This window comes from Maniola jurtina, chromosome 22, assembly GCF_905333055.1.
Source record: "Maniola jurtina chromosome 22, ilManJurt1.1, whole genome shotgun sequence".
NCBI classification, from domain to species: Eukaryota; Metazoa; Arthropoda; class Insecta; order Lepidoptera; family Nymphalidae; genus Maniola; species Maniola jurtina.
Genome location: NC_060050.1, coordinates 11,071,793 through 11,360,150, shown reverse-complemented (window position 1 = coordinate 11,360,150; position 288,358 = coordinate 11,071,793). Strand labels below are relative to the sequence as shown.

Here is a 288,358-nt window from a genome sequence, read left to right as displayed (position 1 = left end):
GGGTACTTCTCGTTGACTTGAATCATGAAATTTGGCATGTAGGTAGGTCTTAAAGCACAAGTACAGAAATATATTTTTTTTAATTTACAGATTAGCGATTGGCTGCAATCTAGCTAGCAAGCAAATCCTGCTAGCAAGTGATGATGCAGCCTAAGATGGAGCGCGCTTGCCTAGAAGTTGTCTATTCACTCTTGACTTGAAGGTACCCATATTAAAAGTGGAAGGGAATACTGATGCTGGAAGGGCGTTAAAATCCACGTTTTGTCTAATGTAACAGTCAGACAGACACACTTTATTAGTAAGTTTTTTTTAAAGCATAATATAAGCCATGCTAATCATAACTAATACTTCCCTTTCCCCTCCAATTAAGCGTAAAGCTTGTGCCAGGAGTGGGTACGACAATAGTGCAACGGGTGGGGTTTGAACCGCCGACCTTTCGGAATTCAGTCCGCTCCTCAACCGTTGAGCTATCGAGGCTCAAATATGTCGGATCATCTCAAATCATTCCTCAAACAATAAAGCTAGGTACAGCCATTAGTCAGTAGATGTAAACACTGATAGCTGTAACACGGCCCTTGTCTCGTGACGAAGGTCGCGCCGGGGCAGATAGGTCACGAACTCGATCTGTGTGTTTGTTTGTCCGTCATCGCGCCGTAATTGCCCCACGAGGCCGGAATTTATGATGCAGGGGAAAATACCTTTTGCTTTCGTTTGTTAACTAACGCGGTACATTGGAAAACATTGAAACATTTAATTAATAGAATAATTAGGATCTATTTAATAAAACCGGCCAAGTGCGAGTCAGACTCGCGTACCGAGGGTTCCGTACTCGGACATTTTTCCGACATCAAATAAATCAAAAACTAAAACTATTTATATATAACTATGCGTAGAAATAAATAAAAAATTCTGTTTTAGAATATACAGGTAAAGCTCTATGATACTCCACTTGGAATAGTTGGCTTACCTTGCAAATTGATTCACGGTTTTCAGATTTGTTCCTTTACTTGTGGTATAAGACCTACCTACCTGCCAAATTTTATGATTCTGGGTTGGACGGACGGACGGACGGATGGATGGACAGACGGACAGACAGACAGACAAGCAGACTGACAGACAGACAGACAACAAAGAGATCCAATAAGGGTTCCCTTTTTCCTTTTGAGGTACGGAACCCTAATAACAGTGATAACCGTAGACAAAACGTCAGCCTACTTCTCGGAGGTCCAGGGTTCAATCCCCACTTAGCCAGCGTACCCCACTTGGCGACTTCCGACGGCTAAACCATTCTCATTCTGAGAGGAGACTCGTGCTCCGTAGTAGGCCGGCGATAGATGATGACGTAGGTAGGCAGATAGGTAGATAGATGACGAATTATGGTGGAGTATACCAATAGAAACAATTTTGGTAAACATTAAAAGTCCAGAAATAACATTGGAACTAAACAAAAGCTCACTGAAAACTAACTTGGGAACAGATCGCCTAACTTTTGAGTAGAAAAGTCCAAAACATCAATTACCTCCGGTTTTAAAAATAAACTTTCTACCGGGACGCGGGAGTTCTCCTATAGTTGGCTTCATCGATATTACTTTATTAAAAATCTTAGATACATAGTACAGCGTGAAAGTGTACATGAAAGAATAGATTCTTTTTTCCAGTCACATGCAAACTGTGGAATTAACTCCCATCGGCGGTTTTCCCACTAGATTACAACATGGGGTTATTCAAGGGGCGGACCAACAAATTCCTGAAAGGCCGGCAACGCATCGGCAGTACCTCTGGTGCTGCAAATGTTCATGGGTCGCGGTAATCACTTAACATCAGGTGATCCGCCTGTAAGATTTCTTAGGGAACTGTATCTATGGTTCGTGTATCAATGGTAGGTCTGATTGGCCTGGAACTAGCTCCCGGGATGGCCTGAAACTCGCGCGGAGCCGACGGAGTTAGCATCGTGTCGCTGACTACGGGATATCATGCCGTGTGGTGCAAATGAAAGTTATTGTGTATCTTCGGCTCGTATATCAATGGCGGTTCTGATTGGCCCGGAACTAGCGCGGAAGTTCCCGGGATGGCCTGAAACTCACACGGAGTCGGCGGAGTTAGAGCCTGTCGCGTGGCTGACTGTGCGAATGCCGTGTGGTGCAAGTAATAAGAAATAGTTATTATGTATCTTCGGTTCGTATATCAACGGTGGGTCTGAAACTCACACGGAGTCGGCGGAGTTAGAGCCTGTCGCGTGGCTGACTGTGCGAATGCCGTGTGGTGCAAGTAATAAGAAATAGTTATTATGTATCTTCGGTTCGTATATCAACGGTGGGTCTGATTGGCCCGGAACTAGCGCGGAAGTTCCCGGGATGGCCTGAAACTCACACGGAGTCGGCGGAGTTAGAGCCTGTCGCGTGGCTGACTGTGCGAATGCCGTGTGGTGCAAGTAATAAGAAATAGTTATTATGTATCTTCGGTTCGTATATAAATGGTGGGTCTGATTGGCCCGGAACTAGCGCGGAAGTTCCCGGGATGGCCTGAAACTCGGCGGAGTTAGAGCCTGTCGCGTCGTTGACTATACGATATATGCCGTGTGGTGCAAGTGATAAGTTATAGTTATTGTGTATCTTGGGTTTGTGTATCAACAGTGGGTCTGATTGGCCCGGAACTAGTGCGAAAGTTCCCGGGATGTAATATGTGATAATTTCATGCAAATCGGTTGAGCGGATGGGTATTTAGGAATCCCGTGGGAACTCTTTGATTTTCCGGGATAAAAAGTAACCTATATCCATCCCCGGGATAATAAAATATAATATAATAGTATGGATCAGCATTGTACCCGCGCGAAGCCGGGGCGGGTCGCTAGTAATAGAAATATACACTCATATTGTACCCTTGTGACATTTTGTCGGTCTCGACGACAGAGAGAACATTCTACGAAACCGCTATTTTTTAACCCCCGACCCAAAAAGAGGGGTGTTATAAGTTTGACGTGTGTATCTGTGTATCTGTGTGTCTGTGTATCTGTGTGTCTGTGTATCTGTGTATCTGTGTATCTGTGTATCTGTCTGTGGCATCGTAGCGCCTAAACGAATGAACCGATTTTAATTTAGTTTTTTTTGTTTGAAAGGTGGCTTAATCGAGAGTGTTCTTAGCTATAATCTAAAAAAATTGGTTCAGCCGTTTAAGAGTTATCAGCTCTTTTCTAGTTTTCTTGTAGAAAAGAAGGTTAGATAACCGTTAGGTTCATAATATTATGTCAATTGACAAATGTCAAGCTGTCAAGATGGACGTTGCCTAAATACATAATTATTTATTTGAAAATGATGTTTTGGAAAACTCAAATACTTTGGATCGTCGGGGGTGTTATAAATTTTTAATTTACACTTGTACTTTTTAATGTTTGTGGTTTATGAAGTCGGTTTTATTTTTCTTTTGAAAAATTTTTATTTCTAAAGGTCGATGTACAATATTCCTGCCGGGTAAAAGCAGATGTCATCACCTATCGCTTTCAGTTTATGGTTTAGGCAAGCCACCCTTACGAATTAGTTAACAAGTAACAATAGAGTGTTTGGTGCAATTCGTGTGTGTAATAATGCAGTATTCACAATGCCCGCGCAGTGAGGTGTTAAATCAACGGTTAATGTCCGCCTTTAACGGTGATTCATTGTAATATACAAGCTAGTTATCGCGAATTCGCATTTCACAGCACGAGGTTATTATTGAAAATCTGTATGTTTTAGAACACCGACAATATAAAGTTCAGGTTATTACAGTTAACAAGTGTAAATTAAAAACTTATAACACCCCCGACAAGAGAAGGTTACAATAATTTAGGAGCTACGATGCCACAGACAGATACACAGATACACACGTCAAACTTATAACACCCCTCTTTTTGGGTCGGGGGTTAAAAATAAAAACCGGTCAAGTGCGAGTCGGATTCGCACACGAAGGGTTCCGTACCATCGTGCAAGATTATGTACCTACTTACTTTTTTAAAATTTGTATGGTAGCCATTTTGAAATTTCTATTAACTTTTTGAAATTTTCAGAAACTTAGCGGCAATAGAAATGCACATTCTGCGAAAATTTCAACTGTACTTCTTCTCTCTGGGCTGGTCTGTACTTCAACTGTACTTATTACGGTTCACGAGATACAGCCTGAAAGATAGACCGACGGATGGACAGCGGAACCTTAGTAACAAAGTGCCGTTGGGAACTCTTAAAACCAGTGTAAGAGGCCAAGATCTCCTTTGGGTCACTGGCTCAGTGAAATAAATAAGTAAGGTGATAAACTCCTAGTCTCAATTCGACTCAATATGCCTTTACCCCATATTCCGTATTACCCCATATTCCGTATTACCTCATATTCCGTATTACCCCATATTCCGTATTACCCCATATTCCGTATTACCCCATACCTATATAAAGTACACTTGTGCAGTAAAGTGTTTAAATCAGAATTTTTATTCGCACTAATGCGGCACCAAGTTAGAACGTAGTGTGCATTACAATGAAACTTCTACTTAAAATATTGTTGTTTATGTTTCATATACGCAAGGCGTTGATATAGGGAAGGTAAGAAATACACGAAAAATACTATAAAGATCATATCTCTAGCACCCAAAACAATGTAAATTACACTGTAACGCTATGCAAATACGTATGTTTACACAATAACGCTCACCGTTTGCTTCCTACACGTCTGTGTGGTTCGTACACCGAACCACACAGACGTGTAGAACACCTACACGTCTGTACAGATAGAATACCTACTTAGACGGAAATCTATAGAGCGCACTTTGACTCTGCTCGGACGTTAAATGAGACAGCGTTATATAACTGGTATAAGCCCATCTCTTTCTAACTGAAACTTAAGTCTGAGTAAAGTCAAAGTACGCTCTGTAGATTTCAGCCTCAGTCTGAGGCGACTACTTTAGCCCGGCCGGCGCGGGCTATTACATGTTTTTCATTGGTAGGCGTTTTTTTTAAATGGAATTTACTGAGGGATGATAAAGTACAAATTGCTTGCTTAAATATGAAAGATTCTGAGTTCTGTGTGTTTAAAACACCAAACTCAATAACTGTCTTGACTTAGATTTTGACTTTGACTCAATATCTTTGGGTTTGTCCATCATTGGCGCAACGAGAAACTTGTTGCATTAAAAAATGATGTAGTTAGTAGGGACTATGTGTTTAACTAACTAACACCGGTGCCGCAGTCGTCATAGCTCCTCGGGGAGTTTTCTGTTAGGGAGGAAACAAAATCTTTTCCCATCAGCTTTTATTTTAGTTTCTGTGTTTTAATAACAGTCTAGCAAAATATTATATCAACAGTACGTGTTGCGAGTGATAACATATGGATCCTCAGTGGGTGATAGACAGAGCTATGTCTGAAGTTTCTCTACATGATGAAATCATATACTAAACTCAATAAAGATACCCATTTGTTGGGATTTTGACTTTGACTTAATATCTTTGGGTTTGTCCATCATTGGCGCAACGAGAAACTTGTTGCGGTAAAAAGAAATGATGTAGTTAGTGGGAACTATGTGTTTAACTAACTAACACCGGCGCCGCAGTCGTCATAGCTCCTCAGGGAGCTTTCTGTTACCGGTAGGAAACAAAATCTTCTCCCGCCTGCTTTCATTTTAGTATAAAGGTAAGTTTTGATTATTTTATCCTTTCTGTATGATGATATTCTAACTCAGCGATCAACTCTAAATGGCAGCCACCGAGCACGTTTGACATTTATTTTTAATCCATTGAAGATTCTCTACGAAAAAATATTTTATTATCACTCAGTGAAGCAGTTATGTAGAACCAATCAATGTCTAATGAGTTTGATAACTATCATTTGGGTTTGATCACTAGTTTTTAAGTAGGTAGTAAGCGAATTACCCCGCAGGCTTATGTGTTTAGGCGTTGTTTTTTTTTAAATTATATAGGCATATGCTTGACTGCAATCACGCCAGTATTCATAGTATTCTTGGCTGGATTACCTACTTGGGTAAATAAATGTATGGATATGAAAAAACTTTTCCTGACTGACTGATATATCAACGCACAGCCTAAGCAGCTGTGGTTAGGGGTTAGAAACTTGAAATCATTAGTTCCATTTTATTACCCCCTACATCCAAACTTTACATATTTAGGTATAATAAATAGTTTAGATTCCTGTAGTTTTTTACCTGACTGTACCTACCCTACCATATTTCGTCAGCGAGCATTTTCCCAGAATGTTTTCCTCACTCGTGTACTCGACAGTACCGTCACGTACAACTTAAATTAACTCTTCTTTCCTCTTGCACTTAATCTTTACATCTACACAAGTCCACGAACAACACTACCCGCCATCCTGCTTTCACACATTGCAAAATCGTATTTACATCTCTTTCCAACAGGTGTTAAGACTCTTTATAAGGAAGTTGAACTAATTCTAAAATTGTTAGAGGGTTTATAATGATGGTAACTTTTAAGGTCATAGCTCATTAGAGCCATCCAGCACTCGGTTTACGACGCCTCGCCTCTTGCGGTTAGTATCCTTAATATGGACTTCTATGGACATACTACATATATTATTAACTCGTACGATTACTATATCAACTCCGAAGCGAGCGATGCGACCCGTTGACTGTACGGAGTTGAGGTAGAGAGCGTATGTCCTTAAAAATCCAATTATATTATAAAAAAATACTAAACGGCAAGGCGGTGCAGCAGATCGAGTGCCAGATGGCTCTAGTGAGCTATGACTTTTACAGTCGTGTTTCATTCGAAATTAAATTCTATGGCCCTAGTTTAAAGGTTTAAAGTCCTTTATTGGGAAGACATATGGTTTTTACAAGTTACGGTAAGGCGAAGTACCTATAATAGATCTTGAAAAGTAACGGTCTTGAGGAGTGAAATAGTGAAGCAAGTAACGTTAATGTAGCGAGGTAAGTATAACGACATTAAAGTTTTATCATTAAGTAAGTAGCTGATAGAAGTGGCTTAAATCTAACGCTTTAGTTTGCTAGTAGGTGTATCATTTCATAGGTAGCATGTGAAAAATCACGTGGGAAACCTTTTCATATAATATGTAACACTTGCTACCTTAAATCTGTGCTTAAATCTTGCATGCTACCACTTTGTAATTTGTATGCTATGTAGCAGAATATGAAAGTCGCTTATACCTAATTATAATATTTATTTGAACATCATGTACTCAATTCATATTTAGCAAATTTTTCATTTCATTTCAAATTAGTGTCTGTGAAAAATCACGCAGCAAAATCCAGCTAAGACGCTGAAAATGTGTGCGAGTGAGCTCACTTGCATCGCGTCATCTAGTTAAATTAGTAGCAAACGCTTGTTAATGCGAAAAATTTAAAATCACTGTCCGTGAAAAATTCTTCTCGTGAAATCACTAGAGAGAGAAAATAATTTCACCAAATGAAAATGATTATTTATTTCAGGAAGCATAAACTTTAGTCAGCTCCTTTTTTCCTTGTGGACTGTGATAGGTACTCTATCTGTTAGTATTTTTATATTATTTTATTGGTTGTTTTTGGCTGAATAAAGGATATTTATTAATTTAAAAATAGCAATAATCTCATATCTTTACTCTCTAGCACTATCTTACGGCATTGGCAGGGGTATGGCGAATTCTCCCGTGTGAACACATCCTTATGATAACACAACATCTAATGCTTGAACAAACATACAAACAATTAATTCTCTAATAAAACAAGATATAATAATGTTGACTAACATAACAATCGTCCATAGAGCGACTCGACTAGAAGAAGACATAAAGACATTATGTCTTTTCTACTTGGTATAAAAAGTTCCAAAATTTGACAGGTCGTAATAAAAATTGAAAATGCCACCATACAACCGTTAGTCTTGACCTATCATTGAAGCAAGTCTTAAATAAATGATTATGACTTGGACTTAATAAGGTTTTGTAAGGTGCTTGGTAGACTTACTAGTAACTTTTTACTGCTCAATCGTCTTTTGTTTCGCTCGTTGATGGTTTTTTCTTATTTGCAAGATATTTGCGAATGATGGTGAACCACAGATACTCGAGCGTTTTTAACTTTTCCTTAATCTCGAATTTTCAATAACAATGCGTTATTGATGACAGATCACAGAACAACTATAGACTTAACTATAACATTTCTTTCTTTTTCCAACTTCGACGCGTTTCCTTTCCCTTTACAGTTTGCACTTATGTATATTTTTCTTTAGTCTGTATGAAATACAGGTTTTGACAAAATATGATCAGCTGTAACACGCAAATGAATATTTAAGCATATATCGATAGCACTTCCAAATATTTTAAGATCGTGTGGTCTGATAATTTACCAGACGGGACTGAAGATAGCTTCTCTCCGAAATGGGCGGAGCGTCACTTTTAGGATGTATAACTTATCAACACAAACATTCATACTACACTGCATACAATCGTTCGCGGGTATTATAACAAAACAATTAAATTCATTACTACCCTCATAATATGGCGAAAGAGATTACATATATTGAAACCAAGTAAAATAAGTAGGTATGCGTTTCCACTTTCCATTAAAAAAAGCTCCTATAACTAGCTTTTTCCCATGAATCCGTCGCAGAGGTAGTTATTATTATCTTTGGTGGTTCTATTCTTTAACTTTTTAACCCCCGACGCAAAAAGAGAGGTGTTATAAGTTTGACGTGTGTATCTGTGTATCTGTCTGTGACATCGTAGCTCCTAAATTAATGAACCAATTTTAATTTAGTTTTTTTGTTTGAAAACTGGCTTGATCGACAGTGTTCTTAGCTATAATCCAAGAAAATCGGTTCAGCTGTTTGAAAGTTATCAGCTCTTTTCTAGTTACTGTAACCTTCACTTGTCGGGGGTGCTATAAATTTTTAATTTACACTTGTTCCTTAGTGCAGTGCATAATTCGGTTTTGCGTCAACGTTCTACACCAAATACCTACCGAAATTTCACGACTTTAACGCATTTCTTTATGACCTAAAGACCTATGACACGCGGACAGGCAGACAAACGGACTGACAGACTGACAGCAGAAGGCAATATACTGGGGCTCCGTTTTTACACCTTGAGTACGGGACTCTAAAAACGAACTATACCTAGGAGAGATTATTATAATTCACTAATGTATGCATGAAGTGCACTTCCTTTTCCTTCACTCTCATAGTGAAAACGTTGAATGAATGTATGATTTATTCAGTAAAATGTAGGTAGAATATGTTGAAATAATGTCTGATTAGCCTTATATATGTACATTTTGCCATTTTAACTGGTGTTTGAATATTACCTTAAATTTAATAAAAATAAAAGTCAAGACTTAAGAAAGATCGTTAACATGCAATTTTAGGTAATAGTCACCACCTAAGGTTTGCGCTGACACCCAGGAATTATTTAGCTCTGGAATTTCAAGATAGGGCGTCTAGATACTTTATTTCAGGTAGCTCATTAATATTTCATCTCCGAAACCACCCTCCAGCCTCCCGGTCGACGCACTGGACCAAACAGTTATTAATTAATTGAAATATCGCCCTGCCGTTGATATAGTTAACCAAGGAAGGATCTGACTGACATCTTAAGGTGGAAGCGACCGGCCTGCCCGCGAAATTCAAATTTAATTTGGTTTTATGGCATTATGGCTTATGGCATTTTAATTGCGACAATGGCAGTATCATCCTCACAGGTTTATATAAAAATCTTTACTTGAAAGGGTCCAGTTTAAGAAATTAGCTCTAGTATCAAATTAGTCGATACTAGAGCTAGTTTCTTAAACTGGACCTTTGCATTTAGACATTGTAAGGTCTACATCTCCTGAGGATGCTCCGGTGTCGGGGCGAAACGCGCGTCGAGTGGTGTTGGAATTTGTGTGGTGCTGTTTACCATACAGATTTCGTTGGTTAAGTGGATTATAGCAAATTAAGCTTTTGGTTCCTTGTATATCATGGACTTCCGCAAAATAACTCCTGCTTCTATAATACATATATACATATTTATTGATGTTATTTTATTTTTTGTTCTTTCTGTGTTTCTGTTATTTTTTCTGTTTTTTTTGTTATCTTATTGTTTGTTGTTTAAAAATAGGATAAAATGTGAAAAATAAATAAATGAGAGAATAAATCTTTAAGTTTAACAGTCATTTTGCCTTTGGCCTCCACACAAGGGAACCTGTATCGTGGAGACCTTAAAATAATTACCTAAGTATAAGCTTAACGGTGGACCAGGTGAGGTAAGCTCACTGGCTGTACGGGTCTGCATATCTATTGTTTATGCATATCAGTGTACGAGGCAGCCATTCTTCTACGAGTAATCCCCGCGTTTGGCAAATTTTCTAATTACAAGCTCTAACGCGTCGGTTGCCGCTCGCGTTGCGTTTTATTGTCCCTTTCGTATTTTTGACAACGTTGAGGTTCCGTTCTCTGCTGTGGTGAATTTTCTTTTCTATTTTGAGAGGTCCTAAGTTGAATTATTTGAAGAAAAGTTTCCTTAGCGCACTCCTCGGCTGCGCTTTCCATACAAATGCAGTTTCGAAGCTTGGGTCAAAGGTTCGATCCCCGGCTCTAACTTTTCGGAGTTATGTACGTTTTAAGCAAATAAATATCACTAGATTTATGCCTAAGAGTTCTCCCTAAAGTTCTCAAATGTGTGTGAATTCTGCCAAGCCGCACTTGGTTAGCGTGGTAGATTCAGGCCAAATCTTTCTCATTCTGAAGGAGACCCGTGCTCAGTAGTGAGCCGACAGTGGGTTGATTTTGATGATGACTGTACAACTTTCATGCTAAGATGGTTAGTTTTTAACGGTATAAGTCCTAGAACACAATTGCATGGCATGCAAAGTTTTTATTGAAAAAGTTGAACTTCTAGTCAATTCCAGTTGGTAATAGGTATAACGCAAAAGAAAAGAACCAAGCAATCCCAAGTTATACGGAACTTATTAACTGTGGCAATGGGACTGGATAATATCTTAAAAGATAACGAATAACTTTCTTACATCTTAAACATTCTTTGTAGACCGTACTATCTTTGCATTATATTATTATTGGTTGCATGCTTCCTGCGGGAACTGATTGTTTTTCCGGGATAAAAAGTATCCTGTCACTCTCCAGATACTCAACTCTACACAAGCAAAAAATCACGTCAACCCGTAGCTCTGTTGCGGCGCGATTGAAGGTCAAACTAACGAACAAACACTTTCGCATTGAAGCCAGCAGACAGACAGACACACGCCACGCAAAAACCACAACAGACAGACATCATGATTTTTGCGTGGATACAGTTAAATACCTGGAGAGTCACATAGGCTACTTTTTATCACAGAAAATCAAAGAGTTCCCACGGGATTTTAAAAACCTAAATCCACGTGGACGAAGCCGTGGCCATCATCTACCTATAGTTTACAACAATCCATACTAATATGATAAGTGTGTTTGTATGTCTGTCTGTCTGTCTGCTACCTTTTCACGTCCCAACAGTTTAACCGATTCTGACAAAATTTGGTACACGGTTAGCTTATATCCCGAGGACGGACATAGGCTACTTTTTATCCCGGAAAATCAAAGAGCTCCCACGGGATCCCAATAAATAGGTAATCCGCTTAACCGATTTGTATGAAAGGTGCCGAGGTAGCTTGCGTCTCTGTAATTGACATAGGCAACTTTTTATTCCGGAAAATCAAACAGTTCCCACGGGATCTTTAAAAACCTAAATCCACGCGGATGAAGTCACGGGCATCCTCTAGTATTAAATATGGGTGATAATAAAGTTAATAAAGCACGGCGGAAAGGCAAAATTCGGACCTGCAAAAGTACAAAGTTAATCATGATCCATCTGAATTCCACAGCACTGTGATAACAGTGATAATCCGCTTATCAAACATTCAAACAGTCAAACGAGCCATCTCATTAGCACATGTCTGCACGGACGTGTCATCTCGCCAGACATGCCCAGACATGGCCTAATTAATATTATTATCTGCCTACCTACAATCCTACTAATATTATAAACGTGAAAGTTTGTATGTATGGATGGATGTTTGTTACTCTTTCACGCAAAAGCTACTCGACGAATTTGGCCGGGAATGGAGACAGATGATACCCTGGATGAACACATAGGCTTCTTTTTATCCCGGAAAATCAATGAGTTCCCACGGGATTTCAAAAACCCCGTATGCACGGGAACGAAGTCGCGGGCATCAGCTAGTTAAAGATAAGTAGGTACCTAAGGGATTTAAAAGTTCGATTCGGGATTCTCTCTCACAAAATTATTGTTTAAAAGCGATTTTGTAAAAGTTTAGATTTCACACAGTATTCCTTAACACTTAAATCACTATTATAAATGCGAAAGTGTGTGGTTTGTCCTTCAATTACTCCACAACGGCGCACGTGAATTTTCGCATGGATAGTTATTAAAGACCTGAAGTGTCGTAGGCTGCTTTTTTAATGGAAAATCAGAGAGTTCCCATGTGATTTGTAAAAAAAACTAATTCAGGAACAACATATTAGGTAGGTATATAATTTTATACATTATGTTGTTAGGATTTATAGTTGGGAACCCTTCGTTCATGTAGGTTTCAAATAACATAATTATATTAAGTTTCTCAGTATTAGGTTGACTTTTATAAAGTCTCTTGAAACCTATTCATGAATACAAATTTGGCCAAACGTATTCGGCGAGTGCACTTGGCAAAGGCTTGGCTTGAGGGTTTTCGCACACGCACAATATGCGCGCTTCAGTGTCAAGTTCTGCTGAACAGATTTCTCATGGTTTGTGCCCTTATACTGCAGTGTTATTCTTTTTCGTCGTGTCACTCTTGGCAGAGCGGTCGTGGTCATCACGAAGCAACGTCTTTGGGGGCAGATGTTATACGCCTCACGAGCATTCGCCACTTCTCCCTGCTGGCTGACAGCCTGGTACACTCGTGCAAGGGACCGCCCACAGCTGCAGCATTAATTTGGTCGGTCCATCGCATGGGCGACCCTCCTCGCCCTCTGGTGCCCTCCACCTTGCCCTGCACGACAAGACGCTCGATGGAGTTACTCTCACGCGTTTAAATCAAATACTGCAATATTTGATTTAAATTCTAATTTTCTCTAATCACTTTCAAGGTTGCTAAAATACATTTACGGATCTCAAAGATCTGCCGCTCTCAGTAGCGGCTTAATTAGGTTCCGCTGCTGAAAGTTGGCTCAGTTTGCGCAAAGTTCGACTTTGTGTACCCCGCGCTGCGCAAGTTAGTTTTAACAAAGTTTTAGCAAAACTATTAGCGTAATATGGTTGTTATTAAATTAATTTCAGACAGAAACTATGTATATTTATAAAACATTTCTTAAATTAAGCTTGGAAAGTGATTAAAGTTAGAATTAAATATGTAAGTATGACTCTCACGCATTTTTTAAAATTGCATGTTAATAACTGTAGAGTTGTAATTAAGAGGCGACTTCAAAGAAAGATAAGAAATAATTTTAACATCTCGTCAACAGCACTGATCTGTTTTTGTTAGCAGAAGCATATTTTTTTAATAAAAATAGCGAGCAACGAGCAGGCGGGTCACCTGACGTTAAGTGATTACCGTCGCCCATGAAGATTTGTAGCACCAGACATGACAGCTACAAAAAATACAGGTAACTATTAAATTAGTGGCTATAATATCTAAGTTCTAATTTCCTTTACAACCTTACTTGAACTCTAATTTCCTTTAATCACTCGCAATGGTGCTACTTCCTGATATACATTTACGGATCTCAAAGATCTGCCGCTCTCAGTAGCGGCTTAATTAGGTTCCGTTGCTGAAAGTTGGCTCAGTTTGCGCAAAGTTCGACTTCGTATGCCCCGCACTGCGCAAGTTAAGCGATGCAGTTCGATAAAAATATTTGCATAAGATGTTTGTTTTAGGTAGATACCTATGATCTTGGGTGGGATAGTTTTAAAACTCTTGAAATGTAATAGTACAAATGGCCACGCGCTGGTTTGGCTCATGAGGTCTCGTAATAGCTCGGAAATGAATTATCTAGTTAAAAAAATTGTTTATTATCATTTTATGTACCCCTACCCCATAACCCTAAAACTGCAAAGACCGACTCGCACTTGGCCGGTTTTTTTGACTTTAAATTTGATTTACAGTCACAACAAAATTACAGATCGTACAAATAACAATTGAATTGAAAATTAATTAATTAATTGTTGCAAAACCGCACCTGTGAAAGTGCAAACAATGTTCACGCAATTATAATAATTATTAACCTATAACTAATAATTAATTTTGTTTCAACACTCAAAATCAATGCGAAAATCTAATAAAACGATGTAGATCATCAAAAAAAAACCGGCAAGTGCGAGTCAGACTCGCATACAAAGGGTTCCGTATCCATCGTATAAAACCATCATTTTTTTGTGATGTAAGCACATTGACGGTTTTCGGATTACCAAAACCTTATTATTAGTGGTAACTAGCTACGCCCGAAGCCTCCCGGCAAGATCCGAGATCCTATCAAGAGATCGAGAAAATATACCTACTTAGTAGAATTGCCGAACTGTTGAGATTTATTTAAAAAGTTTATTTAACTGAAGTCTCAGTAGGAATGAAGTTAGTTTCGATCTGTGAAATAGAGTAATTAGAGTTTAAAGAAGCAGTCACCAAGTTTCATTGAGTTCATTTCGTGAAAACTTCACCAAGATTTAGTCTTGAGAGCGCTGAAGTCGGTACTGTGTCCATACAAACGTAGAAAGGTGATTAGTTTCACTATTTGTTATTGGCTTATTGCACGCCCAAAACTAAGCGGGTATCAATATATACAGGGTTTATTTAGAACGCTATCAAAAACGAAGACAGGTAATGTACTGATGATTACTGATAAGTTACCGCAAAAAACGCGAATAAATTAAATAAAAACCTGTATTTTTTAAAAGCTCGCAGTTTATTGCAAATAAATCATCTGACTGACGTTAGAGGTCAACCAACTTGCGTAATTAGGTGCCGTAGAGTCGATTCCGCGTTGTGCGCGGGGCATTGACCCCAAGTTTTGCACGCTATACATTGCGGGTTTGAAAAGTACTAAATCACTTTTCAAATATAAATAAGGCAAATTGTTATTGGTACTTAGTGTATTTCGTTTAGGTGGTATAATAACAATAATCATCATCATCATTGATAATCGATAGACACTGCTGGACATACTAGGTCTCTTGCAGGGACTTCCACGCACCACGGTCTCGCGCCGCCTGAATCCAGCGGCTCCCTGCAACTTGCCTGATGTCGTCCATCCACCTAGTGGAGAGTCTGCCAAGTATCAGTGCAGCGTACTCCGATGCAAAGTCGCCATTCCTGCACCTTAGGACCCAAACGGACCCAACTTGAAAGGCCGGCAACGCATCAGCGGTTCCTCTGGGGCTGCAAATGTTCATGAGTGGCGGTAATCACTTAACATCTGGTGACCCGCCAGCTCGTTTGCTCGCTATTTTTTATAAAAAAGGTCTCGTTTCATTTTTGTAAATAAAATCTCAAAAAACATTTCGCACAACCTGAAAGGAGTTCCACTAAAACATGAAATCTATAAAACCTTTCGAAAGATAAGCGAATCTTCGAATATGGAATAGGTATTCAAATAAATCAAAGGTCCAATATAACCATATTTTGTACCCAAAAAACACCTCGTAAACTTCTTCACCCATAAAATGCCACTAGTATTCCCTTTATATGATAAATTGTGGTACAAGAGTTGGTGGAAAGTATTGAGGGGTACTTTGTAAAAGCTGAAACATACCTTATCTGAGTTTAACCCTGGATTCAAGATTTATAAATTTTATTTTGACCTGTCAACTTTTGGGAGTTATGTGCGTTTTAAGCAAATTAATATCACTTGCTTTAATGGTAATGGATAAAATCGTGAGGAAACCTGCATCCTGAGAGTTCTCCATAGCATTCTTTAAGGCGTGTGGAGTCTACCAATCCTCATTGGGCTAGCGTTGCAGACTATGGCCTAAACCCTTTTCATTTTGAGAGGAGACCCATCATCATTATTAACCAATTGCACCGGCAATTGGTTAATAATGATGATGAGAATAAATCCAGATAATACGTGTGTTCGTAATGCAAAAGTTGGCGGTTATTGCGTGTATACAAAGTGTATTAGAAGCAATATAATATAAGTATATTAGTATATAATAATATATTACCTAGATTCATTTCAATTGAAAAAATCAATTTTGATTGACCATGTTTCGAACTCACTATAACGCGAAAATGAATCTACGCGTTCCAAGTTCTAATAATCATCTAGGTAAATCTGTTCTCTTAGATACGGTCGCCTATGTGTCGTACCGCCTTGGCACACGTCGAATCTTGTCAAAGGCTCATACTTCATAGTTCGCCGTGTGCGGTGTACACCCGCAGGATAATTTGGCATCTGCCTACTCATTTTTCTCATTAATATCCTCTTTGCTGCCTAACGTGTGTTTATTATTTATATTCGCATTTTATAAAGTAACCATAGGATAAAGTAATACTTATTCTATTTAATTCTTAGAATAGAAAACATTTATTAAAAAAAAAAAAACAGTAAAAAATATAATGGAGTAAAAGTCAAATACGAGTACCAAGAGCACTTGCGGCTTTACATGTTAGTGAACAGACTATAAACCTCTTTATCTTCCATTTTTCTTTCACCAGCTCCTGGACTATTATAAGAAATCCAAAATTCTGACACAGGGGTTTTCCCAAATTTTCCCCAATACGTCGAATGTGTCCGCAATTTAGCGCTATCGTGGAAATTCTACGACGCTGGAAAATTGTCAAGAAACTTTATTTCATTTTTTTCCATCTCAATTGTGGTGTGCCAGTCCAATTTTATTCGCTAAAAACTAGTATAGAAAGATTTCTACTGGATATTGTTTAACTGACAGATATAGAGGTAGGTATAGGTACTATCCCTGAGTGTTGTCCTTACTTCCACACTTACGTCTTTATGCGAAAGTTTGTCTGCTAGCTTTTCACGAGCCATCTGTTTAACTTTAGTAGGTGCCTACCGAGATAGTCTGCATCTCAGGGATGTGCATAGGCTATTTATCTCAGACAAACCAAAGTTTCGACGGGATTTTTAAAAAATTAACCACGTCTTGCATCTTGGATACAGACATAGACATCTTTTATACCAGAAAATCGAAGAGTTCCCATGGGATGAAATAGCGGGCATCATATTATATTTTTTTACGATAAATGCAAGAATATTGTGTTAGTTTGTTATCACACCACAACCGACCGGGCAACGGATCGCCGTGATTTTTTCAATGGTTATAGTTAAAGATATAGGTACATTATCATATCCCAAAAAACAGAATAGGGTACTTTTGGCGTCAACAGTGACAATGACTAGGTACCAAGTTTTTATAGAGAGAAAAAAAAAAGAATTCCTATGTTATTTAAATATATAAAAAAACCGGCCAAGTGCGAGTCCGACACATCCGTTGTGATGTGAGCACAAATTCGCGGTTTTCAGGTTTATCACCTGTACTTGTGCTATAAGACCTATCTACTTACCAAATTTCATAATTCTAGGTCAACGGGTAGTACCCTATGGGTTTCTTGACAGACACGACGGACGGACAGACAGACAGACAGACAGAAAACAAAGTGATCCTATAAGGGTTCCGTTTTTCCTTTTGAGGTACGGAACCCTAATAGAAAGCTACATAAATAAGATAAATAGAATAAAATAGAAATAATTCAAGTCACGTATTGTTTGGTGAAAGGGTGAGAATTCTACAAAGCCCTGGCTGCTGTGTTTCGTTTATGAGACTTCAATTGAGAGATTGCGCCATTGAGAAGCACGACTAGGAGTAGACATACGTATTGTTATTCGATGCAGAAAAATTGTGTGAAAACGGCCTGAAACTGTGTCACTTATAAAAATTATGCCGTAAAAGCCGCCCATTGTATAATCACCCGCCCATTGTATAATTTTTTATCTTTATTCAACACATGTAAAATTGAATAGCATCAATTTTATAATCTACGAACAGTCCGTTTATATCTTTTTAATTTGAAAAGACAACTTAGAATCATAGTGGCAGAATGGACGTTGTGTGAATCGTCGTAATTTATTTCTGTAAATCCAGAAAGCCATTACCCTTCGACGGAAGAGAGAGGTTTTCTAAGTTACGTCAATAAGTAGAGTATGATTTACAATACCTAAGGTACTCTACCTACTTTGAATAAATGATTTTGACTTTGACTTTGACTAATACACATTGAGAGTGCTCTGCCGATTTCCTTGAGCCCTCAGATGATAGACAGACCTGATAGACCCAGTGGTCGTGTACTTTAGTAGCTACCTATAGCAACTTCCCTATAAGAGACCCTTTCTGGATTCTGCCAATAAGTAGAGTGTGATTTGCAATACACAGCGAGAGTGCTCTGACGATTGCCCTGAGTACAGAGTAAGGACCTTGAGCCCTCAGGATAATAGGATATTGAACAAGCATCAGGATAATCAAAAAAATATTGTGGAGCGGTTTTAGGATAATCCGGCAAAATATAAATAGATATTACGCCCTTTTGTATTCTGAAGATTGAATTACGAATCCTGTACAAAGAACCAAGAACTTAATTTGCTATAATCTAAATATATACAAGATGAAGTTGAAAACTAACAAGTGTAAATTAAAAATTTATAACACCCCCGACAAGTGAAGGCTACAGTAACTAGAAAAGAGCTGATAAATTTCAAACGGCTGAACGGGTTTTCTTGGATTATAGCTAAGAACACTCTCGATCAAGCCACCTTTCAAACAAAAAAACTAAATTAAAATCACTTCATTAGTTTAGGAGCTACGATGCCACAGACAGATACACAGATACACAGAGCAAACTTATAACAGCCCTCTTTTTGGGTCGGGGGTTAAAAACCGACTACGATCGTCTTAATAAAGGCTGAAATATTATAGTAAAACTGGTTTTCTGTCGCTTGGTATATTTCAATGTTGTAGTAAACTTATAGTCATGAAATTGTAACCCTTTCTTTTGGCTTTGCCGCAGTCCGGTAAAAAGGGAAAGCTGACGGACTGACTGTTAACGCACAGCTCAAACTACTGCCCAGACCGGGCTGAAATTTGGCATGCAGTTAGCTATTATGACTTAGATATTAGGTAAGACAGGATTCTTGAAAATTCACACTTAAGAAGGTAAAATAGGTGTTTGAAGTTTGTGAACGAAATCGCGGGCATAAACTAGTTCGCTATAATCTACCAAAACATAAATCTGTAATGGTAAGACGTGCAGCATACGATTTGCAAAGAAAATTATATTATCAGGGCTCTCTCCATCACTAGCTTCATACAATCGTAGTTCCAATTTCATTTGAATATTAAAAGCAACCAAAGTCCATGAAATTTTGCAGACATATTCTAAAAACTAATATCTGTGCCTGTGGTGTTTTAGATTTTTCTAAAAATATGTAGTTTTAAAATTACAGGGGCTCAAAGATTTGTATGTAAATTTTTAAGACCGCGTAACTTTGAAACCGAATATTTTAACAGAAAACTGGAAAACCACAGGCATAGATATTAGTTTCTAGAATATGTCTGCAAAATTTCATGGACTTTGGTTGCTTAATATTCAAATGAAATTGGAACTAGGTTTGTATGAAGCGAGTGACGGAGAGACCCCTCTTATTGAGGGAAGTTTGTATACAGAAAATAGGAATCTTTTTCCAAGTAAGATGATAAGTGGGTAGTAGGTATGTGGGTACTAGATTACGTTCTATCATAGATGTTAGACCGTTTGTGTGCAGTACTGAGTATATTACTTCAATTCCTTCTACGTCTTATCGTTGGAGATTTGCGAGGACACACGGAGACGAAGAATAAGGTATCATTTTGACGTGACAACGTCTTATAATTCGATAGAGCCGGCTGCACGCACGTAAAAACATGACTCATGCGGCGTTACCTCGCTCTGAGGCGTTCCATGTAAGGCTTGAAGTGCAAGCGAGAGCGCGGAACGAGCGACAAAGAAGCACAATCGGCCTTTGTTGTCACGTTCAACTATCGTCAGTAACCCGACTATACAGACAACCAATTTTTTTAATTCTTATTTATTTATTATTTTCATATTGCCTTATTTTTAATAAATGCTCATAAAATGAAATAACAGATCAGAAACAGCAAAAAATAAAATAACAGAACCAACGGAAAACTAAAGTGACGAAAGAAAAAACATGGATTAAAAATATGGTAAAATGGGTCCCACTAGCAGCGGGGTGGGTTGGACCCAAGCCGCCAGTGGTCAGGGCTCCAGAGTGAGGAACCTCCTCACAATGCATGTCGTCTCAAGAACCACTGCCTTCTGTATCTTACCCTTGATCTAACAGTTAAGCGATAGATGTTGGTCGAAACTGTTCGCAATAAGACCATGTATTGAAGGTGTCATTTTTATTATTAGGATCAAAACTGCACGGTACGATAATAATTTTATTATACTGGCAATATGAAAGGGGGTTTGAAAGGAGCGTCAAAGGACATGATGGGGAGCGAGGAAACGAGGCAGCGAGCGCTCTAGCACGCAAGGCTACGATACTGAAGGTGACAGGGCCATAGCCTGTCGTACCCATACCCTTCAATGAGTATAAAACCTAGTTGCATGAACTAACACCCAAAGAACATTCACAATTATGGACAAACGCAACAGACTGCTGGCAAGCCAAAGAGGCTTTCCCTAACATAGACCAACGACAAACTAACAACCTACTTCGCCTCGACAGAGGTAAACTTAGGAAGGTGGTGGGACTCATAACAGGCATAGACCACTAAACAAACACCTTGTCGTTACAGGTGTCACCGACAGTCCTCTGTGCAGGGCCTGCATGGAGGTCGATGAAACACCGACGCACGTGCTTCTATTATGCACGGACGTGGCAGCACAATGCGAACGCCATTTGAGATCCCCAACCTCACTTCATGAAGCCCTCGGCAACCTGGGCGGTCTACTCGGTTTCTGGAGCGAGCTTGGATGGCTGGAGTGAAGACTTCGGCGCTTCATTGACTTCGAGTGACCTATTTACGGAACGTTTGTTGACAATTAGCGTCAATCAGATGTTTTATTTGCAATATATTGTGAACTTTAAAAAAATAAAGGATTTAAAAAAAAATGTATTTTATGGTATCTTATCAATAATCACACTAATATTATAAAGGCGAAAGTTTGTATGTGTGTGTGTGTGTGTGTATGTTTGTTACTCCTTCACGCAAAAACTACTGGACGGATTTGGCTGAAATTCGGAATGGAGATAGATAATATCCTGGATTAGCACATACTCGTAGGCTACTTTTTATCCCGGAAAACCAAAGAGTTCCCACGGGATTTCAAAAAAATCTAAATCCACGCGGACGACGCGAATTACCTGTCTTTGCTTTTGCTAGTTGGTTACACTCTGTATATTTCCTTGCTGTCCGTGTGTAGTTCACGCAATGATCTCGGCAAAAGGATTGAACGTGCATGATGCTATACGCTCGGGAGTCGTATCTGCCCTACACAAATTACTAGTGGTCCAGTTTATTTCCTTATTTTGTTTATTCAAAGATTTCATGTCGGCAGAAGAACCGGGAGATTGAAGAATTGATCAAAGTCGTCATCCGTACTCCATAACAACAAACTAATATTTAATAATAAGGGCGAAAGTTTGTGTGTATCTATGTGTGTGTGTGTGTCTGTTTGTTACTCTTTCACGCAAAAACTACTGGACTTACAGCCATACTAGAGGTAGCTTACATCCCGGGAACGGACATAGGCATGAAGTCGTCATCCGTACTCCATAACAACAAACTAATATTTAATAATAAAGGCGAAAGTTTGTGTGTATCTATGTGTGTGTGTGTCTGTTTGTTACTCTTTCACGCAAAAACTACTGGACTTACAGCCATACTAGAGGTAGCTTACATCCCGGGAACGGACATAGGCATGAAGTCGTCATCCGTACTCCATAACAACAAACTAATATTTAATAATAAAGGCGAAAGTTTGTGTGTATCTATGTGTGTGTGTGTCTGTTTGTTACTCTTTCACGCAAAAACTACTGGACTTACAGCCATACTAGAGGTAGCTTACATCCCGGGAACGGACATAGGCATGAAGTCGTCATCCGTACTCCATAACAACAAACTAATATTTAATAATAAAGGCGAAAGTTTGTGTGTATCTATGTGTGTGTGTGTCTGTTTGTTACTCTTTCACGCAAAAACTACTGGACTTACAGCCATACTAGAGGTAGCTTACATCCCGGGAACGGACATAGGCATGAAGTCGTCATCCGTACTCCATAACAACAAACTAATATTTAATAATAAAGGCGAAAGTTTGTGTGTATCTATGTGTGTGTGTGTCTGTTTGTTACTCTTTCACGCAAAAACTACTGGACTTACAGCCATACTAGAGGTAGCTTACATCCCGGGAACGGACATAGGCATGAAGTCGTCATCCGTACTCCATAACAACAAACTAATATTTAATAATAAAGGCGAAAGTTTGTGTGTATCTATGTGTGTGTGTGTCTGTTTGTTACTCTTTCACGCAAAAACTACTGGACTTACAGCCATACTAGAGGTAGCTTACATCCCGGGAACGGACATAGGCATGAAGTCGTCATCCGTACTCCATAACAACAAACTAATATTTAATAATAAAGGCGAAAGTTTGTGTGTATCTATGTGTGTGTGTGTGTCTGTTTGTTACTCTTTCACGCAAAAACTACTGGACTTACAGCCATACTAGAGGTAGCTTACATCCCGGGAACGGACATGAAGTCGAGGGCATGATCTAGTCATATGCACAATAAAGTCATACTTATAAAAAAATTGCAAATTTCACAAATTGTCACGTTTGCGTGTACGTTCACAAATAAAAATTCAAATCATTAAAATTGAGTTTACAATTTGTGGAAAAATTTATTTTGTTACCATAAAATTTTTAGCTTGTTGCTGGTATGTTGTTAGTTCTCATAGCAAGTTAGCAAAATGACGACATAGAAGTGAATTAGTGACTAGTGTCAGTATTCAGTAGTTAGTTAGTAACGAAATAACGGAGTCTCGAAACTTGTAATTACGAACCGGCTGAGTTGTCAGTTGCCACTTGCATTCAGTTGACGAACTCATGTTGGATGTTCTATTTTTTTCACCCATATTTTAAACAAGTGTAAATTAAAAATTTATAACACCCCCGACAAGTGAAGGTTACAGTAAATAGAAAAGAGCTGATAACTTTCAAATGGCTGAACCGATTTTCTTGAATAGCTAAGAACATTCTCGATCAAGCTACCTTTCAAACAAAAAAAAACCTAAATTTAAATCGGTTCATTAGTTTAGGAGCTACGATGCCACAGACAGATACACAGATACACACGTCAAACTTATAACACCCCTCTTTTTGGGTCGGGGGTTAAAAATTCTGAGCTAGTAGCTTACGCCCCGGAAATTGACTTCGGCAACTTTTTATCCCGGAAAAGCAGAGTTCCCACGGGATTTTGAAAACCTAAATTCACGCGGACGGAGTCGCGGGTATCATCTTATTTCATATAAATCGGTTAAACGGATAGACCCTTAAGAATCCCGTAGGAACTCTTTCGTGACTCTATGTCCGTCCCCGGAATATAAGCTAACTGTGTACCTTTCACTAAAACCGGTTCAGCGGTTGACCCGTGAAAATGTAGACAAACAGACAGACACTTTCGCATTTATAATAATACTATGGACTACACAAGAAATAAGACCAGATTTTCAAAATTCTTGAGGAAACGATGTCGCGGGCGGTTGCTATAATAGTCTAAACTAAATCCAATAGTCCAACTCAAAAGAAATATCCATTTTAATTTGTTTCCTTCACACATCCGTGTAGGGGCTCAAGATAGGGGAAAATTAACTAGGAACAAATTCATTCATCGAAACGGAGACCCCGAGTTTTGCAGTCTGTCCCCGCTCCTCTATTAATTATGAATTTCCCTCGTTTTCTCTGTTAATTAGCATTCGCTTTTATAACGAGAGCCATTTTGGAAACGGCGTGTCGTTAGACGTTTTAGGAAATTATTTTTTAACTAGATGACGCACACGACTTCGTCCGCGTGGATTTAAGTTTTTAAAAATCCCGCAAGAACTTTTTGATTTTCCGGGATAAAAAGTTGTCTATGTCAGTTTCCGGGATGCAAGCTACCTCTGTACCAAATCACACTAATATTATAAAGGCGAAAGTTTGTGTGTATGTGTGTTTGTGTGTATGTTTGTTATTCCTTCACGCAAAAACTACTGGACGGATTTGGCTAAAATTTAGAATGGAGATAGATTATACCCTGGATTAGCACATAGGCTACTTTAATCCCGGAAAATCAAAGAGTTCCCACGGAATTTTTAAAAAACTTACATCCACACAAACGAAGTCGCGGGCATCAGCTAGTTTCATATAAATCGGTTAAACGGATGGGACTTTAAAAATCCCGTGAGACCTCTTTAATTTTCCGGGATAAAAAGTAGCCTATGTCCTTCCGCGGGATGTAGGTAAACTGGGTACCAGATTTTATCAAAATCGGTTAAGCTGTTAGCCCCGAAAAGCTAGCAGACAGATACATTTCCGCATTTATAATATTAGTATGGATTAGTTGAAACGCGCTAGTAAATTAAAAATTTATAACACCCCCGACAAGTGAAGGTTCCAGTAACTAGAAAAGAGCTAATAATAACTTTCAAACGATTGAACCGATTTTCTTGGATTATAGCTAAGAATACTCTCGATCAAGCCACCTTTCAAACAAAAGAAACTAAATTAATATCGGTTCATTAGTTTAAGAGCTACGATGCCACAGACAGGTAAACAGATACACAGATACCCAGATGCACAGATACACAGATACACAGATACACACGTCAAACTTATAACACCCCTCTTTTTAGGTCGGGGGTTAACAAGATTTTAGTTAAAAGTTAAAACTGGAGCCATTGACGAAATCGCATTTAGCGTCTAGACTCCTAGATTCCACAATCGCTTAGGTCATGCAGCTTGTGTGTGGATATCTTTTAATTACTCTAAGCTTTTAACACAATGGACGTCGACTGTGGTAGCTACATGCACTCGCTTTTCCTTTATCGGTTGTATAAAAGCCAATCTTTTAGTTAAAAATGTCGTTTTATTTTGCTAAATTCCTTTGACTTTGTTCCCCGGCCACCAACGCGATGTTGAACGGCGTTTTCCGTTATAAGTGTAGCCATGATCAACATACAACGGCATTCACAATGCCGTTTGGCGTTAGACAATTTTAACCCGAAACCAGTTGGTATTAGACGCTAACCGTTCATGTGTGACGCGTTCATTATCGCGATAATTATGGCGTTGTTGGGAATTGACGTTAACCTTATTGTACATATTCGCAACATAAGGATGTGCTTTCACTGAAAAGGAGTGGAGTAAAGTACCGACGTGTTTAATAGGTCGGCTTTGCATTTCTGACGGCGCCCAAGATAGTGGCACAATGATTATATTGTGTATTGCATATTTATTATTTACATATTGAAACATTTTAGTTTTTAAAAAAATTGTGTTGAAGGCTCTTTTCAGTAGAATTTTCTTTCCGAACCGATAGTAAAGTCCTACACGAAATAAATAAGTAAATTCATTACATTTCAATTCATAGAACACTTCACGTAGATAATATACCTTTCACAGAATTTCAGTATCATTCATTAAGAATTAATTGTTGCACCAATATAGTACCTAATTAGGGTTGCCTATTTTCAACCTAAATTGACGCGGAAGAAGTCGCGGGCATAAGGTAGTATTTAACAAGATAAAGTTGAAAACTAAAACCCGACTGCGATCGTCTTGATAAACGCTGAAATATAACAGTAAAATTGTTTTTCTATCGCTTGGTATATTTTAATGCTGTAGTATATTTATATTTATGAACTCAGAAATTTCTCCTTTTTCATTTGACACCCCACTCGATACAATAGCAAAAAAAAAATTGGAGACCCCCACTTTATTCATGTAACATCCGTTAGATAATTTTTTTTCGTATAAAATGTAGCCTATGTCACCCGGACCTTTACGACGAATCGATTGACACCTCGTTCATCAAAATCGACCCAGTAGTTTAGGAGCTACGGTGGAACACACAGAATCTGGATACAAACATACATACATAGACTGCTAAAATCATAACCCTTCCTTTTGGCTTTGCCGCAGTCGGGTAAAAAGTGCGAGTGGCAACCCTGTACCTAATTACGATGCACATAGGTGGGTGTAAGCGCCGAATACCTCTCAATAAAGTCTCGCGTTGGTTCCGCACAATCGCATCGCTATAATGCGTCCCGATCCGATTTGCTGCCAATTTGAGCGCTAATTCTATGAGTTCCGACCAATCGCCGGAATTCCTATGAACCTACATGGAACCGATCGTGCATAGGTAACTACGTGGATTTCATTGTAAAATATAGTGGTATTTTGTGGAGATTCGGTGTTATGTTCTACCGTTTTATAGTCTCCGTGGTAGATGGAAAATGTAGGGTTTGTAGAGTCAGGGCTTATAAGTAGAGTTATTTATTGTTATAAATGTGTACAGTCAAGAACACTTAAGGGCCTTTGGTCTGCCCTTAACGGTGTTTGGGGGCACGTAGCGTCCCAGTGGTGGGTCTGCTGCGGCGGGCATCCGCTGGCGGAGTAACGAGGCGTTGTCGGTCCCTTGTGCTCCGTCGTCGTCAGGGATGGAACTTCGTGAGGTTTTTAGTCGGTAGGAGTCCGACTCAACCACTGTGCTCCCCCGTGGCCGGTGGTATCCATGACGGATTTTCCTGACGAAAAAAAGTAGCCAGCACAAATCGAAGCTCAGCTAGAGGCTTGGTTCTAATGGAGATCTCATAATTTCATTATGAACTTGTGAATCTTGGCAACCAAAACATGAAATGGTTTTGATGGAATGTCCTTTTCTGGGATGTAACGCTTTTCTCTATGACAACTTCGTCAAAATCGGTTAAACAGATGGGCCGTGAAAGGCTAGCAGACGGACAGACACTTTTGTATTCATTAGTATGGTTAAATAATGATATTTTGTAAACGCGCTAACTTTGTATATGGACTGTTTTTAACCCCTGACCCAAAAAGAGGGGTGTTATAAATTTGACGTGTGTATCTGTGTATCTGTCTGTGACATCGTAGCTCCTAATCGAATGAACCGATTTTAATTTAGTTTTTTTTGTTTGAAAGGTGGCTTTATCGAAAGTGTTCTTAGCTATAATCCAAGAAAATCGGTTCAGCCGTTTGAAAGTTATTTACTTTTTAGAGAGTTTTGTGTCGAGGGTTTTTAAATTTTGAATGTATGTTATCTATAATATTAGTCTGAAATAAAATATTATTTATTTTATTTATTTATTTGTGGGTGTGGGTGGGTGATCGCAATTCGCAATCATTGATTTACAAACTCGACCTAAAGACTTGTTTATAATAATAATATTATGTTCAATACATGATAGTTATAGTAATAAATATATTTTATATACTTAGTGGAGGCACAATTTGCATGTTTGACAAGTTTTCCATTGTTCCAACTGTAAACTGATAATCTCACGCTAACTGGTTCATAAGTTGAACCAAAGTTAAATTAAAACATAAGTCAGTCAAAGTTCGCATCTGATGTGATCTTGGAGTTTGTGAGTAGTAATTATCTTATTATGGGCCATGCGGGCTGGTTAACCTTTGACTTTCAAGTACAAAGTCCTATTGTGTCAAACAATTTTGTCTGGTGGGAGGGTTCGGCCGTGGCTAGTTACCAGCCTACCGGCATAGCCGTGCCGCCAAGCGATTAAGTGTTCCGGTACGATCCCGTGTAGACACCAAAGGGGTATGGGTTTAGTAAAAACTGTCATACCCTTTCCCGATTAGCCCAATTCCATCTTAGACTGCATCATCACTTACCACCAGGTGAGAGTGCAGTCAAGGACTGACTTGTATCTGAGTAAAAAAAATCTGCAGTCTGCCAATCCGCACCATGACCTAAACAATGGGTTGATCATGATGACGAAAGCATCCCAAATGTTCATAGGCGGCGGTAATTACTTAACATCTGGTGACCCGCTTGCTCATTTGCTGGCAATTTTTATAAATTACCTACTAGTTGATGCCCGCGACTTCGTTCGCGTGGATGTAGGTTTTTTAAAATTCCCGTGGGAACTCTTTGATTTTCCGGAATAAAAAGTAGCCTATGTGCTAATCCAGGCTATAATCTATCTCCATTCTAAATTTCAGCCCAATCCGTCCAGTAGTTTTTGCGTGAAGGAGTAACAAACATACACACACACACACACATACAAACTTTCTCCTTTATAATATTAGTGTGATCTCGAGCTTGTGCTTGAAGAACAAAGTGGTGTTTGAACAGTACGTGTTGCTAGTGATGACATATTATTACGGATTCGATACAATAACCTTGCCTTCAGGGTACCTAAGGGCCGATTCACACACGTGACACGTGCGTAGTGACGCGCGTATACCCCTAACACACCAGGTTACGCATACGTCCACGCTTTACGCAAGCGGTGTACCATGTTTCATACAGTTCCATACATTACAACGCAATGGTACGCGCTACGTCTACGCTTACGCAACACTTACGCAGCCTGTGTGAACGAGCTTTAAGTTATAGATTTTGAAATAATTCAGTTTTATGAATAGTACCTACGTCCAAAACTTTTATCTTTCTCAAACAAAAGCCTGAATTTATAGTCATAAGAAAACCTTGAAAACTTTCGGCCAACTAAGGGCCTAATAACATCGGAATGGTGAGTTACTGGTCGCGATTCTGGAACATTCCGAATCAGAATAAGCCCGCTGGCGATTTAAGATATCGAGTTGGCTTTTATCTGGCGAAACTTTACCTTTGAGGCAAGTTTCGCGTTATCTCATACTAACTGCGGGCTTATTAGGGTTCCGTAACGGAAGGGTGCCAATGGGACCCTATTACTAAGACTCCAATGCCTGTCTGTCTGTCAGCAAGCTGTATCTCATGAACCGTAATAGGTACAGAGTTGAAATTTTCGCGTGTGTATTTCTTATGCCGCTATAAGAATAAATAATAAAATTTAAACAGTTTCAAACCCTTATTTTATCCACTTAGGGGTTGAATTTTCAAAAATTATTTCTAATGAATGATAATAGTTATCTATGGCGCATATGCTAATTTAGAGCCTCAATAGCTCAACCGGTAAAGGAGTGGACTGAAAACCGAAAGGTCGACGGTTCAAACCCCGCCCGTTGCACTATTGTCGTACCTACTCCTAGCACAAGCCTGACGCTTAGTTGGAGAGGAAAGGGGAATATTAGTCATTTAACATGGCTAATATTCTTTTTTTTTTTTTTTAAATTACTGACCCGCCTGCTCGTTTTCTCGCTATTTTTATTTTTAAAAAAATATTTGAAGATATCCTAATAGTAGTATGTCAACGATTAGTTCAAATACAATCAAAATTTTCCTACAAACTAAAAATTGAAAAGTGAAATAAACATTTTTTGCCAGTCTGCAGAATGTCTGCGACAATACTAAATTGGGGACAAATACGAACAGTATTTGCGAAAAAATCCGTAGCATTCGACGGACTAGAGATATCTAAAACATAGAAAGGACGAACAAAAGGTGGAAAAGTGGAACGGACGAAGCGGGCGATGGAGAGAGGTTAGCCACCGAATCCAACTCGGCTGAGCAGTGTTCAGGAAGCTTCGAGATATCTTCTAGTCCAAAATTGTTCAGTGCTTGAAGACCAAAGTTTTCAAACAATGCGTGTTGCCAGACACATTAATGTATTGCAGATTGCTTGTTGTTGTGTTGACACATGGATCCGAGACATAGTCGCTAACTATGGGTCTTATAAGAAAGCTTAGAGTCACTCAGCGAGCGATGAAGAGAGCTATGGTTGGAGTTCCTCTAAGTAATCAAATCGTAAGAGAACCAGAGTAACCGATATAGCTGAGTAGGTTACAAACTAATTTTTATTCCGGAAAATTAAAGAATTCCAATGGAATTTTAAATAAACCTACATAATATAATAAATTCACACAGAAGAAAAAGCGGAGATCATGCATATTCTGATGGTACATGAGAGATAGCTCGCATTCTGAGGAAATCAAATTTAAAGAACTGAAATTTACGCGAAAGGGTTCGCGGGCATCGTCTATTGTGTGTGTTTTTTTAATTTATAGACTAGTGCTTGATTGCAATCAGACCTGCTGGCAAGTGGTGATGCAGCATAAGATGAGCGCACTCGTCTAGAAGATGCCTATTCACTCACGGTGATATAATAATAATATAAATTTTGCTGTAAGTATAGGTTACAATGACAAATAAGTTTTTGCCTTTGTCCTGTCTACAACTACAAGAAAGTTTAAATATCTTCGTAACATTCGCGTTTTATATATCATACAAAGAAATATATTATAGCAGGGGCGTTTTATGACTTAGAGGAAATTTTATGAGGTGTTTTTGAGGAGAAAATATGGTTATATCGGATCCCTGATTTATCGGCGATCCGATTTCAACATTCCCTTTTCTCGGGTAACGGCGAACCGTTTTCGGTAAGGGTACCTACCGTTATCTAGCAGTTTTATATGCTTTTACTAGTTTTTGCAACTGGGAAGGTTTTTCCAAGATGAGATCATGGGATTAACTCTTTTAATGATAGCACGACATTCGTGTTAATTTGCACTTTTTAGATGTAACTTATTTTCTAGGTGCAATTAAAAAAATCTTTTATTTTTAACTAGCTCAGTTATTGAGCAGAGTAAAAACAACCCTTTGTAAACAAACTTAGTTATGCATAGTTCCGGTCGAAAGGAGTTTTATAGCTATAACTTTACCAAATCCATACTAATATTATAAATGAAAGTGTGTCTGTCTGTCAGCTAGATTTTCACGGCCCATTCGCTTAACTATTTTGATGGCAGAGTTCCTTCTATCGCGGGGAAGGACATTTGCTATTGAATGAAGGATTACAATGAAGGATTTTTTAGTTTACCCATCTAGTGTTATAGTAGGGTAGGTGCTACATTGAGGTCGTTGGTCGGGAGAAATATTTTCATTTCACCATTTTACTCTTCCACTAACAGAATTTATGTAAGTTGACTTCTTGCCTTTACGCGATTAAGTAAGGGTATTTATTTAAGTAACTAAGTGCCCGGAAGTAGGTCACGGAATGAGCTTAGTCTCTGAGGCAGCTTGGAATACTAAATCACCCTCTGATACTGCGGCAAAACAAACAGAACTTTCTAGAAAGATCTCTGGTATTTTGTGGACCGATACCTATTGGATAGGTAACTTATCCAGTTTTGATCTCAATACTAAAGTTTTAAACTCCAAATGTTTTATCGCAATCGGTCCAGTAGTTTTTGCGTTATGCTCGCACCAACAAATAAACAACTAAGTAGCTGATGCCTGTGATTTTTCATTATATTTCATTCCATCAGCCTGTATGCGTCCACTGCTGGACATAGGCCTTTCCAAGAGCGTGCCACCAAACACGGTCGTCCACCTTCCTTATCCACCCGCTTCCCGCCACCTTTGTCAGGTCATCGGTCCAGCGGGCTGGAGGTCGTCCCACACTGCGCTTACCGGTACGCAGTCTCTACTCCAGAACACGTCTGGCCCATTGGCCGTCGGTTCTGCGACAGACATGATCTGCCCATTGCCATTTCAGCTTGCTAATCCTTTGAGCTGTGTCGGTCGCTTTTGGCCCTCGATTTTTTTAATGCAGATACAAGTTAGCCCTTGACATAATCTCACCTATTGGGGAGTGATGATGCAGTCTAAGATGGAAGCGGGCTAACTGGAAGGGTTATGGCAGTTTTTTTATTTAACCCATACCCCTTTGGTTTCTACACAGCATCGTATCGGAAGTAAGCGGTGATAGCCTAGTGGTTAGGACTTCGGCCTTCTTTTCGGGATATCGTGGGTTTGATCCCGGTCACGTATCTTTTCACGTTACGAGCATTTTAAGAATTAAATATCACATGCCTTAACGGTCAAGGAAAAAAATCGTGAGGAAAACTGCATGCCTGAGAGTTATTCATAATTCAAAATTCAAAATATTTTTATTCAATTAGACTTTTACAAGTTCTTTTGAATCGTCAAAAGCATCTACCACTGGTTCGGAATGCCTTTCCTACCGAGAAGAACCAGCAAGAAACTCGGCGGTTGCTCTTTTCAAAGATTTGATATACAATATTATGCCATGTATAAAAGCAATTGAAGTCCTGCCCATTGGCGCATAATGTTCTCGAAGGTGTGTGAACTGTACTAAACCACGCAAACTGAATCAAAGTTCAAACTACCAAAGGGAGGTAGGTATCGTGGTTCTTCAAAGCAGTAGGTCAACAAATATCCGATAAGATGTAAGGAAGTAATATGCTCACTACACAAACGCTCTAACATCTTTACTAAGTAGATGTAGGTATAGTAGTACCATGATGGAACGTAATCTACTCGCCCGATGCTGTTTATTTTCCTTTTTACTTAGAAAATAAGCTTTTCTGTATAACCAAATAGGGGCAGATGTTTTTGCTTTGTTTTGTTCAGAAATATTTTATTTTTATTTCCCTTACTTTTCATTACTTATGCTTATATTATGTAGTAGGACATATCAAAAGTTTTTCAAAATCCCAAACAATATGTTCAATATTTGTTTAGGTCCAGAGTCGTAAAAAACGGTCCATTATCCATACATTTTATAATTAGGTATATATACTTACCAAATTCTAAATGAGTTTTAAGTCCTCCAAATTTTTTGATAAGTATTGCAACAAAGAGTGAGGTAAGTAAGTACATACTACATACGTAATATCAAAAGATTTTTTGCTACAAATGAACATAAAAAACGGTTAAACAGATGGGTGAAAAGCTAGCATACAGACATACAAAAACACTTTCGCATTTTTGTATTAGGAGTATGGACAGCTGGTATTATATCCCACTAATATTATATAGGCAAAAGTTTGTGTGTATATGTGTATGTTTCTTACTCTTTCACGCAAAAACTACTGGTCGGATTTGGCTGAAATTTAGAATGTGGATAGATTATACCCTGAATTAACACATAGGCTACTTTTTATCCCGGAAAGTTCCTGCGGGATTTTTAAAAACCTATATCCACGCGAATGAAGTCGCGGGCATCAGTAAGTATAATTATACTTATATTATAGAAATACATGTAATACTTGAACTCAAAACTGCCAACCCAATACCTCGCCTAGCTCGCAGAAATCCATTAAGCCAGCACGGAAACTGGAAAATATTAATTGGAAACAACAAACGAATTATGTTGTTTTCGCTAACTTGAACTATAGGCGAAGCGTTAAGCGGATTAATTAGTTTAACTGGAATTTAATCTATTTAACGTCGTGTTTTGTTCCCTTTATTATACAGGGTGTACCAGAACGCTGGCAAAAACTTACAGTTATTATGTACACTTCGTTGTCAGGTCGTGACACCAGGGCTCTGCCTGAAATCAGCGCTGCGGTAGTCAAATACTGCAGCATCTTCCTGAGGCAGAGCCCTGTTAACTCACAGACACAATATTGATCTTTATTAGTATTTTCTAGTTTTAAGTTTAGCTGATAATGTGTATGTACTGTATTTTTATTATTATTCTAGTATCGACTATTCTCACAAATTAGTCGATACTAGAGCTAATTTCTTAAACTGGACCCCTTCAAGTAAAGATTTTCATATAAACCTATGAGGATGATACTGCCATTGGCGCAATTAAAATGCCATAAGCCTACGTTGTCGTATAAGTTGACAAATTGCGAAAAACCAAATTAAATTTGAATTTCAGGAAAAATAGTGATAAGGCGTCATAGACTCATATCCAATGACGTCATTTGCACATCTCATGTATCAGAGTAGGTATTCCAACACAATGCAAGTAACAATGTTTTGATACAAAACATTACAAATGTAACAGTATATACTCACAATAAAATATACATAATGCCAATTATCTTAATACACTAATATCCGGGATGAAATAACATAATCCAGAACACAATGCTATTTATAATTTATGATAATAACACCAAAATAAAGCAATTTTTCGTTTAGTTAAGTTCGCATACCATACCTACCTAATAAGGCTGGCTACACACATCATAGCTTAAATATTTTATTAATGTGAGATAGGCTGGTACTTGAAGACACTCATGACTAATAAAAAACAATGATGAAGCCACCGAAGATGCCTAGAAGATGCCTATTCACTCTCAACTGCGTAGGTATTTACTGAAATGTGAACAAAGTTTTCGAACAGTGCATGTTGTTACTATAGTGACATGTGGAAAAATCTATGCTTGGAGTTTCTCTACTTACTGAAATCACAAATAAAAATATCCTCAGGAGAACCAGGGTATCCTATGTCAATTAAAGGGACGCAAGCTACCTCGGTACCAAATTTCATACAAATCGATTAAGCGGATGGGTTTTGGGAATCCCGTGGGAACTCTTTGATTTTCCGGGATAAAAAGTAGGCTATGTCCGTCCTCGAGATATAAGCTAACCCTGTATCTTTCGTCAGAATCGGTTAAACTGTCGGAACGTGAAATAGTAGCAGACAGACAGACAGACAGACACACTTTCGCATTTATAATATTTGTATGTAAGTATGGATTATTCAGTGGACGTATTTAACATATCTATGTCATACGTTCGATTCGAATCCCAGGCACATCCGAGATATTCTCACGGATGACGGAGAGAGATGTACCTTGGATCGGATGCAGTGCGCAATCGCCCTAACTGAAACCCTTTAAAACTAAAACTGATAATGAGTGACCTTATATAAAAATGAAGTGGAAAAGAATGAAAGGCGCATATTATTTCGAGAACAACGGCTATTAGCGTAAAATTAAAAAAAAAGATGGTCATTAAATTCAAGAAGAAACTCTTGTATTTAGCTGTGCTCGCTTGCTGTGTCTCCTTTCTGATCACAAAATGTTTAAGCAAAAGGGTAAGTTATTAGGGTAACCTATTTACGCACCTAACGTTCATTGATCTCTAGCGCCGGTCAGATATTTATTTTGCGATACATTGCGAACTTATAAACTTATCAGTAATAATACTACTAGATAGTAATAGTACTACCAGCTATCTACGTTTTTCCTAGCGTTCTAATTATCATAAATTATTATTTTCAGATGATGTATTTTAGCTTGGAGCGCCCACAAGTCACTTGGTTTGACAAGGAGTACTATTCGAGTGTCATCTTCAAATCAAGACGTCTCAGCAGGAATGATCCCGTCCATTATGTCACTGTAAACTATACTTCATTGAAAGTTATGAATAACAATTTTACGGTAAATGTATATGCATGCTTTCTTTCCGGTCATACCATTCTAGCACCTTGGAACCCCAAGGTCTATCGGTTTTCAGGGTTCCGCACTTCAAAAGGAAAAACGGAACCCTTATAGGATCACTTTGTTGTCTGTCTCTCTGTCTGTCTGTCTGTCTGTCCGTCCGTCCGTCCGTCCGTCGTGTCTGTTAAGAAACCTATAGGGTACTCCCCGTTGACTTAGAATCATGAAATTTAGGAGGTAGGTGGGTCTTATAACACAAGTACAGGAAGTATCGTGCAAAATGTTGGGAAAAATACTCGAGTACGGAACCTTCAGTGCGCGAGTCTGGCCGGTTTTTTCGAACTATGTGCCCTGCCCATTGCCAGTTAGCTTCGCCACCCGCTGAGTTATGTCGGTTACTCTGGTTCTCCGACGGGTCTCCTCATTTCTGATTTGATCACGTAGAGCAATCTCTCTATAGCTGGCTGAGTCGCGTAGAGTAACTCCAAACATAGCTCTCTCTATCGCTCGCTGAGCAACTCTGAGCTTTCTTATGAGGCCCTCAGGGCTCAGTTAGCGAACATAATATTTCGGATTCATTGTAATTACTGGCAATGCACTGTTCGAAGACTTTGGTCTTCCTGTACTGAGGAATTTATGACGAGAAGACATGCCGAAGGTTCCTGAACGCTGCCCAGCCGGATCCAACTCTACTACTAATCTTCTTCTTCTAGTGCCATCTCCTATTGGAGATTGGCAATCATGAAGGCTAACTGGATATTCTTCTGCCCTAAGCAGTGACCTTGTACTCATGTTTAACCACTGGCGAAGGTTCTAAGCCAAAATGTTCGTCTACGTCGTTTTACTACTAATACTAGACGACCTGTATATCTGTGTATCTGCCTGTGGAATTGTAGCTCCTAAACAAACGAACCGATTTTAATTTAGTTTTTTTTGTTTGAAAGGTGGCTTGATCGAGAGTGTTCTTAGCTATAGTCCGAGAAAATCGGTTCAGCCGTTTGAAAGTTATCAGCTCTTTTCTAGTTACTGTAACCTACACTTGTCGGGGGTGTTATAAATTTTTATAATAATTTACACTTGTTTTTAGGTAAGCCTATACTTTTACCAGCTGCTTTCAAATGTTTACAAGAGGAGTTTCGTGGATATTCATCTGAAGTTCTGCGATCTGTGGGAAAAGGATGAGATAGTTGGAGATGCGTTCAGATCAGGGTATTATCGAGTGCCGGAGAAGGAGAGAGTGCTGTCCGTATTGAAATGCCCAGGCCCACCCGTGAGTCTTCTTGTCCATTCCTTTTGAACAGCATTAGACGATCATCATCATCAACCCAGCGCTGGGCTACTACTAAGCACAGGTGTCTTCTCAGTATGAGAAGGGTTTAGGCTATAGTCTACCACGCTGGTCAAGTGCGGATTGACTTCACACACCTTTGAGGACATTATGGAGAACTCTAAGTCTTAGGCATGCAGATTTCCTCGCTTTGTTTTCCTTCAGCGTTAAAGCAGGAGATATTTTAGTTCACAGACACAATATTGGTCTTAGTATTTTATAGTTTTAAGTTTAGTTGATAAATTTGTATGAATTGTATTTTTATTTTTATTCTTTTTATTTGTGGTTTTGTTGAGCTGAATAAACTTTTATTTATTTATTTATTTATATTTAATTACTTAAAACGCACATAATTCTGAAAAGTTAAACCCCCGACTTCCGATTTAACTTTTTAAGGAAGCGAACTTTTTTTTAATTTTTATTCAGATACAAGTTAGCCCATGACTGCAATTTCACCTGGTGCTAAGTGATGACAGACAGACAGACATTTATAATATTCTCGATCTTCGTACCATGTTATAATTGAAAATTTCTTTTCAGGGGTTTTACAGCTATCTGAACATGAAGTTTCGGCTCACTGCGCTCATGGATACGTTCCCCTTCCAGGAAGGCCGAGTGTACGTGAATGTGACGGACAGAGGCAGACCTACGGGACAAGGGTCCATTGACTTCAATATAAAAGCACTGCGGAACTCCAAGAAATAATACAATGAAATAGGAAAATTATGAATAAATGTTTGAATATTTAATAGCTTTTTATTAGGAAGTTGATGATTTTTCCGTTTATCCACCCTAAACAGCCACCCTAGAGTGATTACTCAGAAACGTCTGTCAATCCACAACGAGTATTATTGCCTTCTCCGCGACCGTGGCCGTATCCAGGCATTGGGAAGGGAGTTGTTTGTTAATTTGTTATTCAATCACGCCGCAACAGAACGACGGATCGACGTGATTTTTTGTGTGAGTTTGGTAGGTATAGTTAAAAACCTGGAAAGTGAGTAAGGCCAGTTTTTATTCCGGAAAATCAAAAAGTTTTCACAGGTTTTTGAAAAACCTAAATCCACGCAGACGAAGTCGCGGGCATCGCCTAGTTAATTATATGAGTAGTGATACGTGTCGACATCGGTATCCCCACAAAAATAATGTAATACATTTCTCACGCAGTTTTTTGAGTTCCGTAAATAAATTAAAATATAAAGGTGCTTTATCAAACTGTGGGTGTGATTCACTTCTGCATAGTGGTTACCCCTTCTAATAGCTAGTTTGGTATAAAAATAACCGGTCAAGTGCGAGTCAGACTCACACACGAAGGGTTCTGCACCATTGCACAAGAAATCTCAATGGTCAATCTCGGTGCCTATGATGTGATTTAGTAAAAAATGACACTTTTTTTTTGTGTAAAGTAACCACAAATTTACGGTTCTTGGATATTTTCTTTTATTTGTGCTATAAGACCTTTTCTTGACAGACACGGCAGATAGATGGACAGACAAACAGACAGACAACAAAGTGATTCTGTAGGGATTATTTTTTCCTTTTAAGGTACGGAACCCTAAAAATCATGATGCCCAAAAGACAAATAAATGCATCGATGCATCTTATTGAATTATATTTTTTTTTAAACATGACTACAGAACCCTACCTTTTGTATGTTCTGACACACACTTCTATTATAATAACATAATTATTAAAATTTGGAATTAGGTAGGAAATACCTATTTCGTAGGTACTACTAAACGAATACTTCCCATTTCTATGGTTATTATTAAACTAAATATTATATAAACGAAACGCGTCATTTGCTTTTGCACATTTGCGTTTTTCTTTCAACCGTCTAAAATCCGTTATTTTCAATTAAAACTTTATTCGTTCAGTTTGACAAAAAAAAAACAATGTTAGTTATTGAATGGAGGAAAAATTTGGTATATTTAACTGTGATTCTTTGTGTTTCGTTCATGATTAGAAAAAGTTATAGTAAAACGGTAAGCTGTAGCTATGAAAATTAAATTAATACAAATATTGCAATCTTCTAGACCAGCGTATTTCATAAATAAATTAATTAAAAATATTTTTTTATTCAATTAAACTTTTTGTGAATCGTCAAATTAAACCACTGGTTCCCAATGCCTTTCCTACCGAGAAGTACCAGCAAGAAACTCGGCGGTTGCTCTTTTCAAAGTTTTGATATACTATTCTAACGAATGATCATTTTCAGATGATGTATTTCAGTTTGGAGCACCCACGGGTTACTTGGATTGACAAGGAGTACTTTTTGAATGCTGCTTTCAAATCAAGACTCCGCAGTAGGAGCGACCCCATCCATTATGTTACATTAAACTATACTTCGGTCAAAGTTATGGATAATAATTTTACGGTATGAATATAGAAGTTACCGGCTGTACTCACGTTGGTTTGTCGACGTAAGCCCGACTTGTTTCGAACCCATCGGGGTCTTTTTTGGGTTCCGTACCTCAAAAGGAAAGACGGAACCCTTCTGGGATCACTTTGTTGTATGTCTGTCTGTCGTGTCTGCCAAGAAAACCTATAGGGTACTTCCCGTTGACCTGGAATCATGCCAGGTAGATAGGTCTTATAGCACACATAAGGGTTAAATCCGAAAACTGTGAATTTGTGGTTACATCACAAAAAAATATTAAAATGTCATCATCACGAACAAAATAACAGTAACTAGTATTTTCAAATTTCAAAGTAAGATAACTATACCAAGTGAGGTATCATAATATGAAAGGGCTTTATCTGCGCATTCTAAAACAGATTTTTATGTATTTTTACGCATTTTTGATTTATCCTACAAAATGTCGAAAATAATCTAAAATACCGTTCCTCCCCGCTTTATCTCCGAATTTACTAATCGGAAAATCTGTAATAGTTATCAGGTTAGAGTTTTTGTGTATTTTATACTTAGAGAAAAAATAAAACTCGCTATTTCCAGGTAAGCCTATACTTCTACCAGCTGCTTTCAAATGTGTACAAGAGAAGCTTTGTGGATATTCACATGAAGTTTTGTGATCTGATGGAGAAGGATGAGATCATCGGCGATGCGCTCAGATCGGGATACTATCGAGTACCGGAGAAAGAGCGAGTGATGTCGGTGTGGAAATGTCCCGCCCCACCTGTGAGTCTTCTTCTTTTTGCTCCTAGAGTTGGTATCGGCTTATGTCAGGGTCTAAGAGGATCTGTGGATGATTGACACGGTATGTTCCACCGTTCACAGTGGTTCCTCGAGTTTTTGGCGCGCTGTGCTTCCACCATGCATCTAATGGTGTTTAGGGGCACGTAGTGTCCCAACGGTGAGTCTGCTGCGACGGACATCCGTTGGCGGAGTAATTGTTGTAGAGTAGTTGTTGCCTTGTGCTCGGTCATCAGCGGTGGGATGGAACTTCGTGAGGTTTTAGTCGGTAGGAGTTCGACTTAACCACTGTGCTCCCCCGTGGCCAGTGGTAAGTATCCATGACGGATTTTCCTCACGAAAAAAAACAGGTCATCTTTCCTGCAAAGACTGGAGTGGAGACCGCGTATCAGCAAGCGCAGTGTGGAACGACCTCCAACTCGCTGGACTGATGACCTGAAGAAGATAGCGGGAAGTGGGTGGATGAGGAAGGCGGAGGATCGTATGGTGTGCTGTTGGGAAGGCCCATGTCCAGCTGTGGATGCAAACAGGCTGATCGATTGATTGATAGGCTATGAAACGACTAGGTCTTTTTGATTTCACGTCACACCTAGTCAATATTTGACAGGTGTCGATTCAGGATCAAAACTGAAAGTTTACTCACTCGTTCACTCTGCTATTGGCACGTGCATCTGCTAGATCAACTCATTTTCAGGGGTTATATAGCTATATCAACATGAGGTTCCGGCTCACTGCGCTCGTGGACACCTTCCCCTTCCAGGAAGGTCGAGTGTACGTGAATGTGACGGACAGAGGCAGACTTACGGCAAACGGATATATTGACTTCCATATCAAAGCACTGAGAAGTTCTAATAATACTACAGCATAATAAAATAAAAGAATGTTGAAATTACTATGTTCAGTTTATTTTCTTCCCGCAAGTCTAAATTACTTAATTTCTTAGTTGAGAAAAGCAGTTACTGTCACTCTTAAGAATCTATCCGTTAAACCGATTTATATGAAATTTGGTACAGAGGTACGTCCCGGAAATTAACTTCGGCAACTTTTTATCCCGGAAAAGCAGAGTTCCCACGAATTTTTAAATAAACCTAAATCCACGCGGACGGAGTCGCGGGCATCATCTAGTAGTAAATAAAATTAAATGTGTCATCAATGTTCCACCGTAGCTCAGAAAGTTGGTAAGTGGCAGCGCTCGAGTGGCGCGAACTTTTTCAATTTCGTCTGGTAATAAACTCAAACATCATAAGCTCCTGTGTACACACTGTATTAATATGTAACTTTGCATGTAATTATATATTATGTTATGCTTATATTGTAACTTGTATGGCAGGGGTGTCTAGAGATTTCTGCAAAGAGAAAGACAAGTGCAAATTAAAAATTTATAACACCCTCGACAAGGAAGGTTACAGTAACTAGAAAAGAGCTGATAACTTTCAAACGGCTGAACCGATTTTCTTGGATTATAGCTAAGAAAACTCTCGATCAAGCCATCTTCAAACAAAGAAAAAACTAAATCAAAATCGGTTCATTAGTTTAGGAGCTACAATGCAACAGACAGATACACAGATGCACAGATACACACGTCAAACTTATAACACTCCTCTTTTTGGATCGGGGGTTAAAAATACGATCCAACTTTTAATCACTATCTACCCACATTATAAACTAGCTGATGCACACGACTTCGTTTATCCTTAAATCATGCCACAACAGGGCAATGGATTCTCGTGATTTTTTTGCATGGATTTACTTTCTATCCCGGAAAATTAATGAGTTTCCACGAGGTTTTAAAAGTCTAATCTTAAAGTACTTAAGTAAGTAATCAAATTATTAAGTCGCTATTCACTTTATGAGTAGCTACTTACCAAGGAAACCATCGTGAGGAAACCTGGGTAAGAGTTCTCCATAATGTTCTCGGCAGTGTGTAGTCTGCTAATCTGTACAGCATGGTGGACTTTAGCTTATAATCCGCAGTTGACCAACGTGGTGGAATATAGCTTACAATTTGCAGTTGTTCATTCTGAGAGGAGATCTGTTCTCAGTAGTTGATCGGTGAGATGTTGAGATGACATTATTTGAGTCAATAAGTGTCTACCCATTATCTAATGTCTCTCACACCTCGAGAAAGGTAGACAATGGTTGTCATTGTCTGCGCGGTACCGGGAGAGATCCTATTACAGATACCCGGGTACCGCTGATCGATCCGGCCCGGATAATACCCGGGTATGATTCCCATTATGAGCGAAGGTATTCAGCATTCCATGAATTGTCTCCTAAGTTGATTCGGCTCATTAAACAATCAATAGTGCTCTATATCGTGGTATAAGAAAGCGGTGATGGCCTAGTGACTAAGTTGTAGACCGGGGTTCGATCCCGGGCATGCACCTTTAATTTTTAGAGAGAAGCTATGTGCGCAGTTAAATATCACTTGCTTTCGGTGGAGGTAACCTGCACGCCTGAGAGTTACCCATAATATCCTCAAAAGTGTGTGAAGTCTGCAAATCCGTAGTTGACCAGTGTGGTGGATTATGGCCTAAGCCCTTCTCCTTGACGCTGGTGAAAGGTTGAGATGGCATTATATTATGAGTCAATGAGAATCTACCCACAATGTAAAATCTCTCACCTCGAGAAAGGTAGACAATGGCTGTCATTATCTGCACGGTACCGGGGGAGATCTCATTACAGGTACCCGGGTACCGCTGATCGATCCGGCCCGGATAATACCCGGATATGATCGCCATGAAGGGGCATTATGAGCGAAGGCATTCAGCATTCCATGAATTGTCTCCTAAGTTAATTCGCCTCATAAATTATAAATTGAACAACTTCTTCATAATCTGAATCAGAATCGGACAACTCGTGGGAGAGCATTGAAAACGTATGACCTGTCCGGAAAAATATGACGGTGAAAGAACATCACGGCAAAATCTGAATGCTGTTGCATAACGTGGATGTTATCCTGCAAGGATCGGCATCCGGCAAACCGGCAATCTGTAATAGGATCTTACTGTGCGGCGTGCGCTGAGACCACTATGACGAACGCTTTGTGCAACCTATGGGGCTTTCTGGGCTATAATGTCTAACGCTGGCCATACATGATCAAGTTTTTCCTACAGGCCTAGTAGACTCGAGCCTAGGGCGGCAAAATTTAGGGGGCTCCAAAATTTGGTGTTATTTTTTAGGGTTCCGTACCTCAAAAGGAAAAACGGAGCCCTTAAAGGATCACTTTGTTCACACATTGTCTGTCTGTCCGTCTGTCGTGTCTGTCAAGAAAACCTATAGGGTACTTCCCGTTGACCTAGAATCATGCAATTTGGCAGGTAGGTAGGGAAAAAAATCCGAAAACCGTGAACTTGTGGTTACATCACAGAAAAACAAATCAAATGTATTTCAATTTCAAAGTAAGATAACTATCCGAGTGGGGTATCATATGAACGGGCTTTACCTGTACATTTTTAATTAACAGATTTTTAATTATTTTTATTTGATTTATCGTGCAAAATGTCGGAAAAAACAAATGGAACAAAGGGAATGTGACTCGCACACCGAGTTTTGGCCGGTTTTTTTATTCAGATACAAGTCATCCCTTAACTGCAATCTCACCTGGTGGTAAGTGATGAAGCAGTTTAAGATGGAAGCGGGTTAACCTGGAAGGGGAATGGCAGTTTTCATTAAACCAAACTCCTTTGGTTTCTACAAGGCATCTATCATGATACTAACGAGACCCCATACTTTTTCACGAGTTTGATTGGTCAATTATTATTCAAAAAGAGAACCAAATGTTTCTTTGGAGTGCCGTATGATTTCTACGAATGGGCAATGCTGAGAAAATAAAGTGACCTTAATCATTCAAACGTTTACTCATTTTCTTATGTTGTAAGTTGTAACTGGTGGTGTTACTTCTTGGAGTCTCGCAGGGGTTTAAGTTGGAAGTCGATGGATCCGTGGCCAGTGACCTTGGCTCGGTCCGTCACATTCACGTACACTCGCCCTTGGTCGAAGGGGAACGTGGCCACCAGTCCAGAGACGCTAAACCTCATGTTCAGGTAACTGTAAAACCCCTGAAAGTAACAACGGTTTATGGTATTATTGAGCGCTAACTCGCCAACACACTGCGGTGCAGTTAGGCGAAAGATAGTTTGTAAGGAATTTTTGTGTCTATAAATAAATTAATTTAAAAAAAGACTACATATTAATGTGAAAAGGATAGATTTATTGACATTGACGGCGATATGTTATACGATAGTCAAACTAGAAATCGTACGTACTAATTAGACTCGCGACTTGTATCTACTAATTCTATTGTTTCAGGTAAGTCCAAAAGTAATTCATTACTTAATGTCACGCTATCACACTAATTAGTGTGATAGCGTGACAGTGTAATAGTGTGATTAGAGTGATCAGTATGATAGCGTGAGAGTGTGATTCGTGTGTCAGTGTAATTATTGTGATAGTGTGATTAGTGTGATAGTGTGATTAGTGTGATAGTGTGGTAAGTGTGATAGTGTGATTAGTGAAATAGTGTGGTTAGTGTGATAGTGTGATTAGTGAAATAGTGTGGTTAGTGTGATAGTGTGATTAATTTGATAGTGTGATTGGTGTGATAGTGTGACACTCACCGGTGGGAGAGGACATTTCAGTTCGGCCATGACTCGCTCATTTTCCGGTATTCTGTAATAACCCGATCTAAGCCCATCACCAACAATTTCGTCAAACTCCATCATATCGCATAACTTTAAATGAATATCTACAAAGCTCCTCTTGTATTTATTTGAAAGTAACTGGTAGACGTACAGGCTAATCTGAAATTAAACAGTATCACAATTGTATCAGTATCAAATAGTAATTGAGCAAATAAATACTTGAAATACTTGATAATAATAAGTAGGTAGACAGACAGGACAGCGCTTTCAAAGCGCACTGGATGTCTTTGTTTTATTCAGATACCATTTACAAGTTAGCCCTTGACTGCAATCTCACCTGGTGGTAAGTGATGATGAAGTCTAAAATGGGAGCGGGCTAACCTGGAATGGGTATGGGTGGAAGTGATGGATGGAGCTCATTTGCCTAAAAGGTCTTGACTTCAAGTTACCCATGGTGGACGGAAAAACTGATGCTGAAGGGCGTTCTATATAGTAGCGGTTCGAATCAGAAACGAGGAAGCAAATCGCTTCGTACGTAACCGTGGAATTTCGACTACGTACGGGTGCAGAGTTCCGGACCTTGACGATGCCTTAAGGTATGATTATTGATTGTAGATGAAGATTGTAGATGAACTCTTTACCGTAAAATTGTTATCCATAACCTTGAAAGAAGTATAGTTTATTGTAACATAATGGACAGGATCTCTTCTGCTGAGACGTCTTGATTTGAAGGTAACATTATAATAGTACTCCTTGTCAAACCAAGTGACTTGTGGGCGTTCCAAACTGAAATACATCCTCTGAAAATGAAATACATACAATATTATACTAGAATGATGATGATAATGATGATGAAGATGATGCCCGGGACTTCATCCGCGTAACTTTTTAAACCTAACCTAAAGATGTAACCAGAACACTAGCGCAAACAAAGACAAATTATAACACTGACGATTATAATAAGATACCACAGAAAACGCGAAAATAATAAATAAAAAGATCCTGTATTTATAAAAATCTCACAATATATTGCAAATAAACCCTCTGACTGACGCTAGAGGTCAACGAACGTTGCGTAAGTAGGCCACTCGGATCAAACCCCGGGCCCCCGGTTAGGAGGTCTGCGTCTTAACCACTAGACTATCACCGCTTCTACGTACCCTTTCACTGTAACATTTCCTTATCACGAATGAAACACAACAAACAACCACAGCTAAATACATTACATTCTTCTTGGATTCCATAACCATTCTTGTTCTGAACGAATAAAATTACCCAAATAGGTACAAGACTAAGTATACATATAATATTATAACAAGATAAATAAGAACATACTACAACTAACAAAACTGACTAACTGAATAACAAGAAAATAGATACATGTGAGTTAATTGGGCATTTCATTTATACCATTCGATATTTATTTAACTAGACAAGTGCTTGTTAGGACACGTATTAGGTAGGGTTCTGTAGTCACGCTAAAAAACCTCATAATCCAACAAAAGAGCAACCGCCGAGTTTCTTCTAGGAGGACGTTCTGATTCAGTGGTAGATGCATTAGACGATTCAAAAGTGCCTACTTGTAAAAATTTATTGGTATAAACAATCTTTCTATTCTATTCTATTCTCGAGACAATCTTTTTAACCCCCGACCCAAAAAGAGGGGCGTTATAAGTTTGACGTGTATCTGTGTATCTGTACTAAACTAATGAATGCTCCTAAAGTAATGAACCGATTTTAATTTAGTTTTTTTTTGTTTGAAAGGTGGCTTGATCGAGCGTGTTTTTAGCTATAATCCAAGAAAATCGGTTCAGCCGTTTGAAAGTTATCAGCTCTTTTTTAGTTACTGTAACCTTCACTTGTCGGGGGTGTAATAAATTTTTAATTTATACGTGTATCACACTAATATTATAAAGGCGAAAGTTTGTATGTGTGTGTGTGTGTGTGTGTGTGTGTGTGTGTGTGTGTTTGTTACTCCTTCACGCATAAACCACTGGACGGATTTGGCTGAAATTCGGAATGGAGATAGATAATATCCTGGATTAGCACATAGGTTACTATTTATCCCGGAAAATCAAAGAGTTCCCACGGGATTTCGAAAAACCTAAATCCGCGCGGGCGAAGTCGCGGGCATCGGCTAGTAATTCAAATATTTAAAAGGAAAGCTGACTGACAGATCTATCAACGCACGGCTTAAACTACTGGACGGATCGGGCTGAAAGGCATGCAGATAGCTATTATGACGTAGACATCCGCTACGAAAGGATTTTTGAAAATTCAACCCCCAAAGGGATAAAACAGGGGTTAGAAATTTGTATAGTCCACGCGGATGATGTTGGCGGCATAAGCTAGTCGAAAGTAAATTATGGTGTGAACTGAACCAATTTTTTTAAAGTTATTATCATAAATTATAAGCCATAATGGTAAATACATAATTACAATATTATGTATGTAATCTAAAGGTTATTCCGGAAATACTATTATTAAAATAAAGTTTGAATGTACTAGGTAGGTAGGAACTATTTAGTTTTCTATGAAAAATGTAATTGGCCGAATTTTTTCGACAAATAAAAATAGTGGTAATTTTTGTAACTATGACAATTTAGTGTTGGACAAGAGCACGACATGAGAGACGAAATAGGCTACAAGGGTTCCAAACGCGCCTCGGTCTGAGAAGAACCACACAACAAACTCAGTATCGTGGTTTTGGTCTCTACATTTTTGATGGGTCCCTAATGACAATTAGCTTGTAGTCCAGTCATTTGGTAGTTTTACTTGGAAAAATTTCCGATAGTTTTGAAAATTGGTGATTTTATAGATTTCGACGTGCTCTTTCCGAATTTTCATTTTGCCACCTCGTATCTTTACCGCTCGCGCCGCCATCTTGGAAAAATGGCGCCCAAAAACAGTTTTTAGACGATAACTGTAATATTGTACTGTAGGTATTAGTATATAACATAGCTACACGTGAGTCGGTTAGCATGCAACGGTTCTGCACTAGATATGACCGAATAGTTTCAGTAACGCCACTCACACACCGGTCTGGGGTAGGGTAACCTTTGTATCTTGAAAAAAGTTTCCTGAAAAAAAAAATATACTTCACACGAAGGGTTCCGTATCATCCTACGAGATATACTAACACTACCTACCTACTTTTACCTATGTACCTACTTTTTTCGCATAGCTACCATTTTAAAATCCGCTATCTTAGTTCATCCGTCCGTTCCGTCATCGGTTTCATTATTTGTTGCTATAATGGCAATAGATATATATGCACATTCTGTGAAAATGACAAATTTCTACCTATTACGGTTCATGAGGTACGGTTTGATACAGCCCGCTGACAGACATATAGAATGTTAGCAAAAACTTAACGTCATTTATATGCCAATAACCATTTGCCTTATCTTGTGGTTTTAGTGATTTAGTGTTTTTTTAAATCGCATTGTGTAGGGTGCAAAACTCGAGTCAATACCCCACCTACGACGCAGCATTGACTTCGAGTGACCTATGACGGAACGCTGACCTCTAGCGTCAGTCAGATGTTTTATTTGCAATATATTGTGAGTTTTTAAAAATACAGGTCTTTTTGAATACTTAGATACTATATTGCGGACGTGCCGCTGATAAACTGTGAGTATTGTTTTGTATTTTCACTGGCGGACCCGCCTCGGCTTCGCTCGAGTGGAATTTTTGAAAATCAGTGAGAGGGTGACATTTTGACATTTTTTTGGGCAGTCGTGTATATCCTGGACTATCAGCCACCATGGCCACCCCACTCAGTATAGTAGTAAACGCAAATTGTCATTAATGCTGGCGTTATGTTGTACGTGTAGGCGTCTCCCTAACGTTACACAGCGAACCATTTCTACCGTTCCGGAAGTAAACATACGGGCGTATACTGCGGGCGGTACCGCTGAAAAACTGTGAGTATTGTTTTATTATTTTCAAAGTGTTTTTGTATGGAACGGCTACTCCGAACAAAAATGTGTTCTATGAAGCTTAAATGAAATTTGCTATGACACTGATCATCAAGTTGTAATTTTTTTTTGTTCAGAATGAATGTCTAGTACGTAAAACTACAGGAGTTGTTTTGCAAATCAGAGGATTGATTGCATAAGTGCAGTTTTTAGGGTTCCGTACCTCAAAAGGAAAAAAGGAACCTTAAAGGAACACTAAGTTGTCTGTCTGTCTGTCCGTCTGTCCGTCTATGTTTATGTAAACATTTTGTTTTGTAATGTAATCACAAATTAACGGTTTCCAGATGTTTTATTTGCTTGTGCTTAAGACCTACCTACATGCCAAATTTCATGATTCTAGGTCAACGGGAAGTACTCTATAGGTTTTCTTGACAGACCCGACGGACGGACGGACGGACAGATAGACATACAGACAACGAAGTGATCCTGTAAGAGTTCCTTTTTATTTTTGAGGTTCGGAACCCTAAAAAAGATCTAGTATAAACGTCAAAGCATATTGACGTAGAGTCAATACGTTACTCAATCGTTCCTAAATACAATATTTCTACGTATGTTTACGATTACTTATCGTCAGTTACGAGTATTTTGGGACAGGAATATTATCCGGTATGGCCACCGAACTAAATTACTAATTACATAGAAACTTAAAGTAGGTACTTAGCATAGTTATTTTGGTACTTACTCAGTGGGAGATGTGATTTTAATGGTATGCAGTAAGTGAAGAAACCCATATCACACTAATATTATAAAGGCGAAAGTTTGTATGTGTGTGTGTGTGTGTGTGTGTGTGTATGTTTGTTACTCCTTCACGCATAAACCACTGGCCGGATTTGGCTGAAATTCGGAATGGAGATAGATAATATCCTGGATTAGCACATAGGTTACTTTTTATCCCGGAAAATCGAAATGTTCCCACGGGATTTTTAAAAAACCTACATCCACGCGAACGAAGTCGCGGGCATCAGCTAGTTCATACTAAAATTTTATTATAAACTAGCTGACGCCCGCGACTTCGTCCGCATGGATTTAGGTTTTTCGAAACCCCTAAGGAACATTTCGATTTTCCGGGATAAAATGTAACCTATGTGCTAATCCAGGATATTATCTATCTCCATTCCGAATTTCAGCCAAATCCGGCCAGTGGTTTATGCGTGAAGGAGTAACAAACATACACACACACACACACATACACACAAACTTTTGCCTTTATAATATTAGTTCATTCATACTAATATTATAAAGTATAATAAATACTAAGTTCATACTAATATTATAAAAATAAATTCATAGTATGATGCGAAAGTGTGTCTGTCAGTCTGTTACCTTTTCACGGCGCATCTGTTTAACCGATTTTGACATAAAATTAACTAAATTTAACATCCCCTTAAATACAGTTTTAAATACGATGAAATTCAAAACCTGTATCACTTTAAATGAAAATGCCCACTCACCTTTATGTGGAACTCTGCAAGTTAATAACGGTCTGAGCCATCTACATGTGATTTAGTGAATAACAATTTTTGTGAACACATTTTTTTTTGTGTGACCACAAATTCACGGTTTCGGATTTTTTCCTTTATTTGTGATAGGTATAAGATATACCTACCTCCAAATTTCATGATTCTAGGTCAACGGGAAGTACTCTCTCTAGGTACCTACATGTTTTCTTGACAGACACGACGGACGGATATACAGATAATATGGACCTATAGTGGATTCGTTTTTCCTTTTAAGGTACAGAATCCTAAAAAACATAGGTACTCACTCTAAATTCGGTTTAGAGAAAAACACCAGAATGTGGATAGTATATTGCGATTTTCCATACAAATAAAATCATCCCGATAAAAGTTATGATCACAGCTCGCGGCGGTTGATCAAAAAAGTTTTCTCATTATGGCGCTCTCGCTCATTTGACAGTTCGGATCTCGCGACGGAGCCGATAAGTTCGTTTTTTTTTCAAACTAGTGTGTTTCTATTAGAGATGAACCATTTTAGGGATAGCATGTGAAATATCCGTAAAAAACCTTTTCATATGTAACACCTGCCCGCCTGTTACTTACCGTCTGTGAAAAGTCACGAAAAAATCGGATGGAAAATGATTGTATTTGAAAATTGATTTTTCGCGCGCGCAAAGTCGTTGCACCGAACTAAAGAGCGCAAGAACACTGGCATCGCTGCGTGTCAGAAAATAACAGTAAATTTTGCGAAAATAAGTGCAAAAAATCACTTTTCGTAAAAAACCTGCCAAATTTGCCCCTTTGGATGGCCAAACTAATTTCTTGCCTAAGGTAGCTGCCAGCTCTCGGGTCCCGGTTGACTCGATTAACCCTTTTCGAAATTTCCAAATGCCAAGATGCAAAAATATGAAGCTCCCATCGATACAATTCTTAGGTACAATGCCTCGCTGCGGCGGTCTCGATGAGTTTTCAGAATTAATTTATTTTTTAATTTAATTTAATTATTTTTATTTGTTCTTAGTTTTAATTTAGATGTAGGCTTATTTTATAAAAAAAACTCTGATGTTGATGTAAATTTAAAGGAAATAAAAACCTGCGAAATATCAGCGCTATTATTAATATATAATTAATGTTTAATTTATTAATGAAGCAAACCATTGCATTGTTAGTACGAAAAATCCATCCATTAAAAATCGCCTGGAAAGAAAAATAATAATTTCACCCATGAAAATAGAGTTAGAGATCTCTTATAGAGATATCTAGAGATCTTCTTTCTTCTTCTCTTTATTGTTACAACTTTCTGGTGCATATTAGAAAAAAAGGAAATGATCCAAAATTAGCAACCATGCCCATCACTAGTTTCTTATGTAAGTTAGACGGTAATTAAAGTTCTAAAGCCTTTTGCCGTTGATTTTAGGGTGTTATCGAAAGTTTTCTTGAAACCTGACACCTGAAATAGACAGTTGCGTTTTTGCTGTTCGCTAGTGATTATTATGATTAATAGAGTTATTTGGCGTCTTCAGAGAGTAGGGCGCGTTTGCTACCCTCGTAGTTTGGTACATACATCGAAATAGGTGCCATTACGGGGTAGGTATAGGTAGGTACAAATCTACTAAAGGCTAAAACATCGATCTATATTTTACAAGGAAATATTATACTACTTTAGGACTAGTAATTCAATGATCTCTTCCAGGATAGATAAGATAGGATAGATAAATAAAATAAGCGGAATGGGTGTAGGTTCTAAATAAATAAACTAAAAGTTGTATTTAATTACGAATAGGTACATAAAAAAATAATAGAAAAGAATAGACGACAAAAAGGGCTGTCTGGCTATGTGTATATAGGTTCTCAAAGGTATGTCGTCACTCATCATCATCATCAGCCTGTGGACGACCACACATAGGCCTTCTTTAAAGAACGCTACCACACCCAGTCCTCAGCCTTCCTCATCCAGCCACATCCCGCCAGCCTCTTTATACCGTCGGTCCAACGTGCTGGAGGGCGTCCCACACTACGCTTGGTTATACGCGGTCTCCACTCAAGGACTTTCCGGCTCCAACGGCCATCGCCTCTACGACAGGCATGGCCTGCCCACTGCCACTTCAGCTTGCTAATAGTTTGGCTGTCAGTGACCTTGGTTCCCCTGCAAATCTCTTCATTTCGGATCTTATCTCTCAGAAACTCCTAACATGAACAAAGGTGTGTGGAGTCTGCCAATTTGGACTTTGCCGGCGTGATGGACTTAAGCTTATCTCATCTTGAGAGGACACACGTGCTCAGTAGTGCGCCGGCATTAGGAAAGATGATATGACTAATATTAATCTAATATGTGCTAAGTAATTAGCTATCACGCACGTTTTCCGTATTATCGTACGCATTTATTGTCGCCTCCAATTTGCTGCCCAATGAGCGATGTCGGATATAATGGGGAAAGTTTCCGTCTACCCGCGCCTGGAGTCATAAGTTCAATCAAGTAATTATACTTAATCCGTCTTGCTTGTATCAATTAGTCAGCTTGTCTATAGCAATTTATTGCTTAACTAGCGACCGTCAGCGGTTTCACTTGTCGAAAACAACTAAATCAACCGCCAGGATATGGCATGACCTTCCGGCATCAGTTTTCCTCTCAACTTTTTCTACGGGAACCTTCAAGTCAAGAGTGGCATCTTCTAGACAAGCTCCATCTTAGGCTGCATTATCACTAGCCAGTAGGTTTGATTGCAGCCAAGCGCTGGTCTATAAATTGAAATCTTATCTATACCCTATCCCGCGGGAATTTCGAAAAATATGACCTTATTCCTTTGCTACGTTATAAAAGGTCTAGCGGTTGAATTAGGAACGAGGACGCAAATCGTTTCGTACAGTCAGCAACATAGCTAGGTTTGCACCCGTCCGTAGTCGCCTGTAATGGCAGGTGTACTGCAAACCTAACTTTGTTGCTGACTGTAGTACCTACTTGTCCGTGGAATCACTCCAGCTCTGCATCACAAGCCGTCTCAGTAAAACTGTATACTTATAGCCTGCAGTAAATGAATTCAGAGTTCGTTTCCACATAAACACTAAGTAAAGTCTAGGTGGGAAATGATAGTAAGTAAAGCTAGCCATGTTTATTACAGGTATCGTTAGTCCGCTTTAAGCAAACCGGATATATTATGAACCAAGAGCTAGTGGGAAAATATGAGGAGATAGGTAGCTACCTACACTCCTCTGATTTTCCGGGATAAAAGTAGCCGATAGTAGTCAAAGGAGCCTTAGCGTAGTTGATTCCGGGATTCAAGTTATATCTGTACCAAATTTTTGTCAAAATTAGTGAAACCATAATATCAGAAGCTTACGTAAAGTAACGCATACTTCTATTCAACACTAGCGACCTGCCCCGGCTTTGCACGGGTAGCTTATTACAATTTTCGAGAGAATCTGATTTTCACTCAGTCAGAAATAATGTAGCTGGTGAAAGAATTTTCAAAATCAGTTCAGTAGTTCCAAAGATTACTTCCTATAAACAAACTAACAAACTTTCCTCATAATAATATTATAGGTACGTGAGTTTCTTTATTCCACCATAACTTATAAATGTCTGAATAAATTTCGATGTATCTTTAGACTGGGTATAAATAAAAAAAATATCAATATGACAGAGCAATCGTGTTTTTTTAATTTTTACTAATTACCTACTACTTGTTGTCAAATATTCTTCTTAACTACTTTTTGCCACCTGCTCTCCGGTTATATTATTTGGAATGCGGTAGCGGGTAGTCTAAAATAGAGCTTTGGATGTTTATTTCACAGTTTACCGTTAATTGTGGTTAGCTGGATCGGTGTAGAGGCTAAATTATTCGCCCGTAATTTCTAACTCGCATTGCAACACCATAGCAGCTCAACGCCCCAAAGGTTGATTCAGGTTCACTGTTCGATGGGCAAGACCTCTCCCTGCCAGCCGTGGTCAAAGACATGGCGGGCAGAGATAGGTCTTGGGAAGCGGTAGAGTCCTTCTGCGAGGAGGTAATGTCGCAGAAGTAGTCGGCGGAGCGCATGAGAGAAGATGATTTGAAGACTCATGCCATTCGTCGTAGGAGGGTCGGGCGTAGGCGAGTCGCCCACGACCGCTGCTTACACCCTTGATAAAGGCTCTCGGGCGATCGTCCAAAAAGAAACCAGTCCTCGAGTCGCGAGGCACCTTTGTGTTCGTAGTGTGCCTCAGACAGTGTGTAGGGACTATATTGGTCACCTGAGGAGAGCCCTTAGCAGGGGCCGCTGGCTAGGTTGCGCGAACGTGTTTGGTCCCGTAGCCTGGCCACTAGGCGATGCGTGGAACACCGTGGGGGTTTAGTCGGTAAGAGTCCGATATAACCTCCGTACCTCCCTGGGCACGGTGGTATCCATGAGGATTTCCCCACGAAAAAAAAAGGTTCACAGTTCGAGGGGTACCAGCCAGGTAACCTCCCCGTGTGCCTGAGTGTTGCGGGTAACAGCAGAGCTTGGGCCGGTGTACCCTGGTATCATAGTTAAAATTTCTGTTCATGGGATATTGTTGACCATGGCTAATTGGCCTGGCAGGGAGGGGGTGTTGTCCGCGCGTCTTTCTGAGTGTCCCGAGCAGAGGGCGCAGTAGAGTCACCCATGGAGCGTTGTAAGCGACTGCCCGTAAATGGAGTTACATGAGACCTATAAGAACTGGAATAACATTTGTAATTTAAGTGTGTAATTCTGTGGGCGGCTCTGTACCAAATAAAAAAAAAACTCTTTGATTTCCCGGGATACAAAGTAGCCTATGTCCCCTCTAAACTATACCCACGCAAAAAATCACGTCAATCCAGTGCTCTATTGCGACGTGATTGAAGGATAAACTTATACACTTTCGCATTTATAAGATGGGTAGTGATTCATTCATTCATAGAGGACCTATCTACTGTGAAGGATAAATTAAGATAAGTAACCAATTTGTAATGATAATAAGTGGTATGAACTCCATAATTTCTTGAACGAACTTACTTACAGCTCGAGGAGGTTGATCAAAAAACTTTTCTCATTACACCGGTCGGCATCGCGCGTATGACAAGTTGGATTGAGATAATGCCGGCAACACGCCGGCAACTGCATTGCCGGCGTAGGCACATAAATTGCTGGACTATTCTCGATGTATTAAGGTAAAGAGGTAGCTTACACTCTGGAGGTAGATAGAGGTTACTTTTTAACCCCTGACCCAAAAAGAGGGGTGTTATAAGTTTGACGTGTGTATCTGTGTATCTGTCTGCGGCATCGTAGCTCCTAAACTACTGAACCGATTTTAATTCAGTTTTTTTTTTGAAAGGTTGATCAAGAGTGTTCTTCGCTATAATCCAAAAAGATTGGTTCAGCTGTTTGAAAGTTATCAGCTCTTTTCTAGTTACTGTAACCTTCACTTGTCGGGGGTGTTATAAATTTACACTTGTTACGAAAATTCATCAGTGCTTGATGACCAAAGTCTTCGAACAGTGCGTGTATTGCTAGTGACGACATATGGATCCGAGTCCTCATAAGTCTCTCAGGGGGCGAAGGAGAGATCTATGCTTGGAGTTATTCTACGTAATCAAATCAGAAATGAGGAGACCCGTAGGGGATCCAGAGTAACCGACAATAGCAAGGCACATGGTTCGAAAAACCGATAGACAGGAAGTACCCTATAGGTTTCTTGACAGACACGACAGAGAAACACAGGGAAAGACGGACAGACAAACAATAAAGTGATCCTATAAAGGTTCCTTTTTTCTTTTGAGGTACAGAACTCAAAAAATTGATTGAAAAACAGCTACAAAGTACAATCGTACCCAATCCAAAACCTCTCAGGTCTTAAAAATAAATAATCATTTTATTCCGAAGCTTAAATAGTTTTAATATAAAGCATCATGGTATTTGAGAACAGTTTGAGGACATTTCAAAAATTCTTAGTTAATAAAATTGTAAAAGAAAAACATCTAAGTATTTTATTCAAATTATTAGGTGCTACGTAACCTTTGATAATAAGCATTTTTCTAGACATTTTAAATTCTTGTATTCAGTATGTCTTCTTATATTCAATTTATAATAAAATTCCACAGTCAATTTTAGACTTGCCTTTACACATGTTTAAAAAATTTATTAAAAGTATGCTCCTGAAGAAAGCTTATTATACAATTAATGACAAAAAGCTTGGATATAACTCGCTCCAGCAAAACACGGCGCTGCAATTGCTTGTATACAGTACGGCATATTATTGTAAATTGAATACTTGAAAAGAGCAACCGCCGAGTTTCTTGCTGGTTCTTCTCGGTAGGAACGGTATTCCGAACCAGTGGTAGATTATTTTGACGATTCAAAAGCACTTGTAAAAGTTTAATTGAATAAAAATAATTTTAATTTGAATTTATGAGTAAAATTAAGCTTATTGAATTTCAATTTATTGTGTTTAATTTGAAAACAGTGGATATACATCATCGTCATCATTATAAACCACTGGATGTCCACCGCTGGGCATAGATCTCTTTTAAGGACTTCTACACGCCACGCTCTTGCGCTGCCATAAAGTTTGAGTAGTAATAGTAATCTTTTTATAGCAGCCATGTTGATTGCGATCGCTGAACGCAATTACCCTCACCCCCTCAAACAACATTTTCCGGAAGCCCGCACACAATTTAGTTAATCCCTGACATGCGGAACCAGTGAGATGTCATACATGAGTTCTAGAGGTTATAAAATCTCCCGCAAAACTGCCTCCAGCTGATTGCTTATTACAGGCTATATTATCAGCATGATCATATCAGTTCATCTGAAGTTACTAGATCTAGCAATTTATGCTGCATATTGATTTTGTCAGTAAGCTGTCAGTTTATCCTTCTATATACCTAACTAACTTATCCTACCTAACTTGACTTAAGCCCTCGACTTCCCCCACATGGACTACACAAAATTCATAACCCTATTTTATCTCCTTAGGGGTTGAATTTTCAAAAATTCTTTCTTAGCAAATGTCTACGTCATAATAGCTATCTGCATGCCAAATTTCAGTCCGATCCATCCAATAGTTTGAGCTGTGCGTTGATAGATCAGTCAGTCAGTTAGTCAGCTTTTCTTTTTATATATACAGACTAGCGACGAACCCCAGCTTCGTATGGGTAGCGAAATCACGGATCATTTGTAACATGATGACTTCTAGAGAATACAATTTTTTTCCGACTTAGTCTCAATTTTAAAGATATATAGATAACCTTTAAAGATACTTGGTACCTTCCATTGATGAAAGCCGTATAAAAATCTGTACAGTAGTTTCTGAGATTAGCCGAAACAAACACGAACACGAACAAGGTCATTAATTTATTATATAGAGAAGAAAACTAGATGAAGCGTTTTTATATGATCTGTTTCTCTATGGTGTAATAACTCGATGTACTAGAACCGTATAAAATTGAAACTAAGTAATTGTATTAATTTCTGCTCGAAATACTACATTTTCTGAAATAAGTGAATTTACTATACTCTACGAATTTAACTTTTGCCGTATATTATTCCAAGTACAATGAATAGGATGTTTGAATTAGGTCGAATTTTATTGTAAAGACTTGAAATCTAGTTATTGAAACAGTCGAAATTATGAACGTCAATTTTTCATTCACTTTGTACTGAAATAGTACATTAAAGTCCAGGCCTGAAATTAAGCGATTACTGGCCGAGTACCTAATATTGTAAGGACGAGCCGAAGCCAAGGAATTCTGAAGTGATTTTGAAAGGACGAGGCCTACAATGAGGTACATAATGTGTAAGTACTTGGTAACAATACATACTTAGCAACTAAAATAGTAGGTAGGTACTTAATCTAAGGTGTTAGATTAAACAATAGGCATAATTTATTGAAGCTCGTCAGTCCTTTGTTTATTTACAAATAATGCGGAACCAAGACGATGCGCGATGCTACGCGCAGTGCATAACTTAATCGTTTATACGGGTGATTCAAAATAATCCACACTAATATTATATATACGAAAGTGTGTCTGTCTGTCTTTCTGTCTGTCTGCTAGCTTTTCACGGCCCAACAGTTTAACCGATTTTGATGAAAGGCACAGAATTAACTTACCAAGAAAATCAAAGTGCTCTTACGGGATTCTTTTACATATTATGAAACTAATGTATTTGGGTACGAAGGTAGTTTGTGTCCCGGAAATTGACACAGGGGACTTTTTATGCCGGAAAAACAAAGAGTTCCCACGGGATGTAAGAATAACTAAATCCACGCCGACAAAGTCGCGGGTATCATCTAGTTGTTTATAAAAAAAATTGGTTGTCTGTAAAGTCGGTTTACTGATGATAGTTGAACGTGACAACAAAGGCCGATTGTGCTTCTTTGTCGCTCGTTCCGCGCTCTCGCTTGCACTTCAAGCCTTACATGGAACGCCTCAGAGCGAGGTAACGCCGCATGAGTCATGTTTTTGACGTGACAACGTCTTATAATTCGATAGAGCCGGCTGCACGCACGACAGACTTTACAGACAACCAATTTTTTTTCGTGCGTGCAGCCGGCTCTATCGAATTATAAGACGTTGTCACGTCAATAATTATACAATGTGCCCAGTCAAAGTGCTCAAACAAAAAGACGAGAAAATTAGGATTACTACTTCGTACTTTACTAATTCGTATTTACGTACCTTTGTATACTCGTTATAATTATTTATGAGTAACGCGGAACCAAGACGAATATCGCATAACTTAATCATTTACACAGGGTGTTCAACTTTGTTTATATTCGATATTACTATTGTTGTGGCGTTTGTGCCAAATGGGGACATAAAACATGGAACGAAGAGTGAATTTCAAAGATTTTGTTTTGACTAAGGCATAGCGCATACCACCAGAGGGGAGTGAAGTGGAGTGGAGGCGAGTTTTTGATGATAATCTAAACTAACCTTTGTTTACATATTTAAGCATAAAGGCGCGTCCTTTGACTCTCCTCCATGTTTTATTTTCAGTAGAAATAAAAATAAAATCAACAGAAACAGAAAGATTTTTTTACCACTGGAAGGTAGATACCTACCAGTGCGTGTAGCAATAAAAATTAATAAAAAAATAAAATTCTGAAGTAATCAACTGAAAGCTCCGCCGATTGCTTCCACACAACTTGACCCTTATGTCGACGCTCATATAAAACTGAGTTTATTATAGAAAGGACGTCTCCACTTCACTCCGTCTGTGTGCGCCAGCCCTTAGTGTTAAGCTACCTCAATGCTTGCCAAGGGTCACGAGTTCAAAAACCTCTGAGTTTTACACAATAATATTAATCTATATATGCAAAAAAACTGACTGACTGACTGAGGATTACTTTGTTGTCTGCCTATCTGTCCGTCTGTCCGTGTGTACGTCGGTCGTGTCTGTCAAAAAAACCTAATGTACTTCCCGTTGACCTAGAATAATGAAATTTGGTAGGCAGGTAGGTCTTATAGCACAAGAAAAAATCCGAAAACCATAATTTGTGGTTACATCATTTAAAAAAAAAACTGTGTTTCAATTTCTAAGTAATATAACTATACCATGTAGGGTATCATATTATGAAAGGACTTTACCAGTACATTCTAAAACATATTTTTATTTATTTTTATGCACAATACTTTTAGTTTTATCGTGCAAAATGTCGAAAAAAATACCCGAGTACGGAACCCTCGGTGCGCGAGTGTGACCCGCACTTGGCCAGTTTTTTACTAGTGTCAAAAGAAAGCAAAAGTCCAGTCATCCACTTTCTAAATTTTTTACAGTTTGCGATGTAGGTACCAAGTCGAAGTGCGCATCGATATGTGAGTACGCAGTACGCATCCTAATGTCATAGTGCAGAACAAAGAAACATGCATGCGATACTACGGTTCACAAATTGTGGCGTAGAATTGACATGTCTGTAAAAATTACTTACAAAAAAAAAATTATATGCTATAAGTCCCTTTTGACTATGTTTTCGGATTAGAAAATATAGGTCTATTTTCTATTCCGAAAACATAATTAGTAAATATATTAACAAAAAGATTTTTAATACTAGCTGATGCCCGTGACTTTGTCCACGTGGATTTAGGTTCAACTATCTCTATGCCAAAAATCAAGTCGATTGGTTGCTTAGTTAGGGCGTGAAGGACACAAACAAACAAATACACTTGCGCCCCCAAACCTACAAGATTGAAATTTTGCAAAGAGGTTTCCTTTATAGTTTGAACCATTATTAAAACCGGTTTTTCCTGAAATTCTCACGGGATAGTGAATAAAGAGAATCATACTTTCACCGAATGAAGCCACGAGCAGGGTAAAATCTATCTCTACTCTTTTCAGCCAAATCCGTCCAGTAGTTTTTGTGTGAAAGAGTAACAAACATACACACATACATACGTACACACAAAATTTCGCCTTTATAATATTAGTGTGATAGTGTGAAGTGTGATGTGATAGTGTGATTTATTTCATTTTACACTGATTTAATATCTGAGAATTCATAAAAAAATCTCCGCCCCCGTTTTCAAAGACAAATTTTCTAATTGAAGCAAGTTTTATAATAAATTATTAATTACTCCGCAAAGTTCCCAAGCGCACTTAGGATACACGTATTGTCTTCATAATTTACGCGCAATCATGCTGAAAATTAATTTGCTCGGTCATTATTTAAGCAATTAACATTTTAATACTATGTAAAAGTAGTAGAATAACATTCTGCAACACTAAAATACGTTTTTTTGTTTAAAAAAAAAAGAAAGAAGAAATGTTTATTGTCTTAATGAAATTGTACCACAATACAATAATTCAAAAGCACTTGTAAAAGTTCATTTGAATAAAAATTATTTCTATTTCTATTTACGTTCTATTTTTATGTTTACTGAAATGAGGTCGTAATAAAGGAATATAAAAAAACAGGACTAGGCAGTCCTGTAAAAATAAATGAGTTGATTTAATTTTTTTCTGTCAATTTACAAACAATTAAGTGTAAAAATGATAAAATGGCACCACTATTTCAGTGCTGTGTATCAGATCGCTAGTTCGTGCGCGCAATACTAATGCGAGCCCTTGGCTTGACTCGCGTCTTCCTGTACACTCTATTGTGGATGCGACTTTAGTGTTAAGAGGGCCGGCGAATATGTCACTCCTCTCATAGTAACATAGTAAAACAATATAATACTCTGTAGTAAAATAGTGTTTTATAAGTTTTGGATTTTCATCAAACAAATCACAGGTAATATTTCTTTCACTATGTTAGGTGAAAAAAAAGTTATAAAAAGTGTAAATTAAAAATTTATAACACCCCGACAAGTGAAGGTTACAGTAACTAGAAAAGGGCTGATAATTTTCAAACGGCTGAACCGATTTTCTTGGATTATTATAGCTAAGAACACTCTCGATCAAGCAACATTTCAAACAAAAAAAAAACTAAATTTAAATCGGTTCATTGTTTAAGAGCTACGATGCCACAGACATATTCACAATATACAGTTGTTAAAGGTGATGATAAAATCTTTTAAAAAAAACATAATACATATCCATAATATAATAAGACAAAAAAAACATGCATAATTCAAACATAAAATATGAAAACAATACTTAATTGAAACACGTAACAAAGAGAAAAATATATAAAACACGTGTTATAAATTATAATATATTATTATTTACTGCTAGCTGATGCCCGCGAATTCATTCACGTGGTTCCGTATCCAAAGCCTAAAAACGAAGCGTCACTCTGGTGTTTGTCTGTTTGTCTGTCTGTCCGCGTATCACAGGTCTCTTCTAGCTCGTAGACCAAATGAGTTACAAACCTGAAATTTTGGTGTTTGGTGTAGAACCCAAAACCAAATATTTTTTTTTTTTTAAATCCCGCTGTAACTTTTTGATTTTCCGAGATTAAAAACAGCCTACTATGCACATACAAAAGATCGCCGCCTCATATTTGCCATCTCGACCTGTCGCGTATTTAAAGGTGGTAAAAAATAAATATAATCTACCAAGATAAACATAATAGATTTGTAAATTTATATTCGGTGATTTTTTATCAAAATTCCAATTTAATCGAAAGAATTTATTAAGCTACTCTACCTTCAATTTATTTTGTCTTATATGAAAAGCTACACAGTAGATTCCCGTAAGGAGATGATTTACTCAATGTCCTTATAATGTGTGCTAAAATATCAGACCACTGGGTCGTGTAATAGAGTGGAATGGTTTTGTTATCAAAGTTTGGGTGGATGTCGACGTTGTTTTTTCTACTGTATTGTGTGTAGATGAATAGAATCCATACTTCCACATTGAAACTGTAAATGCGACATGACTTTGTCAGTCTGTTATCTTTCCACGGTTCATCTGCTTAACCAATTTATAATACTAGTATAGAATGCGGAAGTGTGTCTGTCTGTTACCATTTCACGGCCCATCCGTTCAATTGATTTTGCTGAAAATTGGTACAGAAATAGCTCTCATCCTGGAGATAGACATAAGATAATTTTTATTCCGGAAAATGAAAAAGAGAGAACTAAAAATAACGAAAATGATGAAGACGACGTCGAGGGCATCAGCTAGTATTTAATAATGTCTTCTCCTAAACGTGTTACTTGTTGGTTATCCGTTACATATCCCGTTATGTGTCCCTTCGATCCAATATGGAAGATTATCATTTTTTTTACAGTTACAAAACCGATTGCTATTCAATTCTGAACCTTATTTCTTGAGCAATATGGTGGTAGTATATTTCAGATAAAGGTAAATACGGTTTGTCGAAGTGCAACGCTCTTAGATAAATACGAGTATATTGACCTCAAGAATTTAATTTGCATTTCAGCGATGCAGTTGTATTTTTAAAATCGTGCTACGATTTGAATTAATTAAGTAGGTAATTATTATAATATTACTATCACAGCTTTGATTATATAATTTCATTTTGATATACAGAAAAACATTATAATAAAATAAATTATTGTGCACTTGTCAAATGCCTCGTTCGTGTTCGTGTGGACTACTCAAAGGTAATCGGGCATTCTGGATCCGACAATTTGGATCAAAATAGTTTACAAATACTATAAATACTGAAATATAAAAATTACAAAACAAAACAACGCGACCTATGTCAGTGTAGATCAGAGCCGTATTTGAATACACTATACTGTTAATTTCGTTTGAGTCCGCCATGGGTACGGTTTCCATACTTCAGTGCCCGTTTACCTTTAACAAGGCTCTCTCCGTCACTCGCTTCATACAATCGTAGTTCCAATTTCATTTGAATATTAAGCAACCAAAGTCCATGAAATTTTGCAGACATATTCTAGAAACTAATATTTGTGCCTGTGGTGTTTTAGATTTTTCTAAAAATATGTAGTATTAAAATTACAGGGGCTCAAAGATTTGTATGTAAATTTTTAAGACCGCGTAACTTTGAAATTGTATATTTTAACAGAAATCTGGAAAACCACAGACTTAGATATTAGTTTCTAGAATATGTCTGCAAAATTTCACGGACTTGGTTGCTTAATATTCAAATGAAATTGGAACTACGCTTGTATGAAGAGAGTGACGGAGAGACCCCTCCTATTATACCTTCTTACGTTGATTTTTCAAAAATCCTTTCTTAGCGGATGCCTAGGTACGTCATGACAGCTATCTTAGTCCGATTCGTCCAGTGCAGTGGTTATTGAGCTATGTATTGACAGATTAATCAGTCAGCTAGTTAGTCAGTCAGCTTTTCATTTATATGTATAATCCATACTATCCATACTAATATTATAAATGCGAAAGTGTGTCTGTCTGTCTGTCTGTCTGTCTGCTACGCTTTCACGGCTCAACCACTCAACCGATTTTAATGAAATTTTGTACAGACTTAGGATACATTCCGGGGAAGGACATAGGCTACTTTTTATCCCGGAAAAACAAACAGTTCCCACGGGATTCCTAAAAACTCATCCGCTTAACCGATTTGTATGAAATTTGGTACTAAGGTAGCTTGCGTCCCTGTAATTGACATAGACAACTTTTTACCCCGGAAAATCAAAGAGTTCCCACGGGATCTTTAAAAACCTACATCCACGCGGACGAAGTCGCGGGCATCCTCTAGTTATGTATAAATTGACCCGAGGTAGAAGCTAGCAAATATAAGTAGCACTACTCTATCCCACACTTTTTGTTTCTCAAAAAATAAGGATCGTCTGGCGGTAGTGAGATCTTGGACCATAATCTATACATATAATAAAATTGTAGAAAAGTGGTGTCTGTACAATGGAAATATATAAAAAAAGTAGCAGGGGTTGTTATTATATCGATGCCTAACCCGAAATTGTAATTAATTTTTTTTGTCTGTTTGTCTGTGTGTTTGTGCACGCTAATATCAGAAACGGCTTATTCGATTTAGATACGGTTTTCACTAATATATTGTAGTAAGCTTCACTTAACACTTAGTGTTTATTTCATGTCAATCGGTTCATAAATAAAAAAGTTATGTCAATTTAAAGAATCACGCTGCCCGAAAAGTCACTATTCCACGCGAACGAAGTCGCGGGCACAGCTAATAAATAACTATAATTTGACAGGTTGTATGTGGTGTAGGATATTTCCAAGATATGTAAAGTGGTAACAACATAACATAGGCATATTTTAACAGTTAGGATAATCACAACGGCAGTTGAAAACTGGAGCGCAGGGTATGGATTTGCTGATAGATAAGGCTGCGTCCACAATGCATCCAAAAAAATATAACAAAAAAATGCATTTTCAAAATTAAATTGAGCGTGGTTTAATTCAAGTGGTGAATAGAGTTACATACTAGATTAGACATTGAAAAAACCGGTCAAGTGCGAGTCAGACTCGCGCGCCGAGGGTTCCTTACTCGAATATATTTTCCGACATTTTGCACGATAAATCAAAAACTATTATGCATAACAAAGTGATGTCACCACAAATTCACGGTTTTCAGATTTTTTCCTTTACTTGCGCTATAAGACCTACCTGCCTGCCAAATTTCATGATTCTAGATCAACGGGAAGTACCCTATAGGTTTTCTTGACAGACAATATGACAGACGGACAGACAGGCAACAATGTGATCATATGAGGGTTCCGTTTTTCCTGTTGAGGTACGGAACCCTAAAATCACTCATTAGTAATATCATCTCAAATCATCGTTCGCCCACTATTATTCTGAGCTTGGGTCTAGGAAAATAAGGAGAGTTTAGGGCATCACGCAGGCCTAGAGGCTTTGAGAATATTATGGAGAGTTCTCAGGTATGCAGGTTTCCTAAGATGCATGGATGCATAACTTAGAAATACTTGTGTGTTTTTATTATATGCGATAATCATAGGGTAATGTCGTAGGTATGTCGCCAAGAGTTATTTTTATAGCTCTTTGATGGTTTTTGTAATTATTTACCATCTATTTACTTATTCCAAATACGCCATTGCAATAATTACGCAAACGGATCCAAGCCATTAATTAATTTGTAAATAGAACAACATAAAAGAGCCAAACAATGCAAAAAGGTCGGGCGATCCTCGACATCACCGCCGGGCCATTGCCTTTGTACTACAAGCGATATGACGTTAAAAAAATTGCATAATCATGAGAAATGACCTGAAGAAGGTGGCGGGAAGCGGGTGGATGAGGAAGACGGAAGGATCGTGTTTGGTGGCGCGCTCTTGGAAAGGCCTATGTCCAGCAGTGGACGCATACAGGCTGATGGAGTGGAATGGAAATTCCTAAATTGCCCCTAAAAGACCACGGCCACCACTGCGCCAGGGAATTTGCGGCTGTACAAGTTATCGCTTATACAACAAGGCCATGGCCCGATGAGTTAGGCATGTGACATTTGTACATTAGTGGCCTACAATAAATAGTTAGTCAATAGCGTCGCGATCACGATTCCCTGAGTTTTGCACTAAAACCATGGTTTACGCGAAATACCAAGCTTGTAACCCGTCAGTGGTTTGATGGTATAATATACTAATTGGTGGCATATTGTGGCGGAACTATTCATATAATTTTTAAATGGAAATCAAACACATATTTATGCACATTTACGTACATACCTACATGCTACTCTCTGGCCGGCAACGTATCGGCGGTAGGTACCTCCGGTGCCGCAAATGTTCATAGGCGGCAGTAATCACTTAACATCAGGTGACCCTCCTGCTCGTTTGCTCGCTATTTTTTATTTAAAAACCCCCCGTACCCTGGCGCGGTGGTGAGCGCTTTGGTCTTATAAGTGAAAGGTCCCGGGTTTCATTTGCAGGAGTAGTTTGGGAATTTATAATTTGTAAATTGTCTCTGGTCTGGTCTGGTGGCAGGCTCCGGCAGTGTCTAGTTACCACCCGACAGGCAAAACTGTGCTGCCAAGCGATTTAGCGTCCGTACGCATCGCACGGCATCGGTACGGAATTCTGACATGCAGAAAGAATCGCGGGCTACATAAAAAAATCTAATCAAACCATGTCAAAGTCGCCTTTACATTTCTCCTTGCACTTCGCGAGGTCGTTGACCGGTGATAACGCCCACAGCGCATTGTATGTAAATGCGGACCAGATTTCTTATTGTCCCTCGCGCCATCGCGACATGGGCGATAAGCTTTATAAAATCACTCAAACAATGTCGTTCGTATGTCGGTATGTTAATTTACTATTGTTGGTTTATACGCTGCCTAGTGCCCTAGTGCCAATTTAGTCCATCTGTAAACTGTTAGGTGGGATTCTCGAAGAGTCTATGTAAATGATAACAAGATAAAGTTGAAAACTAAAACCCGACTGCGATCGTCTTAATAAACGCTGAAATCTATATTTACATATAATAAAATTGTAGAAAAGTGGTGTCTGTACAATGGAAATATATAAAAAAAAGTAGCAGGGGTTGTTATTATATCGATGCCGAACCCGAAATTGTAATTTTTTTTTTGTCTGTTTGTCTGTGTGTTTGTGCACGCTAATATCAGAAACGGCTTATTCGATTTAGATACGGTTTTCATTAATATATTGTAGTAAGCTTCACTTAATATTTAGTGTTTATTTCATGTCAATTGGTTCATAAATAAAAAAGTTATGTCAATTTAAAGAATCACGGCGAACATGTACGTACTACACGCCTCGCGCCTGAGCGTCCGTGGCTATATGTATAAAGCGCGCTGAGAGCTATCCCACGCGAACGAAGTCGCGGGCACAGCTAGTTTTATACTAAAATTGTTTTTCAGTCGCTCGGTATATGTTAATGTACATTTATATTTATGAACTCAGAATTTTCTCCTTTTTCATTTGACACCCCACTCGATACAATAGCAAAAACTAAATTTTGGAGACCCCCACTTTTTTTCATGTAACATCCGTTAGGTCAATTTTTCTGGTATAAAATGTAGCCTATGTCACCCGGACCTTTACGACGAATCGATTGACACCTCATTCATCAAAATCGGCCCAGTAGTTTAGGCGCTACGGCGGAACACACAGAATCTGGATACAAACATACACACATACATACATAGACTGCTTAAATCATAACCCTTCGTTTTGGCTTTGCCGCAGTCGGGTAAAAAGCGAGCTCATATTTTCTGGTTTGGTCGTAGAGAAACTCCAAGCATAGCTCTCTCTATCGCCCGCTAAGTGACTCTGAGATTTCTCATGACTTATGAGGCCCATACCCATAGTTAGCGACAATACGTACTGTTCGAAGGTGGATGCCCAAAGAGTCACACTCAATCGTGACTCATTGGGAACACATCAAATTTTTCCCCCATCGAGTCACAATGATACTAGTTGCAAGTTTTTTATCCATCACACTGTTAGTCGGGGCGTGACGCTTTGGGAAGATTTATTTTAATTAATTCATATTTATATACTTGGGTGGGTGATTATGATATCTTATCTTCCTATATAAATAAAAGAAAGGTAAGGAATTAAGCGAATAAAGGGTTATAAGAAAAATCTTGGTCTTCAAATACTGCTGAATATTAATTTCGTGATTCAGTACGTAAGAGTATCACACTAATATTATAAAGGAGAAAGTGTGCATGGTGTGTGTGTGTATGTTTGTTACTCCTTCACGCAAAAACTACTGGACAGATTGGGCTGAAATTTAGAATGACAATAGATTAAACTACTTTTTATCCCGGAAAATCAAAGAGTTCCCACGGGAATTTTAAAAAACCTACATCCACGCTAACGAAGTCGCGGGTATCAGCTAGTGTATCATAAAATCAACATGAAATGAATTATTGACGTGTCATCCTGATAAAACCGTGCTGTCAATTATACCGCCGCAGCATGTCACAAGCCAAACGAGCGTGTAATGTTCAATTGTATAATTAATTGGGGGCGATCGACCGGACGCTTCTGTTGTCATATTCCATGCTCAATATTTTTATGGCTTCAGGATACTTTTCGCAGTTAAGTGTATGTTTTAAGTAATTCAAACATCACTTGATTTAACGGTAAAGGAAAACATCGTGAAGAAACCTGCATGTTTGTCAGTTGTTGACAGTGTTTTCAAAGGTGTCTGAAGTATGCAAATCAGCACTTGGCCAGCGTGGCGAATCATGGTCTAAACCGCTCTCATTCTGAAAGAAGACCTATACTCAGTAGTGTGCCGGCAATGGGTCTATAAATGATGAATACAGTACGTATCATAAAATCAACATAAAATGAATTATCGACGTGTAATCATGATAAAGCCGTGCTGTCAATTATACCACCGCAACATGTCACAAGCCAAACGAGCGTGTAATGTTCAATTGTATAATTAATTGGGGGCAATCGACCGGATGCTTCTGTTGTCATATTCCATGCTCAATATTATGGTCCCAGTACACATTGGTCCCAACCAATGTACCAACCAATGTGTGTGGACTGTAGGGTTATGCACATTGGACCAAAGCAGCTGTGATAGCTTAGTGGTTAATTAAAACGTCCGCTTCTACTCAAGAGGCCGGGGGTTCGATCCCAGACACGCACCTCTAACTTTTCGGAGCATGTCTCTAATTATCATGTCACATACCAGACGAGAGTGTAATGTTCAATTGTATAATTAATTGGGGGTGATCGACCGAACGCTGCTGTTGTTATCATGCAAGGGTTCCTTGTTGTACTAAGTACGGAACCCTAAATTACGATGAATCAGATATTCGTTTAGCCATAATGAGCGCTTCCGTCTCTGCAAACACAAATGATAATTATTTTTCTTCAGATAACAAAGTAATATAACATCTGTGTTTGTAGGTCAGCCCGTCCCTTGATGATTCATTATGGCAGATTAGGTAATTATAAGAAACTAGAGGATGCCCGCGACTTGTCCGCGTGGATTTAGTTCTTCACAGATCCCGTGGGAACTGTTTGATTTTCCGGGATAAAAAGTTGCCTATTTCGATTACAGGGACGCAAGCTACTTCGGTACCTTTCATACAAATCGGTTAAGTGGATGGGTCTTTAGGAATCTCGCAGGAACTCTTTGATTTTCCGGGATAAAAAGTAGCCTATGTCCGTCCCCGGGATATAAGCTAACCCTGTACCAAATTTCGTCAGAATCGGTTACACTGTTGGGCCGTGAAAAGGTAGCAGACAGACAGACAGACGGACAGGCAGACTTTGTCATTTATAATATTACGTTATATATTATGGTGATTCATTATGGCAAATTAGGCAATTATAAGAAATTAGAAAAAAATAATATGAATAATTGTTATTGTTTTTCTTGTAAATTGATAAGGGGTAGCCTTTTCATGTTAATGACGATTCAAAAGCACTTGTAAAAGTTTATTTGAATAAAAATCTATTCTATTCTATTCTAAAGTGATGCATTTTCGTCAACTGACAGACGTCCACTGCTGGACGTAAGGTCTCTTGTTGGGACCGACTTTCGAAAAGGAGGAGTAGAGATACCTTGCATCCCGGGGACCGGTTACTACGGATAGGATACATTTTGTCCTAGAAATTCAAAAGTTCCCACGGGATTTTTAAAAACCTAAATCCACGCGAGCGAAGGTGCGGGCGTCATCTATGTCAAATACTTACTCAATGACAATACAGAGTGTACAAACATAATCCAATGCCAATATTCATTTGCCTTATCTCGTAGTTTTAGTGATTTAGTATTTTTAAAACCCGCATTGTACAGCGTGCAAAACTCAGGTCAATGCGCACCTACGAGTTACGACGCGGCATTGACTTCGAGTGAACTATTTACGGAACGTTCGTTGACCTCTAGCGTCAGTCAGATATTTTATTTACAATGTACTGTTAACTTTTTAATTTTTTTTTCGTATTTTTATGGTATCATAACAGTAATTATTATCAGTACTATCACCTGTTTTCGTTTTTGCTTACGTTCTGGTAACATTCTGTATGTGATGAGGTTACGAGTAATAAATAAATATACGGTGTGTTATCGTCAAATAATTAATTCCCAATGGCAATATCATTTAAGAGGGGTCTCTCCGTCACTCGCATCATACAAACGTAGTTCCAATTTCATTTGAATATTAAGCAACCAAAGTCCATGAAATTTTGCAGACATATTCTAGAAACTAATATCTATGTCTGTGGTTTTCCAGATTTCTGTTAATATATTCGGTTTCAAAGTTACGCGGTCTTAAAAATTTTCAAAGAAATCTTTGAGCCCCTGTAATTTTACAACTACATATTTCTAGAAAAATCTAAAACACCACAGACACAGATATTAGTTTCTAGAATATGTCTGCAAAACTTCATGGACTTTGGTTGCTTAATATTCAAATGAAATTGGAACTACGATTGTATGAAGCGAGTGACGGAGAGAGCCCTGTTAAGTGGTATTTGAGACGCTATCACACTTCGTGTTGCTATTTCCATGTAAACACAAGGAAATCGAAGGAAAATTTCACATTGATTCATAACATTGTAGTGTCATTATTTACCTATGCTGATAACAATCCTTATCACTCCATATGTAAGCGATAATCTATTATCTTACAATTATTATTAATAAGCATTTTGAACAATAATGTCTTGATTTTGCATATATAAGTCTACCAGTTGTGACAATGTAAAATTAATTCATCTAAATATAAAGATTAGGAATAGATTAAGTTCAAAATTTTTGTAGGTTAAAACTTCGGTAAGTCTTTATATTTTTTCTCAAAAACTCGTTATCAAAAAATTAAATAATAAAGTGGACACTTAGCTAGAATATAAAAAAAATTTTGAACGTAAAAAGAAATTAGAAATCCAAGTGTGAAGCTCGCTCGACTTCATACATACATTACACGTGTAGAAACAAAAAATATTTTTTACTTTTTAGTGTTTGTGGTTTTTGAAGTCGGTTTTATTTTTCTTTTATTTTTATTTCACAATTTTTAGTTGTCCACTGAATATGCTATGCCCTACTGTTTACTGAGCTATTACACTGATCGCGAGCAATTTGCTCTTATCCATTGAGGAGTTCTGTTCTCCATCTCCGAAGATATTCATCAGATCATCACCAATTTATATGGGACCACCTGCAAAGTATACCTTTTCAAACAAAAAAAAATCCAAATCGGTCTAGGCATCTTTGAGTAATCGGGGAACATACATTAAAAAAAAAATCCGATGAATTGAGAACCTGCTCCTTTTTTTGAAGTCAGTTAAAAATAAGATAGGCCAGTTATATAGCTTTTGTTCGCGACTTCATCCGCGTTCATCCAGTACTTTACTACCATTACAATGTATCCTACAAGTGAAGCTAATAAGCAATATCCTAATTCAAATTCAAATTCAAAATATTTTTATTCAATTAGACTTTTACAAGTACTTTTGAATCGTCAAGAGCATCTACCACTGGTTCGGAATGCCTTTATTACCGAGAAGAACCAGCAAGAAACTCGGCGGTTGCTCTTTTCAAAGATTTGATATACAATACTAAAGTTATAAACGTACTTACTTATATCTAAGAATCGGTCCATTGCCTTGTATTAGTTTAATTATTTACAGTTAAGAGTTTTTACTAGAAGACACTTTGTTCTTGTGTTCTCTAAATTGCACTAGCACTATATTTGTCTTCGTCCGCGTGATATAATTTTATTTAAATAGCTTACAGCACTCGGGTCTCGGATATAATTGTTTCTAAACTTTAAAATATATCACACTAATATTATAAAGGCGAAAGTTTGTATGTGTGTGTGTGTGTGTGTGTGTGTGTGTGTGTGTGTGTGTGTGTATATGTTTGTTACTCCTTCACGCAAAAACTACTGGACGGATTTGGCTGAAATTTGGAATGCAGATAGATAATATCCTGGATTAGCACATAGGCTACTTTTTCATCCCGGAAAATCAAAAAGTTCCCACGGGATTTCAAAAAACCTAAATCCACGCGGGCGAAGTCGCGGGCATCGGCTAGTGCATTATAAACAGTCAGCAAGTCAACCAATCAGTTAGTTTATGATTTTCTATATCGTATTTGTACCCACAAGTAAACTATACCAGCAGCTCTAAATACATGCAAGACCCGTTGAAGTCTTTTACTCGGCGTTATGCAAATGACATGCAAAAGAGGACCGGTACATTTTTTCCGGCGTAGGATGTAATAAAATCGTCAATTGCTTTCTATACTAAGATATATAAATCCAAGCAAATAGTAGTATAATTAATGTGAAAATAAGTCTGTCTGTACTGTCTGCTAAAAGTTTCTTGGCGAAAGGCCATAATTTGCATCCTGAGTATTCCGCATAATCAAAGAATCGCCATGAAATTTTAAAAAAGCAAAACCCATGCGGAACCCATCCATCAATCGTGAAAAGATAACAGACAGATAGTTAGATAGATAAATATAAGTAATTTCGCATTTAATAAGTATGGATAATTGATTCTTGATAATTGGCTGAATATGTTGGAACAGATTTTAAAAATTGCATGACATAAAATTCGACTATAAAGCGTAAAAATGATTTCTCACGCGCCATTTTAACTTTATGTGTCAAATGTCATGCCAAAAGTACGATTTTAAGTTATCTTGTACGGAATACAATGTCACGTTTATTATATTAGAAGGATTCTGTGGGAAGTTTTAACCTATTTAAAGTCCAATTTTATTTTTAACCGAGTTTAACTATGTGCATCCTTTCCCACGGGGACAAAGTAGCGTTCAACCGTTAGCTATACAAGAACAGGATCGTAACACCGGTTTATCTATCGACTCCGAGCTCGCGTATTCATAACGGGCTGCGTTCATTAACACGGACGACATTTAAAAAACAAATCATTAGTAGAAACAATTAAAAATATAATGTCTCCTTGACCGACCCACTAACGTGACCGGGTAAGAGAAAAGTAAGCTAACGATTTTTATTACGCATCTCCAAATCAGCGTCGCTGGATCACTTCCTCTGTTAGCGGTTGGCCTACTATGCTCCCAGTATATAAAAGATACCACTGAGATGCAAGTTCAGTACGCATGTGACTCTTAAATGTAGAGATCGCGCTCGGAATTTCACTCGTTTTATCTCTTTTTAGAACCGGTTATGGGGCACCTAGTATGGCTGCTTGCGGCATTTTTCGCGTTGGCCGAGTGCGCGCCCCCTGGCAAACCGAACTTAGGATGGGGCGAGCGGACCTTCGCAATCGTCGAGGTTAACCAGGCAGCTACAGCGTACAACCAACTAGTCAAAAGGAAGGAAGCAGCAGATGTCACCGTCACTTGGAACACGTGGTCTGGAGACCCAGCTACCAGCTCTAAAGTCCTCCTCGACGGGAAGGAGTTCTGGTCTGGAAGCGGATCCGCAACGTCCGCGACCTTCCCGGTCAAGAAAGGAGGGAGGTACATGATGACTGTAGAACTTTGTAATGCAGATGGGTGCAGTTCGTGTGAACCAACCGAAATCGTTGTCGCCGACACCGACGGAAGCCATCTACCTCCCCTAGATTTTTCCATGGGAGAGAGGAATAAGCCTTTCAAGCAAACTTCTGGAAAAGTTGTCGGAGCATATTTTGTTGAATGGGGTGTTTATCCCAGAAAATTCCCAGTCGACCGCATCCCTGTTCCAAATCTCACGCATTTACTGTATGGATTCATCCCAATTTGTGGTGGAGACGGTATCAACGACAGTTTAAAAGAAATTGAAGGAAGTTTCCAAGCTTTACAACGCTCCTGCAGCGGCCGTGAAGACTTCAAAGTTTCAATTCACGATCCTTGGGCAGCATTACAGAAACCTCAGAAGGGGCTTTCTTCTTGGAACGAACCTTATAAGGGCAACTTTGGACAGCTGATGTCATTGAAGCAAAGGAGACCTGACTTGAAGATTCTTCCCTCAATCGGCGGTTGGACCCTCGCTGATCCATTCTTTTTCTTCACTGATGATTCAAAGAGGCAGCTCTTCGTAGGCTCAGTGAAAGAGTTCCTTCAGACATGGAAATTCTTTGATGGTGTCGACATCGACTGGGAGTTCCCTGGTGGTAAAGGAGCTAACCCTGATCTGGGAAGCCCAGAGGATGGTAAAGTCTATGTCACCTTGATGAAGGAGTTACGTCAAATGCTGGACGAGCTATCGGTGTCAACTGGAAAGAAATACGAATTGACTTCGGCTATCAGCTCAGGGTGGGATAAAATCCAGGTTGTAGACTACAGCAAAGCGCAGAAGTATATGGACCATATTTTCTTGATGAGTTATGACTTTAAGGGAGCTTGGTCCAACGACACTTTGGGTCACCAAACTCCTCTTTATGCTCCTGCGTGGAATCCAAAGGAGACTTACACAACTGACTTCGGCGTGAAATATTTGCTGGCTCAAGGAGTGAACCCGAAGAAGATTATCGTTGGTGTAGCTATGTACGGACGTGGTTGGACCGGTGTCCATGGATACGAAGATGGTAATCCCTTCACAGGAAATGCTACAGGACCTGTGAAAGGCACATGGCAAGATGGAGTCGTGGATTATAGGGAAATTGCCAATGAAATTGCCGCGAATAAATGGGAGTTCCACTATGACAGCGTAGCTCAGGCTCCTTACGTCTTCAGACCATCGACAGGTGACCTTATAACTTACGACAACGCAAGATCGGTTATTGAGAAAGGTAAATACGTACGAGCCAACAAGCTCGGTGGTCTGTTCGCATGGGAAATCGACGCTGACAACGGTGATTTATTAAATGCCATGAACATGGGCCTCGGCAACAATCAGGCTTGAATTGATTAGCTCAAAACGGAAGGATGAATGTTTGTGTTGTAAATGTGATCGTAAATATAAGTTTGTTTTAAGAAAGGTCTCAAGTAGATTGTACTCATAGATGTATGGATGTAATTTATATTAAAGACTGGTAAATTTTATTTCTGTGCTTTTATTATCCTATACGCATGCAGGAATCTGCATAATAATACCGAGATGTACCTTACTTAGTGCATCAACCAGAAAGTTTGAAATCCTTTTGGTTCTATAAAACTTAAAGTTAGCCCTATCTAATTACTATACAAATCATTTCCGCGCTGGACAGCCAGGCTGATCCGTTGCGCAAAAAATGAGCCAGCCCTTCTGTCACCCGATGAGGCTATTAAACGCGATGAAATGTCTCGTAATTTTTTTTTAGCACTAAGACATTGGATCTTACCAGAAAGATTTCAATCCTTCTTTTCTTGTACTCGTACGTAACTCAGGACTTCTTCCGAAAAATGCTAGTTTTTTCATAACGTTGTCCTGTTCCCAAGAAGTGCTTAAAGATTTGTAGGGTTCCGTATCTCGAAAGGGAAAACGGAACCCTTATCTGTCCGTTGGAATGCCGAAATTAGAACTCTAAAGGTTGGCAGTGGGGTAGACACCTAAAGTCAAAGTCATTTATTCAAATTGGTTACTATAAATTGTACATTTTTTTAAAGTCAAACAATGATGTACCTAGTGGTAATAATAAAGCTAGGAGGGTTCCAAACGCGCCCGACATATCGAGTATCGACATCATAAAAATACTGTGCATGTATTATGAGCTATGACTGTGCTGATTAAACAATGCAAATGAGATTTTAATACGAGATAATTAAACAATACAATAATAGAAAAGACAATACATTGTTTTTTTACTTGTCGGTTAATCAGTAATGCATATTGTTGTGGTACGTGTGCTACGTAGGTATATGGTGTGATAATGTGGCTAATAATAAATACACCTCTCTCTCTCTCTCTCGGCGTATTCCTCATTACTGAGGGTCGTAACCCCTTGCCATTAATTTTATAATGGTAGGAGTTCTCTTTGGATAATAAATTGACAGGTCTTTGGCCTCCTATTCGGAAGTCTGAGGCTGAAATCTATAAAGCGCACTTTGACTTTCCTCTTACTTAAGATTGAGTTAAAACGAGACAGATTTATGTGAGAGATATAGCTCTGTCTCGTTTTAACTCTGTCTTAAGTCTAAGCAAAGGCAGAGCGCGCTCTATAGATCTCACCCTGAGGTTCGATCTCGACTCCCGAAGTAAAAAAGTTTGGGTTGGGCGTTGTTGAGTCAATCAGTGAGTCAGGACTTATAATATTTAAATTAGTATTAATCTATACTAATAAATAAAATTGGAGTGTCTGTCTGTAATTTCGAAATAACTACCTCATATTAAGCTCATATGGTTATTTGAACGATACCAACACTGAATCACACGTTTTTAAAATTTTTGTCTGTCTGTCTGTCTGTCTGTCTGTCTGTCTGTCTGTCTGTCTGTCTGTCTGTTTGAAAAGGCTAATCTCCGGAACGACTGAACCGATTTTGACGGGATTTTCACAGACAAGTTGAGGATTGACCAGGGCGTAACATAGGCTACTTTTTTAACCGACTTTCAAAAAGGGAGTTGTGTTTTTCTACCTATGTACACCGAAATCTCCGAGATTTCTGAACCGATTTACGTAATATTTTTTTTAATCGATAGAGAAACTTTGCGACATTGTTTCATAAAAAATTTGGAGTCCAACTCCTCAATCCTGATGCTGCAGGGGATCTGACCAATCCACGCGGGCGAAGCTGCAGGCATCAGCTAGTTAAAGTATAAAATGAGTAGGTATAGGTAGTATAAAATAGTGTGGAAATAAAAAAGTGCGAATCAGACTCGCGCACCGAGGGTTCCGTACTCGGGTATTTTTTCGATATTTTGCACGATAAATCAAAAACATGCATAAAAATAAACAAAAATATGTTTTTTAAATGTACAGATATGATACCCCATATTATGGTATAGTTGTCTTAATTTGAAAAATACTAATAATTATTTATTTGTTCATGAACACATTGTAATTTTTTTATATATAGATATATCCTATATGCCAAATTTCATGATTCTAAGTCAACGAGAAGTATCCTATAGGTTTCTTTGATAGACGGACAGGCGACAAAGTTATCCTATTAGGGTTCCGTTTTTGAGGTATGGAACCCTAAAATGTGGTGATATCACGTCAGCCACCCAAACACGCACCTCTAACTTTTTGGATTATATGCTTTAGGCTATAAGCAAATAAACATCGCTTGTTTTAACGGCAAAACATCGTGAGGAAACTTGCATTGAGATTTCTCCATATCCATAATGTTCTCAAAGATGTGTGGAGTCTGCCAATTCGCACTTGGTCAGCGTGGAGGACTATGCATACACCCTTCTCATTCTGGACCTTCTCAGTGAGCCGGCGATGGGCTGATGATGATGATGATACGTTTAAACTGCTGAATGTAAATACCTAGTTACTTGAAATTTTATTGCATTGGGCCAGCGTGGTGGATGGCAGAAAGGATTTTTAGAAATTTCACCCGCCCGAAGCCAGGATGGATCAGCTAGTATATTTTTTTTATTCAGATACAAGTTAGCCCTTGACTGCGATCTCACCTGGTGGTAGGTAATGATGCAGTCTAAGATGGAAGCGAGCTAACCAGGAAAGGTTAGGTAGTTTTCATTAAACCCTTTCATTAATCCTTTGGTGTCTACTCGGCATCGTACCGGAACGCTAAATCACTTAACGGCACAGCTTTGCTAGTAGGGTGGTAAGTATAATTAGCCACGGCCGAAGTCTCCCACCAGACCAGACCAGAAATCAGAAAATTATAGGCCATAGACTAATAAGACTGCGCCCCCTCAGGGAGGCCAAAAAGTAAAGTAAGTAGAAGAGTAAAGTAAAAAAGAAGAAAAGCGAAGTAAGTAGGTATCGTATAGGTATATTGTACGAAAAAAGAAAGTTACCATATGAAATACAAGTGTAAATTAAAATTTATAACACCCCTGACAAGTGAATGTTACAGTAACTAGAAAAGAGCTGATAACTTGCAAACGGCTGAACCGATTTTCTTGGATTATAGCTAAGAACACTCTCGATCAAGCCACCTTTCAAACAAAAAAAAACTAAATTAAAACCGGTTCATTAGTTTAGGAGCTACGATGCCACAGACAGATACACAGATACACACGTCAAACTTATAACACCCCTGTTTTTGGGTCGGGGGTTAAAAATATGCACCTGCTGTGCTCAATACACAAGTAAAATATATACTAACTGTAACGTAAGATATTTTTGTTTTAACGATGCATCGATGGCATTAAGATTTGTTTACACGCTATATTGAATCGAGATATCGCTCGAAATGTAGAGCTATGAAATGCGCGGTAGTATAAAAAAAAATACAGAAAAATAATTCTCCATATAGATCTCTCTCCAAAGTTCCAGATTTCCAGATTATAATATGACAAACTCATAGCAAAAATTTTCAATTGGGCATTGTAAGGTGCATATCTCCTGAGGGTGCTCCGGTGTCGGGGCGAAACGTGCGTCGAGTGGTTTTGAGATTTGTGTGGTGCTGCTTGGCGACTGGCTTTTCCTGCATGTTAATCAGTGGGAGGGCGGGCGGTGCATATCGCATACTGCATGTTGCACCATACAGATTTTTCTGCTTTTGGTTCCTTGCTTCTTGCTGGTTCTGTCAATAGGAACGGCATTCCGAACCAGTGGTAGATTATTTTGACGATTCAAAAGTTCAAAAGTAAAAGTTTATTTGAATAAAAATCTATTCTATTCTGTACATTATGGACTTACGCAAAGTAACGCCTGCTTCTGTACAAGTACAACATAGAATACAGAATTAAATCACTCGTTTCGTGGTCACACTGATGCAACAAGTTTTCCATACCGGTACACAGGAATAACGGAGCAGCGATTGTCAATCTTTGTTTGCATTCGTGTTATGAAAATATTTGCTTTTCTACAGCAATGTATCGAGCCTACTGTAGCCTGCAGCTGCTTTGGTAATATTACTAGCTTACCAGATAGGTACCGCCCCGACTTTTTTGGGGTTCCGTACCTCAAAAAGAAAAACGGAACCCTTATAGGATCACTTTGTTGTCTGTCTGTCAAGGGTATAGGGTACTTCCCGTTGACTTAGAATCATGAAATTTGGTAGGTAGGTCTTATAGCACAACTACCTAAAGGAATTAATCCGAAAACCGTGAATTTGTGGTTACATCACAAAAAATTAGTATTTTCAATTTTCAGAGTAAGATGACTATACCAAATGGGGTGTCCTGTGAAAGGACCTTTACTTGTACATTCTAAAACAGATTTTTATTTATTTTTATGCATAATATTTTTTGATTTATCGTGCAAAATGTTGGAAAAAATAAAGAGTACCCGAGTCGGTTCGCAAGTCTAACCCTCACTTGGATGGTTTTTTGAATAAAATTAGCCCTTGACTGTAATATCACGTGATGATAAGTGATTGCAGTCTAAGATGGAAACGGACTAACTTGGAAGAGGTATGGCAGTTTTCTTACCCCCCCCCCCCCCCCTTATCATTTCTACACGGCATCGTACTGGAACGCTAAATCGCTTTGCGATACGGCTTTGCCGGTAGTGTGGTAACTAGCCACGGCTCTAGCGTCCCACCAGACCAGACCAGAGACCGTTTAGAAATTATAAATTTCCAAATTTCCCCTGCCATGCCCGTTCCATCTGGTGAAATATAATAATATATCTGAGCCATGGTTCCTTGGTGTGGAATTGTTATTATAATTTTTACAGGCATTTATAATACAAGCCCCTTTGGAAACAGAGAGATAATAAAATAATGGTGTCATATTTTGAAGGACTACAGCAAGGACTAGCTTCATCGTTCCTTCATTCAGCTTCACCTACTCTTTTCCCTATACTATCGTTTCACTACAGTTGGCGGCGGCTCGCATTACTTCTGGCTACGCACTTTAAAAAAATACTGGTAAAGTGCGAATCGACTCACGCGCGAAGGGTTCCGTACCATTGCACAAGATATAACATTTCTATGCGCAACACTGTAAGTTAATGACGGACAGCGCCATCAACTTATGAATTAAGTAAACTAATTAGTTGTAAAGGAACACATTTAGTTTTTTTTTTTGTGTGATGTTTTAACTGCAAAACGGTTTCCGTTATTTTTTCTGAGGGTTCCGTACCTCAAAAGGAACCCTTATAGAATTACTTTATTGTCCGGCAGAAACCTATACGATACTATTTTCCGTTGACCTAGAATGATGAAATTTGGCAGGTAGGCAGGTCTTATAGCACAAGTGAAGGAAAAAATCCGAAAACGGTGAATTTGTGTTCACATCACCAAAAATGGTTCATGAACAAATAATAATTACTATTTTTAATTTTCCAAGTAAGATAACTCTACCAATTGGGGTATCATTTGAAGGAGCTTTACCTGTTCTTTCTAAAACAGATTTTTATTTATTTTTATGCATAATAGTTTTTGATTTATCGCACAAAATTTCGGAAAAAATACCCGAGTACGAAACCCTCGGTACGCGAGTCTAACTCGCACTTGGCCGACTTGGTTTAAAGTTTAAACTACTAATTTTTATTAGTAGTTTAGATGTTACGGTGGAATCATACAGAGTAAGTACAAACACACACCATAGTCTGGTAATAAGGAAAATAGGCATAGGTACAGACTATGCCTTACATATTTATTATCCAGAAGACGTGATCAATTACTTGGCGCGTGACAAATTTGTTTCCCTGCCGTGTTTGCGCGTAAATATCTCTACCGGGGATCAGCTATCTCCAAATTGAAATCTTAATGCGTGGATCGGTATTCGTTAACCTGGAGACGGCATTTGGTGGAATCTGCTGCCAACAGTCACATCAGTTTACCGACTTTACTTTTTTTTAGATACAGCTAGCCCTTGACTGCAATCTCACCTGGTGGTAAGTGATGATGCAGTCTAAGATGGAAGCGGGTTAACCTGGAAGGGGTATGGCAGTTTTTATTAAACCCTTTGGTTTCTGCATGGCATCGTACCGGAACGCTAATTCGACTTCCAAAGACTTCCAAAGAGCGTTGCAAAAAAAAATTGCAAAGGCGTTCATTTTAAAGGTTCCCTACCTCAAAAGGAAAAACGGAACCCTAAAACGATCACTTTCTTGTCTGTCTGTCTGTCAAGAGACACAGTCAGGGTACTTCCCGTTGACCTAGAATCATGAAAGGTAGGTAGGTAGGTCTTATAGCACAAGTACAGTAATAAATCTGAAAACCGCGAATTTGTGGTTACATCATTAAAAAAAAATTAAAATGTGTTTCAGTTTTCAAAGTAAGATAACTATACCAAGTGGGATAACATTATGAAAGGGCTTTACTTGTACATTCTAAAACAGATTTTTAAGGTCTACATCTCCTGAGGACGCTACGGTGTCGGAGCGAAACATGCGTCGAGTGTGTTCTGGTTGTGTGTTCGATTTGTGTGCTGTCGCGGGGTGGTACTTAGGACTTGCTTGGTGGCTGGCTTTTCCTGCACGCTTAGCAGTGGGAGGGTGGCTGGTGCATGTCCATACAGGTGTACCATATAGTTTAATTGAATAAAAATAATTAGAATTTTTTTGAATTTTAAGGGCGTATGAAATAATGTTAATAAACTTATATAAGATGGTTGCAGGGTCGTGTAAACAGGTTATTATGTATGCAGTAGATAAGTAATATTATAGGACCTACCAACTCGTCCAAGCATACTTGACCTTGAGAACCGGTGTAAGTCAATAAGCTCATAGGTGTAAGATATTCTGAACCTCAAAAGCAGGTTTTTATGCATGAGCAGTTTTTGTAGAGTTTATACCACGTTTAAACCTAGGTATACAAAATTACGCAAATAGCAATATTCTGCGCATTCTTTGTGCGTTATGGGCTCGAACTGATCCATAAAGGAGATTTTTTATTTTATTTAAAATCTTTAATAAATTATTTTTTAGTGCAGCGTGTGTGGCGACTGGCGTGTATGTGGTACGTGTGAAGCGTGTGTGTAGTGCGTCTGTGACGCATGTGTGGCGCGACTGTGGCACGTATGTGGCGCACATGTAGTACGTGTGTGGCACGTTTAAAGAGCGTTTATGGGGCGAGTGTGGCGCGCGTGTGGTACGTGTGTGGCACGTGTACTGAGCGTTTGTGGCGCGTGTGTGGTTTAGTAATTATTCCATTGCATGCATATCATTATCTATATATAATTATTATTAAATTATAGTTGTATAAATCACGATTCAAGTTCATTTGGTTTATTGATGTTAACAGCAGACCATCTTGTAAGTATCAGAGACACGATTCGTCAATAAACATATTATTTTAATTTAAGCTTCGTATGCTAATCAAAGTTAAGGTAAATTAATGTTTTTCGAGGAAGTCAATGTTTTTCCTGTATTGTTTTGTTTAACATTGTAGTTTAACATTGTATTTTAAATGATGAAAAGTATTACCAAGATGAAAAGTAAGTACCAAGTAGGTAGGTACCTAGATCTACTCAGATTGAAAACCGTGAATTAGTAAAAAATGTTGCACTTTCAAATGGTATGGAAGTCGGAACCCTTTGTGAGCGAGCTAGACTCGCACTTGACCGGTTTTTATTAATTTTTAGGGTTCCGTACCTCAAAAGGAAAAACGGAACCCTTATAGGATCACTTTGTTGTCTGTCTGTCTGTATGTCTTTTCATCGTGTCTGTCAAGAAACCTATAGGGTACTTCCCGTAGACCTAGAACCATGGAATTTGATAGCTAGGTAGGCCTTATAGCATAAGTACAGGAATAAATCTGAAAACCGCGAAATCGCGGTTACATAATTTAAAAAAAAATTAAAATGTGTTTCAATTTTCAAAATAAGATAACTATAGCAAGTGGGGTATCATATGAAAGGGCTTTACCTGTAAATTCTAAAACAGATTTTTATTTATTATTATGCATAATAGTTTTTGATTTATTGTGCAAAATGTCGGAAAAAAATAGCCGAGTACGGAATCCTCGGTGCGCGAGTCTGACTCGCACTTGGCCGGTTTTTTTAACTATTGTATATTATGTAACTTGCCTAAACGAAGATACTGATATCAACAAACGAGGTCATCATAACATCAGACAAGAGCAACAAGACATTCTATTTAAGACCAAATGACCAACCAGTAGTACATCTTTGCACACCACACAACACCCTTGTATATTATCACGGTCAAATTAAATATACCTCTGTCATAATGAAGTTACTGATTGCTTTGTGTTTCGTCGCCTTGGTCGGGTTATCTTTGGCTCAAGGAACATTATATCCCAATGGCTGTATCTGGATTGAAGGGCGATGTAAGTTTAGATTAATTTAAAATAAAATAAAAACATTTTATTTATTAATTTTATTTTTATTTATTTTATGGAAACACACAGTACAATAATTAAATAACTAAATAACAAGCAATACCTGCATAAAACGCTCAAACCATAACTGTCTCCAATGAATTAGTTACACCCATTAAACAACTCTACCTACTAATATTTTTAATTCAATTAATTAGGTACTTAAATTTTTCCAAGTACTGTTGATTCGTTCAATGCATCTACCACTGGTTCGGAATGCCTTTCCTACCGAGAAGAACCAGCAAGAAACTCAGTGGTTGCTCTTTTCAAAGACAATATACAATATTATACCATATTACGAGTATATAAAAGTGAATAAAGTCCCGCGCATGGCTGGAGCGAGCTGCAGGTCAAATCAACACTCTTTTATAATTTACATAATCTTCAATTGTCTATACCTACTGTGCTTTTTAGGAGCATGTTTTTAATAGATTTTTACTTAATTAGGAGAAAAAAATTAAGTACTGATGCCAGCTATAATTGATAAATATAGGTTTTAGATTAAGTGGGCCCCTACTTTGCAAAACAACCGGCCAAGTGCGAGTCAGACTCGCGCACCGAGTGTTCCGTACTCGGGTATTTTTTCGACACTTTGCACGATAAATCAAAAACTATTATGACAACAGAAGGATAGACAAACAACAAAGTGATCCTATAAGAGTTCTTTTTATCCTTTTGAGGTACGGAGCCCCAAAAACATCCACATCACTATAGTCACATCAGATAATGCTAGTGATTAAAATAATCCATATCCATACTTAATATTATAAATGTGAAAGTGTGTCTGTCTGTCCGTCTGTCATTCTCTCTGTCTGTCTGTCTGCTACCTTTTCACGGCCCAACAGTTTAACCGATTCTGACGAAAAGTACAGAGTTAGCTTATATCCCGGGGACGGACATAGGCTACTTTTTATCCCGGAAAATCGTACAGTTCCCAAGGGATCTTAATAAACCTAAATCCACGCGGATGAAGTCGCGGGCATCCTCTAGTAATTAATATTTAGGTTTATACCACCTCCCACTGTCCATTTGTTCGTTTTCTCCCTAGCGTAGGTTGTCTGGAAGAAATCGCTATTTGTACCTACATTTTAAGTTTTTTTTAACCCCCACCCCAAAAAGAGGGGTGTTTCACACCCCTCTTTTTGGGGTGGGGGGAGTTTCACGTGTGTATCTGTATGTGGCATCGTAGCTCCTAAACTAATGAACCGATTTTAATGTAGTTTTTTTGTTTGAAAAGTGGCTTGATCGAGAGTGTTCTTAGCTATAATCCAAGAAAATCGGTTCAGCCGTTTGAAAGTTATCGGCTCTTTTCTAGTTACTGTAACCTTCACTTGTCAGGGGTGCTATAAATTTTTAATATACACTTGTTGTATCCTGTCATTTGTGTTTTGTAGTGCAATAAAGTACATACATACATTCATATCTTTGATTCTAGGTGCCTATGGATGTGAAGATGGTACCCACGATTACACAACCGGATGTGATTACGTGACACCAGAAGCAACCTGCGACAACCCCAACCCGGTACCTGATATCGACGCGGGTGAGGTCTGTGACTACACCGCATGCTACTGCAACTCCCCCACTGTGCGGGATACTACTACTAACAAATGCGTGCGTTTGGAGGATTGCCCTAAGAAGGAGGAGGAAAAGAAAGAGGTAGAAAAGAAAGAGGAGGAGAAGAAAGAAGTAGAAAAGAAAGACGAGGAGAAGAAAGGTGTAGAAAAGAAAGACGAGGAGAAGAAAGGTGTAGAAAAGAAAGAGGAGGAGAAGAAAGATGTAGAAAAGAAAGAGGGGGAGAAGAAAGATGTAGAAAAGAAAGAGGATGACAAGAAAGAAGTAGAAAAGAAAGAGGGGGAGAAGAAAGACGTAGAAAAGAAAGAGTAGGAGAAGAAAGACGTAGTAAAGAAAGAGGAGTGGAAGAATTTAAAAAAGTGATTTTATCGAAAAGTATAGTCATATTTTTCTTTTTTTTCATTAAATGTTATTTAAGAAGCGAAATGTTATTTTGAATTCGTGTGTTGTACTTATAATATCCTTTTGAATTATATTATAGTCGTATATCACGACTCAAGTTCATTTGCTTTATTGACCATCTTAACAAATAGACCGTCTAATTACTAGTAAGTATCCCAGATACGATCCGTCAGTAACTATGCTAATCAAAGTTCAGGTAAAAATATTACTTAGGTGAATCAAATAATAAGGAAACCAATGTTTTTCCTGTATTATTTTGCACTTTTACATTATATTTTAAAAGATGAAAAGTTACTTCCTACTCAGATTAAAAACTGTGAATTTGTAAAAAGTGTCGTACTTACATATCAACATTTTTTACAATGGGCAGAACTCCGCTAGATTTGTGCCGAGCTTTACTATAAGTTAATACTATTATTGACATTAACCAGTGACATTATCATAACTTGAAGAGCAGCATCAAGGCCATCTATTTAAGGCCAAATGACCAGTGCACCTGTGGGTATCATACAACACTCTTGTGTAACACGGACAAATTATACTTATCTCTATTATAACGAAGTTGCTGATTGCTTTGTGTTTAGTTGCTCTGGTCGGGTTATCCTTGGCCGAAGAATGGTCATATCCCAGGGGCTGTATTTGGATAAATGGACAATGTAAGTGATCGTAAATCGTATTAGTAAGCTTAATCGGCCATTGATTAATAATTACCAATGCAAGGAACCAAAAGCTTAATTTGCTATTATCCGCCAAACCAACGAAATCTGTATGGTACACAGCACCACACAAATTCCAACACCACTCGACGCGCGTTTCGCCCCGACACCGGAGCATCCTCAGGAGATGTAGACCTTACAATTTCTAAATGCAAAAAAAATTGACTTTGCAATTAGACATTGTAAGGTCTACATCTCTCTCATACTCGGGTATTTTTTCCAAGATTTGGCACGATAAATCAAAAACTATTATGCATAAAAGTAAATAAAAATCTGTTTTAGAATGTACAGGTAAAGCCCTTTCATATGATACCCCACTTGGTATAGTTATCTTACTTTGAAAATTGATACATATTTTTTTTTTTTTTAAATGATGTGACCACAAATTCGCGGTTTTCAGATTTATTTCTGTATTTGTGCTATAAGACATACCTACCTGCAAAATTTCATGATTCTAGGTCAACAGGAAGTACCCTATGGGTTTCTTGGCAGACACGACGGACGGACGGACGGACAGACAGACAGACAGACAGACAGACAGACAGACAACAAAGTGATCCTATAAGGGTTCCGTTTTTCCTTTTGAGGTACGGAACCCTAAAAAGTACCAATAGTAATATCTTGATTCTAGGCGCATATCAATGTGAGGAAGGCACCCACGATTTCACAACCGGATGTGGTTACGTGACACCGGAAGCAACCTGTGACAACCCTAACCCGGTTACTGATACCAGCGGCGAAGTCTGTGACTACACTGCTTGCTACTGCGACTCCCCCACTGTGCGGGATACTACTACTGACAAATGCGTGCGTTTGGAGGATTGTCCTAAGAAAGAAGAGAAGAAAGATGTAGAAAAGAAAGAGGAGAAGAAAGATGAAGAAAAGAAAGAGGAGGAAAAGAAAGGTGTAGAAAAGAAAGGGGAGAAGAAAGATGAAGAAAAGAAAGAGGTAGAAAATAAAGAGGAGGAGAAGAAATATGAAGAAAAGAAAGAGGAGGAGAAGAAAGATGTAGAAAAGAAAGAGTTGGCGAAGAAATATTAAAAAAGTGATTTTACGGAAAAAGTCTCGTAAAAATATTCGCAACAAATTTAATTTGAAAACCATTGTTTGTGTGGATCATGGACGAAATTATTGAAAATGTATCAATAGAACTTTATACTCTTTCTAGAGTTCCAATAAAATAAGTTTAGGTAGTTTTAAGGAATAAAGCACATTTATTCATCCAAGAGCACAGTTATCTTTATGGCAATTAGATGTCTATGGATATACGGGCAAGAAGGGCAAGAGTTGTAATAATGTTAATATTTATTTCAATCTCATCAATACTAATGAAAAAAATTGGAGTGTCTGTCTGTAATTTCGAAATAACTACCGCATATTAAGATCATATGGTTATTTGAACGATCTATAACTGAATCACACGTTTTTAAAATTTTTGTCTGTCTGTCTGTCTGTTTGAAAAGGCTAATCTTGGGAACGGCAGAACCGATTTTGACGGGATTGTTACAGACAAGTAGAGAATTGACCAGGGAGTAACATAGGCTACTTTTTTAACCGACTTTCAAAAAGGGAGTTGTGTTTTTCTACCTATGTACACTGAAATCTCCGAGATTTCTGAACCGATTTGCGTCATTTCTGTTTTAATCGATAGAGGAACTTTGCGACATTGTTTCATAAAAAATTTGAAGTCCAACTCCTCAATCCTGATGCTGCAGGGGATCTGACCAATCCACGCGGGCGAAGCTGCGGGCATCAGCTAGTTTTATAGTAAAGGTCAATAAGCAGACATGAATAATATGATCTCCCGCTCTGACTTGCCTTTGTGGTAATAATATAAGTAAGTTGCTAATTAGTAATATTTTATCGACAAATATAGACAGATTAATAGTGTTATTATTTATTTTGGCCAGAATGAGTAGCTGTACCCGACTTATCATGGAGTATTTATGCGCGGATTTTCCTTGGCGAAATTCCGCTTCATGTGTTCCAAACTTAAACACATACTCTGTTGAACACAATCTGTAATCACATATGATTTGCTATCCCTTTCATAATTCTCCCTACGGAAAAGGATAGCAGTAGTTTAAGATCTGTCAATTTAGTTTATAGATTGTGTATACAACTGAATTATGGTCATAGCATACATAATATTGACTGGGAAAGGGAACGTCACCGTATCAACTGGAGCTATCCAAAGTATGAAACTCCTTAATGCAACGCACACTAATCGGAATCGTTGTTATGTGTGCTATGACCTTTAGGAGCTATACTATCGATACGAACTAGTGAACTAGGCAATCTATTGACCCAGTGCGGCTGGGTGGCAATTAGGATACGATTAAAATTCAAATTCAATTTTTTTTTATTCAATTAGACTTTTACAAGTACTTTTGAATCGTCAAAAGCATCTACCACTGGTCCGGAGTGTATTTCCTACCGAGAAGAACCAGCAAGAGACTCGGCGGTTGCTCTATTCAAAGATTTGATATACAATATCATGCCATGTATAAAAGTAATTGAGGTTCCGATTAGAGTGCATTGCAGTAAGGAGTTTCATAATTTGGACAGCTCAAGTTGATGCGGTGACGATCCGTTTCGGAGTTGATATGTGTGCTATGACCTTTAGAAGCTATACTATCGATATGAACTAGTGAGGTCATTATAACAAGAGCATGAAGGCAATCTATTGACCAGTGCGACTGGGCACACCAGACAACATTCTTGTATAACACGGACAAATTAAATATCTATCTCTGGGCTCTGTCATAATGAAGTTTCTGGTTGCTATATGTTTAATCGTTCTGGTCGGGTTATCCTTGGCCAAAGACCTATTCCATCCTAGAGGGTGTATCTGGAAAGAGGGACTCTGTAAGTATTTTTACAAACTATTTTAACGCATAGTTTGTAGATTAATAATTGTAAGCCTGTTACTGTTTAGTTAGTGACTTTGTAAACAAACTATGTGTTTACATAAAAGTGCGATTGTCAATGGGTATATAAAATTCTTAAAAAAAAAAAAAAAAATGGCGTCTTTTATGCGCTTTAATGTGCGGGCTGAAAAAGATACAGTGCAAACCTCAGTCGGGTTTTTTTTTAATTACTTGTATGAGCTATGTGCCCGCCCATTGCCACTTCATTATAAAGCTAGTCACACTAATATAGGCGAAAGTTTGTGTGTATGTATGTTTGTTACTCCTTCACGCAAAAACTACTCGACGGATTTAGCTGAAATTTAGAATGGAGATAGATTATACCATGGATTAGCACTTAAGCTACTTTTTATCGCGTAAAATTAAAGAGTACCTGAGGGATTTTTAAAAAACCTATATCCACACGAACGAAGTCGCACTGTATCAGCTAGTGAATAATAATATTTTTGATTATAGGCATCCGTGATTGTGAGGAAGGTACCCACGAGGAATACAAAATTCTGTGTTATTACTTCACACCGGAACCAACCTGTGACAACCCTAATCCGGTGCCTGATACTGAGCTGAAATGTGATCGTTCCGCGTGCTACTGCGACGCCCCCACTGTGCGGGATACTGCTACTAACAAATGCGTGCGATTGGAGGATTGTCCTAAGAAGTGATTTTGCCAAAAAAAAAATGAAAAGCATTGTTTATGTTAACGAAAATGTACCAAAGAATTTTTTATCTGTTTGTAAAAAAAATTCAATAAAATGAATTTTAAAAAACTCTAAGGAATATCTTTTAATTACACATCGCACAATATTTAAGACATCGCACTAATATTATAAAGGCGAAAGTTTGTGTGTATGTGTGTGTGTGTGTGTGTGTATGTTTGTTACTCCTGCACGCAAAAACTACTGGACTGATTTGGCTGAGGAATGGAGATAGATAATATCCTGGATTAGCACATAGGCTACCTTTTATCCCGGAAAATCAAAGAGTTCCCACGGGATTTTGAAAAACCTAAATCCACGCGGGCGAAGTCACGGGCATCGGCTAGTTTGGATATATTATAAAACTAGCTGATGCCCGCTATACTTCGTCCGCGTGGATTTAGGTTTTTTAAAAATCTCGCCGGAACTCTTTGATTTTCCGGGATAGAAAGTAGCCCATGTCACTCTCAAGATCTTTAACTATACCCATGCAAAATTCACACCAATCCGTTGCTCCGTTGGGACGAGATTGAAGGACAAACCAATTATCCAACAAACAAACACACTTTTGCATATGGGTAGTGATGGGTAATTATTTTCTGGGCCAAAATAGATACCCCTTTATACAAGAACTATTTAAAGGTAGAGACAAGGCCATAGCCAGAAATTTTCAAGAGCGAGAAACCCTACACAAGGAGGATCTATAAAATTTGGAACGCGTTTTGAAAAAAAAATACCATAGCCGAAGTCGTTAGAGAACCCTCTCGTAAAAAAAAAAACATTTTGTTTCCTGGTAAGTATTATTTTGGACATTCAGTTTTGGTAGTAAGCTTGAAGTAATAACTAAACAAGCTACCTTTGTACTAACTTTAACAGATGGGCCGTAAAAACTAGCAGATACACAGACCCACTTTCGCATTTATAATATTAGTAATATGGATTTCGGCCGTGAGTTTATTGTGCAATCATTGCGGAATTTCTCGCGGAATATATCGCGGATTTCCTCGGCGGAATTCCACAATTTTTGTGGCCAGCTTTAACTTAAGTAGGTACATATTACTGATATCAATAATTGACGTCATCACAATTTAAAGAGCATTAAAACAATCTATTTAAGGCTAGATGACCAGTGGATCTTCGGACACCATACAACACTCTTGTATAAGACGGACAAATTAAATATACCTCTGTCATTATGAAGTTGCTGATCGCTTTGTGTTTCGTCGCTTTGGTCGGGTTATCCTTGGCCAATAGAGTGCCGTATCCAAGAGGCTGTATCTATGTTAATGGGCAATGTAAGTATTATTGAAATAGTTAACTTTATTGGTGGAACTTTTTTAACTCGGCCACTTGCTCGGTCACATCAAAAAGGAAGGGTTATGATTTCAGTAGTCACACTAATATTATAAAGGTGAAAGTTTGTATGTGTGTGTGTGTGTGTATGTTTGTTACTCCTTCACGCAAAAACTACTGGACGGATTTGGCTGAAATTTGGAATGGAGATAGATAATATCCAGGATTAGCACATAGGCTACTTTTTATCCCGGAAAATTAAAGAGTTCCCACGGGATTTCAAAAAACTTAAATCCACGCGGACGAAGTCGCGGGCATCATCTAGTCTAAAATATTTGTGTTTACGTATATTTCACCGTATCGCCTCGACTACTAAGCCAATTTTGATGAATTAGGTGTCAAATGTCAATCAATTCTTTATTATGGTCCAGGTGATATAGGATAGGAGGATAGGCTAATTATTATTACGAAAAAAAAAAATTTGATGGATGTTACACACCCAAAAACTGAGATTTCAGTATTGGGTGGGATATCAAATGAAAAACCGGCCAAATGCGAGTCAGACTCGCGCACTGAGGGTTCCGTACTCGGGTATTTTTTTCCAACATTTTGCACGACAAATCAAAAACTATTATGCTTAAAAATAAATAAAAATCTTTTTTAGAATGTAGGTATACGTAAAGCCCTTTCATAACCTCATTTGGTATAGTTATCTTACTTTGAAAATTGTAACACATTCAAATTTTTTTTAAATGATGTTACCACAAATTCGCGGTTTTCAGATTTATTCCTGTACTTGTGCTATAAGATCTACCTACCTGCGAAATTTCATGATTCTAGGTCAACGGGAAGTACCCTATAGGTTTTTTGACAGATACGACGCACAGACAAACAGGCAAACAGGCAGACAGACAGACAGTCAACAAAGTGATCCTATAAGGGTTCGGTTTTTCCTTTTGAGGTATGGAACCCTAAAAATAGCACTAATTTTGGTTTTGATACTAGATTTATTTATCAATATATTTTTTACTTAATAAAAGCCTGCTTGCTTTATAATTGTAAGTACTTAACTACATTATTATCTATTTAAAAACATTCTTCTTAAATTGATTAGAATAATATTATGCTTTTACATATAAAAATAACTTTATCACATAGTGATAGATTACAAGTTGAAAAGGCCACTTGCTTATTAGATAAGTTTGTATTCAATATAAAAAGTTTGGTAAATATACCTAATTATCTAAATGGTATGTTGATTATTATATGGCATGGATATCTTCCACGAGTTAGTAAAAATGTTAATAACCTGGATTGTAGTAATACAAGTGCAAATTAAAAATTTATAACACCCCGGACAAGTGAAGGTTACAGTAACTAGAAAAGAGCTGATAACTTTCAAACGGTTGAACCGATTTTCTTGGATTATAGCTAAGAACACTCTCGATCGAGCCAAAAAACACTAAATCAAAATCGGGTCATTAGTTTAGGAGCTACGATGCCACAGACAGATACACAGATACACACGTCAAACTTATGACACTCCTCTTTTTGGGTCGGGGGTTAATAATGGTGTGTTTATATACCTAACGATACTAATTATGAGGCTAGAATTCAAATTGCACCCGTGCGAAGCCGGGGCAGGTCGCTAGTGTGAAATATCACATTTCACACTAATATTATAAAAGCGAAAGTTTGTGTGTATGTGTGTGTGTGTATGTATGTTTGTTACTCCTTCACGCAAAAATTGGATGGATTTGGCTGTGGAATGGACATAGATAATATCCTGGATTTGCACATAGGCTATATACTTTTTATCCCGGAAAATCAAAGAGTTCTCACGGGATTTCAAGAAACCTTAATCCAGGCGGGCGAAGTCGCGGGCATCGGCTAGTAATCTATACAATCGTCTAATATTCTGTTTTGTGATCGGTCATAATTATTTGAGAATAGTAAATTCACCAGGCAGTAATTCAGTTGCTACCTATATGTATATACAGAACTCCCTGAATTTAGGCGTAATACATGTAAGGTTATTTTTAAAAAGTTGATTTGAGTTGTCAAAAATAATATAAAATTATTAATTTAGCTGATGAAGGTAGTTTGGTAAAATCGATATTTGGCTCATTCGATGTCATACAATCTGTTACTAGGAGGCCAACAAGATTGAACTTGCATAAATACGGGTGTTTTGAATGTTTTAGTTCAGTCTCCTTCCGAGATTCGGGGCGATATCGCATATTTTCCGTATTTGGGTTGTGAACTGGATAATTAGATGTTGTGATAGCAATCACGCTCTAGTTAAATTATTTATTTTGGCATTAGTTTGTTTAGATTAAAACTCTCGGATAACCTTGCACATTAAACTTGTGTTTATTTTGTGTTGGTTTTGGAGAGGACATTCCAATAATTCGATAAAAATATTAAAATAATACCTGCTTTTCTGAGTGACGCCAATAATTCAGAAGCGGGACGTGTCTCACGTTGTCTTAATTTCGCTTTGGTATCTTTTTGTAAACAACCCACATTTGATTAAAATTTTTATTGAGTTTGATTTGGTGATTAAAATTTTTAGTTTTTTTTTTAATAATTTAGTTTTTTGTGAAGTGGAAAGTAATTTGCAATAAGTGGTTCAGATTTTGTATACATCGAATGAGAAGTTAGTCGTTTGGATTTATTGTTGACTTGATATTAAAACTGAGAGTTCGGCAGTTCAAGGGTAGGTTTTAATGATTTGACGGAGGGCAGGATAGCCCATGATTTGGATTTGACTTAGGGCAAGGAAGCCCGCGACTGACATGACAAGATTATTTAGAAACACGAGGGCGTGTTAAATTCAGGACGGCCGAACTGTAAGGTTATTTTTAAAAAGTTGATTTGAGTTGTCAAAAATAATATAAAATTATTAATTTAGCTGATGAAGGTAGTTTGGTAAAATCGATATTTGGCTCATTCGATGTCATACAATCTGTTACTAGGAGGCCAACAAGATTGAACTTGCATAAATACGGGTGTTTTGAATGTTTTAGTTCAGTCTCCTTCCGAGATTCGGGGCGATATCGCATATTTTCCGTATTTGGGTTGTGAACTGGATAATTAGATGTTGTGATAGCAATCACGCTCTAATTAAATTATTTATTTTGGCATTAGTTTGTTTAGATTAAAACTCTCGGATAACCTTGCACATTAAACTTGTGTTTATTTTGTGTTGGTTTTGGAGAGGACATTCCAATAATTCGATAAAAATATTAAAATAATACCTGCTTTTCTGAGTGACGCCAATATACAATAGAATACGAGAATAGTTGATATGAATTATATTTCGTCGCTTCATTCTTCAGATATAATTAACAAAATGGTAAATGATACAAAATGGTAGTACCTTTACCTTGCAGGCAACACTTCGCACTTTTAGAAAAGAGAAAGTCAATTTATTTTATCTCTTGTGGGTAGGTTCTGTGACGGTTCGTCATTCTTTTTCCGTGCGAGGCAACAAGCGCACGCTTCAAATTAAAAGAATAAATTAAATATCATAGTGAAAAAACGAAGAATAAATTAAATATCGTAGTGAAAAAATTAAGAGGAAAAGTGAGAGAAAACATAGGCGATTAATTGTGTACTCATAGGCGATTATTTGTGTACTCATCGTCGGATTCCGAGGACAATATGGGTAAGTACTTTAACAATGCGTTACAGTGTGTAATTCCATGGCGTGCGTAAAGTGTCAGGCAGGCTTTCCTGGCGGTTAACTGAGGGTTAACACGAAGGACAAGCATGACACTAAAAAATCAACCCAAGGGTTTAGCGCCGGTCGACTTAACCGGACAAGTGAAGGTATCTGTAGGCTGACCTGGCGGTTAACTGCGGGTTAACACGATGGTTCAGCGGATGCCAATAACACCCTTTGTTCCCGAATAATTAATTCGGTAGATTCATTGCTAAAATATTATTTCAAACTACCCTTAACTTTTAACACCGTTTTCTCGTTTTCGTTCCTGAATGTTTAATTCAGAAGATTTATTGCTAAAATATTATTTCAAACTACCGTCAAAATTTAAACTTTTAACACCGTTTTCTCGTTTTAAAAAACGGAACACAAGGGTCAAATAAAAAGAATAACGCACCGCCCCTGTTATCTCGTTCGCCAACGCCATCGCCGCGGTCACCACAACAGCCAAAGGCTCCGCCTCCGTCAGCTTGCGTAGCTGTGGATGAAATTGTTCCGTCGTCGTCACAAGACGCATGCAGCGAGCCGGTCGGTGCCGGAACTCGAGCCGGAATTATAACATGCTTTGGGGGACGCAGCGGACGATATACCGGCTTATAGTCCCAACATTCATGGTAAATTGGCGCAGCGATGGCTCCCAATTTTAAAGTACGTGACTCCAAAAAATAGTAAACTGTTAAAAGCTCCGAATTTAAATTCAGATATGTCTGCCGCTGTCGCGGATATTGCAAGGGCCCGAGACAGAAAGCTTCAGTCGAGGCAGGATCAGCTGGGCCTAGGTATAACGGCCATAAATAAAGCGATGACCTTGTTATTGACCGATGGTGACAAGGTACAAGCGTTTAAAATTTTTATCGGATAGCTGCCGAATACTTACCGATCTTCACTTTACTGAGACAAGTAAGATCGAAGCTGATCACCCCGGGACTAGATAAATCCTTTTTATCTGTAATTCAGGACCAATATCTGTAACTCCTTTCGGAAATACACTTAAGTACCTAGAAAAAATAAAAGCCTCAAAGGCCATTGAGAAACAGGGACTCCAAATCAAAAAAGGGAAAACTTCGACATCGAAGTCCGAACCCAGTACCGCCGCGCACGGCCGATGACGCCGCCGCGCGCGCCGCCACCGTCAACGCGGAACTCATCTTTGTCTCCAAGCGCGACGAACGCCACCAACAGGCGCGCCCCAACGCGGCGCTAACACAGGTACACGCTGGCAAACTGCAGCATTACAATAATTGTGGGCTTAGGATTACTAAAAATTCTGTAGTTTTAGATTGGGTTCGCAACGGTTACGGTATACCTACCTACCATTCACTCATAAAGTAGTGCAATATAATATCCCTCATAATACCTTCTCAATTGGAGAAAAACGGGAAATGGCATTGGCCATTATGAAATTATTAGAATTAGGAGCTATTAGAAAGTGTAAACCTCAAAAAGATCAGTTTATTTCTAACACCTTTTTAGCTTCAGAAATCTAACGGCGGCCATAGGTTTATTCTCAATCTTTGACAGTTAAATTAATACGTTTCCAATTCTCATTTTAAGATGGAAGATCATAGAACGGCATCAAAAATGATACCAAAAAACGACTTCATGGCCACCATAGATCTTAAAGAGTCCTACTTACTGGTCCCAGTAACGTGTGCCCAACGTAAATATTTACGATTTCAATTCGAAAACGGAAATGCACAAATAATACCTAACTTACGAGTTAAATGTGATGCCTTACGCCGTTTGTCCACTGCACAGTGCACACCGCACGGCACGACATAATACTGTGACGACTCCGAGTGCCATACATTTCTATGCCATACAGTGCTATTCATTCATTCTACCGTTTACCCACTGAACGACACCGCACCGCACGACAAACGAGAACAAAAATGACATTGACACTGACACAAGCAGACCGGAAAAATGTGGTACCGTGTCTAGTGGGAAAAACGGCCTTATGGTCTATGTTCCGCCCGACGGACGTTTACAAAATTAATAATGAAGGAGGTAGTTAGTTATCTAAGGTATGCGGATATATCGCATTTCAATCAGTCGTGTATTTAGACGACATTTTGTGCATCGTGGACAGCTTTGACAAATGTCTTAGAAACGTAAACGAAACTGTAAGGTTACTAAATTGTTTAGGTTTCGTAATTAATTACGATAAAAGTAATTTACACCCTCAACAGGGTTTTAGGGTTTATGTACAACACAGTTGATAGATCAATATCGCTTCCCTCAGATAAGCGAAACAATATTCTGAACCTAGTTAAGGGTAAGCTTCCACTAAAACCAAGAAATCTAAGATTTCAAACTACTTTACCATCATAGAAAAGACTTTCACGTAATTGAATACATGTTTAAAAATAAATCAATCTTTCGTCTCAACATTTAATGTATCATGTTTACATAAACTATTTTATTTATTTTGTAGTGATCAATCTCCCGTACCTAGTTTTACGAATCATATTAATAACACGATTGGTTTTATTGAATAAAGCATAAGTTCAATCAAAATTTTTTGTGAAAATAAACTAGGTTCTATAACAAATCTATTTGTACAGTTTTGGTAAAAATCCATTTATTTGATTAAAAAAAAAAAAAAAAAAAAAAAAAACATAATAACATCACTTTATATTACAATAAATACCATGAAATGCCTTTGTTTGTTTAGTTTGTCTGGGATGTTTGTTAAAGTGCTTAACAAATTTTATACCTACCGAATGGTACTATTAGGGATTTCGCTCAACTAATAGGTGTTCTCACCTCAGTCTGCCCAGCTGCAAGATATGGCTGGTTATAGACATGGTTATAGACGAAGAAATTAGAAAGACTGAAATGCCTGGTTCTTAATAAGCACAAAAGTTACGATGTAAGATTTAAAACCCAACGTGGATATCTTGCCAGATTTGATGTAGCGGTCGAATAACATTCCTACCACATCAAATACACTTATGATTCCTAATTTTGATTTGGAAATTTTCAGAGACGCATCCGGGGCAGGCTGGGGAGCTTATTGCGAAAACAGGCACTTGACTTAATCATGGCATCCTTATCTAAAAATACTTTAGATCAATACAGCGGGACCTATAAATTATGGTGGCAGTTCTGTCTCGGTAATAAACTCGACCCCTACAAGTGTTCACTTTCGTCTATAATGATATTTTTAACTGAACAATTTAATAAAGGTGCCGCATACTGCTCCCTGCACCCACCGTTCCGCACGGTCTTTACTTTAGGTACCTAGTGATTTAATTACCAGCGATGGGGAAACGATTACTTAAAGGTGCCTATAAGTTAAGACCAGCCACATCGAAGTATTCATCCACTTGAGACCCACAGTTAGTATTAAATATCGCCAATTGGATACCCAATATTTCGTTAGAGAAAATCACCGAAAAATTGATATTTGCTCTGTGCACAGCACATCGAGGACAAACTCTTTCGCTAATAAAATTGGATAATATATTGATAAGTACTTAGGTCTCACGGGCGTTAATCGTAATTAATCGTAATCGGGATATCAGACGTAATTAAAACTTCCGCAGCTGGACGTGAGCAGCCGGTATTGTTTTTACCTTATTTTAATGAGAATAGGTAATTTGTCCCGCTACCGTCATAGAGGACTATTTAATCCTCACCAAGAAGATTAGATCAGTAACTTCGAATAACCTGGTATTAACATTCAAACGACCGTTCAGGCCCGCGACCGCCCAAACCATCAGCAGGTGGATTAAACAAGTGTTGGACGAAAGTGGCGTGTTTGTGTCGGTGGTCAGCGCGCACAGCATGCGCCAGGCTGCCACATCCGCGCCGCGCGCCTCCGGTATTTCGGTGGATACCATTAGGAAAACTGTCAGTTGGACAAGCAGCTCACTGTCCTTTGCCAAATTTTACCATCGCAGAGTATTAGATGACGGTATCTTGGCCAAGTCTATTTTATTACCTAGGGAAACGTGATTAGGTTTTCCTAGGGACAGGTATTGACTACAATATAGAATATCTAATAAGTAATGACTTATTTACCTAGTTGGTTTAAAAACTTACCTTTCTTTGTATACCTATCAAATAAATGTGTAAGATTTATTTTGTTACCTAATATAAAATGTGATTTGTTTGGCTAAACACTGTTTACTGTTTGGCTGTCTATTTTTCACTTTTAAGTATGCAAAATTTTCCTCTCTAAACATCTACCATTTTGTTAATTATATCTGAAGAATGAAGCGACGAAATATAATATATGATCAAACGAACTTGCAAAGTGAAGTTCGATCGATATTATATGAGTACGCTTCATTCGAAGATATATACACCCTCCCGAACCCAAACCCTTATCAGGAAAATTTTGTTCCTGGTAGTTATTTACTTACTCTAAAGAAATGACGAACCGTCACAGAACCTACCCACAAGAGATAAAATAAATTGACTTTCTCTTTTCTAAAAGTGCGAAGTGTTGCCTGCAAGGTAAAGGTACTACCATTTTGTATCATTTACCATTTTGTTAATTATATCTTCGAATGAAGCGTACTCATATAATATCGATCGAACTTCACTTTGCAAGTTCGTTTGATCATATATTATAAATTAGGTTATGGGCTATGTTCGAGTTTAATTATTACCTACACAATACGTCATAATATATCACTTCTAGGTAGAGTATGTGACAGGACGAGATGGCAATCGGAGTGCGGACGCCCCGCACACCCGCACAGCCCCCGTGCTAACCCAGTGCGGGATAGCGCGTGTGACGTGACGGTGTGCAGGCGTCCCCCGCCTATTCGTTATCACACTAATATTATAAAGGCGAAAGTTTGTACGTGTGTGTGTGTGTGTGTGTGTATGTTTGTTACTCCTTCACGCAAAAACTATTGGATGGATTTGGCTGTGGAATGGACATAGATAATATCCTGGATTAGCACATAGGCTACTTTTATCCCGGAAAATCAAAGAGTTCCCACGGGATTTCAAAAAACCTAAATCCACGCGGGCGAAGTCGCGGGCATCGGCTAGTTGTTAAAAATAATTTACTTTATTTAAAAGTATTATTCTTTATTCCAGGCCATCGTCCTTGTGAAGAAGGCACCCACGCCTACACAACCGGGTGTGGTTTCAAAACACCGGAAGCGACCTGCGACAACCCCAACCCGGTAGCCGAAACCCACGGACATATCTGTGACTTCACCGCGTGCTACTGCGACCCCCCCACTGTACGGGATACTGCATCTAGGAAATGCGTGCGTTTGGAGGAATGCCCTAAGAAAGAGGAGGAAAAGATAGATGTAGAAAGGAAAGAGGAGGAGAAGAAAGATGTAGAAAAGAAAGAGGAAACCAAAAATTAAAAAATATATTCAAAAAATAATATGATTTAGGTTAACTATCCCTTGTGAAAAATGTACCAAAGTATTTTTCACTGTTTGTATTGTAAACGTCAATAAAGATGAATGCATTTTTTTTCAATTAATTACTTACACCTTTCTTTATTATAACACTAGATGGTGCTCGCGACTTCGTCCGCGTGGATTTAAGTTTTTGAAAAATCCCGTGCGAACTCTTTGATTTTCCGGGATATAAAGTTGCCTTTATCAATTTCCGGGATGCAAGCTACCTCTCTACCAAATTTCAACGTTAAACGGATTAACGGATTACGGTATGACGGTTAAACGGATGGACCTTTAAAAATCCCGTGGGAACTCTTTAAAAAAGGTTGCCTAAGTCCTTCGCCAAGATGTAAGCTAATGTACCAAATTTTATCAAAATCGGTTAAATTGTTGGGCCGAGTAAAGCTAGCAGACAGACAGACAGACACTCTTTCGCATCACACTAATATTATAAAGGACAAAGTTTGTATGTGTGTGAGTGTATGTTTGTTACTCCTTCACGCAAAAACTACTGGACGGATTGGGCTGAAATTTAGAATGGAGATAGATTATACCCTGGATTAGCACATAGGCTACTTTTTATCCCGAATAATCAAAGAGTTCCTACGGGAACTTTAAAAAACCTACATCCACGCGAACGAAGTCGCGGGCATCAGCTAGTTCATAATATAGTATGGATTTCAATATATAGTACTGTAACAGGTAGTTTACGCGCATAAGCGCGATTTTGTGATAATTTCCACACCTTTTACAGTTTGACAGCTTACAACAGTCAAAGCCTTCCAATAGACCAGACCAAAAAGAATTTAGAAATTAACCAAATTGACAGGAATTGAAGAACCTAGCACCTTCCACTTATAAGACTACAGTCAAAGCGCTTAAGAGGGGTCTCTCCGTCACTCACTCCACACAAACGTAGTTCGTCTCTTATTGGAATACTAACCAATACCCAATGGAATTATGTAGGAACGTTCCGAGAACTAATATCTATGCCTGTGGTTTTCCAGATTTCCGTTAAAATAATCGGTTTCAAAGTTACGCGGTCTTAAAAATCCACATACAAATCTTTGAGCCTCTGTAATTTTAAAACTACATATTTTTAGAAAAATTTAAAACACCACAGGCACAGATATTAGTTTGTAGAATATGCCTGCAAAACATGGACTTTGGTTGCTTAATATTCAAATGAAATTGGGAGTACGATTGTATGGAGTAAGTGACAGAGAGAACCCTGTTAATACTTACAATGCCAGGTAGGTTGCTAAATGTCATAAGTACAGCTGAGAACAGGTTGAGTGTCATCATATTGCTATTAAAAGTGTCAAATAAAAGAATAAAGAAATAAACCTTTGATGACATTATTATTCCGGGGCATGTCAAACGTCACCCCGTCACGACGCTGCATTTGCGTGACAGCTTGATGAAGAATTTTCCTAAATAAATAAAATATTAGGGGTGTTTGTTTTATTTTCCACAATTCTCATAGAATGTTATGTAGAGTGTGACTAAACTAAATTGACACGCCTAAATGTATTGCTGGAAGGGTTTTTTTTTTAATTATATAGACTAGCGCTTGGCTGCAATCAGACTCGCTAGCGATTAGTGATGATGCAGCAAGGATGCAGCCTAAGATCATCTAAGATGGAGCGCGCTTGCCTATAAAGGAAAGGGACAACCATATATTAATTTTTGGGCTGTTATTTTAGTTTAGCCTGTACTATTGGATATTCTCTGGTATCAGAAAATGCTGGTGAATCAGAAAAAGTGACAGCCTAGTGGTTAAAAAGTCGGCCTTCAATTCGGGGTCCGGAGTTTGATTCCCGGGGACCTCTAACATTTTGGATTTTATGTGCGTTTTATCACTTCAAAACATTGTGAGAAAATCTGCATGATTGAGAGTTCTCGAAAATGTTCTCAAAGGTGTTTGAATTCTGTCAATGACCAAATGCGAATCATTTGGTCATTCTGGTGGACTATGGCCAAACCCGTCGCATTCATGACTTTGAATAAAACAATATTTGAGATTTTTTGTCCATCCATGATAATTATTGTAAAGTGAAAGTGTCTCTGTCTATCTGTTTGCTACCTTTTCACATCCTATCTGTTTTTCCGATATTGACGAAATTTTTATACAGAGGTAATCTCTCGGAAATGAACTTAGGTTACTTTTATCCCGAAAAACTAAGGAGTTCTCTCGGGATTTTTAAAAACGCTACTGAAGTTGTGGGCATTGTTTGATACTTATTTAACAATGTAATACTGGCACAGAATCACACGCAAGACTGAATAAGTTTTCTTCAGCTAAGTGCTGATAGCACGTTAAAAAGTAGAAAATAGCATTGCATGATAGGAATCATCAAGCCACCCGAGTGAAGCTGTGGCCGATCAACTACATAGTTAAATATGTTGATATATTGTTGATATTATAGACGAGTGATGTCATCTTATTATCATCAAGGCAATATATTTAAGGCAAAATGACCAAAGCATCTTGGGACACCAAACAAGACTCTTGTATAGTACGGACAATATAAATATCCCTCTGTCATAATGAAGTTTCTGATTGCTTTGTGTTTCATCGGTCTGGTGGGATTATCCTTGGCCGATACAAAAACATATCCGAGAGGCTGTAGATATATTCTTGGAAGATGTAAGTTATTTTTAAAGCTTTTTATAAATATAGCTATAACTAAGTTACTTATTACTTCCTTCTGAACTGGTGAATTTTTTTTTGTCTTAGAATAACCACCCAGGTTTTTGTGTTTAACTGAACTGTCCATTCTATGACTGAGATTCACTTACGAATCTCGCTGGTTCTAAAGTTTTCAATACATTTTTTTTAAATTAGATATATTTGGCATAGAATAGTTTGCATCCTTATCATAATCATCTTAATAAATATAGGATACATTTTATCCCGAAAACGAAAAATCGCCATATTATCCTATTATTGTTAATGTACAGTTCAGACTGCTATATTTTAGTTTCAATATTATACAAAATATTCGGTAGGTATCTTAAGTTTGATAAATAAAATACTAATGAAATATCATTGCTTCTAGGTTACAAGGAATGTGAGGTAGGTACCCACGCTTACACAACCGGATGTGGTTACTTGACACCGGAAGCAACCTGCGACAACCCCGACCCGGTAACTGATACTCGCGGCAAGATTTGTGACTACTCAAGTTGCTATTGCAACCCCCCAACTGTGCGGGAAACTGTTACTAAGCAATGCATGCGCTTAGAGGATTGCCCTAAGAAAGAAACGGAGAAGAAAGAGGTAGAGAAGAAAGAGGTAGAAAAGAAAGAGGTAGAAACAAAAGAGGTAGACAAAAAAGAGGTAGACAAGAATGAAGTAGACAAGAAAGAGGTAGACAAGAAAGAGGTAGACAAAAAAGAGGTAGACAAGAAAGAAGTAGACAAGAAAGAGGTAGACAAAAAAGAGGTAGAAAAGAAAGAGGTAGAAAAGAAAGAGGTAGAACCGAAAGAGGTAGACAAAAAAGAGGTAGACAAGAATGAAGTAGACAAGAAAGAGGTAGACAAGAAAGAGGTAGACAAGATAGAAGTAGAAAAGAAAGAGGTAGGAAAGAAAGACGTAGAAAAAAAACACGTAGAAAAGAAAGACGTAGAAAAGAAAGAGGTCGAAAAGAAAGAGGTAGAAAAGAAAGAGGAGGAGACGAAAAATTGAAAAGAAAGAAAATTAGAAAGTTCTGTGGTGTAGGATAGCTCTAAGATAGTCTACGAGTAAACCTTAAACATAGTAGACGTGTTTTCCTTTCAATACTCCCCGATCCCCGCACACCTCATGGCGACCCTGCCTAGCGAACTCGGCGCCTGGCCGTCGCCGGGTGTCGAATGACGGGCGAATTATGCTGAGGAGGCGGATTCTTGTGTGCCTCCGCGCATCGAGTAGGAACGTATATAATTAAAAGTAATAAGTGATACTAAAGCCGTGTTCTTCGTGTGGTAAAAAAAAAAGAAAAAAAAAAATGGGAACTAAATGTAGCAAGTGTAACTGTGAACAAAAAGAAGTGGTTATTAACCAACACGGAACTGATCAAATTGCAGATATAACCAATCATTTTTACACCAACAATATTTTACTCTCGACCATCATCGGCGTGTGCGGACTAGCCATATTGCTCATAGCCTTCAGAAGCTACAAAAAGTGTCACGCTACAATGATACAAAAAGAAATAAATAATGACGCCTTCAGGAGAATTCGGATGAGGTTATCCGGCCGCGCGCGTGACACCCAGGATAAGCAAGACCCATCCCCAGCCTGATGACCATTCCAGTGCAGTGCGGACCTTTTATCTATAGTGTGCGAAAAATAACAAAAAGTGTTTGAACAGTGCTTCATAAGAAAGAAAACTGTAACGTAGTATTATAAGGACATGGACATATCTAGGTCTTTGATAATGGTTTTATTCTTAAAAGATAATATGTGTTTTAATATAATTTAGTGTCTACATATAAGTAAAATATAATTTAGTGTGAGGTTTAAATATGTAATAAGTTTTAATTTTAATGGAAAATGATTTAGAAAGTATTTTAAGCGAGTTATTAGATATTCAAACTAATTTAAGGAAATTAGGTCCACGTAGAAGACAACAGTATAAAGGTAAAGTACATCAAAGTATTTTAAAAGCTAAAGAATTATACTCAGAGTATAAAAATATTATTAGTACTTGTTCCTTACAGAAAAGCTCATTAGAATTAGCTGAATATATTTACGAAGCTTTAAATGAAAAAATAGTATCGACTTACGATAAAATTTTGACATATAGCTCTACTAGTGAAACGACCAAAGATCAACTTTTAAACATGGAGACATTTAATTTAAAAACTGCAGCTAGCTTGGTACCGGTTATGGACGAAAAAGAAGAGACTTTAGAAAAAATTATTGACAGTTTAGAGCTCTACGAGAGTTGTTTGAAAGACTCTAAGTGTAAGAAGCAATTAGCTACTTTTACTCTAAAAACTAGGTTAAGCAAATCAGCCAAACTTAAACTTAAACAAGAGTACGACTCTTGCACCGAATTGGTGAAGGACATAAAAGCGTTTTTACTAACAAAAAAGTCACCTAATTCATTATTAACGCAGCTCAATAGAGTTTCACAAAATGAAATGTCAATTTCTGAATACGCGTCACGTATCGAAGAACTATTTGTAGACCTCACTATTTCCCAGGCTAATTCTAACGAGAAGGCGTACGAAATTTTAAAACCTATAAATGAGCAAATGGCGATTAAAAAATTTGCAGATGGGCTCCGCAATAGGCGTTTAAGCACTATCATTTCAGCTAGAAACTATACGCAGCTCAAGGACGCAGCCCGTGCTGCACAGGACGAGGAGCTGGCCCAACCATCTACTTCCAACTCGGTGCTAAACATGGTAAGTACTAGAGGTAGACCCTTTATTCGAGGTCGGGGTAGTTACAACTACAGAGGTAATAGAGGAAAACCTAACCAAAATTTGAATTATAACCACCCCAATGCCAGACTTTACCGAAATAATAATTTCCGCGGGAGACAGCCACGTGGAACTGCCACGCAATCGAGTCGCAGTCGAGGTCGAGTAACTCATAATAGGGGATATTATCGTGGTAACGTACATTTCGCACAGCAAGAGACTCAAGAGAGAGAAAATTCGGAAGGCCAAAGTTACACAAATCAAAATCAGTTTTTTCGGGCCTAAAGATTACATTCTAACATGCGATATAAGGATCGCTAAATACATTTTTTTAAACGTAAATGAAACAAGATGCTCATGGTTACTCGACACCGGCGCGTCATTATCAGTAGTTCGCACATCGTGCCTACCAAACAAAATACCTATTTATGAAGACAAAATTGTAATACATGGCATTGGAGGGAAAATCTATTCAAATGGTTACGTTTTTCTCACTATTAAAACATCCGACGGCATATCCTTTCGTCATAAATTTTACATTTTTGAAAAATTGCCTTGCAAGTCTGACGGAATTTTGGGTCAAGATTTCTTTAATAAATTTAATACAATAAATTATGACTTGAAAAATTCAGTATTAACCTTGCATAGTTCTGAAAATAAATATAGCCTTAAACTTTACAGTAATCCTACGTTATGCTCAGAGTTTTTAACTATTCCGGCTCGTAGCGAATCGATACATTACATACAAATAAATAGCGTTACCCAAGATTGCGTCATACTTCCTAAAGAATTACAAGAAAACATATTTCTCGCGAGTATCATAGTAAAACCGAAAAACAATATTATACCCATTAAAATCCTTAATACGAGTAACGAAACTGTTAATATTCCTACTTTTCAACCCGATTTCGAATTATTAAATAATTATGAAATATGTTCTTTTGAAAAATGTGATTCTAATTCTATTCGAGCAAGCAAGTTGTTGCCTTTGTTGAAATTGGATCACTTGCATTCCAGCGAACGGAAAGTAATAGAATCTATTTGTACGAAATACGCTGACATATTCCAATTGCCCGGCGATAAGCTCACAACTACTAAGGTATATGAGCAATCTATTACACTGAAACCTAATACGAAACCAGTGTATACTAAACCGTACCGTATTCCCAATAGCTTAAAGTCAGAGGTACAGAAACAAATACAAGGTTTAATTAGAGACGATATTATTGAAGAGTGTCAGAGCGAATGGTCTAGTCCTATTTTATTAGTTCCAAAGAAAAGTGACGATTCAAAAAAAAGTTGGAGATTAGTTGTTGATTACCGTAAATTGAATGAAACAATTCAAGACGGTAAATTCCCACTTCCCAATATTAACGAGATTTTAGATTCGTTGTCAGGTGCTATTTACTTCACACATTTAGACCTGAGCCAATCGTACTATCAAGTTACACTTACTCCCGATAGCCGTAGAGTGACAGCATTTACAACTAATACCGGACAGTACCAAATGAAAAGATTACCTATGGGTTTAAAAATAAGCCCCAGTGCATTTTCCCGTGTCATGACAGTTGCAATGTCTGGCCTTACCTATGAAAAATGTTTCATATATTTAGATGACTTAGTTATTTTCGGCAGAAACTTAGAAACACATAATAAGAATCTCATAGATGTTTTCGAAAGGTTAAGAAAAGTAAATTTAAAACTCAACCCTAACAAATGTCAATTTTTAAAGACCGAATTATTATACTTAGGTCACACAGTAACAAAAAACGGAATCTTACCGGATCCAAATAAAATTGCTGTGATAAAAAATTATCCAGTACCGAAAAATTCGGACGATGTGAGACGTTTTGTTGCTTTCAGTAATTATTACAGGAAATTTATAAAAAACTTTGCTGAATTAACATTACCTTTAAATATTTTATGTAGGAAAAATGTACCTTTTGTATGGACAGCGGAATGTGAACAGTCGTTTCAATTGTTGAAGGAAGCATTAATGTCTCCACCTATTCTGCAATATCCCGATTTTTCGCCAGATAGCGAGTTCATCCTACAAACCGATGCTTCTGGTATAGCGATAGGAGCTGTACTTTGTAATAAAGATTTGCGGCCTGTAGCTTATGCGAGTCGACCTTTAAACAAAGCCGAAAAAAATTATCCAACTATTCAAAAGGAATTACTTGCAGTTGTTTGGGGTATTAAATATTTTCGACCATATTTATTCGGAAAAGCTTTTACAATTATGACCGATCACAAGCCGTTAGTATATCTGTTTGGAATGAAAGATCCCAGTAGTCGATTGTTAAAATTTCGCTTAACATTAGAGGAATACGATTACAAGATAGTGTATGTAAAGGGAAAAGATAATGCAGTCGCGGACGCGTTGTCTAGAATAATAATTACGTCTGACGAGTTAAAAAATATGAGTAATGATATCATAAACGTTATGACTAGAGCGCAAAGAAAAAGAGAGGAAGAGAAGGATAAAAGTCATACAGATAGGAGTGTAATCCCTAGTATAGCCAAGGACGAGCGGCCTGATCAACCGCGAGTCGTGGAAATATTACGGATACCAAATGATTCAGTAGAGATGATGTTAGTAGAAGGGAATAAATTAAAAATAATAAAGCAAAAGGAGAAAATAAATGCGGAACGGGAATGTTTTGCTTTTACGAACAGAAAGAAAATATTATACATTAATCTTGATTTTAAATCACATTTTACGCGAGACGAATTTGTGGTTAAATTGAGTAATTTTTGTAAAGAATTAAAAATTAATGAAATCTGTATAATAAAAACAGTAAACAATGCATTGTTCATAAGAGATTTAATTGATGAAGTTAAAAGTAAAAACACATATCAGGGGCCTAGGATCTGTGTTTTAAGAGGAATAAAAAGAATAGAGGATGATAAAGAAAAGGATTTCATTTTGAATGACTTTCATTTGCTGCCTACTAGCGGACACGCAGGGGTACGCAGAATGATTAATAATTTAAGAAAACAATTTTACTGGCCAGGAATGGAACATGATGTTAGAGACTATATACGTAAATGTGAAAAGTGTCAGAAAATGAAACACTCGAGACATACTGTAGAACCCATGGTAATTACAACAACCGCTACATCGGCTTTTGAAAAAATCTTTCTAGATTTAGTAGGTCCTTTAGATAGAGATGAGGAAGGAAATGTCTACATACTCACACTCCAGTGTGAACTTAGTAAATTTGTAGAAGCTTATCCTATTAGAAATAAGGAAACAAAAACTGTAGCTAGAGCATTTGTAAATAACTTTATCTTAAGATTTGGAATCCCAAATTGCCTGGTGAGTGACAGGGGATCCGAATTTTTATCTTCAACGATGACGGAGGTCTGTAAATTATTAGAAATTGAAAAACTAAATTCAACTGCTTACCACCACCAAAGTATAGGTTCATTAGAAAATACACATAAACACCTAGGTGCATTTCTGAGGATAATGTGTGATAAACAACCCGAAACTTGGAGTTATTGGCTACCCTTTTGGTGTTTTTCATATAACAATACCGTTCATACATCGACCAAATATGCCCCATATGAATTAGTATTTGGTAAAAGTTGTCGAATACCAAGTAGATTAAGTAGTGATGTAGAACCATTATATAATGCAGATAACTATAGTTTAGAATTAAGATATAGAATGCAAGTAGCGCAAAAGGACGCTCGTGAAAATTTAATACAATCAAAACTAGATAGGAAATGTAAGTACGATAAAAAAGTGAATACAGTGACATATAAAAAAGACGATAAAGTGCTAGTGAAAAATGAGTGCGGTGGAAAACTTGACTGTTTATTTGAGGGCCCTTATACAGTGATAAATGACGTCGGACCAAACGTAATAATTCTTAAAGATAACAAAAGTGAAGTAGTACATAAGAATAGAACTAAGCTTTTTGTTCCTAGTTTATAAGGTTTAGTTTATAAGGTATAGAACCACCTGCGAGTGGAAGTAAGTAAAAAAAAAAAAAAAAAAATGTAAATTATCTACTTTACATTTTTCTTTTTTTTTTCTCCTGCCCCGGTGGTGTGGTGTAGGATAGCTCTAAGATAGTCTACGAGTAAACCTTAAACATAGTAGACGTGTTTTCCTTTCAATACTCCCCGATCCCCGCACACCTCAGTTCTTCGTGGCAGTATTCCACACAATGTTCAGGATACTGCTACTAAGAAATATGTGACTTTGGAGAATGGTTCCAAGAAAGAGGCAGAGGTTGCGGAAAATTAAAAATATAGTTTTATTTAAAAAATATATATATTTTGTCCGAAGTATTTTTCAACTTTTGGCTCAAAATATTAAATTAAATAATTTTACATGCCTAAATAAAAGGAACAATTCTAATAATATAATAACATCTCATGAAATAATCAAAAATTAATGCTTGTGCACATAGCAAATAAATAAAAAAGAAATTAATTACGTTTACGTTCTTAATATATTCAGAAAATACAGTATTTTATAAAATGTATCTTTCAATTAAGTACAGCTTATTCTGCAGTCTAACTACAGTACCTACTCATCACAGCGCCAACAAGCCGCCATATTATGTGACCATGGCTTCAGGTGTCTACTCTTCTACAATGTCTAGTACATAATATGTTAAAATGCCCAGTGTTCTGTTAAATCTTGTCAATTATTAGTAATTTAGTAAGTTGTAACTACTTTTCTTCTTTTTTTTTTTCTTTGGGAAGGAAAAAATCCCTACGGACTTCTGCCTGCTGGCAGGGTGTGTCCGTAAGTAGTAACTACTAAGTATTATTAAGTATTCGCGGTGCCAAATAAAACAATAAAGAAATAGCCAGCTTTTATGAGATTATTATTCCGGGGCATTTCAAACGTGACAGCTTAATGAAGAATTTTCCTAAATAAATAAAATATTAAGGGAAGGTATGCGTTTTTTTAACACCCCTTTTTTTTTTTTTTTTTGTTGACGCTGGGGAATGCATTTACGCATCCCCCCCGGAAGCTAGCCAGCCAGCCGTGAGGCAGTCAGCCAGCTGAGGGAGGGTATGTGGGACTCGCCGGCCGAGAGGCGACCGGAATACCCACTAAACCCCAGCGGCGCTACTGCGCGTCGCCTGGCGACTGGGTCACGGGAACGGCCGAAGCAAACAACCGCGACCCAGCCAGCGACGTCTGCCGAGGCAGACCCTCCACCGGGGACCTGCTCGGTCCCCAACACCGCATCTCCGTGACGCACCAACGAAGTGCGTCCCCCGACCTTGAGACGCGCACGTCGCCCGCGTCCCTTCCGCCGCTTCATCCACTGTGCCCTCTGCTAGTCAGAGGGACACGCGGAGAAACCTCCCCCCCTGCCAGGTCATTAGCCATAGCCAACAATATCTCCGAAGAGAAATTATTAGCCATGTTACCGGGGCGCACCGGCCCGAACACTGCTCTTCCCCTCGGACGCATCCAAAAGGGACCAGCAGCATCCAGGCACACTGGGAGGCTACCTGGCTGGCGCCCCTCCTGATCCTTACGGAGCGGAGTGTTATAGGGACTTTAAACGCCACTTAAATTTTTTGTAGTCAATACTGGTTTCGTTGTTTATTTTTATGTCCAGCCTATTTTATAATCTGCATAATATATAAAAGGAAAAGCTGACTGAGTGATCTATCAACGCACAGCTCAAAGGTATCTTGTGCATAATGATTTTAAAACTTAAAAACCAATAACACAATAATTTTCCTTAATGATCAAGGATTTGATAACATTAATTTTGTGTATTTATTGAAAGACTTAAGTAGGTAGGTAGGTAGATCACACTAATATTATAAAGGAGAAAGTTTGTATGTGTGTGTGTTTGTGTGTGTGTGTGTGTGTGTGTGTGTGTGTATGTTTGTTACTCCTTCACGCAAAAACTACTGGATAGATTGGGCTGAAATTTAGAATGGAGATAGATTATACCCTGGATTAGCACATAGGCTACTTTTTATCGGGGAAAATCAAAGAGTTCCCACGGGAATTTTAAAAAACCTACATCTACGCAAACGAAGTCGCGGGTATCAGCTAGTACACTATAAAACGACCTCAATGGTCTAGTTACTGACATATTTAACTATGGATCATGAGGTCCCAGGTTTCCAATTCAGGGTCGGATCAAAAGAAGTTCTTGTGATTTTCTAACAAGTTTCTTAGCTGCAGTACAGCGCTGTTAGGGGTTTGACGATTAGATGCCGGATTATAGAGTGAGGGAATGGAGAGGAAACATGCTTGTGCACTATACCATTGTCTCCTTCATTGGCTTATCTTTTTTATTTATTTAGATACAAGTTAGCCCTTGACTGCAATCTCACTGGTGGCAAATGATGATGCAGTCTAAGACGAAAGCGGGCTAACCTGGAAGGGGTATTGCAGTTTTTATAATACCACATCCCTTTGGTTCCTGGCTGTAATTCGGTCATAATCAAAAATTTTTTTTTTAGGATTAACCACAGAGAGACAGTAACAAATAACAGTATACAAGTTGTATTATTGCTACATTGTTAATAAGTATAGACAAGTACCTACGTCATCATATCATCAAGGGCCAAGGCAATCTATTTAAGGCCAACCTGACCAGTACATCTTCGGACACCCTACAACACTCTCGTATAACACGGACAATTTAAATACACTCATATCATAATGAAGTTGCTAATTGCTTTGTGTTTCGTCGCTATAATCGGGTTATCCTTTGCCGAAACAAAAACATATTCGAGAGGCTGTATTTATATTCTTGGAAGATGTAAGTTGCTTTTTACACCTTTTAAGTTACTAATAAGTATACCTAAGTAAGTATTACGCTTCATATCTGATTTCCGAACCAGTGAATTTGTTTTTTAAAAACATGGGGCTCCATGCCTGCTGCTATAGATAGGTCTTTTACCAACCATTGTATGCTGTGAAAAAAAAATCGGCCAAGTGCGAGTCAGACTCGCGCACTGAGGGTTCCGTACTCATTTTTCCAACATTTTGCACGATAAATCAAAAACTATTATACATAAAAATAAAATAAAAATCTGTTTTAGGATGTACAGGTAAAGCGCTTTCATATGATACCCCACTTGGTATAGTTATCTTATTTTGAAAATTGAAACACGTTTTAATTTTTTTTTAATGATGTAACCACAAATTCGCGGTTTTCAGATTTATTCCCGTACTTGTGCTATATAAGACCTACCTAGGTAGGTAGGTCTTATAGCACAAGTATTTGGCAGGTGCCAAATTTCATGATTCTAGGTCAACGGAAAGTACCCTATGGGTTTCTTGACAGACAGACAGACGACAAAGTGATCCTATAAGGGTTCCGTTTTTCGTTTTGAGGTACGGAACCCTAAAAATAATGGCTGACTACATTTTTTCAAGCCTAGTACCTCCTGACCTCAATGGCGCAGTGATAAGCGCTGTGGGTGTTCTAAGTAGGAGGACCCGAGTTCGATTTCACGCTGGGTCGATTAGGGTTTTTATAATTTCTGAAGTGTCTCTAGCCTGATCTGTTTTACCTATTATAAGGTTGTTCAAAGAAAATAAACTGTAATAAATAAAAACAACATGTAATAAATAAAACTGAGTTCCATTAGTACTGTTAATTCGACAGCTGAAACAATATTTTCGGCTTTGCACATTTTCTATTTTAAGGACTTTTTTAAGTGCCTACTATAATTTCCTATATGCAGCCAGCCCCATCTTTACAAACTAAATTTAAATCAAACTATTAGTAATCTAACATAGAAGTTGAAGAGGCTAATATTATTCTTGATAACAATATACCTACTCGATATTAATAAAAACCGGCCAAGTGCGAGTCAGACTCGTCTATCGAGGGTTCCTTAGTTGGGAAAGAAGCATTACAATGTAAATAGTTATTTAGTTAAATGATTATATACATACCGTCTCAAAAACAAATATGTTCTTTTTGGACCACTAAATTAAGTTTGTTTGTAAAAATATTGCTAATGTCTCAAAAGGTAATGCTAGTTAGAGATTTACATAAATTCCTTAAAAACTATTCTACATTTTAAGTTAACAGTATTTATTTATTTATTATATTTATTTTTTATTTGTACGAGAAAGTTGTAACAATAAAAATAAAAATAAAGTAAAAGTGGACAGGGAAGCACTTATCTCTATAAGAGATCTCTACCAGTGACCCTTGGCCCTTGGCAGTATTAATAGTTACTGAAATAAGCAAGTATGACAGACGAGTGGATTTAGTCGCGCCATAAGAGTTATTTTTTACTATTTTGGAAGGAACCCTAAAACATAAGAGTCTGGTCATTAAAATTATCTTCATTGGTCGCTTATGATGTTTGTTATGTTCACCTATTTCTAATAGCTATGTAGTATTTATAAATATAAAAGTAGAAACTGATGACTGACTGATCATCGAGATACCTACAGCTTAAACTGCTAGGTCTGGAAATTGAGATTTTTCATGCGGGATTTTTAATATACCTAGTACCTACCATAAAAAAAAATATGAAGCTAATATTTATAAATTAGTGGATATATTTTTTTTGGATAGGCTACGAGATCCTTCCACTTACGACTTCAAATTCAAAATATATCTTTTCTGCGACTTTGTCCGCGTGGATTTAGGTTTTTAAAAATGCCGTGTTTTTCTCCCAAAAGTAGCTTATGTCTTCACCTGGGAGGCAAGCCATCTCTGTATTTACCAAATTTTATCAAAATCGGTTAAACAAATAGGCTGAGAGAATCTAGCAGTCAGGCATTATATACTTCATATGGATTGAAGTAGTCTATATTTGACAGATCAGGATTTTTTTAAACTTCATTATAGGCAAGCGCTTGACCACAATCACACATGATTGAAATTGATGATGTGGCCTAAGGATGGGACGCGTTTACCTAGAAGGTGCCTATTCACTCTTGTTTTAAAGATACCCGGATTTTAATTGGTAGAAAATTCAGATCGGGGGAGAGTATTCTAAACCTATGCGAACGAGGAATGATGGCGATAAACGTTTCGTGCGTGTAGATGGAATGTCGACAACATAAGGATGGAAACTCGTCTGACGTCTTTATCCCGATAGATCTAGATATTTTTATCCCGTTATTCTTAGACTTGCATCTAGGTGGTGCCTTTAAATTGCAAACATGCTATCACATAAAACAAAAACAATTGAAATCTATTCCTAATATATTATGAGAATTCTAAATTTTAGTAAAATATTACAATTCCTCACCTAGTTAGGTATTTTATTTGAAATCTGCTACAAAAAATCGACATTATAAGTATATTTTCACTGTTGATATTGATAAAAATATGTATTTTAAAGTTTCAATATTATCTTTGATTCTAGGCTCTCGTGAATGTGAGGAAGGCACCCATGCTTACGCTATCGGATGTGGTCATATGACACCGGAAGCAACCTGTGACAACCCAAATCCGGTTGCTGATACTCGAGGGATGATCTGCGACTACTCAGCTTGCTACTGCGACCCCCCCACAGTGCGGGATACTGCTACTAACAAATGCGTGCCTTTGGAGGAATGCCCTAAGAAGGAAGGTCCTAATAAAGAAGGTCCTAAGCAGGAAGATCCTAAGGACGAAGGTCCTAAGAAGGAAGAAAAGGTTGCAGAAAATTAAAAAAGCGATTTTGCGAAAATTTTATTTTAATGAAAAGCATGTTTTGTGTAAGTTTAAAATGTACCGAAAGCATTATTTACTGTTCGTAGAATAACAATAAAAATAATGACACAGTAATTTTTTTTATGAATATCTTACCATAATTTCCTTATGATAAAATACGTGGTAACTTACAGAATAAGGAGAGTATGTTCCTTTATCTGAAGATGGTTTATGATAGTCTAGTAAAATCTTAAAATTTTATTGTTAAAGACACCTCTTTACATAAGTACTGTCAAGTTAGACACGGTTTTACACAATAACTGTCAAGTCTGATGGCAAAAACGTAAATGATTCAATATTTATTAAGTATATTGAATCATTTACTTTTTTGCCATCTAGTACTTATTTCATTACTTATCATATTTTGACTAGTCCAATAATATGTAGTACATTAATTAGGAATTATATAAAACACACAGTCTATGCACCACAAACTCTGTAAAAAATTGTGGGATGATAAAATAATACACAGGTACCCCTAATATTTTAGTTATTTAGGAAAATTCTTCATCAAGCTGTCACGCAAAGGCGGCGTCGTGACGGGGTGACGTTTGACATGCCCCGGAATAATAATATCATCAAAGTATTTCTTTTGTTAGGCACTTTGAGTAACAATATGTTGGCTCCCTAGTAGCACTAGTAGTTAGTTTCTAACGTCATAACATCTAACGTCAACAAAACATAAAATCATTAAGAGGGGTCTCTCCGTCACTCGCTCCATACAAACGTAGTTCCGATTTCATTTGAATAATAAGCAACCAATATCCATGACATATTCTAGAAACTAATATCTATGCCTGTGGTTTTAAAGATTTTCGTTAAAATATTCGGTTTCAAAGTTACGCGGTCTTAAAAATTCACATACAAATCTTTGAGCCCCTGTAATTTTAAAACTACATATTTTTAGAAAAATCCAAAACACCACAGGCACAGATATTAGTTTCTAGAATATGTTTGCAAAATTTCATGGACTTTGGTTGCTTAATATTCAAATGAAATTGGAACTACGATTGTATGGAGCAAGTGACGGAGAGAGCCCTGTTAACACCATCATTATATTATCTGAGGTATTTTTAATTTGTGCGTGTTGTACTTTAATGATTTTTGTAATTAATAAATACTTAATTATTTTTATCTTTAGTGATTCCTAATACAGTAGCACAAAATGAACTGATCAGCAACTGACCTGAGATTTTTAAATTATCTTGTTGTTATGAAGATACATATAATTATTGTATTCATTTTGAATACATCCTAAATATGCTCCAATGCACTACGGATTTTTTTCTACGTCTACGGACGGATGATCCTTTAAAAATCCCGAGGGATCACCAGGATTTAGGAATGCTATTCCTTACAAGGAATATCCCAGGAGGAGGATCCCAGGTCTGTCTGTCTGTCTGTTTGAAAGGACTAACGGAACGGCTGAATGTATTTTGACGGGACTTTCACAGACACGTAGAGGATTAATCAAGGAGTCACTTATGCTACTTTTTAACCGACTTTCAAAAAAAGGAGGAGTTGTGTTTTCCACCTATGTATACCGATATATCTGAGATTTCAGAACCGATTTGCGTAACTACATTTTAACTGGTCAAAAGTTTTGAATGTTTTTAAAAACAAAGTAGTTATTTATGTAAAAACCACTGATTAGGGAATCCGTTATCTATGGTAAAACCAACTTGTTATAATATAATAATATAATTTAGGTTTGCCATTTCCCAAGTATATATATAGTCGTCCTTAATTTATAAAGTGCACACGACTTATATTTTTTCGTACACCATATTTTTCATAAAAAAAAAAACATTTTTAAATTATATGTAATTCACAGTTTTCATACCATAAAACGGATCGGTTAGTCATTTATTGATTTATTTTGAAATACATTATAATAATTAATTATGAAAGTGTTTTTTGTTACTTGTTTTATTGCATTGGTAGGATTCTCAATGTTAGTCGAATCTGATACCAGAGAATATACTTTTGATCCGTGGGGACGGCGTAAGTATAGTTTATTATATCTACTTATATCCATTAGTATTATATAATCTACTGCTAAGGGCAAATCGTTCTGTCCTGGATACGCTTTATACAGAGTGTAAATTAGAACTCTAGCAAAAACTTTGCGCTGTTATACTACCTAAACGCAATCTAATGCCTTTTACCTTTAATAACCACTTGTAGTTTGAGTGATTTAGTGTTTATTTCCAAACCGCGATGTATAGCGTGCAAAACTCGGAGTCAATACCCCGCCTACGACGCGGCATTGACCCCGCGGCGCCTATCTACGCAACGATCGTTAACAGTCAGATGATTTATTTGATATAATATTTATTTGATTCATTGCGAACGTTTGAAAATACAGCAAAAAATATGTTTTTTTGTTGTATCTTCTCAGTAATCATCAGTATTCGTTTTTATATTCGTTCTACTTACACCATGTATAGAATAAAATGGAATATATTTTAATTCAAGTAAACTTTTACAAGTGCTTTTGTATCGTCAAAATAATTTACTACTGGTTGGTTTGGAATGTCGTTCCTACCGTGAAGAACCAGCAAGAACCTCGGCGGTTGCTCTTTTCAATAATTGTTCAATTTACAATTTTTTATAAAATTATATTACCATAATAGTTTTAGTGGTTAACACATTTGCCTCTTCGTCGGGAGGTCAGGGGATTGGTTTCAGGCACGCACCTCTAACTTTTTGGTGTGTACGTTTTAAGAAATTAAATATTGTTTTAAACGGTGAAGGTAAAGATCGTGAGGAACCCTGCATGCCTGAGAGTACTCCATAATGTTCTCAAAGGTGTGTGAAGTCTGCCAGTCTGCACTTGGCCAGTGCAGCGGGCAGTTACACCCTTTTCATTCCGAGAGGAAATCTGTACTTAGTGGTGGACCGGCGCGGCGATGTGTTAATCAATATCATCAAGTTTATCAATATGCTTGTATACAGTATGGCATATTATTGTAAATTGTACATTTGAAAAGAGCAACCGCCGAGTTTCTTGCTGGTTCTTCTCGGTAGGAACAGCATTCCGAACCAGTGGTAGATTATTTTGACGATTCAAAAGCACTTGTAAAAGTTTAATTGAATAAAAATAATTTGAATTTGAATTTGAATCGACCGCTAGACGTCCACTGCTGGACATAGGTCGCTCTCGTAGGGACTTCCGCACGTCACGGTCTTGCGTCGCCACTATCCAGAGGCTCCCTGCGATTGGATTTTGGGTTGATCATGATGGTTAATTTATTTATTTCATATACTTAGATTCTATATCATATCTATAATATAGAACAGCATGAGCCACTTACGAGTATGATAATATGTCAAGACTCTACCACCAGTTCGGAAAGAAGTTTCTACTGAGATGAGCCAGAAAAAACTCAATAGTTGCACTTTTTTTTACAAAATATTATCACACTAATATTATAAAGGAGAAAGTTTGTATGAGTGTGTGTGTGTATGTTTGTTACTCCTTCACGCAAAAAATACTGGACGGATTGGGCTGAAATTTAGAATGGAGATAGATTATACCCTGGATTAGCACATAGGCTACTTTTTATCCCGGAAAATCAAAGAGTTCCCACGGAAATTTTAAAAAACCTACATCCACGCGGACGAATTCGCGGGTATCAGCTAGTAATTAATAAATATGACAATATGTTTTACCCTGTTGCCAGGTTTTAGCACTTGCGCAGAAGACGAACATGCCGTGTCATCTGGCTGCGTAAAACCCATACCAGTGGAACCAACGTGTGACGACCCACATCCAAGGGAAACTCTCCCAGCGTTATGTGACTGGAGTGCGTGTCACTGCAAGACCCCTAAAGTCAGGGACACTGCTACGAACAAATGTGTACTTTTGGAGAACTGTCCTGAGAAATAAATTATCTCTTAAAATCTTTTTTATTAGTTTCATTTCATTATCATCATTAAATATACAAGCCGTGCTAGTTTAGTGTTAAGACATCCACGTTCTATTTGGATGGTCGTTGGTTCGATTCTAGGCTTCTACTTTCCTCTACCTTCTCGGAGGCGTGTTTTCGCCAAAACCGTCAAATCTGTATGGTGAATGCGGCTTACTAAACAGTAGGTTTTTAACTAGGCATTGCATATTTTAGTACAGTGTGGTCACTAAAAATTGTGAAATAAAAAAAAATCTAAAAAAAACCGACTTCAAAAATCAAAAACACTAAAAAGTAAAAAATAGTTTTTGTTTCTACACGTGTGATGTATGTATGAAGTCGGGCGAGCTTCACACTTAGATTTCTAGTTTCTTTTACATATTATACTCGCTCGACTTTATTCACACAAATTCGCAGTTTTCAGATTTATTCCTGTACTTGTGCTATAAGACCTACCTACCTACCAAATTTAATGATTCTAGGTCAACGGGATGTTCCCTATAGGTTTCTTGACAGACAGACAGACAGACGGACGGATGGACGGACGGACGGATAAAATTTTTCATTAGCGAAGAGTTATACTAAAAACCTATGAATATCTTTCAACTATTCCTACATTTTCTTTGTGACTTTTTTTGACTGTTTTGCACACTACAAAGTACTCTATTAGTAAACTGACGCATTCTCACTACTTCGGTGTGGCCCGTCCTTTATGCCACAAGACAATCAGCCGCCTCCCAAGTCTCGACGTGTCCCAGAGCGAACTTCACGCCACAACGCATTCCTGCTTCGAGACCCAACCGTTTGCTCTCGATAACTAGACGAATTCAAAAAAATATACTAGCTAATACTAAAAATAAACTAAACAAGATAAAGTTGAAAACTAAAACCCGACTGCGATCGTCTTAAGAAACGCTGAAATATTAAAGTAAAATTATTTTTCTGTCGCTTGGTATATATTTTAATGTAGTGTTGTCATTTTTTTCGTATAAAATGTAGCCTATGTCACCCGAACCTTTACGACGAATCGATTGACACCTCATTCATCAAAATCGGCCCAGTAGTTTAGGCGCTACGGTGGAACACACAGAATCTAGATACAAACATACATACATACATAGACTGCTTAAATCATAACCCTTCCTTTTGGCTTTGCCGCAGTCGGGTAAAAAAACTGGTCAAGTGCGAGTCAGACTCGCGCACCGAGGGTTCCGTACTCGGGTATTTTTTCCCACATTTTGTACGATAAAATATCAAAAACTATTATGCATAAAAATAAATTGAATTTTGTTTTAGAATCTACAGGTAAAGCTCTTTCATAATATGATACCTCACTTCAATGATATTAGAAGCAAAAAGAGGTTGAAAAGCAAAGAGAGCTCTTTTTTCTTCTAATATCATTGCCTCACTTGGTATAGTTATCTTACTTTGAAAATTGAAACACATTTTAATTTCTTTTTAATAATATCACCACTAATTTACGGTTTTCAGGTTGATTCCTTTACTTGGCTGGTTTTTCCTGGATGCTTAGCAGTGGGAGGGCGGGTGGTGCCGCATGCTGCATGTTGTACCACACAGATTTGCCTTTTTAGCGGATTATAGCAAATTAAGCTATACGATAATTATGTCGTTGAAGCACGAAATAAGCTTAAAACCATAAGTCTTCTTAAATAACTCAATGGAGAGTAGCTCGTGAAACTATGGTAGGGGTCGGGGATCTTTACGACTGCCGCCATCGATTCCCGTAGCCTGTAATTCGATGCTGCGGGTAGTTCTTACCACTGACGATTTAATCGCACGAGCCATTTGTTTTATTCGAACAAATTCCCCCCTTTCTCTTATTCTAAGTTTAATACCACTACTACTACAGTTCTGGTATTAAACCAATATCCTGCCTATTTATTTTATTTATTTATTTGTACCAGAAAGTTGTAACAATATAAATAAAAAGAAAGAAAAAGCGGACAGGGAAGCACTTATCTCTATAAGAGATCTCTACCAGTGACCCTTGGCAGTGCGAGAGGTTGTAAAGGGAGTAGAATAGGTACAGCAAAGATAGACAGTAATTATGAAAAAAAAAAGGTTAGTAGATATTATGTTATAATGTAATAATATACAAGTATTTATATTACATATATTAAAATTCATTTTCCAGACTACTTATATTTTATAGCTATGCTTATATTATTATAAACGGAGGGTTGTGTGGCCTAGTAGTGACAACGCATACCAATCGATTGTGATTGCTAAGCAACGTTGACCCAAATCAGTAACTGGGTGGGTGACCGACTTTAATGCTTCTTCTGTGCCCCGGAGCCATTGAGCCATCGGTCCCGGTTATTATCACGACATCTGATAATAGTAATAATTATCCAAAAAGGTCTAAATCTCGTTTTCTTAGTCGAGTTGTATGCGGAAGGATTTGAGAAGCCCCTGCATTATCATCCAAAGAGAACTCGTACCAATCCTACCATTATAGGATAATTAATGGAAAGGGGTCACACCACACCCCTCAGCAATGAGAAATATGACTACAAAGAAAAGAATACTCTTATAAATTTTAAATGGTGTCCATCTGTCTACTTCTCAGGCGGCAGACCTGAATTAGCTCGTTATATTTTATAGCTCCTGTCGAAATTTAATAGCAATATGCGCAGCATACATGGAAACGGTCGGCTATGCATTCAGCAGCGTGCAAGGTAGTGTAATAAGTTTTTATTTTATTCAGATACTACTTAGCCCTAGACTGCAATCTCACCTGGCGGTAAGTGATGATGTAGTAAGTGGGCTAACTTGGAAGTGGTATGACAGTTTTTAATAAACCCATACCACTTTGGTTTTCTACTTTGAAATGAAATGAATGAATGGGCGATAATTAGCCACAGCCAAAGCCTGACTAGCGATTATTTAGAAATGATAAAATTCTAACCCCTTCTTGGAATCAAACTCGGGATCTCCCTCGCACGACACTTACCACTGTACCAGGAAGTTAAATAAATAAATTATTCATTTATTTAATTTAAATATTTGCTATTTAATTCTTATAGGAGCTGTAAATATTAAACGAGCTTATTTTAAATCAGAGTTTTCTTAAAAATTCAGGCAATGACAAGTAGTTGGTATCCTTTTTGAATGCTAGCAACTAAATTGCTCTATTACTAGAATAGTACCACAATCTATGCTAAACTGTGAGCAACCCTATATCCACGTCAAACGATGCAACACTTTCATTTGCGGTTTGTATTGTTATGTAAATACTCTATGCAGGCATCCAAAACTTCACACCAAACTTTATCTACCAGCTCTTGAACGCAGGGACGATTTATAGCAACTCTCTTTTTCAAGTTGGGTAATAAAATGGTAACGCGACATGTTTGTCATTTTGTTTTTACATATTTAATCAAGATACCTATAGTAATATTATGAAATATGAAAATATAATCAATTAAAAAATATTTAATGTAGGTATAGTATAGTATATAGGTATAGTACCCTGAAGAGGACCTTTCTCTGCAGAGGTCATGAGAACTCTAGCTACATTTACCTACCAAATAATAAATTAACCACGATGTTACATCTACGGAAGTTAGATTAAGTAGTTTCCCAACTTTACTTAAAAAGTGCAGTGGAAATAGAAGTATCCGAGAACCAACGGAACTTGTGAGTGTGGCTTAAAACTGGATTTGCATAAAAATAAAACTGCGGTTGCGAACGGAACTTTTAAAAGCATCCACTATGTTTGCAATTTCATATTTAAACCTATGTAAAATGGTTTAAAACAAAGAGATCTATTGTTACACTAGCTGAAGTCCATGACTTCGTCCGTGTGGATATTTCAAAAATTCCGTGGGAACTCTTTGATTCTCCGGGATAAAAACTAGCCTATGTGCTAATCCAGGGTATAATCTATCTCCATTCTAAATTTCAGCCAAATCCGTCAAGTAGTTTTTGCATAAAGGAGTAACAAACATACACACACATATATAGGTATATACATACATGCACACAAACATACACACAAACTTGCATCTTTATAATATTAAGTGTGAAGTGTGAAGTGTGTTGTGTGATAGTGTAAAGTGTGATACACTGCTTACTGTAAACGGTATACGTTGGCCTTCTTTTGGAAATTATCTGGGCCTTAAAAACTTAAATCGCATTTGCTTTAAGGGTGAAGGAAAACACCGTGAGAAAACCTGCATGCTTGAAAAAGTTCTCTATTAATTTCTCAAAGGTGTATGAACTTTGCCAATCCGATGAGAAATCTATCAATTCGAGGGAATTTGATCACAAAGGGTCAGCTTTAATTTCCGATACGCTTAGTGGGGCACTTCGAAAAATAATAAATTCAAAAAATAACTGCCATTATACGCCATATTTAGTAGCTATACTGCTAAAATATAATAGTGGTTTGTGGAAGCCAACGGGAAAGTCTTTCATTTGATTGTAAGAAAAATAATATTATGAAGTACCTAACCCAACAATTAAGCTAAAAAACAAAAACAAGTGTGCCGAGTGGGAGATCCACAAAATTATTCGAATGACTTCACTACTGCGTTAACCGAGCTAACCTCAAACGCATCGAGAATCGCGAGTCAGCGAGTGTGAGATACCACCGAAGCTAACCAGCCCATACGCGTGTACTCACCGTGAATGGCGTTTATTATTTTTGAAATGTTGGCGTCGTGATATAAACCAACCAAATTTAGAATGAAATTTCTATGAAGTGATTGTATGGAAGCAGCTGTCTATCAAAATTTAACTGGTTATATTTACTGTCTATGTTTATGTTGTGAAATCATCGTCTTTGTAGGTAGGTATAGTATGTACGTCATCATTATGTATTAAAAATGAGTCAAGGGTGAGTCGGACTCGCACTCTAAGGGTTTCGTAGCATCGTACAAGATATTTTAAGAATTTTACGTGGAAGACTATAAGTTAATAACAACAGCGCCATCTATATGTGATTTAGAAAACTGATTATGTTTATGAACACATATTCTTTTAGAGCCTAGAAAAGTAAATTAAAAGTAGTTTTGACTAAAATACCGCCCTGCCATAATTTTTAAATCGTAGTCCTTTAAATTAAACTTGAAAAATGCAAATAAATGTCTTTAAAATTATCTCCTCACTCAACTTTCACTGTAAAAATCTATGCGACAACTTAACTATCGCGTTAGCGTCGTGTTTACTCGATTTACTTCGCGAATTGTCAAAATTTGATACTCGCACTCGCATAGTTCTTGAATCCACCAATCACGTGCGCTCACGTTGTCACTTTCGCATGCGAGTCGGTAAACAATAGTCGGTCCCGAGGACGTAAAAAACTCGCACTCACAAATTATGTTTCCACTTCTTGTCACTAGATGGCGCTATTTCAATTCCATACAAAACGCAGTTAACTTTTACGCGATCGAATAGGTTAAAAAACTCCGACTAGGCACAAAGAACGTACAAAAAGCGAAAATCAAAGGATTCAATCAAACAATAACTCGCTGAAAGTTACGAAACATGTGTTAAGTTAATGTAAAAAACTGGCCAAGTCAGAACTTGGAACACGCATAAAGTTGGTTCCGTAGCCATGCTAAGTAGTTGATAAAAACTTTGGCACTATTTTTCATAAACGGTAGTTTTTTTTTTTTCAAAAAGTGTCTAAGACACTAAGGGCCGATTTTTCAATCGTCAAATAACTTTTATCAAAATCGTACCTGTTTAAAAGAATGATGGACTCAAATATAGTCTTAATCCAAAAATTGTTTCGACTCAAAATTTTAATATGCTTTTGTGAAGCGATAAAATTAACCACTTTACAGCTCTTATAATGTAGTTTTTTTAAATATCTGTGGCATAATATAGATAAATGGATACACAGATAAACTGGACGGCATTCCATTCATTTTACTAAGGGACCCTAAAAACCTGAACGAATTTTCCAAGAGTTTTGTATTTTAATGGAAATAATTTCTAAAGAATTAGTTTCAATACCACAAAGAAGCGTTTGAAAGGCATCGCTGGCTGCTTTATTCAACCAATAAGTTTTGATTGCTATTGAAACATTTTATAAAACTGAACATTTTATAAAGTATACTCGTATACTATAATTATTATTAATTATATTGTTGAAAGTTAAAGAGCTCCACAAGTGCTCATTTTACATAATTATGTATTACGTAATATATTATTTTATACATAATAAATGATGATATTATTGACTATGTAAAGCTTTACCTGAAGTTTCTGCTGGTAAGATGGCCTTAAGTGGTAAATAGCCGTGCCCAAAGCCTCTTACCCACGGAAAGAAGTTAGTATTTATTTAAATAAAAAATAGCGAGTAAACGAGCAGTCGGGTCATCTGATGTAAAGTGATCACCGCCACCCATGAACATTTGCAGATGAAGATTTGATATACATTATGCTTCGCAGCTTCTTTCTTTGCGATTTGGTTTACATATTGTAGAACGCGTCCCACGCATCAGCCTAGCACGGATTTTTAGATCTTTTTTGACTTTGAAATTGGCAACACTGCCTACCCGCATCCAATCCCCCACTAGCGCCCTCCCACCACAGCTCGGACCACTTCACGACCGGCTTGTCATTTACGTGTTTCCGTGCCGAAGCCTACGCACGTCACAGAAACCCGCGCGAAATATTATTAAAATCATCGTTCTGAACATGGGGAAGAAGAGGAAAAATGAGGACCCAGAGGAAAGAATTAGGAGAAAAATAAGGAGGCTAAATGAAAAACGCCAGAGAAAACGAGAACACAAATCGTAAGTAGAATCCATTTTATTAAAATTAAACCAATACAAAAATATAACTTTAAAGAAGACTTCGTTCTTTCAAATATTCATAATAAATACCTAGATTGTACATCAAGCTTACCACAATGATGCGTATTTGCCAAATTCTGGGCTCTTACCGTCAAACAAAAATAAATAGCGAATAGCTATATTGTGGGCTATTTCAATTTTATTTTAACCAGTGGTAGATGCTTTTGACGATTCAAAAGAATCTTTTTAAAGTCTAATTGAATAGAAATATTTGGGTTTTAATTTAAATTTGAATTTTCATTCTTTCAAATATTCATGATGAATAGCTGGAGTTTATTCATCAAGCTTACCACATTGATGCGTAATTGCCAAATTCTGGGCTCTTACCGTCAAAACAAAAATAAATAGCGAATAGCTAAATTGTGGGCTATTTCAATTTTATTTTAACCAGTGGTAGATGCTTTTGACGATTCAAAAGAATCTTTTTAAAGTCTAATTGAATAGAAATATTTGGGTTTTAATTTAAATTTGAATTTTCATTCTTTCAAATATTCATGATGAATAGCTGGAGTTTATTCATCAAGCTTACCACATTGATGCGTAATTGCCAAATTCTGGGCTCTTACCGTCAAAACAAAAATAAATAGCGAATAGCTAAATTGTGGGCTATTTCAATTTTATTTTAACCAGTGGTAGATGCTTTTGGCGATTTAAAAGAACTTTTAAAAGTCTAATTGACTAGAAATATTTTGAGTTTTAATTTAAAGAATTTTTATTCTTTCAAATATTCATGATAAATAGCTGCAGTTTATTTGATGGATAATTATCACATTGATGCGTAATTGCCAAATTCTAGGCTCTTACCGTCAAAACAAAAATAAATAGCGAATAGCTAAATTGTGGGCTATTTCAATTTTATTCTTTCAAATATTCATGATGAATACAGGGATCTTATCCATCAAGTTTACCACAGTGATGCGTATTTGCCAAATTCCTGGCTTGTTACCGTCACGATGCGTATTTGCCAAATTCTGGGCTCTTACCATCAAAACAAAAATAAATAGCGAATAGCTAAATTGTGGGCTATTTCAATTTTATTTTCATTCTTTCAAATATTCATGATGAATACAGGGATTTTATCCATCAAGCTTACCACAGTGATGCGTATTTGCCAAATTCCTGGGCTCTTACCGTCACGATGCGTATTTGCCAAATTCTGGGCTCTTACCATCAAAACAAAAATAAATTACGAATAGCTAAAAATTGTGGGCTATTTCAATTTTATTTTAACCAGTGGTAGATGCTTTCGACGATTCAAAAGAACTTGTAAAAGTCTAATTGAATAAAAATGTTTTGAATTTGATTTAAATTTGAATATTCATTCTTTCAAATATTCATGATGAATACCTGGTTTTTAACCATCAAGCTTACCACATTGACGCGTAATTGCCAAATTTTGGGCTCTTACCGTCAAAACAAAAATAAAATAGCGAATAGCTAAATTGAGGGCTATTTCAATTTTGTTTTCATTCATTCAAATATTCATGATGAATATAGCGACGATGCTTCTCTACTTCACGTGCTGGTTGCACGTGAAGTAGAAGTCAAACCCGGTTACTGAAATTATGTCACTCGAAAATTGATAAAATTTTACCTCCAATTTTGAACTGAGAGGCTAAAAGCAGTCCTAACGGAACCCTTTGTAAAATGTAATTATGTAATTGCACAAACAACTCGGTAACACCTTAACTGCCTTAACTCCAGCACTAGAAATCATAATATACGAAGGTTTAAACCAAGAGCAATAGCGAACGACGCCTGCCGAATCTTATGTGATATGCACCACAACTAAGCAGGAAAAAATTCGTGGTGTCTTCTATAGACACTCTTGAAAACTCATATACTAACAAGTATATATTCGGCGATAATGTGTCGGAAAAATCAAACAAGATATAGGGAAGAGTCGGCTAGTTCCGCGCCAGTACCAGCAGCAGAGCAGCCGGCCCCTCCGCGCCGCGGCACCCGAGCGCTCGCCGCCGCCGTCGCGTCGCCGCCGCGCCGCAGGCGCTCACAGCCGCCGCTAGTGCTACACGAGGTATCGTACGCATGACGTTTACGTCCTTTCTCACATGAATGATCATGTATTTATTACAAGTGATCTAATTGTTTTATAATGGATCGAAGGCTACATTATTCCTTTTATAAGCACGCCTATCCAAAATAGCAATCCCAGTGATTGTTGCCCAAAATCACCTCACAAGTCTTTAGGTTTTCAAAAACCATTAAACAAATTACTCGAAATAGGAGCGATTCGTAGATGACGAATCACAACTCTCAGTTCTAGATAAGAACTATTATAGTATATTTTAGTATTTAAACCTTATAAACCTATTTAGGTTTATTAAAAGTAGTAATTTTAAAATAGAGGATTATCGCACTGCATCAAAATTAATTACAACAAATTGTCACTTGGCTTAAATCAGCCTAAAAGATGCATGTGTTTTAATATAACTATATCACAGCGAAAATATTTACGTTTTAAATGTCGTGAGCATTCTGACATGATACTTAAAACTTCTTGATGATAAGAAAATTAAAATTAATTATTATTATTATTTTTTGAAAGGATATTCACACAATCGAAACGCAAACTTCGTGATTTTGCTAGATTGTTTGAACCGTTAATTTCAGCTTATCCTAGAGTCCAATATTCGTGGGTTATTATACGAAAATGTTCAAACGTCACAAGTATCATTGCTTACTAAATAACCCGAGTTACGAACAAAAACATTCACCGCCTTAGCAATTTGAAATAGTTAAATTTGAGTTTGAGGATTTGAGAAAGTTAAATAGTATCAACAGTGCATTTTCACCTTTAATTAATTGATAATTAAACATTCGGACGCATGCTTAACTGGAGTACTTTTTATTATAATAATGTATAGTGTAGCTACAGTGTAGCGTCCGGTCGTAAGAAGAAAGACTGTTTACATATAAACGAGTTAGAATTAAAGGCAGTTTTCCTAGCTTTCAAGGTATTTGCAAATGATCTTTGTAACGTAGACAATCCTTTTAAGGATTGATAGTACAGCAGTTATTTTCTACGTAAATTGTACGGGGGAAGCGCGCAGTACCCGTAATTCTTATGTATTTACATCTTTATTATTAATTAAAGATAATACCTAAGCTAATATTTTGTCGAGAAAATCTTTCCAGGACTCCGAAGGGGAATTAACCAGGAATTAACTGACTATGCTTTTAAAACGTTCAAGTGTTTGACAGTTTTGAAATAGATTCGTTCGCTAGTCGTTGCAATGCAAAATGTGAGACTCACATAGAAAATCAATCCTGATGCATGTACTGTTGATTCCTCTACGGTGTCCTAAAAACATTTGTACTATTATGCGTTTCCACCATTGATTTTAATTTAATGCACGCTGTGACTGCCCGTAAGTGGAGTTGCATAAGAGCAATAGAAAGTAAGGAACAAAATGTATAATTAAAATGTGTAACTCTGTGGGCGGTACTATAGTAAATAAATAAATAAATAAATAAATTTTAAAAATGATAAGAAAAATAATAACTTAAAACCGATAAAAATAATAACTAGCCATCGCAAGCCTAGTTTCCTTTGTTTACAAGATCGGTCTGCTCACCATGTACCTATGTATACTTTCATCTTAACGTTAATCTTTTAACCTTTCAGAAAACCTCATAATCTTCACATAACAATCCACTTAGTCACCGTGAAATTATGCGACAAAAATATCTGAAAATGTCGGTACCAGCAATAATTGTTGATCTTGTGATTAATTCATATTCTAACCATTACGTACAGACAATACGATACACGTATTAGGTCCTAGATAGAATATCGTAAACAAAATGATTATCATTATAGTCATAAAAATGTTATTGTGATTTTAGATTTTCTTACAAAAATATTTGATAAGAGTACAAAAAAAAAATGGAACTGTAAATTTGTACTTATCTGCCTTGTTATTGGGTTTTCCTAATATGTTAGATGACTATCAAATTAGGAAGTTTATGAAGGGAGTTGCAGGTCAAGCCCAACTCAACCAAAGTATAATATAACATGGGATACTGACACTGTTCCTAGTTACTTATCTGAACAATGGCCACATGAGAACTTCAACTTGGGAAATCTTTCAAAAAAAAAAAAAAAGACCCTTACTTTGTTGGCTTTAATGACTGCTTACTCATAGAGTGCTTACTTTTTCACTGATAAAAATAAGCAACGTCAATAGGCTGAACTAGATTACTATTAAAATTTCAGATTTGATAACGACCTATTGACCTAATTCATCTCAATTCTCAACCCTTTTTTGAAATTACCTTTCTTTAGTGAAAATTTTATATATATTCAGATACATGTTTAAAGTAGTATATTAATAAAACAAATTCTATTCGTGAAACTAATAATGATTATTTGTTTATATTAGTTACAAAGGGCCTTCCAAAAAGTTATCATCCCAATGATTGAGTCATTGGATAACAATTCATAAAAGTGTTATTGATATGACAAAATTTAGTGCTCACATAACACGCCATGCATCCACATCTGGAGCCAGCAGAGCAGGTGTCAACAATGATAACACTGCTGATTACAGCCAGTTATCGGCTACTTTCGCTAAATTTTATAAAAGAGAGATAAAGATACTTAGTTAACGATAACTTTTGTTGATTTATTAAATTTATTATTATTTATTATATTTAACATGCCGATTTATTATGTAGATAGTAGGTATATGTATAAGATCACAAATGTATTGTATAAGTATATACCTACTCAATTAAAAAAGTTGATTCAACAAGCTATAATATACCATAATCTATTATGTTTTTAATGTAAATTTTTATTTGTAATATTCACAAATACTTACGTAATCTATTTATTTTCCAAATAGGTTACTCATTTTATATTTGTTAGCTCTGAACATCTACAATATGTAAACCAAATCGCAAAGAAAGAAGCTGCGAAGCATAATTAAAAATCAAACGAACTTACCAAGTGAAGTTCGATTGTAATTATGCGAGCAGCTTCTTTCGACGCGATTTATACACACCCTCCCTAATTTTATTATTTTCATAAAGTACACAAAAGTACACCCTACCCTAATTTATATATATATATACATACATATATAAACAAATATAAAATGTATCTATCTATAACTATCAACTAAAATGACAAGCCGGTCGTGAAGTGGTCCGAGCTGTGGTGGGAGGGCGCTAGTGGGGGATTGGATGCGGGTAGGCAGTGTTGCCAATTTCAAAGTCAAAAAAGATCTAAAAATCCGTGCTAGGCTGATGCGTGGGACGCGTTCTACAATATGTAAACCAAATCGCGTCGAAAGAAGCTGCTCGCATAATTACAATCGAACTTCACTTGGTAAGTTCGTTTGATTTTTAAATATTATGCCATGTACAAAAGTAATATAAGTCCCGCGAATTGCTGGAGCGAGCTGCAGGTCAAATTTACGCTCTTTTATCATTTACATAATCTTCAATTGTATAATATGCTTTTTTTCAGGAGCATATTTTTTAATATTTTTTTTTAAACTTGTGTAAAGGCAAGCTTAACAGGACTCTCTCCGTCACTCGCTCCATACAATCGTAGTTCCAATTTCATTTGAATATTAAGCAACCAAAGTCCATGAAATTTTGCAGACATATTCTAGAAACTAATATCTGTGCCTGTGGTGTTTTAGATTTTTCTAAAAATATGTAGTTTCAAAATTACAGGGGCTCAAAGATTTGTATGTGAATTTTTAAGACCGCGTAACTTTGAAACCGAATATTTTAACAGAAATCTGGAAAACCACAGAGATATTAGTTTTTATAAATTGTCTGCAAAATTTCATGGACTTTGGTTGCTTAATATTCAAATGAAATCGTAACTACGTTTGTATGGAGCGAGTGACGGAGAGACCCCGCTTAATATAAATAAGGCAAAGTAACATTTATTCAGTAGCCAATTTTCAGCAATATATCATTACTAATGAAGATGAACGGTATGCGCTAACAAACTGCGTGATTATCAACAATTGGCACGCTTGTGATAATTACTGGGCTTACTTTGTGAGCCCTGGACATTATTGCAATGTTATTATGTAACATCTATCTATTCGCACGGCTATATTCATGTGGGTATACCTATCTTCTTCTCTCTGGGCTGGTTTCTTGTGCCAAACCTGTGGGTATACCTATATAATAGCTAGAGGATGCCCGCGTGGATTTCGGTTTTTTTTTAAATCCCGTAGGAGCTCATCAATTTCCGGGGTAAAAAGTAGCCTATGTCCTTCCCCGGGATGTATCCCAAGTACCTTTCATTAAAATCGGCTCAGTGGTTGGGCCGTGAAAACGTAGCAGACAGACAGACAGAAAGACACAGCCAGACAGACAGACACACACTTTCGCATTTATAATCCTTTAATGATTAATGGATTGGAATTTAATGGATTTTTATTATATCTACAATCTATATACCTATTTGAGTCAGCCCTTGAAGTGACGTTGCTACGTGAAATTTAATATAAGTAGGTACCTAGTTATGTGTACATAATAATATTATCTAGCCTATGTTCATTTTTAACCCCCGACCCAAAAAGAGGGGTGTTATAAGTTTGACGTGTGTATCTGTCTGTGGCATCGTAGCGCCTAAACGAATGAACCGATTCTAATTTAGTTTTTTTTTGTTTGAAAGGTGGCTTGATCGAGAGTGTTCTTAGCCATAATCCAAGAAAATCGGTTCAGCCGTTTGAAAGTTATCAGCTATTTTCTAGTAACTGTAACCTTCACTTGTCGGGGGTGTTATAAATTTTTAATTTACACTTCCTGTGCCTTTCAACAAGATAAAAAGATAATTTGATTTAAAAAGATAAGTAGTTTCGGAGATTTCCTCCTTAGTACATCCAAACATACAAAATACTTTATAGTGTTTATCTTTGATCGTAATCGTCATCATAACGTAATTTCTTTGGATCGTGCCTAGCATCATAAGGAAGCGCCAAGGGGGAACCCTAAAAACTAATGAAAAAATCACATGGTTCGTTATACCTTAATTAAGCAAGACCACAAAACACTTAGCGGTGTTACAAGTTTTACTTTAAAATTAAAGTTACTTCAAAGATTCACTTTGTTGTTAAGAGGGCTCTATCCGTCACTCGCTTCTACTCGCTTCATACAATCGTAGTTCCAATTTCATTTGAATATTAAGCAACCAAAGTCCATGAAATTTTGCAGACATATTCTAGAAACTAATATCTATGTCTGTGGTTTTCCAGATTTCTGTTAAAATATTCGGTTTCAAAGTTACGCGGTCTTAAAAATATACATACAAATCTTTGAGCCCCTCTAATTTTAAAACTACATATTTTTAGAAAAATCTAAAACACCACAGACACAGATATTAGTTTCTAGAATATGTCTGCAAAATTTCATGGACTTTGGTTGCTTAATATTCAAATGAAATTGGAACTACGATTGTATGAAGCGAGTGGAAGCAAGTGACGGAGAGAGCCCTGTTAAAACTTGCGAAGAAGAAAGTTGTGTTGTTTCAAACAAGATTTGCATTAAAATACAACGTGACTACGAAATGTTTGCATTATAATAATGCAGTTTTGAGGACCGAGGCTCTGAGGCTTGAGTACGTTATACATACCATAAGTAATAAGTATATGTTCTTTTTTTATTCTTATACAAGTTAGCTCTTGACTGCCATCTCACGTGGTGGTAAGTGATGATGCAGTCTAGGATAGAAGCGGGCTAACTTGGATTGGGTATGGCGGAATTATAAGGCATCTTTATAGAGAGTATCTGGCAGTTTAGAAATAGAAATTCGTTATTTAGTTAAACATTTATAATTTTTTTGTGTGTCACTGCTTGGAATAACCTAACGAGAAGACAAGATAATAACTATTAGGTGGTTGCTTTTTTCAAAAAGCAACTAACAGTATTAGGCCATACCTATTGTGTAAATGAGTACTTACCCGATTTGCAGTCCTAAGCATTGCTTTAATTTTTTTTAAATTCAAATTCAAATTCAAATTCAAAATGTTTTTATTCAATTAGACTTTTACAAGTTCTTTCGAATCGTCAAAAGCATCTACCACTGGTTCGGAATGCCTTTCCTACCGAGAAGAACCAGCAAGAAACTCGGCGGTTGCTCTTTTCAAAGATTTGATATACAATATTATGCCATGTATAAAAGCAATTGAAGTCCTGCGCATTGCTGGAGCGAATCGAAGTTCAAATCCACGCTTTTTTATCATTTACATAATCTTCGATAGTATAATATGCTTTTCTCAAGAGCATATTTTTAATAGATTTTTTGAACCTGTGTAAAGGCAAGTCCAAAATTGACTGAGGAATTTTGTTATAGAAGATTATACCCATTCCCACAAATGACTTTTGGACCTTCCTGAGACGGAGTGTAGGAGTCGCAAGCCTGTTACGGTGTCTAGTCAGCCTGTTGTGTAGATCGCCAACCTTCTTGTAACTAAGAATATTTTGTCTTACAAAAATTATGTTGTTGTAAATATATTGAGAGGCTACGGTAAGGATACCTATTTCCTTAAATTTTTCTCGAAGTGAATCGCGTGGTTTTAAGTTATAAATTGCGCGTATTGCCCTTTTTTGTAATACAAAAATTCTCCCAATATCTGCCGCTCTACCCCACATTAAGATTCCATAAGACATAATACTATGAAAATAAGCAAAATATACTATCTTTGCGGTCTCCACGTCAGTTAATTGTCGAATCTTTCTAACCGCGTAAGCAGCAGAGCTTAGTTTGCCAGCAAGAGTTGATATATGGGTGCCCCATTGCAGCTTCGCATCTAAGGTTATCCCCAAAAATGTAGTAGTCTCTTCTATTTTCAAAATATCATTATTTATCATTAAATTAATGTTACTTGTGTTCTTGGTATTGGGCAGTGCGAATTCAATACACTTAGTTTTTTTTGCATTTAAAAGTAGATTATTTACAGTAAACCAGTGAGTTACCTGAGATATGGCACCATTTATATCGTCAAAATTGTCCTTATTTCTATCGACTTTAAAAATCAAAGACGTATCGTCAGCAAATAGTACGATATCGCAAATATTTTGGACTACATATGGTAAATCGTTTATGTATACTAAGAACATGAAAGGACCTAGAATAGAGCCTTGAGGAACACCCATTAGTGAGGCTGATCCGGATGACTTCACATCATTCACACATACTGTTTGAATACGATCACTAAGATAGGACGCAATGAGACCAAGCGCAGTGTCTTTGATTCCATAGTGGCTCAATTTAACTAAAAGAGTCTCGTGCTCAACGCAATCAAATGCCTTGGATAAATCACAGAAAATACCAATGGCATTCTGTGACCCCTCCCACGCATTGAATATATGCTTTAACAGCATTGCGGCCGCGTCGGTTGTTGATCGACCTTTAGTGAAGCCATACTGTTCAGAATGGAGTAGCTTATTTAAATTGAAATGCTGAAGCAGTTGGTTGAGCATGATTTTCTCAAATATCTTGCTCAGTGTTGGCAAAATTGAAATTGGCCTGTAATTGTTTGGGTCACTTTTGCTACCCGATTTAAAAAGAGGTATCAATTTACTACATTTCATGAGATCTGGAAAAGCGCCTGTATCCACAGACTCATTAAAAATTAAGGCTAGATATGGCGCAATAATATCAATAATATTGTTAATTATTTTTACTGATATTCCCCACAGATCTCCGGTTTTTTTGCTTTGTAAAGATTTGAACACTTTAACAATGTCATATGGAGTAACGTATTCAAACCTAAACAACACACCGCATTCAGTGACATTGGCCCTGAGAAGATCATAGGCTTCTGTTGGTGAAGAGCTAAGGGAACTAGTAGTGATGACTGGAATGTTCTGGAAAAAATTCTCAAATGTATTTGCAATTTCAATATTGGAGTCAATAATACGGTTATTAATTTTTAGCTCCAATTTATTGTTATGCACTTTTTGTTTCCCAGTTTCATCCGTGATGATATCCCAAGCTGCTTTAATTTTATTATCAGAATTAATAATTTTTTGCTTTATGCAGAGTGACTTTGCTTGTATGCAAACCTTTTTGAATAATTTTGAATAATTTTTTACATATTCAACAAATGTGGGAGTGTAGTTATATTGTTTTTCTGCATACAAGTCGAACAACTTATTTCTACTTTTATAGATGCCAACAGTAGCCCAGTCACTAAATTTAAGATTTTTAAACAGTTTTTTTTCTACAATTTTAAAGGTAGAATTAAATTGAGAGTTTATGAGATCAAAAAAAGCATTATAGTGTTCATCCGGACCACCCTGAGTAAAGTCAAGTTTAGGTAAAGCAGTTAAAACCTTTAGTTTGAACTGCTTTACCTTTTTAGTGGTTACTGGCCTATACTTTATTAACTTTGTTATGTCTTGATTATCACTGGGAACAGATATCATTTGTCCACAGTGATCGGATCTTAGATTCGTCATGATCGATTTTGCGACAATCTTACAGTCACAGAAAATGTTATCTATACAAGTGGCTGAATTTGCAGTTATCCGTGTTGGTTCATTGAAAATTTTCTGTAAATTAAAGCTTTTAAATAAATTGAGTAATCTGTCAGTAAAAGAAGTGTGAAGCAAAATATCAATATTGAAGTCTCCACAAACTAATATCTTTTTTGATGACCTACATATCCGCCTCAAGGCCTCTTCCATAACGTCCTCAAACAGAACAAAGTCACCTGAGGGGGGTCGGTACACGCACACGACAATATAGCGCTCCAGCTCAACACAGGACAGCTCAATAGTGCGTTCCAATGAAAGATTAACAATGTCTTTCCGTTCTTTATAATTGATATTGTTGCGGGTTAATATTAAAGACCCTCCGCGTATAGCTTTCTTTCTAGAGAACGCACTTGACAATTGATAATGTTTTAAATTTACTATTAATTGATAACTATTGAGCCAATGCTCAGTGAGGCATAAGATGTCAATATCAAATTTTTTAATAAATAGTTCTATCTCATGTTCCTTGCCAGATAAGCCCTGAATATTTTGGTGTACAAGATTGATTTTACATAGCTTATCTGTTGTCGCACTACTTAGTTTAAAATCTTATTACTGTTTACAGTAGTGTCCATGCAACTACTTGTATCCAAACTATTATAATAGTTTGTATCCAACGTAAAAAAACTGGAATTAGTAGTATTACTAATTAGGTCTATATTATTAGTACAACATGTACCGTTTTCAAAAGAACTCAAGCTAAAAATAGCTGTGTCTTGTATATTACAAGCTACCAAGGTAGCTATTTGTTTCTTATAACTAAGGGGCAAGTACATTGTATCCTTTGTCAGTGAAAATTTTTTTATAAAATTATTCGTGTCTATTATGTGAATATAATCCCTATGGCCAAAACTTAAATTATTAATAAGCATGTTGAGTTTATAGACATACCTATTTTGTGCTGGGGTTAAAGTGCAAGAGTAAGGAAAAGTGCACAATATGAATTTACAACCCGTATTTTCTTGTAGGTCCAATAGGTATGCAAAACTTCTCAAAATTTGTTTTTTTGTTATTTGCATGCTGTCACCTATCAACAAGACAACTGTACTATATTTATCTAAACAGCAGCCTTTTAAATTTTCAATTATATATTCATATGGTGCCCCTGGGTTACATATGTTGATCACTGTTTGATGTAATTTATTACTTATTAAATGACCAAAGTCTTTTCCCAATAAAATTCCCAATAAATAAGTAATTAATCAAAATAATAATTAATTAATTAATAAAAGCATTACTATTTTTTAATAATTCTTTGCGTGTTAGTACCTACTATCCAACACTAGCTTCTCCTCTCAGCAAAGGTTGCCTGGTAGAGATTGCTCTAAGTCTAAGCAATAAGGCCGCCTTTGAACACAATTGTTTTTTTCTGTTTCTTCCTTTTGTATTGTGTTCCTTTTCATGTTTTTATGTGTATCATTTATGTAATCTTCGATTCTATCAGTAAGTATATTAAAATCAGTATACTTAACAGGGCTCTCTCCGTCACTTACTCCATACAATCGTAGTTCCAATTTCATTTGAATATTAACCCATTTGAGGCCAAAGAAAAACTAGAAGGATAACCTTAGATTTTTTTATATTTATCAATTATTGCCAAGAAACAGTTAAAAATTATTTTGCTATAATCCGCCAACAGGATAAATCTGTATGGTCAAACATGCAGTTACAAGCTAAGCACCGCTTACCTTCCCAAACAAGCAATAAAGCCAAGTTCCCAAGCAAGCACCGCCACCACCATTCACATGCAACACCACACAAGACTTTTCCACTACTCTCGACGCACGTTTCGCCCCGACACCGGAGCATCCTCAGGAGATTTCGACTTTACAATGCTGTATTGTCAAGTGACGTTCTAATCAAATGCGCGGTATTATATACTGTTATTTAGTCCCACAACTGTTGCCCCGCCCATTACCCCCCTCACCCCCTGTACTACCCCCGCCCCCCTCCAGTCTACCCCTTCCAAACAAACGAAGCAACGGTGAATTTTAAACATTAACTTGTTCATTGAGTAATTTAAATTGATTATTATTATGTTTTATTATTTCTAATTGTTCGAACATGCTCAATCGAAGACCTTTATCGCAAGTGTGTAGGATTTTATATGAATGGTCGGATGATAATTTGTGTCCACTATCTAGGAGATGTTTAGCAAAATGTGATTTTTGGGGTTGGTTGTTCCTAACCGCGGCTAAATGTTCTTTGTAACGTGTTTCAAATTTACGACCCGTTTGACCGATATATGTGGCTTTGCAGTCTGAGCATTCGAGTTTATAAATGCCGGATTTTTGTTTGTTGTTTAATTTATCTTTACCGTTGCAAATATTTTTAAGTGTATTATTAGTCCTAAATGCAACATGTATATCATGTGCTTTAAGTGTCTTAGCTATACGCTCGGACACTGTTCCAAAATAGGTTAGACTGGATTTGTATTTGTTTATTTTATCTGATGGCGATGAATATAAATCCTTTTTGATCCGTCGTAGTTTTTGTTTTTTTATTATATTATTAACAATATTAATGTTGTACCCATTTGCCTGAGCCATGTGGTAAATAATTTTTAATTCTTTTAAATAGTTTTCTTTCTCAAGTGGAATAGACAGCAACCTATGAACATAACTATGGAATGCTGCGAGTTTATGTTGCCTGCAAGGGTGACAGGATGAAGGCAACATAAACTCGCAGCATTCCATAGTTATGTTCATAGGTTGCTGTCTATTCCACTTGAGAAAGAAAACTATTTAAAAGAATTAAAAATTATTTACCACATGGCTCAGGCAAATGGGTACAACATTAATATTGTTAATAATATAATAAAAAAACAACAACTACGACGGATCAAAAAGGATTTATATTCATCGCCATCAGATAAAATAAACAAATACAAATCCAGTCTAACCTATTTTGGAACAGTGTCCGAGCGTATAGCTAAGACACTTAAAGCACATGATATACATGTTGCATTTAGGACTAATAATACACTTAAAAATATTTGCAACGGTAAAGATAAATTAAACAACAAACAAAAATCCGGCATTTATAAACTCGAATGCTCAGACTGCAAAGCCACATATATCGGTCAAACGGGTCGTAAATTTGAAACACGTTACAAAGAACATTTAGCCGCGGTTAGGAACAACCAACCCCAAAAATCACATTTTGCTAAACATCTCCTAGATAGTGGACACAAATTATCATCCGACCATTCATATAAAATCCTACACACTTGCGATAAAGGTCTTCGATTGAGCATGTTCGAACAATTAGAAATAATAAAACATAATAATAATCAATTTAAATTACTCAATGAACAAGTTAATGTTTAAAATTCACCGTTGCTTCGTTTGTTTGGAAGGGGTAGACTGGAGGGGGGCGGGGGTAGTACAGGGGGTGAGGGGGGTTGTTCGATCTTTGGTAAAACAAAAAACTTTTCACTCACTTTGTCTTTGTGTCTTGATTTTCGTAGTTAAATGGTGATTATTTTGTCTTTGTGTCTTGATTTTCGTAGTTAAATGGTGATTACTGATTTCGAAAAAGATGAGAAGTGAAATTAATTTTGAGTTTTTGACAGCTGCTGTCTTTCAACACTTTTTCTGACGGCTGCTGTCATTGACAGGCACCGACGTTTAGGAATCATTAACATCCTCCCCCGGAAGAGGACAGATGCGGTTGAATGCGCGACGCACTACTCCTTTCGATGTTTGTAAATCTGCAACTCGAGAGACTCCATCGCTTCCCGGATGGACCTTGATAACACGGCCGAGACTCCACTTCATTGGCGGTAATGCTTCGTCTTTGATTAGTGCGAGTGTTCCTTCTTGCAGAACGAGGCCCTTGCTGGTTTGCCATTTGGTGCGTTGCTGCAATTCCGCGATGTACTCTTTGTGCCATCTTGACCAAAAGTGCTGTCGCATTTGCTCCAATCTTTCAAATCGAGTGAGTCGATGTTCTTTGATGTGCAGTAATTCAGGCATTGGTAGAGCCGTTAGAGGTCGTCCAACCAAAAAATGTCCAGGAGTCAGTGGAGTCAAGTCTTGTGGGTCATTTGATAGGGGAGTTAGGGGGCGTGAATTTAGTATTGCTTCTATTTGAACAAGAACAGTATATAAGTCTTCAAAATCTAAGTGAGCGTTTCCTAAGACGCGATTTAAATGAGATTTAAAGGATCGCACACCCGATTCCCATAAACCGCCCATATGGGGCGCGTACGCTGGTATGAACTTGAACTCGATGCCTTCATCGGACATAGAGTTCACAATTGAGTCAGAATTAGATTTGAGGAACTTATAAAGGTCGTTGCGAGCACCCACGAATTGAGTTCCGTTATCTGAGAACAATGTTGATGGTCTAGAACGTCTCGCTATAAAACGACGTAACGCTGACAAGAACGAGTCCTTAGAGAGGTCTCTCACTAGCTCTAGGTGACAGCCTTTAGTGGCGAAGCAGACAAAGATTGCTACGTAGACTTTAATAGTTCTACAACCCCGTCCCTTTCTATTGAGTGCGATTATGGGACCGGCATAGTCCATTCCAGACGTCTGGAATGGGTAACCTGGCTGTAGGCGTTGCCTAGGCAAGTTACCCATAACAGGTGAGGTTGATTGTGCCTTCATTCGAAAGCAACGGTGGCACTTGTGCACTGTACTTTTGGCTAGATTTCGACCTCCAAGTGGCCAAAATTGCTCTCGAATGGAAGCAAGTAAAAGTTGTGGGCCCGCGTGCATTAAACGAAAATGTTCACTTTGGAATATTAATTTAGTAAGTGGGTGTGTAGATGTTATCAAAACTGGATGTTTTTTGTCAAACGAGAAATTGCCGTTTTTTATTCGACCACCTACTCTAAGCAAACCGCTGTCATCAACGAACGGGCTTAATGATAGTAATTTGTTCTTTGTCGGTAGTGGCTTGCCCAATGCTATCGTGTAATATTCTGGGAAACACTCGAATTGTGATAATTTTATTAAAGTGTTAAACGCTTGCTGTTTTTCTCCTAAAGTGAGGGGACCCAATAGTCGGTCGCTTTTAGATTTACGACAATTTTTTATAAAGCGCAAAATGTAGGCGCATGTATTTTTGAGTTTTAACAAATTGGAAAAACGAGAAAAAGGAAGTCGTTCGCTTGGCTCAGCGGATAATGCTACCGCTGAAACCACTTCTGGTAAGTCTGATTCTATATATTTAAAGGTTTTGTTTGGCCAGTTGTTCTCATTATCAAGTAAAAAATTAGGTCCGTTTAGCCAAAAATTCAATTTGTTTGGCTGATTACTGCCAACTCCTCTGCTTAAAAGATCTGCTGGATTGGAGGCAGTAGGCACATGACGCCACGGATAGTTTTTAGTCCTTTCCAATATATCTGAGACTCGATTACGAACGAACTGTTTTAATTTATTGGGTTGAGTTTTTAACCAACTAAGTACAACTGATGAGTCTGTCCATAAAAAACAACTGCTGTAGGGTAAACGAGTTGTTGCTAGCACCTTTTCGAGTAATTTTGCGGCCATTGAAGCACCACAGAGTTCGAGACGCGGCATAGATGTTGGCTTTATAGGCGACACGCGAGTTTTTGAACATAATAAATGCACTTTGACAGCGCCCGTAGTGCTGACTGATCGAACATAAACGCAAGCGCCGTATGCGTCCTTAGATGCGTCGCAGAAAATGTGGAACTGAATGTCCTGAGGGTTGTGACACACTACGTGTCGTGGTATTTTTAAATCGTTTAGTTGATTGAGACTTTTAAAAAATTTAGACCAAGAATTTAAAACATCTTCAGGTATGGGATCATCCCAATTTAATTTGTGAAGCCATAAGCGTTGCAAAATATTTTTTCCGTTTATAGTGAAAATGCTTATTAGCCCTAACGGATCAAAGATTTGCGCAATTGTTGAAAGAAGAACTCTTTTAGTGACATCAGCGTTAGATGGAACATAATTTTTTATGTTGAATAGTAATTCATCTGTGGACGGAGACCAAATTAATCCAAGTGTTTTTGACGGCTCATGCTCGCTGAAATCGACGGTACCGTTGTTATTGATCGCAGAACTATCATCACTGCAAGTTGAAACATTTGACTTGAATTTTCTTAAATTGAAGCAACCGGAGGCGAGCACTTGAGTGATCTGCTTGCGGATTTGTAGTAAGCCTTCAACAGTATCGCAGCCTGTGATAAGATCGTCCACGTAGAAATCTTCGCGAATAATTCGACCTATATCTGCGTTTTCGCATTCGTCAGCGAGCTGTTTGAGGCAACGGACTGCCAAAAATGGCGCAGAAGCCGTCCCGTATGTAACCGTATTTAAGTTATAACTTTTTAGTGGCATGAAGGGATCGTCTCGCCAGACAATTTGTTGAAGATGACGCTGATTTAAATTGATTAATACCTGGCGGTACATCTTCTCGATGTCACCTGCCAGTACATATCGATGTTGTCGAAATCGAAGTAGAATTGAGAGTAAATCACTCTGGATTGTGGGTCCAATTAGTTGTAAATCGTTCGATGACACTCCACTAGATGAGGGAGCGCTCGCATTGAAGACCACTCGTAATTTTGTTGTAGTGCTTTGTTCGCGTAAAACGCCATGATGTGGCATGAAGTATGAATTTGTGTGTAAATTGTTTATGTCACTTTCAGACATGTGACCTAAATTTTTGTATTCATTCATAAAGTCGATGTACATTGCCTTAAGTGTAGATTGTTTTTGTAGTCTCTTTTCTAACGAAAGAAAACTTAATTTAGCGCGTTGGAATGAGTCTCCTAGAGTAGACTCATCGCCTTTCATCGGAATGCCTACAGAAAATCTTCCATCTGCATCTCGGGACATGTGTTGTTTGAAATGGTTCTCACAAAGATCATTGTCGTTCAAAGATGCATCTTTGTCAGAACTTTCTAACTCTTCAATAGTCCAAAATTTAGCGAGTTGTTCTTGTATTGAATCGAATTGAGAAAAATTGCATGAAATTGTTTGTATGTTTGTCGTTCCAGTGGGCCCGGATATTACATAGCCGAACTTAGTATCTTGAAGCACTGGAGAATTTTTGCCTAAATAGATTTTGTTTGTGCAGAGCAAGTCCCAGAAAATGTCTGCGCCTAACAGTAAGTCAACGCTAGACGGATTGTAGAATTCTGGATCTGCCAATTTTATTTCGGGGGGAATGTTGTATAAATTTGGTTTTAATGATTTTCTTAGAGATGAACTTATATCTGGTAACACTAGAAAAGAAACCTTTGTCTGATACGAATTGAGTCTGGACTGTATTACTGCTTGACAACGTTTTGTTATGGTAGAAACTAAATTATTGATTCCGGAGACTTTAAATTTAATGTTATCAAAATTCAACTTTAGCTTATTTAGAAGATGTTCAGAAATAAAGGAGGCTTGACTACCAGAATCTAAAACTGCCTTTACATCATGATATACATTGTTGGCATCTCGAATCTTAATGATGGCAGTAGCTAAAAGCACTTCACCGGGTTGGCAACATGATGATGAAAGACTTATCGCAGCTGCAGGTGGAGTCGAGATTTCAGGGGCAGAATTAGGATGCAACAGCGAATTATGTTTAAGGGTACACTGACGGCATGGGCCTAGCCTGCATAAACGCTCAGTGTGACCTAATCTAAAACAATTTCGGCATAACCTGTTTGTTTTTACAAACTGTTCGCGTTCTGGTACCTTCATGCGTATGAATGAATCACATTTATAAAGTGGATGCTCTCCCTGGTCCAATGGACATTTAAAAATTTTAGGTGTAGGGTTTGCAACTGAAGCTAAACTTTTGACATTTCTAGTAGTATGAGACCTAGATGTAGTTTCCGGTTTGTTATTATTGTTTTCGATAGTTTCTAATAAGTCAGCTTTATTTTTTAAAAATTTGGAAAAAATTTCTAAATTTACTTGTTTGTGGGTGGCCTTATGTTCCTCCCAATCTCGTAAAGTACGGCTGTCTAATTTTTGACAAATAATGTAAATTATTAAAGTATCCCAAGTCCCTGTTGGTTCACCGAGAATTTGTAATGCACGTAAGTTTTTATTGTACATATCAATGAGTACACGTAGAGAAGATGCAGATTCCTTTTTAATAGATTCATGTTCAAAAATAGCCTTAATGTGGTTTTGCACTAATAGACGTGTGTTGTCATACCGCTCGCATAGTGCATTCCAAGCTAAGCAATAGTTAGATGCAGAAAACTCTAATGAGCAAATGATCTGAGCTGCACTGCCCTCTAAAGACGCACGTAGGTAGTGAAACTTCTGAATATTACTAATACTCGAGTTATCATGGATAAGTGAAATAAAAGTGTCACGGAACTCGAGCCAGTTTCCACAATCGCCACTGTATTTGGGTATGTTTATTGTAGGTAATTTCACTCCCCTAACAACACTCTTTGTCTGCTTCACCTTCACAACACTTTCCTGATCACTAGAGGAGGAATCAGAACAAACCGAGGCATTATCACCATGATTGAATGACCTTTCTTTTCTTTTGAACGCATCGCAAAGTTGTTGAGCCCTAGCCATTACTGAGAAATACTGGGTTTCAAATTCAGACCTCTGCAAAGACTGGTTCTGTTGTTCTTCTTCAGGCAATGATAAGCACTCAATGCTGGTTTGAACCTCATCAAACTCATTATATATAGTTTCTATTTTATTCATGCGAAGTTTCAATTCTAACTTATCAACTTGACTGCAGTCAGATACACTCTTTAAGCTACTTACATAATTCTCAAATTTAGTTAGCCGACCCTTATATGAACCTCTTTTCTTTACTAATTCATGTAATTTTGACATTTTAATTAAGTAGGGAAATTAACAAACTTAAACAAGAAATTGTACTAATAAACTAAAATAAATTCTATAATAATCAACTGTAATCAAAGTATCTTGTTCAAAACTATAAACTAATCATGTAATTAGCTTGGTAATTAGATGTAAATTGTGAAAATTGTTGAAAAGTTAATATTGAATGAAGAAAATTATGTGACAAATAATGACAAAATGGCGGGCCGGCTATAAGCCGCGTATTACATCTAAACAATTGATCACTTTTTTTAATGCTATGCAAATAAGATGGGACAACTAAGGGAATCTAGATTGACTTAGGACATAATTGTTAGGACTTAGGTACCTCAATTCCTTGTTCTTAGCTCGTATTTCGTCTTGCCTGTGCGCAACTTAGGTTCAACAAAGGTTATCACGTGCGGTTCGAAGACCAAAAATGTTCGATCTTTGGTAAAACAAAAAACTTTTCACTCACTTTGTCTTTGTGTCTTGATTTTCGTAGTTAAATGGTGATTATTTTGTCTTTGTGTCTTGATTTTCGTAGTTAAATGGTGATTACTGATTTCGAAAAAGATGAGAAGTGAAATTAATTTTGAGTTTTTGACAGCTGCTGTCTTTCAACACTTTTTCTGACGGCTGCTGTCATTGACAGGCACCGACGTTTAGGAATCATTAACAGGGGTAATGGGCGGGGCAACAGTTGTGGGACTAAATAACAGTATATAATACCGCGCATTTGATTAGAACGTCACTTGACAATACAGCATTGTAAAGTCGAAATCTCCTGAGGATGCTCCGGTGTCGGGGCGAAACGTGCGTCGAGAGTAGTGGAAAAGTCTTGTGTGGTGTTGCATGTGAATGGTGGTGGCGGTGCTTGCTTGGGAACTTGGCTTTATTGCTTGGTTGGGAAGGTAAGCGGTGCTTAGCTTGTAACTGCATGTTTGACCATACAGATTTATCCTGTTGGCGGATTATAGCAAAACAATTTTTAACTGTTTCTTGCTAAACATGAACTTCCGCAAAGTAACGCCTGATTCTATCCAATAATTATTGCCAACACAAAGATACAAAAAAATAAGAAAAAAAGTCTGAAAAAATATTTTTCAGGATTTTACAGGGGTGTACCCAAATTGGCACAATGGCCACTTATGAGTCAAAATTTGAAACACAAGGTTTATCATTTCGAACTGTTTTCTTGCATTTTTGCAATCCCAACCGAGTCTATTTCGGCAAAAGACACAACAGATACGCTTAGGAAGCTTTTCAGGAACGTGATCAGTACCGTCTAGTTGTGACATGGGTGAGCAGAGTGGTTTTGGATCGATTCCTTGAGATAAATTCTGGCTATACTTCGTCGAGATAATAATTCGATCTATAGGGTTTTCTTTGCAGGCAATCCCCAGGCATTTTATACTGCCATGTAAATCATGTAAGTGAATGAGATCCACTGCCATTTTTGCCATGAATGTCAATTCTATACAGCAATATTGATTGGACCATTTCGTCCACTCCACCCATGTCCTTGTTGTTATTTTGAAACAAATATGGAATCTTTCATACGATTTCCGTTCAGAATTCATTCGTAAGATTGCCTGTCAGTTTTCGAATAACTTGCGGTAGACTTTCGCTAAACCGAAACATTCGAAACGGATTGATTTGGTTCAATACTAAGCTTTTCAATTCGTGGCGTATTGGTTCTAATTGGAACTCTTTTGACAGCCAACGAATCATCATCACTGCTGATTTCTGAATCTCAAAGAGTAGGTAGTTACCTACCAAGATTGTGAACAAATCTAAATAAAAAAGAGAATTGCTGACTCACTCAGCGACTGACACATCAGCGCCCAGCCCAAACCCTTGAACTTGGCCCAAAGCTTGGAAGCTGAAATTTTGCATACTAGATGTGCCCTTTATAACGTTGTTGAAAAATAAAGCTATATGTTGCCAAATTCCCACGGGAGAAAAGCCGCGGGTGCATGCTAGTATTTCCTAGAACGTCATTTGGCAAGCTTGATGAAGTCTCGTCGTCATCAAAACCCTCTTCTTCATCAGTAACGCCACTGACCTTTCATGGAATTATAGCTAAACCATACTTCAAACTGTTATCACTATCTTGTAAGATCGTAATTATAGCCTCCTCTTATCTTCAAAAGTTGTATTTGGCACTATAATGCCTTTTCAGTTTGTCTTGATAGTATGAAAAAATAGATATATATTTAGTGTTTTAGTACCATACTTGTGGCCACTGTACCCAAATTGGTACAGTAATATTTCGAGTCCTATAAAATTTTATATACTTAGTATAAGTAACTAAAAATGCTTGTAAATATTTAGTAATTTATTGAATTTGACAAAATATAATTATTATTGATGATGTATTTTATGCACATAATATAATAACTAAAAAACTATACAAACCTCCACATGTCTCTCGATAACGAAATTTGATGGATCGTTACCAAAAGAATACTGATGATAACTAAATTTTTTTATGTTACATTTAATCTGTGTACTTTCAACTACTCATAAATGTAATAATATATTAACTGATGTCAATACTTTTTTTATTTAACTTCAATAAGTAAGTGTTCCCAAATTGGCACGGCGGTCAAGAATGGGTTAAGCAACCAAAGTCTATGAAATTTTGCAGACATATTCTAAAAATATGTAGTTTCAAAATTACAGGAGCTCAAAGATTTGTATGTGTATTTTTAAGACCGCGTAACTTTGAAATCGAATATTTTAACATAAATCTCGAAAACCACAGGCATATTAGTTTCTCGAATATGTCTGCAAAATTTCATGGACTTTGGTTGCTTAATATTCAAATGAAATTGGAACTACGTTTGTATGGAGCGAGTGACGGAGAGACCCCTCTTAATGACGCTGAAATATACAAAAAGTTATAATATTCCTAAATAAATAAATAAAAAATTGTCAACTCTACCGGAATGGCAAGTAGTCAGGCTAGTTGTTTATTTTCTTTCAAAGCCATTGAGCTGAAAACTAGCCAAGAAAAGTTTGTGTTATCGTGCAGCAAAACATGATAGTGAATATTATTTTTCTGTCAGAGGAATATAAATAAACAAGTACATAGATTAAGATAAAACTTTTTAAGTTAAACAGTTCCTTTTATCCGTAACTAGCAATCAAAAATAGGTATCTAGCTGTTTAGTGACCTAGTGTCAGTTTTGTTTTTTACCCGTCTGCGGCAAAGCCAAAAGGAAGGATTATGATTTTAGCAGTCTGTGTATGTATGTATGTATGTTTGTATCCAGATTCTGTGTGTTCCACCGTAGCGCCTAAACTACTGGGCCGATTTTGATGAATGAGGTGTCAATCGATTCGCCGTAAAGGTCCGGGTGACATAGGCTACATTTTATACGAGAAAAATTGGCCTAACGGATGTTACATGAAAAAAGTGGGGGTCTCCAAAATTTTTTTTTTGCTGTTGTATCGAGTGGGATGTCAAATGAAAGAAGAGAAAATTCTGAGTTCATAAATATAAATGTACTACAACATTAAAATATACCAAGCGACGATCGCAGTCGGGTTTTAAGTTTTCAACTTTATCTTTAAACTACATTATAGGCACTATAGGTACGCTTGACCACAATCACACCTGATGAAAAGTGATGATGAAAAGTTAAACTATTTAAATCGAACTACGAAGGCTTTTAGCGACTTACTAATTAATTTATTCTCTCGTGTACACTTTTGTGGGTCGTCCATATACTGTACTCAGTTTATAAGTCATTAAACAAATCTATCAAAAGATTTTGATATTTATTTCAACCGCAATTGGGTCTATATTCCTACGAACGGTTATAAAATGTTGCTTGCTGTACTTTTAGTATGACTATGGGTTTCCTCTAGTGGATCGTTATCATGAATTATGTGTGTGTTTATTGAATTCTGACCTAATATGACACCTAGGGGTATTGTATTTTCAAGGGTAAGATTTGTACTTCCCAATTATTATACTTACGTAGTTTGTACTAACTATGTGTCTTAGGATATTTTTTTATTTTTTTTATTCACTATAGGTAAGCGCTTGACCACAATCACACCTGATGGAAAGTGATGATGTGGTCTAAGATGGGACGCATTTACCTAGAAGGTGCCTATTCACTCTTGTTTTAAAGAATACCTCGTCACTTGTGGTGATTTCTTCTAGTATGGACGATCTTGCTTCTAGCTCAAACACCACTCATCTAAACTTTTGTTGCAGCGAGAATACATTCAGCCAATACCAACAATTGAGATAGCAACAGTGATTGATTTATAATAACTCAAAATTTGAAAAACTCCCGACACAAAAATCTCTATAAGAAAACTAGAAAAGAGCTGATAACTTTCAAACGGCTGAACCGATTTTTTTTCGATTATAGCTAAGAACACTCTCGATAAAGCCACCTTTCAAACAAAAAAAAACTAAATTAAAATCAGTTCATTAGTTTAGGAGCTACGTTGCCGCAGACAGATACACAGATACATACGTCAAACTTATAACACCCCCCCTTTTTGGGTTGGGGGTTAAAAATAACACTAAAACACACTTTGGTTTAATTCGCAATTAAAAAATAAGATTATTTTAAAATTAAACAACAAAGTTCGGAAATCCGAGGTACTTGTTATTGAGCGCTATCGCGCAGATTTATTTTATTCAAAGAGTGTCTGTTACTCATCAATTATTACGTGCAAGCTATAAATCGCCTGACTGTCTGCTTGAATCGACCCATCTGCTTTCGAGTTGATATATTTAACCACCTGTCTCGTTCATCTACTCACTACTTGATAGCTTTGATACTCGAGTCCCTGAAAATTAGTCCCAGTAAATTCTTAGTAACAACAGTAACACTGTAACAGTAACTTTGGTAGTGTTTGGTGTATCATTTGAAAGGGCTTTACCTGTACATTTTAAAACAGAATTTTATTGATTTTTATGCATAATAGTTTTGGATTTATCATTCAATATGTATAATTGAGGCTGCGATCCACGCTCTGGGGCCTACCTGGTCCAAAGGTTGTCCATCGCCTGCCAGCTTGATGGGCACTTTTAGTCCAGGGGCAACCAGGGGTGGTCTTTTTGACGAGTGACGACGATAATTACTAATAGTAATTTTAATTTATAATTATTAATTTAAGAACATTGTTAATATGCCTGGAATTATATTTAATTAAAAAATGTAAATAATTAAGATTAAGATACGATAAGGATAAAGGTTTTGAAATTGAAATTGAAAAAAGTGTAAGAATTTGTAAGAAAATATTTAAAAAAGGTAAAAATTCAATATGTCGGAAAAAAATACCCGAGTACGGAACCCTCGGTGCGCGACAAAGGGAGAGATTAACACCATTTGATCCTGAAGTTACTGAAATTATACGACAAACGTAATTATAATAGCAAATCCCGTTATTGTTTACTGAAACCAAATAATTTGTTGTGATTTGTGTCAACAGTGTGAACACACTAATTATGAATTCTAATTGAAATAATTACTAGGCATTAACGGAATTATATTTTGAATTGAATTATTAATAATAGTGAATCATAATATTAATGTGATAAGTAATTGAAATCAAGAATTTTGGTAACAATAGGGAAAATTTTTAATAGGGAAAAGATAAAATTCAAAAAAATCTGTTGTTTTGTATCTATATTAAATATGTTGTTGTTGTACCTAATTTATGTGTATAATGTCTCAATGCCACAATTCCACAGTCAGAATAAAGCTTCGTTTTTAGGGTTCCGTACACAAAACGTGTCAACAGGAGTCAGAACCCTATTACTGCCTCCGCTGTCCGTCCATCCGTCTATCCGTCCGTCACAAATTTTGGCAGTAAGCCCTAAACAGCGTCTAACCAGTTGCCAATTCGCAGCCGATATTATCTTCCTTTTTAACCCCCGACCCAAAAAGAGGGGTGTTATAAGTTTGACGCGTGTATCTGTCTGTGGCAACGTAGTCCCTAAACGAATGAACCGATTTTAATTTAGTTTTTTGTTTGAAAGGTGGCTTGATCGAGAGTGTTCTTAGGCATAATCGAAGAAAATCGGTTCAGCCGTTTGAAAGTTATCAGCTCTTTTCTAGTTTTCTTATAGAGGTTTTTGTGTAGGGGGTTTTAAATTTTTTATTTTTTATTCACTAGGTATAGGCAAGCGCTTGACCACAATCACACCTGATGGAAAGTGATGATGTGGCCTAAGATGGGACGTGTTTACCTAGAAGGTGCGTATTCACTCTTCTTTTGAGTTAAATTTTGAGTTATAATCATTCAAATGATATTAGTAAACTATCAAAATAAACAGTAGTATACAGGGTGTGTGTATTAGCGCTGCTCTCGTTCGCTCGTTAGCGGAGAGCTGTATCTCAACGCTCGGCTGATCGTCGGAACATCTGTATTCATTTGCAGCGCGTCTCAGGATAAAGCGATATGCTATAGGTACCTAATGCACGCCCGATATCCACGGGGATTATCGGGATATGTTGATATAGAGAGCTTAAATATACCTAGCATATCATTAGATTCCATGGATTTCATGTCTAAACTAAAATAGAAGCGGTGATAGCCGAGTGGTTTAAACATAAGCCTCCTAGACGGGATATCCGGGGTTTAACCCCGGGCAAGCACGTCTCTTTTCGAAGCTAAGTGCGTTTAATATCACTTGCCCAACGGTGAAGGAAAATATCGTCGGGAAACTTGCATGCCTGAGGGTTCTCAATAATCACACTAATATTATAAAGGCGAAAGTCTGTATGTGTGTGTGTGTGTGTGTGTGTGTGTGTGTGTGTGTGTGTGTGTGTGTGTATGTTTGTTACTCCTTCACGCAAAAACTACTGGACGGATTTGGCTGAAATTTGGAATGGAGATAGATAATATCCTGGATTAGCAAAGGATTCCCACGGGATTTCTAAAAACCTAAATCCACGCGGGCGAAGCTGCGGGCATCAGCTACTAATTAATAATGTCCTCAAAGGTAAGCCTCGATAGCTCAACGGTTGAGGAGCGGACTGAATTCCGAAAGGTCGGCGGTTCAAACCCCACCCGTTTCACTATAATCGTACCCACTTCTGGCACAAGCTTTACGCTTAATTGGAGGGGAAAGGGGAGTATTAGTCATGATTAGCACGGCTAATATTCTTAAAAAAAAGAAAAGAAAAAGAAAGGTGTGTGAAGTCCGCTAATCAACAATTGGTCAGCGTGGTAGCCTATGGCCTAAGACCTTCTCATTCGTAAAAGAGACCCTTACTTAGCAATTGGCTTGCAATAGATTTGAGCTCTGCTGGTGACTTCTAAACAACTTTTATCTTAAAGAAGACCAGCTAATGCCTACGACTTCGTTCGCGTGGATGTAGGTTTTTCAAAAATCCCGTGGAAACTCTTTGATTTTCTGGGATAAAAAGTAGCCTATGTGCAAATCCAGGGTTATTTCCAGGATTATTTGGATGTTCACAAATGTGCACATCCAAATAATCTTTCCCAGCCAAATCCTTTCAGTAGCTTTTGCGTGAAGGAGTAACAAACATACATACACACACACACACACATACATACCTACCTACACACAAACGTGTGTGGAATAGAAATACTGCATATAATACATAGAATAGATATATTGCCTGGAGTAGATATAGTGCGTTGCATATAGATGCAATCAGTTGAAAGATATACCTATACAGGGAAGGGTTATATTCTTGCTTGATCGTTAGTAAAGAGATTCATCTCAACGCTCGGCTGATCATCGGACCATCTGTATTCATTTGCAGCACGTCTCGGGGATAAAGCACAACCGATATCCACGAAGATTATCGGGATATGTTGATATAGAGAGCATATTATCATTAGATTCCATGGATTTTATATCTTACTATCACACTTCACAGTAGGTACCTAATAATAAGGTATAAAGGCAATAGTTTACGTATGTGTGTGTGTGTTTGTGTGGTGTGTGTGTGTACGTTTGTTACTCTTTCACGCAAAAACTACTGGTAGGATTTGGCTGAAAGGAATGGAGGTAGCTTAAATATCCTGACCTAACACAGGCTACTTTTTATTCCGTAAAATCAAAGAGTATTCGCGGGATTAAAACACCTATACCCATGCGGACGAAGTCGTGAGTATCAGCTAGTTAAAATAAAATAAAAAAGCATTAAAATTTGTCGCTGTATGATTTAAGGTCTGTCTTTGAGATACCAGCCACAAAGAATAAATTATGGTCTATCTTTGAGGTACCAACTCCGTTCAAAGAGTGTTGGCAGTATTTTCGGTTATTATGCCTAACATATAGGTAATTATTTTTCTGACAGATCGGAAGTGCTGAGATCATAAGGGCGATTACGCACTGCATCCGATCCGAATCCGTGAAAATACGTTCCGAAGTAGTCATAGAACTTTTTGTATGATAGCTTAGGCTGAAATTTATACAGAGCACTTTGACTTACCTTACACTTAAGAGGCTGGTAAAACGAGATAGCGTTATATCACTGGCATAAATCTGTCTCGTTTTAACTAAAACTTAAGTCTGAGGAAAGACAAAGTACGCTCTATTAATAGATCGCAGTCTTAGGCTGAAATCTATAAAGCGCACTTTGACTTTGCTCTGACTTAAGATTGAGTTAAAACGAGACAGATTTATGTGAGAGATATAGCTCTGTCTCGTTTTAACTCTGTCTTAAGTCTAAGCAAAGGCAGAGCGCGCTCTATAGATCTCACCCTTAGACTAGCTCCGGCTTCCGTCATTCGAGTTCTCTCCGTCATCCGTGAGATTATCTCGGATGTGCCTCGGATTCAAATCGGACATATGACGTGGACATACCAAAGATGTCAACTGAATAGCTTGGATTTGGATCAGAGATCGGATTAGTGCGTAAGCAATTTCCGAATTCGGTCCGAGTTTTTTATATCCGTATTTCTACGAACTCGAATCGGATGAGTGCGTGACCGCTCTAACAGCTCCTTTAAAATACTGATAAGTAGAGAAGGTTAAGGACGAAATAAAAGACGCCTATTTTGTTCAAGTATCAACATTTATTTAAAGATATCATAGAATTTACATTAAATATCATAATATTATAATTAATTTTGTATAAGAAGAAGGGATCTATTTACAGGTAATAACATTATATTCATTTTAAATGGATGTTTTAAAATTATCTTAATTAAAATTTCAGGGTTTTCAAAAATTGATCTAAGGTGTTTTAAAAGTTTTTGTTAAGTCGAATTACTTATACTTATTGTAAACTTACTTGTAATTATAATACCATTTGAAAATGGACACAAAATCGTTTTTATGGTACTCAATAAAATTATCATTTTAAAATTTTCGTTGTGTAGATAATATAATATCATTTTATCTATACTAATATTATAAAACTAAGAGGTAAAGTTTATAAGTTGGTTTGTTGGGAGTAATCCCAGGAACTAGTGAACCGATTTTGAAAATTCTTTCACTAGTATAAAGCTAGTTTATTCCTAAGTGACATAGGCTATATTTTATTTTCAAAAATTAGAGATCCCTACGAAAATAACAAAAACGCGCCATGAGTTTGACTCTACCTCAATTTGTAGATCCCTTCTTCTTATAGCCTTTATAATTTAAAGTGATATGGAAGAATTCGTCTATATTTCCCTTAAAGTTAAGTTCATTGGCAATCAAGAAAATGTACAATTTAATGGTATATTTACACGACGCGTAGCTCCGGTTCCGTATGTTATCTCTGAGGCATCTGAAAGTGTAAAACGATCATTAGGAGGTATATTATATTATTTGAATCTTTATCTATGTTATCATATATCATCGTCATCATCATCTTATCGCAGGGTTCAATGAAGAAAGGTATGACCATAATCCAACACCCTGGCCAAGTGCAGATTGACAAACAGTCCTATGTGAAGTTTTCCAATCCGCACTTGGCCACTTGGCTTTTAATTTTTAAATTCAGATACAAGTTAGCCCTTGACTGCAATCTCACCTGGTGGTAAGTGATGATGCAGTCTAAGATGGAAGCGGGCTAACCTATACCTTTGTTTTCTACACGGCATCATACTGGAACGCAAAATCGCTTGGCAGCACGACTTTGTCGGTATGGTGGTAACTAGCCACGGCCGAAGTCTCCCACCATACCAGACCACTGATTTAAAACAATTATGAAATTCCAAACCCTGCCAGGAATCGAACCCGGGACCTCCAACTAATAAGACCACAGCGATTACCACTGCTCCAGGGAGGTTATCAAATATGACCAAATCCGTCTCATTCTGAGAAACTTGTACTCAGTAGTGTGGCGATCATGGGATATGATGACGATAATGGTAGCCCGCACCACAGCCGGCCAAAGAAAAGGTCATTTTCCAAACCGACCCAACAATTGAAAACAGAGATCTGTTTCAATAATCAATTTATTACAAATCGGCCCCCATGGTACATTTAGGCGCGTATATAATTACAGGCGATGTTATTGCGTAGGGGTGGGGGAGAGGGTGGGACGGATGGCCGGCTTGAGGGCAGTTTGTGGAATTGATGTGGAACCTCATTACTAATACAACCTACAACGTTACATCTACATGTACCCAAATCATCATTAAGTATAGTTGCTTGTTCCTTAGTTATCTGAAACCTCGGAGAAATGCGTAAGCGACACGATTTTTTCAGCGCTTTGGACCTTTTGGAGTTAGTTTTTCACTTGTGTCATTATTTCATTTGTCAGTTTGCGGTAACGAGGTCGTTTGGGCATGTTCAAAAGGCAATAGAAATATACATGCTGTGAAAATTTCAACTCGCTACCTATTGAGGTTTACGAGATACAGCTCGCTGATAAACGGACGGACGGACAGTGAAGGCTTAGTAATATGGTCCCGTTGGCACCCTTTGGAAACGGAACCCTAAAAAACTAAGGGTAGATACAACAGTGTCATGTATACATAAATCATGACTTACTCCTATAAATAATTATTCCAACAGTAATATTTTGTTGCTGATCATAAAGTTTATGGCAAAATCAATTATATTATATTGCATCGTTAATTATACCACAGAGAGCAATTCCCGTTCGCACTCGATTGAGTTATGATTATGAGTGTGTATGTAATTATGAGAAGGGATGTATCCACACTACTGATAGGTACAATGTTGGAACCAATATCAGTGACCTAGCCCAAATTATTAGCAAGCTGAAGTGGCAATGGGTAGGTCATGCTTGTCGTAGAGGCGATGGCCGTTGAGCCGGATAGTCCTAAAGTTAGCACGATGGACAGATGATATACCTAAAGAGGCTAGCGAGAAGTGGCTGGATGAGGAGTCTGAGGATCGGGTGTAATGGCGCTCTTCGGAGAAGGCCTATGTCCAACAGTGGACTTCACAGGCTGATGATGATGAAGTAGTCACCATATCTCTTTAGGGCGCGGTGGCTGGTAGAACTTGCTGGGCTGTCTGGCTTCCTTTATTGTGCTCGTTTTGCTGTCGCTACAGGCCTACTTCAGGGCTTGAAGAAATCAAAATGCTAAAGGTAAGAAGTGGTTACCATATCATCTTCAGCGCGCGGTGGCTGGTAGGAGGACTTGCTGGGCTGGCTGGCCTCCTTGATTGTGTAGGTTTTGCTGTCGCTAGACTCCAGCACTACGCGAGGAGGCTCACTATCTGTTACCAAACATATGAGATGGTTAATGGAAAATATCTATGGGAAAATTTGAGAAACAGACCGACAAACACACTTTCGTATTCCTAAGTAAATCCACGGACTGGTACAAAGCGATTTGCTTTCTCGTTTCTAATCCGAACCACTAGGATATGAAACGCCCTTCCGGCATCAATTTTTCCCTCCACTTTAAATATGGTTCTTTTAAGTCAAGTGCGAATAGGCGTTTGCTAGGCAAGTGCGCTACATCTTAGGCTGCACCATCACTTGCCAGCAGGTCTGATTGCAGTCAGGTGCTACTAATGGTAATTAAAAAAATTATATGAATAGCGATCAAATCAGAAATGAATAGATCCTTAGAAAGAACCAGAGAATCTGGACTAAACATCTTCCATTCGTATCCGCCTGGCAATTTCACTCTCACCATCTGGTTGCTGGTGCATTTCGACCGCTCGTTGTGCCAGACCATTTTTTCCACGCACATGCAAACTGTGGAACCGACTTCCATCGGCGGTGTTCCCATTAGATTACAACATGGTTATTCACAGGGGCGGACCAACAAATTCCTGAAAGGCCGGCAACGCATCGGTGGTTCCTCTGATGCTGCAAATGTTCATGGTGGTAATCACTTAACCCGCCTGCTCGTTCGCTCGCTTATTTTTATAAAAGAATATCTTGACCACGCTCCGCTTACTGATTTAGCGTCATCATACTCACCAGCTTTAGGGTTCAGGATATCCGGCTTGGTCTCCAGCTTATCAGCAGGTGCTGGGTAAGCGATGAGGTACCGTCTTCCATTCGCGTCTACCTGGACCACGCTCTGGGATGGTCGTTTACTGCTCGATGTTGTTTCGTTGCGCCTGTTAATGGGAAAAAGATGTCATTAAGTGCTGAGATAACCGGGGACCTATTTTTCACGTTTATGCCTATACTAGATTTAGGTTTATTTAAAAATCCCGTAGGAACTCTTTGCTTTTCCGGGATAAAAAGTTGCCAAAGTTAAGTACCAGATTTCATATAAATCAGTTTAAAGGATAGATTCTTAAGAGTCCCGTAGGAACTCTTTAATTTTCTAGGATAAAAAGTAGCCTGTGTCCGTCCCCGGGATGTAAGCTAACTCTGTACCTTTCATTAAAATCGGTTAAGCGGTTGAGCCGTGAAAACGTAGCAGACAAACAAACAGACACGACATCGCATTTATAATATTAGTATGGAGTATGGATAGTATGGATAATAAATGTTCAAATTAAGACCATAACTTCTAGAAGTTATTTGACACAAATATCGTGGAAATTGATGTTCCTAAATAAAAAGTAGTCTATGATATCATTTGCCAGGTCTTTATCTATATTAATATAAAAAATCAAGTCAATCTGTGGCTCCATTGCGACGAGGGAAGACCAACAAACAAACACACTTTCACATTTAGAATACCTATGGGTAGTGATGACTTGATAAGTAAATAGTAAAAACAGAGTAAACACTCACTTTCGTAGTACAAGCACGACAATTGCAGCGGCTGCCGTGAAGACAGCTGCAAGACCTGCAATGGCCGCCGCTACTGGGAACTTGGACATTGTTCTCGTTGTTTCTTCTGTTGAGAAAAATAACATTTATTGAATCTAGATTCTTATATATTCTTGTTCCCGTTGTTTCTTTTGTTAAGAAAAAAAATGTTATTTATTGAATCTAGATTCTTATATCTTCTAGAAATGAACCAAGGTTCTAAAGTGTCACTTATTGCTGCATTACATAACCTCTCGCAATACATCCTTCATCATTATAATTATTTGGCAAAAAAAATTGTGAGGAAATCTGCATCCCTGAGATTTTTTCATAATATTTTCAACAATGTGTGAAGTCTGCTAATCCACATTTCCTTAGCATGATTAGACTATTAAACCTCAACTATTCTTATTTTAAGAGGAGATCCGTTCTCAGTAGTGCGCCGACGATAGGTTAAAATTGTATTGACAAAGATTGGGGTTAGACGCATCGCTGTATCAGAAATATTCAGAAAATTGCTTCCTAAATCTGACCGCATATTGAATCTGTAGCGAACTACCCGCAAGTACTTTACGTAAGTAGTTTTATTATATCAGGGACCGCAAAGGTAGCAGCGATCCTCATCTATATAGTATCTGTAATATTCCCTGTTCCCGCTGGAGTATGGTTCAAGGCAGCAGTAATAAGCCACTCGACATCAGGGTGACCAGGTTTTAGGAAAATTCGAAATAAAATCGACAAGTGCACGTCGGATTCGCACACAAAGGGTTTCGTGCCATCGTGCAAGAAATAATACCTTTAATTTCTTTTAATTTCCATGGCGGCTATTTTAATTTCTTTTATTATTTGTCGTTATAGCAGCATGATATAAATGCACATTCTGTGTAAATTTCAACTCTCTACCTATTATGGTTCACGAGATAAAGCACGCTGACAGACAGATAGTCGGACGGACAACGTAGGCTTAGTAATAGGGTTCCTTTGGCACCATTCGAGTAAGGAACCCTAAAAATGCCGCTGCAGCAAAGTGAGCGCTTAACTGGTTAAATTAGAAAACAAGTAGAAATCAAAAAAAAAAATACATCACTACTCTGCCGTATTAATTTTTTTTTTCAAAAAAATTATTAGCAGTCATGGTGGGACAAAAAACCTTCGGTGGGCTGGTTTTTTCAGATAAAATCCGAGACTCCATACAACACTAATCGCATGGTCACCCCAGCCGACCGTATATTACAGTGGTGAGTATTCCCCGATGATTCCACAAACAGAATTACAGTAACACGCTGTTATATGTTATATTGTAGATCGGATCTAGCAATTTGTGATGCAGACCGAGACCTAGTTAACTTTAACCTCGAGAGCAAACTGGCGACTGTCGTGCGACTAAATGTCGCTTTATTCTTTATACCCACGACTTCGTCCACGTGGATTTAGGTTTTTTAAATCCCATGGGGACTCTGCTTTTCCGGGATAAAAACTTGCCTATGTCAATATCCGGGACGCATGCTACCTCTGTACCAAATTTCATATAAATCGGTTAACGGATGGGTTCTAAGAATCCCGTGGGAACTCTCCGATTTTCCGGGATAAAATCCTATGTCTGTCCTCGGGATGTAAGCTTACTCTTCTCTGTAAGATACCTTTAAATTGGTCCGAGGTATGAGGTAGCCAATATGCGAATATTAAAAGTACTAGTACTACTCTATCAGAAATTTCTCAGAAATAAGGAACGTCTGGCGGGTGTAGGATCTTGGACCATAACTGTTATGTAACATAATGTCGATGTTACATTAAGTCAAGGTCAACGACGTAACAGAAAGTCTCTAGTGTGGCCCCATGCTTACAAGCTATAATAATACATGTTATATTAGATCGGATCTAGCAATTTGTAATGCAAACCGAGTCTCAAGCAATTGTAACTGTTATTGCTTTAATTTTCAGCGCGCTTCAACTTTGTAGAATTTATTGTTCCACGCGACTTGAATTGAAGATGTTTTGGGGAATTAAACATGTTTGGATTAGCGGTAAGCCTGTTATAATAATCTTATTACGGTTATGTTATCAGGAGAGCGAAATTGTAAGTCTCGTTTGGGTAATTTAAATAATTATACAGACCAACATACCTTTCTCAGGTATGTATTTATTATCAGAGTAACATTAAAATGAAATTTGAAGCAATATTAATAAATACATACCTGTAATATTATATACACACACTGTGTTTGTTATGGTTTTCCTTTCAGAAGGGTTTTGCCATAGTTTACCAAGTTGAACAAGTACGGATTGGTGGAGAACTCTCAGACATGCCGGTTTTTAGGGTTTGGTACCTCAAAAGGAAAAACGGAACCCTTATAGGATCACTTTGTTGTCTGTCTGTCTATCTGTCTCTCAAGAAAGCTAGGGTACTTTCCGTTGACCTAGAATGATGGAATTTGGTAAATCTGAAAACCGCGAATTTGTGGTTACATCACACATACCTATATGCTTCGCAGCGTCCCTGTAGACCAGATCTCGTATGAGCACAGGGTCTGAGATGCCCTTGCTGTTCCGCGCTGCCACGGTGAGGACCTCGTCATCTGGCATGGATTCCAGCTCCGACCAGCTCACATTCAGCCATACGACGAAATCTGGAAAAGAAGGTTTGTTTTAGGGAGAAATTGGGATAGAAACATGGAGATCTGGCAAAGAACTGTGTTCCATTATTTTCAGGATTCGGTAACTCAAAAGGAAAAAGGAACCCTTAGAGGATCACTTCGTTGTCTGTCTCAAAAAAAAAGTAACGGCCTCAGGTATAGAAGAAGCTGTCAAAGTCATACTCACCAGTTTTACTGGCAGTGCTGTTCTCAAGGATCCTGCTGGTCTCACCCACAGCCTCGAGGGTGAAATGCTGGTTCAGCCCTCCATCGTAGCCTGCTATGCAACGGACTGTGAGGAAGGCTTCATTGTTCTTCATCGTTTTCTTGGCTGTGCAGTTCCTCGGTGGCGATGGACGAGCTAAACACAAGAATTACAAATATTTTTAAATTAGGTCAGTTTACTTATTATTATGTTTGAAGTAATTTCGTTCAATAATTCAGATTTCAGAAGTTATAAGGTCATAAACAATATGAAGCTGGTTCATGCGGCTAATTGGCACCGGCTCCAAAAATGTTATTATAGAACTAGGTACATTACCTCTGGTATACGTAATATTATATTGGATAATTTAAAAAAACGCAGAATATTTATTTGGAAAACAGTAGGTAGGTTATAAGCAAATAGGTAGATACTTATTTTACGCTGTAATTTTCATAATTTAGTACAACTTTTATAAATTAGAGAAGCAGAGAGCAAGAGAAAACTTATACACATAAAGCGATAAACTGACTAATAGATGACTGACTAGATATGCAACGTATACAGCATAAAACGTACGAACTTTTTTATTTAACGGAGAAACAATTCCAGAAATTCCCCTCGAGTGAAACCGGGTGAGTGAGCTAGATTTAACCAAGCTTTGTAAAGTTCAATGATTTAATTCGGCTACAGTAACCAGTCAAACGATTTAAAAGTTTCATTTGGAGTCGGCATCCGGGCCGGTTAAAATACGGGCCGGACGCTAACCGTTACAAGTGTAAATTAAAAATTTATAACACCCCCGACGATCCAAAGTATTTGAAGTTTTCCAAAACATCATTTTCAAGTAAATAATTATGTATTTAGGCAACGTCCATCTTGACAGCTTGACATTTGTCAATTGACATAATATTATGAACCTAACAGTTATCTAACCTTCTTTTGTACAAGAAAACTAGAAAAGAGCTGATAACTCTTAAACGGCTGAACCAATTTTTTTAGATTATAGCTAAGAACACTCTCGATCAAGCCACCTTTCAAACAAAAAAAACTAAATTAAAATCGGTTCATTCGTTTAGGCGCTACGATGCCACAGACAGATACACAGATACACAGATACACAGATACACAGACACACAGATACACAGATACACACGTCAAACTTATAACACCCCTCTTTTTGGGTCGGGGGTTAATAAAATAAAACTAATAAAGTAGCCGGGGCAATGCGCGGGAATTTTCAAAATGGCGGACTAAATCGCACGTTTTACAATTTATAACTTTGTATGTTCTCTCTTTAAGTGACACGCAAGCTGGCGACTTGTCGCTAGACAATACGTTGTGACACAATCAGTGAATAAGTCAAAAAACTAAGTAAGTCTACTTTACAGGAGAGTAATAAAACTGTATAAAATATTTGTTAGCAACCCTTGGTGCACAATATTTTTGTGATGCTATGATGTTAAAGTTATTGACTTGATTCTGATTGATTATCTCCATCGAATGGTCAAAGTGTTGAACCCCAACAAAAATGACTTACGCACTGTTAGATCTCCACTGACGATATGCGGCCTCAGAAATAAGTTAAAGAATTGAAACATTTTTCATTTACAATATAGTAAAAATATTTATTCCTTCACTCTCATAGTCTGAAACGATCTGACACGACCAAAGACAGATTACAATGACTTGTTGCTATCAAAGTCACGTGGGCGTAACACAACAAACAACTTATTTATGCGACATTTATGTCGCTGGTGTGATCATACTCTATCACAATTTGTGAGCTGGGTCACTAAATTTTGAGCGGCGTACTACAAATCTGCGAAATTAGGTTCTATGTTTTATCTTTTTACCACTTCTGCAGCTGCAGGCGGTTGATTTTTAGATAAAAAGTCCTCGGCTTGATTTCTAGATATTTGTTAATTACGGATTTTTTATTGGATGCTAGATATGCGCTTTTAAATAATAATTTACGTATTACAAAGACTTCGATTACTTCGACGTACGTTTCACTCCGACATCGGAGCATCTGGTCTGGTCCGGTGGCAGGCATTGGCCGTAGTCAGTTACTTCCTACCGGCAAAGCCGTGCCGCCAAGCGATAGCGTTCCCGTAAGATGCCGTGTAAAAATCAACAGGTTATGGGTTGCCATACTCCGTCCAAGTAAACTCGCTTTAATTTAAGACTGCACCATCACTTATTATCAGGAGATATTGCAGTCAAGGGATAATTTGTATCTGAATTAAATAAAATTAAGTAAAAACTATGTGCCCTGCCCATGGCCATTTCTGATTTACTATGTTTTACTATGTTTAACACTATTAATGTTTTTGCATGCCAGTTAGGCGTGGTACAGCTGGACCAGTATTATTATGTACTAGCTGATGCCCGCAGCTTCGCCCGCGTGGATTTAGGTTTTTAGAAATCCCGTGGGAACTTTTGAGTTCCCAGGACAAAAGTAGTCTATCCGTACCGCGCGACAAAGTCTTTACTTGGTAAATATACCTTCAATATCAAGTTATAACCGACGACAGTTTCTAAACCCCATCCACTTTGGTGATCAGATCCCCTGCAGCATCAGGATTGAGGAGTTGGAATCTAAATTTTTTATAGGGCAATGTCGCAAAGTTCTTCTATCGATTAAAAAAAAATTTACTCAAATCGGTTCAGAAATCTCGAAGATTTCGGTATACATAGGTAGAAAAACACAACTCCTTTTTTGAAAGTCGGTTAAAAAAGTAGCCTATGTTACACCCTGATGAATCCTCTACTTGTCTGTGAAAGTCCCGTCAAAATCGGTTCAGCCGTTCCGAAGATTAGCCTTTTCAAACAGACAGACAGACAGACAGACAGACAGACAGACAGACAGACAGACATACAAAAATTTTAAAAACGTGTGATTCGGTTATGGTATCGTTCAAATAACCATATGAGCTTTATATGAGGTAGTTTTTTCGAAATTACAGACAGACACTCCAATTTTATTTATTAGTATAGATTTACACCCTGTATCAGCAAATAAATAAATTGAATTGAATTGAATTATTTCATGCATTGCATAAAAAACTGAGCCGATAACTAAGCTAATTAAAAAGTAAAGCGCAAAGTAGGTATCCAAAATCGAAATCGAAGGGAGTAAAAGTCAAGTTGGCACAAGTTTTCTCGTTATCCCATACTGCGAGATTCCAACTCTCGTCGTATTTTAAAACGTGGCGTGAATAAGGACGGCCGCTCACGGATAGACCGTGCTACCATTAATTTTGTCCCAATCTTACTTTGGAGTAAATATTTCAAGAACTACCGAAGTAACCCAAGCGCGCTCCCTGGAGCGATTCCCATACGAACGTAATTCGGTTCTCAATTTAAATACCATTGTAGAAATATTATAGAAACAAATATTTTTTTCTATAATATATCATGGCAATAAGTAAAAACAAGTGTAAATTAAAAATTTATAACACCCCCGACAAGTGAAGGTTACAGTAAATAGAAAAGAGCTGATAACTTTCAGATGGCTGAACCGATTTTCTTGGATTATAGCTAAGAACATTCTCGATCAAGCCACCTTTGAAACAAAAAAAAAAAAACTAAATTAAAATCAGTTCATTAGTTTAGGAGCTACGGTGCCACAGACAGATACACAGATACACAGACACACAGATACACACGTCAAACTTATAACACCTCTATTTTTGGGTCGGGGGTTAAAAAATAAAGATTTTAACCTATGACACTAACTACTTGTCACTATCTCGATATAGGTACCTTAGTTGGCCCCAAAACAGCTATTCTGTCTGCCGGCCATTTTTGGCGGAAGTGACGTAAATGTGAACATTACTTTCGTCCGAAAAAAATATTCTCAAACTATCTCACAAGTCGCTTCTGAGGACTTATTTAAAAAATACATGAACTTCAGAAAACTTAGTAGTTAATCAAATTCCCCGATAAGTCTGCAAAACCTCTGAAACTAATCAAGAACCTTGACATTTACAACCTGAAGTCAATATTTGTATTTTATTAACATAAATTAGCAGGCGACGAAGTTCTAACTAGCAGTCAGTAATCAAAAGATATCTCAAGGAAGCGAGGCGGCTCGCAGACTCGTGTTAATTACTAATTTATAACTTCATTAAAACATGGCCCAATATCTTAATAATATTAAAGTATAATTAATATACAGAATGTTACCAGAACGCTAGCAAAAACTTAGCGTTATATATTACTAGAAGATGCCCGCGACTCCGTCCGCGTGGATTTAGATTTTTAAAGATCCCGTGGGAACTATTTGATTTTCCGAGATAAAAAGTTGCCTATGTCAATTACAGGGATGCAAGTTACCTTTGACACCAAATTTCAAACAAATCGGTTAAGCGGATGGGTTTTTGGGAATCCCGTGGAAACTTTGATTTTCCGGGATAAACAGTAGCCTATGTCCGTCCCCGGGATATTAGCTAACCCCGTACCTTTCGTCAGAATCGGTTAAACTATTGGACCGTGAATACTGACGTGAATAATGAAGACAGACAGATAGACAGACAGACAGACACACTTTCGCATTTATAATATTAGTATGGATAGTATGAATGAATTAATAATGCCTTAACACAATCCAATGCCAATAACCATTTGCCTTAGAAATTTTAATTAAAAAATGCCCGGTATGAAAATTAAAAAAATTGAAACCTGTTACTTTTTGTACCTCACTATGGTACGGAACCTTCGTGTGCGTTGCGGCTCTCACTTGACAATTTTTTCTTTAACTCAGTCTACCCGGTTCTAATTTTCATTCGGCTGGGTTTATTCAGATCGCCCTTTGAGAAAGTTTGCAAATCAACTCACGAGCTCGATTTATGGCAGCCAGTTTCAAGAATATCGTAAAAAACTTCTTTTTGTTTTAATTCCGGTGTCTACTTTTTTTATTACATGACTGCCCAAAATAGGAGTCAAATTTTCTTCACGATATACAGCCCGTTGACAAATAGACGAACGGACGGACAGTCCTTTTATACCCGGCTGAGTTTGTTGTGGGCTCTTCTCAGACTTGGGCGCGTTTGGGACCCTCGTCTTTAGTTTTAAGTTTAGGTAATTAAATTACCACTATTATCAATCATCTAACATATTATCTAACAATTCTGACCATCAAAAGGAGTACAACAGTACCTAGGTACTTTGAATGAATGATTTGAGTGATGAGTTCAGACGGACGGACGGCAGAGTCTTAGGTTGAAAATATAGCCCACTTTGAGTTTCCTTAGACTTAAGTTTCAGTTAAAACGAGACAGATTTATGCGAGCGGCATAACGCTGTCTCGTTTTAACAGTGTCTTAAGTCTGAGCAAAGTCAAAGTGCGCTCTATATCAGCCTTAGTAATAGGGTCCCCTTTTTGGGTACGGAACCCTAAAAAAGTTTACAGAGTGGTTTATATAAAGTCGGGGACTTTTGAGTTTTGAACGTAGCACAGAGTGCGGAAGAAATTAGATTTTTTTTCCATTAGAAGCCGCGAAAATGTAGCAACCAAGCTACAAAAGGTAATAAAACTACGCACAAAGGTATATAAAAATGTAAAACGTGCTTTTAAGCCGCCATTTTAAAATTCCCGCGCGCGTTACGCGGACTTTTTATTAGTTTTATTTTTTAACGGCGCCGTCCGTCCGCTCCGGCCAATATTTTAAACCGGTTCCGGATTCAAATTTCAAATAAAATTTTCAATCGTTTGACCGGATTGGGCTAAATTAAATTATGGGTGGGTACCTACAACGATTTTTTGTGAAAAATTGAATAAAGTTTTACAATTTTTAGGGACGTTGACAACTAGCGAATTTTTTTTTTCGCTGTTGGCAGGTGGCCACTCGCCGTCTTTTTTTTATTATTTTTATGTTCCCATTTATTTGCCACTAGATGATTCCCGCGACTTTATTCCCGTGGATTTACGTTTTTAAAGAATCCCGTGGAAACTCCGTTTTTCTGGTACAAAAAGTAGTTTATCGTCCATGAAGTTTTAACAATGTGTAAGACAAAAAAGTCTACTTTACAGGAGAGTAATAAAACTGTGACTAGTAAGTACCTAACCCTTGATATTATATTATAATGTTTTGCAGTCAGTTTTAAAATATTTTCGCGCAGAAACCTCTCTTTGTCGTTTACGCCTTGTAACGACCCTAGATTTTACACCAGTGTTAAAAAAAAAAAAATATATATATATAAAAATAGTATTAAAATTTTTGCTTCAATTTTATCAAAATCAGGTCAGTGAATACTTGGAGAGATGAACTTACACATATGAACATAAAATTAATTCCTTTAGACGTTTTAATCGTAATGTGGGCCGTCCGAATTTTCGAAAAGAGGCAAACACCGTTTGGCATGTCGGTGATGCAGCGACGCGATCGGCTGCGGTCGAATTGCGTCGCGAACGATGTGTGCGCGGCGTTAGCGCTCGAAGCCCAGTCGAAATCAAAACGTGAACGACGTAATCTGCACAGCGGGACCGCGTGCATTTGCGTCGGCGGGCGGTATCTGCGCGGACGTCGTAATGCGCGGAAATAATTAATTTGTTTAATTTCTGTACTGGGGCGATACATAAAGTTTATATTAAAGAATACTGAGTTGAGACACGGACCAAGCTGGTGTTTGGAGAGAAACATTCTAACCAAACATTCGAATAGAAGGGACCACTTTAATTACACAGATATATTTGTTATATAGGGGCGATACTTCCTAAGATCTAAAAGCGATTTATGTTTGAACTGTTGACGACGTGGCTGCTCAGGCGGGGAGAACCGCGTGTCCTCCGGATGTTCGGTGATCTTTGCTTGAGATGGCTTTCGGTGATATTAACTATCTGACATATGACAGAGCGCGTTGGAATAAACTTATGCGAGGGAGAACTCTAGTGCCCTTGATGCTTTGTGAATCCTTTGCTGAGATGATTCTAATGTGCTTTAATAACAGACTGACCACAGAGGGCAGGTAATACTGCTGTTCTGTTTGTATTCTGACATTCGTTGGAATGCTTAACCGCCTTGTGGTGGTTACTCAATATCAATAACATACCAATACAAAATTACGCTAATGCATATATACTGAAGGTTGGGTTAAGGCCTGTGGATATTCCCGCAGTGAGTCTGACCCGTCCTTGAAACCTATTACAGGTCTGTAGTGGGAGGGCACCACTATAAAAATGCTATTTCAGCTTTGGCTGCAACGTGGGATCATAAGTGGCACGCACCACTTCCTAAAGTATGTTTGCATACGCTGCGCTGTTTATTTGGATGATGACGTGTGTGGGGGGGGGAGCTACTGTTCTTTGGTATTTTATGTGCCATATTAATGTCTTGATTTATCGAGGATCCCAGTATGTCGGTGGGATACCAAGGGAAGGCAGAAGCTCACCGTACGTGGCGTGGTGGAGCTACGTACCATCATTCACTCAAACCCTTTTTACGCCAACTGGAGTGAATGGTGCCGCTACACAGCTTCTTCCTTTACGAAGGAAGAAGCACACACACACACACACACACACACACACACACACACACACACGTCTAATAAGTAGGGCTCTATATAATGTGTTGTCTTGTAAGGCTGTCTCATGATCCTATCATAGTTTAATACGGTCCTAAGCGGGAACACACCTTTTGAATCTCGAACTAGCATTTATCTTATCAGACCAAATGTTAAATAAGTATTCATGCACAAACAACATATGTTCAATACTCGAACTCAGTTCGCACTGGCAATAGTCTTGCCGGACCGAATGCATGGGAGATGTTATACGCAAACACACATTTTCAATACTCGAACTCCGTAAAGTTGTTTAAGTCTGATGAACTCATTATTTCCGACGCTCTAAAAGTTCTTGGTTTATTATGGACACAACATCACTAAGGGGTCCTACCACTATACGATACACGTGCCACTTTAAAGAAATTGTTTAAAACGTAATCTTTAGAAAGATCCGAAGGAAAAATAGAGTAGTTTCTTAGGACCCTGTTAGTTCAGTTACAGCCTTTTGACGTCATCAATCGCGTTCCGTGCGCGTGATGTTAATATTTAACTATGTCAAAAATTTCGAAAAATCCTTTTTTTAAAATTATTCTCTTTTAATGAATAATTAAAGCCTATATGGGGCTATATAGATTATACCTGAATTAACACATTCCGGGAAATCAATGAGTTCCCACGGGATTTTTAAAAACCCTTATCCACGGGAACGAAGTCTCGGGCATCAGTTAGTTATTATTATAAAAGCGACGCGAAAGCGTTATCACAGATTCTTTTTCAATGACTCTTATATTGAACTAGTTAAAATTCAATCCCTTATCCTGTTAAAACTTTCGAAAGTTAGAAAATCGATTTTTATAGTCGGCCATTAAAGTAGAAGAAAAATTTCTCTAATCGGAAAACGCGTAAAAATGCCGTGAGAAAACTTTTTTACGGCTTTGTTTATTACTGACTCTACCCGACTTTTATTTTAGGTTTAAACTGATGTTGTATGGGATAGTCGAGTTTAACGTCTGGTTGAACCGTGTCTAAGGTTTTTGTGGTAAGATTAATATGTAAGAGAAATCTTAGACTAGTAAGAAAATGATGTGTTTTATATAGCAGTAGTTTATGGGCCTAGAATATCATTATTAAAGAAAATAATTAAAAAAATTAAATTTTTCGAAATTTTTATAGAGCCTCGATAGCTCAACGGTTGAGGAGCGGACTGAATTCCGAAAGCTGGGCGGTTCAAACCCCACCCGTTGCACTATTGTCGTACCCACTCCTGGCACAAGCTTTACGGTAATTGGAGGGGAAAGGGGAGTATTAGTCATGATTAGCATGGCTAATATTCTTTATATGTATAAAAAAAATAACATGAAAATATTTTCCCGCAAAAATTACTCTATTTTTATATTAAAAAAAAATTAAAATTTTTTTTTTTTTTAATGAATGCTAGCCCCATAAACTCTATGGCTATCGTTCAGTGTTAGACACTGAGTTGCAAATCACTCCCCTGATAAATCCTGAATTCTGGATCGAATGCCTTTATTCTTACTACTGTACCAGAAGGGTATTTTTTTTAATATTTATATTTATTTATTTATTTTATTTATTTAGTAATAGACTTAATTTAAAGAGAAACATTTTTCCCCATTTTTTATAGACCAAAGCACTAGATAAAAAACAGACTGGTATACCTAAATAAAAATAAAAAAAAATTCAAAGCTTATAAACTGGCAAATTAAGCAGAACAATTTCAGGCCGGGTTGAATCACGCAAAGTTTGCAAATCAACCCGAGCCCTCGATTTACGACGCCGGTTTTAAAAACGTCCATCGTAAAAAGTTTCTATTCAATTTTAGCACCGAATTAGTGTATTGTGAACTGCGTTTACATCATTGATTTGATATATTACATTTTCGATATAATGTGCTTGACAACACTATTGAACATTTTCACGTTTTTTTATTATTTTGATTTTGATGTTTGATAAGTGATTTTTCAGCGGTTTTTTATCCACTACTGGGTGATACCCGCCACTTCGTCCGCGTGGATTTAGATCACAAAAGTCATCATTTATTTTGAACATGCGGACGTCTACTGTTGAACATGTAGTGAGCACCAGCACACCCTAAATCACACTTGACGTGCCGCCCGTTGACACTGCTGAAAGTATAAACATATCAGCGGGTACGATCTGGAAGACGCAAGGCTTCTTCTGTCGCCCGACAGCGTTGGTGGCGCGACACAGCAGCGCGCCGTAGTCCCGCTCGCTTGCGGCACGGTAGCGCAGCTCGCTCGACGTGCCGTCCGTTGACACTGCTGCAAGTATAACATACCAGCGGGTACGATCTGGAAGACGCAAGGCTTCTTCTGTCGCCCGACAGCGTTGGTGGCGCGACACAGCAGCGCGCCGTAGTCCCGCTCGCTTGCGGCACGGTAGCGCAGCTCGCTCGACGTGCCGTCCGTTGACACTGCTGCAAGTATAACATACCAGCGGGTACGATCTGGAAGACGCAAGGCTTCTTCTGTCGCCCGACAGCGTTGGTGGCGCGACACAGCAGCGCGCCGTAGTCCCGCTCGCTTGCGGCACGGTAGCGCAGCTCGCTCGACGTGCCGCCCGTTGACACTGCTGCAATACACTTAATAGTATATTGGACATTTCGTCAAGCGAATCTACGCACTGGTTCGGAAAATAGAGCCTTCCGATGTAGACAGAACGTGGGAACTGGGAACGGAAACTCTCTCATGTCATAAATTATAGATTAGTTGTGTTTGGACTTATACATTTTGTTTTCATGACTAAGTTTCAATCCTCGTTAGTTCACCAAAAAAAAGCTTTTACTTGAAGACATTTTATATTTTTTTTTTCTGTTTTTATTTTAAAAGATACTCACCATATCTCGCGGGGGACACCTGGAAGCTCTCGCCGCTGTTGTTGAACTGCCAGTAGAAGACCACATCGGCGGGGTCAGCGCTGACCGTGCAGCGCACTCGCAAGGGCTCGTCCAAGCGGGCGCCGATGACCAGCGGCGTCAGTTGGGCACATAACGGCGCGACTGTTGGACAAATACCAGTCAATAAGTTCCATGCATTTAATCCTTGATTTTATACTATCATCATATACAAAAAATCAAATATACAAAAAATAAATATTTAAATAAATAAGTGTAAATTAAAAATTTATAACACCCCCGACAAGTGAAGGTTACATTGACTAGAAAAGAGCTGATAATTTTCAAACGGCTGAACCGATTTTCTTTATTATAGCTAAGAACACTCTCGATCAAGCCACCTTTCAAACAAAAAAAAAACTAAATTAAAATAGGTTCATTACTTTAGGAACTACGATGCCACAGACAAATACACAGATACACACGTCAAACTTATAACACCCCTCTTTTTGGGTAGGGGGTTAAAAACAGATGGAATTACATTCTGCAGATCTGTTTCAATAAATTCAAGCGCATTTTGGTGGGCTCATTTAATATGGAATAGATACCTATCTAGAAAAATTTTTCTTTCTCTAAAGCCGATATCTACCGATTGCATGAACTCTTTTACTGATGAGTAGTGACAGATTTGTGATAACCCCTTCCGCATATCAATCGATTACAATGTTGCATTGACCCAATTCAGTCTTTATAGATACTATACTGTTTGTCTTGCATGAATGATGGCATGTAATCAACCGGGGCCGACGACAATTTTACGTAAAAAAGTAACAGAAAGAGTTTTTATTGAAATAAAGCTAATTGTGCCCAAGAACTTTTATACCTGGTTCCTCCTTCACCTTTCTACTATGCCACAAAGAATTGCCAAAATTTGCACCTCTACGTTGTTGATATTACACGGACACGTACGAAACGATTTGCCTCCACGTTTCTTATTCGAACCGCTAGGATATTGAACGCCGTTCTGGCATTAGTTTTCCCTTCTACTTTGATATGGGTACCTTCAAGTCAAGAGTGAATGGACATCTTTTAGGCAAGGCGCTCCAATTTAGGCTGCATCATTGCTTGCCAGCAGATCTGATTGCAGCCATAAATTAAAAAAAAACTTTCCAGAAGCAAATCAGACTCGCACACGAAGGGTTCCGTACCATCATACAATATATTATAACACTTTTACGTACAACACGGCAGTTTAATACGGACAGTGCCATCTATGATGTGATTTAGTAAACTAATTACTTGTTCGTGAACACTTTTAATTTTTTTTCTTGTGATGTAACCACAAATTCACGATTTACGTATTTTTCCTTTACTTGTGCCATAAGACATTGCTATCTGCCTTTCATGATTATATAAGTCATCGGAAACTACCTCCTCGGATTTTGACTCCTTTTTCTTGACACGACAGACAGACAGACAACGGAGTGATCCTACAAGGATTCCTTTGTCCTTTTGAGGCATGGAACTCTAAAAAGCAGTGATAATCACTTACATTGCACCCTCAAATACACAGCTTGACTACTCGACTCTCCAATTTGGTTGGCAGCCCTGCAGGAGTATAGTCCACCGTCTCTCTTCGTCACTTTTTGGAGCACCAGCGACTTGGTGCTGATGAACACTCCTGAGGACATGTTCTGCGTCACCAGGTGGTCCTGGAACAATGGCAAACAGTTTGAGTCAAAGTTAGACTAAATTGCCTTATAATTTATTGTTAACTTCTGGTACCAGCAAGGCTGGTTTAATTTTTGCGCCAAAAAACTAACTAAAAACGGTTAGAAATGAGAATTCAATAACTTAAAGAACTAACACGGACTAGAAAAAAGCAGTGCTGCCAACAGTTTTTGATTTAATTAGTTTCAATTGATTCAGTAAGGACTATATTCTGACTTGTCGCCTGAGATAACTGTAACTGATATATTTAGAGGCAATATTCTGACTTACAAGAGCTTTTTGTGTTTTCGTCAGTGATTTGCCTCGTCTTGGGACAAAATTCGTAGAGAAAATGTTATCTATTTATACCAGTAATAAGAAAGGAAATTGCTCCTGCAAAATTGGTCAAAATTGTATGAGGACTGTTTACGTTTTCAAAAGGCATGAAAGACAAACGCCATTCAGACTTCTACTAGCGCCATCTAGTACGCAATAATTCTGTTCGATGCTCGTACACATATTTCTGTTTTTTGTTCTATTTTTGCTATTATGCATTATGCCCTCAAATATTTAAGAAAAAAAATCATAAATAAGGTAGTCGGAAAATAAACTTAACTCACTCACGTTATGGTACCATGAGATGCGGTGCTCCTTCGGGTTGGCTCTGATGTTGCATTCGAAGTACACGTCATCTCCTTCCTTTATGTCGTTGGGGTTTAGTGTGCTGCCCAGGGACATGGTCAGCACTGGCCTGTCTGCGGAAACAGACCCTATTACAGTTCTTGCAATTCACGAAGGCGAGTGGCTTATGCTTGTGTTTAAGTCATATTGGTATAAGTAAGGTACTCTAAATGTGTGCGTTTGTGAGAGCTTGCTCGCGACTGATTGGTCCGACATGCACGCACACTTACGCAATGCACATGCATACGACGTAACCACAAGTAAAGTTCACTCGCCTTCGTGAATTGCAAGAACTGTACAACTATTTAAGGTACACTTTTCTATTGGAGTTATAGTTGGTTGGGAACAGGCGCATAGGTGTATATATGACTGGCCTGTCTGCGAAAACAAGCCTTATTACAATTGCACTAAGGTACACTTTTTTAGTGCAACCCCTACCTTTTGGATGTAACATCTGTCATAGAGATTTTTTTGTGTGCAACCCACAAACCACTAAAGCGACCTATGTCACCCGGACCATAATAACGAATCGATTGACACCTCAGTAGTTCAGGCACTACGGTGGAACGCGCATAGATACAAACATATTATCTACAGACTGATAAAATCACAACCTTTCCTTTTGGCTTTGCCGTAGTCGGGGGAAAAATGAGACAAGATTACTATTTTTGTCACAAGGGTTTGAATATTGGCAAAGATTATTGAGTACGATAGCGTCCAGCCTATCGCGCACATCTCACGTACTCACTGTAGTTTGTAGCAAATTGTGACTATTCCCTGATAACAACCCAGACCCCTTTACCCTTTTCAGACCTTTGATAGAGTTGGGACTATGATGCCAAGTCAGAATTAAGATTAAAGTATGAGAAAGTATCGTTTAACTTTGTATAGAATACGAATATCGTTGTGAGCAAACTCAAATTGATCCCGTTAACTCCCATAAATAAAAATTCGGAAAATAATACCTGATTTTATTACTCTTCAATTTTTCCTTCCAATACTAATCTTGGAAATAGTAATTGGGCTCCTTTCATTCAACGTTTAAAGAAAAGCGAGCTTTCTCCACTAAGTACTAGTAGACATAAGTTCTCTCTCTTTATTGTCAATTTCCAGTACCTTAATGTTTGGTTTAAAGCCGTTCCTGGTGACCCATGCAGGCTAATTGATTGGATTGGCAGCTAAGACTTCGATGCAACACTCATTTTAAAGAAATCCTCCAGTGCTAGCCTGAGGACTGGGTTGTCAGCTCGGTACCTGATCATGGAGCCATCATCTTCAGGTTGGGCAGTACGGTCAGTTGACTGATGACTAGTTCCAGTATTTTAGTGTTAGATGTAAAACTGTTCCAGATAACACATAAGGCTAATAGATTGGATTGAAAGCTAAGACTTGGGTGGAAAACTTACAAACAACGCTCATTTTGAAGGAGTCCTCGAGTGCCACCCTGAGAACTGGGTTGTCAGCTCGGCACCTGATCATGGAGCCATCATCTTCCGGTTGGGGCAGCATGGTCAGTCGGCTGACGGTAGATGTTTCGTTCGTGAACTCGCTGTGCTGCAGGAAAGAAGGACTTATGACTCAGAAATTTAAAAAACATTGCATGTAAAAAATGTTTCAAAACTGGTTGATAAGCGAAAACGAAAGTGTTTGGTGTGGCAGTGGAGTAAACAATAATTCCTTGATGCCATATTTTGCCAGTTTTTTTCTGAGACCAGGGTCGACTTGGCGTCCCTTATCCATTGCTCCAAAACTCAATTGTTTTGACCAAATTAGCTATCGGAAATCATATTTTCGTTCAATCAAACTTTTACCGTCGAATCAATTGATATTTTTTGGGCAAAATCTCATACGGACTTCCACACGCCACTGTCTTGCGTTGCCTATATCCCAGATAAATGTTGGGGTCCCAAGTTACTGAAATAGAGGCCTCATACCGGAAGCGCAGCATTTGCAGACCTCCCATTAGTTATACAGACATAATCACCTGAGTCATAAATAATCTTTCAGTATCGATTGGCCAAACATAATCCAGTTGGAACAACATTATTATCATTTCACGACAAATCCAAAATGGGTCTTCTTCTTTTCTTGTTTGGTGTTTTTTTTGTAGTGCTAGACCAGCATAATGCACTTCGCCAGGTTAAGAAGCTTGAGGGAGAATCATGCTGATTAAAGATATGCGAAAGAAGTTTATTTTACCTTTCCTCTCGTATATTTCCTATTCTCCCTATACCAAGTCACCAGAGCAGCAGGTCGGCTTCCATGGGTTACACAGACCAATGTGACCTCAGAGTCCGCTGACAGCTGTCCAGGCTTATCCAATATTGACACTGAAGTAGGCCGTACTGCAACAAAGGAAGAAGATAGAATCGACTTTGTTAACATAGATATACTTAGGTAACTAGAATAAGCCTGAATCGGAAAAAGTCAGGGTATTTGGGAAAATATAAGATTCCTTGGATATCTGATTGCAGCCTTGAACAATTTGTCGTCATGATTTTCAACCAATAGGATGTAGATTACATGGGTCGCTTACATGGGTAGATCTCTTGTAGGGAATTACACGTGTTACGGTCTTGTGCCGCCTGAATCCAGCGGCTCCCTGCATAGCATGCATATAGAGACGTGTTGGTGGCTTGAGATTGGACACTGCTGTTCAACCAGCTCCGTTTTGCTCCGTTGACACTGATTCTGTTAAAGGTTGTAACGTGGTGAAGCAGTCGATGGTTCGTCGGCTACTCCGCCACGTACATTGATTAGGATTTACCCTATCGAGGTTTCGGGGAACGGGGGTTTCGAGGAATAAAACCCGGATTACTATCTAACGTGCTTATTTATTTACAACCTTAACCTCATCTCGAGGTCGTCCACGCGGACCCTTTCGGGTCCCGGGGTGACTGGTCAGGGCGATGGCCCTCTTCAGTGGTGGCTACGCCGCCTGCGACTGCGGGCGGGGCACGGGGTTGGACCACTGGTCTGGGTGTCAATTCCGGATTGTCATGTCCGGTAGTGGCCGCACGGCAGTGCGATCGAGCCCGCGGATGTTCGCGAGCGATCGGCTACTGCGGCGGCGTGGGATGTCCGTGAGGCTAACGCCCGCGGCTCGGCGAGGTCGAGCCCGCCGGCGATGTTCCGGCGAGCGCCCGTCAGCCAGCGGCGGGGAAGCAGTGGTGTCTTTTCAGGTAGTCAGGTCACGTGGCAGACCTAACTTGTCCGGCGGACGCCGATGGTATGGCGCGATGCCCCGCAGGTGCTGGGCTTGCGCTCCATCGGCGCGCGCGAACATCGAGGTGCTCAGGCGGCGAACGTGGTCGTCGAGGCTCTCCATGCGCAGGTCCCTGGAGATGACCGCGTTCCGTACGAAGCGTGGAGCTCCGGCGATGGTGCGGAGCGCTAGCGACTGCTGCGCCCGCAGCGACTTGCGGTCCGTTTCGCTTAGTAACGCGTACCAAGCTGGGGCCGCGTAAGTGAGTCGCGTGCGGACGTACGTCTTGTAGACGCACAGCCTCGTACGGAGATGCAGGTGGGACGCCAGCACTGGGCGCAAGAGAGCCCGTGCGGCGCGCGTCTGCGCGACCAGGTTCTTCACGTGGGATCGCATCTTGAGTCCCCTATCGATGGTCACCCCCAGGTACTTAGCCGAGGGCGTCCACTCGATGGTCTCTCCTAAGAGCGATACCCGTGGCGGCGGGGCAGTCCGCCCGAAGGATACCGCCTGAGTCTTCGCCACGTTGACCTTCAGCCTCCAGTCATTCAGCCAAGCGGGAAGTGCATCCAGTGCACGCTGCATTTTGATCGCCGCGTGCGGTCCTTTGATCGACTTTGTTATGAATGCAGCGTCGTCGGCGTACAACGCCAGCATGGCGTCGCCGACCACTGGGATGTCGTCCGTGTATCTGCCATAGCAGACGGGCGACAGGCAGCTTCCCTGAGGCACACCGGCTCGGATGGGGTGCTCCGTGGACAGGGCGTCTTCAACCGCCACTTGAAATCGCCTGTCTTGCAAAAAGGTGGCCACAGTCTTGACTACTCGACGAGGAATAGTAGACGTGGACAGCTTGTAGATGAGCCCGGTGTGCCAGACGCGATCGAACGCCTTCTCCATGTCGAGGAATACTGCAATGCACCGCTCTCGCTTGTTCATGGCGGCAGCGAGATGGTGCAGTACCCTCGAGATTTGGAGCGTGGTGGAGTGTTCGGCACGGAAACCGAACTGTTCGTCGCGTGGCTGAATGTGAGGCGTGATGTGCAGCAACAGCAACTTCTCGAAGACTTTCGAGATCGTCGACAGCAGCGTGATGGGACGGTAGCTCCCAGGCTGCATGATGTTTTTCCCCTGCTTCGGAATCATGATGACTCGGCCGAGCTTCCAAGACGATGGGAAGTGCCCGGTGCGGAGTATCCCGTTGAATAGCCGCGTCAACGTCGCGATTGCTCGCGGGGGTAGGTGACGCAGGGCTTCGTTGGTGACTCGATCGGGGCCGGGCGCTTTGCGCAGTTTAGTTCGTCGAATCATCCGAAGGACTTGTCCAGGGGAAAATACGACGGGGTCTTCCGTCGGCGCTATCGGTGACTCGAAGTATGCCTCCAAGTGTCGCTCGATGGCTTCTTCGTGCTGCACATCTGTGGTCGGGTTCGGTGTGAACTGCGTCTCCAGGTGGTCCGCAAAGATCTCCGCTCGGTCCTCGGCACGGTAACGTGGGGTTCCGTCACCGGCCAGGAGGGGCCTAATCGGAGGCGGTTTCCCGGAGAGTCGGCGGCAAAGGCGGTGGATGCCGGACCAGTCATCGCCGGCTCGCTCGATGGTCATATGCCAAGACTCGTCAGCGATAGTTTGTAACGCTTCCGAGATCTTGGCGGCCAGAGCGTTGAGCCGCGTCTTCATGGTCGGGCACCGCTGGTTTTGCCATGTCCGGCGCAGTTTCCTCTTCTCCTCCAGCATCGCTTGGATGTAGGATGGGAGCTGGCGTGGTTTTCGCATGGCTGCAGCGTCGAGTCTGGACCTTAACCTAGTTTGCTACAGGCTAGTTTTATTTACACTCGTTATCGAACACGCGGGTATATCGGCACGGCGATCCGAAATGCTACAGTACGGAACCTACCACCCTTCTAGCGGTGCGGAACTCTAACGTGTCGCGGGACTCTAATCAACGGACGACCGAGGGTGGGTGTCGCGCGCGCGCGGGGAGAGACGGCGGAGCTGGTTACGGGGCAACGGGTTGCCGCGTACTCCAACACCTCCAGCGTCTATCCTGTGGTGGCGTCTGCCCGAGTTCCCACGAGCCGACCCAGTGTCCACAGAACGACTGACTGCAGTCGGCGGCCGCGGGCGTTATATACCCGCCCGCGGGTGTCGGTCGGCGGGAGAGCGGCGCGGTGTCGTCGACGGATCACGCATTCGCGGCGTGACTGGAATTTTCCATCATATCTCATCGGTGCGGGTACTTCGTGCTTGCTTCGCTACAGGCGGATCATGCATTCGCTGTGTGGCTGGAATTTTCCATCATGTCTCGTCGGTGCGGGTACTTCGTGCTTGCTTCGCTACAAGGTTACCTTTCCATCGTTTGATATATTAAACTTGTTGTACAAGGTACTTACAGTTCATTTCAACCCTAGCTGTTCTTTCATGAGGGCTCAGTAGAGGCGTGTTGGTGGCCTGACATTTGACGCTGCTGTTCAACCAGCTCCTTTCAGCTCCGTGGACGCTGATTCTGCTGATGATGATCTTCCCGTCGTTCTTGAGGACCGTGTGGTCTTCTACCGGCTTGTTGTTTATGAGCCAGGATAGGGTTGGTTGAGGTCGACCTGGTGAAAAAAAATATTTTCTTCTTAAGTACTTCCGTCCAAAAAAATATCTGAACTAAAGTCTGTTCGCTTAGATACGGTCAACCTCTGCGTTGTACCGCCTGACACGTGCCGCGTCTTTTCAAAGGTGCCCCTGCGACATCAAGTGTCCGCGTGCGGCGGTACAGCCGCAGAAGAATTCGGCAACTACCTACTCATATTTTTCAACCTACCCTAACTAGGTTGCAAAAAGAATTTTATTGAAAAATATGAGTGTTATTTATGTTCCTACTAGCCGATGCCCGCGACTTCGCCCGCGTGGATTTAGGTTTTTCGAAATCCCGTGGGAACTCTTTGATTTTCCGGGTTAAAAAGTAGCCTATGTGCTAATCCAGGATATTATCTATCTTCATTCCAAATATCAGCCAAATCCGTCCAGTAGTTTTTGCGTGAAAGAGTAACAAACATACACACACACGCACACACACACACAGACACACACACACACACACACACACACACACACACACACACACACACACATACAAACTTTCGCTTTTATAATATTATAGTGTGAAGTGTGATTTTATTAAAATAACCATAAGAATAAAATAGTATTCTATTTTTCATCTTTCAAGCATAAGAATAACAGCGCCAGCGGATGTACCGATACTATCTTAGTTAGCAGACTATAGACACGTAAAGTGAAGGTCCTTGAAACTACCACATGTGGGTCACATTTTTAAAGAGCTATCTATCTCTTCTACTCTCGTGTGTTTTGTATCTTTTGACTTACTTAAACAACGAGAACGCATTTTATGAGTCATGTGATATGAACGTAACATTCTATGGTTTAACATCAATAACCAACATACAATATTTATTCAGGAACTTTGCCCATTTTTTTCCATTTAGAATAATGAGGAACTCGGGTAGGGCTTCGCTTAAATAAAAATAAAATAAAGTGACAAAGCACTAAAGAACGTCAAGAAAATATAAAAAGGAAAGTAAAGTCTCAAATCGTTTCCGAAACGGTTTCGTTGTATCCAATATGGCGGATGGCAAGACGTAAAATGCTCGGGATATTTAGTTAGAAAAAGTGTGGAAAGTTCCACAGAGAATACCGCTTTACGGAAATCCGGTGCGACACAATATTTTACAAAGTGAGGTGTTATTATTTAAGGTATTTTTATAAATATTTCCTGAGATTTAAAATAAAAGAGTTCTTAAGAAAAACATGGCGAAAACGATAACTTCGGTATTCAATTATAGAGTAATAAATGGCGCACACGACTTCATCCACGTGAATGTAGATTATTAATTATAATCCCGTTGAATTTTTTTTGATTTTCCGGGATAAAAAGTATCCTACTCCAGGATGCAAGTTATCTCTGTACCAAATAGATGATGATTCCCGCGTCTTTATTCACGTGGATTTGGTTTTTGTAAGAATCTCGTGGGAATTATTTGATTTTTCGGGATGAAAAATAAATTGCCTTTGCCCATCCTCGGGATGTAAGCTATCCCAGTTCACTGAGACTGCTCGTGAGGTACGGCTCAAGTTGCAGTTGGTATAAATACCGCACCGAACTGAGAACCTCCTCCTTTTTGAATTTCGGCCAAAAATCAAGGAACTTAATGTTGGTGTCACCCTCTCACAAAGATGGGTTCTCGACGAGTCACACTCAAACGTGTCACAGTGTGACTCGATGGGAATTCATCGAAAATTTTCTTCTATCGAGTCACTCACACCCGTATTCACAAACGTTACTATGAGGTCTCATAGTGCCCTCGAACGCACAGTGTCCGTTCCACCAATCAGATGACTGTATCACGTCAATTTACAATGATCTGATTGGTGGAACCTACACTATGCGTTCGAGCGCACTGTGAGACCTTATAGTCTCACAGTCAGAGTATAGAAAATATCTTTGTCTCCCTCTTTGTCATATACTTAATTTGATCTTAAAAACAGGACAATATCCTTCTCAATGGAAGCTGACCCGAGTTACACCAATACCTAAAAAAACCGGTACGACGTCCGTCCAGGAATTTCGTCCTATAGCTATTCTCTCAACGCCGGCCAAGGTATTCGAAAGAATCGTGCATAGAATGATAAGCCGGCAAATTGGTAATTTACTTCGTGACGAACAGCATGGTTTTAGGGCCAAAAAGTCTGTCAACTCCAACCTATTAACAGCTGCTGAGTACATATCGTCCTGCTTAGATAGAGGGCATCAAGCAGATGCCCTTTATTTTGATTACCGTAAAGCTTTTGATAGGGTAAATAACGATATTCTTCTTAGCAAACTCAGTGCTATTGGTTTATCTCCTCAGCTTCTACACGTGATTTCTGACTATCTCCGTGATCGTCAGCAATTCGTTCGCTATGGCATATATGAGTCTAAACCTTATCATACGCGATCCGGTGTAAGCCAAGGCTCTATTTTAGGACCCCTATTCTTCCTAATTATGATAAACGATCTTCCAGAATGTATAAAATATGCAAAATGTCTATTATATGCTGATGACCTAAAACTTATATTAGAAATAACTTCTGCCGATGATTGCCTCAAGTTGCAACGCGATCTAACAGCTGTATGTAACTGGAGTAAAACGAACAAAATGGAATTCAACCGTGACAAATGTTCAGTCATGACCTTTGGTAAAGTTCGGTATCCCTTGATACATGAATATAAAATGGATGGAATTCCCATTCCCAGAGTACAAAATGTGAAAGACTTAGACTTTTGATACCAAATTAACCTTCCGAGACCATATCAATACAGTGGCAGCTGACTCATTTCGAAGATTAGGATTTGTATTGCGTAACTCTCGGGAGTTCCATAGCCCTTTAGTAATAAGGTTACTATATTATGCCTTAGTCCGAAGCAAACTCGAAACAAGTACCTGTGTCTGGCATCCGTACGAGAAAAAATACGGACTTATGTTAGAAAAAGTGCAAAAGGCCTTCCTAAGATACTTGTATAAGCGTTGCTATGGATATTACCCCTTCCTATATCCAACCAAATTTCTTTTAGGTTGCTTGGGTTTTAACTCCTTGGAGGTCAGACGGACTAGCGACCAACTAAAAATCATGTGCCGAATTTTGCGAGGGGATGTCGACGCTCCAGACCTTCATGACCAACTCTGTCGTATACGAGTACCTAAATTAAATAATAATCTTCGTCCACGAAAGAATAAACTTTTCGTGGTACCAGTTCATCGTACTGTTGCTCGATCTATGGCACCGATACCGCGTTCATTGGCTTCCTTCAACGCGCTCTCGGATATAAATGATCAATGGGATCCATTCAATGACGGGTGGACATCGTTGGTTCAGGAGTTACGCGGAGAGCATTGAATGAACAGGATCATTCAGTGCTCTCAGCGTACATACATTCAAAATTTAAAATCTTTTATTGTAACATATTTTGTTCTAGCTTTACCTTTTATTTTTTTTTCTCTTTTTGTATTTGTGTAATAATCATCTAGTTCGTGTAAGTGGCACTGCCGTTCAATTAGATGTAAAATAAAATAAATAAATAAATAAATAAATAGTAACGTTTGTGAATACGGCCGTCAGTAACTAACAAACCGCACCTCCAACCCGTCCCAGTCAAGATATCTCATAAGCATTCAAAACTTGTGAAAAACCACAGGAGAAGCCAAAACACTCTGATAAAAGTTGAAACTGTTCAAATAATGTCAAAGAGTAGAAATTTCTCGCGGGAACAATAAAAGAATATGAATAAATCAAGGGGAAGGGAATAAGTTCGGAATTTTAACTTCGGCATGATGGAAATTTTTGTGACCGTTCTGCAGATCATTTTGGGAATTTGAAATTTGACGCTCTTGAGCTTAGATAATAATTTGAAATTCCATTGTTAAGTATTTAATGACGTAATTCTGTTTATGTTATTACTAGTTTTTGCTCGCTACTTCATCCCGTGTGTCCTGTACCACTTCTTGTATACCCCTAACTGCCTCTGAAAATCTGTAATTTATTTATTTATTTATTTATTTATTTATATTTTAGGATCAACAAACGGTAGCACGCAGTGCTTGGAAACTTGGTAATACCTGTCAACTAGTTAGGTAAAATGAAGTATTACCTATTTGATTATTAGATAGATTTAAGTTTTTCAGTCTCATCACATGAAATCGATTGAAGCAATTTTAAACATTATGATTCACACCAAAGTTGTTAGAAAAAAGATATTCAGTAATTTGTTGACTCTGTTGTACAGTAAGCAAAATAATATATCATTATAGTATGATGTAACGGCGTTTTGAGAAAAAATTTATGCAAGCGGTCCTATACTTTTTTTTTTAATTTACAGACTAGCCCTTGGCTGCAATCAGATCAGACTAGCAAGTGATGGTGCAGCCTAAGATAGAGCGCGCTTGCCTTAAAGTTACCTAGTCACTCTTAACTTAAAAGTAGGTACCTACCCATATTAAATGTAACAGGAAAACTAATGCCGGAAGGGTGTACGTATGGTAGAAAGGAGAAAGAGGAAAATCCCCAAAAGTTTATTAATTTGAAGAAATCAACAGATCATGGTCAAACTTAAATTTCCTAACAAAAAAGAACGATATACGATGAAATATTAAACCTCCACAGCCCCGAAACGAGCCGAATATTAATCGGTGCCGATATTGCCTATTGGTCAGATACCTAGTATTAAAAATGTATGCACTACCCGCCGATGGTGAATATAAAAATGAACAGATGAACAATTCATTCCTCTATTATTTTTGCTTTTGAATACTAACATTGCTATACTTTTAAACCTACCTCAAAAATTTACCTCATCATCAATCTAAACTCCTTGCTGGCCCACTACTGAGCACAAGTCTCTTTTTAACCCCCGACCCAAAAAGAGGGGTGTTATAAGTTTGACGTGTGTATCTGTCCGTGGCATCGTAGCTCCTAAACTAATGAACCGATTTTAATTTAGTTTTTTTGTTTGAAAGGTAGCTTGATCGAGAGTGTTCTTAGCTATAATCCAAGAAAATCGGTTCAGCCGTTTAAAAATTATCAGCTCTTTTCTAGTTACTGTAACCTACACGTGTCGGGTTACACTTGTAAGAATGAGAAGTTCACGATGATAGCCAAGTGTGGATTGGTAGAGTTTTGACATAGTTTGACAATAATATTAGCCATGTTAATCATGGCAAATACTCCCCTTTCCCCTCCAATTGAGCATAAAGCTTGTGCCAGGAGTAGGTACGACAATAGTGCAACGGGTGGGGTTTGAACCGCCGACCTTTCGGAATTCAGTTCGCTCCTCAACCGCTGAGCTATCGAGGCTCATCACGTCTTTGAGGACATGATAGAGAATTCTCAGGCATGCTATAATCACGATGCTTTCCTTTGTTGGAGGTCCAGGTTTTAATCCCGGGCACACACCTCTAACTTTTGGAGTGATGTGATATAATTAATTAGATTAGGAACTCTCGATTTTTCGGGATAAAAATTAACCTTTGTTTTAATCCAGGATATAATCTATCTCCATTCCAAGTTTCAGCTAAATCCATCCCGTAGTTTTTGCGTGAAAGAGTAACAGACATACAGTCATACATACAAACTTTCTGCTTCATAATATCAGTGTGATAGTGTGGATATCACTCGAGGAAACCTGCATGCCCGACTGTTTTCCATCTCAAAGACGTGTGAGGACAGCTAAACCGCACATTACAATGCATAGTAATAAAATCTATTTTTTTTTCTTCCGTTACTTTAGTTTTCTGTTGTTTCTGTTATTTCATTTCTCTTTTGTTTCTGTTATTCATTTATTTTGTTGTTTCTGTTATTTAATTTTTTGTTGTTTCTGTATTTTTTTCTGTTGTTTGTGTTATTTTATTTTTGTTATTTTAGTTTTGCGAACATTTTTTTAAAATAAGGTAAGATAAGAGAAATTGATAAAATAAATGAGAGAGAAATCTGTAATGAATATTTTAAAAACTGCAAACCGAAATCAAACTCTATCGCAAAACCCGTCAAACCATAGACCTAAGATTTTTCGCTTCGTCAAACTGTCTCTGAAACTCAAAAAATGGAGTGACATCATGAATAAATAAAGGGGAAAGAAATGAAGTTGGAATTTAAACTCCTCCGAGGCGGTCATTTTCCGAATGATGCAGAATTTGCAGTTCACTAGAACTGATTAAAAAAGTAAGTGCTTGAGGGCCTTCTTACACAACTTGATTCAAAAGTTTTCTTTATAAAAGGCTCATTTCTTTTAGCGTTAGTTAATATTAAACAATTGTCTTATTAAGTAGTCTAGTTATTTCATCTATATTTTTATTAACCCCCGATTCAAAAAAAGGGGTGTTATAAGTTTGACGTGTGTATCTGTGTATCTGTCTGTGGCATTGTAGCTCCTAAACTAATTAACCGATTTTAATTTAGTTTCTATTGTTTGAAAGGTGGCTTGATCGAGAGTGTTCTAAGCTATAAACTTAGCTTTCAAACGGCTGAACCGATTTTCTTGGATTATAGCTAAGAACACTCGATCAAGCCACCTTTCAAACAAAACAAAACTAAATTAAAATCGGTTCATTAGTTTAGGAGCTACGATGCCATAGACAGGTACATAGATACACAGATACACACGTCAAACTTATAACACCCATATTTTTGGGTTGGGGGTTAATGAAACAATATCAATATTGCGGGCAGCTGAATAGAAAGCCATGCCATACAGAACTACAATAGAACATAAATATAAATCTATGTTAAAAATGCGGAAATGTGAAATTTTCCGTTCCACGCCATCCATTTTCATTTCCGATTTGTACCGGATGAGCATAAATTTTTAACAGTAGCTATCCATATCCGGTCACCAGCCAATATCGGAGTCGATTAATATCCGATTGCCGCGGCGGGGGTGATTTTGGAAATCGTATAAAAACGAAGAATTTATTCAAACACTCTCTTGATTGCAATTCGAAATTGATATGACAATTTTAATGTGATTAATAATTAATAGTGATTAATAATCTACGTTATGCTGACGATACTGTCCTAATAGCTTCCACGCAGCAAGACCTACAAGAAATAGTTAATAGAGTAAACGAGTGCAGTAATAGGGTGGGGTTAAGCATGAATGTGTCAAAAACAAAGTATATGGTTGTTTCGAAGAAGCCACAATTGCTGTCACAAATACAAATCGGACATAATACCTTAGAGAGAGTTGACAAATACAAATATCTTGGGTCATGGCTAACAGACGCATGGAAAAGTGACACTGACATCCGGGTTCGCATTGAAATTGCTCGCCAATCTTTTATGAAGATGAAGAAAGTTCTTTGTGGTCGTCAACTTTCTCTAAAACTCCGTATCAGACTCCTACAATGCTACATTTGGCCCGTAGTTTTATATGGTTGTGAGGCATGGACCCTAGTGGAGGACTTGAGGAAAAAGATCGACGCCTTTGAAATGTGGACGTATCGCAGGATGCTTCACATAAGCTGGACGGCTAAGGTGTCCAACGCTGAGGTTCTTGCCAGGTTGCAGATGAAGACCGAGTTAGTTAAAACCATCAAGCAGCGTAAGATCTCGTACCTGGGCCATATTTTGCGACACGATAGGTACCGCCTGCTGCAGATAATTATGATGGGAAAAATTGCTGGAAAAAGAGGGGTTGGAAGAAGGAAGAAGTCATGGCTACGTAACATAAGGGAGTGGACTGGCATAAAAACAGTAGGAGAACTATTCCGGCTAGCCATGGACAAGGAGAAGTTTAAAAAACTGACTGCTGACCTTCAGTAATGGAGAGGCACATAAAGAAGAAGATGACAATTTTAAGTGCAGAAGCCTACTTACTTATAATTAATTAGTTAATCCATCCGGCTTCGCTCGGGTGAAAAAATAAACATCTTCGCATTATTACCTTTCTAATAAAACCGGTTAGTACCACTTGATTATCAAGATGTTACTTCTGGACACAAATAGCTACTTAAATGATTATTAAAATCGGTTTAGTGACTTTATCGATTTCAAACAAACAAATCTTTGCTGTATACTCATATTTATACTAATACTAGCTGATGCCCGCGACTTTGTCCGCGTGGAATTAGGTTTTTAAAAATCCCATGGGAACTTTTTTATTTTTCGGGATAAAAAGTACCCTATGTGCTAATCCAGGATATTATCTATCTTCATTCCGAATTTCAGCCAAATCCGTCCAGTAGTTTTTGCGTGAAGGAGTAACAAACATACAAACACACACACAAACTTTCGCCTTTATAATATTATTAGTGTGATAGTGTGATTATAAAAAGATAAAATTTGTGAGGTTGTTTGTAGGAAGTAATCTCTGGAACTACTTAACCGATTTTGAAAATTCTTTCACCAGCAGATAGCTATATTACTCCTGAGTGGTATAAGCTTTTTTTTTAATGGAGATTTCTACGAAAACTCTAATAAGCTAGCCGTACGAAGCCAGGGCGGGTCGCTAGTTATAAATAGAGCAATATTTCTTTTACCTTCTTGAGACACACATTCACGTTATCCATACAATAAATACAGAAGGAACAGATTTACCCGTAGACCAAGTAATTTCAACAGCTAACCTACTTACTCCTATTTCATTACTTCAAACACTTCGCTGAATTTCATTCCACTTCAAAAATGGCACTTTGAAACAATGTAGGTAGCTACTTTATTGCCCGTAACATTTCTCGCCCTCGTTTTCAAAAACAATAGCGCCCGCCTAAAAACTGGAGAGAATAAAATAATGGGGTGCTATTATTTCAGAGCTTATCCAGCATTTAACAAGGATATCCATACTATATATTATAAATGCGAAAGTATGTCTGTTTGTTATTATTAAAAGAACAAAAAAACACAGACAGAAGGAGGATTTAAAAGGCGGCCTTATCGCTAATTAGCGATCTCTACCAGGCAACCTTATGTTATCCATCTGTTATCTTTTCACGGCCATTCGTTTGACTGATTAATTATTTATTAATTATATTAATCAGGAGGCACAGAGATAGCTTATAGGTATGCTTGGACAAAAGCTACTTTTAACACGACTTCCCAAAAAAGCGAGTGTAAAGTTTTCAAGGTTCATGTAGTTGTAGGTATGTGAGTTACTTCATTGCACCATAAATGCCCGAACAGATTTTGATACTGTATCGTTAAATCCTAACATCATCCCGAGTGACACTGGCTATAAACTTCTCAGTAGATCTTCTCAGTAGAATATCTGCTTTCCGAACTTAAACGTAACCACTGGTTAAGTTTTAACTCTACCGCCGATATTTCTTTTGGTATAAGACATTTGTCTACTAGATAATCCGCGTGGATTTAGGTTTTCCAAATTCCCTCGGAGATTTTTATCCGCAAAAAATATCCGGGATAAAAAGTAGCTCCTGCCCGGCTAGCATGGGCAGTAGATTAAAATATCCCCCGATTATATTCACTGATTTCTATGACATCAGTGGATATAATCGGGGGATATAATTTTTATCTACTGCCCATGCTAGCCGGGCTGGAGTCGTACGAACATATTATATCCGGGATGCAATAAGGTATCTTCGTACCGAACGTCAAAATCAATGTTGTGGATGTGCCATGAAAAGTTTTTGGAAAGACAGATAGGTACATTTTTGCATTTATAGTATACGTATAGCTATGTATGGGATATGGTAGTATGCATTTGAGTAACCGTAAAAAAAGAAACTGAAAAATAAAATTCCTAGCGAAAGAAGCTGCATGAAACAGCTAGTGTTTGATATAGCCTCAGATAATGGAGCTCAAATGAAAATAATGGAAATAAATAGCCAAGATGAGTTACATTGAAACCATTACCAACCGACGCTGACTGTCCCTCTAATCCTGACTAATGACGGGAGCCAGAGAAAATGATATCAATGCTTTCTCCTTGTTTTTGATTCTTGTGATTGATAGAAGCAGGGTTATTTTATAGAATTTCTTGAAGTAGCTACTTCATCACCATCGTCAACCTAGTTTTTTTCGACATTTTGTACGATGATTTTTTTTAAAAAAGAATATTAGCCATGTAAAATGACTAATATTCCCCATTCCTCTCCAACTATGCGTCAGGCTTGTGCTCGGAGTAGGTACGACAATAGTGCAACGGGCGGGGTTTGAACAGTCGACCTTTCGGTTTTCAGTCCACTCCTTTACCGGTTGAGCTATTGAGGCTCTATAAATCAAAAATTCATAACAATAAATAAAAATCTTTTTAGAATGTACAGGCAAAGCCCTATCATATGATATCCCACTCGGTATAGTTATCTTACTTTGAAAATTGAATTAAATTTTAATTTTTTTTTTGTGATGTAACCACAAATTCACGGTTCTCGGATTTATTCCTTTACTTGTGTTATAAGACCTAAGAGTACCTACGTGCCTTTCATGATTCTAGGTCAACGGGGAGTACCTATGCTATAGGTTTTCTTGACAGACACGACAGACATACAGACAGACAACAATGTCATCCTATAAGGGTTCCTTTTTCCTTTTGAGGTACGGAATTCTAAAAACCATCGAGATAGTTCAAAAACTAGTGTATATATTTCCTATGGAAATAAGTGCAGAATGCGGAAAATATCACACTTTGTAGAAGTTACATTTCTATAAAAGTTACTTTTCTCCAAGTTTCCATACTTTTTCCAACTGAGTTTCTCAGTTCTTTTTCCCACTAAGACGTATTGGTATCCGCCATATTGAAATTTTACGAAATCGTTTTGAAACTATGTTTATTCCTTAAAAAAGGACATCTTGATATTTTAAGTTAGGAATGTCTTTCCTACCGAGAAAAATCAGCAAGAAACTCGGCGGCTAGTCTTTTTGAAGATTGATTTACAATAATATTATACCAGTAACTAAAAACCATTATACAAAATAAGAAGAAGATTATACCAGCAACCCGCCCCGGTTTCGCACGGGTAGCTTATTACAATTTTCTATTACTTTTTTTTGAAAATATAACATTTATAGCCTATGTCACTCAGAAATGATATAACTTTCTACTGGTGAAACAATTTTAACAAGTGTAAATTAAAAATTTATAACACCCCCGACAAGTGAAGGCTACAGTAACTAGAAAAGAGCTGATAACTTTCAAACGGTTGAACCGATTTTCTTGGATTATAGCTAAGAACACTCTCGATCGAGCCACCTTTCAAACAAAAAAACTAAATTAAAAACAGATCATTAGTTTAGGAGCTACGATGCCACAGACAGATACACTCGTCAAACTTATAACAATGAATAAAAAACGGTTTATTGCCCCGTACAAACAAACTGACAAACTTTAACCCTTTCCTTTACTTTATATGTTTAAAACACGATGTATATTTTCCACTGTAAACCGATAGATTACACAGTCTAATTTGTAGATGAACGTTTGCACAAGTTTTTTCGTGTCAATATATTTTAATCAATAGTTTGGAAACTAATCGGAATTTTCCAAACCGAGGGAAAGTTTTGTGTGCACTCAGGCCCTCTGTATCGTAACTACAAAACTCCTGCTCGCGTATAAATTTTAACGAGCCCTCGTAAATATACGGCTAATCCTGGAATGGCGAAATTCGAGGTTTACTCCAATTTGATAACAACAGTATGTCTCTATGGGCATCGTTGTCTGTGTTGGATAGACAAGCGTTACTTTCTGGAAGTCCATGATAGGCAAGGAACAACAATATCTATGTTCATATTATTCATGTTCATATATTATGTTCATCCATCCATACTTAATATTATAAATGCGAAATTGTGTCTGTCTGTCTGTCTGCTACCTTTTCACGGCCCAACAGTTTAACCGATTCTGACGAAATTTGGTACAGGGTTAGCTTATATCCCGGGGACGGACATAGGCTACTTTTTATCCCGGAAAATCAAAGAGTTCCCACGGGATTCCCAAAAACCCATCCGCTTAACCGATTTGTATGATTTGGTACCGAGGTAGCTTGCGTCCCTGTAATTAACATTAGCAACTTTTTATTCCGGAAAATCAAACAGTTCCCACGGAATCTTTAAAAGCTAAATCCATGCGGACGAAGTCGCGGACATCCTCTAGTATTACATATGCTACAGTGTGTCTCTGTCCGTCTGTAATCTTTTCACGGTTAACGTTACCGCAAATTTCCACCAGTGAATAAACTTTGAAAATTATTACATTTAATTTTTTTTTCGTAAATAAATGTGCTCAGTGATAACTCGGTCATCGAACTGAGTCAAGATGTTAAAGAACGTGCGAGCGAGAACACTCGCATTTCATGTAGCAATCGTTTGCTACGTTTCACGGCAAGCAAATTTTTTGCACTTACAATCAACATACAACACTTACAAGTGCGTTTACTTACTATGAAAACTATCTGTGAAATATCAGCACTTTTGATCTTGATCGTAATTTCTAGTCAAATAACAATAATTATTTATCTATAACAATTATCTACATTAATTTTATTATTATCAACGTAGATAGTCAAGTAAGCAAACCATTGTAAGGGCAAAAATTGATTTAACATGCCCTTTTTATAAATAATAATAATAATAATAAATTTTTAATTTAATTTTTATTTTTCACGGAAGTTCCGTGAAAAATGGCATATGAAATCAATGATAAAAAATTATAATTTTATCAAATGAAAATGATTAAATTCAAATACCCATCCATAATACCCAACTTAGGTTAACGTTGACTCCTAGCTATTATTAAGAATCTGAATTTGAAAACTAAAACCCGACTGCGATTGTCTTAATAAACTTATATTTATAAACTTTCTCCTCTTTCATTTGACACCCCACTCGATTCAATATCAAAAAAAAAAAAAATTTGGAGACCCCACTTTCTTCATGTAATATCCGTTAGGTCAATTTTTTTCGTATAAAATGTAGCCTATGTCACCCGGACCTTTACGACGAATCGATTGGCACCTCATTCATCAAAATCGGGCCAGTAGTTTAGGCGCAACGGTGAAACACACAGAATCTGGATAGAAACATACAATAGACTGCTAAAATCATAACCCTTCCTTTTGGCTTTGCCCCAGTCGGGTAAAAAAGGATATTCAGAATTTCTACCCGAGCAAAGCCGGATAATGTTGAAATAAAACTTTTAGCCAGGAAATAGATCTTATATATTTTTTTTATTTAAAATTTCGCTACGTGTGAACAGCTATTTTGTTTTATGCCGCACCGCGAAGCACCTATAGCCGGATATAAATTTTAACGGGCGCTCGTAAATATCCGGCTAATCCGGCAATATGTGAGATTTGAGGCTTATTCGCCGCTGATTGCATCTACGCTTTGTTTTTCTTACACTATCTAAATCTATACTAATAGAATAGAATAGAATAGATTTTTATTCAAATAAACTTTTACAAGTGCTTTTGAATCGTCAAATAATTTACCACTGGTTCGGAATGCCGTTCCTACGGAGAAGAACCAGCAAGAAACTCGGCAGTTGCTCTTTTCAATTGTTCAATTTACAATAATATTCCATACTATACGTAAGCAATATTATACAGAGGTAAAGTTTGTTTGTAGAAACTTTGGAACTACTGAACCGATTTTGAGAATTATTTTACCAGTACAGTTAAGCTATTAAACTTTTAAGGGCGTCTGGCAGGGGGTTGCCAGGACAATCCCCTGGCAATACATGATGTGATGTGATATTTAAAAGAAAATATTAACAAGTGTAAATTAAAAATTTATAACACCCCCGACAAGTGAAGGTTACAGTAACTAGAAAAGAGCTGATAACTTTCAAACGGCTGAACTAATTTTCTTGCATTATACCATAGCTAAGAACACTCGCGATCAAGCCACCTTTCAAACAAACAAAGAACTAAATTAAAATCGGTTCATTAGTTTAGGAGCTACGATGCCACAGACAGATACACAGATACACACGTCAAACTTATAACACCCCTCTTTTTGGGTCGGGGGTTAAAAATTAGACTTTATACTTTGACGTAAGATTTTTTGCCCGTTTATAACATGTTATCTTCCAACGCCACCATGATCCAAACTTCATAGTCGCTGATCGTTGCTCCCTATGTTGCGGACTACGCAAATAAATCAGCTTTTATAAAATAACGATGGTTCAGCACGCGCTGGCTCTTTCTATAATCTGTACATTACCAAGTTAGCGTTTAACCTTTCCTGCAGGAGATTTTTTTGTAAAATTCCTGCACTTTACTTAGCCTACTTACAGGCAAAGCTGTTCCGCTAAGCGATTTATCATTTCCGCACACACCGCGCGCTGCCGCGCCGCGTTCAAACCGATTAGGGGATATGGATTTATAAAACTGCCATACCTCTTTCAGGTTATGTTATAACGTCGGGGGTGTTATAAATATTTAATTTACACTTGTTTCTTTTTGAGGTAAGGAACTCTAAACAATTGCAAATCACACAAATGCACAGACAATAAAAACTTATTCTGCGAAGATTAACTTCATAAATTCCAAATGAGCTGCAGATGGCAGACCAATTCCAAAATGGCCGCTGCGGAGATTTCAATTCAGAATTCATTCCTCTTTATTTATTCACGATGTCACTCCGTTCTTAGTTTGAGCTCTGGAGACATTTTGACGATTCAGGACGGTTTCATTTAATCATTTTAATCCTATTTTCCGTGATACTGTTTAATTTTATGAATTTAGAATAGGTACCTACTACCTATGTATTCGTATGATGTATTTGTATGATTAAGTATGTATTTGTAATATTTATGTACCTACCTATCTAAATAATATAACAAGTCATAATAAAAAAATTTAAAACATGACTGTCCTGACAAAAAACGAACTAAGTACGTACCCAAGGTACGTACCTACATAAAAATAAATATTTCACATTCGAAAATTACGGTACCGTATTGTATTTTTTTTTTTTCAAAAAATTATAGCCAATATCAATGATGTAATAAATTTGGATGTATCATCCATGGTCAAAGTTTATTTTATTTTATTCTATAAGCAAGCACTTGACCACAATCACACCTGATGGAAAGTGATGATGTGGCCCAAGATGGGACGCGTTTACCTAGAAGATGCCTATTCATTCTTGGTTTAAAGTTACCCGGATTATAATTGATTGGAAACACAGATCGCGGAAGGGTATTCCAAACCTAGCATATTATTGTAAATTGTACATTTGAAAAGAGCAACCGCCGAGTTTCTTGCTGGTTCTTCTCGGTAGGAACAGCATTCCGAACCAGTAGTAGATTATTTTGACGATTCGAAAGCACTTGTAAAAGTTTACTTGAATAAAAATGATTTGATTTGATTTGATTTGATTTGGTATAAGTATGGTGGATACATAATATAAATGAACCCTGACAACATTACACTCCTTTTTTGTGAGCAGTCGTGTAAAAATCGAGACGAGACAAAAGGTGTTAGTACCATTATTACCTAACGAACTGCAGATTTCGTCATAATTCCGAAATGGCCGCATCGAGAGATTTCAATTTTATCCAAAATTCATTATCTTGCTCTTTACTTAATCACGACGTCAAGTTTCTTGCTCTTTGACCCGGCAGCGCTTGAAGCGCTTAAATGATTAATGCAAATTGATTACTTGACTAGGTTCTAATGGTGTCGTTGCCTTCATCTTAACGCCGATTTAAGTTTATCTTTTCTTAGCGGATGTCTACGTCATAATAGCAATCCACATGCCAAAAAGCCCGATCCGTCCAGTAGTTTAAGTTATGCGTTTATAGATCAGTCAGTCAGTCTGGTTTTTTTTAATATAATTATTTAGATTCATTCTCTTGCTGTTTACTTAATCACGACGTCAAGTTTCTTGAATAATATAACTTGATTACTTGGCTAGGTTCTAAAATTTTGATTAATAAAGTGTTGTTGCTTCATTTAGGGTTCCGTATTTATGTATTCTTATAACACCCCCGACAACTGAAGGTTACAGTAACTAGAAAAGAGCTGATAACTTTCAAACGGCCGAACCGATTTTCCTGGATTATAGCTAAGAACACTCTCGATCAAGCCACCTTTCAAACAAAAAAAAAAAAAAAAAAATTAAAATCGGTTGATTAGTTTAGGAGATACGATACCACACACAGATACACACGTCAAACTTATAAAACCCCTCTTTTTGGGTCGGGGGTTAATAAAACTGCTCCGTTGGCGGTAGTTACATCAAAATGAGTAATACCCCGCCACTTGAAAGCGGAACGTTATTTGTAACGTTAATAGTTCGTGTAGTTTCGATCCCACCTATTTTTACTATACGCGTGTTTAGGGTTCCCACAATATGAGTTTTTTTTTAATTAATTTGACATTTGGTGTGGTGGGAGGCTTGGGCCGGAGTCAGTTACCACCTCACCTGCAAAACCGTTCCGCCAAGCGTTCCGGTACGATGCCGTGTAGAAACCAGTCGGGGATATGGGTTTAACTGCCTTACCTCTTCCAAGTTAGCCCTCTTCCATCATTAATAGATCAGTCAGTCTAGAATAGATTTTTTTATTCAAATAGACTTTTAGTCAGTCAGTCAGCTTTCCTTAAGTATATATATTTAGAAGAAGATGAGCCTAATAAAAGCAAATTGCTTCTTCACACAAACGCACACCCACACACACACTTAAATTACCGTCAGTAAGATCTATATCACAGACACATTTATTATATCCTTATATTATGTAAAACTCAAAAAAAAAACTACCTGTGTTCGTTAGAATCTTTGAAACCATCCAACCTGTTTGATTAGAAAGGCAATAATGCGAAGATGGTTTAGAGGGTTTTTTTCGCAGTAGCACGTGCTTGTGATTTGCAAGTATTCTTATAAGATGTTAGTGGGTATTTGACAGTTTCCCTGTGTTTATCCACGAATATTGGCTTCATCATTTACCTATGCTACCTGTCCCTAAAATCTAAATCAAAGGTAAATAAGTCAAGTGTCAACCCTACTTGCACCCTTTGTACGGCTGTCGGAGTGATTGATGCCTCGTTCGCACAAATGTATCTGTTACGTCAAAAACTACCGAACTTGTTGTGGAATAGCTACTTTATTCCGGGAATAAAGATGTTTATTTAGGATCTGTACACATGGTGTAGCCACTTAGGCCTAGTTTACCTAAAAAAATAAGTTGTACACATAATTACTATTCTCTACTTACTTAATTATCCATATTTAATATTATAAATGCGAAAGTATGTATGTCTGTCTGTCCGTCTGCCTGTCTGTCTGTGTGCTACGTTTTCACGGCTCAACCGCTGAACCGATTTTTATGTTTGGTACATCGCGCAGACGGACATAGGATACTTTTTATCCCGGAAAATCAAAGAGTTCCAACGGGATTCTTAAAAGTCTACTCATTTAACCGATTTATATGAAACTAGCCGATGCCCGCGACTTCGCCCGCGTGAATTTAGGTTTTTTGAAATCCCGTGGGAACTCTTTGATTTTCCAGGATAAAAAGTAGCCTATGTGCTAATCCAGGATATTATCTATCTCCATTCTGAATTTCAGCCAAATCCGTCCAGTGGTTTTTGCGTAAAGGAGTAACAAACATACACACACACACACACACACACATACAAACTTTCGCCTTTATAATATGTATTAGTGTGATTTGGTACAGAGGTAGCTTACGCCCCGGAAATTGACTTCGGCCACTTTTTATCCCGGAAAAGCCAATAGTTCCCACGGGATTTTTATAAAACCTAAATCCACGCGGACGGAGTCGCGGGTATCATTTAGTTCCTAATAGATTTAAGTCTCTAATCATGTATCTCTAATCAAGGAATGCTTAAAATGCATTGCGTTAATGAACAATTTCTTAGTACATTTATGAGCTTAGGTTAAACTACTTATTAGTCACAAGTGTAAATTAAAAATTTATAACACCCCCGACGATCCAAAGTATTTGAGTTTTCCAAAACATCATTTTCAAATAAATAATTATGTATTTAGGCAACGTCCATCTTGACAGCTTGACATTTGTCAATTGACATAATATTATGAACCTAACGGTTATCTAACCTTCTTTTCTACAAGAAAACTAGAAAAGAGCTTATAACTCTTAAACGGCTGAACCAATTTTTTTAGATTATAGCTAAGAACACTCTCGATCAAGCCACCTTTCAAACAAAAAAAACTAAATTAAAATCGGTTCATTCGTTTAGGCGCTTCGATGCCACAGACAGATACACAGATACACAGATACACAGACACACAGATACACACGTCAAACTTATAACACCCCTCTTTTTGGGTCGGGGGTTAAAAACATATACCTATGCTAGATACTTCAACTGAGTAGCTCATTGGCACTTAGTAATGAGAAAAATTTGGCCAAGTGCGAGTTGGACTCGCACACGAAGGGTTCCGTTCCATCGCACAAGAAATAACACTTTTCATTTTTTTTCATTTTGAATTCTTTATTATTTGTTGTTAGCGGCAATAAAAGCACACTTTTTGTGGAAATGTCATCTCTCTACCTATTACGGTTCACGAGATACAGCCCTCTAATGGACGGACGAACGGACGGACAGAGTCTTAGGCTGAAATCTATAAAGCGCACTTTGACTTTGCTCTGACTTAAGATTGAGTTAAAACAAGACAGATTTATGTGAGAGATATAGCTCTGTCTCGTTTTAACTCTGTCTTAAGTCTAAGCAAAGGCAGAGCGCGCTCTATAGATCTCATCCTTAGTAATAGGGTCCCGTAAGCTCCCTCCGGGTACGGAACCCAGTAAAAACTGAAGTAGGTACCTCCTCTAAGTTCGCAGAGCAGTGTGAAGTTGCCCCCTTCTTCTAAAGGTCCGACCACACCGGCCACGTCGCGACCTGCCTCGTCGTACAGCAGCAGTTGGTGAGGAGGTACTGTGGAACAAGAGAATACTTTAAATACCAAAAACTGTACATAAAAATAAATAAAAATCTGTTTTAAAATGTACACCTATGATACCCCACTTGGTATCTAGGTACTTGTCTATATTCTTCGAAAATTTTCGAAAATTGAAAATATATTTGTACGTGAATACATTTCGATTTTTTTATGATGTAATCACAAATTCACGGGGTTTAGATTGATTTTCCTTTGCTTGTGCTATAATACCTACATACATGCCAAATTTCATGATTCTAGGACAACGGCACGTACTCTATAGCTATAAGTTTACGTGACAGATACGACAGACAGACAACAAAGTGACGAAGTGATCCTGTAAGGGTTCCTTTTTCCTTTTGAGGTACGGAACCCTAAAAGCCACAACGGCAATTACGCCCTTATTCGTAGGATACGACAAGACATTAGGTATTATGTTTGATGATTTTTGTCGTCTCACTGTATGTACTTATATTTACTTAGGCTATGGTCTCACTTTGTATTCTGCAAGGTCTTTGTTTTGCCCCTGTACGCAAAGTTCGCGATATTATCAGCGATATTGTTTCGATTTTATCGCGGTCTGCGGCGGCGCGGTAATCTATACGCTATTACCGCCACATGAATATTCTGAGGTTCGCGGTGGGGGTCAAATTACCCTAAATTACCCGTTAAAATATGTAACGAAAACGAGCTCGTGAAAATTTTACCCCAGAGCCACGGGTTTAGGAAAAACGCGAATTGCGACGCGTCAACACTTAAAGCTGGGACACACCAAACGCGTATGCAGCACGTAAGCGTAGACGTAGCGCGTACCATGACGTTGTAATGTATGGAACTGTATGAGATTAATGATTACAACATCATGGTACGCGCTACGTCTACGCTTACATGTTGCATACGCGTTTGGTGTGTCCCAGCTTTAATAGTAGGTAGGTATACAATAAAGGTACAGTGTGCTGATTATGAGATTTGACATCTTACTAACTTGGACAGAATTCGCACACAGAAGGCTTACTTATCAAAGACGTGTACATAAATAGTGACTCCTCTTGTCTGTTACAGCACAAAACTCCTTGTTTTGCCCCTGTATGCAAAGTTCGCGATATTATCAGCTATATTGTTTCGATTTTATCGCGGTCTGCGGCGGCGCGGTAATCTATACGCTATTACCGCCACATGAATATTCTGAGGTTCGCGGTGGGGGTCAAATTACCCTAAATTACCCGTTAAAATATGTAACGAAAACGAGCTCGTGAAAATTTTACCCCAGAGCCACGGGTTTAGGCAAAACGCGAATTGCGACGCGTCAACACTTAAAGCTGGGACACACCAAACGCGTATGCAGCACGTAAGCGTAGACGTAGCGCGTACCATGACGTTGTAATGTATGGAACTGTGTGAGATTAATGATTATAACATCATGGTACGCGCTCCGTCTACGCTTACGTGCTGCATACACGTTTGGTGTGTCCCAGCTTTAATAGTAGGTAGGTATACAATAAAGGTACAGTGTGCTGATTATGAGATTTGACATCTTACTAACTTGGACAGAATTCGCACACAGAAGGCTTACTTATCAAAGACGTGTACATAAATAGTGACTCCTCTTGTCTGTTACAGCACAAAACTCCTTGTTTTGCCCCTGTATGCAAAGTTCGCGATATTATCAGCTATATTGTTTCGATTTTATCGCGGTCTGCGGCGGCGCGGTAATCTATACGCTATTACCGCCACATGAATATTCTGAGGTTCGCGGTGGGGGTCAAATTACCCTAAATTACCCGTTAAAATATGTAACGAAAACGAGCTCGTGAAAATTTTACCCCAGAGCCACGGGTTTAGGCTAAACGCGAAATGGGACGCGGCATCACAGGATACCCCTAATTAAGTAGAACAACATCTTATCACTCCGAATCCACGTAGTCTTTCCTACCCCCAGAGTATTTTTAAGGTTCCGTACCTCAAAAGGAAAATGAACCCTTATAGGATCACTTGGTAGACTCTCTGTCTGTCTGTCCGTCTGTCGTGTCTGTCATGAAAACCTATACGGTACTTTCCGTTGACCTAGAATCATGAAATTAGGTTCGGTAGGTAGGTCTTATAGCACAAGTAAAGGCAAAAATCCAAAAACCGTAAATTTGTGGTTACATCGCAAAAATTAGTATTTTCAAATTTCAAAAAAGATAATTATACTAAAAGGGGTATCATAATATGAAATGGCTTTACCTGTACATTATAAAACAGTTTTTTATTCATTTTTACGCATAATAGTCTTTGATTTATCGTGCAAAATGTAGAAAATACTCGAGTACGGAAGCCTCGATGCGCGAGTCTGCCTCGCACTTGGCCGGTTTTTGTAAAGCGCGAGGCCAGAAGCTCGCAACAATAAAATGCAATTCAGCTCGCACATCGCTGCAGCCTAAAATTTAATAAACACTCCTCTTTCTATCGCGTACCTATATCTTATTTCTGGGTTTAGTCATATCTAGGTCAGTTTTTATCCCAAAACAACCGGCTATTTTTATTGCTCTTGCGATCGCTTGAAAAACTAAGCCGCGGCCCTAGGAAGAATATATTAGGCTTTATTATGTGGCAAGATATATTTGTATTTTTCTGATATTTCTAATGAGTTTTTGAAGGAACATGGCAGAAGTGGATAATTACTTTGTATTTGAAGGTTTTCTATCCATTATTATTTCCTTACAAGTGTAAATTAAAAATTAGTGTAATTCTCCGACTAGTGAAGGTTACAGTAGCTAGAAAAGAGCTGATAACTTTCAAACGGCTGAACCGATTTTCTTGGATTATAACTAAGAACACTCTCGATCGAGCCACCTTTCAAACAAAAAAAACTAAATAAAAATCGGTTCATTAGTTTAGGAGCTACGATGCCACAGACAGATACACAGATACACACGTCAAACTTATAACACCCTTCTTTTTGGTTCGGGGGTTAAAAAAGCTCTATAAAGTACTAAGTCTCATCATCTTCATTTTCATTGCCGCCTGAAGTACGGGTCTCCTCTCAGAATGAGAAGGGTTTAGGCCATAGTCCAACACGGTGGCAAAGTACGGTTTGCAGACTTTGAGTACTTCTAGACCTTATACCATTTATACCTACATAATTTTCTCGCAATCATCAATCAAACGTGAAAGTAAGTGATATTAAATTGCTTAGAGCCAAACTTAAAACGCACATAACTCCGAAAAGTTAGAAGTTTGTGCCGGGGATAGAACCCCGGAATAGAAGGTCAAAACCCGAGTTCATTCGAAAGCGTTAGTATAAGTTACTCTTCTCTTCTTCTCTCTAGTTCTATTAGGTTCAATTATACTAGGATTCCACGGATTCGGATCGGAGGAATGCATAACAACCCTTAGATTGTTTAAAATAGCTCTTCTATAGTATTAAGTTACTTCAATGGTCTACTATACTTACATGAATAAAAGTAAAACCAAATTATAACTGAAGCGTGAATTTAGAGGCATAATAAATACTCATTTATGCTAATTCCTTTCCCCAACACAAAGCGTTGCCTTGAAATGTATTGAAGTGTTAAATTAATACTTAGCTACTAAGTTCAAGGGTAAGAAAACATCAAACATTAAGACCAATATCTCACTAGGACACCATGGCGGCGACACCGGTCGCACCACCATGGTGTCTTGACCTACGAAAAGAAAAACATCCGAGCAGACACCGTAGTGAGAAAAATCACCTCACATCAACAGTGTGGATGTGCGAATGACATTGTCACGCACGAGAAGTATACGATAGGGACGTCCTTGGTAGCACAATTGATGGTCGAGGGACTGAGACGCCAAATAATTCTATACATTACTAGTGGTTGCGCTACCAGTGAGAAATTCCGGCCACCACGCCCCCACCAAATTGGATGTGCAATCAAGTGGACACCAGATAAGGATCTCTTATCGAACTCAGCTGTATACAGTTTCTTGGTATGACAACTGGATGCGCCGCCACTGGTGTCGTAGTGAAATACTGCCCTTTATTCGAAATTCGCTTGTTTAGTGAGTGGTTCGACGATTAATCGGCCGACAAGTTGAGTAGTGTGTGGAAACCTAATGTAACATGCCAGACTTTGAAGTCCTTGCAGTTAAGTCATGTGAGTAATTACCAATGGTCGTGAGTTCAAATCCTAATCAAGGATCCCTAAAGTTCCACTGATGAGTTTCTCAAAGGTGAGAGAATCTTCTTCACGTACTATTGCATCAACTTCACTTACTACCAAAGTAACTGACATGAATCCAAAAAAACATTCAAGCTGTAGTGGTAATAGACAGGTCTTGTCTGCCCCAGAACTGATTGCCACTGGGAAGATAAGTTCTTGACTGGAAACCGCAGTGTGGAAAGACCTCCAGCTCTAACATGACGGACCAACGACCTGGGGAGTTGGTAGAAGGGCATGACTGAAGACTCTGTGGTGGCGAGCTGTCTAAAAGATGTATGCCCAGTACGGAACGCATGCAGGCTACAGATGGAGAAAAAATTCTTACATACAACCGTTGAGGAAATGTACCCCTGTTAATAGCTACATAATAATTCAACAACTTCAATGCGCACAACATTGAATCTAAGACAAGTGTAAATTAAACACCCCCGACAAGTGAAGGTTACAGTAACTAGAAAAGAGCTGATAACTTTCAAACGGCTGAACCGATTTTCTTAGATTATAGCTAAAAATACTCTCGATCAAGCCACCTTTCAAACAAAGAACTAAATTAAAATCGGTTCATTAGTTTAGGAGCTACGATGCCACAGACAGATACACAGGTACACAGATACACACGTCAAACTTATAACACCCCTCGTTTTGGGTCGGGGGTTAAAAAAGATCTTAAGGGCCTAGACAGAGCGATTTGCATCCGTCTATTATCTGTGCAAAACCGGTGTAGTCTTCATATCAAAACAATGTATTTGTAATGTAAACTTTTTCAATCTGGAAGATTCTTTTTGAAATCTTGAAGATTTGGTATTCCACTCACCCACAACGTTGAGCCGTATCTGAAAGTTCCTGGTAGGTGAGTTCTTGAAGTCCACCCTGCACCTGTAGACGCCCTCATCATCCAGCTGGACGGCATCCACGGTCAGGGACGAGGGCCTGGACATCGTCACGAAGTACGCCCGTCTCCCGAAGGCGAGGGGATCTGACCAGTGGAGGGCCTTGTTGAAACTGCGACCACGGACGTCGAAGCTGTGGAAGAGAAAACCAGATTTAATTTGTGAAGTATTTTTGACGTGACAACGTCTTATAATTCGATAGAGCCGGCTGCACGCACGAAAAAACATGACTCATGCGGCGTTACCTCGCTCTGAGGCGTTCCACGTAAGGCTTGAAGTGCAAGCGAGAGCGCGGAACGAGCGACAAAGAAGCACAATCGGCCTTTGTTGTCACGTTCAACTATCGTCAGTAAACCGACTTTACAGACAACCAATTTTTTTACTTTTTAGGGTTCCGCACCTCAAAGGAAAAACGGAATCCTTATAGGATCACTTTGTTGTTTGTTTGTCTGCCTGTCTGTCCGTCCGTCAGCCCGTCGTGTCTGTAAAAACCTATAGGATACTTCCCGTTAACCTAGAATCATAAAAGAAACGTAGGTAGGTATAGCACAAGCAGGAGGGGAGCAGGAAAACGCGCGCTCGATTAAAGAACGCCATAATATTATTTGCGCGGACAAAACTCCGAAGAAATTCCGCGTGCATTTTTCTCGCGGAATTCCACTAGATTTGTTCTGACTTGTATATCTCTTAAGCTCCCGGATTGCTAACCCGCGGTTTATAATAAAGCAATTAGACCGCTTAAGAAAATAGGAACCGAAGCGCGGGGCCAAAATATCTCTAAGCGATTTAATTAATATGAAGCGCCTAAACCCCCGGTTCAGTATTATACGGTACATTGTATATTGTATAATACGTTTCTGTATAATTGTGCTTCGGTAGAGTTAATGGCTTCGTAGCGTAATGAAGGAAGAGCAAATAGAGCATACGCAGTACTTGGCTCGATATTAAGGCGTGTAGAGATTAATGCAGGGCCGTGTATTATTTACTATTTGGCAAATAAAGTCCATAATAAGATAACTATACCAAGTGGCATATCATATGAAAGGGCTTTATCTGTACATTCTGAAAAGATTTTTATGCATTATAGTTTTTGATTTATCATGCAAAATGACGGAAAAAATATTTGAGTGCGGAACCCTCGGTGCGCAAGTCTGACTCGCACTTGACCGTTTTTTTTTTGTTTTTCGCTAATTGACGTTATCCGAAAAAATCTACGCGAGACTTTACCAGGAAATCGCCGAGTTTGTATTTGATGTCAATACTTTGGTACACAAGTGAGTCAAAAATGAATTTTATTTTATCTTGTTTGGAACATTTGTTTACCCAATCAGGTTGTGTGCCGTCGAGTTTTGAAAATTAAGTAAATAAGTCTTGAATAATATTCGTTTATTCACTTTGGGGGTTTTGCTCGTTGATTTTTTGCGCAGTAATTTTTTTCCTGTTTGTCTTCATAAATGATGGTAAATATACCTACGCTTTGAACTTTTTTAAGGTTTCGTACTCGAATGGCGTCTGTCTGTAAGCGGGTTGTATCTCATGAACAGTAATAAACGTGAACTCGTAGAAAGTTCAAATTTTCAGAGTGTGTATAACGTGTATAAAAAACCGGCCAAGTGCGAGTCAGACTCGCGCACCAAGGGTTCCTTACTCGGGTATTTTTTTCGACATTTTGCACGATAAATCAAAAACCATTATGTGTAAAAATAAATAAAAATCTGTTTTAGAATGTACAGATAAAGCCCTTTCATATGATATCCCACTTGGTATAGTTATTTTACTTTGAAAATTGAAACACGTTTTAATTTTTTTTAATGATGTAACCACAGATTCGCGGTTTTCAGATTTATTCCTGTACTTGTGCTATAAGACCTACCTACCTGCAAAATCTCATGATTCTAGGTCAACGGGAAGTACCCTATAGGTTTCTTGACAGACACGACACGACGGACAGACAGACAGACAACGAAGTGATCCTATAAGGGTTCCGGTAGGTAACCCGAAAAAACTATTTAACTAATATAAAAGGCAAGTAAGTATCTAGAACCAGAGTTCCCGCGTGAATATCTCCAAATCAATGAATGTCTTCAGACAGTTAGCGCTGCGCTGTAGTAGGACTACCTCAGCACTTTTATAAGCAAAACAGAATCTGTAATAGAACGACTGCGCCGATCTACATTAAAATGTTTAAGAGGGCTCTCTCCGTCACTCGTTTCCACTCGTTTCTTACAATCGTAGTTCCAATTTCATTTCAATATTAAGCAACCTAAGTCCATGAAATTTTGCAGACATATTCTAGAAACTAATATCTATGTCTGTGGTTTTCCAGATTTCTGTTAAAATATTCGGTTTCAAAGTTACGCGGTCATAAAATTTTCATACAAATCTTGGAGCCCCTATAATTTTAAAACTACATATTTTTAGAAAAATCTAAAACACCACAGACACAAATATTAGTTTCTAGAATATGTCTGCAAAATTTCATGGACTTTGGTTGCTTAATATTCAAATGAAATTGGAACTACGATTGTATGAAACGAGTGGAAACGAGTGACGGAGAGAGCCCTGTTAAGATATCTTGCATTTCTTTTATTTATCTCGTCTGTGTCAATTAGACATCATTAAAAAAACGTAGGCACTAATTTTGACTTTGAAGTGGAGTTACTGTCGGTTGTACTTAACTGTGAAGTGGTGGAGGAAGGTAACATAGAAGCAATGCGATGTTAACCATCACAGCGAAGCAGGAACTAATTGACGTCACCTACCTACTAATGAAAATTTGATGAGATCTCTTTGTTCCAAGGTTCAGACCTTGAGACCTATCCATACTTATATTATAAATGCAATAGTGTGTCCGTCCGTCTGTCTGTCTGTCTGTCTGCTACGTTTTCACGGCCCAACCGCTGAACCGATTTTAATGAAATTTGGTACAGACATGGGATACATCCCGGGGAAGGACATAGGCTACTTTTTATCTCGGAAAATCAAAAAGTTCCTGCAGGATTTAAAAAAACCGAAATCCACGCGGGCGAAGCCGTGGGCATCTTCTAGTTTAATATATCTTAGTTTAAGTAGAGGAATTATTAGTTCTTGAAATAGTTTTAGGCGCAACTTGAAGTCTTGATCTCGTTTTTGCGACGTCTCGTTTCTCAAACGTCATTTCCACCGAAAATAGCTGCCAAATCGAACAGCTGTATTGCGGCCGCCATCTTTTATCGACTCATGTTACGACGTAACAAAGTGCAATTCAGCTTGTACAGTGCTGTGGCTTAAAATTTATATTAACCTACAAACGCTTTTCTTTTTAAAACGCAGATACTTGTACCTAAATCCGAAATGTTACTAGTAATATGTATCCAAGATGAATCAAAGAGTTCCTACGGGATGTTTAGAAAACATCCCGTTGGGAACTCTTTGATTTTCCGGGATAAAAAGTTGTGTATGTCAGTTTCCGGGATGCAAGGTACCTCTGTACCAAATTGCAAATAAATCGGTTAAACGGATGGGCCTTTAATCCCGTGGGAACTCTTTGATTTTCCGGGACAAAAAGCAGCCTATATGTCCTTCCACGGGATGTAAGCTAACTCTATGTTCTTCAAAATCGGTTAAATTTTTTGGGCCGTGAAAGGTAGCAGATGGGCAGACAGACGGACAGACAGACACACTTTCGCATTTACAATATTAAGCATGGATTATTGACTCCGATTAAAAATAATTTCAATCTTCTCATAAATATACCTATTGGAAAAATATGAGGCAACATTTTCCATACGAGATATTTTGAAAAGTAGCATACACTTACCTGCAAGTATTAAAGGTTTTTAGATTTTTCCGCGCCACTAAGCACGTCTTTTATCACGGAACCCGAGTAAACGGAACCCCCTGAGGATATTATCGTGAAATATCCGACGTATTACCTCACACTGAAAATAAGACTGTAGAGGTTAAACTGGTGGCAACGTGACCTCATAGTATACACGTACATACTGATACCCGTATTCACAATCATTACTATGAGGTCTCACAGTGTGCTCGAAAGCATAGTATAGGTTCCACCAAGGACTTCGTCTGTGATGGCGTTTGCTGGCGCGCGTGCTGTGCTTGTTTGGAGTGTTTTTTTTTTGTTAAGAGTGAATGGTTTTTGTGTTAGTTGGTGTTTTTTGGTGGTGGAACTGACTGGGAAGCGCTCTAAAGGGGCGCCGCGCGTATGTCGGCGGGCGCCGGCGCAGACGGAGTCCATACTTGTATAAATTCAATAACTTGAAAATATCACAAACTTGACATTGGCTAATCAGAGTAAAGCCAGATTTAAAGGAAAAAAAAAAAAAAGGTTCCACCAATCAGATCATTGACGTGACACAGTAATCTGATTGGTGGAAAATATCAAGAGTCCTAAGGGTTCTGTAGAACGATGATAGCCTAGTTGTTAAAACGTCGGCCTCCTGGGGTTCAGAGTTCGATCTCGGGCATGTACTTCTAACTTTTCGAAATTATGTGTATTTTTAACCCCCTACCCAAAAAGAGGGGTGTTGTAAGTTTGACGTGTGCATCTGTGTAACTGTCTGTGGCATCGTAGCTCCTAAACGAATGGACCGATTTTGATTTAGTTTTTTTTGTTTGAAAGTTGGCTTTGATCAACAGAGTTCTTAGCTATAATCCAAGAAAATTTGTTCAGCTGCTTGAAGATTATCAGCTCTTTTCTAGTTTTCTTATAAGCAATTGAATACCTATCACGTTGAAAGAAAACATTGTGAAGAAATCTGCATGGCTGTGAGGTCCACATAATATTCTCAAAGATCTGTATCAGATCTGTTGGCGCACTTGACCAGCGTGTTAGGTTATGGTCAAACACGTCTCATTCTCAGCAATGAGCCAACGATGGGTCGTTTATGATGATTTAATCATTCTTCTAAATAATATTATATACAAAATCTGACTGACTGACTGATCTATCAACGCACAACATAACGTCGTCTTAGAGTGAAAACCTCGGGAATGCATTTTTGCTCAAATTTATTTTATTGCGTTTCTAGGAAGAAAACCTCGCAACGCACATCCTGATCTGACTAATTTGTTCATTCGATACACGTAACGCCATCTATGACATTAAATGAGAAACTCGTAAATACTCGCTTCTAATTTTACAGCACGCAGTTTTTTCTTCCTCCTGAAAAGTTACTTCTTTTACACTTATGAGGTTTTCACTCTAAGCCGTCGATAAACTACTTAAGACGGATCGGGCTGAAAGGCAAGCAGAAAGCTATGATGGCGTAGAAAGTATTTCTGAAAATTCAAACCCTAAGCAGGTAAAATAGGTTTGAAATCTATGTATTCTATTATATATTATATATTATGTAAGAAGTCGCGGGCATAAGCTAGTTGTTCGATAAAATTACAGCCAAAATAAGGTTAAGCTTATCTATCTATAAAGCGCACTTTGACTTTGCTCAGACTTAAGGCACTGTTAAAACGAGACAGCGTTATATAGCCGACATAAATCTATCTCGTTTTAACTGAAACTTAAATCTTAGCTATATAACCCGCTTTATTTTTCTCCTTGTACCACACACACCAAACGAAGCGTTAAGACACTCGTCTACCAAACGCTAGTACAACGTCATTTCACGTTGCTTTATGTCACGAACGTGTACAAAGACACTAAAAGGATTTCATTTATCTTTGGCACGGATGAAATTTTCAAAGGTAGATATACATTTACAGTACTAACAGTTTAAGTCACGGTCTGTGGTTTAAGTATCCACAGAAAAGGCACGGTTGAAATCGCTGAAGGATATAATTTGATTTCGAAGACTGTCCAGGAACTTTTTAACCTGTAGCTCGATTCTGTAAAATCTACATCAATCATTATTACAATCGATTTGTATTGGCTAAGGGAGAATGCCAGATCCGATTTGTATTGGCTAAAGGAGAATGCCAGATCGTGACCAACCAATTAACACAAAATATAAATTGCCGAGTTTCTTGCTGGTTCTTCTCGGTAGGAACGGCATTCCGAACCAGTCAAATTATTTTGACGATTCAAAAGCACTTGTAAAAGTTTATTTCAATAAAAATATATTCTATTCTAATTTTATAAATATCCTAGAATGAAATAACCACTTTAAACTTGCGGATAAAAAATAATTCAATCCCTTCATCAGTTTCATGTTTTTTTAGACCATTTCTATTACTTTTTACGCATAAAAGACCATAAAAAGCGTTTTGTAGTAAAACAAAGAACAAAAAGCCGATGTTATAAAACTTATGTAAGTATACTTCTTTCACTTAATTTCGCTTGGGTATGGTGTCCATACTAAAGTGCCAGTTTCCTTTTTAAAAAATGATCATAATCACACTTCACACTAATATTATAAAGGCGAAAGTTTGTATGTGTGTGTGTGTGTGTGTGTGTGTGTGTGTGTGTGTGTGTGTGTGTGTGTGTGTGTGTGTGTGTGTGTGTTTGTTTCTCCTTCACGCAAAAACTACTGGACGGATTTGTCTGAAATTTAGAATGGAGATAGATAATATCCGGGATTAGCACATAGGCTAATTTTATCCCGGAAAATCAAAGAGTTCCCACGGGATTTCGAAAAAACCTAAATCCACGCGGGCGAAGTCGCGGGCATCGGCTAGTAATAATTAAAAACGTTCATTCTAAATTGCGCTACCTGTTCCGATCCCTGATCATAAGAGCCGCAAGAGTGGTCTCGTTAGTATAATTATTTCATTCAGCCATTCAGATAAGATGAAATAAAAAAAAAGGAAGTAAAATTGTAATGAGGATAATTTTCTAAATGATATTACGAATCAATCTCCTAAATAAAACAACTCCGCTTATTTAAATTATGAAAAGAAATACTTCAATATAACCACACTAATATTATAAAGGCGAAAGTTTGTATATGTGTGTGTGTGTGTGTGTGTGTATGTTTGTTACTCCTTCAAGCAAAAACAACTGCACGGATTGGGTTAAAATTTATAATGGAGATGCATTATACCCTGGATTAGCACATAGGCTACTTTTTATCCCGGAAAATCAAAGAGTTCCCACGGGATTTTTAAAAAACCTACATCCACGCGAACGAAGTCGCGGGCATCAGCTAGTAACGAATAAAACCATCAAGAGGCTGTATCTGATTTTAAGGGTTCCGTCGAATAAGTGTCTAATTTTTTTATTATTAAAAAAATGTACACTTACAATACACATATTTTAAGTACATTTACTAGTATAAGTATTATTATTAAGAAGTCTTAGATTACACATGTTGAGTTAGCCTGTAAGTAATAAGTTTAAATAAGTTGTCATAAAATAATAAATATTTTGAATTTGAATTTGAATAGTTTCTTTGTATTCCGTTGGCTTCCTATGAAATAAAATATATAATTTACACACAATAACACTCGCTGATAAATATATCAACTATTACAATAAGTGTACACAACATTTGCAAATTACGTCGGGAATCTTTTAAACCTTTTAAATTATAATAACACTAGCGACCCGCCCCGGCTTCGCACTGGTGGACATTTATTTTATCTATTTTCCGGGATAAAATATAGCCTATACGGATTCGGAAGAATCCCTCTAAGTAATGGTAAAAGAAATTTTGAAATCGGTCCAGTAGTTTTTGAGCCTATTCAATACTAACATACAAAAATACAAAAATACAAAGGTTTCCTCTTTATAATATTATATAGTATAGATATAAAAATTATAAGTCTTTGACTTGCACCATAAGGTTCACAGGTAACGAAGCGATGCGACAGAGAAGTTTTGCACCGAAATTTCAATATACTCGTACCTTGAGCGCGGAGTTGGCACGCGGTAACAGACGTGAATTGACGTGATTGGCCGTGTCGGCGCCTTTGAGCGTTAATTGACGTCACGCGTCTATAAGACGCTGAAACAGGCTAAAGTGTTTTACTTCAATATGGCTGACATAGTATTAGGTAAATGTAAATGTATGTAATTAGTTTAACTATATTGTGTGTTTGTGATTTATTTCTATAAAATAAAAATTAGCAAATTCTGAGGGTTATTATTATATTACTGTCTTAACAAAATCCAATGCCAATAACCATTTAGCTTATCTTGTAGTTTTAGTGACTTAATATTTTTCAAACCCGCATTGACCTATTTACGGAACGTTCGTTGACCTCTAGCGTCAGTCAGATGTTTTATTTGCAATATATTGTGAACTTAAAAATACAGGATTTTTCAAATTTTTCTTTCGTAGTTTTTTATGGTATCTAACAGTAATTATCAGTACCTACTATACCCTGTCCGAGTTTTTGCTAGCGTTTTAGTTACACTCTGTATGTACATAAGCGTATAACTTGCACCACACGTCAAGGTAACGAAGCGATAAGACGAGTCACTTGTCGTTCTGCTTCAACACATTTCAATATGGGAACAATACGCGCCGATACACATTGTCTTTGACGGGACCTTTGTACTGTTAAAGGTATTTCTACTCATCGCCGATTCTCTGCTCTCCTCCTAAAATAAGAAGAGTTTAAGCTCACCACACTGGCTAAAACATGGCGCACCTTTGAAAACATTATAAGGAACTCTCGGGCATGTAGGTTCCCTCACGATGTTTCCTTTTACCGTTTAAAAAGCTAATAACCAGCTTATTCTCGCGACTTGGACTACACATTTCAAACCCCTATTTTTACCCACTTAGGGGTCAAATTTTTGAAAATCCATTCTTAGCGGATGTCTACGTCAGTAGTTTAAGCTGTGCGTTGATAGATCAATCAGTCGTCACCTTTTCCTTTTCTATATTCAAAGACTAGACGATGCCCGCGACTTCGTCCGCGTGGATTTAGGTTTTTAAAGACCCGTGGGAACTGTTTGATTTTCCGGGGTAAAAAGTAGCCTATGTCCGTCCTCGGGATATAAGCTAACCCTGTACCAAACGTCAGAATCGGTTAAACTGTTGGGCCGTGAAAAGGTAGCAGACAGACAGACAGGCAGACACACTTTCGCATTTATAATATTAGTATGGATAACCAAACGCACATAACTTCGAAAATTAGAGATGCGCATGCCCAGGATTGAACCCCGACGTGTTAACAACTAGGCTACTACTACAGTCATACGGAGGAAACGAAAAGGAATTTAAAAGGAATTTCGGACCTCCAAAGTTGGTCACCCATCCAGTTACCAACTTGAATGAACGTTGCTTAACAATCGCAATCAATTGGCATCCGTTGTCACAACTAGGTCATACGTCTCTTCAAAGAAGAGTGAAAACGGAAGTACGAGTAAAGATAACATCATCCTGCTTAGAATATTCCGGATTTACCCCAAAGGAGCACTAAGCAAAACAACATTTCTATAATCTACCCCCGGGGGCTATGGGAACATTTCTTTTGTCACAACTTTACTCAGAATTCCACCTCTTATCTCTGTTTATTTTATCAGTTGTATTTTTAGGGTTCCCTATCTCTAGAAAGAAAGGAACCCTTATAGTAGGTATTACTTTATTGTCTGCCGGTCTGTCTGAGGTATTTCTCGCTGCCTAGAATCTTGAAATTTGGCAGGTAGCAATGTTTTATAGCACGAGTAAAGAGAAAATCTGAAAACCGTGAATTTGTAAAATTACATAACAAACAAAAAAAAGTACCTACGAAATAATATGTAGATAATTATATTAAATTGCATTACACTAGTATTATAAATGCGAAAGTTTGTATGTGTCTGCGTGTGTGTGTATGTTTGTTAGTCTCTTACGCCAAAACTACTGGACAGATTTGGCTGAAGTTGGGAACGGCGCTAGATTATACCCTAAATTGAGACAGAGGCTACTTTTTATCCCGGAAAATCAAAGAGTTCCCACGGGATTCTCAAAAAACCTATATCCACGCGAGCGACGTCTCAGGCATTACCTAGTCATAAATATGGCACTGTCCTTCACTAACTTGCAGTGTTAAAAAGTATTATTTCTTGTACGATTGTACGGAACCCTTCGTATGTGAGTCCGACTCACACTTGACCGGTTTTCTTACTTTCTTTACTTTGTCAACTCAGTTACTTCAATCTTATTTGCTTGGAAATCGTCATGCCTTTTATGATAATGTTTGTTTTGATAAATAAGGAAGAAATAAAGAATTGTGATTATTTTTTCCGAAATTATAACGAACAAAAAGCTTAATTAGTGATCGAATTTTTTGATTGTACCATTTTTTAAGGTTCCGAATCCGAAGGGGCACCCTTCTTCGGGATCCTTTTACTAAGCCTCATTTTGAAATTTTTCAAAAACTTTCTGAACATTTTGTAACTAACCGCTTTACCGCTAACTAGAAATACAACAGCAGTGTGGCCTTAGCCAATCGTAAAAACCCTTAAACGCTAAATTTAAAAAAAAAAATTATTCAGTACGATAAGTACTTAGTTGGAGGGAAGTAATATTTAAAAAAAAAAATCCTAAAATACCTATCCTGTAGAAAAATACGGGAACATGCCAGAGACAAACTTTGAAGGTGTGGAATCGATGAACAAGCTGCCAGTTGAAAAAGAAAAAAAAAAGGAAAAGCTCTTTGATGTGGCGAACATACGAATTTGCGAGGCGGGCGCGCTGAACCGACGCGACGCGCCGTGTCTACACCTCGTTAGCCGTTTTGTAGGGTTGCTACCACACAGCTTACTTACCACCAATGTCTGAATTCAATAGGTACAGGGATACGAAGCGTCTTGCTTTCCGAATTAGGGCCAAAAGACTTAGGCTGCATCATCACTTGCCACCAAGTTTAATTGCAGCCAAGCGCTAGTCACTTTTATTCTTAATGTATAATTTAAAAAAAAACAAACATGCTTTCGTGACATGGCATGATTGATGCCGCATCAGACAACGCAAGAGGCCACGCATTGGCGGTTGCTCTGATGCTGCAAATGTTCATGGGTGGCGATAATCACTTAACATCAGGTGACCCACCTATTCGTTTGCTCGCTATTTTTTATTCACGAAAAAACTCAGTGAGTGTTAACCATTTTGAGTTTTGTGCTAATCCAGGATATTATCTATCTCCATTTCAAATTTCAGCCAAATCCGTTCAGTGGTCATTGCGTGAAAGAGTAACAAACATACACACACATACTCATAAACTTTCCCCTTTATAATATTAGTGTGATAGTGTGATGTTTGTGCTCGGTTGATGACTGGATAGAATAGTAAAATCAATTTAATATTAAAGTGCGACGTAGTAGGCAAGTGGCAACCCTGGGTGTAACGAAGCGTGTCACAAAGTGGATTATCTCCCGCAAATGATTGACACTCGATGCATTAACGGCTGTTGCTAAGGGTGAAGCCACACGGGGAGTTTTGACTCTGACAAGTGACATCGAATACCAGTTCAACACAGATTGTTTGTTTTAAACTCTTTTTTGCACATAAAAATAGAATATGCAAAGATGAACTTACTATCTAGATTCTAGAGGTAACCAGATCTTCTAGAACTAGATATAAGGTTACTCTTCCGGTTAACCTTTGGTAATGGGGACAGGGGGATGGAAACAGTGCGTAAGAGTGGATGAATTAAAAGAAAATGATACATGTCATGTGATAAATGAACAAATGATTGAAGAAAATATTCTTTACATTTGAAAATGGCGCCATACACCCGCCATATTTATATCCAGTGTCACTCAGAATGATGTAAGAATGTCTAACGATTATACATCCAAATCTGGCATTTAAAAGTTACGGTGGTTCTGCATAATTCAATAATGCTTTATTGTTTTATGGGGGTCACTTTTCACAGCCGACGGATATGTTACCAATTTTAGTGTGATAGTGATGAAATGATATTTACTAATAGATGAAGCTGGATTAGCTTCATCAATTAGTAAATATCACTTTCTCGGTGAAGAAAAACATCGTAAGGAAACCTGGCTGTGTGAGAGTTCTCCATAATAAATAAAATAAATAAATAAAATAAAATAAATAATGTTTTCAAATGTATGTAAAGTCTGACAATGCGCTCATGACCAGCGTAGACTACAGCTCGTCTTATTCTGAGAGGGACCCGTCCTCAGTAGTGGACTGGCAATCCACGACGCGGGGTGTGTACGAGCCTTTATCCACTCTAGGCCACAAAATGTCTCTCAATTTCGTGTGACGCAGTATATAATGGTAGCGATATTCGCTAGCACTCGCCGCAAATGACGAGCGCCCGCTTAGTACACTTCGGAAATATGACGCATTTTGCCGTAATACACTAACAAATGTAGGCGAAGAACTGGAGGCAGCGTGTGGAAGGACTTTTAGAAATTATCCGCTATGTTTTTTGACGTAAAACGTCACTTGCCACGGTTTTTGAAAAAAAAAACCAGGCCGGGCTCACTTGGTCACGTGACCCGAGAAATATACATAAGGCAGGGTTTTCCTTTTGATGGCACGAGTGATCTGTGCATGGCACTCACGTTTTTCTTATCTCACAAAAGAAAGAGAGAGGGAGAGATAGATAAGAGATATGAGTTTACGCGATAGAAAGAGAGGTGTTTATCAAATCGACACATACACATGCGGTAATTAAGTCCGTTAAATTGTTCTGATAGGCTAATTACTACTAACCTACTTTATACTATTATTTTTGTTTTATTTTGTTAAATCCGGAGGTGGGCGATAATGGCTGTAACAGAGTTTTAACTAACACAGCTGTTACCATTTCTCTAGTTTATAAGTTTCTTTGTAAATTTGAAGGATAATTTTTTTTTTTAATTAAAGGCTCAGCGCTATGGGAGCTGAATAGTACCTACTTTATTCAACAAAAGGAAGAGCAAGCAAGTGGGTACATAAAGCATAACTGAGTATTCTCCTACGGTATTGCACTGACCCATTACCGCAGAAACCTACTCAGTTATGCGTTATATCATTGAAACATTATTTCCACCAGCTCCTGGTCTACGTGGCTGATATTCGCTCGGCACATTTCGCGTGTGGTCGCGTGTAATGGTCCGACAACATCTTGATGAGCCCGCATCTAGACATTGGAAGCAATTTAGCTAGATTTCACATTTCATGTGATTACGAACACATCTAGAGATACCATAAGTTTCGCTATCTCTTATGTGATGTAAGAAAGAGTTTCTTGCCGGCTCTTCTCGGCATCCAAATCGGTGGTAGAGTCCAGGTAGAGTCAGCGGCATGCAGGTCATAGAGGCATAAAAGCGCTGCTTACCCTGACTGAAATAGCTCAATGCTCATTTTTCATCGTGACCGCTAGTAATTAGGCAACTACCTACCTTATGCCTACCCTAGCTATAGATCCTGTGCACGCCACTGGGTAGAGTCCAAGTAGAGTCTTGACCTTAAGCGCACTCTATACTTCCATACTATAGAAAATATGGAATTTATATAAAACTTTGGAGAGTGTGCCCAAGTACTTTTTGACCAGGATCCTCCGTCATCTTTTTATTATCGTACCGGAAGCCATCGCCAAGGTGTGCAGTTTGCAATGTCGCCGAAAAAGTACTTAGTAGAAGCTTAGTAGAAGCTACATTGCAAGCAGAGAAACTATACTATGAATAGTAAAGCAAAGCACTCGCAATAATTTGCACCGTATGCTTTGCTTTACTATTGGCTAATGCCATAGAACGGTGCAAATTAGGCATAGAACGCATCGGCCCATAATCTCTTCAGTTAGTGCAAACAATAACAATTAATCAAACCCATTCACACGGCGCGCATTAAATCGATCGCCTTTAGAGCCTATTCAATACCTACTAAGTATCTATTATAGTGTATGCTCTAGCCGCCACTATTGACATCGACATTGTGATTAAGGAGCAGTAGTTATGACCCTCAGAAATGAGGAATACGATACAGAAAAAGAAGCCGTGCATGAATAGTAAAGCAAAGCATACTGCGTAAATTAGGCGTAGAACGCACCAGCCCATAATCTCCTCAGTGCACACAATAACAATTAATCAAACCCATTTCCACGGAGCGCATTAATTATACGCGATCATATTGAATCGATCGCCTTTAGAGCCTGTTCAATGCCTACTATTATAGTGTAGGAGCTCTTGGAATTTTAGAAAATTGAGAGGTGTCGAGTGTATGCGGAGTAAAATGTGCAGTCAATATTAAATACCACCAGTGGAGGCAAACATCGTGAGAAAACCTGCATACTTGAGAGTTCTGTGTGTGAAGTCTGTCAATTCGCACTTGGCGCCCTTCACATTCTGAGAGGAGACCCGTGCAAGTAGTAGCTTGGCAATCGATTGAGACTATAATGATTAAAACGATAGTGAAAAAGAAAGAAACAAACAGACGTTTCAGTGATTTGGATGAAATTAAGTAGGTACAGAGAATTAAAGAAAATGTCCTGTAAAACCTGCATTTTCTTAATCAGATACAAGTTAGCCCTTAAACTGCAATCTCACCTGGTGGTAAGTGATGATGCAGTCTAAGATGGAAGTGGGCTAACCTGGAAGAGGTAACCTGCATGCTTGATAGTTCTAAATAATATTCTCAAAGATGAAGTCTGCCAATCCGTTTTCCCCTCCACTTTTAATACGAGTACCTTTAAATCAGAAGCAAATAGTCCGGTCAATATAGACATTTAAAATTACAAAAATCCCCACAGAGCCAAATATTGGTAAAATCCCCATCGATCCTATGTGTGCAATAAAAGTTATTCGGGGTCGAAGGTCAAAATTTTAGGTTTTTTTGGATTTTTCTTGAAAACGGTAAGTTTTATCACATACAAAACGCGCTGAGTACACTACCTCACAGGTGGCGTGGAAATGTGTGCATATCATGTATAATGTGACTAAAAAAGTGTGATATACATAGTTTTCATTATCTCTTTGACTATAATACGGAAGATGGAAGTGAAGCCTATTGAATACTATGAACTAGTGATGTGCTGAATCACTTGAGAATCGATTAAAGTCGAATAGAAAGAGTCTTTCAAGCCATAGGTCGAGGTCACAGCTTAGTGATTCGCCACTTGACTTAAAAGTGTGAAAGGAATTTAAATCAAAAAGACGACCTTTCTAGTAAATTACCCAAAGAGGCCCCTTACAATCGAGAGTTTCCAGGTTTTATCTATCTATCTATACTTACATATAAAAAGACAAGTCTGACTACCTAACTAGTGTTAGAAAAATTTGACTTGGTTAAATGAATGAATGAACTAATGCCTCTCAGTCAGATCCGTCCAGTAGTTTGATCTTTGCGTTGATAGATCAGTCAGTCAGTCAGCTTTTCCTTTTACATAATACCTAGGTACCTAGTTATTTAATATCACACTTCACACTAATATTATAAAGGCGAAAGTTTGTGTGTATGTGTGTGTGTGTGTGTGTGTATGTTTGTTACTCCTTCACGCAAAAAAATTGGTTGTCTGTAAAGTCGGTTTACTGACTTTACAGACAACCAATTTCCCGCGGTTCCGCGCTCCCGCTTGCACTTCAAGCCTTACATGGAACGCCTCAGAGCGAGGTAACGCCGCATGAGTCATGTTTTTTCGTGCGTGCAGCCGGCTCTATCGAATTATAAGACGTTGTCACGTCAAAAACCACTAGACGGATTTGGCTGAAATTAGGAATGGAGATAGATAATATCCTGGATTAGTACATAAGCTACTTTTATCCCGGAAAATCAAAGAGTTCCCACGGGATTTCGAAAAACCTAAATCCACGCGGGCGAAGTCGCGGGCATCGGCTAGTAGTTAATATTTATCACTACAATCCTACATCACTATAAATAAATCGGAGCCAGTCACAGGGTTACACATAGAAGCTTTAAGCCTTTAGCTTCCATTATTTGGTATTGACAAGTCATTTCCGAGTTTTATTGTTACAGTGAGTAAAAAAACAATTTATCAATTGATTTTGTTGTGATAAGTTAGTAGGTTAGTAAAGCATTGTCCATTAAATTCGACTTGTTTAGGTTTAGGTATTGTGCCTGCCATTCAAATGTAACCAAACCAAATCGTGATAACCTTTATTCAAATAAATTTTAGTTAAGTAGGTGAACGTACAATACAGTTGAAACTAACTAAGTAAGAAAATTTAACTGGTTTTTTAATGAGAAATACCATAAAAAAAACCGAGCAACATTACAAAACAAGCAAAAATAAAAATTATAAAAAACATGACTACCCCTACTACAAAGCTCATTTTGCACAGATTTTACATTTTTTTTAAATAAAGGCCGATTCACATCTAAGGCGTACACGTGACACGTGCGTAGTGACGCGCGTAAACCCCTAACACACCAGGTTACGTATACCTCCACACTTTGCGCAAGCGGTGTGCCATGTTCCATACAGTCCATACATTACAACGCAATGGTACGCGTTACGTCTACGCTTACGCAGCCTGTGTGAACGAGCTATTAGACAAAGAATCGAGCAAGCTTTTTCAAAATACCCATCAGAGCGAAGCCGCAGGCAATCGTTAGTAACAAAAACGATTTTCTCCAGCTCATTACAAAACAGTAAAGATTTATTACCCAACTAGACATGTAATTCGCCTATTCGTATCTATCAGAAAAAATATGATAGAACAAGAAAAAAGTTGGATAAAACGGTTACCTCGCACAAATGAAATATGAATTCATTCGCAAAACGATTCGTCTGTCCGTATAAATTATTATCTCTCACGCGATATTGCCGATACATATGTTATCGGGGGTTACGTAACAAATCGACTGAGCTTTATACTTATCTATAGATGGAATGCTATCAGCATCTTTATCAATAAAATATCCACTCCTGGGCATAGGTCTCTTGTAGGGACTTCCACATGCCGTCTTACGTGCGTCATCTGAATTCAGCGGCTCCCTGCGATTCGTTTCTTGTCTTCTTGTCTCTTGTCCATCATCATCTTCTTGTCCATCTACAGGGGGGTCTTCCAACGATGCGCTATGCATAGTGCTAGAATGGCATCCTCGCTTGAATGGAAACAAGTGTTTTTTGTGTTTTTTTCTAGCACCTTGGAACTTATTCTTTGTCCAAGGTAGCTACTGGCTCTCGGGTCCCCGGTTCACTCGATATCTTTAAATTTTTGATTTCACTTCACCTTTAGTGCTCAAATACCTACTATTTTACAGATGTCAAAATTTCATGGACTTTGGTTGCTTAGTAATTCAAATGAAATTGGAACTACGATTGTATGGAGTAAGTGACGGAGAGAGCCCTGTTAGTTTAATTTGTTTTAGTTTAATATTTTAGATATAAGTTTAGAAAACGGAAGCCTTATGGGCATTTCATATTCCAACAGCATTAGGAACAATAAAGCGTATCGCGAAGCAAATAAGTTAAAAACCTTAAATTCTTTCAAACTCACCTGTACAACGGTTTCCCGCCAGCATGTCTGAACCAAAGCACCATGTAGACCCGGTCCTCATGAGAGTCAGGCTCGATGTCACAGGGTAAGGAAGCGGTCCTGCCCACCACGGCCTCCACGTCCATCGTCGACACTGGAACAAAGTCCACTACATCTGAGTTGATTTGACCACTTCACTGCGCAATAGAGGTTTTGCGACAACTTTAGTTTCATTTTGTGATCATAGATGGCAGCAGTAGTCGATTACATCGCGTGAACATCATCATGAAAGAAAAATTGGTGCATAGACGTTGTAAAAATCAATTGGAGCATGCTATCTTTGAATATAATATTATAGTAGATTGCAGACCCGAGGGAGACCCGACCAGAAGAGACACAAGCAATCCAAATATTATTGAGTAAACGTCAGTCACACGAGTCGGTAGCATCAGACGCATCGAAGAAATGTAAATAACAAACAAGAGGTTGACAATCGTCACTGCGCATGTGAAATTCGCTATGTAATATTTTAGACATGTCGTTTCTGATGTCATTTTCTTCAGTTTTAAAATTTGTGTGTGTGTGCAGAAATCCCTTCTTTAGCATGTATGCGATTCCAAGACATAACCTTTTCAACTTGGTGATTTTGAAGGGGTGTACGAGCAAATTCCTGAAAGGCCGGCAACGTATTAACGGTTCCTCTGGTACTGCAAATGTTCATGGGCGGCGCGGCGGTAAAGACTTAACATCAAGTGTTCCGCGATTTTCCACATATCGTAATTTTCATGCGCAGCGACGCAATGGTGATGATGATAATGATTGTTGTGCTGAGTCACATATAGTATGTAATTATTAATTACTTACTATTAATAATTTAGTACATGCTAACGTTAGCAAATGGCCGGAGATAATAACTTATGTGGCGAGCGCCAATGAATCGTTCCCCGGACAGTCTCATATTTTACGGATCGGCAGTTTCGCCGCACTTTTTCACATTACTACAGCCGTAAATAACAAATTTTCCGGAACTAGTTTGGATATGGAACTATGGTTATTTATAAGTAATCATTTTTAGCCAACTTCAACAAATGGAGGCGGTTCAGATATCGATGGATATTTTTATTTTTAGTACCTACAAAGGAAAGAGGAAAAACGGAACCCTTATAGGATCACTTTGCTGTCTGTCTTTCTGTCCGTCTGCCCGTCTGTCCGTCTGTTATGTCTGTCAAGAGAATCTATTAGATACTTCCCGTTGACCTAGAATCATGTTTGGTAGGTAGGTAGGTCTTATAGCAATAGTAAAGGAAACAATCCGAAAACCATTAATTAGTAGTTATATCACAACAAAAATATTAAAATGTGTGCATTATTTATTTTATTTTATATTTATTAAACTTATAGAATACACAGGGCATTTTTGTTACATTCAGTGCCATAAAAACCACAGAATGAACAAATAATTAGTATTTTCAATTTCCAAAGTAAGATAAATATACCAAGTGGGGTAACATATTATGAAAGGGCTTTACCTGTACATTCTAAACGAGATATTTTTATTAATGCATAATAGTTTTTGATTTATCGTGTACAATGTCGGAAAAATGCCCGAGTACGGAACCCTCGGTACGCGAGTCTAACTCGCACTTGGCTGGTTTTTTTTTTGAAAAAACTTAAAAAGTCGAAGTCGTGTAAAAAGCATTTAATCAATGTAAAAGAGTCGGCAAATTAAATATTATGACGAATTCCGCGGACAAACAGCCAATCGTTACGTTGAATTCCGATTTCATTTCGGAAATCAATCGTTATGCATAAGTAAATTATTCTTTGCAACTTCGACAGTATGATTTTTGCTATTAAAATCACCACGAATATGAAAATGGGAGCGAGAATTTTATTTGTTTAACATAATAACTTCAATTAACTTTAATTCTTATCTCATAAGCTCCATGATTTTCCGGGATAAAAAGAGCCCCATATATTCGTTTCCGGGATGCAATTTACAGATTTGTATATTGTAAGGATTCAGAAACAGGCAAGCCTTCAAACAAACAAAAAATCAAACAATCCAACATTATGTATTTAAATGATATAGATGTGGATAGTGGTTTTTTTTTTGATTTTTTAAAAAAAAGAATATTAGCCATTTTTAATCATGATTAACATTCCCCTTTCCCCTCCAACTAAGCGTTAAGCTTGTACTAGGAGTGGGTACGACAATAGTGCAACGGGTGGGTTTGAACCGGCGACCTTTCGGATTTCAGCCCGCTCCTATAACCGTTGAGCTATTGAGACTTATTTTATTTATTTGACTCGCAGGTCGCTCCAGCAACGCGCATGACTTCAATTACTTAGTTTATCTATGCACTATGATGTTAGTTAGTTACACTTACCCTCATTAAGGTTAACGTCAATGCCCAACAACGTCATAATTATCGCGATAATCAACGCGTTAAACTGAGTGGCCACACTTGAACGGTTAATGCCTAATGCCAATTGCATTGGGGTTAAAATCGTCTAGCGACAAACGGCATTGTGAATGCCATTGTACGTTCATCGTGAATACATCTACGTGAAACGCCGTGCGTAATAATATTGTAAATCGAATCTCTGAAAACGTAAACGCCGACTGTCTTGCTAATTCTTCTCGGTAGAAAAGACTTTCCGAACCGGTGCACTGGTATCATCAAATGCATCAAGCATTTGATAAATCAAAAGTACTTTTTTTACATACTTTTTTAAATTTATATTGCGCTTGACTGCAATCAGACCTGCAATGTGACCAGTCGTTTGTGGGAATGAGTGTAATATTTTATAATAAAATTCCACAATCAATTTTAGACTTGCCTTTACACAAGTTTAAAAAATCTATTAAAAGTATGCTCCTGAAAAAAGCTTATTATACAATCGAAGATTATGTAAATGACAAAAAAGCTTGGATTTGACTCGCTCCAGCAACACACGGCGCTGCAATTGATTGTATACAGTATGGCATATTATTGTAAATTGTACATTTGAAAAGAGCAACCGCCGAGTTTCTTGCGGGTTCTTCTCGGTAGGAACGGCATTCCGAACCAGTGGTAGATTATTTTGACGATTCAAAAGCACTTGTAAAAGTTTAATTGAATAAAAATAATTTGAATTTGAATTTTGTGCTGACGAGTGATGATGCAGCCTAAGATGAAGCGCGCTTGCCTACAAGATGACTGTTTACTCTTGACTTGACGAAGTTACATGTTAAAAGTGGAGTGGAAAGGTTTATTTAAATGAAAAACCTTTCCATTTCTTTTTCTAATCAGAGTATTTCTGTGTATCCAGACATATCTACTGCTATCTGAACTTTTCAGTTAACCTGAACAAATTCAACTACTATTTGTGTTTGCAAGAAAAATACAATAGTTAGATATCGTTGTATGGAGTATATTTTTGTTGCGAGCGCTGGGTTTTTGATAGCGCAGAGTATGTTCTAGAAATATAGGTAGCTTTGTTAACCTGAAAATATCTATATCATTACTTTAGAAGGAAAACTGTTTTGTAGTTTTTGACCTAGTGTAGTAAAAACTGCACCTACTTATAGCCGATGCCCGCGATTTAGGTTTTTAAAAATCCCGCGGAAAATAATTGATTTTCTGGGATCAAAAGTAGCCTATGTAAAGTATCCAGGATATTATCTATCTCCATTCTGAATTTCAGCCAAATCCGTCTAGCGGATTTCAGTCCGCTCCTATAACCGTTGAGCTATTGAGACTTAATTTATCTACGCTGATATCATATTAATATCTAATTTATGGTTATCCCGTTATCAGCTTGACATAATGTTTTCTAATTAAAACATCAGCTATAAACAATATTCATGAACCAAATTATGATAATAATTATAGCCCACTAAAAACTATTTCACCACTGATTTGTAATTACAAAATGTATTTAAAACACTAGAAAATTGCTTCACAAAAATTTTTAATTGCTCCAAAATTTAGATTGCAATAATTAATTTAGTTCAAAAATATTAATAGAGTTTAAAATATGAAATGTAGAATATTTTTACAACACTGCGTTTTATCACGTTCCATTTTTTGTGATATAACTAAGTTTAGTTTTAACTTTAATACCTACATTAACAGGGCTCTCTCCGTCACTCGCTTCATACAATCGTAGTTCCAATTTCATTTGAATATTAAGCAACCAAAGTCCATGAAATTTTGCGGACATATTCTAGAAACTAATATCTGTGTCTGTGGTGTTTTAGATTTTTCTAAAAATATGTAGTTTTAAAATTACAGGGGCTCAAAGGGGTATGTAAATTATGTAAATTTTTAAGACCGCGTAACTTTGAAATTGAATATTTTAACAGAAATCTAGAAAAACACAAACATAGATATTAGTTTCTAGAATATGTCTGCAAAATATCATGGACTTTGGTTGCTTAATTATATTCAAATGAAATTGGAACTACGTTTGTATGAAGCGAGTGACGGAGAGAGCCCTCTTAATAGATAGCTGGTGCCCGCGACTTTACCGCGTGGATTGAGGTTTCTAAAAATCCCGTGGGAACTCTTTGATTTTTCGGGGTAAAAAAAAAGTAAAATGAAATAAAAAGTCTTCCTTGTAAATGTCCTTCCCCGGGGTGCAAGCTATCTCTTTATCTTTCGTCGAAATTGGTTAAGCGTATGCCTGGTTAAACGCACCCACCAAAGTTCATGATTCTAGGCCAACGGAAAGTACCCTATATGTATTCTTACGACAGATAGACAGACAAACAGACAGGCAGACAACAAAGTGATACTATAAGGGTTCCGTTTTTCCCGTTGAGGTGTGAACCCTAAAAATGTGTTAATTGTTACTGGAAGTTTTAAATTTAGGTCGCGATAGTTTCTCTACGGGAAACAAAAGCTTTAATTATGATACAAAGTAAAAACAGCTTGAAATAAAATTAAAACGTTTTAAAAACGTTTTTACGGTTTACTTAACATTTCGGCAGAGTCGAAACGTTGATTTTTCCAAAATATTTCAAATCATACTGAATTTTATTTTAATGAAATCATTGTTATATGATGCGTAAAGCGGCCACGTGCGAGTCAGAATCGCGCACCGAGGGTTCCGTACTCAAATATTTTTTCCGACATTTTGCACGATAAATCAAAAACTACTATGCATAAAAATGAATAAAAATCTGTTTTAGAATGTACAGATAAAGCCCTATCATATGATACCCCACTTGGTATAGTTATCTTACTTTGAAAATTGAAAATACTAATTTTTTCATGAACACATTTTAATTTTTTTCCATGGTATAACCATAAATTCACGGTTTTTTTTTATTTTTTCCTTTACTTGTGCTAAAGACCTACAAAAAGTCACCATAGACGATGTCGCTTAAGGCTACCTCCGTACAAAATAGGATGGTAAAGGCCTTTAACCGAATGTGATAATTCATTTGGTCGTTTTACTGCGTATAAAATGTACCGCCCACAGCGGTTAGGCGGTAGGTATTACAGTACCTACTCGCAAACTGGGTTTACGACGTCGTAACTTCTTGGAATTTCATACAGTAATGAGTAATTATTGCTGAAAACCTCGCGAATGTGGTGCTGAAGGAAAATCCGCAATTGTTTTATTTCATTTATTTATTTTTAAAGTGGAAAAGAAAAAAAAGTTGACAGGGAAGCCACTTAGCTCTATAAGAGATCTCTACCAGTGACCCTTGGCAATGCAAGAGGTTGTAAAGGGAGTAGAATAGGTACAAAAAATATTATATTTTACTATTTCAAACTAGCCATATATTAATGTACTTGCTGTTTGTTTCTAAATTTATAGATTAGCGCTTGGTTGCAAGTGATGATGCAGCCTAAGGTGGAACGCGCTTGCCTAGAAGATGCCTATTCACTCTTGACTTAAAGGTTGGTACATATTATATTAAAAGTGTACGGAAAACTAATGCCGGAGGGTCATTCCATATCCTAGCGATTCGAATTAGAAACGAGGAAGCAAATCGCTTCAAAGGTCCGTGGAATTTCGATTATGTATGGTTTCAGAGTGCAAAAAAAGTTGCATCAATCACTCCTACAATACATTATTTGCCTATGTCAAAAAAACTAAGGAATCATTAAATAGAGGGTGTTCCAAAATACGTAAAATCCACGTCCTTTCTTTGTTTTATATGTAAACCATTTTATCTTATCGACTAAACTAAAAACACGTTAAATGATTGTGACGTCACATGCCAGTATTTCATAGCTGAGCGCGTGTATTAACGTTTGACAAAAAAATAGGTACTCATTTGACTAGTTGTCAAACCTCGGAATTCAAGTGTTGTGATTGGCTGAATCTCTGGTATTCTTGGCTGCAACAATCATCGGTGTCACTTCACTTTGTTTGTGGGCTTTGCGTCTAAGAATACCTACGATTGGTTCTTACAATCTGTATTATTATATTATAACCTAGCGTACAGCGATTTGGCGGTGGGGATTAACAATATAATTTCGCGACTAGGTTTACGACGTCGTAACCTCCTGAAATTTCATACAGTACTTAATGAGTAATTATTATCGCTACAACCTCGCGAATGCATCGCTGCGGTGTTATCCGGAAATTGAGTTAAAAAGGCAGTATTTTACGGAATAGTGAAAAATAAATAAATTTTAACTACACTCCTTCAAATTTTAACAAAACTCATTAAAATTTTAACTACATTCCTTCAAATTTTAAAATAACACATTGTGTTTGTAGATTTTTAACACGATTGCTAGAGTCCAGTCCACCTTTTCGGGATCTTCGAAACAAGTCAAAAAAAGTTTTCTTTCTTTTTTATCAAGAATTTACTACACACCTTTCCCCGACTCTGATGTACATTATACCTAAGATACTGGAGAGTTCTCCTAAAAAATTCTTCAGACCGCAATTAACAGTTTATTTTTAAGCGTATATTAAGTAAATGAATGTTGAAATAAGTACCTTATAACCAAACGGACTGTAAATGCCTGCTAATATAGCGCAATACACACAGTGTGTTTCCCCGGGGAGGCATTAAGCGCCGTGCTATCGCCGGAAACGTTGGCGTTTAGGCGTTGGTTCCGTGCTATGTTTCCTTTGCGCGATGTCGGGCCACTAGAAGTGTCAATGTAATGGACTAAGAGCCAGCGAGGGCCAGACTTTCGTTATTTTATAAAAGCTGTAGGTTTGGGATAACATCCAACTGAGAGCGCAGCGTGGGACAATATTCAACCCGCTGGACGACGACCTAAAGAAGGTAGCAGAAAATAGGTGGATGAGGAAGGCGGACCGTCTGTGGTGGTGCGCTCTCGAAAAGGCAGGCCAGCAGTGGACGCAAATAGGTTGATTAAATTGATTGATTGATTCTAACGAGCGAGAAGTGGGGAGAGAGAGATTGAGTAGTGGGCCGGCGAAGAGAGAAGAGGGGTGGAGTTTAAAGCGGTTGTCGGGCTGCGGTTGGACATAACCCTTCCCTAAAGAGCGCCACCACACCCGGTCTTCAGCCTTCCTCATCCAGCCACTTCCCGCCAGCCGCTTTATATCTTCAGTCCATCGTGCCAGCGGGCGTCCCACACTTCACTTGCTTATACGCGGTCTCTACGCAAGGACTTTCCGGCTCCAACGGCCATCGCCTCTACGACAGGCATGGCCTGCCCACTGCCACTTCAGTTTGGGCTATTTCAGTGACCTTGGATCTCCTCATTTCGGATACTCAAAACTTCCTGTTGATTTATAACAATCATACCTGGTTTTGACACTAGACTAATGAAGTATGCGCTAAAAAATATAACCTGAAATTGTAAATCGTTTCCAGTACCTCTATACCCGTCTAGCGCGGGGACCTGTGCATCGAAACGGGAACATATACCAATCGACTGCATTTACGCGAGGATGTGAACGACTTCCGCCCGTGTTCCGTACGCGATAAGGGCGATAACCGCCTGTACAACCATTGAATTTTATGCAAGCAATTTTATGCCATAAATTGCTGTGAAATACGGGCGATTGTGCGCTGCAGCGTAATTGGGTGTTTGATAAGTTTCGGTTGATACTTTACGGGACCTACGTTAGGTTTCTATTTTATTATCATTTTGTAATACATGGTACAATACCTATTTATTTACCTACTAGATGATACCCGCGACTTCATCTGCGTGGATTTAGGTTTTCAAAAATCCCGTGGGAGCTTTTGCTTTTCTGGGACAAAAAGTTACCTAAAAAATTTACGGGACGCAAGCTATCTCTGTGCCAAATTTAAGATAACAAATTTATTACCTACCTTTAAAAATCCCGTGGGAACTCGTTGATTTTCGAGGATAAAAAGTAGCCTACGGAAGGAAAGTAGAGACGGACGTAGGCTAGGCTAACTCTGGACCGTGAAAAACTAGCAGACAGACAGACAGACACTCTCTAGTATTTATATTAAATATAAGTATGTATATGGATTTAAGATATTAAATAATACCTTTCTTAGAAAAACATTCCCTACATGCTAACCTACGTAAAAAGTTTGGCATCACATCTCTAACTTTTAACTAGAGCAACCGCCGAGTTTCTTGCTTCTTCTTCTCGGTAGGAACGGCATTCCGAACCAGTGGTAAATTATTTGACGATTCAAAAGCACTTGTAAAAGTTTATTTGAATAAAAATCTATTCTATTCTAAAATCTATTCTATTCTATTCTTATGCTTTTCGGCATCATACGTTTTCAGCAATTAAATATCGCTTACTTTAACGGTGAAGGAAAACATCGTGGGGAAACTTGCCTGAAAGTTCATCAATGAAGTTACATTTGATTGCAGGTTTGATAGGACAATATTCTAATGAAAACCAAACTATGTATGGAAAGTACTTGGGAGTGCGCTAGGATTACTTCTCATAAATACAAGTGTAAATTAAAAATTTATAACACCCTCGACAAGTGAAGGTTACAGTAACTAGATAAGAGCTGATAACTTTCAAACGGCTGAACGGATTTTCTTGGATTATAGCTAAGAACACTCTCGATCAAGCCACCTTTCAAACAAAAAAAAAACTAAATTAAAATCGGTTCATTCGTTTAGGAGCTACGATGCCACAGACACACAGATACACACGTCAAACTTATAACACCCCTCTTTTTGGATCGGGGGGTAATAAATACATCGCGTCGTAGAAAAGGCAAAGAAATGGCAAGGAATAATAGAGGAATAAACAAAAACGGCTCAGTCACCTTGCAGGTGTAATGTCGTAACTCGCTGTGAGCGTGCGTGGCGCGCTAATAAAGGCAATAACTCAAATTTTTCTCATTTCTGATATAAAGGACAGGCATTCCGCACTTGACATGGCCGTAACTCTCCGTTATGCGATATTTTATGGCGAGCCTTATCTACGTACTTAGTTAAATAGAGAGTAGAGACTAATATATGCATCATCATCATGATTATTCCATCGCCGTCGCACTACTGAGCACGGGACTCTGAATGAGAAGGACTTAAAATCTACCCTGGCCAAGTACGGATTGGCAGACCTCACACACCTTTGAGAACAGGTCATAGGTTGCAGGTTATAGGTGGGTTGTTGCCAATAATATTCCCTACTTATAAGCAAACTAGAGAATGCTCGCGACTTTGTCCGCGTGGATTTAGGTTTTTAAGATCCCGTGGGAACTGTTCGATTTTCCGGGATAAAAAGTTGTCTATGTCAATTACAGGGACGCAAGCTACCTCGGTACCGTTCATACAAATCGGTTTAGCGAATGGGTTTTAGGGAATCCCGTGGGAACTCTTTGGTTTTACGGGATAAAAAGTAGCCTATGTCCGTCCCCGGGATATAAGCTAACCCTGTACCAAATTTTGTCAGAATCAGTTAAACTGTTGTGCCGTGAAAACGTAGCAGACAGACAGATAGACACACTTTCGCATTTATAATATTATATGGATAAACAGACAGATAAACTTGCAATCTTATTAATAACACCAGTAGTAGAACTTATTAGAATAATTTGCATATCGTAATAACCCCTTGCTCACACGGCGTCAAGTTTTATCGGATCTTGTAATCGTATGCTTGTGCAATCATACACTATTGTATTGAAAATTGTACATACTAAATGTTACCACTTATTTTCCAGATCTGTTATTTTAGAGCTCCGTAACCGAAGCCAACGGAACTATTACTAAGCCTTCGCTGTCCATCCGTCTGTCCGTCCGTCCGACTGTCTGTCACGAGCTGTATCTCATGAACCGTAATAGATGGAGAGTTGAAATTTTGACAGAATATGTATTTCTTTTGCACTATAACGACTTAATTACAAACAAAATGACCACCATGAAAATTTTAGAAAAATAGTATGTAAGATTTTACAAAACAATTCATGTGTGGGTCCAACTCACGCTTTTTTAGTACGACCGGACCGATTTGCAGTTGCAAAATCGGATAAGCCGTATCCGTTTTTTATCGGAACCTACAATCGTGTGCGCTTGTATGAACGAGTACATTGGATTGGAACACATCGGATCTTACAAAAATCATTTCCCGCTAGTAAATCGGATGTATCAGTGTGAACGGGCGCTAACTTGAGTGGAATTGACTCAATTTCTAGATGATACTGTCACGTTCCATCGTGAAAGTCATCTAATTTTCACTAATAGACTTTATCTAGTTATCTATGGCTCAGCGTAAATTCGGTAAGTTTAATTAAATAATTTTAACAGGGCTCTCTCCGTCACTTACTCCATACAATCGTAGTTCCAATTTCATTTGAATATTAAGCAACCAAAGTCCATGAAATTTTGCAGACATATTCTAGAAACTAATATCTGTGCCTGTGGTGTTTTAGATTTTTTTTTAAATATGTAATTTTAAAATTACAGTGGCTCAAAGATTTGAATGTAAATTTTTAAGACCGCGTTAGTTTGAAACCGTATATTTTAACAGAAATCTGGAAAACCACAGGCATAGATATTAGTTTCTAGAATATGTCTGCAAAATTCATGGACTTTGGTTGCTTAATATTCATATTAAATAGGAACTACGTTTGTATGGAGCGAGTGACGGAGAGACCCCTCTTAACGCGCTATGAGTTTGTTCACATCGGTTCGCTGGAAGGGAAACTTTCGTGATATTTCGGAATTGGATTTTCGAATTTACATAAATTATTATCGTCGTTATTTTTCTACCTCTTTAATAGGTATGTTTTTGATATTTTAACCATTGCTTTTCAACTAACAAAACTATTGCTTGCAACGTTTATATTACAAAAACTAACTACCTGATGCCCGCGACTTCATCAGTGGTTTTTAAAAATCTCGCGAGGAAAACATTCCTTTTCTTCATGTTCATGATGCTGACGGCAAACAAGGTTCAACCAGTTTAGGACATAAAAATTGTCTAAAACTATAAAACAGAACCTGCATAATTTTACTTAGCCTAAGAACTTGTACAAAAAAGACTGAAACTATGGAACTAAAGCTAAATGGTTCACCATTTTGCTTTCTAAACCTTTTTATATAATGTCTGCTACAAAAGACCCGTTCTTTCAGCCCGAAAATGATTTCGGCCGCTGGAACAGTATTGAAAAACAATCTGCATGCATGAACGTTTTTAAGAACTAGTGATGGGCCATAAATCATAAGTAGCAAGTGAAAAATAGCAGTGTAATAAGCGGCGATAGTCTAAAGGACCGCCGCAAGACTTCTATGGTCTCCCTTCTAATTTTGTCATTTGACTGGAGAATCTGGACACTGACATAACAATTTAAACCTTTGATTTGAAGTATAATATATTAGCTGATTCCCGCGACTTCGTTCCCTTGGATAAAGGTTTTTAAAAATCCCGTGGGAATTCTTTGATTTTCCGGGATAAAAAGTAGCCTATGTGTTAATCCAGGGTATAATTTATCTCCATTCCTTTCAACCAAATCCATCCAGTAGTTTTTGCGTGAAAGAGTAACAAACATACATCCATACATACATACAATCTTTCGCGTTTATAATATTATAGTAGGATACAGATTGACTTCGAATACTTTACTTTCTAATATAACACGCTTATTAATTTGCCGAGTATCTACAACATAATACACCTGTGAAATCACTGTGAAGTCCATCAATGAAAATGATTTAATAGTAGCAATACTGTCCGTCGCTATTGAGAACGATGTTGAAGGAAAAATCCAGGCTTTTCGCTTGGCGAGCGATTTCCTTTGATTGTTGTGAGAGGTCAGTTTCTTAAAGAACTTTTTGCGTATGAGCTTTTACGCAAATTGGGCTGCAAGTACTTTGTAGGTTCTTATTGGGTATGAATTTAAAGTACTTCTTTAGAAAAATCCATCCTGAAGTATAAAATCATTTTGCATTCATTCTTCATAAGGTATTTCATAAGGTCTCTTTAAATGCCCGTGCCTTATTCCGCTTGGAAGGAGCTCTTTGACGATGCTACCGGATTGAAGATTAGAATGTCCGTTTTCAGGATGCAAGCTATAAAAGTAGCGATTTTTTCAAAATCAGCGTGGATGGGTTTTGAAAAGTTAACAGAGGGACTGACACACATTTTCGTAATTTTAGGGTACCATACCTCAAAAGGGAACCCTAGTAGGAACATATCGTTGTCTGTCTGACTTTTTGTCTGTAAGTCTGTCGTGTCTGCCAAGAAAACCTATAAGGCACTTCCCGTTGACCTAGAATCATGAAATTTTACAGGTAGGTAGGTAGGTCTTATTAGCACAAGTAAAGTAATAAAATCCGAAACCTTGAATTTATGGTTAGGTACTTGCATATCAAAAAACAAACGTGTTCATGAACAAATAATTAATTAGTATTTTTAATTTTCAAACTATATCACGTAGGTTATCATTTATGAAAGGAAAATTATATTCCTTTACATTCTAATACAGTTTTTATTTTATTTTATATTATATTTTAAAAACCTGAATCTACGCGGACAAAGTCGCGGGCAAAAGATAGTAGTCTATAAGACGACAAGTTTTAATTAGACTCAAGGCTCAGGTGACCCAAAAATGACCTCAAAACAGTTTATGATGAGGAACCACGCGACGGTTTCTGAGATTAAAGCGAACAACATAACGGTGAACAGACACGTATCGCGTACATAAAGATAACTGTGGGCCGGGATCCCGACGGCAATTATTTATTCCGGGACCACCGTCCGAGATATAAGCTTAAGCGATTTAATACTCTTGGACCGTCTAAGACATAGACTGAAGCGGTTTGGTAATATATTTTATAGAAGCAGGCGATCAAGACTAAAGACTCCTTCACATACAAGGATTCATTTGGAACCTACGTACCTTTAGTTTTATGTTTCCGAAAATAGTTAATATCACCATCACTATAGTGAAAAATATAATTTTTGAACTTCAAACATTATAAACCCTAAAAATATACCTAATGTTTCTTGCTGCTACAAGAGCATTCTCAAGAGATTAGAGATGTTGAATTCACGATTTCACCAAATTTTTTTGTTTGTAAAATATTTTATCAAAATAAGCTCGTTCTTCTTTAGGCATCATGGATTCTGTAAATCCGTTGCTTCTTTTTGGAGATTTTAATTACTTATAAACGGATAGTCTAAACTAGGTCACCTAAAGGTGCCCTTAATTAGTTTATGATGAGGTTTCTGAGATTAAAGCGAACTGAACAACATAACGGTGAACAGACACGTATCGCGCACATAAAGATAACTGTGCCCCGTCCCGACGGCAATTATTTATTCCGGGAGCACCGTCCAGGTCATAAACTGAAGCGGTTTAATGTACAAAGTATTTTATAGAAGGCGTTTTACGCTAAGCGTTCACAAGTAAGCTTCACAGTTAGAATAAAACTATGTATAGTGATACAGTGCTGTTCAGAACACAAAAAACAAGCCGTTCATAGGTATTGAATTATGGTCCTCAACTGTATGGTTTATAAAAACCTAATTCCACATAAACTAAGTAACAGGATTGAGCCCTGAAAATCAGACTTCACACGGGATAAAAAAAACCTAAATCGGAGACGGAGATAGGCTCCTTTTTATACCGCAAAATCAGAAAGTTCGCGCGGGATTTTAAAATTCTAAGTCCACGCAAATAAAGTCACGGGTATCATCTAGTAAGTTATAAATCTCATCCACTAGACATGAATAATAACATCGCTCGTCGCTTGTAACTCACATCAATTTAGACGGGTCGAAAAAAAGAAGGCGTCTGCTAAATTTGAGGATATATTTTATACTTAATGCGCTCTTCCTCATGACCTGCGCTGTTATTTTTTGCTTCGAAATTTTATTATTTCGGGCAAAATAGAGACTTCAGTACACTCGTCGTCATTCGTTACATCTGTGAGCTGAATAAAATGAATTGAGTGTTTCTGCGTGACTGTACCTGCCTTCGTGATGAGAACTTTACTTTTTAGGGTTCCGTAACCCGGCTGAGTTTGCTGTGGGCTCTTCTCAGACTTGGGCGCGGTTGAAACCCATGTAGCTTTAGTTTTAAGTTTACGTAATTAATTATCACCACTATATCATCTTTCAGATCTTACAAATCGGACAAACAAAAGGTGTATAATTCCAAATGAATTAAAGGTTTTTTTTTATTATTATAAAAAACTTGTAAAACCTATTTACACGATTGCCAAAAAAGAGTGTAATGTTTTAGTGTTCATATTTGTATGTGAGTATTTTTATGCCACCATAACTTCTAAATTACTAAACAGATTTGGATATAGGTACCTATAAGGTATTGTTAGAATCCTTACATCACCCGAGTACCATTGGCTATAAGTTTTTCTCCATAACATTCTCAAAGGTGTGTGAAGTCTCCCAATCCGCACTTTTTTTTTAATAAAAAATAGCGAGCAAACGAGCAGGTGGATCACCAGGTGTTATGTGATTACCGTACTAACCAGCGCGGTGGACTATGGTCAAACCCGTCTCATTCTGATAGGAAACCCGTGCACCGTAGTGAGCCGGCGAGGGTTAATCATGATGAATAAGAACCGGAACAGTGACATAATAAAGCTACAAGAAAACTGTCGTTAAATCCCTTGAATAAAATTGTATATCCAAGCATGATATATTACATAAATCGTTTATCAACTGCAAGTAGAACTAGGTCATCGGCAGCGCTGTATTTATGCAAATACTACAATATCTAGGTATTATACCATGATATAAAGCTACAAAGATATCGGATTAAGCTTGCGAGTAAACATAGGCACACAAGGAACAACAAGCTTAATTCGCTAGAATCCGCCAAAACAGACGAATCACACTAATATTATAAAGGAGAAAGTTTGTATGTGTGTGTGTGTGTGTGTGTGTGTGTGTATGTTTGTTACTCCTTCACGCAAAAACTACTGGACGGATTGGGCTGAAATTTAGAATGAAGGTAGATTATACCCTGGATTAGCACATAGGCTACTTTTTATCCCGGAAAATCAAAGAGTTCCCACGGGAATTTTAAAAAACCTACATCCACGCGAACGAAGTCGCGGGTATCAGCTAGTACATAATATGGTAATGTACACCAATATGTACCACCAGCCCTCCCCCTACTAAGCATTTAGGAAAAGCAAGCACAAATTTTCTAAAACACGTACATTTACTCCAACACCGGAGCACAACACCACGTAAAGCACAAAGTAATGAGAAAATAATTCGAATGATTTGTTTAATATTATAAGTATAGAGTTTAATATCTACAATTTTAGAAGAATTTCGCTTTCAATACGAATTCGAAGTAGGTATGAATGATGACATTTTGGGGTGAATTTTCGAAAATCTTTTTTTAAGTCTCACCTAGTTACATTTTAAGTAACTCCTCTTGTGAGATATTTTATCCACGCTTAATAAAGTGTAGTCTTGATGTTGGCACAGATTTTTACAATAATTTTTTTCTACAAGACTACTTCTTTAACTATAGACCGTATAGGATTAATCTTGAATGCAATTACACCAAATACCAGAAGATGATGCAGCCTAAGGTAAAGCGCGCCTGCCCAGAAGGTGCCTATTCACTCGTCTTTTGAAGGTATCAGTATTAGGTATAGCTAGCGGGAAAAACGAAAGTCGGTTCTACTTGAAATGATATCTTTGTTTTCAGTATATCAATGGCATTACGATATAAATATATATTTGTGCGCTGACGTTCAGGACATTATATATCGCAGCGCCTGAAGCGATAGCATTGATTAATAGTAAAAGCGATATTTTTGCGAAATACACTTTAAATAAACTATATTATGGGCTCTTAACTGCCTGGTTGGTCTACTGGTTTGCATATATTACATAAATATTTTATCAACCCCCGACCCAAAAAGAGGGGTGTTATAAGTTTGACGTGTGTATCTGTGTATCTGTCTGTGGCATCGTAGCTCCTAAACTAATGAACCGATTTTAATTTAGTTTATTCTGTTTGAAAGGTGGCTTGATTGAGAGTGTTCTTAGCTATAATCCAAGAAAATCGGTTCAGCCGTTTGTAAGTTATCAGCTTATAAATTTTTAATTTACACTTGTTTCTTTAAGCATATAAGCTGGATATTACATATATATATTTGTGTGTATACACACAGACTTCTTGTAGGAATTAAAGATTTAAACAATTTAAATCAATGTGTTATTATTTAAAGTACTTAACTGTTGTAACTATGACGTCAGCCGGGTCACGGCTAAAACCAGCGCCCTGCATTTTATGCGTGTTGACGCATGTAATGCATGACATTATGCTGAGCTGTACACCCATTTGAGGTGGTGTCATGAAAATGTACATTTGTATACTTGGTTTTATCTGTGACACCAACAACAAATAAATGCTAAATAATTTTTAAAATTTAAAGCCTAGGATGGAGCGCGCTTGCCTAGAATATGCCTATTTACTCTGGACTCGAAGGTACCCATATTATAATTGGAAAAGAAAACTAATGCTTGAAAGGCGTTCCATATCCTAGCTGTTCGAATTAGAAATAAGAAGGCAAATCGATTCTTTTTTTAAACTCGGATACAAGTTAGCCCTTCACTGCAATCTCACCTGGTGGTAAGTGATGATGCAGTCTAAGATGGAAGTGGGCTAACCTGGAAGCGGCATGGCAGTTTTTATTAAACCCATACCCCTTTGGTTTCTACACGGCATCGTACCGGAATGCTAAATCGCTTGGCGGCACGGTTTTGTCGGTAGGGTGGTAACTAGCCACGGCCGAAGCCAGACCAGACGGCTTTGTACGTATACGTGGAATTTCGCCTACGTGCAGGTGCATACCTTAGCGATGTCTTGCGGTACGTTAGTAGAAAGGTAAAGGAGGAACCAGGCCAAAAAGTTCTACGGAATAAATCCTGTAGAAAAAACCTCTAAAAAAATATTGATGCATCAAAGCAGAGCAGAAATTCCCAAACGAAGTCAGGGCGGGTAAGCTAGCCGGAAAAATAAAATGGTTCAAACTTTTCAGTAAAGCGTTTATTACCTTTGGTTTCGCCAAAGAAAATACGAATATTTTTGACTCTCAAGTTGGAGTGGGTTTAAGTATTCTAACCGAAAACGCTTAAACGATTTCTACAGAAAGAGGGAACTCGAGTGGTTTACCAAAATTTTTATTACTCAACCCCATTCGAAAAGTTTGAGCAGCTTTCGACTAATATTCGAAATTCGGTCTAGAAAATTCTCTAATAAAGGTACTATGATAACCTTTCAGGCGCAGTGGTTAGCACTGCATTTTAAAAATATGTGTGTTCTAGAATTTACAATACAATTCAATTCAATTCAATGTTATTTATTTGCTGATATACAGGTATGCATACAGGTGTCCAGCTGTACCACGCTAAGCTGGCATGCCAATACATTCGTGTTAAAAGTACATACTAAATACAAAGTTATATAAAAGTAAAATTTTTGTTTGATTGAAATAATTTATGAAGTTACACAATAAAAGGCATTTACAATTTTAAATACCTAGTCCTTAAAACATTACAAAGTAGATTACATAACGAGTGTAAATTAAAAATTTATAACACCCCCGATAAGTGAAGGTTACAGTTACTAGAAAAGAACTGATAACATTCAAACGGCTGAACCAATTTTCTTGGATTATAGGTAAGAACACTCTCGATCAAGCCACCTTTCAAACAAAAAAAACTAAATTAAAATTGGTTCATTAGTTTAGGAATTACGATGCCACAGACAGATACACAGATACACACGTGAAACTTATAACTTTAGGGTCGGGGGTTAAAAATATGGGTATCTAGAATTTACAATTCAATTCAATTCAATTTTATTTATTTGCTGATAAACAGGTATGCATACAGAAAAAATATTTAGTGAAATAGAGTTCGATTCCCAGATGGAGTCAATTTCATTATCAAACCATCAACCGTCAACTATTGAGTACTGATTTTCTCTCAGAATTCGAAGAGCTTAGCCCATTGTCCACCACGCTGGTTAAGTACTTTACATACCTCTCAGAACATTTCAGAAAATTCTCAAGTATGCAGGTTTCTTCCTGGAAAAACCTTCCACGCGGACAAATCGCAGGATTCAGCTACTAACCAACAAAAATACAATGACGTAGGTACATTATATACCTACCATTCCAATAAAAGGATTCCCTAACGTTAACAAATTGGGAAACTATATCCACCACAGTCGGCCGGGGTTACCTTTGATAGACGAAAATTGCTAATAAAACCGCCCTTTAGATATTTATTTGAATGGGATTTCTTCGACTGCGAAATCGAATTGATCTACCGTTGTGTTATTAAACCGATTTTTGGGACCGAGCGCCCAAATACCGGGGCATTATTTCCATTTGTGGTCTACGTACTTGCTATCTTACCTTTTATTACTTCGGAGAGTGTGCCCAAGAACTTTTAGACCTGATGATTTCTTTACCTTTCTACTATCAATAAAAAATTGAAAAATGTTTGTTGTCTATGCCTCGTGACGTCATTGAACGCCTTCTGTAAAGCGTGATAGTTATTTATGTTAAAAAAAATTAAAAAAATATTGAATTTCGGATGTTTTTAGGGTTCCGTACCTCAAAAGGAAAAAGAAACCCTTATAAGATCACTTTGTTGTATGTCTGTTTCTCCATCTGTGTCTGTCAAGAAAACCTATAGGGTACTTCTCGTTGACCTAGAATCATGAAAGGCAGGTAAAAAAATCTGAAAACCGCGAATTTGTCGTTACATTACAAAAAATATAGAATGTGTTCACGAAGAAATTAATTTACTAAATCACATATAGACAGCGCAGTCCGTTATTTATTTGCATGTTCTACGTAAAAGTGTTAGGTATACCTTATACGATGGTACGGAACCCTTCGCGAGCGACTTCGACTCGCACTTGACCGGTTTTTTGGAAATATTTTCGAATTGAATTTCGAATGTTTTTGAAGACATGTTTATTGTTTATGATTGGTTGGCGACTCAAAATGGTTAACGCCCACTGACATTTTTAACCCCCGACCCAAAAAGAGAGGTGTTATAAGTTTGACTTGTGTATCTGTGTATCTGTCTGTGGCATCGTAGCTCCTAAACTGATGAACCGATTTTAATTTAGTTTTTTTGTTTGAAAGGTGGCTTGATCGAGAGTGTTCTTAGCTATAATCCAAGAAAATCGGTTCAGCCGTTTGAAAGTTATCTTTCCTAGTTACTGTAACCTTCACTTGTCGGGGGTGTTATAAATTTTTAATTTACACTTGTTGTCTCTATCATTTGTATGGTGTTACGCAACAGAGAGAGCGCCATACTAATTTCTTTCCTCGGATAGAGTATAGTTGGCAACCCTATATTTATTCAGTACAGAAGCCAACGAAGCGCGTTATCGCTACATTAAAAGAGCAAAGATCCTTTGAACTCAAAAGGGTCGTGTGTCTGAATGTAAATAAGATATAGCTCCGTTCGGGGGCCGGACCTTTCGGCTTTCTGATGAATTGTTTATTAATTTGGTGCTTATTTGGTTTATTGGCCCTAAGGGGCATGCCCGCGGCGGCTATTTTACAGGATATAAGAACTTTTGACCTAGTGAAACTATGTCCTTTGCACCATTTTGGTTGTCTGGAAGAGATCGCTAGGTAAGGGCACCAAATTGTATCTATCTGCCTATATTTTGTTTTGCTTTGTATGTGTTTTTTCTGTGTTATTTTGTGGTGTACAATAAAAGTCTATTCATTCATTCATTCATTCATTCCTTCCGGGTATCAATTACTAATCCATAATAAAAGCGCGAGCGAAGCGCGCGATTGAGATATTTAAGAAAAATTTCATTTTAATACTAGCGAAAGTCCTTTTCCGGCCCATCTTCTTAGCCAAAATTTGGTACAATTCAGAGATAGCTTGCATCCCATGGGTATTTCATACGGGGTTATTTCAAACCCAAATCAATTAACAGAGTGCCGAGCAACAACTAATACAATAGGTTACTGATACAAAACTAAATTCAAATAGGTTCATTATGATAGTACCTACTTTGAATAAATGATTTTGAGTTTGATTTTTAGTTTATAGTTAAAGACCTTATGTGGCCTCGATTCATCTGTCAGTGGCATTGCAAGACGTTAACTGAGACCTAGGTCTTAGCTCGACTGTTAGCACTGATATATTGCCTAGCTGAGCCGGGATTGGAAAATAGATTGGATTACTTTGCTTCAGTCGAAACAAATAGCTATTGTATGATTGCAGAAAATTTCATTCATTCATTTCTTACAATCGTCCTTCATTTATGTAAAACTAGCTAACGCCCGCGACTTTGTCCGCGTGGGTTTAGATTTCTAAAAGTCCTGTTGGAACTCTTTGATTTTTTGGGAAAAAAAGTAGGCTATGGGCGTACGGGAAGTAGTACGGGTTTTGATTCCCTTGTTGGGTATTGATAGACAGACAGGCAGACAACGAAGTAATCGTAGGGTTTCTTTTCTTCTCTGGAGATACGGAACCCTAAAAAACTTATCCGTAGCTTCGTGCTACGCCGCAGTAGCGATGTCGAAGGCTACGCCTCCGTAGAGACTTGTACTTTATCGGCACGATTCGATATAGACATGCGAATCTTTTGATTGTTGTAGATAAGAATTGTTTAGCCAGAATTCAAAAAGAACAAGTAATAAAAAAGCGGCCAAGTGCGAGTTAGACTCGCCCATGAAGGGTTCCGTAGCAGCAAGTAACATCATATAAAAGTTCTTGTAGTTCGTTGTAACTTTGATCGATATTTTAATAACAGTGTATTTTTTAAATTAAGTTTTATTAAAAAAACCTACTTACTAGATCTTGTTCAAACTAATTTTCGGCGAAAGTTTGCATGGTAATGTACATCATATATTTTTTTTTTAGTTTTATCATTCTCTTATTTTAGAAGTTACAGGTGTTAGCTTTTCAAAAAAACTATTTAAAATTTAAAATAATAAAACAGATATTTGACTCATTTGACGTCACACGATCGCTTCCGAGCAGCCATCTTGAATCGATTTGTATAAATACGGCTGCTTGACGGTTTTTAAGCCAGTCTCGCTCCGACTCGAGACTCAACGACTATTAAATACTTTTGTGTTTAGGTCGCCAATTTGATTGAGTGGTTGCAATAGCAATTGCGCCCCGGTCAAATTAATATTGCAGTTAGGTTATTTAAAGATTAAAACTCTTGATAAGCCTCTACGCGTTGTGGCTTATGTCCTCGCGCAAGCTTAATATGAAAGAACATTTAATAACTTATAAAAATAGTTAAATTATAACGCCCCTTTTGGTCTAAGCTTACACAGGGGGGTTCAGACACATATCTTACCACTTTGGAAGTGTCTCTCGCGCAAACTATTCAGTTTAGAAAAAAAATATATTAAAAACCTCAATATCATTTTTAAAGACCTATCCTTGCCCCACACGTATGGGTTTGATGAAAAAAAAAAATTTTGAGTTTCAGTTCTGAGTTGGGGAACCCCCAAAAATTGTTTTTTTTTCTATTTTTGTGTAAAAATCTTAATGCGGTTCACAGAATACATCTACTTACCAAATTTCAATATTATAGTTCTTATAGTTTCGGAAAAAAGTGGCTGTGACATACGGACGAACAGACAGACAGACAGACATGACGAATCCATAAGGGTTCCGTTTTTTGCCATTTGGCTACGGAACCCTAAAAAGCAACTGCGGTTTCCATTGCATCATATCTGATTTATTAAATCAAGGAATATATCTGCAAAATTTTCAGGTTGTGTAGATTTTAAACTATTGCTGTACAATGAAATTGAATTGAAAATAATATTACTAAATGTAACAGCTTAAGCCCGCGACTTCGTCCGCGTGGAATAGACAAATTTTAACCCCTATTTTACTAGCCCTGATCCAAAAAGAGGGGTGTTATAAACACGTGTGTATCTGTCTGTGGCATCGTAGCTCCTAAATTAATGAACCGATTTTAATTTAGTTTTTTTTTGTTTGAAAGGTGACTTGATCAAAAGTGTCCTTTGAATCCAAGAAAATCGGTTCAGCCGTTTGAAAGTTATCAGCTCGTTTCGAGTTACTGTAACTTTCACTTGTCGGAGGTGTTACTATAAATTTTTAATTTACACTTGTTTCAAAAATCCGTACTTAGCGGATGTCTTTGTTATAATAGCTATCTGCATGCCTTTCAGACCAATCTGTCCAGTAGTTTAAGCTGTGACAAGACTGTCTGTGAGTTGATAGATCAGTCGAGTCAGCTATTCCTATTATATATTACTAGATAAGATGATGCCCACGATGTGCGTGGTTTTTTTAAAATCCTGTAGAACTCTTTAATTTTCCGGGATGAAAGACTTGTCCGTCTCCTGGATGTCAAGCTAACTCTGTACCCAGAATCAGTTAAACTGTCGGACTGTGAAAAGCTAGCAGACAGACCGACGCACTTTCGTATTTATAATATTATAGTATGAAAGTATAGATAAATATAAATATAGATTTACGCATACACTTGTGGATAATAATGTTTCACTTCCACTTTCATTATACATTTGTAAAAATTCCAGTATAATACACCCGACAAGTGAAGGTTACAGTAACTAGAAAAGAGCTGATAACTTTCAAACGGCTGAACCGATTATCTTGGATGATAGCTAAGAACACTCTCGATCAAGCCACCTTTCAAACAAAAAAAAACTAAATTAAAATCGGTTCATTCGTTTAGGCGCTACGATGCCACAGACAGATACACAGATACACACGTCAAACTTATAACACCCCTCTTTTGGGTCAGGGGTTAAAAACAGTTGATGTGATTTATATTAGAAAAGTTCAGTTAGACAATGCCCGCGGGACTACGTTCGCGTATGGAATCAAATATCAACCCTTTTATAGCGTACGCGAGTAGGTTTAATCTCTTTGACTTTTGCCGCCATTTTTATCCCAAACCCGGATCCAGAAGCTTTGTATGAATTTTTTAAAGCCCCAGAGAATTATAGACTAACCCGGTATTCGAGTTTTTTGCGTTCAAAACAAGATTAAGTTGAAAACTAAAACCCGACTGCGATCGTCTTAATAAACGCTCAAATATTAGAGTAAAATTGTTTTTCTGTCACTCGGTATATTTTAATGTTGTTGTATATTCATGAGCTCAGATATTCTCTTCTTTCATTTGACATCCCACTCGATACAATAGCAAAAAAATATTTTGGAGACTTCCACTTTTTTGATGTGACATCCGTTACATCAATTTTTTTTCGTATAAAATATAGATTATGTCACCCGGCTCTCACAACACAATCAATTGACACCTCATTCATCAAAATCGGCCCAGTAGTTTAGGCACTACGGTGGAACACACAGAATCTGGATACAAACATACATGCATACATACATACATAGACTGCAAAAATCATAACCCTTCCTTTTGGCTTTGCCGCAGTCGGGTAAAAAGGGTGTAGGCTAATTTTATTATAGTCGCACGTAGGCAAAGTGCAGATTGGCCAAACTTCACATACCGTTGTCAATATTATGGACAACTCTCAGGCATGAAGGTTTCCTCACGATGTTTTCCTTCACCATCAAAACTAGTGATATCTCAAAAAAAAGTGAAAAACAAAACCTCCCTTTTGAAGTCAGTCAAAAATAGACGGCGTTTCATGCCGTACGCGAGTAGGTTTATAATCTCTTTTACCACAATTTTTATCCTATGCCCGAATCGGGAAGCTTTGTATGAATTTTTAAAGCCCCTGAGAATTATAGGCTAACCCGGTATACAAGATTAAAGGCTTGAAGCTGTGGTCCAACTGAAAGCGGGGCGATAAGCGGGGCGGGAAGCGGACGCGTTCTCTAACTCATTTTGCTGTTTGCCACTCGCTTTTGAATTGCAATGGAATGAAATCTATTGAAACGAAATAAAATGAATTGTCATGAATTGAAATGAAATAATTTCATTGTTTCATGTAAGACAGGCTGTGCCACTTATGATATGTCAAGACTCTACAACCAGTTCGGAGTTCTAAAAGAAAAAAAGTTACAAGTTGGTAAATGTAAATATAATATATAAATGTGCAATATGCTTCTGCCCGGTCTGTCCAGTAGTTTGAGCTGTGCTATGCTGTATTGATAAATCAGCTGCTCGATTGCGGTAGAATGACAGGTACAATGTCACGATCGCAATCACCTCTGATTGGTCGACGTTCGCTCACTATTGACTACAATTATTGTTGCAACAAGAGTAGCCCACATCTAGCCAATAACAACAATTACGATTGTAATAATGATTGATGCAGGTTTAACGGAATCGAGCAACTGTTAGTGAGTCAGATAATCAGTCTTTCCTTTTACACATATTTAGATGATAATGTCGCAATTAAGTACGCCTCGCTTTCTATTTGCCCAAGCCCTTAGTAGGATTACTCGTGCAATCCACGATTGGGAATCGATGCACTTTCTCGCTGAGTGAGCAAGAATATTCCAACTTCAAGTTAAAGTTTTATTGGTATCAGCTATTTTTAAAGACTTCTGCTCGTCTTTGCAAGTTCCAACTGTATATTGGATAGACTACTTTTACTTGAACAAGGATGAGTTTTAAAGTCTTAATTGTATATGTTCCAGTCTGAATCCTTATCTGATAAAACTACTTTTTACTAAAAAAAATAGTCAAAGTTTTTTGGCTAGAGTCAGAGTTTTTTGGTCAAAGGTAATTTTAGCTAACTCAAAATCATTTAATAACCCAAAAAGCGGGGTGTTATAAGTTTGACGTGTGTATCTGTCTGTGGCATCATAGCTCCTAAACTAATGAACCGATTTTAATTTAGTTTTTTTTGTTTTAAAGGCGGCTTGATAGAGAGTGTTCTTAGCTATAATCTAAGAAAATCGGTTCAGCCGTTTAAAAGTTACCAGCTCTTTTCTAGCTACTGTAACCTTCACTTGTCGGAGGTGTTATAATTTTTTAATTTACACTTGTTCAAAGTAGGTACTCCTTTTGATAGTCAGAATTATTAGATTTGTAAGATGATATAGTGGTTATAATGAATTACGTAAACTTAATACTAAAGCTACGTGGGTTCCAAACGCGCCTCTCGTGAGTCTTTTAAATAGAGGTTCGTATATTGTTTTATTGGTATATGCTCCAAAATAGATTAACGCAACCGGAATGCGATAGAAACCGCATTAATATCAATTACAATATGCCAGAGGCTTACAATAATACATGTCAGTGAACTTAATCCCCTTGTATACGAATCAATAGGACGAACCGAGTATGGGAATTTGATACTAGAGTGGAGATAGTTGTATCATTAGCTGTCATAATAATGATAAGATATATTGTTTGTATGCTTATAGCTACGTGATTGTACAGAAACTTAGCCCTAATTCGTACGAGCGTTAAAAAAGCGTTGCGTTAAAACCCGGCGTTGCGCTGAAAATACAAAATTCGCGTTTAAATAGCGCTGAAGCGTGTGAACTAATACTTGGCAATGCATTTGTTCTATTTGAACACTTTTTTCCTTTAAAAAAGCTCTCGTGCGAATGAAGCCTTAGCGTTATTATTATATCACAATCCAATGCAAATAACCTAAAATAACTTGTTGTTTTAGTGATTTAGTATTTTTCAGACCCGCATTGTATATCGTGCAAAACTCGGATCAATGCCCCATCTACCTTTGAGTGACCCATTTGACGAAAGAACGTTCGCTGACCTGTAGTGTTAGTCAGATGTTTTATTCGCAATATATTGTGAACTTCCGAAAAATATGGGTTTGAAACTTGTCTAGTCAACGCGGACGAAGTCGTGGGTATTAGCTAGTTTATTTTTTAAGAACAAGATTCTCTTTTATATTCTTGGTTTTGTACGAAGCAAATTTTTTGTCCTGTAACTTTGTATTCTAGGCATCGATATATAAATAACTAGAGGATGCCCGCGACTTCGTCCGTGTGGATTTAGGTTTTTAAAGATTCCGTGGGAACTGTTTGATTTTCTGGGATAAAATGCCTATGTCAATTATAGGGACGCAAGCTACCTCGGTACCACAAATCGGTTAAGCGGATGGGTTTTTAAGAATCCCGTGGGAACTCTTTGACTTTCCGGGATAAAAAGTAGCCTATGCCCATCTCCGGGATATAAGCTAACCCTGGACTAAATTTCGTCAGAATCGGTTAAACTGTTGGGCCGTAAAAAGGTAGCAGACAGACAGACAGACAGACAGACACACTTTCGCATTTAAAATATTAAGTATATGGATTATTGATCGTATGTTCTGAGCAAAACATACTCAAGATCGAAATCCAATAACCGCCTAGCACTCTGCAAACACGATTACCTGTAAATAGCCACGAAAGGTAAATTGGGAATCTCTGTAAAAGCATTTTGGGCGGGATTTCCAAAGAGACTGCAATCAGGGACGAAAGTTATCATCGGTAGGCTTCGGTCAGCCATTATTATGCAAATCGGATGTTGCTACAACGTTACTTGGGTTGGATATCTCTGCCCGTTTAAGACTGGAGAATCCAAAATTGTTATCAAGCGTCTAAAAAGCCGTGATAGCTTAGTGATTAAGACGCCCGCCTATTAGGGAGGTCAGTGGTTCGATCCCAGGCAAGCACCTTTAATGAATTATATGCGTTTTAAGCAATTAAATATCCCTTGCTGTTTTGACGGTGAAGGAGGACATGTGAGGAATCCTGCGTACATGAGATAATGTTCTCAAGGGTGTGTGAGTCCGCCAATCCACACTTGCCTAGTGTGATAGACTATGGCCTAAGCCCATCTTATTCTTAGAAGAGACCGCCACTTTTTAGGGTTCTGTACCTCAAAAGGAAAAACGGAACCCTTACCTATAGAGTCACTTTGTTGTCTGTCTGTCTGTCTGTCTGTCTGTCAATCTGTCTGTCAATAAAACCTATAGGGTACTTCCCGTTGACCTAGAACCATGATATTTGGCAGGGAGGTAGGTCACAAGTAAAGGAATAAATCCGAAAACTGTGAATTTGTGGTTACATCATTTAAAAAAAATTAAAATGTGTTTAAATTTTCAAAGTAAGGTAACTATACCGAGTGGGGTATCATATGAAAGGGTACCTTTACATTCTAAAACAGATTTTCAATTATTTTTATACATATAGTTTTTGATTTATCGTGCAAAATGTTGAACAAAATACCCGCGTACGAAACCCTCAGTGCGCGAGTTCGACTCGCACTTGGTCGGTTTTTTTGATGTAATCCGTCAGGTTGATTTTTATCGTATACAATGTAGCCTATGTCAACCGGACCATAATAACGAATCGATTGACACCTCATTCATCAATATCGGCTCACTAGTTTAGGCGCTACGGTGGAACACACATAAATACAAACCTACATACATACAATAGACTGCTAAAATCATAACCCTTCCTTTTGACTGCCGCAGTCGGGCAAAAATACATTGTTCGCAATAAACAAATAAAAACTAGAAATTATGTACAATACCGCGTTTCATTACCTGAGTGCTTATGTTCTATAGTCGACTCGAACTGAGGTAACTCAATAATATGTAATTACTTTATTGAGACATACAAGCCCCGGGGAAATACACAGTCGCATACAGAATCACAGATCAAGCACTTTATGTTCCAACGTCTATAATTTCATTGACTATACTCGGTGTAATTGTAAAGAACCCCGTACACATTGGCCTGCCGTATTCGGCCAATGCACTTGGCGAATACTTTCACATTAGCTTCTTATTTTATTTATAAAGAAAAATTACAGTAATTTAAAGGAAGTAGATAAGTGGGTGCCAAAGAAAATAATAGCTCATTACAAGTTTCACAGATAGAACTGACCTATCAACACACAAACTACTGAAAGGCATGCAGATATTATATATGGCTATTATTACATACCATTCGCTAAGAAAAGATTTTTGAAAATTCAGCCTCTAACGGGGTACAATTATAGGGGGTTGTTTTTGTAGTCCACGCGGATAAAGTTTTTCAAGTACAAGAGTAATTTAAAATAACTCCCCCGACTAGTGAAGGTTACAGTAACTAAAAAAGAGCTGATAACATTCAAACGGTCGAACCGATTTTCTTGGATTATAGCTAAAAACACTCGATCAAGCCACCTTTCAAACAAAAAAAAACTAAATTAAAATCGTTTCATTAGTTTAGGAGCTACGATGTCACAGACAGATACACAGATACACACGTCAAACTTATAACACCCCTCTTTTTAGGTTGGGGGTTAAAAAGTCGATACAAAAATATTTTCCATACCTAAATGCCATAAATACAAACATTTTCTCAAAGGCAATCACGATTCTTGACCTCGTCATTCTTAGCGATAGCCTTAGCTAACATTGCTTTAAAGAACGTACCAGAGCCTTTACATTAACTTTGTAAACTTTACCTATACCTAAAGCTGCTTCCACACCAATGAAACTTTGCGACGCTTGTTGTTGCAAACATTTGTATTAGTATAATACAAATATAATATAATACAAATTAATACAAATACATGCACACATAGTACACAGCAGGCGTCTTCTCTATAATAGGCTGTAAAATCTTAATAATTAAAAGACTAGCTTTGCTCGCGACTTCGTCCTTGTGGATTACACAAACTTCAAACCCCTCAAACCCCTATCTTTTAAGCCCTTAGGGGCTTAATTTTCAAAAATCCTTTCTAAGCGGATTCCTATCTACATCGTTTAATACGAGTAGCTAGCTGAAATCAATTAATCAGTCAGTCAGTCACCATTTCCTTTTATGTAATCAGACTAAGTTTGTGGATCCTTGTAGATAATTTTCACGGATAAAGATCGAAGACGCATTAAAAAAAATATTAGTGTAAGCCTGACTTTAACTAGAATCTTTACGTGTATAAACTAGGTCCAAGAGCGGACCTAAAATAAGTATAAAGAGCTTGGAGGCTGAACGAGGCCTCACTTCTTTTATGTGTTTCCATTCTGCCGAAAATTTGGAATTTTCGGACAAGTTTTCTATTACGAAAGTTGTCTGGACTTTAAATAATTAAAGAGAAACACTACTGAAAAGCTGATTGTAAAATTATACCTTGAGGTATAAACAACTAGAGAAATCCAATTTTAAAAGGTCACTTTTTGACATTTAAAATGAAAATTCTTAACTTTGTGTGATAAGATAATAATATTGATGAATACGGACAGGGGTACGTTTGGGTATGTTGGTAAGAAAATCTTTATTAATCGTCAACCGATAGAAGTCCACACCCACAGCTGGGCATGGGCATAGGCCTCCATAGCTCAACGGTTAAACGAGCGGACTGAAATGAAAACCGAAAGGTCGCCGGTTCAAACCCCACCCGTTGCACAATTGTCGTACCTACTCCTAGCACAAGCTTTACACTTAATTGGAGGGGAAAGGGGAATATTAGTCAGCCAATAATAAACTTGGCTAATATTATTTTTTGAAAAAAATTGGTCTCTTGTAGGGAGTTCCACACGCCACGGTCTTGAACCGGTACCATCCAGCGGCTGAGACTGCGCCTTGTTTGACGTCATCTGTCCATCGAGTGGGAGGTCTACCAATGTCGGTACGAGGTTGCCATTCTAACACCTTGGGACCCCATATTATACAGATTTTTCGAACTTCCCTTTGCCACTTCAGCTTCGCAACCCGATGAGCTATGTCGGTTACTCAAGTTCTCCTACGGATCTCCTCTTTTTAGGGTTCCGCACGTCGAAAGGCAAAACGGAACCCTTATAGGATCACTTTGTCGTCTGTCTGTTTGTCCATCCGTCCGTCCGACGTGTCTGTCAAGAAACCTATAGGGTACTTCCCGTTGACTTAGAATCATGAAATTTATCAGGTAGGTAGGTCTTATAGCATAAGTAAAGGAATAAATCCGAAAACCGTGAATTTGTGGTTACATCATTAAAAAAAAATTAAAATGTGTTTCAATTTTCAAAATAAGATAACTATATCAAGTGGGATATTGTATGAAAGGGCTTTACCTGTACATTCTAAAACAGATTTTTATTTATTTTTATGCATAATAGTTTTTGATTTATCGTACAAAATGTCGGAAAAATTGCCCGAGTACGGAACCCTCAGTGCGCGAGTCTGACTCGCACTTGGCCAGTTTTTTTATTTAATCACGTAGAGAAACTCAAAGCTCTCTCATCACCTTCTCAGAATTGGGATGATGTCTATGTCAAAAGTAAATTATTTCTTAGGAATCAAAAATCCACGTCCGCTGTTAATGTTTCCTGAGAAATAATTTATTTTTGACATCTAGCCATCATCCAAATTACAGAACACTATTCTCAATGTAAACTTGGATTATGAATTCAAGTAGCAAGCCCTTCCAACTCTATTAATTCCCCGGCAAAGCTACCGACGGTAGGCAGTCAACAGTTTTTATGTTCGACACGTTTTTCTTATTAATTCTTATAATTTATTAGCTCCTCGCCACTTTCATTTTAACTTTAGCTCGGCCCCCATTAAAGTTGTAATACTTTTTGGATAGGACCGCGCTTTATTCATTTCTTTAGTATTACTTGTTTTTAATATTTGGTTTGACATAATTTATAGTTTATATTATGTTTAAACATAAACTAGATTACATATTTCAGAGAGTGTACCAACTCCGTCTCCTATTCCGGAGGTTGGGAGTTCAATACCGGACGCATCTCTAATTTTTGGAATTATGTGCATTTTAAGCAATAAAGGTGTTCGCACACTTATCCGAGCCGAATGCGTGAACGAGCCGAATGAAACGAATTTTAGAAGTCTTGTTCAGGGCCCAACTCCTCAACCCTGAAGCTGTCAGAGTTGCATTCCTAAATCCTGGAGATCCCTCGGGATTTTTAAAGGATCATCCGTTTAAATGTTTTTACGTTGTACACAAACACGTTGCATCCCGGGGACGAGCTATTACGGATAGGCTACTTTTGTCCTGGGAAATCAAAAGCTCCCACGGGATTTTTAGAAACCTAAATCAACGCGGACGAAGCTGCGGGCATCAGCTATTAATACATAAATATCTTATAATAAATACCAAAATAAAATACTTTTATACAATATTTATAATAAATACATTGTTATATGCATAGTATAATATATCAAGGCATCGTCATGGTCTGCGCCCTTACATAGTCGAAATCCCACGGACACGTACGAAGCGATTTGCCTCCTCGTTTCTTATTCGAACCGCTAGGATATGAAACGTCCTTCTGGCATCATTTTTACCTCAACTTTTAAATATAGGTTCCTTTAAGTCAAGTGTGAATAGACATCTTCTAAGTAAGCGCGCTCCATCTTAGGCTGCATCATCACTTGCCACCAGGTCCAATATAATGGCATGGATACTGGCACTGCCGAACTGGCGTCATACGTATAGCGTTGTCCTTGACCCGCTATTCGCTTAGACCTCGGCCATGCTTATTAGGGTTCCGTATCTTCAGAGAAAAAAGAACCCTTAGGTGTCACAATATGTGAGCAAGTCTGCGCTAGTCTATACAAACTCCTATAACAATAAATACATTAATTGTATATGGTTATAAAGGTCTTGCCACAATATTTCTATTCAACCCTGGACTCGAAGAGCCTGATATAAATTTTGCAGAGCCCCCGAGAATTAGCTATTGGCTAACCTTATACATAATATGTTAGACGAGGTTTACGCGAGTTGTGGGTATAGCCTGTCCTCACGGGTCCCCAGGTGAACCTTTTTTGTCCAAATCAATTTCGCTGATAACAAAGTAAGTGGATTTTTTCTGTTAGCTTCAAAGGGACAGGAGCAATGAGTTAAATGGAATAGGAGGAGAAAACTTCATATGTTAGTTGTTTAAAAAACCGGCCAAATGCGAGTCAGACTCGCGCACTGGGGGTTCCGTACTCAGGTATTCTTTTCAACATTTTGCACGATAAATCAAAAACTATTATACACTAGCCGATGCCCGCGACTTCGCCCGCGTGGATTTAGGTTTTTCGAAATCCCGTGAGAACTCTTTAATTTTCCGGGATAAAAAGTAGCCTATGTGCTAATCCAGGATATTATCTATCTCCATTCCAAATTTCAGCCAAATCCGTCCCGTAGTTTTTAAGTGAAGGAGTAACAAACATACACACACACACACACACACACATACAAACTTTCGCCTTTATAATATTATAAGTGTGATGATGTAATCACAAATTCGCGGTTTTCAGATTTATTCCTGTACTTGTGCTATATGACCTACCTACCTGCCAAATTTCATTATTCTAGGTCAACGGGAAGTACCCTATAGGTTTTCTTGACAGACACGACGGACGGACGGACTGACGGACAGACAGACAGACAGGCAGACAGCCAAGTGATCCTATAAGGGTTCCGTTTTTCCTTTTGAAGTACGGAACCCTAAAAATCATCAACATCGATTGATTCACAAGATCCTTGGCGTTATAATATGAGTGTGGTCTGTGGTTTTATAAATTAAAAGTCGGCTTCTCGGTTGTCATGTTGCAAGGCATCAGTGCCTCTAGTAATATAACAACTCTCTGGCTGCAAAGGGACAAGGGTGTTATAACTAGTATTTCTGTTGAATCGTGTAAATTTAATGTGAATCGTGGAATAAATTCCAGATTTGAGCGGCAGGAAAATCGATACAATTTTTAGGGTTCCATAGTAACTGTATAAAATATTAAATTTTTTCGAATAGTAAATCGGATAGTGTGTCCAAGAACTTTTTGACCTGGTTCCTCCTTCACCTTTGTAGTATCGTATCGCAAGGCATCGTTAAGATTTGCACCCGTACAGGTACTCCAGTTACTATGTAAATATTATAATGAAATTTAGGAATACATGGTATTCCCATGGTATTCCTAGTTTTAATAGGAATTTGCCTTTGGAATTTCTTAACTTTAATAAGTTATAATTAAAACGTAGAATAGATGCAAAAGATATCTTACTTATTCCTAATTTTAATTTTTATTTATTTATTTTTCATTTACTATTCTGTTTCGGTACCTGCACCAACAGCAAGTTCACAAAGCGCTTAAATTTCTTAGTTTTAATAGGATAACTACAAAGCTTAAAAGTAAATTCTAAAAGGAATTTTAATGTCTCAAAGACAGTCCTTAGGGGCACCGTGGAACGTATATTAACTCTTTCACTCTGACAAGACATGTAGCAAGGAATTGTTATGTTCAACTTTAATTTCTTTGTTATTTCACACTATTTATATCTTTTTAGAGTTCCCTACCTAAAGCAACCGCCGAGTTTCTTGTTGGTTCTTCTCGGTAGGAAAGGCATTCCGAACCAGTGGTAGATGCTTTTGACGATTCAAAAGAACTTGTAAAAGTCTAATTGAATAAAAATATTTTGAATTTTGAAAGGCTCAAAACGGAGCCCTATTAATGTCACTCTGCTGTGTGTCTGTCCGTCTGTCTGCCAGCGCAAATATTGAGTTAGAAATTCAATTAAATTATATTTCTTTAATTATTTAAAAAAATAAGGAAATGTGGGGCCACCAAAGTTTTAGACCATTTTTATGACGAGGGCTATTTCAAAAATTGCAAGTTATCTCGGTACCAAACGTGAAATCGGTTAAACGGATGAGTCCTGAAAAACTAGAAGACGGACAGACAGACAGAGTCACGTTCGCATTTTCAATAATATATAGATATTACAGGTTATATCACACACAGGTACTCATATCCAGTTTTTTTATCTCATCCACAAGTTTTGCGCTTACCCTATTTTATCAGGATAAACATTTTGCTCTCATTTCATAATAAACAGAAGTTAAGCGCACCGCTTGACTGCAAAGTGGCTTTCTACGAAAACCCGAAATCAGCAGAACTAATCTAACGCGAGAGTTGAATCTCCCAAATAACTGCTTAGGGCTTATACACAAGAACAAAATTAGCAAAACCCACCAAATTCATATCTATAATTAATATTTATTTGATATTATAAATGTCAAATTGTTTTTTTTTTTTTGTTTAAAAAAGAATGTTAGCTATTTTAATCATGACTAACATTCCCCTTTCCCCTCCAACTAAGCGTAAAGCTTGTGCTAGGAGTGGGTACGACAATAGTGCAACGGGTAGGGTTTGACGGTTCAAAGGTCGGCGGTGACCTTTCGGATTTCAGTCCGCTCCTATAACCGTTGAGCTATTGAGGCTTCTTTGTGTCTGTGTTTTTCTCCCTTGTCTTTTTATCTGCCAGATTTTCAAGGCCCATCTGTTCAGCTAATTTCAACGAAGTTTGGACAGAGAAAGCTTACATCCCGGGATTGATTGGGATATGCCCATCTTATTTTTTTCTAATCCCGTGGATACTCTTGTCGTGATAAGCTATCAGACAGGCAGATAGACACACTTACTCTTTTTAATATTACTATGAAAGTATGGATTAATAAGTATGGAAATAATATGGATATGGATAATTGATACATTATGAACGCAACCTTACTTCAGAGCAAGCACAACTGAGGTTCCGGAGATTTTTAATTTGATTCAATTAATGTCGGAGGTAATCAGAAAATGTTAGTATATTTCACTTAGAAATGAAAAATCTCGCCCGTTTCGCTCGCTAATTTAAGACTAAAAGCGCAGGAGAAATTTAATAATACATCTCGAAAGGAAACTTTGCTATGTTATGTGGTAAACCTTATTTAATTTATATTACAGTAAAACTTAACGTTGGCCTTATCTAATTACTACACAAATCATGCCTGCGTGGAATGGTGCCAAGAATACTGGCTGCAATTTACTGCGTTGGACAGCCAGGCTGATCCGTTGCGCAAAAAATGATTCAAAAAAATATGCGGCGAAGTTGCGGCTATAAGCTAGTCTATTATTAATAAAGTAGCACACAAAAAAAACTAAAATTTTCAAACAACTCAAAGCTCGACAGCGCTTTCCAAAATCTAACACCCGAACCAAGAAATAAAACTCATAATCCGACTTAAATCTCACAAATTGGGTTAGCTGTCGATAATTCTCGAGGGCTCTCAAAAATTCGCAAAAGGCGTCCTCAAGCCGACGTGGAATAAGAATTGGGGCAGAAATCAAAGGGATTATGAGCATGCCCCGCTTATAGGGTTGATAAGTGATATGTGTGTGTGCAGATCTCTCTCGGGACATACATCATGTCTCAATACAGTTCTATGGTGGATTACTGATATCATTGCCTTTACGTGACACCTTTAATCCCTTTATGGTGTGCCGCTTGACTGAGACGCGGGATGCTGGAAGCTGACAGTGCTGTCGAAGTTGATTTTTAGAAAGAAAAGACAGAAAGAAAGAAAAAACCTTTTATTTTTGAAAGCTGTGCCACACATTACCGGTTATACCTACCTACAGGTTAGGTTATCCCTCTAATACTTGACATCAAGAGGAAGAAGCGCCGAAATAAACTGACGCGACTTCGTCCGCGTGGATTTAGGATTTTAAAAATCCCTTGGGAACTGTATGGTTTTCCGGGATAAAAAGTTACCTATATCAATTACAGGGATGCAAGCTACCTCGGTACCAAATTTCATACAAATCGGTTAAGCGGATGGGTGTTTAGGAATCCCGTGGGAACTCTTTGATTTTCCGGGATAAAAAGTAGCCTATGTCCGTCCCCGGGGTAACCCTGTACCAAATTTTGTCAGAATTGGTTAAACTGTTGGGCCGTGGAAAGACAGACAGACAGACAAACAGACTGGAAACAGTATGGATTAAAGAAATTATTACATACTGAGACGGCTCGTGGGTTGGGTCGCGGGTTCCGGAAGGATGACAATTGATATATTTAGCTATGACTATGTCTATGTATGGCTTTCAAGCTATGCTTTATTAACTTATAATAGCTAATTATTATAGCTAAGCTTTATTACAGTATGGCATATTATTGCAAATTGAATATGTACTTGAAAAGAGCAACCGCCGAGTTTCTTGCTGGTTCTTCGCGGTAGGAACGGCATTCCGAACCAGTGGTAGATTTTTTTGATGATTCAAAAGCACTTTTAAAAGTTTAATTGAATAAAAACATTTTGAATTTGAATTTTGAATTATGATAGCCAAGTGGATAGGACGTGGCCCTTCTTTTCGGGAGGTCGGGGTTCGATTCCGGGCACGCACCTCTAACCATTCGAAGCTATGTGAGTTCTGAGTAATTAAATATCACTCGATGTCACGATGAAGGAAAATATCGTGAGGGAATATGCATGCCTAAGAGTTGAGATACCACAATACATGTAAGAATGTAAAAGGAAAATAGAATAAAACAATATATTTACCAACAAACATCGCATTAAAAGGAACAAGGCCCAGTGCTCGGAAAACGACAGAGCCTTTCGGAGTCTCGTTAGGGAAGGCGGAATTATTGAGAAAACACTAACAACTGTGATTGCCTTTGCCAGCTTGCGCTTTCCTCTATCGTAAAGCAAAATAAAGAATTACTTAAATGAATAAAAAATGTGGCTCTGCGGTACTTACTCACTTCGGTAATAAAACATCCCGAAAGAAGAGAAGAGTAAGGTTTTGATCCAAAAGTCAGGATTGCCCCGCTTTTAGGACGAACCGATTTTTTTTAAAACAACCATGCTTCTTGTTGTTACTTATGGTTCCTGCTCTACATTGGTATTAATGGGATTCCTACGGTTAACGGATTTTTCTGGTTCAGTGGTACTCGCTTTAGTAATAAAAGATCCGGTTTCAATTCAAAAGTCAGGGTTGCCCCGCCTTTAAGGTTAAGAAATCGATTCCATATCTTTAATGTGGGGCAACCGCGACTCTTGACTGATTTTCTTACAGCTCTCCATTGATATTAACAGGGCTCTCTCCGTCACTCGTTTCATACAATCGTAGTTTCAATTTCATTTGAATATTAAGCAACCAAAGTACATGAAATTTTGCAGACATATTCTAGAAACTAATATCTGTGTCTGTGGTGTTTTAGATTTTTCTAAAAATATGTAGTTTTAAAATTACAGGGGCTCAAAGATTTGTATGAAATTTTTTAAGACTGCGTAACTTTGAAACAGAAAGAAAGAAATCTATAAAGAAATATATAATTTCATCTATAAAGAAAGAAATTAATTTTGCAACTTTGTAGTTTTTGACATGGTTTATTTACGCAAAAGTAGCATCAAATTTTTACCTAAAATAGAGATGTTTCAATTGTCATGGCTTCTTTATTCAGATACAAGCTAGCCCTTGACTGCAATCTCACCTGGTAGTAAGTGATGAATCAGTCTAAGATAGAAGCGGGCTAACCTGGAAGTGGGAATGGCAGCTTTCAAAAGAAATATAATTTGAATATTAATGTAAATACTTAATGGAGAAAAAAAAAACGATATCTGGCTTAGTTTTAGATTTAGAACCACATTAGAATAATCAGCGTAATGTTCAAACCCACCCGTTGCACTATTGTCGTACCCACTCCTGACACAAGCTTTACGCTTAATTGGAGGGGAAAGGGGAGTATTAGTCATGATTAGCATGGCTAATATTCTTTACAAAAAATAAAGTTTAAAGTATGGAGAAGCGCGTAAGAAGTAAAAACTTAGGTAATTGTAGAAATAATTTTATGGCGGTGGTCTCAAAGAGTATTTATTCTCTAACCCCAAAAACGCCCGGTTGAAATGAAAAACGGTTACAAGGAAACAATTTTTATGTCTTTTCTTTATTAATTTTTTCGTAATTTATTTGTTTGCCCCGCATGCTTCCTTTTAATTTTAACTTTTTCCTGGAATCGTAATCTTTGAATGGAGAATTACTTTTGACATAAATTTTCGAGGTTCAACTTGCGGGTTGTTAGGGTTCCGTACCTAAAGCGTGCCCCTATTACCAAGTCTTGGCTGCCCGTCCATCTGACTGTCCGTCTGTCTGTCAGCGGGCTGTACCTCATGAACCGTAATAGGTAGAATCGAACTTTTCACAGATTGTGTGTATTTTTAATTTTTTTATAGGCATGGCAGCCATTTTGATATTTTTGTTTTTTGTCGTTATATTCTGTGACAACTCTCTACCTTATTACTGTTTACGAGATACAGCCCGCTGACAGACAGAGAGACGGATGGACAGAGAAAGGGAGGGACGAATGGACAGGTAATAGAGTCCCGTTGGCACCGTTTGAGTACGGAACCCTAACTTTCAACATAGTTTAAATTAGAAGCAAAACTTAATCCAAAATTCATATTCCCAAATTGAAGCGCAAAGGCAAACATTAGTTTAAGGATGGTACGTACTTCCTCGCAAATCTTAAATCAGCAGAATTAATCAAACATCTAAAGTTGCATCTGCCAAGTTTCAATCAGCCAGTTTCAGCCGCTGTAAAGGCTTGTTCACACTGTGAGTAGCCTATGTAATTTAGAAGTAATATCCGTTCCCGGGACACAAGCTATCTCTGCTCCTTTCGTCAGAATCGGTTAAGATGGATCCTAAAAGGGTAACAGACAGACAGATAAACTTCTGCATTTATAATATTAGTAAGGATTAATACTATGGTAGTATTTTATTACGAAAATAAGAACTTAACAACTATTTTTACCGGGTGCTAATTTTAACTCATTACTTAGTTAGTTCGGTTTTTGAAATTTATCTTGTTGAAGGCAAATATTAATTTAACAAGCAGAGCAGAAGTCCAGAGGCCATGTTGACTAGCATCGCTGCCTGCAGTGGACTGCGGGCTAATTAAATTGCTTCTTGTTGCTTTTTGAAATTCACAATTAGCGAGAAAACGTCTGCTAATTTCATTTTACACGATAAGTATTAAGTTCGTTGCTTTTTATGACTTTTAATTCAAAAAATTAACTTAAATAGGTACCTACTACTTATTTATCTTAATTTTTAACCCACGACCCAAAAAGAGGGGTGTTATAAGTTTGACGTGTGTATCTGTGTATCTATCTGTGGCATCGTAGCTCCTAAACTAATGAACCGATTGGCTAGATAATAATAATAATTAATTATAGACGTGAAATTATCTGTCACTTCATCACTTCCGATTTTGAAGATTATGACGACTTTACCCGATTTTGACGATTTATGGAGCTTGCATCCGAAAATGAACATAAGCTTTTCATCTCGAAAAATCAAAAAGTTTCTAGCTAGCCTTTTACTAAATCCAAAGTTACGTAATAATGGGTAAAAATCAAGTAGGTGTTATTTTGTTGTATATATTGCGTTTATCATTCAAATATAAGTGTTTTGTAGCAAAAATACAAACCAAAACATTTTTGTTTCTTTTCGTTCGTCGCTTATATTATGCTGTTATAACTAAGCTACACCAACACAAATGTACCTATTATTTATTATAATAATAAATCTTCCATACCGAAATTCCCTCCACGCTGCGCTCCCGCTATTTTAGTTTATCGAATTTCCCCATGAGATAAATCGGTATTCCCCGCTGGTATTAAAGTTTAGATAAGCTAAAATGACCCAAGTGCTGTTGAGATCGCTAACTCCGAAGCTGAAGGACAGTAAACGACCTAATTAAGAATGATTTGTCCTCTCGTGCTGCCATTGACTTAGCATTGCAACTACTGCAAATGTTATAATATACTGAAATACTGGCACAAATATAATACCTAAATTAATTAAAATGGACGCATGCCCGTCTCTACAAACTTTGCTTCTAAGCCAAAATCTCCTCCAGGCTCCAGCTGTTTCGGTTTATCGAATTTCCCCACGAGATACGCCGTTATTCCCCCACCGGTATTAAAGCATAGATAAGCTAAAGGGTCCAAACTCCGCTGATCAAGGGAAATTGTGCTAAGAATTAAAGTAACTAAATTAAAACACCTCTTAATTGTTTAATGTAGAGCATACTGAGCGGTTAAAGCGTAGAAAAAAGTGCATGACCTTAATAACAACTAATTAGGTCACCTATCTTGATATCGACTTGAAGCGTTGCAACCGTAGTAATTGACTTACGTCGTCGTTAATATACCATACCACTATCCGTCTAATTTATTGAGTCTTCTACATGTCTATGAACTTTACTTCTAAGCTGAAATTCCCTTTACGCTCCAGCTATTTTGGTTTATCGAATTTCCCCATGAGATAAGCCGTTATTCCCCCGCCGGTATTAAAGCGTAGATAAACTAAAGTGTCCCAACTCCGCTGTTCAAGGGAACGCGGCGGCAAGCGCACTAGAAAAGAAAACTTAAACTGAATTTTATTATCTACAAGATTAATGTCAGGTTTACTGCTTCTGAGGATTAAACTTAAAAATAGTTAAAATAACAGAGGATTCAGGTGTGCACACAAAGATTATTAAAGTAAACCCTTTGTTTTAATTTCCAAGGCGAAATTCATACTAATGTTATAAAGAGTATAATATACCAATGCGAAAGTCTGTCTGTCTGTCTGCTAGCTTTTGACGGCTCATCCGTTTAACTGATTTTAACGAGAGTTTGATTGTCATTCTAAACATTTCACGAGAAAGATTTATAATTTCCCGGCCATATTAACGCCCTGCAACGCGATGTTCAACGGCGTTTCCCGTTAAACGTAGATATATCCACGATCAACATATAAAGGTATTCACAATGCCGTTTGCGTTAGACGATTTTAACCCCAATTCAATTCGCATTAGACGTTAACCGTTCAAGTGTGGCCACTCAGTTTAACGCGCTGACTTTTGCGATAATTATGGCGTTGTTGGGCATTGACGTTAATAACGCAACATATATCTATGGGATTTTAATATTCTAATGTTCATGGGCGGCGGTAATCACTACACATCAGGTGACCCACCTGCTCGTTTGCTCGCTATTTTTTTCTAAAAAAAATATATGTTTTCATAATATGGAATCACATACTATAGGCGCCCTATTCTTGTGAATCCGGAGCGGGGCTATACTTATAATAATAAGATAATAAAATTATTATCATAGTAAACAAGAAATACAATTTCCAGGCGTTAAAACTACAGAGCAGGTTTAAAAATAATAAATTATAAATTCTATCGCCGTACAAGAAAGCTTAGATGTTAATTTCGTAATAAAATAAATATTTCCTTGCCAGCAAAAATTCCTAGCTTGCAGTAAAACATAACTTCGATTTTTCTTAGCACGTACTAAAAATTTTATTATAGTTTTCACCCACAACATCGTTCGTGTAGATCACACTAATATTATAAAGGAGAAAGTTTGTATGTGTGTGTGTGTGTGTGTGTGTGTGAATGTTTGTTACTCCTTCACGCAAAAACTACTGGACAGATTGGGCTGAAATTTAGAATGGAAATGGAAAGCTACTTTTTATCCCGGAAAATCAAAGAGTTCCCACGGGAATTTTAAAAAACCTACATCCACGCGAACGAAGTCGCGGGTTTCAGCTAGTATTAAATAATCTAGATTCGTTTTGACAGTTTCAGCACCATCATCATCATGATCAACACATCGCCGGCGCATTACTGAGCACGAATAACGAGAGAATCTAAAATATAACCCTTCTCGGGTTATAGTCAGCCACACTGGCCAAGTGCAGACATTATGAAGAACCCTCAGGTGTGCAGATTTCCTTACGATATTTTCCGTTGTCGTTAAAACAAATGTCATCCATACTAATATTATAAGTGGGAAAGTGTGTCTGCCTGTCTGTCTGTCGGCTACCTTTTCATGGCCCAACAGTTGAACCTATTCTAACGAAATTTGGTACAGGGTTAGCTTATATCCCGGGATGGATATAGGCTACTTTTTATCCCGTAAAATCAAAGAGTTCCCACGGGATTCCTAAAAACCCCTACGTCCGTCCCCAGGATGTAAGCAAACTCTGTACCAAATTTCATCAAAATCGGTTAAATTGTTGGGCCGTGAAAAGCTAGCAGACAGACACACTTTCGTATTTATAATATTAAAATATTAGTATGGAACAGTATGTAGAAAAGTGATATTTGATTCAGAGGAATCCGCAAGTAATCCGAAATGGTGGGGCTTTATAACATGTAATATAACTTATACAGCCCATTATTATTTTAGCGACATTTGGAGCGTATTTGAAATGCAAATGGAACTTTGGTGCCATATATTTTCCGGGAATTTATGTACGGTAAAATTTTAATGGAACATGTCCGTTCGTGTGGTTCTAATGGTGGCTTTATTTTTATCTCTTCTTATTATGGACGCTGCAAATTGCATTTTTCGTCATAATTTCCTTACGTTAGGTGCCACTTTATTTATTTTTAGGGTTCCGTGCCTCGAAAGGAAAAAGTAACCCTTATAGGAACACTTCGTTGTCTGTCTGTCTGTCGTATCTGTCAATTCAGGGGAATCAAAACCTATAGGGTACTTCCCATGACTTAGAATCATGAAATTCAGCAAGTAGCGATGTCTTAGCACAAGTAGGTAAAGGAAAAAATCTGAAAATCGTGAATTTATGATTACATCATTTAAAAAAGTTAAAATGTGTTCAGTAGTGCGAGTCTTATCCGTTTGGCCGAAACGGCCAAGCAGGGGTACGCGCCTCGAGGCATGGCCTCCTTACCCGGGTGAGGCGCAGGGCAATTTTGTACCCTGGTGGAGATCTTTCAGCCAGGATTTCACCGGCTAGGGCCCGCCTTATGGCTCTAGTCAGCCCTAGTGGGCTTATTTGTGTATTAAAATGTGTTCATGAACAAATAGATATGTTAATTAAATCCCATATAGATGGTGCTGCTCGTCATCAGCTTGCACGAGGTCACGAGTGCACGGTGGGCTAGATATTATTTCTTGGTACAGAACCCTTCGTGTGCAAATCTGACTCGCATTTGACCGATTTTTACGTCAACTGTCACCCTCTTGTAACCTGCACCCTATCACACAGCCGTCTCAGTGAAAAGATATACTTATCGTAAGTGTTCTCTAGTGTGTACGCGCCTTAACAATACTGATCTGTTTTTAATTCGACAATTACCTGTTGTCGGCCATTTTGTAATTGTTGATTAATGAAAAAATATGAAAAACAGTTTAAAAGTGTATCAAATAACTATTAGTATTGTACATTGGCATAATTTATTATCATCAAGCGCATGTTTTTGATATAAAAATACTCGTACATACTACATTAACATACATCAATTTCGGTTTTTTGAACTCTCTTAAACTTTCCTTTGTTGTTTTTAGGGTTCCGTACCGAAAAAAGAACCTTTATAGGATCACTTTGTTGTCAGTCTGTCTTTCCGTCTGTCGTATCTGTCAAGAAAACCTATAGGATACTTCCGTTGACCTAGAATCATGTTTGGCAGGTAGGTAGGTCTTATAGCAAAAGTAAGGGAGTAAAGCCGAGAACGTGACACACATGCTAGGTTAAAAAAACCGGCTCCTTTTTATGTATGGAGGCCTGAAAAATAATAAAAAAAAAATCTAATTAAATATTCGATTATACGTCACACATTTACACCAAAGATAAAAATTTCAGGTTTGTAACTCATTTCCTCTACAAATCCTAGAGCTAGAAACCGTGAGACGGGAACAGACAGACAGACAGTCAGACAACAGAATGACATGGGTTCGTGCGTATTCGACCTTTGGGTAAAGAACCCTAAAATGCGGGAAATATATACAGTAGGTATGGTTTTATTCAAAGAAATACAAACTTATACTTAGCTTGTTAGCATTCGTAAAGTCGTCTTTCCTGGCATTATTAGCGACTGGCAATATTTTTTTAAGGAAAATAAGAGCGCATTGTTACATTCAGCCTAGTTTTTGATTTGCTACTTTATTTTCTTACACAAAAGTTGTATAGGAACTTATTTGCTTGTTATATCTTGTTTAGTTCTCAAGAATCATTCATTTTTAGAGTTCTGTACCTCAAAAAGAAAAACGGAACCTTTATAACCCACTTTGTTATCTATCTGTCTGTCTGTCTGTCCGTCTATCTGTTGTGTCTGTCAAGAAAAACCTATAGGGTCCCGTTGACCTAGAATCATGAGTCAGGTAGGTAGGTCTTATAGCACAAGTAAAGAAAAAAAATTCGGAAAACCGTGAGTTTGTGGTTACATCACGCAAAAAAATTAAAATGTGTTCATGAACGAACAATTAGTATTTTCAATTTTCAAAGTAAGATATACCAAGTGGACCATCATAAAAAAGTCAAAGTTTAAAAAAAAAAAGAATATTAGCCAAGCTAAATCGTGATTAATATTCCCCTTTCCCCTCCAACTAAGCGTAAAGCTTGTGGTGGGAGTAGGTACGACAATAGTGCAACGGGTGGGGTTTCACTTTGAACCGCCGACCTTTCGGAATTCAGTCCGCTCCTCAACCGTTGAGCTATTGAGGCTCTATAGTTTGCTTTATAGATTTGAGCATAAAACTACAAGATAAATAAAAGGAATCGAACCTAAGTCCTCGCTCTCCTTCGCCAGCTGACACAGAACGTTCTCCACAAGAAGTAGCAGGAGCACAAACGCGCCTTTCCCGCCAAAACCATCCGCCATGTTGCTCACTCTAACGACGCCATTTCGTGAAACGCTCCGACATTATACTGTTCCCACTTCACGCACTCATCCTTAATGTTTATCTGCAACAATAAAAAGAAATATTATTATTGACTACTTGCTTACAAAATATTTCTGAAAATCCTTTCTTAGTGGCGTTCTACGTTATAGGGCGGTTGCAGACTAGCGCTTTTTCAGCGCGTATTAGGCTCAATTTACATAACCGCGGAACGGATGCAAGCGAATTTTCGTAACGAAATTCTACATCGTTTTATGTTAAGAGGATAGTCTAGTTGAAAGCTTTTCCAAATTTTTTTCACAGTCCCGTAGGCATTTGCCTACATTTTATTCTTGAAATATTGTTTCGGGTGATAACGTTTTTAAACCCCCAATTTTTTTTTACAAAACTAGACCATTCAAATCTCATTAGATTCAGTACATCTCAATCTAAGCTCGTATGTTTTTTTTGTATTTTAGTTTAGTTACATTAAAAAAAAATGATTTTAGGTCCTAAATATGGATATTTAGACGCTAGTAACTTTTAAAATAAGCGATATTTCTTTAAGATCAAAACGTAACGAGCATAGTTCTTCATTATATCTACAACATTTCTAAAAATTAAGAAAATTAGACTACATTTACGGGGAGAAAAACGTTATCGCTTTTTGTATGAAAAGTTACAACTAAAGGATCCTTTTAAATGTGTATGTAACCTACGTGATTAGATACGAGATGGATACCAGTCTAAAAAAGTCGTGCGTCTTCCGGGGACTTCTCTTAAGTTCTCAAAGATTCTCTACCTTCGATACTTTTTTGTAATATCAGTGCAGATTATCATATTATTATAAAAAAGGTATATTTTACTTAGAAGGAAGACGGTTAACTAACGAGAGTATATGAAAAATAGGTAGGAAAGTAAAAGCTAGCTATCTTTTATCTTAACGGTCATCCCTCGTAGTTTGTAAACTATAGACGTCTGTTATTCGAGCCCCATCATCATTAAATAGTGGAAAAGTTCCGAGAACAAAGCTATAAAGACAGTCTTTAAACCCTTGGGCAATAAAGAATGTTTGATTAATGCACTTAATATGAATGGTCACCCCTTTCCATTAATCACATAATGATAATTCTATTGGGATAAAAATTTTGGGAACCCACCGCATTATTATCCCAAGAGAACTCCTACCATTATAGGATTAATGGAAAGGGGTCAGACCTTCAGTATTGAGGAATACGACTATAGAGGGATAGAAGCATATGGCCCGTTCGCTTACAATGTTTACGTATCACAGATAAGTAGTATTCTACATTTCTGTAACGCAAATAAACCCACCTGCGAGTGACAAGTCAATATGCAAGCCACTCGCCCCATCGACACGGTTACTTTAACACTTAGGCTGAGTTCTAAACTCTTTTCATTCTAAGAGGAGACCCATGCTCAGTAGTGAAACGGCAATGGGTGATGACGATGAATATTTTTGAAGGTAACAAAAGTTCTTTATTATTGGGTACACTCTCCGAAATATATCCTGTAGAATACCGTTAGAGTTTAGATGAATAATTTTGTTTGTCGATGTTATGTTACAAACATTGGTTTTTAGAATTGGCCAGCCTAATATTCAAAGGATAAAAATGTTATCTTAACTTAAGATACATAAAACACGAAAATCGATAAAATAGCGAAGGTACATTAAACCGTGGCTATGAAACTTGCCACCGATGATCATGGCCGACCCAAGGGTTTATTTGGCGATAAAACATTAATGTGCCCATCGGGGAATTATCTATTGCAACATTTATCATTCGATAGTAAAAATAATACTTACTAGAAATGATTTTTTCTTATAAATAAAAAATATCGGAAAGCTCTCGGCATGTATATATATATATATACCTACTATACTTATTGTACCTACGTTCCAGAGTAACCGACAACCTTCAACGGGTAAACTTGCGAAGCTGAAATGGCCATGGACTGGACATTTAGTTCGAAAACCCCATAGACGTTGGTAACCCAAGGTGTTAGAATGGCGAACTCACACCGAAAAGCGCAGCATTGCCAGACCCCCATTAGGTATACAGACGACATCAAATGAGTCACAGGGAGCTGGACGAGGTGGCCCTTAGACTACCCTTAGACTTAGGAGGAGGACCCTAAGGAGGTTACTGAGACCTTAACGTTTGGAAGTCCCTACAAGACACCTATTATATGTCCAGCAGTGATTTTCTATCGGTTGATAATAATGATATGCGTACTTGTGCATTTATAATATTAGTAGTGACACGTTAGTGTTTTTGTTTGTACGAGTACTTTGAATACCCTACTTCACTGTCGATTTGAAGTCGAGAGAACAAGTGTAAATTAAAAATTTATAACACCCCCGACAAGTGAAGGTTACAGTAACTAGAAAAGAGCTGATAACTTTCAAACGGCTGAACCGATTTTCTTGGATTATAGCTAAGAACACTCTCGATCAATCCACCTTTCAAAAGAAAACCCCAATTAAAATCGGCCCATTAGTTTAGGAGGTACAATGCCACAGACAGATACACAGATACACACATCGAACTTACACCCCTCTTTTTGGGTCTGGGGTTAAAAATGCGTTATTTGGGCCTTGATCTTTTCGTATCGTAGCTAATTGGCTACGGCTAGGGTTACGCTATGTCTACGGCGTAGACAGCGCCGACTACTGAAAAATACCTGCCACACAGTAATTCACGACAGTTAGGCCTAATTTACATGAAAGCTTTTTGACATCCGTTATATGTATATGTCCACACGTCAACGCTTTTTTACTTGTGAACAGATACTTGGGAATGCATATTTTGTTCTATTTGGACGCTTTTTTAACGGACGTTAAAAAAACTCTCGTGTTAATGAGGCCTTAAGGAATTTCTAACAAAACGTCGAGGCTTCGACGTCACTGGCAGACATGAAATGTCACTATTATATTTTTATTTTATTATTTTTTAACCCCCGACCCAAAAAGAGGGGTGTTATAAGTTTGACGTGTGTATCTGTGTATCTGTGTGTCTGTGTATCTGTGTATCTGTGTATCTGTGTATCTGTGTATCTGTGTATCTGTCTGTGGCATAGTAGCGCCTAAACGAATGAACCGATTTTAATTTAGTTTTTTGTGTTTGAAAGGTGGCTTGATCGAGAGTGTTCTTAGCTATAATCTAAAAAAATTGGTTTAGCCGTTTAAGAGTTATCAGCTCTTTTCTAGTTTTCTTGTAGAAAAGAAGGTTAGATAACCGTTAGGTTGATAATATTATGTCAATAGACAAATGTCAAGCTGTCAAGATGGACGTTGCCTAAATACATAATTATTTATTTGAAAATGATGTTTTGAAAACTCAGATACTTTGGATCGTCGGGGGTGTTATAAATTTTTAATTTACACTTGTTATTACTGTGTTTGTTCAATAAATATTCTCTATTCTAAGAATAAAATAGAACACTATAAGGTTCTTATGTTTATTGTAATAAAATACGAAAATAAATAATAACAATTCAAAATTCAAAATGTTTTTATTCAATTAAACTTTTACAAGTGCTTTTAAATAGTCAAAATAATCTACTACTGATTCGGAATGCCGTTCCTACCGAGCAGAACCAGCAAGAAACTCGGGGGTTGCTCTTTTCAACTTATTATATTCAATTTACAATAATATGCCATACTGTTTACAAGCAATTGCAGTGCCGTGTATTGCTGGAGCGAGTCAAATCCAAGCTTTTTTGTCATTTAGATAATCTTCGATTGTATAATAAGCTTTTTTCAGGAGCATACTTTTAATAGATTTTTTAAACTTGTATAAAGGCAAGTCTAAAATTGACTGTGGAATTTGATTATAAAATATTACACTCATTCCCAGAAATGACTTTCCCATTTTCCTGAGGCGGAGCGTAGGATATGCGAGCCTATTACGGTTTCTAGTTTGCCGGTCGTGGAAATCACCGATTTTTTGTAACTAACAATGTTTACTATATGTTACGGAACCGACTATACGTAGCCAAATCGTTCACTAAAACAATATTTCCGCCGAATCTCTTTAAGTCTAATAAACCGCTGTCAGTGAGACCGCAACCTCTCACTCTGGTATTCAATACAATGCAAATAGAGCCCCCTGTCGAGCAGTGATAGGGCGCATTAACATACATCCGCGCGGCTCGCATTAATCCGCCCCGTATGGGGACAGCGCTGCCGATGTTTGCGGGGCCTGCTGTAATAAACCGGGGACATTCCACTGAATAAATAGTGGATGACTGTTATAGTAAAGGATTAAATCACTTCACTGCCCTACTTTTGACCATTGGTCTCCTCTCACAGAGTAATGATGGGTCCAGAACTCAGATTCAGGACGCTACTTTACTTTGACAGTTTAATACTTTTTTAATGTCATTAATTAGCCTTTAACTGTAATATCACCTGGTGGTGAGTGATAAAACAGTCTAATAAAAGCGGACTAATCTGAAAAGGATGTGGCTATTTATTTAGACTCTCTAGCTGATGCCCACGACTTCGTCCGCTTCGTCCGATTTAAAATATTCGTGGAAATTCTTTAGAATGGGCAGTAATATTAATCAGTTTCTACACAAAATGGTACCAGAACAATAAAAATGTCAAAGCTATATAAATTCTCTCTGGTATTCAATACAATGCAAATAGAGCGCCCCTGTCGAGCAGTGATAGGGCGCATTAACATACATCCGCGCGGCTCGCATTAATCCGCCCCGTATGGGGACAGCGCTACCGATGTTTTCGGGGACTGCTGTAATAAACCGGGGACATTCTACTGAATAAATAACGGATAACTGTTATAGCAATCATAGTTTTTTAAACACATTATATAATGCCCGTGAAACTCAAAACTCAAAATCATTTATTTACAGTAGGTACAATTGTACACCTTTTGATAGTCAGAATTTTAGATTTGTAAGATGATATAGTGATGACAAAATTAATTACGTAAACTTAAAACTAAAGCTACGAGGTGACTTTATATTATGAGTCAATTCAAAAATCAATTGGGAACTATTTGATTTTTGGGATAAAAAGTAGTTTGAATTTATTAGCCATACGTGTAATTTTAATGCCACGAGATAAATGGTCAAGCAGATAATTCCCCGATAGGTCACATTAATGTTTTATTGGCACATAAACCGGCCCTTGGGCGGCGGGGTTATGATACGTACACACTTTTTACGATCATATTTCACTGATGTTAGGTACTTGTACTGACAGTTTCTGTAAGTGTCTGTAGCTTATGCTCGCGACTTGGTTCGCGTGGACTACACTTTCAAACCCCTATTTTGCCCCTTTAGGGGTTAATTTTCAAAAATTCTTTCTTAGTGGATGTCTTCGTCATAATAAATGCATGCCAAACGGCCCGATCCGTCCAGTAGTTTAAACTGTGCTTTGACAGATCAGTCGGCCAGTCACCAATCCCTTTTATATAATACTACAGGATACCCGCGTGGATTTAGGTTTTTAAAGATCCCGTGGGAACTGTTTGATTTTCCGGGACAAAAACTCTACTATGTCCTCCCTCGGGATATAAGCCATCTCTGTACCTACCCGTCAGAATCGTTGGACCGTGGAAAGTTAGCAGACAGACAGACAGACACACTTTCGCATTTATAATATTAATATGGATTACCCCGCTCACACTTCCGCCTCGCCCTTTATCATGCCATATCTCAGACAGTTCGCACTGCACCGCGGATGCTGGGTGCTTAACAAAAATGTACCGCGGAATTAAAACGACCATTCCATTTTATACACTCGCCAGTTGAAATAAATATTTAAAATCAGCACTATGAAACTGTTTAACCCCCGACCCAAAAAGAGGAGTGTTATAAGTTTGACGTGTGTATCTGTGTATCTGTCATACATACAGGTGCCCTGAAAAATTACGCTCCTTTTTTTGGGCAGTGTTGTAAGAAGCTCTTGAAAACAAGTAGTTTGGGATTTATGAGGGTACGGACGAACCTACATACAAACAAAAATACATACATTGCTAAACCTAACCCTTTCACAGTCGGGTATAAAGAGTTGTTCCCGGTCCGTAGTTACTGAGTACAATAAACGTTTAATTTAATTTTCAGCGAAAAAGACTTGCACACCGTTTGTTTTAGTGCTTATTTTTTTTAGGGTTCCGTAACTCAAAAGGAAAAAGGAACCCCTTATAGAATCATTTCGCTGTCCTAGTCAAGAGCCTTACTCTTAGCAACGCGTGGAGGTACTAAGTTGAAATGAATATCAAAAACTTTTAGCTATAATAACATCAAAACGTAACTTAACTTATAATAATAACTTATAGTCATCGTAACTTCTGGCCGGATATAATTTATTATCAATAATAGGTAATTCCTAAATAAAATTATATTATACTTCTCGTTGACCTTGAATCATGTTTAGCGAACAGCAAGATCTCACAGCAAAAAAAACCGAAAATTGGTAAAAAAGCTTACATATGTTATAGTTTGAGATAATTTAAATAAATAAATAATTACACGTATCCGAAAGTCCCTATACTGGAAAATGTACGGAACCATCGTTGCGTTAATACATTTCGCACTCGGTTCTTTTTACTTTTTAAAAACATCCGGAAGCTTTTCAATTTAACCGTAATAATTCTCTACTGTGATGTTTATTTAGCGTAAAAATGTGCTGGCGTATTTGTTTAAGTATATTCTTCCGTTTCTTAATTTATATGTAGTTATCTGACCCTCCAGTTCTGGACGGGAGGCATTCCAGAAAATCCTACCTGGATTTTACTCCCTAGAATTCTTGTACATAACGTCCGAAACGAAGAAAGTCGCATCAATAACTAAAACTGAACTGAAAATTGTCTGGAATTCTAGATCCATTATCATCATAAACATTACGCAGAAGCAACAAGTGTAAATTAAAAATTTATAACACCCCCGACAAGTGAAGGTTACAGTAACTAGAAAAGAGCTGATAACTTTCAAACGACTGAATCGATTTTCTTGGATTATAGCTAAGAACACTCTCGATCAAGCCACCTTTCAAACAAAAAAAAACTAAATTAAAATCGGTTCATTAGTTTAGGAGCTACGATGCCACAAACAGATACACAGATACACACGTCAAACTTATAACACCCCTCTTTTTGAGTCGGGGGTCAAAAAGAAGAGTAAACTGTCTCATGCCCCCAACTTTCATACTTTTTCAAAAATTCTTTCTTAGCGGATGTCTACGAAATAGCGATCTGCATGCCAAAAGCCCGATTCGTCCTGTTGTTTGACCTGTGCGTTAATAAATCAGTCAGTCAGTCGGTCAGTCAACTTTTCCTACTTATTTTACAATTACTTTACTTTACTTTTTTAATAACTTTTTACTTTTTTTACTTTTTTTTTTTCTTTTTTTTAATTTTTTTTTTTAATTACTTTACTTTTTTTATAATTACATAATTATATAGATAATTATGTATGTATGTATTTATGTATAATGTATATACTTTATTGCACCACAAAACACAAAATGACAGGTTACAAAAAAAAGAAATTATCATCACATTACGGTTATAGAAGGAAGAAAATAACGTAAATATTATATGGGGTGTAAATAGGGTGTAATAAGGTGTAAATTGAATAAAACCTTTTTTGCCATCACGATATAAATTAAAGGCGCGGTGTGCATTAGCCACCTGCGGCGCTGAGAAAATGCCTTGAAATATGATGAGAAGGAAACAACTTTTTACCCGATTACGCTGAAGCGAAAGAAGGGTTTGTATTGTTCTACTAGCTGATGCCCGGGACTTCGTTCCCGGGGTTATAGGTTTTTGGAAATCCCGTGAGTAACCTATGTGTTAGACCAGGGTATAATCTATCTTCATTCCAAATCTCAGTCAAATCCGTCCAGTAGTTTTTGCGTGAAAGAGTAACAAACATCCATACATCCGTACATCCATCCGTTCATCCATACGAACAAACTTTCACGTTTATAAAATGAGTAGGATATTTTTAAGGTTTAAAAATAACCCTCCTTTGGGCTTCACCAGTCGGGTAAAGACAATGAACTCTTACAGTTTCATCCGGTGCATCTGTCCGTCTGACAGTCTGTCCGTCTGTCTGTATGTCACAGCTAAAAGTTAACCATAACACCGGAATTCATACTCAAAACAGGGTTTTAGTAATACTGTGGTCCTCGGTTTGGTTGGCGTGCTGTGTTTCCGGTATGCCTCTAACGGTGTTTGGGGGCACGTAGCGTACCAGTGGCGGGTCTGCTGCGGCGGACATCCGCTGGCGGAGTAACGAGGCGTTGTCGGTCCCTTGTGCTCCGTCGTCAGCGGTGGGATGGAACTTCATAAGGTTTTTAGTCGGTAGGAGTCCGACATAACCACTGTGCTCCCCCGTGGCCGGTGGTATCCATGACGGATTTTATTCACGAAAAAAGAAAATGGTTTTGGTAATGGGGCTTAGCATATCCGTGTCGGACAAAGGACCCGTAAAAATTAAGATACTTAATAAAAAACTTTATAATATCAATATACAGGATGTTTGGTAATTAGAATATAAAGACGACACGTACCCATGCTACTTTGATCTGATAAATACAATGCTGAAGTAAAATGACGAAATAAAATTATAAAAATTTGCATACAAAATTTTTAGTTTTTTTTATGACCAAATTTTCATGGCCCTAACGTGCCCTAACTCACTGAGATCGTTGGCCTTGGCCTATCTAAAGTTGGCCAACGATCTCAGTGAGTTAGGGCACGGTAGGGACATGAAAACTTTGACATGATTTTTTTTTAATTTTGTATGGAAATTTTTATAATTTTATTTCGTCATTATACTTCAGCATTGTGTTTATCAGATCAAAGTAGCATGGGTACGTGTCGTCATTATATACTAATTACCAAACACCCTGTAGATTATTTCGTTAGGTAGTGCTAGGTATATTTTAGTCTAGAACAACATGTATAACACAATAGAGCACAATAGGAGAACATTTAAACAATACGTCCAACTTTGTCACAGACACAGAAGCTAACAAATAGGTATTTCCGTGCGGCGTGCAATATTTCACTGGGAGCCTCAAATCTGTGGGGTTAGTACGTTTTTGTACATCTCGAAAACGTTGGTAGTCGAGTATTGAACCACAATAAACTTTGATCAACAAGAAACTCCTGATCATTATCATCAATCTATCACTGGTCAACTACTAAGAACAGGTTTCATCTCAGTGAGGCTTCGGGCTCACTATTGAGCACAGAATATATTCTTTGAGAATACGAAAGGTGTAGGTCATAGTCTACCATGCTAGCCAAGCTATTGGCAGAATTCACACACTTAGAGAAACAATCATAACTTCTTATTTCAAGCAATAAGGACTCAATATTGATAGTAGTACAAATCTTATTGTCTATGTTAGTACTTAACCTACTTTTTACCTATTCTAATTTAATTATAAGTCTTATTTAATTAAATGATGGAAAATTAATTCTCAGGCATGCAGGTTTCTGTACAATGGTTCCTTCACCCTTAAATCAAGTGATATTTAATTGCTTACTCTTGTTTTACGATGCTCGAAATCTATCAACGTATTCGAGATGTGTAAACTCGTGCTAAGACTGCTCTATATGTTTTAGTTCAGCTTGGCTAAACAAAGCGGGACTTTAAAAATATTCACTCTGTTCTGTTTGTTATACCTAGTTAGTTATTCCACGTTAGGTACGTTTGAAATAACTTCTAAACGATTGCAGGCTGTTTCATTGTATGTTTTATCTGTATCTCTGCTTCATAGTCCTCATTACTGCGGTTCTTGATCCCTTCCATTGATCTATACCTACAGTATACAATATACATAGCGTACAGGGTGTTTGGTAATTAGTATATAATGACGACACGTACCCATGCTACTTTGGTCTGATAAATACGATGCTGAAGTAAAATGACGAAATAAAATCATAAAAATTTCCATACAAAATTTAAAAAAAAATTATGTCAAAGTTTTCATGGCCCTAATGTGCCCTAACTCACTGAGATCTTTGGTCTCGGCCTATCTAAAGATGGCCAACGATTTCAGTGAGTTAGGGCACGTTAGGATCATGAAAACTCTGACATTTTTTTTTTTTTTAATTTTGTATGGAAATTTTTATGATTTTATTTCGTTATTTTACTTCAGCATCGTATTTATCAAACCAAAGTAGCATGGGTACGTGTCGTCATTATATACTAATTACCAAACACCCTGTATAAAAGTACATATTATATTGCATCAGCGTAACTTATGAAAGTGGTAGGTACTTATACAACGAAAACGATTATTTTTATTAAGTTCATGATAATAACTGAGACCAGCGGCATATGCTCCGAGGTACGGCCTTTGTAGAACGCCCTTCCGGCTTCCGTGTTTCCTGCCACGTATAATTTAACTGCCTTCAATGCAAGAGGGAACAGGCATCCTCTAGGCAAGCGCGTTCCAACCTAGACCTTATGCTTTCCGTTAAAGCCAAAGTCAAAGTCAAAATCATTAATTTAAAGTAGGTACTAATTGTACTCCTTTTGATGGTCAGAATTGTTATATTTGTACGATATAGTGGTGATAATTAATTATCTAAACTTAAAACTGTCTGAGAAGAGCCCACAACAAACTCAATTACAAATAAACGCTAAAAAATTAATCAAGCGCAAAACATTATGAGCTTAAACCTCTGGGTCTAGAGACTTGATATTTTGCATGTAGGTTTACATTATAACATACAGAAAAAAATCAGTCATAAAAAATTTCCAGCTCCTTTTTCATATCTGAAAAATCATTTAATTGAATTTCTAATTAGCCAATATTTGGGTTCGACGTGACGTTCCGCAACGTTTTACGAGCGACAGACAGACAGAAAGCAGATCAGCTTGGGCTCCGTTTTTACTTTTTGGGTACGAAACCCTAAAAACCTAATTCTACAAGGAAGAAGTCACAGAGATCATCTAGCATACCTATATTATAAATAAATAAGATATAAAGGTATGCAGTTGAAATCGCATCCATGACCTCCTATCGGTTTTCCTTGTGAAAATGTTCACAGCCGTTTTTAATTTTGGCGATTTATGAAAACGTAGCCGTGTAGAGAGAAGGCTTAAAATCGCAATTTTGAAAAAACATTGCCGGTTCATTTTGAATGTATGTCTCGTTATTGTATGGTTTTTGAGTTTCATATTTTCACAAACACCTTATATTTTTGTTGGTTTCATAACAAAAGCTTAAAAATATGAAACTCAAACAATATATAAAAGGAAAAACTGACTGACTGGTCTATCAACGCACCGCTCAAACTACTGGACGGATCGGTATGAACTTTTTTTTTTTTTTTGCATGCAGATAGCTATTACTTAGTAGACATTTGCTAAGAAAGGATTTCTGAAAATTTACCCCCTAAGGGGGTAAAATAGGGGTTTGAAATTTATGTAGTCCATGTTCAAAATTAGTAAGAAACTCCGCGATTAGGTAATCAAGGTTATAAAAATGTGCAAGTCCAAAAATATTATCATTTTACAGAGAACATGTTTTTTTTTTGGGTTTTTCTTTCACGGTTTAGTACGATGTTCATAATTATGTACGGAATCCTAAAAGAACAAGGCCCAATTCACACTTGGCCGGTTTTATTATATTATGGTGATGGACTGATAGGCGCCGTACGTAAAATAAATGATTTTTAACCCCCGACCCAAAAAGAGGGGTGTTATAAGTTTGACGTGTGTATCTGTGTATCTGTCTGTGGCATCGTAGCTCCTAAACTAATGAACTAAAATGAATGAATGATTTTAATTTAGTTTTTTTGTTAGAAAGGTGGCTTGATCGAGAGTGTTCTTAGCTATAATCCAAGAAAATCGGTTCAGCCGTTTGAGAGTTATCAGCTCTTTTCTAGTTCTTACTGTAACCTTCACTTGTCGGGGGTGTTACAAATTTTTAATTTACAAAATTAAAAATTAAATTGCCTTACGTAAAATGAATGATTTTGACTTTATTAACATTGAACATCTTTCACTCCATATTAATTATTCTAGACCGTTTACCCGTACGTTATCAAACTACAGTATAGTTTGATAACCTACGGGTAGACGGATTTGATAAAACATTTTACAACTCATAATATAAAAGTGGTAATAAATCTTCATTTTTAAAATTAATTCCACTTTCTTTACAATTCAACTTTTGAAGTAGGAATAAAATTCTTTTGTGCGAGTACCTAAGTAAAGCAAGAAAATTCATTTTAAATCTCAATTATGCTACTATTGTTTGGAGCAGGAAGAGAAATCGCGAATAGGTACCTACTAGGTATAGGTTACCTAAAGGCTAGGTTATGTCCGAAAATCTTTATTAAGTGTTTTTAATTTAATTTGTTTTTTATAGCCTGGGCGATAATGTCTACCCCCCGCCCAGGTATGTTATTTGTATATATAAAAGGAAAGACTGACTGACTGACTGAATGATCTATCAATGCACAGATCAAACTACTGGACTGATCGGTCTGAAATTTGGCATGTAGATAACATTTATTACGTAGACATCCGCTAAGAAAGGATTTTTGAAAATTCAATCCCTAAAGGGGTAAAACGGGGATTTCAGTGTAGGGGGATTTCAAATTTGTGTAGTCCACGTGGATGAAGACGCGAGCATAAGCTCGTTATCAGTTAGGAATAAAGAACAAAACAATAACTATTCTAGAAATTGTAATTTTGCGTTTTGAAAAGAGTAACTGCCGAGTTTCTCGTCGGTTCTTCTTGACAGAATCAATGTCGTAGTTTTATCATAATCCAAATATGTACAAGTGTAAATTAAAAATTTGTAACACCTCCGACAAGTGAAGGTTACAGTAACTAGAAAAGAGCTGATAACTTTCAATCGGCTGAACCGATTTTCTTGGATTATAGCTAAGAACACTCTCGATCAAGCCACCTTTCAAATTGGTTTAGGAGCTACGATGCCACAGACAGATACACAGATACACACGTCAAACTTACGACACCCCTCTTTTTGGGTCGGGGGTTAAAAAGGAAAAGGTGACTGAGTAACTGACTGACTAATCTATCGACTCAAATAACTAGACGGATCCCTTAGCTATTAGATAATATGAGGTGGGCACAGGTATGCTAAAAAAAAATTGAAAATTTAACGCCTAAGAGGGTAAAGTAGAGTTTGAAGTTTATGTAGTCCACGCGGACGAAGTTGCGGGCATAAGCTAGTTATGAAATAATCATCATCATCATCATCATCATCACGATCGACGCATCGCCGGCCCACTACTGAGCGTGCCGTAGCTACGCTAGCCAAGTGCAAATCGGCAGACTTCCCATACCTTTGACAACATTATAGGGAACTCTAACGCGTGCAGGTTTCCTCGCGATGTTTCCCTTCACCGCTAAAGCATATATTTCATTGTCAACGCACATAACTCCGAAATGTAAGAATTACTTGCCCGGGATCGAACTCCCAGCCTCCCGTATAAAAGGTGAATATACTAACCACTAGGCTATCACGGCTATAAATAGGCTTAGTCAAACTTATTTTGTATTCAAAATCAATATTTCTTATTTGGTCGAAGCAAGTATCGAATTAAATTACAAATTACCCTAATAGAGTTCAATGAGGTCGAATTAAGCATCATAACTATAAAACCACATTATGAGCGACGTTCCGATAAATTGGCAACGTTCAAGCTTCCAGGTGGTCGTAAAAGTTCGTTTCCCTGGCAAATAACCGCAACAATAAAACATTACAGCTTACCTCATAAAAAAACAATATTTTTCCTCCGAAAAGCGTCCAAAATCACTCAAAAAAACATTCAAAACCCCACTTGTTTAATAAGTTCAACAATTAAAACATAAATGAGCAACCACAGAGTCAAAATCCAAAAACACAGCGCGTAAAAAGTTTCGACACGATCGGGGAAAAATACGCAGAAAATTCACTAAACGAAACATCCGACCCCTATGGAGGTCCTCTGCGCACTAAAATAAAATAAACCTTTCAGTTTACACCTTCATACCGTAGTATTACCCGACCGGTTTAAATTTCAGGCTGTGGCTTCCTGAAAAGGAGTCTGAAGGATTCTTTCAAACCGGGCGGTTAGTGTTATGTATAGTACGGTATGAACGCTCGTTAGGACGTTATGTAAACTGGCTTTATATTTTTTCTAACGCCTTATAAAGATCTACAATCACTTATACGTACAAGGTACGCTTTCAAAGGAGTAATGAGCCGGAAAGTCTAGAAAAAATCTTGCTCAGCCGCGCTTTTCAGGATATTTTATGTGTGCGTACAGTCGGCGACAAATAATTTACATTCGAATTTTCTTCAAACTTAAAATCATTTTTTTTTAATTCGTGTAAGGCAACTAGTGTCTATTATGCTGCGTCTATGTCTATGACTCTACCACCAGCTTACAATGTAAGTTCTACTAAGAAGAGCCAATAAGAAACTCGGCAGTTGCTCTTTTCAAATTATAAAAGTTATATGTAACAATACACTTCATCATCTTGTGGGAAACTGTTGCTTCTACGCAACTTTGTCACCAAATGTCATATTGATGGAATTTTAAGATAAGATAGATAAGATAAGATAAATTTATTTGGCTCAGAAACAAATGTAACATAAACGTAACAAAAAAAACATTTAGTTATAATAATAAACATTACTGCATGTGCACCTGTTTCCTGAACTAGTAAAAACTGTGTCTCGGAAAACAGGGCTTCCAAAACGGAGAATACAAAACAAAGTAAAGCACATTTTGAATGAGAAGGTAGCTCAAAGCTTCGAGAAGCTATAAACATGGTGAGAAAACGCACTTACTAAGTCAAGGCATTATTAGACTTTATTTAGTGAGTACGTTTTCACACAATGTTGAAAGCTTCCAAAAACTTCAAATTCAAATTCAAAATATTTTTAATCAATTAAACTTTTACAAGTGCTTTTGAATCGTCAAAATAATCTACCACTGGTTTGGAATGCCGTTCCTACCGAGAAGAGTCAAGACATCTTCACATCCATAATTCCTCAGTGCTTCAAACAGTGCGTGTTACCTGGATGACATAATATGGATCTGAGACATGGTTGCTAACTATGGGCCCCATAAGACAACATTACACTTTTTTACTTGTGGTTGAATTAGGCTTATTTACCGCTGACTGTACATTACGGTAACTTTCGCACTTTGAAGCGTGCACGCTCACGCTTTTGCTGAAAGAAAGAGCATTAGCAATGCTTTTTAGGCATCGCTAATTATATTGACCTTTGCGTGTAAACTTGCGTCGAGAAGAGAAGGGATTTCCCCTTTTTAAATTTACTTTTTACCTGACTACGGCAAAGCAAAAAGGAAGAGTTATGATTGTAGTAGTCTGTATGTATATATGTTTGTATCCTGATTATGTATGCTCTACCATAGCGCCTAAACTACAGGCCGATTTTGATGAATGAGGTGTCAAGATATTTTATATGAAAAAAATCCAAAAATGTTTTTCTACTATTGTATTATACTGTAAAATATTAGCTAGAAACATATTAAATATGTCATGAATGTAATGAATCTTGTACATGAAATACATAGTTTAAACGTTACAAGTGTAAATTAAAAATTTATAACACCCCCGACAAGTGAAGGTTACAGTAACTAGAAAAGAGCTGATAACTTTCAAAAGGGCTGAACCGATTTTCTTGCATTATAGCTAAGAACACTCTCGATAAAGCCACCTTTCAATCGGTTAATTAAAATCGGTTCATTAGTTTACGAAGCCACAGACAGATACACAGATACACACGTCAAACTTATAACACCCCTCTTTTTCGGTCGGGGGTTAAAAATAAACATGTATTTAAATCGATTGAAAGAAATTAGACCTGGCCACAGACGAAAGTCATAAATCGAAAACATCCGAAACACATTGCTAACAACGCAATGTAAGTTTATTTTCTTATAACCCAATCGCTGCTCTAACCGGTATAGAACCGAAATAAATAACCGGCGCGGCGGTGGTTCAAATCAATCGTTCAGATATACAGCTTATTTATTTTAACCACCTGGGGGGTAATCATGCAAGTTACAATCAGAATCACTTTTAAAATTAAAGACGTTTGCCACCTTAATTTTTAGGGTACCCGAAGGGTGCCAACGGGACCGTAATACCACAGGTATTATACTAAGACTCCGCTATCCGTCCGTCTGTCTGTCAGCGGGCTGTCTCTCATAAATCATAATAGAGTTGGGTCTCGCTCTTTTAGGGTTCCAAAATTTCAGATTTGTAAAGTCTACGAGCTAGAGATCTGTGACACACGGACAGACAAATATACGGATAGACAGACGACAGACAGACAGCAGAGTGACTTTAATAGGGCTCCGTTTTTACCCTTGGGTCCGGAACCCTAAAAATCCAAGATGGCGAATTTCAAAATTGCTGCCAACAAATTAAAAAAAATTAAAAAGTAATCTAACTTTATAGATTTTTTAAAGTACATTATTTATATCTTGTACGCTGATACGGAATCCTTCATGTGCAAGTCCAACTCACACTTGGCCGGTTTTATTAAACTTAGTGACTTTTCGTTCTACGGGGACGATATTATATCAGATTCTAGTGAGAAGAGCAGAATGATTCTACTAGAATAGAAAAAAAACCTGGAAACCAACAAAGGATATTTATAATCCCGAAAAAAACGGTTCCTACGAGATTTTTAAAACCCAAATCCACGTGAACAAACTGCCGCGCAAAAACTAGTTTATTTATAAGCTCGTTTACAAAATTAACCATTTTAAATATGGCTACATGGAGAAAATTTATAATTTTCATGCGAAAAACCTCAACTAAGACCCCGATGTTCGGGAGATTTATGCGAACGCGCTCTCATTTTGCAAACACACATTGATACCCGCCTTAATTTATGCTCCCGTTTTAACGTCGGTTAAAATATATACAAAATAAAAAATTTAAAATATACAGACCGCTGCGTAATAAAAGGTTTAAACAGTGAAAAAACTGCCAAACAATGCTTTGGGGTTTTTAACCCCCGACCCAAAAAGAGGGGTGTTATAAGTTTGACGTGTGTATCTGTGTATCTGTGTGTCTGTGTATCTGTATATCTGTGTATTTGTCTGTGGAATCGTAGCTCCTAAATTAATGAACCGATTTTAATTTAGTTTTTTTTGTTTGAAAGATGGCTTGATCGAGTGTTCTTAGCTATAATCCAAGAAAATCTTTTCTAGCTACCTGTAACCTTCACTTGACGGAGGTGTATAAATTTTTAATTTACACTTGTAATTTAAATATTTATATAACTTTAATTTTCTCTTGAAGTGATATTGGTACTGATTTTGTTGGCAACGAAATTGTAGAGTGATCGCATCCTATTCTTACGAATTTAAAATGAATAAATCCTATCCCAAGCGAAATCAATTTTATCGAAGCTAATCATTTTTATCGATAATATAATCGATACTCACTTAGAAACGTTACGATAGGATAGGGATGCAGCGCAAATAAAATGTTAAATGTGTCAATTAGCAGTGATTTCCCAAACAGGCGTGTACTCGCGAGGGACGCTAAATGATCGACGAGCGATCGTGATTACACGCTCCAGTTGCACGGCCGTGGCCCGGCAGATAGGCGGAAGCGGGTTTGTGGGATGCAGTGGAAATAAAATTTTAAATGTGTTAATTAGCAGTGACTCGCAAACAGCGCGAGGGAGGCTTGTTTGAGAAAACACTACTACCTAATTTGACACTAGACTAAGAGGGTAAAATAGGGTTTGAAATTTGTGTAGTCTACGTGAAGTCGCGGGCATTAGCTAGTTAATTATACAGGGTGTAACCAAAACGCTAGCAAAAACGAAGATAGATGATATCACTGAGACTACTGATAAGATAACATAAAAATAACGATAATTTTTTTTTAAATCTTGTATTGTTTTAAAATCTACAATATTATATTGCAAGTAAAACATCTGACTGACGCTAGAGCTCAACAAACATCCGTCAATAAGTCACTCGAAATCAATGCCACGTCGTATGTGGGACATTGACCCGAGTTTTGCACGTTATACCTACTTACAATGCGGGTTTGAAAAATACTAAATCATTAAAACTACAAGATAAGGCAAATGGTTATTGGAATTGGATTGTGTTAAGGTAGTTTAATAATAACGCTAAGTTTTTGCTAGCGTGCTGTTCCCCTGTATATCAAAACCTACAAAAGTCTTCCCGCTTATCGCTTATGAATTGCACTGTAAAATAATGGAAAAACATTCGTTGTTGTTTGTCTGGAGCACCCTGTATATTGACGGATATAATAGTAATATGAAACCGATTATTTTAATTATATTTCGATCCCCTTTGCCGTCGCGTGTTATTGAATACAATTATAATAACATGTAACATTAATTATTATAATTAATATTAAATTATTAATTTAACAAAGCTTGCGCTTCGATGGTTTGCAATCAAATGGCAAATTCGAAATAACGGTAATTATTGCAGAAGCTACCAGTATTTATGTCTTTTTAATACTTGTTAGTTTTTTCCAACCAAACCAAAGGTTGAGACATTTTAGCTTTCTAGGTATTTTTGTTGTGATAATATATACTGTTCTGATTAATTATTTATCAATTTTTTTTAAAGAATATTAGCCATGCTAATCATGACTAATACACCCCTTTCCCCTCCAATTAAGCGTTTAGCTTGTGCCAGGAGTGGGTACGACCATAGTGCAACGGGTGGGGTTTGAACCGCCCGACCTTTAGGAATTCCTCAACCGTTGAGCTATCGAGGCTCATACAAAAAACATACATAAAATATAAAAAATATATATACATAAAAGGAAATCCTGACTGACTGACTGACTGATCTCAAACTACTGGACGGATCGGGCTGCAATTGGCATGCAGATAGCAATTATGACGTAGACATTAGCTAAGAAAGGATTTTTTAAAAACAACCCCTAAGGAGGTAAATTAGGTGTGTGAAAGTGTAGTCCACGCGGATGAAGTTGTAGGCATAAGCTAGTCTCCTACTAATATTTTTTTTTAATATTTTCAGAAATCCCGCCCGAACGAAGCTTGGGGTGGTTCCCCGGGGTAGGTGCAATTATGAATCCATTTTAAACAAGAATCGATCATAATATAATTATATGAACGTCCATCTGAAGAAAAACATCACCATAAAAGTAGCTTTCATTAGAAGCTTAACAAATTTCACTAGAAGAAAAACAGAAATGTGCACTTTCTAAAACTCCTACGTCTTTTTATCTAGGTTTTGCTCCTTAGGGTCCCGCAAACAAATAATAAAACACTATGAATAGCGAGCTCTATTGCAATTCAATCTACACTCTTAAAATCTATTTCTACCACTCATGTTGCGTAGACTATAATATTATTTGCTTAGGAAAAAAGGATTTGGAAAAAAGAGTTTTCCTGACTCACTGACTAAATAATTGTGAACGCCCAGTCCAAACCCTTATACCTAGAAAGCTGAATTTTTATACAGACATTGCATTTATAATGTAGATAAAAGTACGGCCGGATTTTTCATAGTATCGTACTTCATATAAACATAAGTTTTTTTAACTCTGCGGGAACTCTTTAATTTTCCGCATAAAAAGAAGCAATTGTGTTAAATCAGGTTATAAGCTATGTACGTTCCGAATTTCAGCTAAATCTGTTTCGTAGTTTCTTGTATTAAAGCAAACATACACACATACAAACCTTTTTAATATTAGTGTGATTCCAAAGTGTGTTGGATTGTCCTTCAACCACGTCGCAACGGAACAACGGATCGACATTTTCTGTATGGCTATAAAGACATGGAGAGTGACATACAGAACCACACATTTTCAAGCAGGACTCGCACTTCTAACCATTTTTTTCAACCCAGTGATAATCACTTGAACTGAACTACTAAATGAACAAGTTGCGAGCACTTTTAATTTTTCAAAAAGACAACAGCGCGTTTTGAAAATGTGAATCCTCATTTTCATTACGGACAGGCGTGCAGTTCTCATAGTTTGACAAAAAAAACTAGCTAGATTTATCTAGATTTCAATTTTAATTTTGACGGCCTTTCTAGCGCAGTGGTCAAATTCAAATTCAAAATATTTTTATTCAGTTAAACTTTTACAAGTGCTTTTGAATCGTCAAAATAATCTACCACTGGTTCGGAATGCCGTTCCTACCGAAAAGGACCAGCAAGAAACTCGGCGGTTGCTCTTTTCAAGTATTCACTTTACAATAACATGCCATACCATATACCAGCGTTGAGAGGTCCCGGGTTGGATTTCCGGCTCGGGCCAAAAAAAAGCTATTGTTCTGTTATAAATTTTCATTAGCATTGGGGAATTGGTAAGTTGGTGGTTTTTAAAGACATGGATTTACATTTACATCACTGGCGGTGTTATATCCACGTACCTTGGGGAGTAAAGCCGCTGGTCCTACACCTCATCTCTCTCCGGTCGTATCGAATTGCCGTCCTGTCGGATGAGAGTAAGGGAAAAGAGAGTGCACCTATGTTTGCGGAAATAATTGTGCACTATAATATCACTTGATTATAATGTCTCCGATGATAGCCTAGTCGTAAAGACGTCGGCCTTCTATAATTCAGAAGGTCGGGGGTTCGAGCCCGGGCATGCACCTCTTACTTCGATCTAAGCAATTATATGTTACTTGTTCTAACGGTGAAGAGAAACATGGTGAGGAAATCTGCATGCCGGAGAACTCTGCACAATTATCTAAAAGGTGTGCGAAGTCTGCCAATTCGCACTAGGCCAGCGTGGCGGACTATGACCTAAGCCCTTCTCATTCTTATAGTAGACCCGTGCTCAGTAGTGAGCCAGTGATTGTCTGACCATGATGATGATAATGTCTCCAACAAGTGTAAATTAAAAATTTATAACGCCCCTGACAAGTGAAGGTTACAGTAACTAGAAAAGAGCTGATAACTTTCAAACGGCTGAACTGAGTTTCTTGGATTATAGCTAAGAAGACTCTCGATCAAGCCACCTTTCAAACAAAAAAATTAAATTAAAATCGGTTCATTAGTTTAGGAGCTACGATGCCACAGACAGATACACACATACACACGTCAAACTTATAACAACCTTCTTTATTGAGTCAGGGGTTAAAAATCCAGGTCCCCTTTTTTCCAGGTGTCAAAGAAACCTTCGACATTTGACATATTTATTAAAAAATAAGTTGCCAAAGAAAATCGTCAATCATTCACAGTTATTTATTTTGTTTGATATATGATTTCCGAAGAGGTTTTTCCATTGAATTTCCCCTTTGTATCGCTTATAATATTGAAAAAGAAATTAAGGTGTGTTCGTCAGAAATATGTGACAAAGAGATGAGAATGTAAACATGTCAATTGCGAGAGGCTCTAGTTAAACCGGGTTCCGCAGAACATTTTTTACTTCGTCCATATTGCTGGAATATGAGAATCGTCCATGTATGAGACTGGAGAAATGTGAGACCGATCGGTCTGCTCCGTGGCGGCACCGGAATGGGGTTTCTGGCTGAAAACCAGCGCTGTATATTTTTATGTATGTGCAAGGCATACAGCATTTAGTCTGAAATGGGACCTTTTTTCGGGTTGTGCCACACATGACACAGTTTATTCGGTGTTTCTTCTGCTTAAGTTCTTTTGACTCTAACGCTCAAGCATGAGAGGCGCCGGGATAACCTAACCCGTAGGTATAACTGGTAATATGTGGCACAGCTTTCAAAAATAAAAGTTTTTCCTTTCTTTCTATTGTCACATTGAGTGGGCTGGTTTATCACCGAAAAGAAGGTGTAGTGAATTGTTGGTGGTGAATTCTTCATCACACTTTCACCACTGACTGCCCTACCAATTTCTCGCTGTCCAGTTTGGTGACGAGCGAGGGTGGAAAGTCAGTATTGCTTACGGGAGATATTGAAGGAGGAACAATGTTGTGAAGCTCCTGAGCATACTCTCCAAAATATATCCTATCAAATACCAATAGGCAGGCACAATCACAAATGGTTTTTAAATTAACCCACGGAACCCCATCCACGTGGCACGCCTACCCCCGACTCCCGAGTCAAGAGTAAATAAGAAACTTTTCGCATATGGCGCTGAGTTTGCTTCTCGGATAGGTTCCTATATTTATTGGGGGTTTAAACTTTCTATAATATTGGCGTAACACTGTGTGTATCGGCTTAATTAAATCTTTAAAACTTGGTAGGATGTAACACGATGTACTATGGCTTAAAAATCAATCTCAAAGTTTGTTGATTAATTTACAGGGTGTTACCAGAGCGCTAACAAAACTTAGTTATTATTATTATACTATCTTAACACAATCCAATGCCAATAACTATTTGCTTTATCTTGTAGTTTTAGTGATTTAGTATTTTTCAAACCCGCATTGTATAGCGTGCAAAAGTCGGGTCAATCCCCACCTACACGTGGCATAACTTCGAGTGACCTATTTAGGAACGATCGTTGACCTCTAGCGTCAGTCAGATGTTTCATTTGCAATGTAATGTGAACTTTTAAAAAACAGGAT

General features: G+C 37.8%; 9 protein-coding genes, 1 long non-coding RNA gene and 1 pseudogene across 12 annotated transcripts; 9 read left to right on the top strand and 2 right to left on the bottom strand.

Moving 5' to 3' along the window:
• The first annotated feature begins 34,911 nt into the window (after window positions 1-34,911).
• Window positions 34,912-37,379, top strand: LOC123877117. Its single transcript, XM_045923623.1, has 4 exons — window positions 34,912-35,001; window positions 35,189-35,347; window positions 36,435-36,617; window positions 37,215-37,379. Exons 1-4 carry the CDS (start codon window positions 34,912-34,914, stop codon window positions 37,377-37,379), a joined length of 597 nt encoding a protein of 198 aa, XP_045779579.1.
• A 1,513-nt stretch (window positions 37,380-38,892) lies between these two features.
• Window positions 38,893-40,693, top strand: LOC123877116. Its single transcript, XM_045923622.1, has 3 exons — window positions 38,893-39,048; window positions 39,628-39,810; window positions 40,520-40,693. The coding sequence occupies exons 1-3, from the start codon at window positions 38,893-38,895 to the stop codon at window positions 40,691-40,693; spliced, it is 513 nt and encodes a 170-aa protein (XP_045779578.1).
• A 20,293-nt stretch (window positions 40,694-60,986) lies between these two features.
• On the top strand, window positions 60,987-75,162 carry LOC123877023 (chitinase A-like). Of its 2 annotated transcripts, none has more exons than XM_045923514.1 (2): window positions 60,987-61,114; window positions 73,353-75,162. In XM_045923514.1, the coding sequence occupies exon 2, from the start codon at window positions 73,361-73,363 to the stop codon at window positions 75,020-75,022; it is 1,662 nt and encodes a 553-aa protein (XP_045779470.1). In that variant the 5' UTR covers window positions 60,987-61,114; window positions 73,353-73,360; the 3' UTR covers window positions 75,023-75,162. The 2 variants fall into 2 exon arrangements, with proteins under 2 accessions (XP_045779470.1, XP_045779469.1); XM_045923513.1 differs by lacking the exon at window positions 60,987-61,114 and adding an exon at window positions 70,824-70,980.
• Window positions 75,163-83,261: 8,099 nt separating this feature from the next.
• Window positions 83,262-85,356, top strand: LOC123877115 (synaptic vesicle membrane protein VAT-1 homolog). Its single transcript, XM_045923620.1, has 2 exons — window positions 83,262-83,418; window positions 84,905-85,356. The coding sequence occupies exons 1-2, from the start codon at window positions 83,319-83,321 to the stop codon at window positions 85,354-85,356; spliced, it is 552 nt and encodes a 183-aa protein (XP_045779576.1). The 5' UTR covers window positions 83,262-83,318.
• Window positions 85,357-85,929: 573 nt separating this feature from the next.
• Window positions 85,930-87,203, top strand: LOC123877114 (UPF0329 protein ECU05_1680/ECU11_0050-like). The gene is made up of 2 exons (XM_045923619.1): window positions 85,930-85,948; window positions 86,794-87,203. The coding sequence occupies exons 1-2, from the start codon at window positions 85,930-85,932 to the stop codon at window positions 87,201-87,203; spliced, it is 429 nt and encodes a 142-aa protein (XP_045779575.1).
• Window positions 87,204-88,813: 1,610 nt separating this feature from the next.
• Window positions 88,814-89,865, top strand: LOC123877046. The gene is made up of 2 exons (XM_045923561.1): window positions 88,814-89,030; window positions 89,549-89,865. Exons 1-2 carry the CDS (start codon window positions 88,931-88,933, stop codon window positions 89,752-89,754), a joined length of 306 nt encoding a protein of 101 aa, XP_045779517.1. The 5' UTR covers window positions 88,814-88,930; the 3' UTR covers window positions 89,755-89,865.
• Window positions 89,866-90,897: 1,032 nt separating this feature from the next.
• On the top strand, window positions 90,898-103,879 carry LOC123877113 (annotated as a pseudogene).
• An 8,310-nt stretch (window positions 103,880-112,189) lies between these two features.
• LOC123877045 lies at window positions 112,190-115,352 on the top strand. 2 transcript variants are annotated; one of them, XM_045923560.1, is made up of 3 exons: window positions 112,190-112,370; window positions 114,949-115,155; window positions 115,201-115,352. In XM_045923560.1, the coding sequence occupies exons 1-3, from the start codon at window positions 112,271-112,273 to the stop codon at window positions 115,233-115,235; spliced, it is 342 nt and encodes a 113-aa protein (XP_045779516.1). In that variant the 5' UTR covers window positions 112,190-112,270; the 3' UTR covers window positions 115,236-115,352. The 2 variants fall into 2 exon arrangements, with proteins under 2 accessions (XP_045779516.1, XP_045779515.1); XM_045923559.1 differs by having other exon boundaries at window positions 114,949-115,352.
• A 24,601-nt stretch (window positions 115,353-139,953) lies between these two features.
• LOC123877048 lies at window positions 139,954-145,995 on the bottom strand. The gene has a single exon (XM_045923564.1). It carries the CDS (start codon window positions 145,341-145,343, stop codon window positions 140,181-140,183), a length of 5,163 nt encoding a protein of 1,720 aa, XP_045779520.1. The 5' UTR covers window positions 145,344-145,995; the 3' UTR covers window positions 139,954-140,180.
• Window positions 145,996-154,349: 8,354 nt separating this feature from the next.
• Window positions 154,350-279,791, bottom strand: LOC123877016 (hemicentin-2-like). The gene is made up of 18 exons (XM_045923504.1): window positions 279,582-279,791; window positions 265,725-265,904; window positions 221,094-221,241; window positions 203,716-203,924; window positions 198,597-198,707; window positions 179,685-179,891; window positions 176,286-176,431; window positions 175,493-175,640; window positions 174,030-174,160; window positions 173,248-173,407; window positions 171,699-171,860; window positions 171,296-171,433; window positions 161,297-161,470; window positions 160,954-161,103; window positions 158,459-158,564; window positions 157,688-157,830; window positions 156,857-156,972; window positions 154,350-155,062 (listed from the first exon to the last, which is right to left on the bottom strand). The coding sequence occupies exons 2-18, from the start codon at window positions 265,819-265,821 to the stop codon at window positions 155,048-155,050; spliced, it is 2,361 nt and encodes a 786-aa protein (XP_045779460.1). The 5' UTR covers window positions 265,822-265,904; window positions 279,582-279,791; the 3' UTR covers window positions 154,350-155,047.
• On the top strand, window positions 174,183-193,140 carry LOC123877049. The gene is made up of 3 exons (XR_006798478.1): window positions 174,183-174,381; window positions 188,967-188,974; window positions 193,129-193,140. It is a non-coding gene; the product is annotated as an uncharacterized LOC123877049 (long non-coding RNA).
• Window positions 279,792-288,358: the final 8,567 nt, after the last annotated feature.

What these genes read in the sequence shown, in the direction of transcription:
- LOC123877117 (XM_045923623.1), top strand. Translation starts at nt 34,912, where the DNA reads ATGGTCATTAAATTCAAGAAGAAACTCTTGTATTTAGCTGTGCTCGCT. An exon ending in TTATGAATAACAATTTTACG is followed by an intron (nt 35,348 to 36,434) that starts GTAAATGTATAT and finishes ACTTGTTTTTAG; the next exon opens with GTAAGCCTATACTTTTACCA. An exon ending in TGAAATGCCCAGGCCCACCC is followed by an intron (nt 36,618 to 37,214) that starts GTGAGTCTTCTT and finishes ATTTCTTTTCAG; the next exon opens with GGGTTTTACAGCTATCTGAA.
- LOC123877116 (XM_045923622.1), top strand. Translation starts at nt 38,893, where the DNA reads ATGTATTTCAGTTTGGAGCACCCACGGGTTACTTGGATTGACAAGGAG. An exon ending in TTATGGATAATAATTTTACG is followed by an intron (nt 39,049 to 39,627) that starts GTATGAATATAG and finishes CGCTATTTCCAG; the next exon opens with GTAAGCCTATACTTCTACCA. An exon ending in GGAAATGTCCCGCCCCACCT is followed by an intron (nt 39,811 to 40,519) that starts GTGAGTCTTCTT and finishes ACTCATTTTCAG; the next exon opens with GGGTTATATAGCTATATCAA.
- LOC123877023 (XM_045923514.1), top strand. Translation starts at nt 73,361, where the DNA reads ATGGGGCACCTAGTATGGCTGCTTGCGGCATTTTTCGCGTTGGCCGAG.
- LOC123877115 (XM_045923620.1), top strand. Translation starts at nt 83,319, where the DNA reads ATGAAGTTACTGATTGCTTTGTGTTTCGTCGCCTTGGTCGGGTTATCT. An exon ending in TATCTGGATTGAAGGGCGAT is followed by an intron (nt 83,419 to 84,904) that starts GTAAGTTTAGAT and finishes CTTTGATTCTAG; the next exon opens with GTGCCTATGGATGTGAAGAT.
- LOC123877046 (XM_045923561.1), top strand. Translation starts at nt 88,931, where the DNA reads ATGAAGTTTCTGGTTGCTATATGTTTAATCGTTCTGGTCGGGTTATCC. An exon ending in TATCTGGAAAGAGGGACTCT is followed by an intron (nt 89,031 to 89,548) that starts GTAAGTATTTTT and finishes TTTTGATTATAG; the next exon opens with GCATCCGTGATTGTGAGGAA.
- LOC123877045 (XM_045923559.1), top strand. Translation starts at nt 112,271, where the DNA reads ATGAAGTTGCTAATTGCTTTGTGTTTCGTCGCTATAATCGGGTTATCC. An exon ending in TATTTATATTCTTGGAAGAT is followed by an intron (nt 112,371 to 114,948) that starts GTAAGTTGCTTT and finishes CTTTGATTCTAG; the next exon opens with GCTCTCGTGAATGTGAGGAA.
- LOC123877048 (XM_045923564.1), bottom strand. Translation starts at nt 145,343, where the DNA reads ATGTCAAAATTACATGAATTAGTAAAGAAAAGAGGTTCATATAAGGGT.
- LOC123877016 (XM_045923504.1), bottom strand. Translation starts at nt 265,821, where the DNA reads ATGGCGGATGGTTTTGGCGGGAAAGGCGCGTTTGTGCTCCTGCTACTT. An exon ending in GAAGGAGAGCGAGGACTTAG is followed by an intron (nt 221,242 to 265,724) that starts GTTCGATTCCTT and finishes ACTCAGATGTAG; the next exon opens with TGGACTTTGTTCCAGTGTCG. An exon ending in TATCCTGAACCCTAAAGCTG is followed by an intron (nt 156,973 to 157,687) that starts GTGAGTATGATG and finishes GTTTGGTAACAG; the next exon opens with ATAGTGAGCCTCCTCGCGTA.